Genomic DNA, 284,240 nt, shown 5'->3' on the forward strand with positions numbered 1-284,240 from the left:
CAACTTCTCCCTCATTGAAAAAAAAACACAAAATCTATTAAAATGCAAATATTGTTCATTTCAAAATTGTACAACTGGACACAAGATGTCTCTTTCCTCTGTCCATTCAGTGTGTGCACGCTGGAGCTTGAGCGATTATTCGCCCGGCTGCTTATCAGGGCCGATATTCAGCATTTTTCCAATTAGCTGTATTGTTGTTTTATGTGTCTGATTGCTAATCAAATAAATTAAGTAAAGTAGAAGAAGTACAGATGTAAAGTACCTCAAAATTGTGCTAAATGTTGAATATAAAATTTTCATTTTTACAGCAAATGTGAATTGATCCAAATATCTGTTATCCACCTTCTTGATTGCTGATAATTGATGTCGGCCCTGAATAAACCATACGGGTTGATCTCTAGTTGCGATGTCTCAAAATATGCACACATATACACATATATATATGTATATTCACAAGTCAGATTTAAGGTGAGCGCAGTGAAATTGCCCTTCAACAGATGAATGTGAAAACATCATCAGTCTGCACAGTGAAGGTCAAACATCAAGTGAAGCAACAGAAAAGCAAAACCCATTTTTGAGTGACGGCAGACTTTAAGCCTTTGCGAGACGCTTTAGTGAAATGCTGTAGTTCATTCACTCCATCTAAGCGCGTCCTCTTTGTAACTGTCATGATCATCAGCCAAATGACTCCTAACTTTAAAGCCTACATTGGCATCTAAATGTTTTTTCTTCATGTTATCATTTTAAATGCATCGCTGTCAGTCTAAAGGATGACACTTTTTTTCCCCTGATTTCCTGAATGACTTTATGTAGGAGGAAGATTTCTGTCTGACAGCAGTAATGTGGTGTTTGCAGCTCACCGGCAAACACAGACAAGAGGCACCTTTTTCAACTGGCAAACATTTACCAGGACACAGACACATGCCTTTGTCATTCATCCTCTCTCTATTTGGACTCCTGCCTTTGTATTTCTTCCACCCCTTTGCTCTTTCCATCTCTTGCTTTAATAGTTCTCCCTCGGTCTGTCTCTCTCTCTCTGGCTGTGTGAAGAGGTGATAGTATTGGGAGACAATGGAAAGACTCACTTAATTAGCTGGACGAGAAGATGCATTGTGGCAATTACGGAGCACAAAGGGAGGGGAAGGTATGGCTCCGTAATGTGCTGCTGTGTATGTTTGCCTGGCTGTTGTAGCCTGGAGTGCAGGCAGGCCTTTATAGGAGAGAGTGAAAGCAGTAACAATGGAAGACAGGATGTACTCCACGTGTAGAGCCATTTCCAGTCCTTTTTACAAACAGGGACAATAGCTGCTACAGTCTCTTAATGGCTGGAGATGCAGAAACTATTTCTACCGTTGAGTTACGCAGCCTAAAATATACATTTTCTGCAAAATAACCTCTCAGGTTGATTCCTCTGTGTAGGTTTGTTGTGAATACATCGGTGCCACTTTCTAAAATGCCACAGATTACTTCATGTGTGTTTATAAATAATTTACAATACTTTTTAAATCAGTTATAGTCCGCAATTTAATAGATGACTAGAAGCAATAATTAATTCTGTTATCAAATAACTATTTTTGATGTCAGAAACAGCGGCGGTCCAATCACAGCTTAGCAACCTTAGCTAGGTACAGCAGGCTTTAAAGCCTGGAGCACGGGGCTGTAATGCTCCGAAGTTTGGATTGTGGAGGGGAGCAAAAGTGCAAGTATTGGATTAAATTGTGTGTTAAACAGTTCTTGTTTCAAAACGAGCAGACATGAAACCATAAAACCAGAGAATGACTCCTCAACAAACTCACGGAGCTAACGTTAGGTGATTTAGCAAGCTAGCTACAGCCGGTAAAATCTTCCAGTGGCAGTCATGTCAGTTATTTCAGCCGGCAAAATGAAAAGTGGTTTGGCTAGAAATAGAAAATCGGCTTCTGTCGACCCCTGTCTGGAAGGAAGATCCATCCATTGCCTTAACGGTCTTCGTCAGCCACCCTAATCAACATTAAATGCAGGCTAACTTGGCAGGATAACGTTAGCTAAGTGCAGCAGACCTCAGTTTTAGGGTGAAATTCTCCTAACAGTATTATGTAAAACATGTTTTCTTTGGAAGTTTGGTCGGGTTATCACGTTTTTTCCCATTGCACCCATTTCTCACGATTATTTAGATCCTCATATCTCCTTTTCCAGCTCTGCAGCTGAGAAAAACTTAACACGTCCCTGCCGTGTTGTGAAAGTAGTGACACTTTCAGATAAGGCACACCTGACTTCTCAGATACCGCTCGCTTTGCGGCGTATGAAACCCCGGCCTATGAATCCGTGTTTTGCAGGACCGTTACACATTGCAGTTCCAAAGCAGAAACGCTCAGCCTTGGTGTTGACCGCCTGTTTTTCTCATGATGTGTCATCTATCACATTAAAGTCACCATATGGACAGGTTAACAAGGTTAAGAACTTGGAGGGGGTCTTTCAAAGGAATTTAGAGTAATATATCTGCCACTGTTATCTTTGTTAAATACGTGCAGAGATCAGTAGAGGTGTCGCATCAAAATTCTGGACCATGAAGGTATTTTCTACAGGCCTTCCTCTATACTCAGCCCCCTCTCCCCCGTCAGTCCTACAACCCTGCATGCCAGCATAGATGGCGTCTTGACAACTGTAGCAGCTGATTTATGCTAAAAATGTCAGATCGAGGCATACCCGTTATCGATCGACACATCAGACTGTACTTCAATCAGCGCCATTAAAAAATAAATAAGTTCAAGCGCTGCCTTTCTCGTCCTCCGTAGAAACCAACACATCACCTCTGAGAGGCTTTTTGGCATTTATAGGTGAAAATTAAAACAATTTAATTGATCGTGCGCCAAGTGTGAAATGACTTCTCGGTTAATCGTCTAATTTCGTTAGCTCTGAAAACAACATTTGTGTTGCCAGATTGTATAAAAATCTGGCTGGCTGGCATTTTCTTCCTCCACCTTGACATACCTTGTCCGATAAGCTGCTGCAGCTCCAGCCAAGTTTATCGTTCGACCACTTACCACTTCTGGAGAAGGGCTGCGGTGCACCTGGCAACCCAAAAGTTTTTCTAATTAATGGATAATAAGCAATCTATAAAGCATTAGTCCGAGATTAATTAAACATCGGAGCGACCATTACGTCTAAACTCTTTCACATCAATCCTGCCCTCTGAGAAAGTGGTGCTGTAATGCTCATGTTTGACCTCGTTGTGTAACACAATGACTAATTTTCTAATTTCCTCCCTCCGTGTCCGTTCATCCATCCTCTTCATTTCTATTCTTGATTGTCCTGTTGCTGTGTACCAAACTGGACATGCTACTTTCTATTTCTGACTGCCTATGAGTGGGCCGCTGCATGGTGCCACTGCGTGTTGTGTGTGTGTGTGTGTGTGTGTGTGTGTGTAGATGTAGAGTTGGGTCTGGCAAAGAGCATCCTCCTCTAGTGGAGTGGCCTGAGGGGATTTCTTTCATGAAGTCAGATAACATCCAGGCGACCCCCTCTTCCCTTTTTTATAAGAGTTCTTTAACCTTGATAAATGAAGTAGAGGCGAGGAGGGAGGGAGGGAGGGAGGAAAAAGTTGCGGGCTGGTGGTGGGGGGATGAGGGTGTGATGGAGGGAGGAGAGATAGAAACAGAGAGGGAGAGACACCAACTCCCTGGCCGGCTTGCTCTCAGGATCAATAACGTTCGGAGAGCTGCTGAGCACTCCTGTCTGGCAGCTCCACCATAGGGGATGGAAGGAACGGAGGGAGGGAGGGGGGAGGGATGGGAGGGAAAGCAAGAAAAGGAGTGTTGAGAAAGCCTCTCTATCTCCCTCTTGTCACCCTTTTTTTGCGGAGAGAGGGAATCGAGGCGGACGGCGATGTAAAGATAGAAGGATGAAGGGGGGGCGGAGAGGGGCGGGGATGGAGGGGACTTTATACCGTTGCACCTATCCAGCTGGGCCGTGCCACCCACCTGCCTGCCCGCCAGCAACACACACACACACACACACACACACACACACACACACACACACACACACACTGTGGTCTCCTTTTACGGAGCCACAAGGTTACAGAGTGTCGATACAAACGCGCACAGCCCTCCGACAAATGGGATTTGGCATGTTCAATCAACAGTGCTGCCAAATCCCTGTTGTTAAGTATTGCAGAGCCATATCTGTCTGCAGTGGGCCTGAGCTATGCTACCAAGGCCCGCTAACTGTCCCCTAAATATCCTCTATTAAAGTCCTCTCTAGGCTAATAGAATTATCTGCCGTATTTGTCATTGGATTTGAATAGGTGTGTGTGCTGTGGCATAAATAGGGAACAGAGAGGTAGTTTTCACATTGTCAGAAAAAAATAGGCCTGGGAGGCATGGACACCTGAGCTCTCCTCCTCTCCTGCCTTTTCTTGATTTCCTTGCTTGGAGTTTAAGTCGCCGGTCGGTCTCTCCCTCCTCTGGCCATCTCTCCTGGCCTTTTTCCTGTCCTCTGTCAGACCTGATCCTTTCATCTTCCCCTCCCTCCTAATCCTGTGCTAGAGAAGCCTTCTCTTCGCCCCACCGCTGCTTCCCATTGCTCTCTTTTTAACTCCATGCCTCTTCTTATTTTAGCGTGTCCCCGTTGCTCCTAGCGCTCCTAACCCGCTTTCTTCTCCTTTCTTATCCCCTCTTTCATCAAACCTTTCTCGGCACTCTCTCTTTCTCACTTCTGCATCACCCCTTTCCCTCTATCCTTAATTAAGTTAGTGATCAGTTGACTGCCCCTATCATTGGTAGAGAGCAGGTTGGTCCTCCCATCCCAGGAGGGGGGTACATTGTCTGTGCTGGTTGACTAGTGTAATCCCCCCACCGGGGACAAAGGGCAGTACCCTCGCTACCTCAGCCACCCCTGAAGGGCATTAGCCCCCCGACGAGAGCCGTGCCCTGGGCTGCTCCTGCCTGCCTGACAACCAAGCATCACACCACTGGATGTCTCCTCATCTGAGGGAGGGCAGTTTGACTCCAGACGTCACAGAATCATCCAAACTTCATCGACAGGATCTCTCGATCATCCAAACGCACACGCACGTACCTCTGTCGTGTCGAGATCCTCCTCTAAAACCCCCCGCACAACCCCACATACCTCTTCCCCTGCTTTCTCTTTCACGCACACACATTCACACAGGGAACGAGTAGGTAAGGTTGCTATGGGAACGGTTGGTCAGAGTTTACCAGAGGGGAAACAAACAAAGTACTGTTCATGAAAGCAGGTTGTTCTGTGCAGAAGGAGCAGCGTTACTGCGCGTGTGTGTCGTGTCTAGTGATTAGATGCATGCGTGTGAAGCCGTGCATAATGAATCCTTTCATATCTTTGTCCCTCTCACAAACACCTCGCTGCTGCCGCGGACCCTTTCATATCTTCACCACTAGCTCGCTGCTACTATGGATCTGCCGTTCCTTTACCATACCTTCGTCAAATCTTTGAGGCGCTCAGCGGGAGGCCGGCGCTCAGCGACTGCAGCTTCCAGGGGAATTTGATGAGATGTCTACGAGCCCATATGGCAACACAGTGTCGCCTTTTTATACGCGAGGTGTCCAAGTGCGATCATCACGAGTGCTTTCATCCTTTTCATAAATAATGAATATGACAAATATTTTCTCTATTAATTATTTTGTGTGAATACGAAAACAGCCATCACCATTTCCTCGATCTCAGGGGGATTAGATGTCTTGTCTTGTTCGACCTTTTTCTTCGTTTTGTTCTGTTTTCATTTCAGCACATATCAGACAGCATTATGCCGATATCAATATATCTGTAATATGCCAATATCGACTGAAAATATATATCGGTCAGGCTCAAATGTAGAGACCCGAACAAGCTGCAAATTTTCATATTTTACTCAAAATAGTTTCTTAAATTATTCATTAATTAACAAAGTAATAATCATAATTAACTCATCAATATTTGACTGCATGCTATGAACGTGTGTGTTATCGCAGTGTAAGCGGGGTTGACGAGGAATTAAAGGAGTTAAGTGTGTTTGACATTCGAATGAAATAGTCCAAACATCATAATTCATATGTTTTTCTGCTTGGCTGAGGTGAACAAGTCGGCGTATTGATAACAATTTGTTCAATAAATCGTGATGTAGGTGAAGCATGTGACTTGAACGTCCACTGAAGAGACAAAAATAGCAGATCTGTGTGGGCTGAAGAGCAGGCTTTAATGTTCCTTACATTAGTACATGAAACCATCATAAATGCCATATTTCTCCCACATGGTTTTCCACTCTGCGAGGTTTGATTAGCTCCACCAGCAGCTAATGTTCGCACGGCAGCAGTGGATGGAGCTGTGCATTATTTGACATTTGATTTTGCTGATTCCTGGAAATTCGGTTATGATTTTTTCTTTTTTTTTTTACAATTGTCTGGAAACCTCTCTCCTGTCTATATCTTACAACCAGCCTGCATTCCCCAATGCCTGCTGTGCTGCTTCAGCTGTCTCAGTTTCCTCTGCCTTTCGAATTATATACTGTATCTCCTCTCTTCTCTTCTCCTCTCCTCGGGAAAAGTAGGTCTCGTGGTAGCTGGATGTCACCTCATCCGAGTCACAAACAGCGGCAACCTCCACAGTTTCTCATTTTCTGTCATTCCCCTTCCTCCACTCTCCTCCGCTCTCCCTCTTTTGAGGCGCGTGAACAAAAATGCATCTAAACTCTAAAGCAGCATACAAACCTGCTGCCTTTTCTCCTCATAAAAATGCCACCATGCCTCCCTCGCTCCGTCTGTGTCCCCACCCCCTTTAATGCCTCTTTAGCCCTGCGCTCGGCTGCTTGAGTAATATTTATTGCACGGCCTCTTTCACTCTCGGTTTCTCCTTTTTATTTCTTTCCCCCCTGAAACAAACAAGTCCAATGCCATGGGGCAAAAACACCACCGACGCCACCACCTCCGCCACCGCCCCTCCCCAACCTTCTCCGCCCCCTGTTCCCTCTGCCCCTCGCTCCTTCAGCACTGACAGATAGACAAACGTACTGTTCTCTCTTTCTTTGCCTTTCACCTCTCAAACCTCCCTCCATCCATCCTGCCGGACGGGTACAATGCAAGCGCTCTATCCTGCGGCAGGGAGAATGCAGCCCTGAACTAACAATATCACCAAGGCTGCCTGAATGCCGCCGAGTCCCATTGTGCTCTGTCAGAGGGGAGTTAACACCCATGTCTGAGCCCAATGAATAGTATTATTGTGTCTGAGACATGCACCGCACCCCCGGTCCCCATCCATGTCCCCCTAACTCAACTCGCCCCCCCCTCCCAAACTTGCCTCTCTTGTCCCAACAGTGTAACCCCCCCTCATACCACTCCTGCACCCCCTTCGCTCTTTCCTTAACAGACAGCTCTAACTTCCAAAGCTTTTGCCGGCCCACCGACTCTAAACCACTGCACTTTACTTCTCTATTCCCCTGGCAGTCGGCCCGTGGGTCTTAGTCTCTTTTTCAGGCCTGCAGAGGGGTGGAGAGAGCTGGACAGAAGGGCTGTCACAGCTCTGTGGTGGCTGCGGCCAGCGAGGATACTTTTGGGATCGTGTGGTTGGTACGACGCGGTGCAATGTGGGGCGTCGGTGGGGGTTGAATTTGGCCACGGCTCTTTCTCTGCTGGGGAACACAATGGGAGCATGAATCCTCAAAGAAATGTCCCCCCCAACTGGTATTATCATAAGAAGAGGGCTGCAGGACCCATTTGAATAATTCTAGATGATACAAAAGCCGAGATGTTTTTCTTTGACAAAGTTTCTATAGCGCACCACTGGTCCGGCCAAAACATTTCCATTCCTTCACTCTCACCAAGAGGGAAAGGTGATGGAAGGGTAGTTTGAAATATCCCGTCAGTTTTTAAATGTTGCCTTTGTTATTTATAACCAAACAAATATAAAACTCTGTGGGCTTGTGCAGCTGAGGGAGAGCAACAGAGGGTGGTTGTTGAAGACTAACTTTTCCTGTAAATATTTCTAATGTATTCTATTGACGCAGTGGTGATTTTTATAATGGGCCCACTCTCGCTATATTTTGCTATCTGCAGCACATCACAATCTAATAGCTGAGAGTACCTTTGGCAGACAGCATCTCTCTGCCTGACACACTTAACTCTCAGGCCTCCAATCCCAGCAGTTTCTGCTCTCCAAGGTTAGCAGGTTCACATTACCGGCTGGGAGAGGATGCCAGAATCCTCACCCCTGACTCCTCGATGATCAAAGACCAGGATTGACATTCAGAGCGGGTAAAATGCTGAAAGTTAAGATTAACTTGTTTTTTTTCTCTGTCTCTGGTTGTTTGTGTACAGCAGGAGGAGGAGGAGGAGGCAGCGGAGGAGGAAAAAGAGAAAGCAGAGTGGGTGGAAGGATGGAAGGAGAGAAGGATAGAAGCAGTTCGAGGAGGTGGTTCGAAGCGGGTGAACCCAGAGCAGGTGAACACAGCTGTGGATCGCCATGGGCTCTCTGGCTGCCTTCCTCCTGTGGCCCCGGTGCTGCATACAGGGGTCCCGGGGAGCCAGCAGGGGCCAGCCAAAGCTGCGGCAGAGTGGGCAGGCTAGGCCAGCCAAGCCAGGAGAGAGGCAGGTGAGGCGGGTGAGCCGAGCTCTCATCCCCGCCGGCTAGGAGCCTCCGCGGCAGAGCGGAGCAGCGCGGAGCAGCAGAAATCAATACAGAGGAGAGAGGCTAGCAGAGGTTGCCCAGCACCGCCTGCAGGCCTCGGAGCCCAGGGACCAACCACCACCACTGCTCCCAGCTCCTCTCTCCATCTCTCTTTCTATCTTTCTCCAACAGTCCCAGCACCAGCCAGGGCCAGGGCCCTAACCCTGCATCCGCCCCACACGCAGTGTGTGTGTCAGTAGGTGCACATGTGTGTGTAAAATAGAGAGAAAAAAGGAGGGAGAAGAGACAGAGAGAGAGAGTCTTTGTGTGTGGTTCAGCCGGAGGGGTTTTTGCAGCGTCCAACACCACTTGATAAAACTTTGTCAGAGAGACACGGAGACAGCGAGGGAGGGAGAGAAGCGGAAGAATAATAAGACAGGACGTTGAAGGTCTCTTTTCTTCCACCTCCCTCCCTCTTATTACTCATTCCACCTTAAAACGTCTGTATATGGATCCATCGGAGACAGTACACAGGACGTTTATACTCAGTCCCACTTCCAAGCACGTAGCACACAATATTCCTCAGATCTCATGAGCCGGGATGAAAGGACAATTTGAACTTTTTCTCTCATCCACTGTATCAGACACAACCTGTCTTTTCGCCTTAGATTTTCTTACCCTCACTACAGCAGCTCCCATCAGAGGATATGGCAGTGCAGTATTGATCTATAAGGTGGAAGAGAGGAAGGCGGGCCCCAGCTTTCATACCTCTCTCTCTCTCTACGTGTGTGGAAATAGCAGCTGAAGTCCACTTACTGCCGTGCAGCAGGGATCCCATGGCAGCACAAGTGAATGGCTGCTAATTGAATGAGAGATGAAAAGGACAGTAGTTGTACCTGTTCAGTGCCCCCCCCCCCCCCCCCCCCACCACCACCTCCCCTCACCTCCTGTCTGACATTACTTGGCTTTTCATCTGACGTTTTTCTCTTCCACGTTTACAAAAGTCCCCCCTCCACACAAAGAGACCTGCTCTTCAGATGTTTGAACAAATTCGTGATGACTCAAGAAAATTGGCCAGATCCTAAGAGAAAGTGCTCGAGAACATCCGGCTGAAAACTTCGGCCTTGAGAGGTCGTACCACAAAACATCCCGTACTGTACATACGCGTGGACTCTGAAGGACACTGCAGGACGGAAAAACGACAAAAGGTCACAACAGGATTCATCCCTCTTGGTGAGTACCATCTCCTTATTAAACTGCCTCTATTGTTGCAAATAAAACTAATTATATGAGTCTGAGAGATACATTACAAACTAAGCAAGGAGAATAACAGAAATAAGAAACATCTCCCCTCCTGGTAACAGTGTTATGATAAGATCCCATCTCTGCTCAGAGGTGTGTGTGTGTTTCTTTAGTGAACAGAGACACGTTATGTTGTAGTTGATCTCCTCATTCAGCTCTCAACAGGAGCCCTGGGCTGTGATCATACTGTCACCGAGTGTTGGAGGAGTTCGCTGTTGTTGCCTGTACCAGGCAGGGTATTAAAGCGCAAACTCCCCCTCGCCTGCCAATCTCCTGGCACACAGAGAGAGACTGGCGCCTCTCTACGCCTCAGCCTGGCAGCGACCCATGCTTACAAAATGGCCGATTCCTGTCTGCCAGCTGTCTCCCTCAGCCAAGATGGCGCTCGGTCGTTTTTTTAATGCCCGCTGTTTGCCATCTGCCCTCTAATTGTTAACGGCTATGCAAATATCTTGTAATTGCATTTGCATGTGCTTGATACTTAACCCCTCCCCCTCGGTTGTAAATAATAGGCGCTCGCGTCAAAAAATGAAAAAGAGGGATACACAATCCTGCGCGTTCGCTGATTGAATACACAGCAGGAACAATTAGCCCTCCTCTTTACTCTGCTTTAAGCTCACCTTATGCAAATCGTCGGCGGCGCGCTCTTGCTTTTGATGCTAGCTGAAAAATGGAGCGTCACCCCGTCTCTCTCTGAGCGACTCACTCGGAGACGCTCATGAGTCTTCTCATTGTGCCATATGTGACATCTGTGGTTGGCTGCATTACCAGGGTACCCTGCCTCCTCTGACAGGCAAAGCCCACACTGTAAAAGGGGAGCAGGCGCGAGGGAGAGGCATAACATAATGACCTCATTAGCATGCTCAGCACTCCCTGCTATAGGCCCTGGTGCGCTGCTGCGCCGTGGGACCCACGGGTGTACGCCCTTCTCACAGCACTCAGCATGCAACATTGTGTTCTCCCCACACAATGCGGCGCTTCATACAGGCTTTATTACGCCTTGTCAAAGCGCAGGGGGATCAGGGGTATCAGTGCAGGAGCAGCAGGATACGGGCTGTGTACGTGGGACAGGAGATGTATTGGTGCTTTATGGTCTTAATGTGGTGTTAGCCGTGCTGATGGATCCTCTGTTGCTGCTGTTGTGCATTGACATGTGTGTTTATGTTTGTGTGCGCGCGCGCTCGTGTCTGGGGTCCGTAGTCGTGCGTTTGTGCAATTGTCCGTTTCATTGTGAACTCCCGTTGGCATTCGTGGCCGTTTTCACCTGTCAGTGCTAATTATCGGAGAGAGCGATTTGGTGGATGGTGTGTGTCCTGGAAATAGGCTATCATCCACTCTGAAGACCTGCTGCATGGTATCTGTTGTTGGTCTGGAGTAGTGTAGCCTTGAACTTCACAGCAAGGACTGGGGGACGTCACACACACACACACATACATGCTCGCTCTCTCTTTCATGACAAAGGGCCAGTATTTCTAAATAACAGCAAATTGCAGGCTGTGTGGAGGTTTGGAAATGAATGATCTTTTTTAAGTCGTGCGGTAACCACGGCTGTCATTTACCCGTCCTCAAAAGGCTGGTTCACCGCCATTATCGTCCGCTCTATCAGACTAAGGCAGGTTTAATCAAGCTACTCTGTTTAATCAGCCCGCACTGACACTGATGAGGCTGAGGTGGAGAGCAGGTTAGCGTAAAGAGCTAGCTGCAGTTAGCCTGGAGGGTCTGTTGGCAACTGTATCGTTTTGTTTGGGGGGAAATAGCAGTCGAGAAGACAGGTTGGCAGGCTTAAATCTGCGCTCATGGTCCGGTGAGGCAACAGCAATCCAGAGGAGCTTGATGTAATTGATTTTATTTATTAATTGAGGTGATACGTCTTGTGAAAGTTAGGGCCAGAAGAGAGTGAGAAAAACAGATGAGTGCAGGAGGCCGATAGAGGAAAATCAGTATTAACCTGTCATATAATCTTGAACGCTGATGTGTTAGAGGGCACTACAGAAGGGTGGGGTCCTCCTGGTGGAGGGCGGGGGAGGTGGGTGTTAAGTCCTTCTGTTAAAAGAAAGAGTAGTTTGTCTGAGGGGGATAAACTAGCTGGTTGTTATTCCTCATTTGCATATCCGAGTCAAACACAGGGGACCATATGTTTTATGAAGCGCCAGATGAACATAACACCAAATCATGTGTGCCAGTCAGCCTTCATGACTGTTACATGTGCACATACCATGTGAACACACATGCACACATTGACCTGCATGCTAATCCACATCACGTGGATTGTGTCCATTCACGCTCGCCCCGGACGCCATCTCCTGCAGAAAGCTTTTATTCTAATAACCGTTACGGCCAAGTGTGTTTCTGTGCTGCCGCAATTATGCATAATTCAACACAAAAAGAACAGGCGGGACGGCACAGTGGACCTCGCTTTAAGTGGACATATATTGCGTGGATATAGTAGTAGTGTGTATGTGTGTATGTATGTCTTTATAGGTGCACTCTTTCCATTCTCGTAGGCTTTAAGACCTCCAACAGTAAAGCCACATATAGGACTCGCATCACGTCACATGTCTCCTATGCTCGAGTGATTTTGATTTTCACAAATATTTTTCTTAATTACATAAATAATTAACATCTGCACTCCAGAATTTATCACTTGTGTGAATAATTCACGTTAATAAAAGAATATTAACAACAAAAACATGATTAAAACAGTGAAATGTAAGAAGTTCACCGTACTAGAAAAAGAAAAATGGGTGCGCCTCACCTTTAACAGGCAGACGGTTTTATCAGGTGAAACAAACCAGGTATTTAGGGGTGTATTTGCTAATAGCGTCCGCAGAGCAGCATCAGTGTGGACTGTTCATTTGTGTGTGTGATTGTCGTCCAGTCCACTGCAGCTTTTCTCATTCAGACTGCCCACTGCTTTTTATTTGCTTAGCTATTGATTGAATGTGTTCCACCCACTGAAGTAATAGTTGCTGAAAGCATTTACAGCCATCGCTCAATTCATCCCGGCCCGTTCCACACGTCTTTCGCTCTCTTTGTTGAGACCAAACAAAAAGGCAGATCGCTTCTTTCTGAAAACAAAAAACGAAACGCGCTCTCGCTCCAAATGAAAAATCAAATTTGAATGGGTGTGTTGATATCTGTCAAAGAGCGGTAAATCAGTCATGTTTGATTTTCAATTTTCAGGTAACTTCCTTCTGTGAAGAGTCATCAAATATAAAATAGCAGTGACTCTGTTTGTTATGTAGACGCAATGACATTTTATTTTGAAGAGATTGTTGAATCCAAAAGCTTTTTTACATGTTTTTTAAATTTTCACACACATATATGGAACATTTATCAATAAAGATGTTACATTTCTTTTATTGCAACCAAAGCTAAATATTAATCCATCATTTCTGACTTTGCTTTTTGACATTTTGTATATATCTTTCCAATAATCCTGACAATTAAGATTTTAATTTGCTAAACAGGTTGCTTGTATGCGATTAAGTGATCCACATTTCTTTCAGAACAGCTCCTGTAATTAAGATCAACTATTTCATTCGTCAATATGGATGCGGGAGACCAAAATAAATTCATTGCATTGATTCTCAACCAAATTCCTGATGTGAAACCTCCCTCCTTAGGAAGTAATTCCTGACTCAAGTGCTGCTGCTGCTGCTGCTCGTTCCTCAGAGCTGCAACACTGAGCCCCAAGTCTGATTATAGACTCAGGGAAAAACAGTCAGGCATTTATCCAAGTCACTGATTATGTCATTTCAACAGGCTGCAAACACTCAGACGGGGCTAGACAGCTCTGAGGGGAGAATTATGAAGCCAGAGTGGAATGGAGGCTGTATGAAAAGGAAATGAAAATGGAGTAGTGCTGTATGTGTGATTAAACTGCCTGCTCGCCGGCAAAAGGCCACGCTGCTGTAGCACAGGCCTGAGATTTGGCCGTAATGAAAATGTGAAGGTGGAGGGGTTTGAACCCCCTGAATGACGTGTATGAGCAGGCACGCACACTCACACACCCTCGCACATATACATTATATAGTGCACGTATGCGCTCGGGCTGAATGGTTTATACGAGTGAGCCGTTGAGAGCGACTGCAGATGCAATTTGAGACGTAAAAATATAGTAAAGCTTCCCGAATTGAGATATAAAGCATTCAGATTAATGTATAGCAGGTGATTCATACGACCCGCAGATAATCCACGGACAGACAGGACCATGGCGGCAACATAAATATTCAACTGCGCCATTCAGATGCACAGACAGCATCCCAGTCATCAAGCGTGGGAACGGGCTAAATGATTAGGCGACGAGGGGTCTGTGCAGTGGAGGGGGGTTGCAGTTAGTTCATGGCTAGACGCCCCAGCTGCACTGACTTCCATTCAGAAACAGGTTAGGAAGGACCTCAAGGGTCAAGGTCAGGGGGGTGCGAGGGGGGGGTATCGATGCAACGTGGAGCTGTGTGTGTGTGTGTGTGTGGTTCATCTGCTGTTCATCCCCGGCTGGCTGGCGGGCTGACTGTCTGTAAGCTGCCTCTGTGTTTGCTTATTTTATAAGCTGCTTCTTATTGCTTCGCTCCAGGGACAACTTGAGCTGAGGAGCAGGGGAACCCAACCCCCTTTAGTCAGCCTCTGGCCAGTCTCCAGTCGGCCCTGAGCCAAATCGAGCCAGAAATCAGTCCTGCAGCCCAGTCAACCCCCTGGTCAAACAACCCCCCAGCCAAACACAGTCAAACCCAGTCAGACACTTTGACAAGCCCCCCTTGTCTGTCTCAGTCTGCTGCCTCCTGTAATTTAACATGTCGGCTCGGGGTTCATCGTGCGTGCGTGCCACGATCAGACATGCACGTCGAGCGCTTTATCATTTTTAAGTCGCCGCATTTTTAAAGTTCAGACACAGTGCAGCTCCGCATCTCAGCCTAACCCATTTGCTAATTTCATACGCTGCCCCGCCGCGCGTCACATTTTCCTGATGAAGCCGCCCATCAATAGCAATCCTCTTTACTGGCGAAATGCTGCTGGTCACTGTATCATTGCCATTTCATCAAATCATCTGAGAGGCGAGCGCGTGAGCTTGCGGCACGTTACGCCTCTTTGAAATAAACAGTGTAAGCCCTTTAAGAGGGAGGGACTGCAGCGCGCAAGGAGAGGAGAAAGAGGGGACGTGGAGGGAGGAACAGAGAGAGGGGAGGAAAATAAAAGGGGAGAAATGGAGAGGAGCGGAGACACAAGCTCTAACCCACCCTGCGGTAGCCTGCCTCCATTCTTCATCGGGGACTTGTGCTTCATTAGACTGTCTGAAAGAAAGACCCGCTTTCCCTCATCACCTCAATGGACTAGTCCCCCTTCCCTTCCATAGCCTGGAGGGGTTCTCCTCTAAAAAACCCACCTCCCTTACCCCCGGTTTTCCTCCTCGTTCCTGCCTCCGTCTCCTAATCATCTCCAACTCGCGCTGAAATCAAGCTTAGTAACGGCAGTTTTGTGAGCCCCTCTGGTCTGCCGCCGCCTCCCCCTCCCTCACACCCTCCCTCCCTCCTATCATCCTCCGATCCCCACCAGCTCCCCTTCTCTGCTCATTCACTCACCTTGGTCAGACACACCACCCACCCACTGCTTAAATCCCTATCAGCATGTCAAGTAAATGTCTGCCCAGCTGGGGTTGACACACACACACACACACACACACACATGCGCATGCTGAAATATAAATGCACTGCACACACAATCTTTTGCTTGCTTCTGGGGTTTAGCCTTCCTCCCTGCTGACCCTTTTCACCCGTGTTTTGCTCTCTTCCCCTCCTCGCCGCCTCTCTTTCCCCCTCTGCCTCTCCTCAGGCACTGATCTGACAGGATGGTTTGGCTAGCTGACTATATCTGCGAGAGGTTTATCACAGGGCTTCACCGCGGCTCCTTCTGTTGCCTGCCCGTTTTTTTATTTTATTTTTTATTTTATTTTATTTTCAAAATTAAAGTGCTTTCTCCAAAAAACGCCGCGCCGCACCTCAGGCCATGCTCACCTTTTACATCCCATCTGTTTGATTAAAAGGCAACTGGGACTCCTATCCTGCGAATTTGTTACAGTAAAATCTGGTCAGTTTATCTGCTAATAAAATCTGGAGCTGGAATACCTGTGCTGTGTGTTACGAAAATAAGGTCTCGTATCTGCAGTATGTTGAAGTTACTCTACGACCAAATATCCTTGCAGGGGTTTTTTTTTCCCAGGGGGAAGCAAAAAGTCTTCAACTCGAGTTTTCGCTTTACTGCATTTTTAAGATGAATGATCAGTTTTTTGCACGCTCTTCCTCAGTTATACCATCATTTTTTGAACAAAAATAGCAGGATTACATTGCGATTAAGATATGTTTTACCTGTAGAGATCAGATTTGCCTATTGGAGAAAGAGCTTTTTCTTCTTTATCAACATTGTTCTTGGTCAAATCATCCTATCAGATTATAAAAATGATTTGACTCCGCATTATCCCCCTGCATGTGTCCGGTTCATATATACGCTGCTGATGTCAGGCGACACTGAGCCCCTTTCAGACTTTCTAAAAACACACAGCTCCCCGTGTTTCCTTTCAGAATAAAGTGACCGCTTCCCGTTATCACCTCCCTCTTCCCCGTCTGCGCCACATTTCAATCATTACTCTGATTTCTGGGGACAATGACAGGCACGCTGCATTCTCAGCAGTGCCTCCGTCACTGTGGCACAATCTTTATGTAAATGTATTCAGATGCATTCGCAGCCCCGTAGACCATCCTCTCTCTGCCGGGGTGGCGGTGGTGGAGGCTGTTCGGTCACATTTTCTCCTGGAAAAAACGTGCAGCGCGGCCGATGAAGCGCGCACGGCGAGGTGGACCCTGCCAACGCGCCTTAGAAACCCCCATTAAACCCTATGTTTATATTGGGGCTGTGATTTACAAATGTGCGTTTTCTTGCCTGTAGGCATGTGCGCCCCCTCTATGTCATTCCGCTTTTTCATCAGGCGCGCAGCAGACAGCAATGGAAGGATTGCGAGGAGGAACGGGGTCCTTGCTGCATGTGCGCGGCGAGATGGGAAGGGGAGGGGAGCAAGAGAGTGAGAAGAGGAGGTGTGTGTGTGTGTGTGTGTGCATTTTCATCTTAGTGGGTGCTCCTCTCTGGAGCTCTGCTTCATATTGAGATATTTCCTTGACACAATTACGCGCACACACACACACACACACACACACACACACACACACACACACACACACACACACTGTTCCTTTGTGTACAGCTGTGCTCCTGGTTCTGGTTCATCTCTAATGTTCTGAACTTGACTCTCAGCAAGTTCATTGTTATTCATTTCACTGTCATCCTCAGCGCCTTGTGAGACTGACTAAGTCTCCAGCCCACGTTTCCCAGGCAGGACCGTGTTTGTCACACACACACACACACACACACACACACACACACACACACACACACACACACGCGCCCGCACAGACCTATTGTTCCAGCAGCAGTATGCCTGTAATCCTCTGGGTAAAGGTGTGTGCTGACTGTATCAGAGGACACGGTGAGACGGTGCAGTTTGTCACTGACCTGGTTCTGCTGCATCCAACAACCGCTACAAAGTTCAGCTCTCAGGTGATTCGATGCAGTGAGAGCAGATGTACAGCGCGTTCTGAGCGGGGAGTGTACTGTACTTATTTTGGCGAGGTGTTGAAGGTGGATTTGAAGTATTAAATAACTCATTTTAGGATTGAAAGCTATTTTTCTTTCTTGTGACATAAAACCACATAGAAATATTCTCCCACTTGAACTTTTCTGGTGATTATTTAAAGTTTTCTTATATCCTGTGAAAACCTAAAAAACAACCTCTCCAGCTTTCCCCCCTCTCATTCTGTTGCCCTTCACTGTCTCCTTTCTTTCTTTCTTTCTCTCTCTTTTTTTTTACTTTCTCCTTCTGGCGCATGAAAACCAGGGGCTGCAGTTTGCTTAGCTGAGTCCATAAAGAGGCGTTTTAAAAAGCTGTGTTAACAGACCAACAAAGCTTTAAATGTGCCCCCCTCTGTGAGGGGGTGGTTCCCATAGAGATGTAGCGTGGCGCTCCATTGGTAGGCCTCTATCCGGCCTCTCATTCAGCCCAACGCTCAGTCACGGCCACTTATGGTAGGAGGGAAAATCACACAATTCAGCCCAGGCCTGATCCAATGACATGTTTTTTTAATGAGGTGGCTCTATGTCTTTGTTTGGGCACCAAATTCAAGTCCAGACCTGCGCAAGTCCCGCTGAATAAGATGCAAGGCCACAACTCGGGAGAAAGACACAAAGAGCTTGGCTTCTGTTGAGTCCGTGAATGGAGCTTTACTTTGCACTGTTCCTCGCTAGCATGTTAGATTTCTGAGGATGTTTGTTTGTGCGGTGTCAACTGTACAAATCCGGCTTTAAAAAAAAAAAAAAGTGAGGTGAAAAGGTGTAAATGTGCCGAAGGACAAGCTCAAAACTCTTTGTTTATTTTAACCTAAATAAAGCGACGGTCAAAAGTAGCAGCTGTTAGTCATTTCGAGCTCCTCCGGTTATTTCTTCCAGGGTCACACACACACAGATTTATTTTCTGTTTCATTTTCACCGGCACCAGTGTCTTTTTCAGAAAATGCCACACCATATATCACACATATATGTGCATGTGTCATACGGTGTGTGTACATCTGCGAGCGCGCCGGGCGCTCACTGGCTTGTATGTTCAGGGGTGAGGACTGTCATTAAACTGTCTACCTGCATCACCAGACTCAACCATCACCCTGCCTGGCTGTTCATTCTGCTTCTCGCCGGGCCCCTCGAACAACACACACACACACACACACACACACACACACACACACACACACACACACACGAATACACACAGATTCACTTGGCCATCAGCCAGGATTCGCAAACACAAAGCATACAGTATGTCTCCTCTCACTCCACACATGACTGAGACAAGATGTGAAAGGCTGACATTAATACTGATATTCTGATCTCAAAGCTACAGATGGCGAAGTATTCAATTACATTTTTTTAAATTTATTTTTTTAACTCATGCCAAATGATCATGCAGTGTTGCCACGTGGAGTTTTCTCCTTGGTACCAGGTAGACCCTTACAATGAAGCAGCAGCTATTTGTGACCCCCCCATGATGAGAATGCGAGCAGTTCACCTGAAAAATGGTCGGGCTTTTATTTCTCAGATTGTTTCTATTTGTAGGATATTTGGAGCCAGAAAGAAATAGCGTTCAGTTTTTCCACCCAAAAAAGGGGGAAAATAAGAGAAAAGCTTGAAAAGCTAATTCTATGTAAGACCAGTTTCTTTTTCTTTATGATTCCTTTGCGCAGCTGGGGACCCTTTAGGTTTTTATGGGGACCTCTTTGGAGGTCCGACTCCCACGTTCGGAGCTGGTTTTTGGTATTTAGTGTGTCACTAAATGTTCACATTGAAACCCAGAGAAACGAAAGTCCTCTAGGGTAGAGTAGTAGTTTCATTAGGCAAGGTTACCGCTCCCAATTGAAATCTTTAAGATGTATTTTATCTTTATTCAAACCTGAGAACAAGAAACATCCGCAAGAACACAGAAAGAAACAACACAACCACAAAACGGACAAGTAATTAATCAAAAATAATGAAAAACATCAGAAAACAAAGCTAAAAAATCTTGAAAGCGAATGTAAGACTGTAGTTTGAGAGCAGTTTTAAGATCATTCCTTTATAAGATGTGTTGTAAACCCTGTACTGTCTACATTAGTGCAAACATCAGGGTTATCTAAGGTTAATTAACTGCTGAACCCAGTTAGAGCTCCAACAATGGATTAGTTGTCAACTATTAAGTCAATCGGCAGCTATTTTGATAATCAATTATTCAGTTTGAGTCATTTTTCAAGAGAAGAAAAATCAAAATTCTCTGATTGCAGTTTCCTAAATGTGAATGTTTTCCAGTGTCCTTACTCCTTTATGAATATCTCTGTGTTGCGGACAAACAAAACAATTGAGGAGGTAATTTTTTCCCACATTTTATAGACCAAACAACTAATAGATTAATCAAGAAAATATTAATCGCTAGCTGCAGCCCTTGATCGTGAACCGTAGTTACCGTAGGATTTAAATGAGAGAAGATAAATGTGAGATAATCGGTAACTAAAATAACACATCCATTCAAATGAAATTCAACATGCAAAATAAATAAAATACATTTTGCAGCTACAGTCGGGTATAAAGCCTCCATTGTACGAGCACAACACACTCCTCTGGCCCGGTGAGCGTGCCTGCCTTCCTGGGTGCTGAAGTACTCTCCTAGCCTCTCATCCAACCAACCCACCGGCCCGGCTACTTGTCTCTGATTCAGTCCGACTCTGTTCTTTGCTCACGTTCAAGGTTGTGGTAATGGGGAATTAGTATGCAGAGAAGCAGACGGACGGCCATGTGGATCTAATAGGTAGCCAGACTGGAGAAGAAGAGGACTGGAGTGTGGAGGGTGGAGGTTGGGGAGGGGGGGAGCATCTTTGGCAGAGAGGGAGTTAAGCATGGCCTCTCCTCCTTCTCCTATCCACCCCTCTCCTCTCCCCTTCATCGCCTCGTTCCCCATGCATGCCCTGTCCCAAACCTTAATGGGACGTCAGACGGACAGCCTCGCCTGAATTGAGCAGGGCGAGCAGCCTCCACCCCCCTTGTGTCTCTCAAAAATAAAACCAGACTCCCCCATCCCCCTACCTTCTCACACTGCTAGCACCCATAGCTGCTCCCCTCGGTGCTGAGGGGTATTGAAGGGGGTCCCAGACACCCTCCACTCTTCAGCCCCTCAGCCTAACTCTGCATAAATTAGGCACGTCTCCCTGGTGTCTCGTCAGCCGGTCAGGGCACCCCTGGCCCCGGGTCTGCCGTCTCCCAATCTGCTGCTCCTTCTCCCCTCATGCTGTCACCTTCTGTCTCCCCTCCACCTCCTCCCCCCCCTCCATCTACTGTATTCTGTCAATCCTCGACATCCTCAAGCTAATACAGCTCCTTTCTTCACATCTCATCACCTTCCTTGATTGGTATTTCTTCCAAAATCGCTACTGCATCCTCTCCTGCTTCTTTTTCGTCAATCCTCCACTTCCTCTTCTTCTTTTTTCCCTTTTCTAAATCCCTTGACACACTCGCTCCCACCTCACCTGCTTTATATTCTCCACATTCTCTCTCTCTATCTCTACTTTTCTTATCCTTCCAGCACTGTGTTGCTCAGATCAACCAAGCGCTCTCCTCTCCTCGCCTCTCTCCTCTCCTCTCCTCTCCTCTCCTCCTCTCCTCTCCTTTTTAGCCAGGATATTGTTTACATCTGTCTTGCTAATCACCGGCAGAGCCTCTCTAGACCTCACAGATGTTGCAATAATACAGGGGATTAGCAGGCTTAACACTCGGGCTTATTTGGGGAGTTTCCCCGATGGCCTGGCAGTGAAGCCCCGTCAGCTCCTCTGAATCTGACCTTTTTCCTGTTTCGCTCTGTGCTGAGATCCTGCAGCCCCGCTTCTCTTTGATTCACGATTTTCTTTTCTTTTTTTTCTTTTTTTACAAGCGTCTGGCATGCTGATGTTGTTTTATCCAGATTGGTGCTCTGGGCTCTCACTTCCTCCAGCTACATCAGTGCCTGGGTTTAATGCAATTACAGAGCTAAGCTGCTTGACATATGACAGGAGGGAGTTGAGCTACAAACAATGCTCTTTTCTTAGCTGCTCTTTCACCTGGTGAGTTTTCGAAATGAAATAAACGTCACCTGTGCATATTCACATTCCTCAGTTTTAAGGATATTTAAGCAATCCTAGCTGCCTTGCTGATTCTGCGTATTTCCCTTTCTCCTTCCACCGTTAACACTACCGTGCAGCTGGCTAGCTAGCTAGCTTGCACCGTGTTAGCTGCTTTCTCTGCTCACCATGGTGACGCTTGAATCTCCCCGGCCTCCTCTGCTCTCCTCTTTAACTCAGCGCTGAAAGATAATTAGATGGCCTTCCCAGACTCAGCATCTCTGCTGCGTCTCTCTGCGTCACTGCAACCGAGTCCTGTTTTATGACCAAGCAGATCCAGTGTCTGAGACTCTCAGTGTGTGTGTGTGTGTTTGGGGTCAATGTATTTCTGTCTGGATCCTAATCCCAAAGGTGATATTAGTCTGGTAGGGGGGCAGCCCATCCCCCCATGCATGTGTTTATATGTGTGTGTGTGTGTGTGTGTGTTTGTGCTGCAGGCGTTGGTTTCAGCCAGGAAGCCCAGACAGGCTCTACCTTGACCTTTGGCCCATGACTGTCTGCTAGCTCAGGGGTCATGCACACCATTGATACAGACAGCTGATAGACGCAGCAACAACCGCACATGCACCTACGTACATGCACAAACTGACAGCCTCCCCCCCGCCCTGTAGTAAACATTAACAGTTTGGTGCGTCTGGAGAGATGATGACACAGACAGCGTCATAACGACAAGCTGTATGCAGAGAGAGCACATGCGTGTGATATAAGCACAGATAGTGATCACTCATCTTCAGCTACACCTGTCTGCTCAGAGGAAGATGACTGAACTTACTGCAGAATTTCAGGAGTGTTTCTTTGTCACTAATCTCTCTTTTTTATTTGCTTATGTCTTCACAGACGCAGCCAGTCCGGATGAAAAGCGGCGACTGAGCTTCCGCCCGCTCTCCAACGAAGCCCACACACCGTCTGTAGTCTCTCTGACCATGTTTAGCCTCAGCCACATATGGAAAAACTCCACTTCTCCATCTGCAGGAACAGTCAGTTAGACACACATCATTAAGAGTCTGATTATCAGTTGTCTAGTCTGGCTCTTTGTGTACAGGTAAGTCGGGAGCCGCTTCTGAAAGGTAAGTTTAGAGGTTGAATCAATTTAAGAGCTGTCTGAAGTGTAAAAATGCAGCTGCTGAGCAACATTTCCCAGAATTAGTTTCATTAGATGTGAATCACTATATTTGAGGCCAATTTTACGTCGGAGATTGGCTGAGACCCCAAGGGGTCCTTCTTTTCACTCAGTAATTTACATTCAAGTGTTTGACTGGAAAATCGCTCGACAAGAGTTTGTCGCTGTTGAAGTACTTTTCTGTTGAATCTCATGTACACACACGTATTTATACAGTCTTCTGCATAGCGTGAATGAATCTTATCATAAAATGTTAAATGAGATTGCTGAATGATGAAAAGTGTGGCAGTGATGTGAAATATATTTCCAATAAAGATGAACAATTTGAAAAAAGAGAATCTGTCTTGGTTGTTTTTTCTCTCTCATGTTTAATTCTTGTTTCTCTTTATGTCAGTAAAGTACATTTTGTTTTTGAGAGTATATTAAATCAGGAGGATATCTTTGGTGATATTCTGTTTTTTTCTGGTCAACAAAAACAATGAATTGATAACTACTAATAGGAAATAGAGTTGCTGTTAATCCAAATCTTAATATATACTCATATATACATCATGTATTTTTGCCATAGACTTCAATTGTTGTCAAATAAAAGGAACTATTAAAAATGAGGCTTTACACTGACTGACATGTTTCTCCATTGCGATAAACCTGGGTACTGTAGTTCATGTTAAATCAATTCCACATACTGTCTTTTTGCTGTAAATACTCACTAGAGAGCCAAATATGTATTCATGCAGCTGAAAAGTAGTTCCTAACAAATACACTATTTACTCCTGTTTTCATGATGGTTGCTAAAAACTACAGCGCCCAGCTGTTTGACCAACACTTTTAGCCTTTTTTTTTTAATGAAACTACATATTTTTCATCTGTTTTCAGAGATTTACATCGTCAGAAGGAGCTAGCAGGCTTCAGGGTGACAGCCACAGAAGGGATAAGGAAGTTGAAAACTTAGAGACAGTCTTTTATGACAGTAACAAAAATATAGTATATAGCCAGCTATTGATGCATTGTTACAATGAACATAGGCACTGTCGTTTATTTTAAGTCAAGCCCACATCCTTTTTCTGTAAATACTCACTAGAGAGTCAATAATGTATACATCCACCGCAGAAAATAGTTCACAACAAATACAGTATTCACTCCTGTTTTCAGAATAGTTGCTAAAAACTACAGCGCCCAGCTGTTTTACCAAAATGTTTAGCATTCTTTAAAAATGAAACAAAATATTTGTGACTTGTTTTTAAAGAGTTACGCCTTCAGGATAAGGACATCGAAAAGTACTGAGAGACGGTCTTAGAAATTGGGGTTTGTTGACAGTAACACAAATATAGTATATTGCCAGTTATTGTGCAAGCATCAGCTCAAATGTGTTATGAGAAGGTATGGGAGGCTGTTCACTTCGATTACTCTGATTATTCCAGCAGTGGCTGAAGGGTTGGAAGGGGAACAGTTAAACCTAGTGGCCTAAATCTGTGGTGTCAATTAGGTGCCTTTGTATGTGAGCAGCAGGGGTGTTGAAGCGAGTTGCTGGAGCTGAAGGAAACTCTGAACAATGATACACATTCATAACCACATGCACACACACACACACACACACACACAGTGGTCCTATGTTTTGTGGGGATCACACCTCCTTTTGTTTTCCCCCAACAGCCAGTAGAGGCGATGCCCCAGTGCCCCCAGTGTGCTCCACTGCTCTGGCTGAAATGGGCTCCCTGCTCCCCTCCACCCCCACTCTCCCCCAACAACACTGTCCCCTCGCTCCTCGCTCTGGGTTCCCCAGCCCCTCGGCCTCCCCCTGACTGGTCCTGACCTGAAATAAGGGCCAGGCAAGCCTCCATAGCCAGGCCAGCATAAAAGGAGATCTGTGTGTGTGTGTGTGTGTGTGTGTGTGTGCACCATGGCCCTGAAAGAAAGTAGGAGATTATCCCATTCTGTGTGTCCAGTCACCAGTGCAGTATTGACCACGGTGGGCCACCCAGGGAGCGTCCAGCCAGCCGTGAGATGGCCTGATATACATGCTTACTGGCCATGCTAGATTCCCCCACTCTCACCAGGGAGAAGGCCTGAACCCTACAGGCTGGACGCTTTCTAAAGACACTGGAGTCTGAACGCCGAGTGACCCACCCTCCATACACAGATGCTCACACACACACACACACACACACACACACACACACACACACACACACACACATGCTCTCGTCACAGCGCAGCCTCTGTACAGTGAAAGACATTGCCATCAGGTCGTTTTCTGTGTCCTGTGAGGCGAGGCGGAGGTCATTGGGAAGGTGGAAAACCTCTTTAATGGTGGGAATGATACCATAACACCTATAGATAGAGTTACGGATCATGTCACATACAGTCTGTATACAGCATGCAACTCTGACAGCGAGGCCTGCTCACGCCTGATGGTGAATGTGAAGACGAGCGTGAAAAAAATGTAGCTTGTGTTAAAGGATCAAATCACTCATTTATATGTATTTTTTTTATATACAGTTTTTATGTTTAAAATGTCCTTAAAACATACTTTTTATCTCTATAAAAATGTATTGAAGTCCATTGTTTTTTTCTTTATAAAACAAGAAATACAGTCAACAAACAACATTCATATTTAAGTATTTCTGACTCAAACGTTCACCAGATACGTGCTCATGAACGCAGCCTCTCAGTTTATTTAAACTCTTCCCAGTCTGCCCACCACAATGATTTGCAACAGCTCCCTCAGTGTTTAAAAGCATCCCATTGTTGGCCTGAACGAACCCTTGGGGGTCAGCTAATTGTCTTTTAATTGCTCTGCTGTTTGTTTGTGGATGGAGAGTCTCTAACATCGTGGTCTGTTAACAACACAAAGGCCTTTAACAGCAGGACAGAGCTGCACAAAGCTCACAGGCCGTGGAGACAACTGAGGGAATTCAAAGGGAGGAGTGTGTATTTGTTTTTTACTGCATATATATATATGGTGGCACAATAAAGCATTGGAAATAATGTAATGCAATTATTTCTTTCTTTGTTTTGATTTTTTTTAATTTCCTTGATAAGCTAAATGTGTTGGAATTAAACACCAAGCTCATTTAAAATGATCAAATTCCTTATTTTATGACGGTTAAAGGTGCAGAAGAGAAAAGTCTTTATTGACTGATATTTTTTTATGCCTAAACAAACTAAATAAACAAACTCTCTTTGCTTTTGTGACTGAATAAACTGAATAAACAAACTGACCTTAAAGGACAACACAATTTCATACTGTTTTACTTTGTTTATATTTGGCGGACCCTGCCACCTTTCTAGCTTCAAACAGTGTTCTGGGACCTTATTCTCCTCTGAGAACAGCTTGTTTATTCACTTATGGAAAAAATAAATATCTCTGAGTTTGTATTATTACCTCATTAATATTGTAAATATAAAAATTCTGAGTTTGAATTTCTTCTCCAAAGCTAAACGGTAACCCTTTTAAAAAAGTAGAAATCACATACATCATTTTAGATATGAAGATGTGCAGATGCGAAGAACAAAATACTTCCCAGTGTTGTGCATGAATAAATGTGGGCCTTTAAATCTTAAATCATGATATTTTTTTCTCTACACACACGTTCTCTGATTGGTTATGTTCGCTCACGATGTAAATTACATAAATGGCACAGAAGAGAAAGAGGTCTGATTAATTAAACAGAAAGAGAAGAGGAGACAAATCATCCGAGCACACTGAATGACTTAATAAACATAAAATCATGTTAGTGGTTCTGATGAGTAAAACAACTACTGTACTCAAATTGCACTCACATTAGCTTTAATAACTAGTCCTAAATATTAATGGTGGTTTTAATGTTTCTAGATTTCAGACATTATATTTTTATTCCCACAGCTGTTGGATATTACTGCATTTTTTTTTTTTTTTGAGACATCGACATTAAAAAATGACATGAAAATGTGTTAAATTACTGTAATGTTCTCCAGAATACAGTACAGTTTAATTTTCCAAACTGGGCTCATTGAATAGTATCTTAATTGTCCATCATAATGCAGAGAGAGCACATCAGTGTGGAGTGTATTCACGGCCCTCGGTGGGCGTTTTATACTGAGACCATTTACACAAACACAGCGAGAACACATTAAAATATACAACTCTGATTAACAAGGGTCCATTACACCCACCGTAATATAAAGCATCAATTCACATAAAACAGTCCAGTGTTAATTGTATCTATTTATTTCACACTTGCGTTACAGTGATGCTGACTGACTGTGAATTCATCAACTTAATAAGCTTAAACGTCAGATAACAAACATTACAAGCGAGCAGACTGAGCACGTCAGACAAAACGTGAACAGAGATTATGCCGTTTTTTTTAATGTGAAATGAAAATCCTTTCTTTTTTGACTGTGTTGATGCTGCACGAGTTCATCGAGTTCAACTGTGGCCCACTGATGTGCCTTCCCAGCATGCACACATACAAAATTAAATTCTTATGTAAGCGCTCTAATTTCAGCCCCCAATGACTGTTCTCGCATTCACGTGTAATGAAAGGCTGACTTTGGCAGCGTGTTGATACGGTGTTAGTAGTGAAGGGAAGCAAAAGCTGGAAGGAAAAAATGTCCCAAAAGACGGTGGATGAAACTGGGCCGGTGTACAAATCAGGGTTGGATTTGGAGGAATTAAAAATATAAAAATGGTTTAAATTAAAAGCAGTGTTTAATGCTCAAAAGCTCTGTGCATCTGTGTGTGTGTGTGTGTGTGTGTGTGTGTGTGTGTGTGTGTGTGTGTGCAGGGCTCGTCTCCCCGGCTCCCCTGAACTTGGTAGCCCCCCAGACACCTCATAAAATCTGTAGGCTCAACCCAAAGTGCACACAGAGGAGCAAGTTGAGGGTAAGGGGGCTTTGCCAGAATGGGGGGTTATGGTGGAGTCAGGACATGGATGGGTGGAGTCGACAGGAATGAGGGAGGGAGGGAGGGAGGGAGGAGGGTGTGGGGGTGCAGGCTGTGCTTAAAAAGTCCGAGAACTTGGAGCCTAGTTTGTCATGCTAACTGCAGCGATGCCATTGAATGTGGACACAGGGAGCAGAAGGTTCACAGGACCCCGGCCATTCTCATGCAAAGTCTGTCAGAGCCTTCTCCGACCGTCCACCCACCACCACCCACCACCCACCCCCAGCCTTCTTTACTCTCGCAGAAGAAATACATACATGTTTATAAATGGGCACACACACACACACACACACACACACACTCAGTGAGGCCTGGGTAGGGAGCCCCTTTCCTTGTATGTGCTCCATCTGCAAACATGTGAGGGTACATGGTGTGATGAAGGAAATAAATAAGCAGAAATCACTCGTAAAATGTGATCGCCTACATTAAAATCCATGAATAGCGCTGCAATCTTACAGCTTTTACTTGCAAGAGGCTGTATTTTAGACAAAATATGTCATATTTTGGGTATGAAGTAAGATAAATTAATGTCTCTCACTAAAATCATAATTTTCAGGGGGAGGTTTTGAATTGAAATCTTGCATCTCAGAAGAAAGACTGGAAAAAGGAGATAAAATAAAGGTGCAGTGTGTCGTGTGAGGAAAGAAAGAGAAAGATCTTCATTGACTGATTTTTTTTTTATGCCTAAAGAAACTAATTAAACAAACTCTGTTTGTTTCCCTGACTGAATAAACAAACTGACCTTAAAGGACAACACAATTTCATACTGTTTTACTTTGTACTTTATATGTGGCGGACCCTGCCAACTTTCTAGCTTCAAACAGAGTTCTGGGACCTTATTTTCCTCTGAGAACAGCTTGTTTATTCACTTTATGGAAAATTTCTGCGTTTGTATTATCACCTCATTAGTATTGTAAATATTACAATTCTGAGTTTAAATTTCTTCCCCAAAACCACGTAGTGCCCCTTTAAGTCAGATGCATTATACTTACTGTGTAATCATAATAATGGCCTTCTAGTTTTGCACCATAGTTCACATTAACACTCATCTTAACTTCCCATGACCTTGACACTACCTTGACAGGCAGTAGCAGAAAACTGACCTCCTTTCCAGCCTGATTGCAAAAAAAAAAAAGATTTTGTACCTCATGCTCCACACAAACACAAATTCTATTTAAATTTTCCACTTGGGCATCTCTATTAAATCAGCCTCCCATCCCTGGCTCTTATTTCTTCTCGCTGCTGGTCTCCACCTCTCATCTGTTTCACCTGATCCAGAGATCGGGAAAGGGGGGAAGCTACAACTCATTTAGCGTCGAATCTGCTCAAATGCCAAGTGGTGAAAATGTCATCTGCAATACAAGCACACACACCTATACATTTACTCTCTTTAAATGCAAACACTCCATGCAAATGAATGCGGTACCCCCCTCGGGGCTCGAAACTGTATGTGAGTGTGTGTGTGTGTGTGTGTGTGTGTGTGTGTTTGCCTGGATTTATGTGCATCAGATTTATGCGTGCTATAGTTTCACAACCCGGGATTGAAGGAGTCTCCATTTGTATGTGTGTATGTGTGAAAAAGTGTGTGTGTTTGTGCCCCCTCATCTGCACTTGAAGCAGCCGTTTGGAGCCTGTATTTGATTGAGTGAAGGCCAACGCAGCCTGAACACTCCCTCTAATGGAAGAGTGGAGCCCAGCAGCTCAGTAATGCACTGACCCCAGAGCTTTTACAACGCTGCCAGCCGATAAGTGGCAATATGCTGGATCTTATAAAATTAACAAGACTGAGCTATGGGGAGAGTGAGCTGTGAGGTTGTGTGAGAGAGGATGACGTTCCTATAGCACTTGTAAATATCAGCACGAATGCACGGTGGGATTATAGCTGTTCTTGACTGAGTTTTACAGCCACGGCAGCCTGATTAGGTGGTTTTTTTTTTACTCGTTTCTTGGCTTTTTTAAGGCAAGTTTACGGGGAGACGTTTACAGGCCCGTTTATGTTAGATAAAACGCCTCTCAAGGCGTTTTAATGCTGCTGAATTTATTAAAGATACGGTGGGAGCCAGGTGCTCGAGAAGCTAACACTGAGCTGACCTTCAAAGTGACGGCAACTGGATTCCAGCCAGTGTGGCTTTTGCAGGGCACCACGGGGGTGTGTGAGCGTGTGTGTATATGCATATGTTTACCGTACACTCCCCCCTTAGCCTCCTGTGGTGTGACATCCACAGCGTGAGCTCAAAGTCAAACGGCACCTATACCTGGTTCTGCTCAGGCCTCGTCCAAACAGAACACAACGGCTCATGCAAAATGATACTGCAGCCGCAGCCGCCGTTTGCAGCATCCGAATGTGATTTGGTTCTGAGAAGGGCTTTATTCCTGTGTGCCTCCCAGCGTAACCTCCTCACCTTTCTCACACAGGCTCAGGCGGGGTTTTGCGGTTAGTGGGAAAGCTGTATTTGTGTGCATATTCGCCCATATACTGTGCATTTATGTGTGTGTGTGAACAGCTATTGTCTGCCAGTGCTCCAGCAGGGGCTTCAAAGTGAATTATTCATGCGAGATTTGAATACATGCAAATGGTTCACTCCCCTCTCCTGGCACAGATCCAGGTTACCTATGGCAACGGCGCCTTCAAGAAGCATCTTTGCACCCCCTCCTCCTCCTCCTCCACCTCCTCCTCCTCCTCCTGCTTCTCTCAGGCACCCACCCCCCGAACCATGTTATCCACCCAGTGGTATTGTTTCGATTGTTGCAATACCAGGCTGGGTGGCTGCACACTGTGGGGTGGCAGGATATCCCATAATTCACAGTCAAGGTCAGAATGAGAGATGGAAGAATGGAGGGTGGACAGACTTAGAGAGGGATGGAAATCCTTCCATCCAGCTGCTCGGATGGGAAGTTGAGGAGACGACACTCAGCAGCTGGTGGAGGAAAGGTTTTCAGGTGGCGGAGGATGCTATCACCAATGCGACGAAGCGGGCACACACTCACCTGCTATTCAGATTCAGTCGCGGCTCATGCGCACTAACCAGTGCAGCAAAAAAAGGATGAGCACGGAAATATGACTGCCTTTGAATGCAGCACACTGCCACTCAAATGTATTTTTATACATTTGAAATACTAATCTGGATGTCATTAATAGATGAAGGAAATATTTTAAACTTTGTAAAATAGAAATTTGCAGTGTTAGATAATTTATCGAAAACAAAATACATTTTGATTTAGAATTTTGGTCGATGTGTGTGACTGCTTCTGTCTTGTTTAATCTATTTGATGGAATTGTAAATAATAAAGGTGTTACAATTTTTAATAAATGTGTTGCGTAAAATCATTTTTGTTTTTTTAGCGTTAATCTATAATTACGACTCATTTCTGGGTATTTTTGGGAACTGTGTAACTATTTTTTAACCAAATGTTTTGTCGGTGCACATAAATAATCCAAAGGTTTTCAATAAATATGAACAAATATTATGCAAAGATGGGGCATGACTTTTTCTCACAAATTTCAGTTTATGATAATTCTCTTTCAATTGCACTATAACACCATAATTCTGACTTTGGTGCATCTTAGCATAGAAATAAATAGAAGAAACGCACTACATGAATTATTTATGTCACGTTTCAGTGTGTAATAAGCCTCTTTACTGTTTTGTAGTACATTTATATTAATTCAATAATTTTGCTGTATTAAATATAAATGTTTCGTAACATTACCTCATGGGGAACAGTATTTTCAACATTCAGTGAGTTGATAATATTTTACACCTAATGTTTGAATCAAATAAAACACAGAAGGGTAAAATAACATTAAAAGTTGTGTCAGTGAGCAGAGGGCAGGTCAAGTTCAGGCCACGAGGTTATCAGAGCCTAACTAACCTCCATGATGGTCCAGGAGGCTCCGAGAAGAGTCGCCACTCGATGCTGCCATCTACTGTTGGTGAATGGATAGGTGGTCTCTCTCTCTCACACACACACACACACACACACACACATGCAGGTCAGATATGATTAATCAAATTTAGGTATTACACACACTGTAATTTTACATCATTATATATGACATATTGCAGATAATTTATTTTATTCATACTTTAAGTCATAACATTTCACCTGTCTTTGAGGAGAATCAGTGCAAACAGAGAAAAAACACATGATTTATAAAGTGGAAATGTAATTAAGACCAAAAAACATCCGTTATTTTACCATTAAAACATACTATCTTTGTTCGGTCAGTAAAAACGTATTATATCAATCCCAGTCCAGTTCAAATGTCTAAATTAAGACAGTCTTTCATGTCGCTGATGTTGTGACTAGCTCTGCTTATCACATGGCACCCTCAAGTGGACACAAGGACTCATTGCTCTCTGTTGTTGATGGACACTTTATTTCATGGTCGGTTAAACTTGGAGCAACTTTAAAGTCTTTGGAAATAGTGTATCTTTGAAATTTACATTAGCAGTGAAAGTATAATTATGCCTTAAAGGTGCACTACGTAGTTTTGGAGAAGACATGTTTATCAGAAGACGGAGATCTTCATTGACTATTGTTATTTTTTTTTACGTCTAAACAAACTAAATAAACAAACTGACCTAAAAGGACAACTCGATTACATACTGTTTTACTTTGTTTCTATGTGGCGGACCCTGCCACCTTTCCAGCTTCAAACAGTGCTCTGGGCACCTTATTTTCCTGAGAACAGCTCGTTTATTCAGTTATGAAGAGAATACATATTTCTGAGTTTGTATCATTACCTCGTTGACTTTGTAAATATTAAAATTCTGAGTTTGAATTTCTTCTCCAAAGCTAAACAGTGCACGTTTAACCGCATGAGACGTATGACTGAGTTTAGTGCTTTGGCATATTTTAAAACTTTCAGGTAAACAATACTTTACAATCAAGTTAAAGCGATGATGAACCCAGCTGAAAAATATGAAAGCTTAATATGCATATAAACAAAGAATGTGTTATATATTTAGATTTATTTCTTATATATTTGATTAGACTCCACTGATTAGACATTTTAATACGACATCACACCTCCTCAGTGCTGGATGAAACTGCAGTCCTGCTGACACGATCACCCTCCTTCCGTACAATCATTCGCTCCGTGTACATCAGTTCAATCCATATAGGCACCGTCATAACGTTGAGCATGAAAACAAAACATATTACACAATCAACCATTCGTTACAAATCGTAAAACTGCGTCATCAAGCAATTTAAAATCATGAAAAATAAAAAATGAAATGTGATTAAAACAAAAATAAAATCTCTCTCAAAATTAAAAGCAATGAAACTCATTAAAAGTACTCAGTTGAAAGAACAATACAGGTTTAACAAAGTGCAAGCATTATCTTATTAACACAAAGTCCTCTAAATCCAAAACAAACCCAACTTTATCCACCTTTAATCACTTCAGCCACCTTGATGGTGTCATGATTTCAAAATAAAATTGTGATTGTGCGATCGACAGTTTTAAGACACCTCTTATTTGTCTCCTGACTCTCTCGGTGTGACTGTGCGTTTAAAAAGTGTTTCTTTGTGCACATCCCCCTCATCTGCTCCTCTGACATCCTGTCTGAAGGTGGCGTGCAGGAGTCGATCCTGCACTGACCTATGGACACTTATTATTGCCACGTGTCAGAGTTGACCACCTCCCTCAAATCAGTCTCATCTGTGCTGTTCGGTGCCCCTCTGTCACCTCCGACTGATTCAGTGGGTGAAGTAGTTCATCTGATGCAGTTTGAGCAGAAGGCTTTGCGTGATGTCAAACGTGGTGAAGCTAACTCCAACAGCGATGGGCCCCTTGAGCCAGTTCATGCTCAGGCCCTTGTAGAGTCCACGTATAACTCCCTCCTGTGTTACGATTGCACGCATGGTCCCCAGAATTGTGACGTACGATGAGCCGGTAACGCCGGCCGTTTGCATGCGCCGACGTACCACATCAAGAGGGTATGAGGCGGATTGTCCAATCAGGCCTGCGCAGGCACCGAAAGCCAAGCGCTCGTGGGGGTATGGTTGGGACCTCCTTGTTTTTTCTAGAACGAGAACAGGAAACAAAGAAAGAAAGAGTTCAACTTCTAAATGACACATTTTTAGTAAGCTAAACATCCAAAATGTCACTTTACTGGACTGAATGCCGACATTGAAAGAAAAGCATTTATAATCAGTACCTGTGTGAAGCTTCTTGAGGGTCTCATATGTAAAAAATGTGATTCCTGCATATGGGATGACACCCAGGATAGTGGGAGTGAAGCCTCTGTAAAGGGTCTTCACACCTTCCTCTTGGGAGATGCGCACAAAAACGTGCATGATGTTGCTGTACCTGTGGAAAGGAAACACAAAACTATTTTTAAAACCATTTACCATTATGTATGCCTGCTAGGAAAGATAGCAATGGGACTAATACACTCAAAAGGGTTAAAGGGACCCCTTGGTGCATGTTATGTGCTTACATTTCTTTGGCTGTGACTGCCATCCTGGCTCGCACCATGTCCAAAGGGTAGGTTAGCATAGCAGCAGTGGTGCCGGCCAGAGAACCAGCCAGGAGGCGTGGGAAAGGAGGCAGAGCTCTGAAACAAGCAACACAATAATCGGTAATAAGTAATGATACAAAAAGCTAGAGTCTACAGCCACGCTACGCTGGCTCTACTTTGGCACTTTGCTGCTTGAAGCTAAATGCTAAGGTCACCACGCTAACATGCCCAAAGTGACAATTCTAACGTGCTGATTTTTAGCCAAGTGTAAACCCACCGTGACATCACCCGTTAGTTTGTAGACATGGAGCATGTACAATATTTACCATGTTCACCATCATACCTCCTTTTTTTATAGTTAAAAGGAGACATATTATGCTCATTTTCAGGCTCTTAATTTTATTTTGGGTAACTATTAGAATAGTTTACATGCTTTAATGCTCAAAATATGCATCAGTGTCCTCATACTGTCCAGTACTTCAGCACTGTAATCCCCCCCCTGTCAGAAACACTCTGTCTAGCTCCTGTCTCTTTAAGACCCCCTCCCGAATAGACTGCTCTGATTGGTCAGGTCACACACGCCTGATCCAGCACTGCTCACAATAACTCAAGTCGGTTCTGTCATGTTTTCAGCTTTCCATTAGCTTCACTTTTACCATAAATATGGCATTAATTATGCAAATGTCTGACATTGTGACATAGTGTGATGTCATAAAGTCACGGAATTAAAGGCAGCACTACTGATGAGGCGTTTCAGCAGTGTTTTCTGTGGGAGAGAGGAGCTTCTGTTGATGCAGACTTTGGGCTTTTTAACTTTCAGGATCTTTTACATGCACAAGAAGCTATAAGACACTGAAGGAAAGGAAAAAAAACAAAAAAGCGTAATAGGTCTCCTTTAAATGAATGAATGAATTAAAAATCTACTACTGAAAGACAAATTCTCTACTCACTTTCCCTGGTATCCGTAGTAGCTTCCCAGTTGTTTTTTGTACTGTTCGTGTGAACAGAACTGGATGGCAGCGTACGGCATGACCCTCACCATGGTAGCAGAGTTTCCCCTCCACAGACTGAGCAGCCCATCCTTCATGTAAGTGCAGTAGATGAGTCTGAAGGCCTCCTGGTGGTAGAGAATATGTTTGGTCAGGAGCAGAGATAGATGCTCCTTACATTTGCCACGTATATACATTTAACATGGTAGTCTTAAAATCTTAAAGGTGCAATATGTAAGAATTGGCCACCTGTCATAATCATACTCCAAACAAATAGGGGGCGGCATATCACCAGTGTAACTGCTGCCAACTGTAGCTGCCATTAGCTAGTTAGCTCAGTTAGCCTTGCAGCTAGTGGTCGTATTAGCTGACTCTACACAGACTGGGAGCTCAGAGCACAGGAGGAGTTTTGGTGTTGTTTACTATTGGACTATCACCCTAAAGTGGCTAGCTGGTTAGCATTACTATATTTATTTATTTGGTCTGTTGCTCGTCTTCTCAGTCACTGAAACACAAAAACTACTCAATAAAGAATTGAATAAAAGAAAGAAAAGAAAGAAACATTCATGAGAGAAACTGTGACCACCAAATGTTTTTTGTAGCCATTTTCATTTTTCGTCCTGGCTGCCAGTTGTGTTTGTACTAATGTATATAAAATAAGGTAAATTAAGACAAACTTGCAGCTAAGATGTAAACATTAACTCACCTTGGCTGAGAATCTGTTTGAGGACACTGTGGAACAATGAAAGGAGACACGGTAAACTTGAGGGTTAAACAGCACTCTCTCTCACGCAGGCTAAACATCGACTAAGAGGATTAGCAATTAGTTAAAAACAGTTCCCCCGAAAACTCTGGTACAAACAGGAGAACAGTGGACGCATTTTCTTTGGAGTGTTATGCACAGAAGAGAATTTAACTCGCTTACATATACAGTATATAGCAGCTTTTGTCTGTGTGCAGATTCTATATTTAGAAAGAAATCTTTCTGTGGAGTTATTCTTGCCTTGGAAAATGATCTTGGTCCGATCAAGAGGCGCGATAACTGTTTTGGCTACGGCTCCAGCAAATGCCCCACACAGCAGGGAGTCCAGCGCCGTCCCTGTGGGCCTCAAGTCCTGTTTGGACACACATACAGAAGACATTTAGTCACGTTGACACTGATACACGCTGACCCTTAAGATAAATTCCAGATAACTTTGAAACCTTACACTGGATCACTTTTTTTTTGTGAGTTTAATAATATATCTCTCATTATGTAGCTGTCTATCTGACCCTTATAAATATGTAGAGCAGATGTCACATGATTATCAGCACAAACACTCCTTCAGCAACAGCACAGTAAAATCTGCACGTGGATTACAGCCAGAGTGGCTCAACGGTTATGACAAAATCACAAGAGATAACGCCGACTGACGCTTCACTGAGGCCGTGCTGTTTGTTTGTGTGCGTCAACAGTATTCATTCAGCTGGAAGGAACAGTTGGACCCAATAAACAATCCCAGAAACTGATAAGAAAAGCATTTGGCAGGAATAACAAGCAGGTTTCACAACTTTAACCGGGACAGTGAGTACATAGCTGTGGATCTCACTCTTTTGAACCATTACAACCATGAAACTGACCTACTTAGACATATTTTTTGTCTGGGGTCAGCTGCTGTTAATTTAAAATAAACATTTTATATTAAAAATGTATGTTGTATCTTGTATGTTGGCAATTATGCGACACTACAGTAAACACCTTCCATGACCGACCTCATTCAATGCCACCTATTGTATTGCTTTGCAAACTAAGGCCAGCTTTAGATTAGCTGGCACCTGCCTTCTATTTACAGCATCACACCGGTTGAGGCATGTCCTTTAAAAGTATGTATAGTACCAGGAAGGCTTGAGTGTATGTGGCAACAACACTGAGCAGAGCCTGGGAGTCACGCAGTATGGCTTGTTTCAGGATTTATGGTAAACAAGTTAGGCAAAAGGAGAATAACAGAGTATTCTCACAAATTGCACATTTTAATGGAATTTAATGTTGTTGTTTTTTTTGTTTTTGTTTTAAAAAAAGGGGCACTATGTAGTTTTGGAGAAGAAATTAAAACTCAGAATTTAAGATTTACAATATTAATGAGGTAATAATACAAACTCAAGAAATATTTATTTGAATAAACAAGCTGTTCTCAGAGGAAAATAATGTCCGCAGAACACTGTTTGAAGCTAGAAAGGTGGCAGGGTCCGCCAAATTTAAACAGAGTAAAACAGTATGAAAATGTGTCGTCCTTTAAGGTCAGTTTGTTTATTCAGTCATGGAAACAAAGAGAATTTGTTTATTTAGTTTGTTTAGGCATAAAAGAACAATTAGTCAGTGGAGATCTTTCTTCCCTCACACCACACCTTTATTTTTCTCCTTTTTCCAGTCTTTCTTTTGAGATGTAGGATTTCAATTCAAAACCTCCTCTTGAAAATTACGATTTTAGTGAGAGACGTTAATTCATCTTACTTCATATTCAACAGAATTAGACTGTGTTGTCCTTCAAGGTCAGTTTGTTTATTCGGTTTATTCAGTCACAAAATCGAATACAGTTGGTTTAATCAGTTTGTTTAGGCATTTAAAAAAAAAAACAGTCAATAAAGATCTTTCTCTTTTGATTAAAATTCCTTCCCCAAAAAACCACATAGTGCACCTTTAAATGCACTGTTATCACGCAAATGGCCTATTTTGTCCTACTTAAGCTTTTGTAAACAATCCACATCCAAGCTCCTATAACGTGCCATAACAAGTGAGAACTCGACTCATTTGTACTCCAGCAGAGGAAACGACTGAGTCCTGGGAGACACACTCACCTCTGCCTGGCTGGGTGGTGGCAGGGCCAGCACAGTGGCCTGGGCCACAGGCAGGCGGCTCTGATGGTCGTTCACACGGTGGGCCATGTGTGCCCTTCACAGATCACCCAGGCTGTCGACACACTCAGTCACTCATCCAGGGAGGGCCTGCTGCAGGGACACATATGTGAGGAAATATTATTGTACCATTAAAACACATTTTATTTAACACAACAGCCTGCCGTGTCGCACTGCCTCCTCTGTATTTTTTTTTTTTTTTTTTTAACAAAATGCGACTGCGTGATTACGTGCACGTATCATTCCCAACACACACAAACGAGCCTGGCTTGTAAACAGGGTGTTGCATTACAAAAGCTCTGCTGTTTAATCCGTCGTAACCTTCCAGCACAAAAACAAACACACTGTACATATTTATAAATCAATCCAGCCTACACAAATATGTCCTGAAGTAATGCGTGCGAATAACTTCAAGACCACACCTCAAGTAAACTGCCAATCATAGTTACGCAATTAAAAATAATAATAATAGATAAACAGGCCCATGCATTGTTATTGCAGTTCAATCAGGACATTAATTGATTAAATGCTGCATTTTGGTACCTTCGTCTGTTCAACAGGACCCCGTGTTTACAGTTTCTTCGCTGTGTTATGTCGGTCACCAGTCTGCCATGCACGATCCTGCACACATTTCTTGTTTGCTCGCTGGAGGCTGGGCTGTCGCTCTTTTAACTTACAGCAAGCTGGGAGGTGTCTTCACGTCTTTTCACGTTGTTGACGTTCCCGGAGATAAATGCAAAAAGACAAATGTCAAAGCTGCGACAGAGCGTTTTGTCTATTTATAGGCGACGCCTGCGAGAAAAGTCTGCTGCTATCTGACACTGCGCACAAGATTATTTGGGCTTTTCAAGGTCTTAAAGAAACTGGGACAGCGTTCACCATTATTTGGACTACAAGATCCATGAGCGAGTCTCGTTGCTTGGATGAAATCTCGCGAGGTTATCCTCAACATTGGGTTGCCAGGTTCGCTTACATGTTACATAAATGGTACTCGGGCTGTTGCCATGATTAAATATATGTTCGTACAGACAGAACAATTTGAGTTTCAGAGGAGTTTCAACTGACCGTAACCTTTAAGAAATACTTTAATGTTATGGGTGACCCATAGCACTCCATATGGTTACCTGGAAGCCTGTATAAATAACTTTACAGTATATTTTACATATTAAACCTTATTTTGATAGATATATTTAAGAAAAAATGTCTTTTTTTAAAAAAAGGAACAGGGTAAAGTAAAAGTATAATGCCACACAAAATTGAAATTATTCAAACTTCAAGTGCCTCAAAATAAAATAGCTAAATTAATTTATACATTGTATTTTTTTTTATTAGTTATTATTTTAAAATATTGTAACTAGTATAGAGTCTTTTATGAAACAGCGTTACAGTTTCCCCGTTATACATGATTAAATGTTAACTTAAAAGAAGAAAATAAAACACAAGGGAAGGGTTGAGGCTTGTTGTTGTGGGTTCTACATCACCGAACCTGGCAACCCGGGAGTCTCGCCACAGCGCTGAAAAACTTGTTGTTGTCGGGGAAAATGGCGTCAAACGTAGAGGCCCCGGAGCGCTGGTATCTCGCCCTACTCGGCTTTGCGGAACATTTCCGAACCTCCAGTCCGCCAAAAATCCGACTATGTGTGCACTGTCTCCAGGCAGTGTTTCAGTTTAAGCCCCCACAGAGGATTGAGGCCCGGACACATCTTCAATTGGGCTCGGTTCTTTACCACCACACCAAGAACAGCGAGCTGGCCCGCAGCCACTTGGAGAAAGCGGTGAGGGACGTTCGATGTAGGAAACAACGGGGATGCAGCGGAGAAGGGGACGGGTGTAGGCCACAGGCTGAAAAAACTGGCCAGCGGCCGAAATACTTGAATAGACGGTCATTCAGGAAGGCCACATTTGTAAAGAAGTTGAAACATACGATGTGTTGTAGTTTTTGTTAATATACATTCGTCCCGAGTCGGCCGCTTCGGCTCTTTTTCCTTTGCTAGCTAACGTTAGCCGCTGCATGGGATTATTTTTTTCCATAAAGATAGCAAACACCGACATTATGACGCGGCTAACATATCATATCTTTTCTTTTGCAGTGGTTTATATCTCAACAAGTCCCTCAGTTTGAAGATGTCAAATTTGAAGCTGCCAGCATTTTGTCTGAACTCTTCTGCCAACAGGTAAGCTAATTTTTTTTATTTGAAGTAACGTTGACGTTAGTTATTATCGTGAGTTTGTATTAACATTAGCTCAGCTGCACTACAATGAAGTGAAATGTACAAGGTATTAGAAGTTGTGTATGTCATGATGCATTCTTGGTAGGCTTTGCATTGGTGTTTATTATTGACTAATGATCCTTTTTCAATCAATGTTTCAGAATTTGGTTGACTCTGCAAAACCCCTACTGCGCAAGGCCATCCAGATTTCACAACAAACACCATACTGGCACTGCAGACTGTTGTTCCAGTTGGCTGTATGTATTATTATTGTTATTGTTTGTGCAATAGTATCAATATGCACCTTTTTTAAGGGGTGAAATTGTTTCACAAGTCATTTTTCTGTACAGCAGTGTCCAACAGTGTTAGAGTTGATATTTCACAACAGCTGTAATAACATGCTGGTAGTTAGTTTTAGTGCTGTTTGCTCACACTTGGTGCTTTGTTTTGTTGTAGTTAGATTTTGCTGGAGTCCAGACTTTGTGTCCAAGTAGTAAAAGAGTCTCCAATGACGACAGGAATGTTCTCGTCTCTTTCAGCAACTTCATACTCTGGAGAAGGACTTGGTGTCAGCATGTGACCTGCTGGGGGTTGGAGCCGAGTACGCCCGAGTGGTTGGGTCAGAATATACCAGGTAAATGTCACCCAATCCTCTGTTGACTGAATATTTAAGGGTTTTAGTGGCAAGCTTCTTACACCTCCAACTTCATTACACATCACTGTTCATCTGGGGCACACTGAAACAAAATGGCGATAGAGCGAGTAAGAGTAATGTATATGTTTTTAATGTACACCCACACAGATCCACTTCCCCTCAGTTTGCATGTGTGTATGGAGGGTTTGCCATCTAAGAGCTGTTCCAAACTCAGTAATAGGAAGTGGACTATCTCTTGACAGAAATTCTATTCTTATTACTGACTTCTCATTTCCAGTAACCCTTTACTAAAGCACAACTGACACAGAAAACCGCAAACATTATTTACAGTAATCACATTATATACCCTAATTCCATTTTCTACTTTGCAAATGTAACTTTCGGCTTGTATTTGTGTCATAAATACATAATGTGTTGTGAATTAAAGGCAAAACATTAATGTTCCCATTTCACTGAAAATATGATCACTCAGTGGTTTTTTGCTTTTCAGGGCATTGTTTCTCCTCAGTAAAGGAATGGTGAGTAATCTTTTCTGCTTTAACTTTTTATTCTGTCTGTACTGTTGCATCATGGTAGTATTAATTGTTTTATTTTCAAACACATTTCAAAACTCCTTGCACCATTATATTTTTTGTGTCTATTACTTATCTTTCTTATTCAACAGTAGAGTTACACCAATCATGTTTTGATTGTGGCAATGTTTTTTTTTATCTTTTAGTTGCTGCTAATGGAGAGGAAGCTTGGGGAGGTGCATCCTCTACTCACACTGTGCGGAACTATTGTAGAAAACTGGCAGGGAAACCCCATCCAGAAGGAGTCCCTGAGGGTCTTCTTCCTGGTCCTTCAGGTCACACACTACCTGGATGCTGGACAGGTAGGATAACCAGTCTGGAAGGGCTGGATAAAGTGGGACGGAGTTGTTCAGAGGGGTTTAAATGAGGGTACTTAAAAACACATAGGAAATTCATTGATTAGCATGCATGCACATATTGATTTCTTTAAGGGATTAGGGATGGTAAATCAGTTCTGATGTCAGGATGTCTCAGACTACATGAAGCTGAGATGGGATGTATCTTATCACGTCTCTCTAGGTGAAGAGTGTGAAGCCATGTCTGAAGCAGCTGCAGCAGTGCATCCAGACCATTTCTACACTCCACGACGATGAGATTCTGCCCAGCAACCCAGCTGACCTCTTCCACTGGCTGCCCAAGGAGCACATGTGTGTGCTCGTCTATTTGGTAATGCCACTTCTCTTTTTTTCCCCGTCAACAGTTATAGCCTTTTCAAAACAACACTGGGGCAGTCTTTGCTTAGATTTTCCCTCACTGTGCGTTGTAAACAAACCTGCACTCTTAAAGGAATAGTTCACTCTAGAATGAAATTCAGTCATTATCGACTCACCCTCATGCTGATGAGAAGTCCGGTGCAGTCTTATTACTCAAAGTGCAGCTGGAGACCCGCGGGGGTACCTTCCGGCAGCAGTAATCCATAAAACAAACTTAAATGGCGTCCGAGATGAAAAGGTCCATAAAACTACACAAAAACTTTGTGATATTCCTCCATACTGCTCGTCCGCTGCAATCCAAGTGACCTGAAGTGGCGACATCCAGAGTTTACTCGAAACAACGTCATTTAGTACATTTTTCTAGCCTAAACAGTCACTATGCTATATTGGTCTGGAGGCACGCTCCCGCGTTCACACGAGTCTCCCTCACAGCGTTTGCACTATGGAAGCCGTGCCAGACAAGATCAACGAGACTTGCGATAGATACACACCGGTATTTACATCCAGCTGTGAGCAACCGAGCGACACACAAACACAAGAGGGATCTGCCTGCACCAGTGATTTGAAACTTTGAAACTCACAGCTGGATGTAAATACTGGTGTGTATCTATCGCGAGTCTCATTGATCTTGTCTGGCGCGGCTTCCATAGTGGAATCGGCTGCATTTTGGCTATTTTTTAGTGTAATTTAGTGTAGTTCGTTAGTGGTTTTAGGTCTTTGTAGTGAAGAGTCCCTCCTTATAACAGGAAGAGTGTCGGACTATTTTTCCGAAAACTTCTTTTGAGCACTTGTATTTTGAATGTGTGAAATGGAAATTCTATCAAATATTTGATATTCACTGTGTTGGTGTTGTTTTGTACACTATGGTGTCAAGGCAGAGCCTTTTTTAGCCCCTTAGCCTTGGATATAGGTGACAAAACCTACTTATAGTACCTTTATTCAGAGCACATTTTGAAAGGTGAAGAGGAGAGCACAAAGACAAAAGGCCTTGTTATTAATATTTGTTTAGACTGCAAGGAAGCTGTATCTTATAATTGTGTTGGCTGTATATCGCCATGGATAGCTTGATATGACTACAGTGTTGCAGAGATTTAGTCACTTGAAGCTTACAAAAGATGTTTAGCATGCACATTATCAGGAATTGGTTTACAGTGTTAAAAGTGCTCTCTTTCTTGTCTTTTTGCAGGTGACCGTCATGCACTCCATGCAAGCAGGCTATTTGGAAAAAGCCCAGAAGTACACAGACAAGGCTCTAATGCAACTAGAGAAGCTAAAAAGTTCGTTCCTCAACTAATTCTTGTGCTTTATTTAAAAATCATGAATAACTACATTTTACAGTACTTGCTTGTATACGCTTTAAATTTTTATCTCTATGTTTCAGTGTTGGACTGCAGCCCCATCCTCTCTACCTTTCAAGTCATTCTACTGGAGCACATCATCATGTGCCGACTCGTCACAGGCCACAAGGCCACTGCATTACAAGAGGTATATTGTTTCTGTATCTGTGCTCATTACTGGAGTTCTGTTATATTTAATATGGGGCAATCTTGAGAGCTCCATTTTGTAGCATGTCACAAAAATTAATTTTCATGCTTGTGAAAGTGAACACAGACCGTCTGTTCTGTCCACTCAGATCTCACAGGTGTGTCAGCTGTGCCAACAGTCCCCAAGGCTATTCACCAACCACGCTGCTCAGCTTCACACTCTATTAGTGAGTATTTCCATCTTAAATACCGTGTGTGCCTGAGAGTGAGCAGGGATACTTTTGCAAGCCAAGACAAGTTTACAGAGTTTTTTCAGAAAACGGTCACAAATTCAAGTAAAATAAGTAAAACTTGTAATTAGTTTTGCTGTAACGTCCACTGTAAACAAGTCTATGTGAGACATATTTTCGGTGGTCAGTTCTGTTTGACTTCTTTTGCTGTCATTATATGTTTGTAATTATTAAATATTGTTATTGTGTTGTTATCCCCATTTTTATTTCAGTTTTAACCTTGAAAAAAAATGAAACGGATAAAAAACAGTGAAAACTTTATAGACTAAACATCAGAACAAAGGAACTTGCCATGTGAAACAACAGGGTGTTATATTTCCAAAAGCTGTTTAGTCTGAAGTAAACAAACCTTTTAAATACTTCAAATATGTTTTAATGACATACATCTGTAATCATCGATCTATTCATCTTTTTACATCCCAGGGTCTCTACTGTATCTCTGTGAACTGTATGGATAATGCAGAGGCACAGTTTACCACAGCCTTGCGGGTGAGTTTTTCTTTCTTTTTTTTGCCTCTCCTCAAATACTCTCATCAATATCGTCTTCCCTCCTCTCTTTCCTCTACTTCTATTATCTGCTGCTGTCTCAAACATGTTCGATCTGTTGTGTTTCAGCTCACCACACACCAGGAACTGTGGACATACATTGTAACCAACTTGGCCAGTGTCTACATTAGGGAAGGAAACCGACACCAGGAGGTCAGTTAAGTAATAACGGGCCACATCTTTAAAACGCAGCACAGTAATGCAATAAACCAATTCTGGAGGAAGTGGTTAGTGTACATCATATGATGTTTGTGATTTACTTTTTTGTAGGACCTGATCATTATGTCAGCATTGCCAATAGTTTATCTCAGTTTTGTTGTCATTAATGTGTTTGTGAGCCGCAGAGTAGGAAGGAATTGCTCAATGTTAAGCCAAAAGTATGCGTTGTTTGTTGGGATTTAGAACATGCTTGCTATTACAGAGTTTGTCCACCAGAGAGCACTGACAACTGTAAAATGTCTCAGTATAGTACTTTGATAATCAAATATAAGTGATCCTTATCTTCTTTTAAGAACTCAGTCAGTATGTTGAAGTTGTTTTGTTTAAAAGCACACTCACGCACACTTACTTTGATAGAAAGGTAACTGGAGTACATACAACTCCTTAATAACTATGAGGTGCACTTTTAAACATATTTCCTGTTTTTCATTTCTACTTCAGCTTTACAGCCTGCTGGAGAGAATAAACCCAGACCATAACTTCCCAGTGAGGTAGGAGGCCTAAGGCAGTTTGTATATAATGTGTGACAGTACGTTAAAGCAATGCATCTTGTTAAAACTTGCATGGATGATTAAATATACAATCATTGTCGTTGTTTTTGATTCAGCTCCCATTGCCTCCGTGCTGCTGCCTTCTACATCAGGGGACTCCTGTCCTTCTTTCAAGGACGCTACAACGAGGCCAAGTACGACAAATGTTCAATTGTTTCTTGCAAAAAAACACCCCCAGGTCCACCCTGTTCATACTTATGCATGTATATATGTATTGTTGTGTTGCAGACGGTTCCTCAGGGAAACCCTGAAGATGTCTAATGCTGAGGATTTGAACAGACTGACCGCCTGCTCCCTGGTTCTGCTGGGCCACATCTTCTATGTACTGGGCAACCACAGAGTAAGTTCAGCATATGACAAATGTCCCTAAATACAAATACATGTTCAATGAACTGGCCATGCAATATAAATACATATTTACCAGCATTTGATTGATGGCTAATGGGTGCCAGTTTCCTACCCTGTTTGGGCTATGACTGGGGTTGAACACCTGTGTTGGAACAACATGAAGTCCAAACAGACCATTAAAGGATAGGTTCACCCAAAATCTAAATTTAGACATGGAGTCGGGAGAATTTATGTTGACCACAAAACATTTTGTGGAGCTTCACCACAAACCAGAAATTCAGCATTCTCCTAAACAACTGAAGTAGGTGGGGACCAACCATCAACAGAAAATAAAATCAAATGGCTTCCTACAGCTAGTGTAGTTCACCACGTCTGAAGTAGGTGCACATGTTCCACCATGTGTTGAGGGTGTAGATAACATCTTTTCAAATCAATTTCTGATCTCTGGGCTTCTGGAGACTTGGATTACCCCAGACAGCCTGTATGGAGCCATTATGGGAGCTTAAGCAAAGCATGGGGTGCCATTGGTTGGTGTCAGAGCATTCCCCTCCCTTTTCCACCAACGTGGAACCAGTTCTGTTCCAGTTCATGCAGCTAATCTCGAACCATTCAGAGTATTTTGATCCAAAGTGAAGTGGCTCGAAACCTGAAAAGCAGCTAACAATCAGAACTGGAAACCTAAGTGATGCGTCATATTGTACAGGTTGTTGTGCTGTGTGCAACGCCCTTTGTTGATAACACATCCTTGATCACAATGTTCCTGATCAAAACTGATGGAGACTCAGGCTGTTTTGCTAGAAGTCACCAATGTTCCAAGAATCTTGAATTGGAACTGGTTCAAGAACCAGAGCTAATTTGGAGGAAAAAGGATAAGAGACGGGTGATGAAGCAAAAAGTTCTATAAATGTGCCCAGAGAAATTATTTCCCTAATCTGAGAAGCTACAGCAACTGTAAACTTAAATTCCTTTTGCTACAGTAGCTAATTTGAGGTATCACAAATGAATAATTGACAAGGACAAACAAGTGGAAACCCATGATTGTTCCAAAAAATGACCCCTCCTTTGTAGGATGTAATAGCATACACATATTTCAAAACCGTTTCAATGCTATCAGCGTTGACAAAGAAGGATTGTTGTCTAATCATTTCCACCTGTTTTGTTTTCTAAAAAGTTTATCTTTTCTCTTTTTAGGAAAGCAACAACATGGTTGTACCTGCCATGCAGCTGGCCAGCAAGATCCCTGACATGTCTGTTCAGCTCTGGTCGTCTGCACTGTTGAAAGGTATAGTTTCCCATATCCTGGTAAAACATGATTTACGTTTTTAGATTTGTTACAGGTTCACGGTTTAAATAAAATCTCCAGCATTACATTGAGAATACCTTGACTTTGTTTTGTTGTTGTTCTTGCAGACTTGAACAAGGCCCTTGGGAACAACATGGACGCCCATGAAGCGGCCCAGATGCACCAGAACTTCTCCCAGCAGCTGCTGCAGGACCACATTGCTGCCTGCAGCCTACCTGAGCATAACCTCATCAGTGTATGTGAAACAGCATGGTTCATAATGTCTTCTCTTGTTCCATATTGGATTTACATATTTACACTTGTTCACTGTGGTGTATTTATTCTGTGTCTATGTTTTGTAGTTCTTGACAGTATTTCTCTGTATGTTTTTCAGTGGACTGATGGCCCTCCTCCTGTCCAGATCCAAGCCCAGAACGGCCCAACCACCAGCCTCGCAAGCCTGCTATGAGAAACCAGCTGTCAGACTTGCATATGACTGTAGCTGTTTTATTATCATAAGCAACAGATTGATGCCTAACAACCTGCTATCAGACCACTGTAGCTGAGATTTAAGATGATTTTAACAGGTCACAGAGTTCACGTCTTCACTTTATTTGCTTCTCAAGGTTGCTTCCTGATTGTCTGCTATCATATTTTTTAATTGTTGCAAAACAATTACGACTGTTGTACATGTATTTCACGCTCTCCGATGGCACGGATGCTTAAGGGGCACCAGGGCAGGGCCGGACTCTTGATTAGAGTAGCGAAGGACACATAGCGACGTATTACAGGGCTTCTCTGCCTCAGTTGTAGAGAAGCCTGCACTACGTTTGCCTGGTTTCTTTTCCACCTGTTGGAAGAGGGTAGATAGCGGGGCAGTAAAGAAATGTAGAGAAAATTAATTTATTCATGTTGATATTTTTGTAACTGTTGGTAAATATTTTACATCTTGCCTTTTTTTGTAAGGATCCTGTTTGTATGCATGGAAGATACTAATGTGGATTCCCCTGTACACTAGTTTCTGACCTGGGTCGCTGAAAGTCTTGGTAAATCATTTTTGCACAAATCCATATTAGAAAGATTAGAGACACCTTGTAATATATTTTCACACAGTAATCAGTTGAAAAGTTTCACGATTAAAAAAATTGGCAGTGTATCTCGTATTGGGCCAGTGCACAACCCACTGTGTACAGTTCCTCTATGGACCAGGATATGCCTCTGTTGGGTCTGTTCATGAGCAATGTTGAAACATTTCTGGATTTTATATCATTTGGTGGATGAGGGTAACCACATACCATTTAAAGCAACACGTATTTTTTTCAGGTTTCAGAATACATGAATTCCCCATCGCATTCATTTTTACAATTCATGTTTAGACTTTTGGAGCATACAATAATCTTCAGATATTCAAATAGTGAATTTATTTTATTTTGTTGTATTTTAATTTCTCTTGATAGTTCTACTAAATGGTTCCTTTACATTATGTTTGTATAGACTTGCCACTCGTTGAACCTTTATTGTACAGTGACATTTTATAAAGTCAATTTAGTAAAGTGTGATATGTATTTTTAGCTATCCTATGTAGAAATCTCAACGCTTGGTATTTAAGGCACTCTGTAAGGACACAGTTGAAGCTTGAGTACTAGCCATATTCTATCCAATGCCTATGTTTTTAATGCTTACATTGTTTTCAATAATTTTCCAATAAAAATACAATTGAAATTTTGTAATTTCCTCATCAGGTTGTGGCCGTTATTCCATCGAATTGACTTGATTTTTGTGTGCGTGTGTTTGGAAGTTGCTTCATTGCCTGGGTGTGTTCGACGTGAGTTGACACTGCAAAACAAGAGGAAGGAAACGGTGAATACTGCCAGCTGTTTGATGAAGGACTGCACTATTAAGAGTTTGTGGTGAGCAGGTTTTTAAACTACCTGTAGGTGGTGCTAGAGTTGTCAAATGTGTTTACTTGTGTGTAGTTGTGTACTGTTAGTGTTGTCTTCAAGACAAAATATGTTTAAATCAACACTAATGGGCTGAATACTGTTAATATATTTTGCTTAATTCACTTATTATTTAAACTATAAAATCAATTTAAAAGCTGACACTATATAAATGTATACGTGGCTCAAATGCACCACCAAAGCAATTACATACAGCGATTGAATGTAACTAAGTACATTTACTTAAGTACTGTAGTTTTGAGGTATTTGCACTTTACTTGAGTATTTCCATTTTCTGCTACTTTTTACTCCACTACGTTTATTTGATAACTTTAGTTACTAGTTAGTTTGCAGATTACATCCTGCAAGTATATTTATACACATGTATAAATATACTTGTACTTTTAATACTTCAGTACATGTATTGCCAGAAAGCTACTTTTACTCAAGTACTAATCATATGTGTGATTTTCACTTATATCAAATAAATATTTGAACGTGATATCTCAACTTGTACTCAAGTATGACTTTTGTGTACTTTTTCCAACACTGATTATACACTGTATGATTTTCTCCATGCTTAATCAACGCTCTTCAGAATGAATGTACAGGCCAGTGTCATCCATTTGTATTTAAAAACAATTCAACAGGTTTATTACTTCTTTTTAATTCGGGGTACACGCAGGCGCTGGAAATCCTTGAGAGCGCTTGAAGTTTGTGTGTTTTCCTTCAGCATGTCTTCCCTCTGTAGAATGCTATTGTGAACCATCATTTTGGTTGTTTACAGCACAATAACATCTGATTTAATGGGATGGCGTGGACTAATCATTTTAAGTGTGTTTATGTACTGTGTATAAATATGTAATTTACCACAGGTGCAAGGTGCCACTTGAAAATGCTTGAATTTGACTATGTAGAAACACTGTTGATTGTCTCCATTGTGTTTCCGATGCCTGATTCACTCAGACCTCCCTGTATCAAAACCCTACTTAATAAACTAACTAGCTCCCATAATACAAAGAGGTGGAAATGCAGCAGAGATGTTACACTCTGTTTTGGTAAAACTTGTGGTTTAAGTGAGTGGTAACTGGTCCCATTTTCAGCACTAGTACCCACGTGTTGTCTGTACATCTGAACTCTCAGCCAACCGCCCCCCTCTCTGTTTTTTTCTCTTGTCATTTTGAACCAAGGCCATGAATCGGGTTGCTCCATTCCCCAAACATTCATTTGAGCCACTCAGTAGTGCATTTAACTAGATATTTGAGTAAACTGTGTCTACACCCAGCCTTTTATGTATCATCTGGGGTTAACCCTGCACAGATACAAAGCAAGACCTGGACTTTCTGCTGGGATGCTGGTCCATTGCCTCCTTTGCCACTACTGGCAGGCCACAAACAGCAGCATGAATGGAGATAAACCCAAAAGCACTTCCTCCATATTGTAGTTTAGAACATGCCAAAAGCATTATTTCCCTGGCCTGAGCCTTCACAAAGCTGGCTGTCTGCAGGTGGTTAACCGAGATTCAGAGGTCATTATTGTCAAGGCAGACTGAACAGGTCTGCAATTAGCCAGGAAACAAAGTATGTTTGCGGGGGTCTCACTTAGTGAGGATAACCGCAGGAATTCCCACACCAGCACCAGATCACAAGCTGTGGCCGTATCAGTTGCCGGCATGGTTACTGAGCTGTGCAGTCCTGCTATGTCACATGATGTGCCTTGAGTGTACTTCAGGAACAGGCTTACCAGGTACACCCTGAGGATAGCAGTGTGTTTCAGAGAGGGACAGAGTCTCTTACGAAGGTGCCAGGGGATAGTTTAGCACTGGACTCCCAACAGCAAAAGTTTGGTACTGCTGTTTCTGTTGATCCTGGAGCTGCTATGGGGTCCTCTGTGGTCACAGGAAGGCCCTGAGGGGATGGCAGCGAGCCAGATCCAGTGTAATGTGTACTCTGCAACCAGTTGTTCTGTTTCTCCTCAACTGTTGTCCCATGTAATGCAGGGTTATTGAACTGTTAAATATCCAGCATAAGCAAATACACCAAGTCAAACTTTATTACCTTCAAATGATAAGGTTGCATTTTATATTAAGTATGACCGTGTGCCCTAGTAGCTCAATTGGTAGACTGGGAACCCATGTGCAGAGGCTCCGTCCTCGCCACAGCGGCCCAGGGCTCGAGTCTGACCCGCGGCCCCTCGCCGCATGCCACCCCCCTAAGCTGTCCTGTCAATAAAAGTCATGAAAAAGGCCAAAAAAATGCTTAAAAAACAAACAAAACAACAGTATGTTTCATTGGACATAATGAAAAATGACATACTGAAAGCCCCTGTACTACATATTCAGATTTACCATCATGCCTTATGGTATCCTGGCTTGTTTTAGTATACGGTGGCAAATTTAGGAATATAAATGTTTATTTTCTTGGAGTAAAGCAAATACAAATAATACAAATAAACAGAGGAACTGGGAAGCTTCTACCACGAGCACAGCATCGTCACACAAGCATCTAATCAAATTAAATTCAGTAAACATTATAATGAAATCAAATTTGATTCATGCAGGAGTTTAGGTCCCCATGCAATAGTTGTCCTGTCTTGTTTTTCACTCCCCCTGCACCCTCAGTCCGTCTTTCCAGTAGCTCCTGTCTGAGGAGTTGGGAACTTAACATTTCCGAGGTGTGTGTGAACGCAGCATGACGCCGCCTGTGGTGGCTCATTACATTATCTGGCAACCGGAGTGGCAGCGGACAGAAGAGAGGGGATCCCCGGGATTTTTACACCGAAGCCAGCTAAATACTAACATCAAACATCTGAAAATCGCGGGGGAACTCGGTCAAGCTCCTCCTAGACTTCGTAAGTTCACGTTTTTCATTATCATATCAACTAAGTTAATCCAATATTTTAATTTCCAATTAAATTATGACGACGAAGGGAAGTTTCTCTGTCGGCGTTAGCTCTGCTAACGTAAGTTAAGCTAGCTAGCATAGCTTGATGTCAGCTAACGTGCAAGGTAACAGTTTGTGTGTCGCTCGGCTACACGCATACACCTACCCAACACGGACTGCCAGGAACAAACCGCCTCAAAAGTCGAGGAATAATAAAACTAACTTCCCCGGCAAACTTGTACTGGGATGCTGCAATAGTTCAGTAGAATGTGAGTGATTGTTTTTGTTTGTCCACAATGAAGCGTCGGAAGTCTTTCGCAAAACTGTCATTTATGTATGTAATTAACGCTTCATTATTCGTGAATAAATTTAGCGACTGTCTCTCTGGGCATGCGAGTGTCCAGGGAGTTAGCGTTAGCAGGCTAACTTAGCTCGCTAGCTAGCCTATTAACACTAGCAGCTCCCTGAGATGGGGTCGGTTTCATTGTCTGTCGTGTATCGCTATTTGGACGCGAACCGACATCCAAGCTACATATCACAATCTGTATCATCAGATATGAAGGTGTATGTGCTCCAGTGTTCAGCGGCTTTCATATAATCTCTGTAACCGCTGATGACCACAATTGGCTGTTAGCTCGCGATAGTTAGCCACTGGTTTTGTAGCCGGACAGATGGACAGGTTGTTGTTGGCAAGCCAAGTTAACGTTAGCATGAGATAGCCTGTTGTTGTTGATGGGTTAGTTGGAAATAGGTAGCTATTCTTTTGGGCAAAGTTGAGTCGGTAAAGTTTATGAACATCATAACCAGTATTGCCACCGGTTATTGTAAACCCGCCTGCTGTTCCCAGCCGTGGATGGGTATGATTATGGGTTTATGAGCCATTGATCTCAGAACTTTGTCAGATTAGCTCAACCGTGAAAAGCCTTTTTATGGAGGCGTAATGGTGGACGGTGGTGCCTCCGTCTGGGTGTGTGTCTCTCTCTGTCCACGACGGGGGTTAGTAATAGCCATCACCTACGCCAGACTATGGACAACAACACGAATACTTTATGTTTTTAACAGAAAAAACATTGTTTATGTAATAGATCATGTTCACCACGCAATATTTGAAATGAGATGTCTTATTCTCATGACTAATGGGCATGCCCTACAACTACTATACTATCAGTTTCACGTTAAAGTCAAGTATTTGAACGCATTCCTTCGATATTAATCATTTGATGACATTTGTAAGATATATTATGTATGACATATATCTGAGTAATTAAGCCTTGTAGTGAATCAGGGCACAGCATTGGATGATTTTTTTTTTTAAACAGACATTGCATCTAGCACGAGCAATGAACCATGGGGTCATGTTGTTTGAGTGGACAAATCAAATCCTTTTTGTATTCGCCTATCTTTGTGCTGTGTTTGAGCTTAACGGCAGTGTGTATATCCTTACCTCTGCTCAGCAAGTGCCCTCCTTTAAGAGCAAGCAGACAGTTGGCACCCTTGGCTAGTAATGGGGGACACATGTCGCTTTGCATTTTATGATGGACCTTGGATTTGCCTCAGGAGTGGTGCCTCTTATGAAAAACCCTCCTGAGAGTGATGTAACCAGACAGGCATGACTCGAGATCTACTCTTATTCTGCTGCATCAGGACTGAAACTTTTCAAAGATAGATCTGTATTTTCCACGAGCTGCTAGGTTTTGTCAAAGGTATATTCCTCATTGTTGTCTTAGGTTTATTATTTTATATTAATGTTGGTACTCCTTCCTCAAGGAGTGTTTTCTCTCGTTGTGCTGTGTAACAAGTTGTGCTGTTCAATACTAAATACTACATTTCATTTTTTTCAAGACAGAAATGTAACATTCCCTATCATTTAGTTTTTTGTTTTGACCTGTTCTAATGATCAACAACTATATTTAGGCTCGACCTGATAATGGTGACATAGCTTTTCTTGTTTTCATCCATCCACATCTGGCAGTGGTGATGATAGAAGTACCTGTGTAGCTCACTGTAGGTACAGTTAACAGAGCAGTTGGAGCCCTGGTGAAACCACAAAGTTAGTCCAGAATTGACCGGCCAGACGTTGTCAGTGTGGATGAGATATGAGAGGCCCACATTTTACTTTAGTTTTAAAGTTTAATTTTAAGCCACACTGACATCATCAGGAAACTGATTGAAAGTAGATTTGTTAGGCCCATTCAGACAGCGTTTGTTACGTGTTTATCAAATACGATGCAAAAGTGAAAGTGAAAATTGGCCTCTTGTTCTGTAGTTGAGTTGTGTTACAAAGTACGTGCCGCACTGAGCTAACTACGTTATGCTATATATTGTTGAATTACTAGCTTTTCCTACATGTTTAAAAGTGATTGGATGTTTTGGGGGACTTTGGTTCAGATCATATAAGGCCAATATCACACATTTCCCTCAAGGGGCTTATCCTTAATAAGAAGTCATTTTGTTAATAGGGAAAAATAAGTGGTCATACATGCAATATATGTCATGTGTACAAAAATAATTACAGTATGGACAATCAGAAGGATAAAACCATAGGGAGACTGTAAAAGTTTATGATGATTATGGATCTGGGAGGACATCATGCAGCTTTCAGGTGTTGCAAAACAGACCAGAGCCACACATCTTCCTCTCCATCATGGAGGCCTGGAAAGAAGGCAGACTACAAAAACAAACAAGAGGCAAAACTCAAGCACACTGTTCACACAGATAGTAAAAAGGAAACAAACACACAGAGGGAGAGACAATGACAACATGCACAGAAGGGAGAGAGACAGGGACAAGAGGAGAGGCTAAATCTCTGAGAGAATGAAGATCCAGATCTCAAACATCTGGAATGAGGTACCGACAGCCAGGGGACAGAGAGAGGTGCCAGGATGGTCAATGGTCCAGTACAGAGATGCCTGAGTGAAAAGAGAGGACAAGGAGACAATAGGGAGGAAAGAGAGATAAGCACACAGCTTGGATGCTCATGTGCTTGTGGGACAACAGACAGAGGGTGAAAGAGTTTTAAGTTTAAAGACCTCAACAGAGTCATACTGTCTGATGTCAGCAGGGAGGTTATTCCCTAGGATGGGGGCACAATACGAGAATACCCAGCAGCCAGCAGACTCCTTTTAACTCTGGGGACAGACAGGAAACATGTATTTTGGGAACAGAGAGCACGAGGTGGAATCTAAGGCTTAAGGAGATCAGACAGGTATGAAGGGGCGTATCCATGTACAATTTTGTTGTCATCAGAGATCATCAATCATGATAACTTATGATCTGACATAGTGGTGTTTCAACTTATCTGATCTACATAGTGTTTTTAAGCTCTGAATGCATTTTCTTGTTATTTGACAACTGCCTGTTGTTCTGTCAACGTCCCTGTGCGTTGCATCAGATGCCAGAAGACAGGAGTAGTCATATTGTCCACAGGATCCCACCCAAATGCCTTGGGCAATTTTCGGAGCTCGAGGAGAGGAATCCTCTAATGTTTGACAGGCAGTTTCTTGTTTACCCTGTTGGACTTCATATTGACTCAAGCACATGTGTTAACAGTGCGACCAACCTGTCTTAGATAGTTGGAGGCACATACACTATATAAAGTAAGTATTGGTTGTTGTGTGTTATGAAGCTAACTGCCTCGAATTTTAGTTGCACTAAAACCAAACACATGGTCAGTTCAGAGTGATTCATAGCCCTCCACTAGGGCTGCAATATATCGTTTCAGCATGGACCTTCAGTCTGCAATAGTCACATTGCAGGACACACGATTTTAATCAAGGGAAATTAACTCAAACATGTCATGCTACAACTTTATTGTAACTTGAGACAAGTAGAAAACTCACTACACATTTGTGCACCTGAACATTTGCACTACCTGTTCAGTTGTCTGAGGAACTGTTGATGTGCACCTCTTTACCAGAGCTCATAGCGAACTGATCGCTGTGAATTCGAACTACGCTGTGAGTCTGCATACCACCTGCCTGTAAACGTGCACGTGACAAGGCTACCATCACAATTAATGTCACCTGGATGCTAGAGGTAGGCGTTCAGTTGCGTGAGGAGACCTTTGAGTGCACATTTTCCGTCATCAGCAGCACCTCATCCCGGTGCTGGTTGAAAGTTAAAAAGTTAATGTCACAAGGCTCGTCCATGCCCCTTATGCAAGAAACGCTTAACACCCGCAAGCAAATACACAAAAATGTTTGTATAGAGGGCTGTCTTTACTTCTGTACTTCCAGCATACAGTTAAATCTTTTGTTGCTTGAGATAGAGACTTTTACCATCCTCAGCTGCACCGGGCCGCCTCTTTAGCTACAGATTGATCTGGAGATGAGCATTGATAGGAATGGTAGATTACATAAAAAAAACCCAAAACAAATTAATTTGTGAAGTTTGTTAAGAGGCGTGTTGTTTTTCCCAAATACCTCTCCACCTGTCATTTCCTCACCTGTCAATGCTTGCAGAGGTGTGGCAGAGGGCTGAATCTTGTGTCTGTGCACTCTGTCATACGAGTATGTTACCGGAAATGACGGCTACAGCTGCCAATGCAATGTGTGTGCACGTTCATAGCAGAAGGAAGCACTTCAAAGTTGTCAACTTGTCACTTTAAAGTTACAGCAGTGTTGTTTACAGCTGCCATTCACATGCATACCGCAATATAAATACTTTTATAGAGAAGTAAATTGTGCAAAGCACATACTGGACATGTAGCTGCCATAACCAGAGTATTAATTTCTTGTGTCACTGTTTGAACAGTGAACACAGTGAACTGAAATGTAGATCTATGAAAATAAAGTGCATATGCAAAAGTACTTATCACTATAGTGTTCACCATACGCCTGAAGCCGGTGTTTTCAACCACACAATAGGAGCACAAATCATGGCAAATAAAATGCACCACCAACTCGGGTCAGTAGCAGGGCATGTTAGTTAGCATACCCAAATGCTGCAGAGGGAACGCAACAGACATTTCTCTGTGTAGTGATGTTTCACTTGTGATCACTCAGTTTGGTTTTGTGCCCCACTTTAAAGCACACAGTAATGATCTTCCTGGCATCCTTGTTGTTTACTGTTACATTTAATCCATCGATGAGGACAAACGATCACAAGTAGGATCACCATGCTGTTAGCATAACAACATATCAGCTTCACCTTTCGGCAAACTGATAAGCGGGGGTTCTCAACACGTCACACACATGGACCACAGGGTGTAAGCCCCACACCACAGCACAAGCTTGTGGTGTTTTGCCGCACCGCCGGATTTCATGTGAATGTACCATATTTTGCCAGCCATGCTGCTCTGACTCATTCACTCTGATGAAAATGGCACCTGGAATTCGCGGTAACTAGCCGTACTACGACGTCTATAGGGGTGGATGTTGTATGCTATTCACAACCTGTTTAAAACATGTTTTTTTTCAATATATCAATGTTAGGAGCTGGAAATCGATGCAGTATATAGCGAAAAAAAATATTGCGGTATTGAATCTTATTGATATTGTAGCACAGCCCTACTGCTTGCCTCTGTCTGACTGGCTATTTAGACATCTATACATCTTGAAATTGGGGAGTTGTGGCATGTGTTGCATTGACTTCTGCAGCCAATCAAAGCTTCATATCTCCAGAGCTATAACCAGCACTTACTGTGTTCGCAAGAAGCCTACTGTTAACTTAGACTGTGTTAATGGGAGAGAATTGAGCCTCTTTGCTCCCAAGTGATGACCCACATGACCTGTATTGCCTGAAATGGCGGATCAGATCGGAATGAAGACTATTTGAAAATTTACAGTTTATGGAATACACATTTTATAAAGTTGTTTTTTCTCAATCTGCCTGTAACAATTGCTTCCTCTGTGTGGCCAGTGCTGACATGGCAACTCTCTAACTCTCAGATCAGCAAACAGGCAGACCAGCAACTTGGATACATGCAGCATCAAGGCATGTGTCCAAGAGGGGACAAACTGCCCTGCCTGACTCCCTGCCACATGGCTGATTTGTGCAGATTGTGTGTGCATTTATTTCATCAGTCATGCCTGATCTAATGTAAGGTATCAAAACAAGGGTCAACCACACTGACTTTGGAAGTTGGAGCCTGCTAGTCACTTACTCAATTTATTCTAAGCAAAGAAGAAAGTGTATAGTTAGTTATAGACACAGAACGTGTTTGTAAAATCACAGCTGGGAATGAGGGACTGCTTGAAGAATCAGGTGAAATTTATAGCATCAAGCGAGATGAGAAAATGTAAAAATAGTTGTGAAATGGTCATCTTTGTGCCGGAGTATTGAAATGAGGTGTTCCACACACTACATTGATTGTCTTATATCACGTCACACTACAAGGGGGAAAAATGACCTGATTATCATTCCTGAAGCCCATTATCATTCACACTACCCCATATTTATTGGATGAGTCCATTATCAGACTGATGTCATGTAGCATTAGGAGGAAAATGACTTGCGTTACAGATCATATTTTTAACATCACCATAATGACTCTAGAATTTAATTGTGGTCTTCCTACTTTAGTCTTCCTCATGAATTCATTTTTTTATATCTGTTTCCAGAGTAGATGAAATAGCTAAAAGTTTCGGGCTTTACGGGATACAAGACACTTGAAAGGTCACTTTAAAAGGTTTCTACAGAACCTTCGTCCTTTTGTGGAGAACAGCAACTTTTGCTCGATATCTGGTGGTAACAATGGATTCCAATGCTGACGATGGCAGAAAAAATGTAAAACTTTCAAATACACCTGTCAAACCTCTCCTGCAGCATAATCTACAGCTGCTTTGTTCATCGGCTCTAGAGCAGCAACGATTAATCTTTTGGTTGTCAACTATTAAATTAATCGCTGGCTATTTTGATAATCATTTATTGATGTGAGTAATTTTTCAAGAAAAATAAAGGTCAAAATTCTCTTTAATCTGAATATTTTCTGATTTCTTTATTTCTTTACAACAGTAAAGTGAACATTGTGGGGCAGTGGATAACATTTGGGAATGTTATGAATGCCTATTATGATGATGATACACAGCTTAAGGTTAAGCACCTATCAAGGTTACATCTACATTCACGCACTACTCCGAATTACCTGGCTAGGAATGCATTATATGTATTTTTATACTAACACTGGATATAAACAAAGACAAAGTCACAATCAACTGAATGAGAGTGTCTGCACATATCAAACCACCTCAGCCTCTGTTGCCATTTTTTACTTGTTCTTGTTATATGTAAACATTACCAAGACCATTTACAGCACAAGCCCATAGGATGAAGACTCTGACCAAATATTTGGGCTCAAACAAACAACACCTGTTGATTGTTGGGGCTTTAGGTTCGGTCCAGTTACTCAAAAAGTGACATGATTTAGTAACCATCAATGACTTTACTTTTGGGTGTGGTAAAAAGTGCAAAAGACGAAACATTCAACCACACCCATCGATGACGCTGGGTGTGGCCATTTAAAACAGAATTAACTTGTGCCAGGGATTGTATTTTAATCCTTGTCAGGACAGCATCATCATTTCTTAATGTGGCTATCCTTCCGTAGGTGTGGGCCAGCATTCATACATTAAACAGGTGCAACGTATGCTCAAAATATTTATGCCAGTTGTGATACTGAAAATTAGTTGGTGGGCATTGATTATCATGGTAATGAATACTTATAATAATACTTACAATAAGACTTGAGTTGGATTTTGAAAATGATTTTTCAGCATCTAATTGCTGAACTCGGTGGCCAGTACCTTCAGAACTTCAGAGGTTGAAACCCCATCATTGTTTTGCTCACTTGTTGTGTATTAAACAAATTACACTTGAAGCCTCATAGAAAAGATGGCTGCCATGGAAGCTGCATTCTTGTTGCCTAAACAGTCGCCTAATCGAGCCTAACAAGTTATGGCGCCATCCATCTTACACAGCCATTCATGGGACCTCGAACAATTTCAGTCCCCTTGGAAAATGCTTAGTAATCAGTCCTGCATGGCAAGATTTTTGCATGCATGATTGACTTAGATGATGATATTGTTGTTGTTGTTGTAGGAATTTGCTGTCTGCCTTTTTTGTCTCGATAACTGAGAATGTTTAATGTGCTGCGGACTAACCTCATCAACCCCTACTTATGAGGATCTTCTGAAAGTCATGATTGCTGACCTAACTCAGAAATATGAGGCAAGTGTCCTTCTTTACCTGGTTGTGGTCTTCAGCAGTGCGCACTGACTATTGGAACTGCTCAGCTCCTTGTTGTCTTGTCTGGTATGCTACATTTCTTTGCGCCCTGTAAGTTGTCTTTCCCTCCTACTCTGGTCACTTCCTGCTACCATCCATTTCTGAGAAATGTAATCTGATAGCAGCCTGCGTGTGTCCTGGCCCTCCAGTCTCTATGTGGGTATAGGCTTCTGGTTTTACAGGATTATGAAGTAACCATTTGGAAACAATTTGGCTGAAATTGGAGATTAAGCCTGTCTAGGGTTTTTTAAAACATTTAGCGATTCCTTTTTATTATAGCTTGTAAACATTTGTGGTTGAGAATGAAGCCAGTGATTTTGTGATGTGAGGCCGAAGAAAACTACTAGAGGTGGTTGACTTGAGATGTGAAGGTGCTTTGGAGCTTCGTGATGTAGATCTTACGTCATATGATGGTCAATAAGTTATGCTCTGTTAATGGTGGCTTAATAGTGTAAATTGCCGTTAAAGATATGTACTAATTAGAGGTCGATATGATAACGATAGTTGTGAGAAGGAAAAGGCAGACAGCCGATCAATCGGTCGATTATTTATTTAATATATATATGTATATAATTAAAATGGAGATTATTTTTTGTTGGTGAAAGCTGGACAGGTACAACGTAGTCATCTATATTCATATTTTAGAATTACTTATTTTTTTAAATGTAACACTGTCAAAATTTAATCTTTTGCTATTAACTTTATAAGAACTGTTGAACATTAGGGCCCTCTCTCTCTCCCCCTAGTCCCGCCCACCCTCTCGGTGGTTACAGTTAGTTACTGTTACAGTGAAACTCGGCCTTTGAACAGTCAGTAAAATAGAGTAACTTTAGAGATGTGAATGACACAGTCTTTAATTTGAGTTGAAAATCTAGCTAGCTAGTCTCTCTTAGTCTACATTGAAAAACATTAATGACATTAATTAAAGTGTGTCGTGCATGTATGGCTGCTACATATCTAACGTTAATGTACAGCAGTTGCCTGTCTGTGTCAATTTGTTTACTTTATATTAAGAGGGAGAGGGAGATTAAGAGGATTTAGATATTTTCAGCAGAAGTGGCCCTCAAACGATGATTGACTCAGCATATCCTCAATGCAAAATGGTGACGTACTCCCCCGTGGTAGGTGGAGGCTGCCCATCCATCAGCAACTATGGGAGCCAAGTTCAGCCGATAAGAATAGTTTGTGAAAAGTCCTATCAGCGCAGATTCGCAGAATCGGCCAAACCGATTAATCGGTTGACCTCTAGTACCTAATGGGTTTTATGCATTGCACATGTATGTCTGTGTGTGCTGGCCAAAATCCAGATAAGGTTTTGGCTTTGAAAATAATGCTTTTTATTTGTATGTTAGTTCTCAATGTTATAGAGTACATTGGTGTGTGTCTTGTGTGTGTAAAATCTATACTGTTATATGGTTTATTGTGGCTATGTGTATGTGCACATTGTGTTCTCACGTACAAAAAGTGTGGTTTGCACTTCCTAGACCTACTGCTGTTGTCGTTGTCACGTTGCTGAGGGAGAATCCAGGTGGAGACATGCGCACACATACATAGACTGTGTGTGGCTCTGGCTCTCATTCGCTCACTTACACACACACACACACACACACACACACACACACTCACACACACACACACGAGCGTACACACCGAGGCAGTCTGGCAGATTCAGGGTTAAAGGCTTCCATTTTGTTAGGTAACACCCTAATGGTCTGATCTGTCAGTGGCGTTAAAATGGCAGGGGCTTAACCCTTGGCGTTCGGGACACAACCAGTAGGGGCACACACACACACGCACACGCACAAACACACTCTGGGCTGGCCGAGCCTACAACAGAACAACTGAGGAGGAGGGGGGGCGGGTGTGAGTGCGTGAGGCAGGGAGGGGTAGAGGGAAGGACGAAGAGTGAGCAAACGAGAGAGGGAGAGAGAAGACAAGACAAGGAAGAGTATTTTTCACTTGGGTACAGTTAGATTATGGCTCTGCTAACCACATGCGCTCTGCACCCTTCTCCCTCCCCCAACCATGGCACCACCTCAGCTGGGTCCCTGCCCCCACTCGTAGCTTGCTGAGCACAGATTAGCATAGGTAGTCTGATGTTTTCTAGACGATATCCCAAAGGAAACGAACTTTACCCTTGATAGCCTGAAATGATTTTTTAATTGAAAAAAAAAAAAAAAGCAGGATATGGCATGAAGAAAGCAGTAACCATTTATGGTGGTGAGTAGAAAGTAATCATCCTGAATTTAAGATCATCATCTTCTGGTCATATCTGCTAGTAAGATAATTGGCAGTGTGAGCGATTAATTCAATATTTTGAGGGCCAAGGCCCCTTAGCCACACAAGAAAAAGAGTTGTCGCTGTGCTGTCTTTTATTGGGCAATAATAATCCATAGTTGTATTGCTTTTATTGGACAGCATAATTGCTGTATCCCCTCTCATTGAACCCTAAGGACACAGCCTGAGTTTTTTTTAAATGGCTGTTAATGTGTTTGCTGCCTGGGTCCAGTCCCAGCTGGGAGATCATTACAGCAAGGAGATGAGAGTCTAGCACATTACCTGGGGGGGATGAGCCTTTGCCATTGATCCACCCTCTATGAACTACTGGACACAATAGAAGATGGACTGAAAATGAAACCTGTAGTGTCAGTCCAGGTCACGAGATTTCTTTTTACTTTCAGACAAGTGCATCTTATCCTGCCACACTATGCATGCAGCTGAGAGATTTTGTATAATTTATTTAAGACTGATTTTAGACCTCACAGAGAAATGCAAATGTATTCAATCTGTTGATTGGAGAAAGGCATATATTTGTGTTTTTAGATGAATAGGCAGTAGAGATCTTCTCTTACTCCCTCATCCTGTTATTTTTCTATCTACGATCTGCTCTGCCCTTAGGCCTTATTATTCTGAGGGAATGGAGAGGGACATGCATCTACTCCTCCTCCATAGTCTCCTGAGAGGAACAGACACAGATCACTAATCACTGGCTGTCTTCCTCTTGTTATGTTCATTGCTGTTGTAGGTATTGCATTTATACATCAAAGAGATTTCATTCACGAGGTTTGACTGTTACATTGGCATACAATACACTTGACAATGTAGAGTTTGTTTGTTCAGTGTGTCACCAACATTATGCAGATAAGTATATATAAGTATACAGGTTTATGTTAATCTGACGTGCCAGATGGTTTGGTACACAGAACCATCTGAGAAGTATCCTTGTAAACAGTTTGGAAAAAGGCAGGCACTTAAAAAAAAAAACATACTTTGTAGGTGATGGGGTGAACCATCTGTCTATCATAGTCTATTGGGGCTAACTTCAATCAATCAAGGAACTGTGTGATGTGGTCGAAGCCATTTGGGAGAAGAGCAAAAACTTATTTTCCATCAGGAAAGCCAATGAAAAAGTACTCTCGCTAACCCTTTTTGGAGCTGCCATTTTTGTTTTCCAACAAACGGTTCCTTATCACTTTTGTCACCTTCATGGTTGTCACACCTAAACCACACCCATGCTGACAGTAGTTCCTCACAGGACGATGGCTGGTCGGAGCAACCATGGTTGAAGCCTGGTGTCCACAAAATTCAAGGTTTGGTACAAGCCACATTTATGGAGTAGTGCAGTGATCCGTTTTTGGCACAGTGAGGTCAGTCAATATATTTTGTAAAAAAATTAACAGAAAAGAGTGGCTCATGGGCCCAAGGTTTAGCTGTAAAGGGCACAGTGAAACATTTGCATTTAGTCAATAAGTTATCTCAAAAAGCTTCAAACTTTGTACCAAAAAGATGAGCCTATTGAGTGAAGTGTATTGGCCTAAAAAATCCAGTAGCAGTTGCGTTCTACAGTCAAGGTCAAGTGCAGATAATCTGTATTAATGCTTTTTTAATTCGCGTAACATTTATACAATTTACGAATGTGTATTTCAGTAATTTCACAACACTTGTGAATATCATTATATCTGTTGTTGCAGTTATCAAAGAGACATGTGCCGTTTTCCACTAGCACTTTTGGCCGCGCCGAGTAAAACCGAGGTGCGCTGATTTGTTTTTCCATTACCAGTTTTACTGCGCCGGGTTGAGCCAAGCCGTATATGTGAAATCGGGCAGTTTTTTAAATACCTGGAACTTTAGCCCAGCCTCAAATGTTGTGGGCAGAAATAGGCAGAACTGATCCTTGAATCCAAAAAAAGCTAAGTTCGAGGTACCAATTCCCTTCAGGCATCTTCCGATGGACTTGATGATGGACAAATCAGACTTGTTTTTGAGATTATAGTGTCGTTTTCACTTGGTGCAGCTGTGGGAGCATCGAAACTGCCAGGAAGGCAGCTTGCACTGATTGATTCAGGATATTTTCCCTGTTGCTTACCTCGCCTTAAGAGTACAAATTCCTGATGTCCACCCTCAATGTGTATTGGTTTAAGTAAAGGATGCTTTGTAAAATATTTGCTCCTGAGATGTACTGGTCTTCAAACCCAGAGATCCAACAATCTGAATTTGACTGGCTCAACCTGGACAGAGAAAATGTAGCTTTGTGTCTTAGATAATGAGTATTAATGTTAGCTCATGTAACTGTGTTATACCTGCTTGTTCCTATGTTATCTCCTCTCCTCACACGTATGCTGTGCAGTTTCTTTATGCAACAATATCAGCTTTAGGACGCCTTCTCTAGATGAATCTTCCACAGTTTTGTTCTTCACATGTCCGGGGGTTGTGAATGACCTATCACACAGCACGCCCTCAGGGCTCATATAGAAAACAAGGCATTGAATACAAAATGGGTTCCAGTGAGTGGTGGTCCTGAACTGAGGGCTTAGTGAGATGGAGTGTGATGCAACAGTGAGTACGAGGACACATCCCTGTGCACATCGGTGCATCTTGTGTGGGTACAAAACACTCGCAATCAAAACATATGGATGGACCGTTTTACTTGGTTTCCCTTCTTGTTGCTTAGCAGCAATACATCTAGCACATGAAAGATTGGATTCATGATGCCATCCATCTCTTCTGGGACAAAAGTTACCACGTGTCTCAAGACCTGGAACTGGCAACCACAGCCGTCCTAGTAACATGCAGGTCTTATACCACACTGTCTCAAAGGGTTACAGTCAGTTTGTACCTTTATACGGTTCACCGCTACAGCGTTACAGCTAAAGCAACGTGCAGCCACCATTTCTACAATCTTACGGGGTGAAGTATGGTTTCATAAGCTCTGTGTGCGTTATATGGGCACGCACCCACACACACACCCACAGACAAGCTGTCATCTCTGGCAGATAAATAGCCTTTGTGTCCAGGGATGGTACACCAGGGCACATCTGTCCTTGTTGTGTACCAGTGCAGGGTGCACATTAGGCCGCACACACTCGTATGCAAACACGGACCTGAATGTTTCAGCTGCGTTGCATTATTTTTGATGCGTTTGTTGGTTTAGTTATTTCTAGCAACTCTTGTGTCTTATCTGCAGTAAAAATAAAACTTGGCTGAATTGTTAGAACAAACTGCAGCCTCACTGAAGACGGTGATTTGTTCAAATTGCTGAAAGCACTTTCATTTTCCCATCGTAGTTTGCAATTCTTTTAATGCTTTGCTTTACAGACAACAGGCCGGTAGTGAATTTTTTTTATATACATTTGGATTCCTTTGATGGAACTGTAGAGCTATGCTTCAAAGAACAGACGGAGGTTATGATCTTAACTTTTAGTCTTTGAGCCTTGAAATATAGCAGAGAAAACACTTTAGGATGTTTACAACAATACTGTCATAGTATTTATCTTATTTTAGGCGTATCAAATATCATGAAAGGTGTGTTTTGGATGCTTTTAATGTGTGTCAGCGGCTGTTGACTCATGTCAGCGATGCGTCCGCCTCCCTGTTCTCTGGTAGACGCGTTTAGGAATGTCCGAAGACTACATAATTTTCTCCCCCTCCCTCCTCCTTCCTTCCCTGTGTGGGACGTGTCTGTGGCCTCCCTCCCTTCCCTCTGCCTCTCCGTCTCTCCAGGGGTTAAACCTGCGCCTTCTCTCAATCCCAGACCAGTTTGAACCGGTTTTCAGGGAAGCGCTGTTTGTCTCCACACGTAATCTTGGGATAGGGTCATGTGGAGCTGTGATGATGATGATGATGTCACGTTGGACTATAGAAATACCTTGAGTCAGCTTTCTAAATCAGATATGGTGTATGTGCAATTGGTCATCCATTAGGCTATCGTGTCAGAATCTTTAAATCTGCACTGATAGACATGCATTTTTATATTGATTACACATCATAAAATGTTTACACAAGAAGAGATTGTCAGTGCCTGTTCCATAATAAGTGCATGGCCTACATTGGTGTGAGTGGTGCACAGTGTTGGTGCTATTTTTCTGCTGTGTAATAGGTTTTCCCAGAATCTTAATGGGTGAGATTTGGGTCAGCATCTGGGGCACTGGCAGTAGGACAGGACATGCCTATACACCTCAGGGTTGTCCCTTTTTGCACAGCTGGAAGCATCAGCTAAATCAAACTGAATTTTCATGTTAATGCCTGATCACAAAATGTATAATCAATACATTTTCAAGGATGATTATTTCCTTAAAAAAATGTGTTTACACATGTGTATGGATTCTCTTGTCAGGTTTCTTTTGTAAGGTCCAGTAAATGTCTGGGTTCAGGGTGAAGCAAACACATTTCTGGGTGTCTATTCTCATTTTATAGTGTGACATTGCTCCAACGTAGTATTTTATTTAAGTACACCAGTGCAGATTTGGTTGCACAACCTTAGTCCTCACATACAAAAGCTGGGAATGATTGAGAGCTTTTGTTTAAAGTGTCTGCCATTCAAACCTATTAATTGACATCTTCACTGTGTGATATTGTAGATTTTCTAAGTAGATTTAGTTTCGCTTCCTCAGTCACTCTGTTGCCTCTGAGGCTGCTTTCAGGTCAGTTATCACTGAAGAGCTTACACCCTACCATGCTGTCGTCTAGTTTTATTGTCTCAATTTCAAATTGAATCGAGGCACTTAGAACTTTCTGTGTTCCCTGCAATGGACGCTCCACATTGTTTACTGCAGCAACAATAGGTCCCTGCTGTACCTCAGCCAAGGTTACTTGACCAACAGTTTCTTTCATAAGACGTATAGGATGGCTTCTTTCTCTCTAGAGCAGTACTTGTCTTCTCTCTGTCAAAATCAGATTACTTGGTATCCTCTGGTGGCTTTGAATGTACTGACCATGGAAGGAGATGGTGTGTTTTACTTTCCACTCAAAACTCATGGAAACCTCCACAGTAGTGGAAAGCAAAGATTGTGATACTTAATTGTGATGTACAATATAATTCAATCTTAAAAATAATTGAGAGTTGCTATGATGAAACCTACACTTTTTGCTCATTTAATGAAAACTTCAGCTTCAACAATGTGTGTCCTGCAGTAACAGAGCACCTTAATCTAAACTGTTTTAGTTTATTTATTTGGCCTATTTGTCATTGTTTGTTTTCTGTGTTGTGATTGTATATACTCTGCAACTGTTTCCAACTGTGTGTGTCTTTTCTCTCTCCAGGGTGAGAGCAGCCATGTCAGAGGAGGCAGCGCGTCAAACACGCAGCCAGAAGCGGGCTCTGGAGAGGGACCATGCAACTCATGCTGGGTCCCCGGGGGACACTGACAGTAAACGGGTTAAGCTGGAGAAAGGGGATGCAGCTGCAGCTCCCCTGGCCCTAGTGGGATCTGGAGCTGAGGGTGTCAAGCTGAAGAGCGAGCAGGCTGCCAAGGTAGCAGCCAGCATCCTGAAATCCGGGGAAGTGAAGGCCACTATCAAGGTGGAGGTGCAGACAGGAGACGAGCCTGTTGATATGAGCACATCTAAAAGGTGAGACAAAGGAAAAGATCAGCGGGCTTGATGCAGTCACATCCTCTTTTTGTGTACTGAACTCTTGAAGTGAATATTAGCTATGTTTTGCAGTGCTCATGCATAGGGGCTCAGAGCTTGTTGGTAATAAAGAACATATTGTTCAGCTTACATGATAATGTCAAAGTCATTAGTCTGTGAAAACCAATGAAAGGGATAGCATTAACACGTTAGCTTAAACTGTTGCGTCTATTCCCGTACACTGGGCCTCAAGATTGCATAGTCAGCCAACTTTGTCCACAATAAAGCCTTTGTAAGTATTTCCAGCTGGACAAAATTCACCATAATCTCCTTACACACCAGTTTGTATCTGTGAGGGTATAAAATGCAAAGAATAGTTTACTGGTCTACTTCTATTTGGTTATGCTGAACTGATGTTGACTCGTATGTGATAAAGGGATGTGAATGGAAAGCACGACTTCACACAAGCTGACAAGTGAGTCACAGTGTTTTGCATTGTTGTGTACGAGTTTGTTTGAAAACTTCTTCGGGATTATTTATGTGTTGTAGGCCTTGGATTTCATGCATGCATGCACAGTGTCTTGTTGTGTGTAGAGATGTGTCTATTGGAGTTTCGGTTTTCTCAAACTTTGCACTAGCGAGTGGTCTGACAGGAGTCATACAGGAAGTCGCCGTGTGGTTGTCGACAGCCTGCCCCCATTTTGAAAAGTTTGAGGCTCCTGAGGCCTGGGCTCCATTTTCTCCCACAGCAGCACCTGAACTCTGCCTCACACTTCACACAAAATGAAGGCTATGTGTCACAAACTGGTTCCAACTGGCCGTTGCCATGGTTTCCACATTGGAAGGAGCAGTTGGAGGAAGGAGGGGTGGTGGGCGTGTCACATGACCACACAGAGAAATGTCTGATGTCATGTGACGTGTTTGGTGGAGCAATAAATACACACACTGATGTAATGGCAGTTAAAGTGGAACAGAGAGGTGATTAGGCTGGAAGTGTGTCTACTCTGTTTGTGGTGTATCATAAGTGTCACCTCTGCCCCCCGATTAACCCCCAGCATGTGTTTGTGTGCTTACTCACTGCGAGGTGATTACCTCATTGTTGGATACCGAAGACTTTGTGGAGACCATCTTTGTAAAACTGTGAATGGAATTAAATGCAAGCCAAATTTCCCATCCTAGAAAATAAGGCAAAAACTGGACTGAACATGTCTTGAATGGGTTCATGTATAAACCGAGTGTCACCGAGAAGAAGCACTACCCTCTTCTCTTCTGAAGTGGTTAGAAATCTGTGTTTACATTTTAAAAATATTTGTGCACATATTCTGCAGGCCTGTTGTCTCTTTGTAGCTCAGCTCTGTCATACGTAGCTTAAAATGGCACTTAGCAGTGTTGCATCGAGAACCCGAATGATAAAGACTGATTCAGCAATCCTATATTGGGGTCAGCGTGAAGCCATGATCTGAGAAGCCAAGGCATGCAGTAACACTGGACCTTACATAACCAGGCTGCTGTGTGTTCTGATGCTTGTGTAAGCTGTTCTCAATTGAGTAGTAGCAACATAAGCTAGTCCTTGTCGTTTTGTCAGATACCAAGTCAGTCAAGGTGCTGGATTAGGTTTTCTGTTTGTGAAGGATGATGAAGCACTCAATTCTTCTCTAATGCTACTTGTGTCTGCCATAGTTTATCATATTGCATATATGGAATGTAAACAGAGATTTAGAGGAAAACGGCTGCCTGTTCAGGCTTCAGCTGAGCTTGAGGAGTGTAATCCTTCTTAGAATAGCAGTATGCTGAAAGTGCAAGGGCCCTCAGCCATCATTCTAGATTTGAATGAAACCTATCTAGGCAGTATTTTCCAGGAAGTAGCAGCATAATGTATTAGCAGGGTTTGAGTATGTTCTTAGCACCTGGGCCAAGAAACACAATAACCGTAAATATTTGGTTTCAGTTTGTGTGGTTGCTTTGTCTGCTGAAATGTTCATCCTATAGTGTAGGCGTGAACAATATGGTTGTTGTCATATAGTTGACCTCGTTGAACTGAGCATGCAACGTCTGTTGGGGGGAGCTGTTAGACAGCTGTTGAGAGGAAGCAGATGATAGCGCAGAAACGTGTCTGAAGACAGGAGTGTGCAGAAAGAGTGTGAAGAACTGGGTCAGTGAGTTGGGGTATAAAAGATGAACAAGTAAGTAAGGATGGGGGAGGGGTGTGTGAAGTAGTGACTGAGTGATTGACTGAGTGAGAGAGAGTGTACACAATAGGTTGGCTCCTGGCCATGTATTCCCCTCCCCCTCGCTGTCACCCTCTCCAGTGTCTCCAGCGGACCTCCGCTCTGCTCAGCTTGTGACTCTGGTGTCGGCAGCTGGGAGGGAGGGGAGAGCTGAGGCCCAGGCTGTGCTGATCCGGCTAGGCCATAGGCCTCGCCACGGAGGTAGGGGAGGGGTGAGGCCCTGTCTGGGTGGTAAACTGGGCCTAAGCTTTGAAGCCCTGAAGCCTCTCACTCGACAGCGTCTGAACAATTCTATAACTTTTAACTTCATGTATGCACGCATAACTCCACATTATGACCTAAACCTCCATCTCTCAGACACGGTCCTAGATCACAGTCCCTACCTTACTTTGTCCTCCACCAGTTCTGCATACTACTCAGAGTTCAATTTTTTTAACATGCGGACCCTCAGGACCTGACAGGATCCCCGCTGTGATAGAAGCAGATTTATTCTTCCACCACACGTCGTAAAATTACAGCCACCCCCTACTTCTTATCTCCACCCCTCACCGGATTGATGCATTTGCAGCTTGCCACTAGTCGCCTTTGTTCTCCGTAGTCTCCTCAGGAAAAGCCACTTAACATTTCAAGGTTTAAGCGGTTTCCCCTGATCAAAGAACCAAAAAAATGTAGTGAATTCGGTCATTGTTTTCATGTTGTTTGTGACTGATTTTGCTGTGTCTGTTGGAAGGGAGAGAGTAGGAGGAGCTCTGTCCGTTGATGTTACCTTTTGCTGGAGATAATGGGTCGTTGCGATCTTCCCCTGCCGCCATTACTCCATTATTGATCTCTTGGTTCTTGTCTTCTTGTGTGTCCCAGTGCACGTTTGCACTAGAGCAGGGTGATGAAATCATAATTATATACTGCCATCTACTGGATGTACGACAACACTACACCTAAATTACAGTGACGGTAACGGTGGTATTATTGACTGACATAGAAAACAGAGTTGGGTGTTGGTTGAATGATGACACTGATTGCTGTTTTCTGTCTTTTCTTGCTCTCCCCTTAGTGTCATTAAGAAAGAGCGACAGCCACCATCGCCAGATGATGTGATTGTGTTATCAGACAATGAGCCATCCAGTCCTCTCATGAATGGTCACTCCTTCACGAAGACTGACACAGATAAACTTATGGTAGGAAACCAACAACCTTAACTTGTTGTTCTCACAACATTTTTGGAGCAGTGAAGACTGACACAACTTTACATTTTACATGTATATCTACTAAGTCTACTTTTTATCTAATATGGTGTATATAGAAGAGTTCTCCCGAGGAGAGGGAGCGCATCATCAAACAGCTGAAGGAGGAACTGAGACTCCAGGAGGCCAAGCTGGTGCTGCTGAAGAAACTACGACAGAGCCAGATTCAGAAGGAGAGCACTGTTCAGAAGGTACAAACCCCAGAAGACTAAGGAGAGAGTTAACTGTTAATCATGATTTTTAGGTAGAATTTACAGATGCATCAGGTTGTATCTTAAGTTTCTGCTAGTTTTATGAATTTGCAATTTATGAGGGTTCAGTTTTTCCCTTAGATTTTCTTTCTGTCTTCCAAATGACAAATTAATGAACACTACATAGACTAATATTATACTCTGTTGATTTCTAGGCGGCTGGCTCTGTAGCCACTCCTCCTCCTCTGGTGAGAGGTAGCATCACATCAAGCAAAGGACCCCTCCAGGTAGTTACTACATTCTGTTTGCCACCTGCCACAACTAGTGTTTTAGAGCCTTGGCTGATGTATGGTATAAATTTACATTGTTTTACATTCAAAATGGATATGGATCAACTAGGCAGCTGAGTTGAGGCTTTTGAGGCCTTAGCAGCATAATTTTATAAAGCTCTACTGTGCCATTCACTAAATATTTCCATTGCCGTGTTTACAGGTGACAGGTCGAAGCTCAGGCACGGTGATCCCTCCTCCCTTGGTGCGGGGTGGGCAACACATCCCGTCCAAACACAACTCTCAGATTGTCATGCCACCCCTGGTCAGAGGGGCCCAGGTAAGTCTGAGGAGCTATGACACCATTCATTTGAAGAAGTTTAGATTTTTTGAGCTCTTTGTTAATTTCTCCTTGTTTGCTCTCTTCCTGCATCTGTGATGTCTGCCTCTGTGTGTGCTGCCATCAGCCTATTGCAATGACCCCCCAGCAAATAGCCAGTCTCCGTCAGCAACAGCATCAGCACAGTGGTTCAGGCCCTCCTCCGCTCTTGCTGGCTCCCAGGGCTTCTGTGCCCAATGTCCAGGTCCAGGGCCAGAGGATCATTCAGCAGGGACTCATTCGGGTGGCTAACGTGGCTAATAGTAATGTCATGGTCAACATCCCTCAGGTGAGGACACAATATACAAGCAAACACTGCACACTCATCTAGAGAAAGACTGTCATATCAGGAACTGGACGTACCATTTCATAGCTACTCTTTTTCCACTGCTAGGCAGCCTAACTCTCAATGACATCCTCATGTGTAGTTGCTGAAGTTGTTTTTGTTGCATCTGTGTCCAGGCCTCTCCTACCAGCCTAAAGGGCTCTTCAGCATCGACCAACTCTAGCATCAATGACAGCCCAGCCAGTCGGCAGGCGGCTGCTAAGCTTGCACTGCGTAAGCAGCTGGAGAAGACGCTGCTGGAGATCCCTCCACCTAAACCTCCTGCCCCCGAGTTCAACTTCCTGCCTTCAGCAGCCAATAATGAATTCATCTACCTGTTGGGGTTGGAGGAAGTGGTGCAAAAACTTCTGGAGATGCATGGCAGGGGTGAGAAGATCTTTTCTCTCGGCTAGCCAGTTTGGAGCTGTTGTAGTGCAAAGCTATATTGAATAGTTGAATTTACATGTTTACATGTAGCCTGAAGAAGCTCTCTGTTTCATTCAGGTAATCTGGGCCCAGCTGCCGCCATGGCCAGCTCCATTCCCAAAGAGCCATACACCTGCGCCCAGTGTAAGACGGACTTTACCTCCCGCTGGAGAAAGGAGAAGGCCGGGACCATCCTCTGTGACCAATGTATGTCGTCCAATCAGAAGAAGGCCCTGAAGGCTGAGCACACCAATCGGCTGAAGGCAGCTTTTGTTAAGGCACTCCAACAGGAGCAGGAAATTGAGCAGCGTATCCTCCAGCAGGCGGCCTCCTCCTCTTCCTCCTCTAAAACCACCTCGTCCTCCTCCTCCTCACTGTCCAAGAGTGAGTTGCTGGTGTCCCAGCAGTACAAGCAGGTCAGGGCTGCCATGCAGCACAAATCTGTGGCCCACCACTCCATTAAGCAGGTGAGAATGGTGAGAGATTCTGTTGGTTTAAAAACATAATTTCCAAGATCAGCAGCCAAACATCTGCATGTTACATCTGCACCAACTCAACACTTCTCCACTCACTGTCTCTCCACACAGAGTCAGCTGTCACACAGCCTCCAGTCTGCAGTGAGCGCTCGTGGTATGGCCCACTCATTCACCACCTCCTCTCAGCTGCAGAACGCAGTGACGGCAGCGGCGCTGGGCGGCAGGTCAGGTAAGCATGCTGCAGCACGCCCGCTGCACCAGGGGGCAAAGGTCAGCAGCAGCGCCAGCAGCAGTAACCAGGGCAACATGGTCGCCTGGAGGAAGCAGAGCGGCAACACAGGTAGATAAACGTGAGACGAGGTTAGGCAGAGAACGCCCTCACCTGTTCTCCCTTTCTGTTCCTCTTTGGGGTAATCACTCTTTTCTAAGGCGGATTCCTTTCTAGCGCTGTCACTCCTCACGTCTTTCTTCCCATTTTCTTAAGCTGAAACCTTTTTATTTTAGAATGACTTTGTTTGTTCCCCTTGTGTCTTTTTTGTATCAAATAAGTTTAGCCGCTGCAGTTTCACTCATATAGAGAAAACTATTTTGAAATTTCCACTCACTTTGCTAGATGCAAACTTCCTCGCTCATTTTTATCTTCTCCTTGCACGAGCCAAATTACTGAGTGTCTAATAATGCAGTCTTCAGTACACTGACCACCTATGTGTTTGTTTCCTGACAGGTGTGACTATGGCCTACGTGAACCCCAGCTTGTCTGCCCACAAGAACAGCTCTGCTGTTGAGCGTCAGCGAGAGTACCTGCTGGACATGATTCCCTCCCGTTCTATCTCCCAAGCAGCCAACACATGGAAATAATGCAATCTTCCTCCCTACTGACATCATAACTATTACCCCTCTTAATATCAATAACAGCCATTCTCATTATCATTTCTAATCCTTTCTATGGACTCCGCCTCTGGCCAAATTGGTGCAGGGGAGAATCAGCCTAGTTTTTTGTTGGATACAAGAGTTCTTTCACCTCTTCCTCAGATATTTCTGCCACCATCTTCCTTACCTGAATCCTCCATCCCAAAGTGGAGTCGTGCTACAACAGCTTGGGCTTCTCGGATTCAAGGAATATGTCAAATAGCATTTGGGTACCTGTTTTTTGAGGTTTGGGGTTTACATGGGCGTGTACAATTTTAAAAACTTCTCTAGCGACGTTGCCTCTCCCTCTCTGTATATTGTTTGAACCCCACCCTGTTGCACCAAGAGGAAAAGATCCCTGAGCTCCCCTGCCTCTGGATTAGGCTGGGGGGGGGGGAGAATAATAATCACTATTATACAAAATAAGATACTCGCCTTACGTCCTACCCCTCTCCTGTCTGAGCCAGTCAGACTCAGGCCCATGTGGTGGCCGAATATACCGGAAGACCTCATCACAGGGACTGTGGTTGAGCTTCGAGGACCATCCACGAAATGATAACTGCTTCAGCTTTGCAAAAATGAATAATAAAAAAAAAAAAAAGGACTGTAAAAATGATCTCTATCTGCACACAGACCGCCTCTTCTCTCACAGCGTGTATAGTAGAGAAGTCGATGTGTGTTGGATTATTTTGTATGGCTGAATGTTAGGATTTTGTCTTTTCTTCTATAAGTCATATACTGTGTTTGGAATATTGTGCTCCCCGATAACTTTGGAAGTGGCCTATTGTCGAGGTCTGAATTTACAGGCTAATGTTACTGTTGAGGTGGTTTTACATCTGCTGGGTTCCATGTTGTGGCCTACTTTTAAATACTTTGTTTTTTCTAAGATGAAGAGGAAGAATAAAGATTAAGGTTTCACTGGACTCATGTAAAGACACGGAGCGTATGTTTGGAGGACTATTCTTATTGAATATTGAGAAGAAAAAAAAACCTTCCAAAGAACTAGTGGAGCCCAAATGGAATCCCTTCTGCTAGAAGGTTTCTAGTTTATTTGAACCCTCTCTGGATATAAACATGAATTCATGCTAAACTGAGGGGGTGTAAGGAATGTCATATTTTTGACATCGTTTTGCTTTTAGTCATAGGTTGTGGTGCATTATTTTTCTTCTCTAGACAAACTGTCTCTGGGTTTATTTATAGGGTCATATTAGTAAAGATATATGCTTATGCCCTAAGTTTGAATGGATCTCCATTTTAAAATGATTTGTTTTCTTTTGTGTGTCCAGTGGCTCCTGCTCACCTCCCGATCGGTCTGAGAGAAGCTGGACAGCTTTCAGAATGTAGTTATGCAAAAACCCCTATAGCAACACATGACATGAACTTCTTAGTCTTTAACATTAAGGTGTGTATGATTTATGTCAGGTCCTTGAATTGAGCTAACTATGCCTTTCACACGAGCTCTAGTGCATTTTTATCAGGTTGCAGCAGCACAGGATAAGCTAGTGAACAATATGTCCTACATTAAACAGGGGAGTTCCCATCATTGCTCATGGAGTTGAGTCATTTTATTAACCACGTGCTGTTTTCTCTCATTTCAATCACTGGGATGGTCTGGTTTCTCTTACCCTACTACTTAGAGATGGCTTTACTCACATATTTCTGTGGCCTATTGGAAAATATCACTAAATTAAAAGTTACACACTGATGTGTTGATTTTAAGCAGTAAAATATTAGTGCATATTTTCAAAAATCCAGATGTTTTACAAGCAATATGTTATAAACACAAACCAAACCACCCCATGATTTATCTTGTCAATATCCCGTGTCTGTCCCATTTTTAATCGTTTTCAAATTGAAACAGCTGTGATGAGCTCATCACTATGTTATTCAAACCTGGATTCTTGCTGCCCTGTTGGATTTGTGTATCCAGAGCTCACTGATTATTGTCAGGCTCCGTACTAAAAAGATGGTGCACTGCATTCGCTAACTGGGCTATCATCACTGTACATTTGGGTTTCATTTAGGACGATGCAACAATGCAGTATGTACATTTTGCTGATAGAAATACAAGCGTACAAAAGTTTAATTTAAACCGCTCAAGATTTTGTATTTCTGTTTCAAAGTAGCATCGGAAATGTTCCAGGTTGTCTGTACATTCCTGACAGGCAGAAGGTAGCAGCCCGCGTCTTGTGGATGCAAAATAAGCAATCTGGAATCGAGCCCATGATTTTGTGCCCTGCTAAGTGTAACCCTGTGCTGTCCTGACTACTGCCTGCTGCTGCTGCTGCTGTTTGACAACAATATCACCATTCCGTTTGTTTGTGGTCGAAGCTCTGCTAAACTGCAGTGCAGCCCCAATGGAAAAGAAAACAATGTATGAGTAATATTTGTTTGTTTTTTTTGGATTTTTTTTTTCCTGCTCTATCAAATAATAATAAAAACTAATTTTAACCCCTCGTTCACGGCTGTTTGCCTGTTTATTACCTCTGCCAAGGAAGTTATGTTTTCACCAATATCTGTTTCTTTGTTGGTTGGTTTGTCATCAGGATTACACAAAAACTACTGAAATGACTTCCACAAAACTTGGATGGTGGATGGGTCTCAGCCCAGAATAAACCCCTTAAACGTTTGGTACGGATTCAGATAAAGGGATGGATCCAGGAATCTTTTTTTTAATAGCTCCAACATTGCAAGATGTGTTTTTTGACCTGTTTGTTTATCTTTCCGGGAATAATGCATGGGTATAGATGGAAAAAACCCCAAAACAACTGTATTTAGATGGGTGGTATTCATATGTAAATTGAAAACATGACCACCTGAATAATTATGGTAAAGCTAGCAGCTATATATACACTACATACCTTTTTGTACTTCACTATTACGGTTGGTTTTGAGTTACAACCTTTTTTTTCTTTTTAAATGTTTTTATATTTTGCCTTCGGCTATGTGAATACTTGAAAACTGTTTTATTCCACATAAAAAAAAACATGTAGGCTTTAATTTGTTTGTCTTTTCCCAAAAATTACGAAGAAAGGCTTGCTGGGAAATTTGTTTGACCAATGGCCTTGCTTGCCCCATGTCGCGTTAACAATCTAGAGACATCGACAACAGCGAGGTCACATGAAAATGTCAAAACTAAACAAAACAAGAAGTAAAGGAGGAGCGGAAAAGCTTAGAGAGGAAATGAAGCAGGCATTAGAGGCTTATGTTTCTAAATGTTTGTCCATCACGATCCTCAAATGTTGCAGTGTTAATTTAAGGGGCACATGAAGCGGTAAGTTTGACGTTTTAAATGAATTACAGGCTATAGCAGCTATGTGTTAGGTTAACATGTGCTTGCAGACAAGTTGCTATTTGTTGGCCTACTGTTTAATGCATACTCATGCGATTTCCAAGTGTCCTCTTCAGTGCCTAATGAATTGTGTCCTGGAACACAGGTAGACTCTCAAAACTTGACGTTCAGACTCACCTGGTGCTGAAGCTAGTGGGCCATGCTATGCCCTTTACAGTCTGTAAGCCAGTGTATTTTCCTTTTTAAAGGCTATGTATGAATAAATCCAAATAATGCAGTGATCTTATTGATTAATTCTGCAGGATTGTCTAAATGGCCCTAAAGAGATGGAAAACGCCAGGTCTGCGTTTCACTCCCTGCCCACAGCTGTTAATAGCAGAGGCTCATATTGTAGAGGCCGCATGTTTTGAGTGAACAGCTGCTGCCAACAAAACACAATTCTGTGTCGCATCCTTCATCCTCACCTGCATTAGCAATGTTTGACCCCTAGGTGGCAGAACACGCCTACCCCTCCACAGCACCTGTGTTCGTCTTCAACTCTCCTTGCAGGGATTCAATCCTCCGAACAGGCACATTTGTGTAATGCGCTGGAAAAACAAAGACCTGCGGCCTAATCTCCCATGTAAGACCTCAGAATCTGCACTGCTGGTGGAGCTGTGAGCGGGTGGTCATGAACTCAGAGGGAAGAGAGTGACCTTTACAGAAGAAAGTGAGCCATTGTTTTTCACCTCGACCCACTTCTGAGCTTCATTCCTTGGCAGCAGCACGTCCTCCTTGTGACACTACTGTACATATCCTTCCTCTGTGTGTGTGTGTGTGTGTGCAAGTGTGTGTGTGCATTTGGGTGTAACACTGTACATTTTAATGATGACGCCGTCGCTCTTCTTTCATGGTTTGACCTAAATCCATACGATGAAGTCTGCACGCATCGGGGAGGGTCATTGTGGTTCTGTTCATATTGCCCCATCTGTGTGTGCTGGAGCTAGGCATTTCTGCTATGCACCCACTCAGGGACTGGAGTGTTATTATCTCAGCTGTGGTGCTGGGCTTCATTTACCTCCCACCATCATGTGAAAGGTGTTTGTGATTCAGTGAGCAGTCAAGTGTTTCCTCGCTGTGATGCTTGCTCTAGATTCTACACCAAGGGATCCTTCTGCAACTGAGGACTACGAGTGAACGTGTGTGTGTGTGTGTGTGTGCGTGTGTTTGTGTGAATCTGACTTGGGGGGGGTTTCCACCCTGTACGACTGTGATCACAGCAGACCGAGCCAATCAGCCGGCGAGCACCATGCCTCCTGATTCTTAATTGGCTGGCTTTCCCGGTGAGCGCAGCTGACACACACAGCCAGCTGGTTTTATGAGAGAAAGAGCCGGGGCCACAGTGGGAAAGAGGCAGAGATACAGAGAGGAAAGATTCACGGTGTGCATCAGTGTGTGTGTGTGTGTGTGAGTGTGTGTAGCAGCCAGTAATTACCTTCCAGCGTCTGAACCAATCAAGAGCCACGGAGAGAAAGAGAGAGAGAGGGATACAGAGGGAGGAAGCCCATTTAGATTCTCAGTCTATTCCCAGGCAAAGAGGTAGACAGTGTGTTTATTGAATCAGAGCCAGAGAGAAGGGACGGAAGTGTTTTCTTTGCAACGGCACAGCTCATCCTTTCTCATATTTGCCGAGACGTGCCGGGTGAAAAGCAGATGGACAAGATGAACCACAGCTCAGCCGAGGCGGAGGCTGAAACCATAGAACCACTGCGTTACCTCAGGTAGGCACCTGTTCCTCCTCCGTTGCATTCTTCTTCTTCTTCTACTTCTTCTGTTCTTTTCCTGTTCTCCTCCGCTGTCTGTTTGTTTGCAGTCACACATTTTTTTTGGCGAGAAGGAGACAGTACAGAGGCAGAATCAGAGAGGAACATCCAGATCTTCTTGTAGGACCCATGAGACTTTGAGTGTACATTTCATCTCACAGCCTGAATCAGAGCGATCTTTCAAAAGGAAAACAGAGGGGAGGGAGTAATAAAAGAGATCAATTATTTAAGTTGACTCGCTCGCCAAATGCCACATGAATACCAGCACTGATGATGATGATGATGGTAATGAGGACGATGCCAGCGCCCCAAGAAACTCCTTCTCTGCTTCGGCGGTTTCTTCGATGCTCTTCTCTCACTCTGCTGAAGCCTCTAATTAAATTAGACATCTGAGCTGTTATTAAGTCAAGGGGCCAACGTTTAATTTGTCATTACCAACCAAATCAAGCGTCTTATGGTTCAGTATCTCTGCGGATGTGATGGGTGATCAGTTTGTCACGCAATCGAGGGTCAGTGTGTCCTCTCTAGCAACACGTCCACTCTCAGAGCGACACCAAAAAACTAGAATTTATAATTTGAGAGACAAAGAGAGAGGTGCTGATAATGTGCTCAGCATGTATGTGCTAATGTTCTTGACACTTTCATTTTTTTTGTTTTTGTTCATCTTCAGGTGAGAATTAGGGCCAGAAATTTGTTTTCATCACGCACAAGAAAAAAGTCGAAATGTCGAGATTAAAGTCGAAATACAATTATGTGAATAAAGTGGCAATGTGGAGAATAACCTTGACATTTCAAGATTAAAGTCAATATTTTCAGACAAATACGCTTCAAAAACGAAGAGTGGACCAGAAGAGTTGACTTTATTCTCCACATTTCCACTTTTTTCGTGCATAATGAAAAGACAAAACCTTCTCCTCTCATTATTTTTCTTAAATCCTGGCCCTAATACTCGTCTGTACTTCTGGGATGCACTCTAATCAATAACCTTTAGTCATCATGATCAAACTTGTCCAGGCAAGTCAATTCACAACAAAAGTTATCTCATGACACTTTTCCATTGGAACAGATCTTTACCATACTTTTTCATTGATTCAGTTACAGAGACCCAACATTTACCCCCCTGAGAAAGGACTTGGTGCCTTTTAACAGGCAGAAACCTCGGAGCAGACCCGGCCGGACTCATAGTGGTCGGCCGTCTGCCTTGACCGGTTGACTTGCGACACAAAAAATTCAGCTCAAATGAAGACATGGAGATAATAACCCCAAGAGCAAAACCTAAAATAAAATGTACGTCAGGAAACTGCACCGATAAGAACAAAAAACAACCTAATGATAGAAAAAAAAGGAAACTGTGTAAAATTATTATTCTTTCTCGTGGATAACGAGATGTAAATGTGGCCAACACGACTAACGGTCCTCGAACACTGTGCAATTTAAACGACTCCACGGGTGAAAAAAGTTGCACAAAGCCTTTTTTGACTTAACAGAGAGCGCTCTGCGAAATCTGGTTAATGTCCTCAAGTGAGTTTATTTGGATGTGCAGGAAAGGAAAGAGTGAGGTGACGTTGGTCATCATGGTAACTCTGCTCAGGAGATCTTGTTAACAATGATAAACACATAGTTAACAGGAAGCCGTCGTAGTTTGGGCTTTAAAACTACTTGGTTAGGCTCAGGAGGAGATCATGGTTTGGGTTAAAATAAGTATGTTAGTCATTTCACTCAACAGTGGGTCTCTGGCGCACGGAGCAATCCGATTCTAGTGGGACATTTTTCGCACTGTTGGGGTTTCGGACTGTTGAGCCGTCAGAACAATGGTCAGGCACTCATGAGGGGAGATTAGCCTCTGCTAAGATAACACATCCATATTTCCCAACAGAGCTGCTTGTGGTTGAGTTCCATCACGGGTAATTTCTAAACTAACATTAACCACCGTCTGTCTCTGTACGCGGAGCAGAGAGAAGCACTGAGACGAGCTGCACGAAGTCACAACCTTTGGACTGTCTCTGTAAATCTGTCCAGCAGCGTTAAGCAACTTAAACAGATCGTCCACAGGTTTCTATAGGCAACCGAGAGAGACGGGAAGGTCTCATATTTCACGTCATGTTAGAATCTGCTCACATGTGACCGATAAAAAATGATTAATACATGTACATTTTTCTTTTGCTAAGTCCACGTACAATTTGCTGTCTCCCTCCTGTTGCCTTTAATTTCTGTGCGGCGCTCTATGAAGCTGAGCGCAGACACACTGAGCGGTACACGTTATAACAAAGCCCCTTAATGTAATGGTGTAATGGAGTAATGGTGTTAAAGTCTATGGCGTGATGGCGGGATTAGAGTGTGAATGCCTGAACGATCTGTGGCTGTCGCTCGCTCTGTCTCTGGTTAATCTACTGTAAGAGTGTGTTGTCTCTCACGAGGACACGTCGCTGACTGTTGCCTTTCTTCCCTCAGTACCATTCAAATAAGATGATGCGCTTGATATAGCCTTGACAGATGGTTGAATCCCTTTTCCGCTGATCCTTTATCTATATGAATCGCTCCGTGAGCCAAAAATTGATTTTGCCCTATGGGTGTACATATGGTGCCTTAAGACATCTTCACACAGTGCGCTCTCCTCCTACTCATGTATCTGCAGGAACACTCGCTGTCATTGTCATTCATTTAGCTCCATCTCCTCACTGCCTCCATGTTATTGTCATGTCAGTCAGTGCACGCACCTACATATCTATTCTCCACGGTTTTTTCCTTTTTCTTTTCGTGTCGATAACGCATGCACTTACCCTCTTCGCACTGGCTGCATTAACATTCTTCTCCGTGCGTGCCGACATGTGTGCAGCTGAGGCTGGCAGATTAACCATCACCCGAGAGGTTTCACCCCGGGTCCCTCAGACTCTAAGATCTCTGCAGCTTGATTGGGGCTGGCTGGCATTCAATTAAGGCAGTCAATTAAAGCCCCCGTATACTACTGCAGGGGGAGCTGATTACACAGTCACGATCAGCATCAGGGTCCGTGTATCTGCATGTGTACTTTTTAGATTAACCCCTGGTTCATAATTCATTCCTAATTTATATCCATCGTTTGGAGTCAGTAGCTGACAAGCAGCTGTTGGAGCAACCTGTTTACGTCAAAGCCTGTTGGGAGCGAGGACGAAATAGATGGAGAAAATGTCTTGAACTGTGAGTTGATTTATGAAAACGCACACGCATCCACGGGAGTTAATATTAGCCCGGAGACACCCTTGTGATAAAGCTGCTCAATGATCTGATATAATTATATAGAAATTGTGATGTAGCTGCCAGAGGCAAACACAATCCTATTAAGTTAATGCACGAAATTCTCAAACGTGACAGTCCTGCTGTTTTTGGTGTGATAATGGTTGTGACTGCAGAGAGATCGTGCCAAGCAGCTCTCAGAATAACAGATTAAACTATAATGCAATATACGATACACATCACTAACTCTTAAAAAAGTCATCGTAATCCACTCCAAACAACGAACAAGAGGTCCACTATGTGGTTGTCGGGAAGAAGTTGTAATCCGAAGAGAAAGATCTTCATTGACTTATTTTTTTTTATGCCTAAACCAACTAAATAAACAAACTCTTGTTGTTTTCATGACTGAATAAACAAACAGACACAATTTCCTACTTTTTTTACTTATATGTGGCGGACCCTGCCACCTTCCCAGCTTCAAACAGTGTTCTGGGGACCTTGTTTTCCTCTGAGAACAGCTTGTTGTACTCAGTTACAGTTAAGTTTGTACTATTACCTCATTGATATTGTAAATATAAAAAAATCTGAGTTTGAATGTCCTCTCCAAAACTACATAGAGCCCCTTTAAAGTGCAGGTATAAATACCTGGAGTGGTGGACCATAAATGTTGGTTCTGAACCGGTGAGTCATGGGCTGTGGATCTAGCACAGTTACTGGTTTCTGTCTGTTTGGGCTTGTGTGTCTGATTAATTTAAGAAAAATAAAGTTGTCTTGCCTCTGTTGTAGAAGGTCAGGGCTCCTGGTTGTCACTTGTTCTGTTGTATCTACACTTTTTCTTTCCAAGAAACAACAGCAGATAACCAGCAGGAGAGAACTGAAAATAGCACAAAGGGCTGACTCAACAAACATCTGTAACAACTGCCACTTTTTTGATCAAAATATTTAAACTCGACTGTTTCTACGATGTGCTCTTTCTTCTTCGTCTCGCTGCCCTGACAGTGATGAATGTTCTGGCTCTCTGCTCCATCTTTCCCCTCCTCCCCATCACACCTGAGGCCTGGGGCCAGTCGCACAGGGAGTCAGACTGGTCTGAGATATTCTTCCAATTGCTGGTCTGCCTACATGTCTATCTGAGCTGCTGCCAGTGTGTCAAGCTGTCTGTCCTTACCTACCTTCATGCCTCTTCTCTAACTTGGCAAACCATGCATATTGGGCTTATTGTCATTCCTTTGGCTTGCTTCCCTTCTTTCAGCTCCCTGCCACCAATTCCTGTGTTGGCAGCTCCAGTTGGCTGTGTGACAGCTCAGCTCATTTATTTATAGGCCAAATATAATGATTGGGGCAGAGGGGTGGATGTGCAGAGAGAGAGAATGGAGTGGACAGATGATTTGCAAGCAGTGCAGTGTTTGGCCATAATTTTCCTCCTCCATCAAAGTCAGATTAGCTGTAAGAGTCCTCCATTTCCCATGTTTGAAAGAGGATCGTGCTGGCCAGAGTGGAGTGGACGGGAGGCAGAGTGGGATAATGACTGATGGTTTGGTCTGAAATGAATTATAGGAGCTACAGCACGTCTGATATTTCTAGTCTTAGCTTCCTGAGTAGCATTGTATAGGTGTAAAGTGTGAGCGAACAGAATTAAAGAAGCAACCAGGCGGCTCTAAGTGCATTCACACGAAATTATTTAGTAACCGGGACTGACTTACAATATCAGGAGGTGAAGGGGATGGTGGTGGAGTTACAAACTAAAAGACCGGCAAACCAGTCACAGTTTGAGACTGCGTTTCAACTTTTGTAAGTGTGGAACCACTGGACATTTTCAAGGAGATCTCGAGACAATTTCCAGCCGTGTTAGTGTCAGCACAACCAAGTATTTTGTACGAGTCCTCGGAACATCTCCAGTCATGTTTGTGAGGACTAAAACAGGCATCAAGTCAAAACGTGATCTTTTTTCGAACCCCAACAGATGTTTTTTGTGCCTAAACCTAACCAGAGCATAAACTCAGCGTTGTAGAAATAATGATTGAAAAGTCCTCCATCTTATTTTAGCGTGTTAGCATGCTTAAATGCTATTTCACTTAACACAAACTAACCTACAGCTGAGCCTGATGGGAATTTCATTAGTTTTGTGAGTATTTCTGTTGTATTACGTGTTACAGTCTGGACCACCATCCTGAAAGAAAAGAGTTGCACCGCTGGTGTTAAGGTTAGGGTTAGGTGTTAAAACACCAGAGTCTGCAGCATACAAGCAGCTCTGTAAGGCTGTGCTTTGGCACAGCTGTGCTGATGAGGTAATTTCTAACAGTCAGTGTGCTAACATGCTCACATTGACATCGCTAGCATGTAGCCGTTCAGCCGGTGAAATGTTCAATTACCATGTTCTTAGTTTACACAATAGGGATGACCGATGTCTGCCAAATTGGCATGCGACGATGTCTACAGTGAAACATCGCGATGGACGATAACATCGTTGTTTACGACATTGTGGCAGCCTGTCCCCTCAGTGTTGTTGTAAGGCTCTGACATGAATCTCCAACTGTCTCACCCTACAGAGGAAACTATCTCCAGTTAACACCGACATACATCCCTGTGCCGGGTTTGTCTCCGCACCACATGACAACATTGGTCGACTAGCCAAGGAAGCTAAGCTCAGGAAACTTTGTATAAAAACAGCAGGACTGAGAGAAACAGCGGCCTGCGGGAAAAGAAATACTGCTGCCACAAATTTAAGCGAGTGCCTTGGGTTCCCCTGACTGAGCTGGTTTAATAAGAAAATAATAAACAGGACATGGAGACGTAATGACTTCTATCATTTCCTCTCCTGACATATCACAAACAACAACAACTGTTGCCCTACGGCAACTCTGAGGGGACACGCTGCTTATTAACATCATCCATCGGCCCGACCCTACCACACGAAGTGTAGGAGGACCATGAACATGTTTGTGCAAAATTTCATGGTAATCCTTTCAGTAGACCAAATTAGTGGACTGGCAACCAACCGGCCGGCCAGCCAGTGTTGTCATCCCCAGAGTAATGCTGCTAGTGTGGCTTAAACATGCAAATAACTGACTTTACATAATTTGTTCAGCACATTAGCCAATATATAAAAGGTTGTACAGCAGCTTACAAGCTAATGGGAAACAAGAAAAAGAAAGAAAAACACAGGTGCTGGGTATTGATGGTTTTTCATGTTGATTCCAGCTCTCCGGTGAGGTTGAGCTCACTTTAATGCGAGTTTTGTCAGCTTCTGTTTTGCTTCGTTTGCTCGACCACCCCCCCAAAAAGAAAAACCCTCGCTGCTTCAGGTTTAAATTAGTCTCCAGGCAGCAGCCTTTTGTTAATGAAGAACACAAGAGAGCCATTTGAGGGAGGCTGAGCCAAGACTGTGCCCTCCTCATTAAGACCACATTGTGAATCATTTCAGGGATTTCACTGGGTATTAGGGGACAGGAGAGGGAAAACAGTACTCTCACCAAGGTGGCCCAATTTATTTGACACAACATTGACAAGGACAGATACAGAGAGGAAACTCCTGAAACTACTTCAGCACAAGTTGGTTGAGAGCAGAGCGAGAAGGTTACTGTGTGTTGAGATGACGGATGGAGTTTGGTTTGTTTATTGTCACTTAGGGTTTGGTCTGACGAGCCGTATACAATGAGTGCACATGGAGTGTGTCGTAAGAGAAAGAGACGGAGACACACCACCTAATTGGCTCCTTCCTTGCAGAGGTAATCGCAGTTGTGAGGATTTTTAGAAGTGTGTGCACGTGTTATTGAAATGCGGCGTGATGAGCAGAGATAGGGCACCTTGATGTACGCGCTGGACTCAAATCAGTTTCCTTACCTCCTTCACGGCTCCAACAACTGTTTCGGTTTACAACGTCTCAGATAACGAGCGAAGAGACTGTGAGTGAGCGATGTCTGTCTATTTACTGAGTAAGAGGAAGCTCAGTACGTCTTGTCCTTCAAAAACTGACCTTCAAAAAGAAAAAGAAAAAAACATAAAATTCCCTTTCCTCCTTATCCCTCATCTTCAAGTTCTCTCTGCCTCCCCTCATCTCTCCCTGCAAATCATGCTCCTGTTTTACAGCCACACACAAAAAACAAGAGGCGGTTACAGTGGTGGTTACCCTCCAGGTGTCTTCTGACAGTAACAGAGCTCATGCATCATTCCTCATTCAAGCACAAACTGTAGCTCAGACAGAGAGAATCACACACTGGAGTCACAGAAAAGCCACAATATTTCTTGTTAAAAATGTGTACGTGAAGGCTGCGTGTGAGAGTTTGTGCGTGTTTATGCAATAATGTGCGTAAGATTTATTGGTCCGTCTTTGGTGGCGGCTGAATGTACTCAAGGGTAGCCTCGATGGAAACGCCTCCAGGCCCCTAGGAGCTAAATTCCTATCAAATGTGCACACCTACATACAGAGTACTGAGAGTCAAAGGTAACCAACGGCTGCCTGGGAGGCAGGAAAACATATTTGTAAGAATAAAAAAATCTATACTGTGGTTACGGCTATGATTTTCAGGGATGTTTCACCCTGAGGTGAACAGGTAGCAAACCCACTGCCGACCAAAAACCTATAACTTGTGATTGGTTTAGTGTATTAAAGGTCCCATATTATACTACATTTCAATATATTTCATACCTATTTATGATCAAAATGACAGGGAAATCTCACTTTCTACAACATTGTGCGACTGGCCCGTTGGACTCCATGTGGAAAGTGATTTAGAGTCTACTACCGTTTCATTTAGCCTTTTTCTAAGGTATAAAAGTACCTCCACTAATTACACAGGCTTTCATCTGACTGAAACAGATCACCTCGCTATAATTAGAGACAGAACATTATTTCACTAGACAGGTTCACAGTGTGCCTCGATTAGCTACTGTTAATTAAACTATTGTGCTGCTTAAATGTCATCCTTTTATATGATATCTTGGTAATTTTCATATTCCAGGTGAAGCATACAATAATGGTGGCCTTCCTCTGCTCTGACTTCTGCTTTTGACCACTTTTAATTTCGTACACATTTTCTTCTGTGATTCACTCATGACTGTAAGTAACACCACCTGCCACCATTAGACTAAATACATTTTTACAATAAATAAGGGACTAAAGATCAAAGATGTCACAAATATCCATTTAGCCTTTCCAGAATTACTCCATGGTTCAATTTTGGTTCATTGCACTGAAGGATGTGAGGGACGTGTCTCTGTTTTTGCTTTGGTTTGATTGGTATGGCTGAACTTTTATTTACCTGCCTGATCCTTTAGTCGCTTGTGTTTTCTTTAATTGATGTTGTTCACTTTCAAGATCTCAACAATGAAATGAAGGATAGAAATGAAGGATAGAAATGATGGCCAAAACTATGAGAGTAAGATCTTTTTTTTTTTTTAAAGAAACAATAGTTTTCTGTTTCTGAAAGTTTGTTGTTTATCTTAAAGGAGACATATGCTCATTTTCAGGTTCATAATTTTGTTTTGGGTTACTAGTAGAATATGTTTACATGCTTGCATCAGTTTTCTCATACTGTCCAGTGCTGCAGCTGAAACGCTCTGTTTTAGCTCCTGTCTATTTGAGGCTCCTCCTCCCGGATACCCAGTCTGCTCTGATTGGCCAGCTCACACACACCTGAGCCAGCACCGCTAACAACAACAGAGCAGTTGCGCTAAATTAATTCTTACGTGCCAAACTAGCTGCTATGCATGAATTATGCAAATGTGTGACATGGTGTGATGTCAGAAAGTCACAGAATTAAAGGCGGGACTCCTGACGAGGCGTTTCAGGAGCAGTGTTTTCGGTGGGAAAGAAGGGCTTTAACTCTCAAGATCTTTTACAAGCGTAAGAACATATATACAACACTGAAGGAAAGGAGAAAAAGCGATTATGATTGTTATCATAAGTAATCAGAGATTTTGAAATCCAGAAACGTCCATCAGCAGTTTAAACTGTTTATACAATCCCTCTACATTACATGCTAAATATGAAATATGAACTACGATGACTGCTCCAGATAGACGACCAATAAAGACATCTGAATAACCATTTAAAATCATCTGTAAATGTCTGAGCTTTTATGCATGTGTGGGATGATCATGTGCGTGTATGTGTGTGTGTGTGTGTTTGTTTATATGCCTCGATGATATTTATACACACTTTAATGCGTGTAGACAGGATGCATTGTCATCCAGGGCAACCATTTGTTATTTTGTTTACCGGGGCTGCATTTAGAAAGCTGACAGCCATGAGAGAGCGAAGAGAAGAGAGACGGATTACAGTGTGTGCAGTGTGCATCCCTCTGTGTGTGTATATGAGTGTGTGTGTGTGCACGGTTTAGGTTTTAGAAAATAGGTATTGTGGCCCCTCGCGCCTCTGTTTCCATCGCAACAATAAGGGCCAGGGTATGTATGTATGTATGTATGTATGTTGTTCTCAGTCACTGGCATTGTTTTTATGTTCCTTTATGTGACTCTGTTTGCCCAATTGAATAAAAACCAATCAGCCATGTTTAGTAGAGCCATAAAGAAAGATATTTCCAAGATCTGTCAGATTTATAGTGTAGCTCTATAATCTTCATTTCCATGCTTTCTGAAAAGGTCATTATTGCCCCATATTCAGCATGAGCTTCTGTCTTGTTTTGCAGCATTGATTTCAAGTGTGGAGTGACGTGAGGAATTGATTTATTTTAACTACTTATTGGCCTCGTTCCCAAACCCTTGGCTGAGCTGTGAGCATATGTGCCAAAGCATTGATTTCAGAGTGACTTTAAAGCGAGCAGGACTAATCCATCAAGTCTCATCAAGCGACGACTGACACAGCAGTCAATTTAAAGGACTTATGTCGCTTAAAAATTCATTTATTCTCAAATTCCCACAGTGATGTCGGTCAGGTAGCTTCAATCATCAGATATTTCCCTGGCGATCATTTCTTTCCTCGAGTCCTTGAAATAGGACGTGAGCAGACTCCGTCTATCCTGAGCTCGTGTTTGCCACCAATTCATCACCACACAGTGTCACAGTGGCATTTTTTTCAACCCGTCATTCACCAGTTACCCCTGTGGTATATATACCTGCCTGGGAAACTCACAATCTGCAGCGGAAACAGCCGTAGGCGTCAGTATAGGCATTACTTGGTAGCCTTGCTGGCTTCACTACACATACCAGAGATCAAGATAAACAGTGAAGATGACTGTCGTTGGAAAACTTGGCAAAATTTGAGGCTTCTTTATTGAACTGGCACGTTTCTTTATTCTTTCACCTCTGCTTCGATTCGACAAACACTGATTCAAGCAGTTTCAAACATTTTGAGAGATCGTTTAAAAACACCAGGGATGCAAATTAAATTGAGTTTGAGTCCTTTTTAGCTACATCACAGAAAAAGAAGCAGAAAACAAAACTATTTTATAAAATGGAGAGTTGATGATGAACACTCACCGCCTGATGAATGAGGCTGCTCCGTAGTCTGGCCGATACTTCTGTATCTTTTGCCAGACGACAGCAGGGTGAACAGACTGAGGTGGGTGTTGTCTTTTAATATCCTTTAGGTTCTGTGCAGACGTGTCACTTCACTTCCTTCTTAAGTTTCCTAAGGAGGAGAGCTCTCCAGGGTGGTGGTGGCCTCAAAGCCTTTAACCAGGGGAGTCCAAAAGCAGGCGACTTGCTGCACAGAGAATTACAGAGAGGGATATGAACTCTGGGTAAATGCACGATGACCCAGTCAAAAAGCAATGATGGATTGTCTGGCTCAGAAGAACCATCAGAGTAGTTGGAGAATAGAAGTTCGTCTGGGGCAGTGTCTGGTTTGCAAGCTCATTTATAAAACATTGCGTAGGATCCATATTAAAAGTGATGTTGGTGAGACAGCGCTGAGGTTATATTGATTTCAGATTTGAGTTGGCTGATATCTTTTATATTTAAAAGGTGTTTATGGAATAGTTATACTTCACTACAAGTGCAAGGACAAAGGACACTGCTGGTAATAACGTAGATCTATGAATAACGTTTGATCTGAAGTGAAATCCATCGTGAGATGTGTTATTACGCGCAGAATAATGCCTCTCGCGTTTAATTTCTACAATCTGCTTCATTTCACCTCCTCACTGTTTGTGTCTGCAGTTCCCCTTGCCTCCAAAATGTATGCATGGGAGAGAGTTTGCTTACACATTCACAGCTTTTTGCGTGGGGAGCGGCGTACGCCTCTTTCTGGCCCCATTTTGTGCATACGCGATGTTTATAAATGAGCCCCCCGGGCCCTACAGTGACACTCTTCAGTTATTAATTTCTACTCCTTCAGCGCTTTTTCTTCTCAACCCTGTGGGCGACTCGCTGACAGGGGTCAGGGAGCTATTCTGGGGAATGGCCCAGCAGCTACACGCCTAATGTCATCTCTGCTGGAAAATCGATGGGGGAAGACGGAGAAGGATGCAGATCGTGGTCCAAAACAGAGAGAGGAGAGGAGGGAATAGAGAGAGAAGGCGAGGACCAGTGAACCGATAATAAGATCCAGAGGGGGGTGGTGTCTTCGCGCTCACTTTTCTGTCAGCTGTTACCACCTGTCACTCCCATTCGCTTTGTGCCAGTTGCCATAGAAGCCAACCCGCAGCTACAACCCAGTGAGAGAGGTTTCCTGGCGGACTGAGACTGGACAGGTGATCAGGACTCGGAAAAGATGCTGCTTTTATGTGTGTTGCTCATCTTTCTCTTCTGCAGTTCCAGTTATAATTGTTTAAAGAAAACAACATTGTGTGTTTGTCGGGAATAGCATCTCTTCGTGTGTGTGTGCGAGAGAGAATTTGAGTGTGCGTGCCAGGACGGTTTTCCCTGTTTTCAGTAATTGGGTTCAGTGACTCGCTCCACTGAGTCCTGATTGCGGTTCTGTTTTGTTTCCCTTTGCAGGAACACTGTGGCTGAATTGTGATTATGTAAATGGATCGTCTTTTATACAGCTCCCTGTTGTTGTTTATGTCCTCTGATGGATTATATAAAATAAAATTAGAGCTGGCTTTTGAAGGTCCACGTAATGCTCAAGAGTGAGACAATAACGTGCAAATGTAATCAGCTTAATGGTAGTTTTGCTCGCGTGTTGATTACATAATGTAGATAAAAACAGTTTGTCGTCGTGAAACATAAACTTCTGGCGGCTTTTCATTCAAAGCGGCTCTGAAACGCCCCCAAAATACAGTTTCAAAGAAGAAGATGATAACATTTAACCTGAAAACAAAGATCTATGAAGCATTTTGCCTTTAACAATTAATAAAACCTCTCGGCCCGGGCTACCGATGTGAGGATCTGTTTTCTATTAGCGGAGCTGCTGGGGAATTCTTGTCTCCTGAAAGCTTTGATGGACAGACTCCCCGGTGGCCTCTGAGCCAGCGGGTTAATGGTGAAGCTGAGAGAGGCTCGCAGCGAAAAAAGAAAGCAACCTGGAGAGCCAGACAGATGAATCAACAGACAATCAACTAAATGTTTACGCGGAGCGAGTCGATCAAACCCCTTGAGAGAAGACGAGCGGAGGGAGAGAAAATAAGAGAGGCACAGGCGCTGTATGTATATATTGGATCGTCTGAGCTCACATCTGTCTGCGTCTGCTTCTCTGGCTCTCGTGGCCGAAAATCAAATTTCTGTGTTTGCGTTATCTGGTAATTGCTGGGGGGAGCCTCATGGTTTTCTACATTCTTTTGGATTTCTGTCAGCTCACTAATTAGTAAATCTAAAGCCCAGAGGTCTGCCACAGTTGTAAGACACAGGCAGAGTGGGTGGCTCTAAAACTGTCAACACTGGAGATAATTTCTCAAGAGGCTTTTTATGCAATGCGGCCAAATTAGCATTATTGTTTGACTTTTATTAAAATGAACAAGGAAGAAGGGACTGCAGCTATTTGAGACAGCAGTCTAGCGAGAGACACTTGTTTGTAAGCCAATAATCCACTTGATTTTTTCTTTTAATGAGGCGTCGGGACATTTTGCAGCATACTTTCCAGTCCAAAAATTGAGATATGTGGACTGTGTTTCCTGCGTTCTGGTGACATTTAGAGAATGAGTGTAAGTGTAATGTAGCAGCATTTTTACTGCAAATAAACTTGCGTTATAGACTTTATGTAAAAAACGGACTTCTTCTCTCTAGGGCAATCTGAAAAGTTATTTTCTCCTCTTTTCTCTGTCAGTCTCTCACTCAACGAGGAGGACGAGATGCAACAGTAGGCTACATGCTGTACATTGCCAGAAACATAAAAAAAAAAAAAAAAAATAGTGTAAAAATTTACATAGATTTGGAGAAATAAAGGAGAACTGTGACCCTGGGAGAAGGCAATGACAAACTGGAGTATGCCAGGAACTTCAGGAGGGTTGGCAAGTATGTTTTGCAGATGAAAGCCGTATATTCTTGTCAGGACAATTTCCATTTTCATTTTTGTTTTTGATATAACCAGGTATTTTATGCTGGAAAATGATCTTTTCCCCATCCTAACCAAGAGGATTTCGCACCTAAACCTGACCAGAAGGACGGTGCACGTCACAGCATTTGATTGAAAATTGAACCTGAAGAAACGTAAAGTTGCGATAAAGGTTTCGACAAAATGTATTCTGGCGATTGGGTTGATACACGTTCCAAATTTAATGCAAATCTTAGAGGACTTCAGGAAACTGGCAAACTAAAATGTCATGCATTGATGCACATTTCCATCCACCACTGTTATGCAAATGCAACCAACTCTCAAAAGACTTGGTTGGTGCTTCAACTGCAGGTGGGTGCCATTGAAAAATTGCAGAGGAAGAGGGAAGACTGAGATGACATAATTAAGTTTGCACCACTCAAACAAAAGAAAACAGTGGAGGGAAATATGAGGGAATTTATGTTTGTCTTTTTTATGAACAGCTTGAAAATATACATAAAAACATCGATTGAAACACACTCACAGTAACCACGGTTCTGTGAGCTGGCAGGCAGACACAACCCAGCAAAATCTGCAAGTAACTCATGTCATTCCAGACGAGCTCTGCAGACTCCCCGTGGCACTTTCTGTATTTGGTCCTTCTATCTTAACCTGGCGTTCACTAAGACAGTGATTTGAAGAGCTTAACGCTTGAAGTCTCTGATTTTGCTCTGAGAACTGGGATTACACAGCCCAGTCGGCAAGATAAAATGTTTCTGCAAAACCACTGATGCGTTCACATTTGACAAAAGAAACATAAAGTTGCAACCTAAAAGCAGTGATGCGTCCCTGCTGCGACAGCAACACGACGCAAGCGCTGCAGCACACATCCAAATGACCACGGTCATCATCATCACCTTCATGTTGTGGCAGAGCAAATAGCCACTCTTACCCCGGATCTCATGAACCACCCATTGTGCTGCAAGCGTGTGCTGTCAATCCCTCAAAAACACAGTTATGACGGAGGGGCACATGGGTAACAGGGTTAACATAATGCACCAAGGTGATCCCGGAAAAACACCATCAGGATGTGATGCAAACGCCAAATGACTCGCCACTAATCACTCCTTCAATCAGGGGATAAGAGGTAATTACTCCTCTGATTGAACTGATTGCAGGAAAATCACGTCCCTTGTCTCATCGACGCTGGGTATCAGTCTGAGTTCCCCTCGATGTAAACACCTCCTCTCCCTAGCTGACCCGGAGACGCATCAAGAAACATCTCTGATAAGAGCCTGAGGTCACACTTTGATCGGAGAGCTTTAACTCGAGCCTCCGGGTGTGTCTCTGTTAATGGTATGGCTGCATCCTTAAGCTTCAACTGTACATACTTACTTACACACAAACACTGCTGCATTAACATATGCATTTCCACCCACTCCCACTCCAGCGTACTCTTTTTCATAGTGAATGTAAGCCGTCTCTGCACATGAATCAGTCCTACTGTCTGTACAGATGTGGTTGGTTTTGCACACGTATTCAGCTCGTGTCTTCTGTTGGGTCCCTTCTTGCGTCTGCTTCGTCCTGGGAAACGGGACACATTTGGCACAAAGCACAACAATCCAGCTGGTTTCATCAGCTGTTACAGTGCAGGATGTTTTGATGCCGAGTCGCGTCTCTCTTCTGTTTTTGTGAATAAACAGCACAAACCCTAAACAAACCCATCTGTTATCCATCGCCACACTTTGTTGTCATTCAGCTGGTGGTTGAGGCAGAGTTATGTTTGTTCTTTGTTGATGATTTATCAGCAAATTTCACTTTTTAGTCAGGCGTCCAGCTTTATATGCAACTGTTGTCCACTTTCCTTAACTTCCTTACTTTTTCCCGTAGCTTTTCTGTTAATTTAATTTCCCTCCACGGCACACTGATGGTCCAGGTAATGGGATTAGCCAGCGTACAGGAGATTTAATAATGATCATCCATTTAGTTATGCATGGAAATACTGAAAGATCTGCAATTCTTAATTTCACTGAGGGTCAGGATTTCAGACTGTGCATAATTACCTTGACCATTAGTGACCCCTGGCAGGAGATAAAGGTTTTGTTAGTCCCGTAATGCATCCTGCAATTAAAGCATGAAGATTACTAGATTAGGAGTTGGCTAAATGGTCGTATTGACAGCAGTAAAAGCTGCCATGATGCGGTGTATCTCCTAATTCATGTCATGTTTTTATAATGCTGGGATGTGAATGAAACCCAGTGAATAAAAACGGATGGCCAGACATCGTTCTAATCGCTGCCAGTTGGCTGTACCAATACGAGCCAGTGGAATAAAAACGTTGGCTGACGAGGTTGTTTGTGTAGGCGGCAGTGACAGAAGCCAGCTTAGCGTGACGGCTCCTCCTCCACATCACACCTCTGCAGCGCTGGGCTCACGCATCTGCACCTCCTTCCTCTCCTGCTGTGGCTTCTTCACCTCCTAATCATTTCAGGGGGAGGCGACACTCACATGAGCGCTGTGTATGTGTCCCAAGACTGTCACAGAGGCACGCGTGCAGAAACCCATCATTTCGTGTATAGGACACCCTGCCAGGCTCCCCGGGCCGCACAGCTTGTGTGACATTCTGTTCCTAATGTATGGGAAATGCCACATGCGCATACATTACAGATAAGCCTGTCAGTGCAAAAGCCGACGGCAGCCTGAGGTCACAGCTGCACACATGGACCTTTAACAGACACACTTGTCCATCAGCGAGGGTGACGCCAAGGGCAAACGTTTGAGCAGCAGTTGGATTTACATTTCTGAAGTCGTGTTAAGCGATTGTGTATCGGTAAGACAACAGCGTGCCACGGGGACCGGCTAATTGCTCATCTAAAATGGCACTTGACTGCGAGAAGGCTTGAGTCACATCAGTCTCATCCTCTCGAGAGTTCACCCTCTCCTGTTTTGTCCAAGTTCTCGGCTCCGCTCTCATTAGAGGCGGCTCACGGGAGCGTTCCTCTCCCGCTCCTCAGCCTTATTTTCAACTCTCTCACCTTCGTCGTTTTTTATTCAAAACGTCTCTGAAGAATACTCCTTTCATCATCAGCGCCACCCGCCTTGGTCCCTGTGCACCTCTCGCACATTTCTTCCCCGCCACCTGCCACCCGAGCATCGCAAACACACCCACGCACGCGGCCCACGCACATGCGCATATGCATGCATGCATGCACACATGCCAGCGTGGTTGCGAAAAGGTCGGCCGAATGCCAGTTTTGATGCGATGGCTCTCCAGTCCCTCTCATCGTTCCCCCTACCGCTGTGCTCATCAATTATACATAGCCAGCACATTGTGTGTGTGTGTGTTTACGTGCGCAGGTGCTCTGGTGTGGCGTTAGAAACAAAACCTTGCTTGTTGTGAGGGCTTCTGGCCAAATATGAGTGTGGGAGATGCTGAGAGACAGTGTAGGCTTGAGGCTGCGCTCTCATTAATATGCTCTGAGCTGTTGATATGCCGCCTGTGCTCTGTATCTAATTGCCTTTCAGCTGACCCCCCTGTCTTTTCCTTATGAAACAGTCTCCACTGGATCATACATTCACATATGGCGGAAAAACACGCACATAAACAACGCACACTCACAGGGTGATTAGGTAGCAGGAGAGCGAGGAGTCTTTGTGAATTCAAAGAAAAGCCTTGAAGAGAAACTTCCATTTCTTCTTCGCTGCTTATCTAGTTTTCCTCGGCGTTCTCTCATCTTGTCTTTTACGGACAACGCTGCAAAATAGAGCCGCGAAAAGTTCTCGCAGAGGGGCAACACTTTTTTCTTTTGCGCCCTTGAGCACCAAAGAGAGTCTAACTTCAGATGTCTCTGGTGCAGAGAGGCGGCAGAGCCCCTCGTTTCACCACCACAGAATTGACAGAATGACACACGCAGACCTTTCGGTGGGGCTCTCTGTGCGACGGCTGAATCTGCCCCGCTGCTCCGCTGAGGGAGAAACCAGCAGGGGAGAAGATGCAGAGGGAGGCAGGGCGAATGCAAGACATGCCCTGCAGGTTCAAAACATCTCGACTTCACCTCCAGCTCTCTAATTTTGGCTCAGAACAAAACAACATTGCATGTGCAGTGGATGTAAACACCTTATTTGGGACCTGTAGTCCTCCGCGTCGATGAATAACTAACTACTTACGAGTCAATAAATGATCTCTTTACTGTGCGGATGCTGGTGTTCTGGTCGAAATTGAGTTCCTCTTCTTGTATGGTTGATCCCGATATTCTAGTTGATCCTCACATTCCTCTCAAGTGGTTTATTTCAGATCATTCTCGAAATCAGACTTTGCTCTTGGTATCAGACCCTCAAAAAACTCTCCAACAGCCTCTCTGAAATCTGACGCGCCACTTCAGAGGATCCCTTTGAGCCTCTTCCTGCGTAGAGTAAAACAAGGGTTTCTGCAGCAGCTGGTTTTTGACCTTCAAGCGTCTTTGTCTGGTCTTAAATCTGCAAAAACTGATTTTTTCCCCATTCAGAGCCAGTGAAACAAATACACAACGCTGATATGGTGAACTTAGTCAGTTGCTAATTTACACATTAGGAACGAAAATGAAAGAGTGTAATACACACAAGAGATTTTAAAAATGACTTAAACACAAGACGATTAACAAATATAAACAGAAGAATGAACACCAGAGTGTACATAAAATGAGTTTGGGTATATATTGTATGATATATATATTAGTTAGATATTCTTAGTTGCTGTTATTGCTCTGTATAATTTAAAGGCAGCTGACAAAATATAATTTGTGTTAAAAGGGTAGGTGTAATAAGCTATAAGCTAATAAGCCTGCTGCACGTACACACACACACACACACATACACACCACAGCCACCCACTAGGCTATTAGCTAGCTTATCCATCTTATTTATAGGTTGGCTATTCACCTGGCAGCAACCATAATGTAAGCCCAGTAAGCCTCCCATAATGTGTATATAAATCTACGTCTAACCCATGATATGATTATTTAGCACTAATGTTACGTCTTGCTATCCGACCTTTACCTGCTGCATGGTTGCTGACATACCACAGAGGGCAGCGTCGATGCTAATGCCGGCTGAACTGCCGCATTGTTCCGAAAGGTCGTCTCAGACTGGCAAATATTTATCCGCCTTATTCCTCGCCCCCATCGTACCTCACTCAAATTATAGGCTAGACTAGTCCTGTCACTTAACCAGAACTGCCGTTTTCTGTGCTAACAAGATGCTAATCCCTGTTAGAGCGACATTACTGAGTGAATACTACAATTATTATGACTTGTGACGACATGTTACTGGCGCTAGTTCCACCAGGCAGCATAACCCATCATCGTTTGCCCCGTGACCTCCCCAGGAAACCCGTTTCGAAAATGGTTCCCCCGATTTAATCACAGTGGGTTCTTCTCTAGACACATGTTCTAATTGTTGAGGGGCCCGCTTTCTGTGCGGTCCCCCCACCTCATGGGCCCTGGTGGTCTGCCTGCACTGTTCTAGTTGCTAAATAATACTCTGTGTTCACAAAAACAGCCGTGTTTGGCTGAAAACGATGCTGAAAAAAAGATAATTATCTATGAAATCAAGCAAAACGCCTCTCACACGACAGTAGTCGAGTGATACCTTGATAACGTTCACATCATGATTATGTAAATACTCGAAAACCCCCAATTGGTTACCGTTTCTTGTAATATCTCATCCTCAGCTCCCTCTTGTGCAGCGACTGATAAGAATTAAACTGAAAACCCCGCATTGGCATGACAAATAAATTGCAAGGCTTTGCCATTCGCAACGATGATAAAATCCTTTAAATGTTCCTCCCTGGAGAAATCAGTGTCGAGGCCTCATCAGCAGGATACTGATGTTAGAATTCACTGACTGCATTGCAGCTTTTCAGCACATTTAAATCACAGTACCAGGCATTAGTCTACTTTAAATGTGAATGTTTTGCATGATTGCATGTTTGTAACAAGCTCAGGATTCCTGTTAACAATGAACATATCCTACAGTAATCTGGTCTTTCTGTAAATGTTACTTTGTTATTTCCATGTGTGCTCTGTGTCCTTCTCCCGTCTTTTTATATCCTGCCCTCTCCGCCGTGTGTCCTCGTGGTATATTCCTCCCTACTCTGTTACACTGTGTCCTGAAGCTAACCAGCCGTGACATCTGGAGCCACATCAGGCCTCATGGGATTACAGCCGGACCTGAAATACAACAAACATCATGTTCTCCACTTCTAGCCTGTTTCAGTGGTCTCATCAATTAGCCACGTAGTGATAGATCACAGCCTCTGATTAGACGCTGTCTCATGCTGCCACGGTGAAGCATTGTGGTTTTAGTTTACAGCCTGAAGAAAAGTATTTATCCAGCCACATGCAGCAGAGAAGGCTGGAGGAAATTGTCCTCCTCGTGGCAGGGTTTTATTAGTCTGACTTCTTCTTTGTCTCTCAGTATCGCCGGTGGCAGCGGGTCTAATTATGCCGTGTCACCTCCTCCTCCTCCTCCTCCTCCTCCTCCTCCTCCTCTGTTCCCCTCTGTCTGCTGCATCTCCACCTTCCCCGTCTATCCTTCACTTATTTTCATTATGCCGCCATAATAGTTTAGACCTCTCTCTCACAACCGCTTTTCTCATTTGTCACTCTTATCACAGTCCCACAGTCTGTACCGCATCCCTCTGCGTTCAAGACCCATTCCTTCACCATGCTGTGATTGCTTTGAGCACCCAATCACAGGTCCGAAAATGGCATTTTTTCTGCCAACATTCAAGACCAGCCTCAAGTAGATTGTTTGTTACAGCAGTCGGTACTCATGACGATCGCTGCGTGTCGCAGGGCTGATTCATCCAGTGCCACTCGGCTACATGACTCCAGCTGGAAGGCTAAACGTGGCTCTGTGCAGTGTTGTGGAAGCTACTTTGAAAGAGCAGCTCTGTAAGCTACCAATTACTTTACACTGAAGGAAGCTGAAGTACAGAAAACCCCCCTAGGGAGAAATCAAGTGCCTAATTAAAGCTACTTCGAAAAAGTCATTTAAACTTTGCGGGAAAAAATGTCAAATTACAGTTTTCATTTGATACAAAGTTATTAGGAAATATCTTACAAAACAGCCACAATGCAGCACTCAACTGAGCTTACTGCAGTGAATGGTCACTGGTTCTCATGTCACAAAGTAAAATAATTAAATTTTCCACTGTTAGGTGTGGTATTGCATACAGTATTCATCAGCTGCCTCCCAGAAACTAGCGTCCAGGTGGCGGTGTTACACCGAGCAGGATGACCCAGGTAGCCAGGTCATTTCTAAAGTAGGTGCAACAAGTTCTTTGAACATTTGTTAATAAAAAGCAATTATCAACACTTACAATAACAAATTAACACCTAATATATTCAGGGTTTCTTTTCCCTTTACGACCCGAAATAGTTTGCAGTTTGAGTAGTTTAGTAGAGTCAAACACAACGATGAATGTCTTTAACTACCATCAAGTTTTTGCGAAATGTAGTTGAACTGCTTCTGTTTAGAAAACCAAGCATTCATGATATGTAGTGTTGACACTTGAATGAGGAGTGAGGTTCAACTTTCCAGTCAACACATCCTCGTACCCAAACGACTGAATAGGTCAGTTGTCTCCCAGTATGACAAATGTCGCCGTTCCCAAAACAACATGACTGTCGTAGTGTAGCAGCAAACCTTCGTCAGACGGTCACAGTGTGGTGAGGTTTAGGAAAACATTGTGTTTTGGGTTAAAATCACAATATTACCTCTGTAACTGAAGTTACTTTATGTATGTGGCGAACTTCACCACATTAGTAAGTTAAAAGAACTCACTGTTGACTTCTAGTTTCACGCTGGACATGAACATCGTCCTCCTGAATGAAAGTCCTGTGCTTGTTTAAGCCAACCGTCCATCACCTGACCTCCTCCCTGTACAGACTTTTCACTCTTTATACCACTTTTTCCCACTTACTCCTTTGCAGCCATAATAATTACTACAGCTGCTAGAGGTCACAACAAACCGAAATTGGATCGTAATAAGTTGTTTTCATTTCTTCTGCTCTTCTGGTAGAAATCATTCTGGTTTGGTTTTGGTTGTGTGGATGGGAAGCCAGTGAGGGATTGTGTCCGTTATGCTTGGATGTGGAGTTGTGAGCGTATCATGAGCCATGACATTTTTCGCTATCAGGTGAAAAAGAAGCAAATGGTGGTAGCGACGATGACTGCTGTGCAGGGAAAATTGGTATCAGACTGGTTCGAGAGGGGAAAAAAGGAAGAAGGGAAGTTAAAGGTCCTGTTGACACCCGGAGCTAAAATCCATCTCTGAGTGATCGATCCCATCCAGACAGGAAAAATCCATTGAGAGTCTTACCAAATCGAACTCTAACCACATTTAAAGGTGATAGTTGATGCATACGACCACATTGTCCATGTTAGGTGCACACCAGGAAGGGAAATGAGCTCACCTTTCTTCTTCTTTGCCTTCTTCCTCTTTCTTCTGCTGCTGGCTGCAAAGAAAACAAAGAGATAACAACAGAGCCGGGCCAAATCTCTCTCCAAAGACGAGCTTTTCCGCCTGAAGCAAAGGGCAGCAGATACTTTGTTGTCCCTAAACCTGAGGTCACTCTGTAACACAGATGGGTCATCAGTCTGTCGTGTCCTGGCTAGCAGCTTTATAAATGCCGTTAGCCATCCCGCTCTGCCTCCGGTACCTGGAGGACAAATCTCCGGCTCAGTGGATACGAATCCGATGTGACAACACATGGCTCGTTATTTGTGATACGGATGGCCTCCCGCCTCAAACTGAGGGAGCTGGGTTTAAAGCACAGGCAGAGGTTATAAATGGATACTCTGGATCAGTAGGTGAAAGGATTAAAGACCACCGGAAGGGGAGCATGACGTAACCTGTTGTGCCCTCGCTCATGTGTGTCATGTGCTCCTCCAACTAGATAAAAGTCCTTCTCCTTCTCGGATCACATGACTTCTACAAAATGAGGGATAAGTAGACCATTTTTAGCTCATGAGAGCACAGGAAATACAGCAGAATTGAGCTCGCCAACACCTGTGGCTTTAGATGAACGTGATGCATGTTCATCCCTACATGTCGACAGGGCCGTGGCTGCTGGGGGAAATAAAATGAGTTATGAGAGCAAATGCAGGAGCCGCTGATTGGGATCATCTAAAGAATGTCTGTCTCGTCGTACCGGATATGAGGAACATGAGCGGACGGCTAAACTGATTAAGGCCTGATTTGAAAGAATGATGCTACAGGAGACAGTCGCATGGATGTGACTGTGTCTCTCTCTATCTCACAGACTCATAACACATACAGCCAGTCTCCTAAATTATTGCCCAAGGAGTCTTGGAACAAAGTGAATCATGCCATCCTGATTAAATAAGAATTGAGCAGCATGAAGGGGCTCACGCTGGGCAGTTAGAATGGGAACATATGGAGGCACAAGGCCAGCTCGGCTCCTGTCTGCCAGCTGAGGCTGTTTATGAGACACTCCCGTCGCTGCGGCACCTGATCCTCCTGCCCATCATCAAATTATGCAGAGGGGAACATAATATATATCTTTATGCTTTATGCTTAGTTTGGATGCTCCTGATTTTGGCTACGGGAAAATGCTGCACATCGAGCCAGGTGCTTCAAAAAATCATCACCCAAAACTGCATATGCTGTGGGCAAACACTAACATACCCACCTACACACTACATACTGTAGGGCATCCTCTTTTCATGTGAGACATGCTTATATAACGGCCCGATTCTTGTTTAATTTATTCGAGTCACTTAAGTGTTTTTCTCTTTCGAAAGCTCATCTTCGTTCTCAATCTTGCATTGTTTTTCTCCTGAAGACGGACACATGTCCATGTCGTTGCACACACTTCTCGTCCGAAAATCCTCTGATGTGCCTCTCTCCGCGGGGGTCCCCGATGCTGCCTTTTAAGAACATTTTCAATTTCATTCTCAAATTGGATCTGAACCCTCCCGCGTTTCTCCGCTGCCCTCCACACCTCCTCCTTTAGCCTTCACACCGTCTCTTAGCTGGATGCTGCAGGACTTCCAGCTATGTGAATATACTAATCAGTCCACGATTGGAGTAACTTCGGCTGTAAAATGCGACACATCCAGCCAGGTGCTTTTAAAAAACACCCAAATTGCATATGTAGTCAGAGAGTCTAGGCAAACACTACTACACCCACCTACACACTCAGACATAATCTCATACGGCCTACTGTAGGGCACTGAGTTTTCATTTGAGATTCTTGTTAATTTATTCGAGTTATCGCATTGTTTTTCTTTTGAAGACAAAAATAGCGCGTGTCCATGTCGCTGCACGCATTTCTCATCAGGAAATCCTCTGATGTGCCACTCTCTGCGGGTATCCCCATTGCTTTCCTTTTAAAGTCATTCTCAATTTCGATCTCATTTTCATTCTCCGTCTCCCTCCCGCGTTCCTCTGCTGCCCTCCACACCTCCACCTTTCCCCTTTACACCGTCTCTCAGCTCGCCGCTGCAGGACTTCCTGGAGGCACGCTCCAGGAGGCGAGAGTGATGATGAAAGGTGTCCTGAGATGACACATGTTAAATTAGATGCACACGTACACCTGGGAAAGTCAACTGTTAATCTCATTACAGTGGCAGGGGAGCCATCCGTCAGCAACATAGTACAAGTTATAATGGGTCTGTTAACATGATGCCAAAATCGTGAACGAAACCTTTTAGCTCGGCGTGGTTGAGTGTCCATAATGACATTATCTTCAGGGCCGTGATGAAAGAGAGGCCTGGGTAATGATAGTAATAGTATATACTGTGGTATGAAGCTACATTTACCTTCTGTAGTTTTCTTCTGAAGGCGTTCCTCAGGGTTAAAAACCTGTGTATTTAAAACAACAAATTAAATTAGCCGGGGTGAGTCATCTCCCATGTGCTCTCTCAGCCTCTATCTCAGTCTATTGTTGTCACACACACACACACATCTGCCATCACTCTGGTTCAGTGAAGTGCGAACCTTCATCACAGCGCTGTGATGGGGCGAGACAGAGGGTGGCCGAATAGGGGGATGAGAGCGGCGGAGAAGAAGATAAAGAATGGAAATGGAAAGGGGTAAAATGGAGCGAGTGAATGGAGCCAAATCAGGGAAGTCTGAGATGAAGGGACACAACTGTGCAGCTGCACTTTTGTACCGCTGTGTGTGATACGTAAAGCACGTACAGATGCAACTGGTGAGATAACGCGTGCAGCAACAAAAGCTCTCGCTGTTCTGTGTTCAGGCTCAATCATCACTGATAGACTGCAACAAAATGGATGTTAATATATATGGAAATGTGACAGATTTGTACTTTAAAGAGGACAGATAATAGTGTTTTTCTCCTTATTGACATGTTATTTGATGTGGTACTTTATTTGTGTTTAAAAGGCCTGGAGCATCATTGACAGCTGTCGAGTGTTAGATGAAGCCGGAGGTGGACGGATAATGACGGAGAGGAGGATAGAGAAGAGGGCTGTGGACCAAATGAACACCGTGTTTTTATTGTTTCTGTCCTCTCTCAGGCAGGAATCTGATTAATTATTACCTGCTCTCTAGCAGACCGGAGCAGTCACCCTCACATAAATGGCCTTTTCACTAGTGGGGACAGCTTAGTTAGTTACACAACAGTAAATCTGGAGCAGGTAGCAGCCAGGCTGTACGATCACATTTTATGAGGAAGAACCGGTGCTGAGGTGCGTGAAACATTTGTAACACGTACAACAACACGTAGGTAAATAAATAAAAAGGTGTTGCACCAATAACATGGAGCTGTTAACAGCTTTAACTGTGTAAAACACAATGAGACAGAAAAAAACTAAATTACAAAACAGTCATGAAGATTTGAGTTAAAAAATGTCCTAATTGAAACAAATCAGACCAGTCGGTGATGACTGTATTTATAAATGTTATATTGTCTTGCAGGAAAACAGTCGTCTCCTTTATGTCTTCATGAAAGTAACTACAGAGGGAGTTGCCAGAATGATCACACGCCCTTTTGGGTGAAACCAAAAGCTGTGAAAGTGCCCGCGTCAAATAGAAAATACTAGATTAAAAGCTGCTGTGTTGCATTTTGCATGTCAAACAATAAAAAAAACAAAAACGCCACAGTTTAAGATTTTCCTTACTTTCCCAAAGAACGAAGGAAAAAACAATCGGGGACTTTATCATCTGCAGAGAGGATGAACATGTAAATTGTTGGACCCTGCTGGTCGATACGTGTATGTCTGTGGCAAACACTTCCTCACAGGCGAGGTAATAATATAACTGAGTTGATGATATGAGTTTTAGAAAAAAAATATGGTCCTTTAAAACATCTGTTTTTAGAATGGAGTTTGGTTTAACAGCTTGTCCGCCGGAAAGACGTCTGGGAGCAGCTTATTTTAATGTTAATAATTCACATAAATTGATAAGATAATGAACCTTACACAGAATAAAGTAACATAGGAACGACCTGTTTTCTACCTCTTTCAGCTTGTAGTAAAAGCTTGTATAATAAGCACAAACGGCTCTAAATGGAGACAGCTGTTCGGCCACAGCGATGGATTTAGTAACGTCGCATTGGTTAAACTGCCAAAACACCTGCTGATGCTAGCATCTCTGAGAGGCTGTACTTACACAGTGAAGTGGTACTATGAGCTAATGTTGCTAATGTTAATGTAAGCACGCTAACATGCCGACAACGACAGTGCTAAGAAGCTTTTAGCAGGTATAATGTTAAGTTCACCCTATTAGTTAAGCGAAAGATAGAAATGTGGGTTTTCTTTGGTTATATTCAAAATGACCACGCTTATCTGCTCTTGATGTTTTTTGTTTGGTGTTTTTCTTTTATTTTTGACGGTATCTGTCTGTTTCTGCTTCCTGACACAGAGCTCCCCCTGGCAAGCATAAAATTGGAGCTTGGAAAGCTGTCGACTACACTTTCAGTTATTTTAATCACGCTCCTTGTCTCACCAGCAGATCACGCTGGAAAGGTGGAAATTAGTCAAAGTGAGAGGAAGGGGGTGGAAAATGTGGCTATTTCAGTCTGCCGGTGTTAGAAAAATAGAAACCCTTCTGATTTCCAGCGGAGTATTCATCTCTCATGTGACACAGGGATGCTTCACAGCTGCAGCGTATATACTGTACTGCAACACGTGGTTTATCATTGGCTGAGGTTACAGGATAAATTTAGCCTGTTTGTGTGCTACTTTACTTTCATTGTATCTGTTGCTAGGCTGTTGCACAGAAATTGCATTATATGGTACGTTGCTATATACATATACTGTGTATGTGCTGGTGCAACACTGCTGAAAACTGATTAATATTATGAATTAATACTCTTGATTGCCACACTTTCATTCACACAGTATGATTTATTCATGTGTGAACAATAAGCATTTTAATGTTGATGTAACTTACTGTAACCTAGCTTATCTTTGCTGTATATGCTCCCATTATTTGCTGTATCTCCATTTCCCCACAGGGGCCATTAAAGTTACATTTTACCTGATCTCAGGTGTAAAGTAAACAGACTTATTAAGCAGGTTGCGATCACAGTCGAACAGTGCTACAAAGAAGGTGACTCACCGCAGGAGCACATCATGCCCAGCGTGGGGAAATCAACTCTCTCTCTCTGGGGAGAGGCTGACGGCTGCTGCATGGCTGGGGCTACAGGTGCACCAGAAGCTTAAAGTCAAAATGTTTTTCATTTCTGCAGCTGCACTACACATGCTCGCACCCACGCGCCTACACACGTATTCTTTCAAGTCGAGGTCACAGCGTATCTGCATACCTTTTTTTCCTTGAGAAGAAAATGAGTGTTGAAGCCTCCAGTAAGGTATAGATACAAAAATGAATGGTGGCATAGAGGTTTCCAGTGTACGTGAGTAATTTCAGGTAAATGAATGCTCGATTAAGAATGATAATTAGCGTGGGAAGAGCTGGAAATTGAAAAGACATTGAGAATGTGGCATGAAACGGCCATCTGCTTTTATTTTGTCCTGAGCGCTGTGTGCTGCTCCCTTGTGGTAGAGCCTCTCGGCCAACACCAGCAGCAGTGGAGAGCTGTACACCCACATCTACTATTCTGTTGTGTAGTGTTAGAGATCAAATGTAACTGCAGCTACACTGTTACTGTGATCATCGGTTGTGGGCTCAGAATTCTCCACAGCAGCAGCACCACAGATTTGGGATTTTAAAAGAGACAATGCTCTTTTTCAGGTTCATGATATTATTTTGGGTTACTACTAGAAATGGTTTACATGCTTTAATTCCCAGGAAACACATCAGTTTTCTCATACACACTCTGTTTTTGCTCCTTCTCTTTAAGATCCCCCCAAACTAGTCGCTAGCCATAAATTATGAAAATGTGTGACACTGTGACGTAGTGTGACGTCACAAAGTCACCGAATTAAAGGCGGGACTACTGACGAGGTGTTTCAGGAGCATTGTTTTCTGTGGGAAAGCGGGGCTTTTTAACTTTTGAGACTTTTTTCATGCACAAGAACCGATATAAAACACTGAAGGAAAGGACAGAACAAAAACAAAAAGGGAATAATATGTCTCCTTTAACCAAAATTAGACTTTCCCCCCTCTGTCTCAGAGGCAGCAATTTTAATAGCCAGTCCCCACACAGAATCAATTCGTCTCAATTAAAACCTTTTAAAGAAGCTCTGCTGCTGCCGGCTGCAGCGAGCACAGAGCAGACGCTGTGGACCGACGTGAACTTTCCAAAGATCATCTTGTCACAGTGACTCAGGAAACATCCCTGAGGTGAGCCGTGGGTGACAGCTGCTGCCGCTCCACTGGCTCAGGTAAATGCCAGAAACCCCACTTGGATACACTGGATTGCTGACACACAAACAAGCACGCACGCACACACATACACAAAAACACACACATACACTGCTGTGTCTTTAAAGAACCTAAAAGGAACACAAGCAGGCTTAGCATTAGTCACACCGCCAGCACAGAGAATAGAGACGACAGGAACAGGATGAATGCATGTGTGCACAATGTGAAAGATGCATCTCTCTCTCTCTCTCTCTCTCTCTGTGTGACAGGGTAACCCAGAGCTTCAGACGCAGCCCTTCACTGTAATTGTTCAGCATAAAGAGAGCAATAGCAGAAGTGGGTTTTGTGTTTCTGCCTGGAAAAAGGATAGAGCCGGGTGACAATTGCGAGACAGTGGCATAATACAGCATTATTACTACACAAAAGACCCCAATTCTTCCATTACGGCGACACTGATTATTGAACATTCGAATTTTCTAAAAATGATCCTTTACGTGGGCGCCCTTTTCATCTGAATCTCTACTGTTATGAATCCGCTCTGCGTGATAATATCTGGGCTGTTACATCTGCATGACTCTCGGTTGTTTTTTTCACATGACGTAACAGGAGAGAGTAAACCCTCATTGACTCACGCAGAGAGCTCTTGATCTGTTTAAAGAGGTAAAGATTTTGAAGCTGAGTGGCCCTATAGGGTCTGTACTCATCTGAAGTACAATATTGATTTTTGTGCATTGATCGTTCTCTCATCTGTTGATTTTGGTCTGCAGTCGCCTGATAAATCTCTCTGATGAGTTAACTCTTACTCTGAGTTCTCTCACATCTCTCTGAGAGATTTTAAAGCACAGAAAATTGGAAAAAGCTGTTTCTACCTGAAAGTAATTATGTCATCATCCAGGTTTCCTTATTGAGCTGCAGTACCGAAGGAGGACCACCAGGTGTCTGTAGAGTGACAGGGATGCATTTGATGTTACAGAATCGGATCCCAAATGAAGAAGGCAGATTTCTTTTTGTTGAATAATTTAACTCTGCCTGCTCCTGCTCTTCATTTTCTTACAATCAGGTGAAGCCACTGTGGCTGTGTCACCTGCCCGCTACTGTACTGTCATACACACATTGCATTTGCCACACACACACAACTCCATGATAAAAGCAGCAGCAGCAGCAGGCTCCACTACAGCAGCATCAGTCACACTGTCACCACGCAGAGAGACGCCACAGGAAGCGAAGCACAAACACGTGTGAACATTAGATTGCAAACACGATAAGTAAGGCAGAAAACACATTAACGTCGGGTTGCGTTCACAAACACAACTTGACATATGTGAGCGTCTGCAAAGGTCACATGGTCAGTTCATCAGGCACATGTTCTGTTTTGAGTTTCATGTTTCCCAGAAGCTGTTAAGGTTTGTTATGAGTACACGTTGACATATAGAAAGTCTTAAAAACCTACTGGAGGCTCACAGATACCAGACAACCACCGAAGCATGTAAGCAGACCAGTTTAGCTGTGTTGAAAATACCTTGTTAGTGTGTTATGAGTCAAGAAGGACTCAATTATGTGTCACTTCTGTGCGGTGTGAAAACCGAATGTTACCTTGTAAATGCCTGCTGTCTGTGCTGTATTTGTACAGTACATTAAAGCAGAAGTGACATTTTGATCCACATGACAGATACTTTAAATTCAGAGCATATCTGCTGGTGGGCTGAACGATGACTGACGCGTGAAGCCTTTTAATGAGCTCTGAGTATTTCTTGGACCACATTTCAATACTTCAACTTACTCTCAGGATGTTTTTATTGAGGATGATGATGATGATGAACCAACACCTCTCTTGCTAACCTGTGTTGTTCTGTGTTTGACAGTAAAGAGGAGGCAGCAGCCATCGAGACAGAGCTGCTGAGGGACTACCGGTTTGGGCAACAGCAGCTGATAGAGATTTGGGGACAGGCATGCGCCACCGCCATCACTAAGGTCTGTACGTCTTCTGTTTTCCAGATCTCCCTGTAGTTGGTCACACTGTTGTAAAAAGTACCCAAAAGTAAGCACAAGTACAAGTAAATGATCTATATTTACAGTGATGTTGCATATTATTGGTCAGGGAACTGGCAGAATCAGTGCATTTAATCTATTTGCCGATATAATAAATACAAAAATAAAAAAATAAATTCGCTGCTTGGTCTGATGCAGCGTGCAATCGGCAAAGTAACTGCCGAACTGCAAACTGTAGTGGAGTGGAATTATAAAGTAGCATGAAAAAGGAAATACTCAAGTAAAATACAAGTACCTCAAAATTGTACTTAAGTATCACGGGTTACAGTCAGTATGTCTGTTTCCTGTTTGCTTGTTGTCCCTACTTTAGTGTGAGCGTGAAGCAAAACACGGCACGCAAACCTGTTTTTAATTCAGTCGTAATCCCCATCCCTCCATATCTGTCTCTCTATCCACCCAACCGTCCAATTTATGTGGTCATGCACTAATACTGCTATAAATGAAAGCTCAGACAGAAAACATCATTCCAGTATGTTTTTATGGCCGTTTTTTTGTTTTTATTGTGAAATCGACCTTTGCTTGTGTGCTGCTGTGCTTTTAAAGCTCGTTTCTTTGGACCATTAAACCGGTGGCACCAAACACTGCACACTGAACAGTGGTTGCCATTTACTGCGATATGTGTTTGTGTGTCGAGCTCCTTTTAGCAGAAGCGGCAATTTTCATTTTGTCTATATTTTGTGACATGTTTTCCACGAATCGCAGTGTTTTATCTTCTCTTCTGCTCGCTCTTTGTATTGCACTGAAACCACAAATCGTCGGGGAATGTCACACAAAGCTTTTTGTAATTACTACTTTCACAAATCTCGCAGCTGTCAGGTTTAACACAAATTCAATCAAAGCCCTTTCTTTGACACAGCTTGCAAAATGCTTTTGGAAAAATGGTCAAATTAAAGGAAGTCATGCAAGTTTTTACAATTACCCCCCTTTTCTGCACGAAGCCATCCAGCCCTGGATCACAGTTACAAGCTCGAGTCAAATAAATTCAAACTGTGGCTTTGACCAACGCGCTCCTGTACAAATCTGTTTAATAGTCAACGCTGTGTATCACTCAGCAAATCATTTCTAAAGGGCACAAATTTCATCCGAATTTCTTTGGAAAGCCGCTGCACATTCTGTCTCGTTCTGTGAGAGCCTGGTGTGACTGTTTGCTTGTACAAGAGGGCGAAAAGTCACAGCTGCTGCTACTTACACCTTCCTAATTTGCATAAACTTCCTTACAAAATGTCCGATTGTTATCTGAAGGAAATGATCTAACTTTCTGTGACATTTGAGCGGCTCACCTCGGGGCAGAACACCTGAGCTCACTCTGTAGCACCACACCGGTCCAAAGCCGCAACTCTTCTTCTCTGTGATCTGGACTGTGTCAAACTAAGACTGCGAGTGTGTGTGTGTGTGTGTGTCCATGGAGGGCTGTTAGGAACACATGTGGTTCCCTTTGACCAGACCACTGGCTTGGTGTAATGCCACACTGGTTTCCTCAGTGGGCTCTTCAACAGGCTGTGATGAATAAGAGTCTGAGCTAAAAGACACATGAAACCCTGCGATGCTGTCAGAGGGAAAGATGAAGAGAAAAAGACGGAATGAGACAAAGAGAAACAGAGAGAACGACAGAAGCAGAAACAGACATTAATAAGATAGCTTTAATAGAAAGAGGAAAGAAGAGACACAGCAAATACATTGAATACATATCCAGAGATACGAGAGACACAAAATGATGACAACTGATGACAAATATCTCCAATAACACATGTAACAACCCCAAAAATCATCATATCATCACCTCTTATGTTGATGAGGCGAACATGTTAGTAAATGGTTGCTAATTTAAACATCCGGTAGTTACAGAACAACATTGTTGCCTATTTTGAGTCATGTTTCTGGCCACCTGACAAATCTAAGTACAATTTTTACTCTCTTTTAACTCTGTTTTTGGTCTCTACCTACTTCTGTACTCAACTATGTTCACCAGTTACTTGCTAACCTGTGTGTGCTTTTTGGTGCTGAGGACAGTGGGATTTTTGACACACTCGCTAGTGTGACTCAATAGGTGTGACTCAATAGGTCAATTTTCAGCATCTCCCAAAACAACACAGCCATCGCAGTGTAACAGCGACACACGTACCTGACCTTCTTTGTACCGTCACAGTTTGGTTAAGGCACTAAAACTACTTGGTTAGGTTTGGGCACTATAGCTTCTTGGTTAGGTTTAGGCACTATAGCTTCTTGGTTAGGTTTAGGCACTAAAGCTTCTTGGTTAGGTTTAGGCACTATAGGTTCTTGGTTAGGTTTAGGCAATAAAGCTTCTTGGTTAGGTTTAGGCAATAAAGCTTCTTGGTTAGGTTTGGGCACTATAGCTTCTTGGTTAGGTTTAGGCACTATAGCTTCTTGGTTAGGTTTAGGCACTATAGCTTCTTGGTTAGGTTTGGGCACTATAGCTTCTTGGTTAGGTTTGGGCACTAAAGTTACTTATGTTATTTTGTAACTTCTGGTACGTACCTATGTTACCGAAGTCACTTATGTAACCATATGTACGTGATGTTACTTATGTTACAATATTGTGTTAGAAGAACTCATGGTTGACTTCTGGTTTCACATTGGACACAAACAGCAGTCTTGTAAATGGAAGTCCTGTGTCTGTCCACGATCCATCCTCAACCTCCTCCCTATAAGGACTATTTATACTACTTCTTCTCACTAGCTGTAATAGTTACTACAGACGTAATGGTTGTCACCAACAACAAATATCTGTGGTAAGAAATGGCTTTCATTTTTGACCAATATGTTGGGGCTCGCTGGTGAGCGTAGTGGAGCATAACGGACAGTTTAATGTTTTGGTCATACAATTGAGTATTGTTTAACCTAATAAAGCTATTACATTCTTGGGGAGTGAGAAACAGACAGACACAACAGCAACAGTTTAAAGACAGTAAAACGGAAAATGGGCCACATCATGTAAAAAGTGAAGCAGCCATCAGTCAGCAGTAGAGACGTTGTGCTCTCCCCTCAGAGTGTGTGATTAAGCCCACCACATCCACTTCCCCTCTATTATCATCAGCCACCGCTGGCCCCATGCCTGGCCCTCCACCAAGAGCCCCAGCAGCATAGCCTTACTAGACAAACACGGCCAGGAGCGCTGCTGCCCACAGCCGCCAGAAGCACGCTACTGCTCACATGACATCACTGCTATTTAAAGAAAATTACAGTAGAAGGAGATGCAGACAGTCTGATTTCACTGCTGGCCTACTGCTGCTGGCTATACCACACGGACACGCACACACCTACACCTCTGGTTGCCAGATAGATTATAGGTTTTCTGTAAGTAATCCCTTCACTGTTCCAACAGCAGCAGCCGCAGCCACCAGCTCCAGACTGCGTGTGTGTTTCTGTATCAGTCTGAGGCTTTTCAACACCTGAGTGCAGACAGCAGAGTTTTTGTTACCACACGGCAATAAATTAGTCTATAGTTTACAGGAGCCCCTGGACTTGAGTTTGGTCTCCTAGTTCAAATATTAGAGGCACTGTTTTCTGCAGATGTGAGAGTATTTGTGTTTTTGTAGGACCTTGATAATGTTTTCTCAGGCTCAGTGTGTGTTTCAGGTTGATTGGAGGTGAAAGAACATGTGCCTTTAACATTTATTTCAAAGAGGTATTCCCTCAGAGACCTTATTACAATCAAGACAGACATTTTTAGGTGTGTGAGAGAGTGCGTGTTAGTGTGAGGGGGCGTCCTCCCACTACTTTGCACAAGACCCTGCACTCCCCTCACCTGTATCGATTCGGGTGCTAAATGTACCGAAGCTCACTGTCTAAACATGTGTTATATTTATGGCTGCAACTAATGATTTTTTAAACGATTTTCACGATGAATCACTTGGTCTACAAAATGTGAAAATGCTGATCAGTCCAGAGTGATATCTTCAAATTGCTTTTTTAACATTTTTTTGATATTTTTTTTCTTGTTTTTTTGTGGTTTATTTGCTTTTTTCCCTGTTTCCTTTTTCCCATTACTTGTTTTCTTACTTGTGTTTCAGGACACGGACAGATTCAAATTCTATGTAAAACTTTTATACATAACCTTTTTTCATGAGTATGAAACCAACAGTCCAAAACCCAAATTTATTGATCTTTGATTTATGATCATAAATGACAAAGAAAAACTTCAAATACTCACATTTAACATCCAACATATGTTTGACATTTTTGCTTGAAAAATCAACTAATCTACTAATCAACTAATAATCGCATCTTATTTCAAAAACATGTTTTTCTAGAATAATGGGGAAGTTCTCCGTAGGCCTTAAATGTCATGTACACTGCAAACTAAGACAAAAGGTTCCCCAGAAGAACAGATAAAAAGAAGCAACCAGATCACAAAGCTGCCGAACAGATGCAACACACCATCTGTCTGCACTTGTAGAAACCTCCTACATATCAAAAATATCATAAATATCTCAAACACTGGAAAACATTTGAACAGGTTTATTAGGCTAAAACCGACTCATAAAACCTTGTTTTTCTAAAACAATGCTGCGATGAAGTTGTTGCCAAGGCAGTTTGAACTGTTTGAGAGTTTTATGGACACAAATGACATTATTTTGGAATAGAGTGTATCGCAGATATTGAATTTAATGAAGAATGACGTGAAGCTATCATCGCTAGTGGCTAGAAAATCCATACGACTTTTTTTTTGCCTTTTGATCATCGTGCTGAGACCTTTTTATTTGTTTGCAATACATAAAAAATCACAGAGAATTAGGTCATACTTGAAGTTGTTTTGAATATGATAGCTGAAAGCCAAATACAGAAAGGCTTCAACACTGACACTGCAGACAGAAACCTATTAGAAATGCTCTTTATCTCCTCTTTTGATAAGTGTTTTCACTTATTCAGTCATCGTTTTGACAGCTCGATATCAGAATAAATGACGAATTATGAAAATGTGTGTGAATCAAGTGAGTCAAACTTTTGTCGGATGAAAAAAAAAGCCTTGCAACATGAGTGATCCGGCCTGCTCCCTTTATAGCTGCTCACCTTCAGCAGTGTGTGGCTCTAATGGTTTCTCCAGCACCATGAAATGGCTCCAGCTTTGATATCACTGATCCTCCTGACGCTCCTCAGGTCATTAAACCTCCCGGTGTGAGCTTTTGTATGTCTGAAACAAGAGACAGAGACGGAGACAAATGCAAGAAGACCATGCAAAGATTTTTTTAACGTCACTGACACATTGATTTTATAGCAGTATTTTATTTTTCTGGAACAAGCTGTAAATACAACACTGACACATTATCTCTCACCTTATAAAGTTGTTATGTCTGACGGGTCAGCACACAAAAGTCTATTTACTCTAGAGTGCAGCCCGGGCCGCATTTTTCTGTCTGAGAGAGCAGAAACCGAGTCCAACCGGGTTGTTAATGTTTCTTTAGGCTGCAACTTTACATATGTTTAGGTTCAGTTTTCTATTTCTCTCTTGTCATAACACTTATGCTTATGCTCAAACATCATGTTTGGCTTGAAATACCTGTTTTGGTCGCCACAAAAACACCAGGAGATGGTCCGATTTCCCGTTGTCATAGTTTGAGGTTTTAGTTTTGAAGTTCTGCCCTCAGGTGTCATCTTTTGCTTTTCATTTCGGTTAACAGTTTCATTTTAATAAAGCTCATCTTTTGTTTCATTACCTGCCTGCTTGTCTGTGTTGCGTTTGGGTCCTCTGTGTAAACCTGACTCCCGTGAAAAACACCTGGTTTTGGTTGCCACGAAAAACACCTGGAGATGGTCCGAAGTATCTCCACAAACTTGAACTGCGGTCACCCACTGAGCAGCCGTGTAGCTTGTAATAACACCACCTCCTTCCCCTCCACCTCCTGTGGTGAAATTCCGCTAATAAACATATAATGTTCACATGATATGACACATCTGGTACAAATGTCATCCTGGGTTGCATCTGTGTTTTGCAGAAATGTTAATTGCTGACATTATATCCTGGTGACTGGGCTGAGAATGGCACCAACTCACTGAACATGGTCCGTGGACCCGTCAGGAGCTGCTAATTCTCTATGGGTTTATCACAATAAGTGACCCCCGCGGTACACTCAGTCATTTAATCCCTTCTTGTAGTGCCTATAAGGGGCAGTTCACAGCAGGGGACAACACTATCAGAGATGGTTAGCATTTCCCTCTAGGGAGTAAGTCAGCACAGAAAGCTTGACATTATGTCCCCATAAAAATGTCCCCTGTTGTCTTTCAAGTCCTGTTTGTGGAATGACAAGTGCACTGTTATATAGGTTCACGAGTGCACAGACACACACACACACTTAATCACACACAGATTGAGATGTGTCATTAACATCAGTTCTCACAGTGTGAAACTCACTGCGAGCTTCACCCTCATTAGGTATGAAAATGAAAGTCCTGTTTTACTGTCTCCCACTTGTAGTCTCTACTCTCTCTCTCTCTCTCTTCCACTCAATTGCTCCCTGCTTCTCTTTCCTCATATAACACACTCTCCTCCATCTCGTTTTATCTGCGTGCTGATTTCTCAGCTGAGCTGTTATGATGGAGATAACTGCTGCTGTCTCATCTCTGGGATTCATCGCTCCACTTAATGCACTCCGAGTCTTGTTACGTCCAATTATACAGCGAGGGGAACGGCCTATTTCTCCACGTGAACTTACTCCAATGCCGAATACATCAGTGGAAGTGGAAGTAAATGGATTTTTTTGTTTTTTTAGAGGTGGCAGAGTTTCTTTTAAGGAGGTCGAGGATCAGCGATGTATGATTTCATCTTACTTTCAGAACCAGCTTAAGAGTCTTAATTCCAATTACCCAACAGGCTGCAAATGATGGTGTAATTATGTTCTAATTATGGTGCATTTCTATAATGATTAAAATAATTACGGGTTTCAATAAAACATTTACAAGGAACAAAAAGTTTTGTAATAAAGGGGCAAATTATTTTAACTACTTTTTGAATTACACGTGTCAAAAGGTGCTGCAATACATTAAACTTAAGGCCTGCCACCTTATACTCATTGGACTTAATACAACGACATCATTGTACCTTGTTTATTCAGTAATTGTTTATAAAAAATAGCTTAATTAGTTCCCCAATAAATACAAAAATGTGACCCCTTTATTTTAAGACGTCCTGCTTAGTTCTATTCGTACATTATCCCGTTAATCCTTTAATTGTGCCCAATAGTTACAACATACTTGCACTGTAATTTGAGGTCCTGGCTGTGATCTGAAGCATGACTATGAACTGCAGTCACAGACTACACTTAGTGGCGCTAAAACTCGACTAACTCACGACTCGTGCTCAGAAGCAGTCATTTGGCTCTAATTGCACAGGATTTGCAGAAATCTGGTAAACTGTCTCCCTCAGCTCGAGTCCCTCTTCTACTTCGTGACATTACGCTGTGACCTTTACGCTCATGAACAATCAGTCTCGTTTGATCTAATAGTGCTGACACTAAACGAAAACCCCGAAAAGCATCGCCTAACAATGCATAATGTGGCAGCGAGTTCATGCGCTTCGAAGAATCTGTGGAAAATGAGGGCAGACACCTTTGGGGCTTTCAGTAATGATCGTGACACACACACACACACAGACACACTCACGCAGCACTTCTGTTTAGGTGTTGAAGATGGAAGATTAGCCACTCTGGTTGACAGTTCTGCCGGCAAATACCTGTCTGGTTTAAGAAGGTGCAGTGTGATTTACGAGGGAATGTGCGGCCAATAAACGAGACGGATGCCAGCAGCCCGGTGCAGCCGGGGCCGAGACGGAAAGTGTGTTACATATACGGAAGCAACCCGCGGCGTGGACACTGGTATTTTTTTCCAGCGCTGCCAGGGTTATTTTAACGAGATTGGACTTTTTCTCGTGGACGGAAGAGACAATGGAGCTGGTGCCATTTCCACCCTCGTCTGGCATGCCTGGCATGCCGCAGTCGGGCCAGAGGCACAGATCGGATGGCCTGCACTGAATAAAGGCCTGAGTGTGGGGATAAACACTGATGACCATCTATCTTCCTCTTGCATTCCTCTCACTATTGTTCGCCATCAATAACCCCTTCTATTTTCTCCTCTGTACATCTCTTTCAACCCGATGTCTCATTTGTTTCCTTTCCCTCAGTCATCAGCTCTTGTTTCTAACAATCTTTCCTCCCGTCTCTCCACCAGGCCTACCCTCTCACCACTCTAGCAAAGAAGCAGCCAACAGTGCTGGTCATCTGTGGTCCAGATCAAAACGGCTCCATCGGCCTGGTGTGTGCCCGATACCTGCGCATGTTTGTAAGTAAACTACCGTGCACGAAAACAACTTTTGTGCACACATACACACATTCTTTACTCAAATAGAAGCACAGGCGATTCTGGTGAAAGTAGAAGTACTGATTGGTAAGTGGTAAGAAAGTACAGGATCTTAAATGTACTCAAAGTGTAAAGGTTTTATTTCTTGGAGCCAACAATTTCAAATACTTCCCTTTAAATAAGGCCACAGGTGGGGAATGTCTTGTCTTCTCAGGATCTGTTCCAGCGTTGTCGTCGATGTTGCCTTGTTCAGTTTCATCCATGTCGCTGGTGCCTTTGTCACTAACATGCCTTTTCTCACTATCTAAGTCTCCCTCTCTGTCCGTTTTCACCTTGCTACGTCTGCCATGCGTGCTGATTTGTGCAATGACACACAAAAAAAGAGTCTGTTTTGAAAATGAAAGGAGTAGAAAGTAAGGATATTTGTGTTCAAATATAGGGAGTAAAGTGAAAAGTTATCAGAAAAATAACTACTACACTTAAGTACAGATACCCTAAAAGTACAGTAACAAAGTATTTGTATACATAAAACACAATCCTGCTTACCTCAGCTTGCATCAGGACTTACAGGGGACCCCCTCCTGTATACGGGCCCTCTGTGCTTTACAGAATCTCATTTCAGCTCCTGTAAATGCCTCGGAGCAGTTATCCTATTACCCTCTCTGCAAGGCCACTCAGACAGTCATGATATCATGCTATTGTTACTCTCGTTAAAGCCGTCTGTGTATTAAGCTTATGATGTCATGACCGTGATGTCGGCCCCTCAGAGCCACACACTGCCTGCGCCTCTCCAAACATATCACAGATCAGGACTCAAGCTGTTTCTTTTTCAGTTCACTCCAGTCCTCGGTGCTGTGGTCCCGCACCAGTCTGACTTTATTGGAAGGGAAACATTGGATATGTGTTTTGGGGATCTTTGGTTTGGACTGGAATGCATCTGTGCGCTTTACCATATGTGTGTGATGTGCTAGATTTACAGTGCATTGATAGTTCTGATGAAAACCATGTTAGATGGACGGCTGATGGCTCTCTGTAGAGTCTCTCTCTCTTCCCTCGCCTCCCACGCTCTCTCTTTTTCCCTCTAAAGACCAAGGACAAGGTCAGAGGTCAGCTCAGAGGGGGACATGTTTTTCTCTGGTATTCCAGACATGAACGTTAACTCCAAACTTTAAACAATTAGGAATGGATCCCCTCTTTTAAATCTATCTTCTGCACGCTATTTCATCCCCTTTTTGTTGCATTTATTCTAATATTTTTACCTTCTGCTTCTCTTTCCTGTGTATTTGTGAACATTTTTACCGCCCCTTGAAACGTGCTGTTTTATTATCATTATTCTCAGAGTGACTGCACTCCGCAGTAGGCCGATCGGGACCACACTTGTCTGAGTTCGCTCTAACTTGAGAAACTCGAGTACTTACTTTGGACTGCGAAGCGCTCTCCTGGTGTAAGAGTCTATGTTTTTCATGGTGCGATGCGATCCCTGTCAGCAGGAAGACATGCAAGGATACACTTGAGACGCGCACATACACGCGCGCGCACACACACACAGCCTCGAGCCTCTGATGCAGAGCTGTGAATGTGATCAGACAGAGCATAGAGATGAATGATCAGCTGCAGGACGACAGGCCAGCTCGATTCTCACGTCACTCTAGGACGTCCGTGTTCACAAAAGCAGGTTGCGCCGTTCATCTTTGATTATTTCCGCTGCTCCTGCATCCAGGAAGACACACATATGCCTTGATCAAAGCTAAGCTTGATGAGCGTAAAAAAACAAAGTCCTATGCACATTAGTTCTGGTGTTTTGTTCGTATCCAAACAAGCGGACATGATGTTATCTTTGGCTCAAAATTGGGTTCTACAGACAATTACTGCACGGAAAGATGTTAGTTACATAAAATGAATGAAGAAAATGCTCATTTTTATTTATTATACAACCTTAAAGAGAACAAATTATCTCAAATCATACATGTGAACAAAAAAATCTCTCAAACAGGGGTCGCAAGTCGAAATGTTTCGCCGGCCTACGACTTCATTGCGCTGCAGACCTTCATTCTTAATGGGCTGTGTATGGAAACAAAACGCTACAAGACACCGCCGTCCCTCGGGGAGAAGAAGTGTAACCCTGCTAGACGTGAGAAATACTCGGAAAAAGACCTTCTCTCTACCCTGTGCTTGTTTCTGTCTCACGGCCCAGTTCTGGTCATGCTCAGTGACACTGGCGGTCGTTCCGGGCCCTTCCTCAGTTTCACACGGTTTGATGGTGTAACTGCCGATGAGGTCAAGGGCATGCCGGGGCCACTAGCTAACCCCGAAGGGATACACACACACACACACACACACACACACACACACGGCGGATTGCGTCTGGCTCGGTTGCTCGCTCTGTGGTCTGTGGAGATTGTGACGGAGATGATGTCAGGTGATCGCCTGGCCGTAACAGTTGGATTGGTTTAGGATCCCCGAGGAGGCAGCGGTGTGTCTGACCCGACAGATCACTTCCTTATAATTGCTGGACTGTGGATTTCTTTGTGAAGGAGTCGGATCAGATTTTCAGCGTCGGTCCAAAGGATGTGACTTTATGCACGTTCTCCTCACAGTGCCTCTCCATTAACAGAGAGCAACAGCAGCTGACAGTTTCCACCACAACTCAGAAGCTGCACATTACTAACTAGAGTACATACTGATTTCTGGTGCTTTCTGGAGTATATAACAACACTGAGAGTCTTTACCCACAGCAGGTCTGTGAGGCTGTACCATGTTGACTTTTTAGTTCATCATGTTGGTATTCTCACACTTGCTCATTACAGAAAGTACAGCTGAGGCTGATGGGAATACGATGGGGTTAATTAGTCATCAACCAAACTAAAAAATCTCCCCAAATGGTGGCGCTCGATGAAAAGTTAAGGAGACGCCACAGTTATTAAATCCCATAATGAGGGCGACATGAATGTCTGCACACACTTTCAGGGCAGTCACAATCACATTGTTGTTGAGATACATCAGTCTGAACCAAAATAGGAGGCTATCCACCCCTGGAGCCACGCTGCATGGACGGCTATAAACTGCAACAGCAACTCAATAACAATGTGTCTGTCCAGAGTCAATGACCCCATTAGTCTGCACAGACCTCACTGTTTTCTCACTTTCTAGCAAATAAATAAGCCCATTGAAAGCTGATGCAGTGTGGATGTATGGATGGATGTATGGATCTCAGAGTCTGGTCAAATAAAACAAACATAGCTCACAGCCTGAATGAGTGAAAAAAAAGGTGTGAACTGGTCCTTTAAAAGCAATTATGTGGACACTTATCAGTATGTTCTTGAGGAAAAGAAAACTGACAGTGGTTCCTAGTATTTTTAAGATTTATCTTCGGGGCCGTGTTAAGGTCACGGATCACAGGTGCTTCCTGCTGAGCATCACAGACCTTTCAGACTGCGGGTGTCTGGATTTCTACTCTCAGCTTCCAGTTTATAAAGGAAGTATTCATCCAGGAGACAGAGCGTAGAAAACCACAACCTCTGATCACTGATCGACAGTATTTCCACTTGTTGTAAACCAAAGGTCAAATGTGCACTGATGCATCACACACTCATGTCAGCGTTGGCTGAAATCGCAGCAGCTATGTCGATATTATGTAACTCTCTTCCTTTGTGACCCCCCACCTCTTCTCTGTTTATTTTTCTCTGCCTCAACCAGGAATATGAGCCCACCATCTACCACCCGAAACGCTCCTCTCAAAGTCTACACCAGGACTTCACAGTTCAGTGTGAGAAGATGGACATCCCTTTCCTCTCCTATCTCCCCACAGAGGTCAGCAGCAGGTCAAAATGAATGTGCGCGTTGTCCACTCAATAAAGTTGGGGGGAAAAAAGGAAATTCACAATCAAATATGGATCAAGATTCTGTTGCTAGGTAGCCTATTTCTTGCCGCAGATGTTTTCAGAACGGTATTTTGGCGCACTGCTTAGCCACCATGTTTAAAACAGACACAGGGAGACACTCACATGCACCACAACAAAGAACAGACGAGATTACAACACACTTCCTGACAGTGTGACATCATTCTCTGCTCAGGATGTCATGACTCCACTGTATCTTTACAAAGCAAATATTTGTTGGCTGCTATATTAATGTTCAAAATCTCTTATATTTGACCTTTAATTTATCACAATAAAACTGCTTTAGCACTTATTTGTTTCCTTTCTTATTAAAAATTCTTTGGGTAAATACGCAGCTGGAGCCAAAAGCAGTTATATGTCATTTGTTTAATCCCGACAAAAACTGACAACTGAACCAGAATTTCTGCCTTGTGGTACCATGCCTCCGTGCACCCATCAAGTCGCTGTTCCTCAGCTGCGGTCGTCGAGAACATTATGATGACACAGTGAGCTCGACCTTTGACGTTGTGGATATGAAATGTGATCACGTCATCATTTTATTTTACAAACACGACAACGCAACATCCAGGCGTTCCTGAGTTGTCATGTTCACAACGACGGTCTCCCATGAGGTCACAGTGACTTTGACCTTTGACCTTTGACCACCAAAATCTATGCAGTTCATCCTTGAGTCCAAGTTAGGTGGACCTTTGTGCCAAATTTGAAGAAATTCTCTCAACTGGTTGCCTGAATGAAACAATATAAAATGTTAATCAGTGAGCTTTAGAGGTGGAGATATTTTCTGTTGTGTTTTGTCATCTCATGCTAAATTAAGCTAATCAGCTGCAGGTGTAGCTTGGATGGACAGTTATGAGAGTGTTGTTGATCTTCTCGTCTAAAATATCAAATTGTTTAAAATTTTTACACTCCATTGCATCATTAAAAAATGTAAAAAACATTTTTATTTGTGATCCTTATATCGAAAAATGCTTTTCTATAGCTTTTTCAGATTGTTTGATTTGCTTTCCTATGCTGTTATTCAGCTTTTAACAACTCAAATTTATTCTATGAACCACTGGGGAACAGCTGATTTAGGTGAATCTTGTACAGGAAATTAATTTATTCATTCTGACGTCTGTTCTGTTCAGGTCCAGCTCATAAACGATGCCTACAACCTAGTGATTGACGCCATGTTGGGCCCAGAGGCGGACCATACCAACATTAAGGAGCCCTACTCTGGTATTCTGGTCACCCTGAAGCAAATCAAGACCCCCATTGTCAGTGTGGATGTGCCCTCAGGTGAGTGTTCGTACAAACTGTAGAAATCAGGCCAGAGGCTCAGAGACACTACATGATAGATGGGCCTCCAGGCATCCTCCCTCGGAGCCTTGGCTCCTAGGCAGGCGCTTTCCAAATCTGGAGGCACACATGGAGGATAAATCTCATGCAACAGTCAGCTCAGTGTGAGCTCATCATACGCCGAATACATCACCTGCTGTGTGTGAGCACAACAAGCAGAAAATGATCACAGTCCTCCTCTCCTTAAGTGCCTCGTTTTCTCTCCCCGTCTCCCTCAGGTTGGGACGTAGAAGAACCAAGTCAGGACGGGATCAACCCAGATGTTCTCATCTCGCTTACAGCACCAAAGAAGTGCGCCACGAGGTTCTCGGGGAAGCATTTCTTGGCCGGACGCTTCCTGCCCTATGACATCCAGAAAAAATACGAGCTCAACCTCCCAGACTATCCTGGCACAGACTGTCTCATAGAATTGTAACACATGGGAAACGTAACAGCCGCGAGTGGCCGCTCCTCATTTTCAGAAACATACTGTTAATCTATTCTCTTGTTTTGTATTTTATAGATTGTTACTGTGCGTTAATGTTAACATCTCAGTTGTGTAGACCTGGCTACGCATTGGCCAGACGTGTGCTGTTGAGCTGCAGTAGAGAGATAATATTGTCTTTGAAATGTCTTTTTAGGGAACGGCATGAGGAGTTTTTGTGTCAGTCTACCTGTAAAAGCTGTAGCATTACACTGTTTACTGATTAATGCAAAAGACAGACATTTCTTTTCCCTCAGTCGACAAAGAAAGATGACTTTTAACCCCCTGGGATGTTTTGTTGTTTTTCTCCTTCATGTACTGATGCTCTTTTTGTTCATTTTTACTTTCTACCCAGACGTGCTGCTGAGATTAGTGAGTGTAGGTTGGCAATTTTGAATTTTCTGTTGTGTTTTCGGTTTGTTTGGTCAGCCTGAACTTACTTTTGTTTCAGTTCCTTCATAAGCTGTTACAAAAGGCACGGACAGTTCTTGTTGCTCAATTAAAAAGTTCCTTTTAAAGGATGTTTCGGTTTCTGGTGTTTTGTTTCCTTTCACTTAGTATATTTCATATCAACAATGACTAAAATGATTATACAGTGACTACTTGTAAAGGGGGTGGCTCATAGTGACAAACCAACAAAGAATTACAGACCAACTCTGCAGTTTCCATTGAGCCTTTTAGCCTATTTTGGATCTTGTTTTGGTTTCCTCGCATGCCTGCACACATGCTCCCATCAACAATGTGCACAGGCAGCTCTTTACGGTAAAAAAAAGTCTGATGAACTCACTGTACATTACTTACTCAGTAAATAAACAGCGGACAGACAAAGTTAGCACCTAGCTGGTGAACAAAGGGGAGCATTTAGCAGCTAAAATACCGGACTGATTTCTCGGGAGTTGGTGGAGACAAAAACAGAGATAAAAGGAGGTTAATGTTGAAGTAGCATTCATAAAGTGTGGGTCATCAACACAATACTCAAAATGACACTTGTGCTTCTTTGTGTCTGCTGGATGTGTAAATTAGCAACTTCTAGCATGTTCAAAACACTTATATCAGGTGACAATGATGTATTCAGCTTGCTCCACTGCCCACATATGGCCCAGAACTCAATTAAGGTAGCTTTAAAGTGAGTGTAATTGATATGTTATATGTTATAATAATGTTTAAAATGACAATATAAAGAACTACAACTCCAATCTGCATCTCTAAAAGCTCACAGAGCTTTAAAGTGAGTTTAAGCTCACTTAAATATAAGTCCGTTTATATAGGCAAACAGCAGACAGACATAGTTAAAGACTAGCTAGTGAACATAGCTGAGCATTTAGCAGCTAAAGAGCGAAATATAGGGTTGGTAGATTTGGCTGTCTTGCTTGAGGACACTTCAGCAGGGTAGCGTCTCGCTAACACGTCCCTTGAACACGGCTCGTTCTGTTAAGCGACGGTCACTTAGCACTGGGAAACATAGCTGTGTTACATGCACATTGCATGCAATTAGTGGTGATGAGCGCACGCTGATACTTTTGTATGTTGGTTCCCAGCTGGATTCGATTGGGTAATGAAAGCCATAAACAGCTGTGATCAGGCTATAATCAGCTGTGGAGGAAAGTCTCATAATTGAGATCAGGGCTGTGGGCAGGAGCGAGAATGACTACGCAACACACTGATGCCCGGTGTGTGTGCACATGTGTGAGAGGGCGTGGAAAGTCAGTGAAAAGGAATGTCGACCCCCTTTTTTGCTCGGTGGTATTAAATCTGTCAGAGGCGAACCGACGAGCGTTGTACAAAAAATGTCTGAGCGCTCGGCCGTCCTGTCTTTCATGCCTGTCCAATCCCTGTCAGGAAACAACGACTTGTCACCACTCCGTCCTTTATGCTTTTCATGGGGAGCCGTTGAGTAATGAGCTTTGGAGTCGTTGGTGGCCCGCAAAATTGAACGATCACGACTGACAACTTGTTGCATTATCCAGTGAGAGATAGTCTTACACGGAGAAGAAATGCAGTCAAAAGATTTAGTGGAGTTAGAAACAGAGCAGCAGAAGATAAATCAAAACACAAAAAAGCTCAACTTTGAACAATTTACAGGATCTTTTCTCAACTAGACCAAAAGAGTTTCATCTCTCTCTGTGATAAATATCAGTGTTAATGAATAAATGTTATAAATTTAAGTTTCTGCTGAACCAGAGCTAAGTTAAAATCGAACGGTTCTTTCTGCTGCAACTTCACATTTGTTGAGGTTGAATTTCTTGTCACAACACTGTCCTTATAGTCTGTTTATGATTAAGCACAACGAATATATCCTGGTTGGGGTTAAGGTAAACATCATGGTTTGGTCGCCATGATCACAGATTGAGACGGTCTGATTTTCTGTGAAAAATAACCAGGAAAACGGCTGGAAATGTTCGCAGGTCTCCTTTTGATGCCACATGAACGGCTAGAAATATCACCAGGTGTCCTTACAAATATGCACTGGTGTGACTTTTACTGCGGCCAGTCGTTTGCCAGCTATTTTCTGGCCTCTGTGAAAATGTAAAGAACGGGTGGTCACACAGTTACATGTCTGATCCCTCTCTTTAAAGTCTTTCATCACTTCATCATGAAGTACAGTACTACAGTACATGTACTTCAAAAATTTGTCCGGGAATAAACAATAAAATCCAGGATTTATTTCCATCCTCACCCCTCAAGCTTTCATCAAAAGGCTTCCGCTGTGTGACCTTCACGTACATTTATGTAAATAGACGTAACGTCTTTTTCAAGAAGTGCATTTATGCTCCAAAAGTTGATGTAAACACCTTTTTATATTCCAGCAGGGGGGATTTGTAAAAGAGTTAAGCGTACGTAACCTTTTTTTAATTTCCATGAATTCTTTTTACAAGCATCGCTGCCAAATTGCAACAATTCACATGCTGTAAATGAGTACATTGCACCTCATAAGCACGTCTCGTGTCTGCGTTCTGAGGAGTTTTTCCTGAATGGCGTGCCATATGACGACACTTCCACTCTTTGGCAGTGTTGTCGCCCCGCAATCAGCGACTGTTAAAAAGTTACAAAACTGAAGCAGAAGTTGAAGGAGAGGCAGAGCAGCATCTGGCACTGTCCTGTGTCTGGTGCAGGGACAGATTAAGAGAGTGAGGACATGACATTTTACAGAAGACGACTACAACTGCTTCCCTTTTTCTGCACTGAATAAAGAGATACAGAAGTAAAGTGCCATCAATGACAAGTTGTTATAAACCAGATTCCCACATTTGAAATGTTACAAAAAAAAGCCACAGCACATAAAATTTAATAAGAAATGAAAATAAAATCACCTCAGGCTCTGTTTCTGCACACACACACACACACACACACACACACACACACCTGCTCTGTGGATAAAGAACATTTTACAGGAGTTAAAGAAGATTACAAGTCAAAGAAATATGAAAGTATCCTTGCAAAGAAGTCAAAACTTCTGCTCCTGCCTGGACGAACAGGAAAACACCTTTTTTATTTTCAGCACGCTGTCCCTCCCTCTCTCCTCCTCTGACTCTCCCTCTCTCTCTACCCCCACCGTACCCTCACCTTTTTTTGGAAGATGATATGGGGGACCCAGATGTTACATCTCACTGGCCAATGGTGAGCAGAGAGGGGCTGGATCGGTTTGCACTCCCGATGCCCCCTTCTTTTAAAAAGCTCCTGTCTCCAACTCAGCAACTCAACTCACATGAGAAAGAGCTGCGGCTCGACCGGCAGCATCACTCACACCTGACAACCTGAAGCAGCTGCGCCTGCACGCCGAAGAATCCACTTTTTCTTTCTTAATTTGAAGTCTTTAGAGGATCCGAGAAAAAAAAGAAAGAAAAAGAAAATCAGCAGTACCTGAAGGTGTGGTACCATGTTGGGATTAAATAAGGTGGCACTCCTGCTGTCTTTCCTGGCTTCACTGGCTTTGGGCCAAGGTAAGTGAGACTGAAAATGCAGCTGTTGTTATCGCTGTTTTCCATGGTGGATGCCAGAATAACAGGATATTAGTCTAAATGTAGACTTTCCAGCAAAATGACAGCCAATTTTAAAATGATTTTTTTTTAGTAATCACACAGTGTAACAGCAGAGGGCCAGTGTGTGATCACTCACACGAGCACTACAACTAGAGTTTTCTACACTGACGGTATTTCCCCCGAGGATGTCAGAGCAGGGGGGACTGAGCTCATATGATAAGAGTGTGTATATGTGTGTGTTCGTGTTATTTCATAGACCACCGCAGTAGCTCTTAATCTCTCATGTTAAGTCACCAGCACGTTTCACCACCAGGCTAATCAGCCACAGGTGGTGATAGAGTTGGAGGTTAAGAGGAGGAGGAGGAGGAGGTCAAACAGCAAAAACTCTTCATACTGTCCCTGCAGTCTGATTTAATCAGCTCTGATGATGAGAGGAAAGGTGACAAAAAGTTCCTGCCGGCTAACATTTTGTATTCATTATGGCAAACTTCAGTATAGAAGTGGCCTGCTCTGATAAAAAAATGCACGCCACTGTGCTTTATGATCTCGCAAAGAGCCAATTTAATGGACCTTTTTAAGCGCCGGTTCCTCCCTTCACTTCACACTTCTCAATACGTTGAACCGTCAGCTCCATGATGTCCGTTTGATGCTCTGCCTCCTCCAGATTACGACCTCTTTCCCCCCCAGAATTTCGCTCTTATCATCCTCCTGAAAGCTCGCCTCTCTTCCTGAATGACACCAGTAGCAGCACTTTTTCCAAAGCTGTCACTTTTCTGTCCGCCTTACAGCTGCTCCCCATTAAAGGAAGCTGGCAGCTCATAAAAGCAAGCGACTGTAAGTACACCTTAATAGTCTCCATATCTTGTCGGACTGGGAGGCCTCGGAGTCGTAAATGTCTTTGCAGAGGCTGTGTGCCATTAACTGATGAGTATATCGAAGTGGGAGCGAAGGTAAATGTATAAAATGGCGACCTTAAAGCGGACTGTAAAGTTTCGCGCTCTGTGCCACGCTTCTTTAGCAGCACATCCACATGTCGCTGTAAGGTGGTGCCTTTTCGTCCTCGTTTCACCCGCGTTCCCCACAGATATAAACCCGGTCACCTTGGAAACAAGAAGCAATAATCACAAAGCGAGTTGACCCACTTTCCCACCTGTTGGGGTTTGTGCTCGGCTAAATGAGGGAATGGAATAAAAGGAGGGATAAAGAGCACAGGTAAAATGACTTTACCGTGCTCTTTCCCCCCGTCGCATTGGCTAGCATGTCACTCTTTCCTTTTTACTTTTTAACGGTCGTCTCGGCGCCCCCCCTCGCCGCCTTCATAGCGACTGCATGTCTCCATCTGTCCGTTCGTCTTGCATTTCTAATGTGTCTCCCTCAGGTATTTTCCCTTCTGCCTCGCCCTCACTCCATCACATTCCCTCCTTCGCCTTTCTCCACCCATTTCTCTCTGCCCTACTCCATCAAACGCTCTCTCCTCGCCCCGGTCCCTGTCACTCTCCCCGCACACCTTAGGGCTTACAGATTTACGAGCTGTTTTCCTATTTGAAGGCGGCAGCTGTTGCCGAATGCCCACTGCCACTCAGAGGGGAACGGCGTGGCATTAACCAGCTCCGAGCCTTTTGTTACTCACTGTAACCGACCTTCTGCATCTGAACTCAAGGACTTCAAATCCATCTCTTCCATCTCTTGCCGTCTTGCATAAAATGTCAAAGTTAGATGATGTGTGTGTGTGTGTTTGAGTAGCTGGAGGGCCGTTGTGAGTCAGACACCAGGGCTAGTTCTCCAGATGTTGACCACTGTCTGCTCCAAACACAGAGCCGTCTGGCCAGCTGACTTTAATGACAGAGACAGGGATCACAATGGATCAAAAGACAAGGCGCAAATACCCATTAATGACAACCTCCGAGCCATATCACATCGTACTTTTTGTCTCCTGTGTATTCGCGCCAAGATATTATCCATTGCAGGACTAATCAGCTGCTTTCAATTTGAGCCTGGCTCTGATACCTGTGCACAGGTGCAGAGGTTCAAGCAAGGACTTCCAGATATGCGGAAATTCAAAGCTGCCACACTGTGTTTTTTAATAGCATCAAGGAGAAAATAACCAGAGAACACAAAGCCTTTGTTGTGCCTTTGCAAATCCTTAAATCATTTGGTTGATTTGCATCATTAGTTCGTGTCAGGGGGGCGAGATTGCGGATTTTAATGAGCTACAGATGTTTTAGGAATCAGACTGGAAGTTTTGAGAGCGAGGACCATCGAGAGAGATGGACGCGGAGAGAAAAAGCAGACTGCTCAGCAACCACACACACCTCGGCGAAGAAGCAGGCCAAACACATAAACAGCTTCCATATGACATGGCAAACAGATCATCACATACACAGGCCCCACACACACTCACATCACCAAAATTCATACGTGAAATACCTCCAATTCAAAAAGGGCAAGAACCGCACAACCTCGCTCTCTTAGCGGGCTTTATTTTGTCCAACGGGTTACATAACGTGGGCCGGGCGGGTGTTGTTTTCTCCTCCTCTCCCTCTTGTAAGGATCTGGAATAACGTAAACACAACCCAGACCTTGTATTTAAGCCCTGTCCCACTGCCAACATACACCTGGCTCAACTATACCTCTCTAATCCGACTGAAACCACTCTGGGTGCAACTTCATAGAGTCCTGCGTTTTCCTCCCTCTTCTTCTCTTCAGCGGCGTTTTTATTAGATCCTGGCTAAGGCAGAATACTCCCACTCAGAAAGTCAAGCAGAGAAGAGGCTGGCCTGTGAAAATAAAGGCACTGGTGATTATTAATAGAGGATTTGCCTTTGTGTAGCCAGGCTGTATTTCAGAATGAACCGCTGTGACGTAAATCGTTAAATCCAAAGATAGTCCTCTAAAATAAGAATAGCAGTGGAGGGTAGAGATGACAATGAGTGCAGTGTGGGACAGGATGTAAGCCAGTAGCTATGTTTCAGATATGTTACTGGCATTCAGGTGCTTGGCATGTGGCTATATGTGGAAGCGGATACTAACCAGCCCACAGATGCAGGTCTCCTCTAATATATTGGTGCCATTATAATGTATCTTCTTACCTTGTCCAAGGTTTACGAGGGTCACGGTGAGGCTGGCGGAGGTTTATAATAACCGTCACATGGCGGGGTTCATGTCAAAGGTGACACTGCAAGAGAAAAGTGATACATCCTTATATGCATTCCACCTCACCAGCTGCGAAAAGTCAAAGCGTGCGCCCCAAAACAGCTCATGTTGTCACTCCCAACTCACTGCCCAACGACTTACCCCTCCAAGCGTCAGTTTTGCACATGAGCAACAATAATTAGTATATATGATATTAAAATGGTTGTAATTTGAAAAGTTCATGGAGGGTAGTGGATATGGCACCCTCTGCGGATCTGTTGGTTCTGACTACATACTGTTGAAGGTCCAGCCTGGCAGGGAGGTTGTCTTGATGTGCTGTAGAACCAGTTTCTCAAAACACGTCATCAGGATGGGGATGAGAGCCACAGGACGGTAGTTATTAAGGCAAGACATAGCAGACTGTAGCGATGGTGGCTGTATCGAGGCAGGTGGGAAGTCTCCTGCGAGAGAGAGAGATGTTTAAAGTGTAAGTAAAAACGTCAGTTAGCTGTTTGGCACATGTTTTTATCACACAGCCAGGAGTATTATCAGGATCAGCAGCCTGTTTAATGACTGTTAATTACTGACAGTGGCTGGTCCTCTGGAGATGGAGAGGAATTTACAGCTGCCTCTTTGTTGAGGAGATCAAAGTGAGTAAAAATGTGTTAAGCTCATCTAGTAATGTGGCCTCACACACAATTTTGAATCCCCTGCCACTAATACGCACTAGAGGGGTACCTACGGCGTCATAGTGTGGCGTTGGGTCAATAACTGACGTATTTGATGCATGGGAAGTAAGAATGTGCAGGTTTGCATTCAAGTGACAGTTATGATGAGAGCAAATGAGGAAGTCTTGAGATGTTATAGAGCGACAAAGTCTGCAGAGGGAGCAGGTCATGGTGGATGGATGGGTCAATAATACATCAGACTTTAACACAGTAGTTTACAGTTGCTATGTTATTTTGTAAAAAAATAACCAAAATGCAGGACACGAGACAACAGGGGGTTGAATTAGCAAAAGCTACTTCATTAAATTTACTTGAGGTGGAACAGAAACTGGCAACGTAACACAAATAACTAAAGGCTGCTGGGAAATCCAGGTGAAAACAAGTCTCATAAAGAATAATCCAAACAGGGGTAATCCAAGAAAGTCTGAAGTCTGAAAAGGCAACCCAGGAAAACTAGGAGTGAGCAGGACCGCTGGTAAAAGTACAAACGTTGGGGTGATGTAAGTTTTTCAAGGAATAGAACATGACCCAGAAGGATTAACCTACAAAATAAAACAGGAAGCATCTAAACCATGAGAGAGCCATGACAACAGTCCAATTTCCTGCTTCTAACTGGTAGATACGTTCTTTTGACCACGATCGAGGACCGTTACCATGTGTTTATTTTTGTAACTATGATAATGAACGTCCCCTTATCTTAACAAAATAGTCCTTCAAATTAAATGTCAAAATCCATTGTTTGTCCATAGACTGACACACAGAGGCTTTATTTTATCTGACGGATGACATCAATTCTTTGTTCCTTCCAAAACAGATTGAAATCACTGCAGAACAAAAAACATGTTTCAGGATGTAGAACACTATGTTCAGAGGTCCTGTGTTCAGGATTTAGCAGCATGTAGCTGTGTGGTTGCAGAGTGCAACCAAGTGAACACCCTTTGTCTTGAAATACTTATTTTAACCCAAAGCAGGACCTTTAGCTAAACTTAACCAAGTCATTTTTGTGCCTAACCCAAACCAATGATGGTTAATATGCCTTCATGTGTCATCCTGCAGTAGAGGGTTTGGACAGACGGTTGTCGTTTAATTTTTATTGTTGGTTCTGTTACATTAGCTTTGAAAAGTCAGGACTGTAAAGAGATTTGTGCGAGCAAAGCACCCGGAACACATGCTCAAAGATAAACAGGATATACTGTACCAGCGGAGCACTTGGATTTTATTTTAGCAGCAAAGAGGAAATCATAAGGTCTAACCTTGCTCCATCTGGCTTAAAAAACGTGTCTTACTCGCCTCTCGATGAGGTAAATTCCCTCACATACCAGCCATATGAAGCAGTGCCCCAATAAAACCTCCTGGCTTTTAAAAAAATCCGAAAGTGTTAACATGCCACTCAAAAGCACAATGAGCTCTGTGAGCCCGCCACGGGAAGCAGGCCAGTTCATACCTGCCATAACTGAGGTCACTACCCCGACGTTTGCCTTAAGTCCGCCGAAGCTAATCTGGGTTTCCTCTTTTAACTTTCTAAAACCATTAGTCACCTCATAAAACTCAGAGAAGCGTTTGCCATTTCGCTTTTTCATTATCACACATCTTGAACTGATCGTCGGGAGCCAAACGGTTCGGCTGTGAATTCCCTTTGTTTTGGTCTGAGCGGAGGAGAAATGTTATGTAACCGGAGCGGGAAAACTGCTGCAGAATTTCTTGGAAATAAATGGATGCACTTCAGAGAGAGGAGGGTAATTAATTAGCCACAAGTTTGGAAGTCAGAGTTAATTAAGTGGAAAAAAAGGGTTCTTTGTGTCCCCGCAGTATATTTTTCTTGCGTTTAAAAGATTTAAAAAACTTCTCAGAGTGAACCCACATGTGACAGAGGGCGAGATGTTCTGTCCGGTGGCAGAAGAGCTTTTCAATTGTTTTTATATTGTAATCAGGGCAGACGCAGGATTCAGGAGACAAAAGGAGCAGTGTGGAAAAACTATTTGATTTGATTTACTAAAGTAAACCTGCATGAAGAGCCACATCTGCCCAGCAGATCAGAGTGAAAGCATTTGCTTCTGTTTATCCAGCGATTCCAGTGTATCAGAGAGACAAAGCCGATATGGAAACCTATCAATGGCTTTTAAAGCCAGGGGGCATAAAAACACAACAACCGTGAAGGTCAGCTGAGAGCCTATGTAGCCCTAAAGCTTATGTAATACATTTCTGGACAGTAGATCTTTGTTCTGTTGAGCTACAATCCTTCTATGCTAAATCTATCAAAAAAAATTGTTAAGGCTGTGAAAAGAAATGTGCTGGCATGACAATAAAGACTCGAAGTGAGCCATAAAACCGGTGGGGACTGGGAACGATACCGGCCCCTGTGCTGGGAGTCTCTGCTCGTAAACTCAGCAGTGTCTCCCTGAAAGTGCTAAGTGCTTGCACATATTACTCACACACACGCACAAAGAGACACACACTCTTTCGAAGTTGCATAAGCTACTTTTTGTTTCTGTCACGGACCTCGACATTTATTTTTTCCGCGCAGCCCGGGCTGAAAGGCGGCAGATGAAATGTCAGGCAAACAACTGACGTTTTTTGAAAACATAAAAAATGAGTTCTGTAGGAAAAAGGATTCATTGTGCCTCGAAGCACGAGGGGGAAAACATGCCACGGTGCATGTTTAATACATCAAACAGCCAAATCTGCGACGGATGCCAGCTTGAATGTCTTTCTCTTTCTAATAAGGCAACGTTCGCTTTCATCGTATCCTCACAGTTGTGTTGCACATGCATGAAAAATGACAACTGCGTAAGAATGACTCAGTGTTACAGGCATGCTGTGTGTGTGTACATTAAAGTCATACATCATTAAGATCAAAAAGAGATCGACAGCAAATTGCTGAAGTGTGTGTGCGCGCTCTGTGAGAGGTGATGGAGCAAGCAAAGTTTTCTGGCTCGGCCGCTGGCTAACAGATGACTCCACATGCAATAATTTGTCGCAGCTGGAGCTTGATTAGCATCCTCAACAACGGCCGCCCGTTGATGGATCAAGAGCAGAAGGGAGGACCTGGAGGAGGACAAGCAGAGGAGGACGGGGAGCAGTAAACCAAAGATTGAGAAGATGTAATGACAAAGAGCACGGGGGAGATGATGATGAATGTGGAGGATGTTCTGATGGCTTGATGAGGACGGCGGTGTCGCTGAAGCAGTGAGAAACATGAAAGGAGCAGACAGAGGAGGACAGACGAAGAGGAAGGAGATGGAAGTAGAAAAATATAAATGAAAGCTTGCAGGAGAAGAAAGGAAGGACAAAAATGGAAAAAGAAGCGAACAATCTCTTGCAGTTTTCTCCCTTTTTTAGTCGTCCCAGAAGCCCATTCGTTGTTTCAGCACATAAACAGGACAGAAGGCCTGTAGCTAAAATGAAAGCAGTGAAAAAATGGAGCCAATATAAAGTAAAGGGCAGAGGGAAGGCGAGTAATTAGAAGAAAGTGGAGAAAGATCAAAACGTGCTCTGACTGCATCAGTACGTGTGTGTGAACAGGTCTGCGTATGAATACAAATATTGAAATAAGCTGTGAAATGTAATGCAGAGTGTCAGAGAGCTGCTTCTCCAATTTTTATGCTGCCAAAAACCTCATTTTCAATTGAAAATAATACTGGGGCTATTACACCGTATCAGTTAAACTTTAAGTCTTAAGCTAGGCTGAACACATGACATTTAAAAGTATAAGCAGGAGGATTGAGTCTATGTGCTTGTTGCTTTATATTGAGATGTTTCTCTCCCTGTTTGCAGGATCTGTGAGGGCCAGGAGTCAGCTGGACAGGAGCAGGAGAGTGGCCCTCAACACGTTCACGGACACACAGACAACAGGTACTGAATCTGTCTACGTCATCAGCAGTGACACTCACAGCTTGATATGTATTGTGAACCTTCAAAATATCCAGCAGGAGTTGTTGGCTCGTAACTCCATGTGAAGGGCGGTATGCTACGTTTGGTACACAGAGGATGCTAACCTTGGACGTATCTGTGGTTTGCAGTAACGTTGACTGCCAACATTATATCCTGGCGACTGGGCAGAGTAAAAGATTAATAATAAAAGAATAACACAAGCAATGAAAATAACGATAAAAGTAAAATCATGAGTTACTACACAAAATCAGTTGTTTACAGTAAAACAGTAAAATGTTGAAACAACAACGTTGAAGGAAATAATAATAATAATGATGACGAATAAAACAAATATACATAATAAAATCATACAATTATAAAACGCTACATACAATAGATGTGATTTTACTTCAATATCAATATTCTCAGCTCCTCTCAGATCCTCCTGGAGGCTGTTCCAGCAGCTCGGAGCGTTATGGCTGAAAGCAACAGCACCAAATGTTTTTGTTCTGCTTTTTGGACCAGCCAGAACAGAAGAACTGGGGGATCTGAGTGGCACTTCCTGGTTCATAAACCAAAAGCATTTCTGAGACCTCCCTGTATCACAGACACATGGCTGATATATGTTCTTATTTTTATGTTTTTACCATAACACGAGCACAAAGGAAATGCGACTTAAGTGTTAAGAGATTTTTATGACTTAACATCCTTTTTTCAGTTGAACAAAAGAGCACCAGCCTGTATTCAGGTCGTTGTCTGCAGCACGTCCTTCCCATCACCTCGGTGCAGTCCACCAAGGAACGTTATCTATCAGACTAATGCATCAGTTCATGATCAGAAAGATATCATCAGATTCTTTTGTTTTTACTCATATTCCTCCTGAGGAAGCACTCATGTTTCAGAACATGCAGCAGACTATAAAAACTAGACAATATGTCTCATCAGTCAGGCCAGGGGGCTGGAAAGAACCTGGACAGTGCGACGCTCCCTGGGGTGTATGAAGTCAGCTTTAAATTGTAGTAGCAGACCTCCTCTTAAAGTTCATAACCCATCCGTGCTGATTTCCTCCTGCTTTTTCTTGGTTCTGACCCCCGTCTCCCATCCATGTAAAACCAGCCTCTCTCCCCCTCTCCCTCTTATTCCTGGATCCTGAGTTGAATTGTTTTCTTTCTTACTGACTTTTTTTTTCCATTCTGACCCTCCGTTCTTTTGGTTTTCCCTTCCATGTGCCTCCAGGCGTGACAGAGTGGACGTCCTGGTTCAACATCGACCATCCTGGAGGGAATGGAGACTACGAGCGCCTGGAGGCGATACGGTTCTACTACAGGGAGAGAGTCTGTGTGCGGCCCATGGCCATGGAGGCCCGCACGACAGACTGGGTGGCAGCGGCGGACACCGGGGAAGTGGTCCACTCCAGCCTGGAGAAAGGCTTCTGGTGCATCAACAAGGAACAGCCCCACGGTCGCATCTGCTCCAACTATCACGTCCGCTTTCAGTGTCCCCCAGGTAGCTCTGATGACAGCAGCTCAGAGCTGTACACACTGTCACTTTGCAGATATGAACATTCAGCCATGCATGCATGCAGCACTGGCTACAGGGTTGAATCAGTCATCATAAATTATGCCATGTTAAATACTGTGCTTGTGATTTCCTGTCCTTGAATATGATGCCAGCTTTGCTCAGGATGTTGCACTCTGCTCTTCAATGTGTGTTTAGTGCAGAGCTACTGGACCGACTGGAGCGAGTGGGGTCCCTGTTCAACATCGGATTGTGACGACGTAGGCATTCAGGTCCGCCAGAGGAAATGTGTCAACACCCAGCCCATGCCTCTCCTGTTGGTGCCAGCGTGCCAGGGCCACCATTCAGAAAGGAGGGAGTGCTCCACCCCTCCATGTACAGGTGAGAATTAGTAGTAAGCCAGGCAAAAACTACAAAATGCTCAACTTCCTTGTTTAAAACCCATTGAAAGACAGTGAAAGCAACAGAAACATGTCACAGAAACTAAAGCGATAACTTCTGACTTTGGCTGCTGAGCTAACAACCTTATGAAAGTGCATCGAAACTGAGTTTTGCGCTGAACAGAACAGCTCAGACCGATCTAAATGTACTGCTGAACTGAAGAATCAATGCTAGATGTCACAGTGACTTAAAAAAAAAGTACATGAACTAGCCTACAAACAGTACTCTATGGACGCCAACCAAAAGATATCAAGTGAATCAAAGTGATTGTAATGAATATCAGTTACTAGGTCACTGCTCGGTGCCTGACCCTAAACCCTGACCTCCCTTGTAAAAGTTTAATTTGGAGGCTTGTATGAAATGCGAGGATAATATTTATCTACTATTTATCTTTCTACAATAAATACACTCACAATAACGAATGGTGGAGAGCGAGTCTGTAACCGTTCCTGTAAAATGTAAAATGTAAGATGCACAAGGCCGAAGATCGCTGGGTTATTCACACAATATTATCGTGTGTGTATTATTAACACAATATCAATATGAGATTGTTTCAAAAACTTAAGTTCTAGTTTTGATTTTGAGCAATTTTCCGCTGTGACATTTCAAGCAGCACCCTCCAGTGCAGAGCTGCTGCTAAACAGACCTGTGTAGCCATTAGCTCGATTGTTCTTGATTGAGCTACTTGTAATCAGACATCTTTTCATGCCCACTGTATAACTGCACACACAGGGTGCCCATTAACAAGAGAGCTAACAACTCCCATTATAAAGTTTGAATGACTTAATGAAATAATGACATCATTGATCACCAATTTAACAGAAAATAAGCAACACCACTCCACACTCACATCATTCCTGCCTTCTTCTCTTTGTGTCAGCCAAGTGGACCCCGTGGGGTCGGTGGGGCATGTGTTCAGCGACCTGCGGTGGAGGTCGCAGGATCAGGAGGAGGACCTGTGTGCGAAGCTCGTTGACAATTCAGTGTTCTGGACGGCCTGTTGAAGTTCAGAAGTGCGGGAAGAGTCCATGCCCAGGTATGCTGAAAATATGCTGTAAACAATGTCATATCTTTCTTTTGATCGGTGTGCGCTCACGTCTTTGTGTCTGTCTCCCAACAGCCAAATGTCAGCGTGCGTGCACCGAAGGCCGTCCCAGCGAGGACTGCAGCCGGTGTGTGTGTGACAGCCACGTGTTGCACGGAGAAGTCCACACTGTGACTGGTGTCCCTGTGGCGGGAGCCTTGGTGGCTCTGGCCAGCCAGCCCAAGGCGATCCGTGCTCGGACGGACGCCAAAGGTCAGTTCGGCCTCAAAGGAGTCTGCTCCTCCAGCTCGACCTTGATCTCCATCAGGAAGGAGAAGTACGCTCCTATCACTGTCTCCACTTCCAGCAACACCACAGGGTTGTCGTGGGTACGGGCTGTCCTCAAATCAGCTGGTGAGTCCTAATTAAAATAATTAACTCTTTAATGAGTGTTTGTTTCCTTTGATCAATCCAAACACAAAGCAAGTTAATGGTATACTTAAGTATTAATTCAAGATTTTGTTGGCCATTTCTTAAGAAGAGGTATTTTCATAAGAGTTTCCTGATTCTCATTATTACTGCTCTGCAGAGCCAATAAATCCTCCAATCATATACTCAGACTGTAGAAAACAGGAAATTGACATGACTACAACATAAACAGTCTGGTCTATTGTGAGACTTCACATTGTCTGGAGCACTTACTTACTCGGTCGCATGGAGACCAAATAAAAATAAAGCCTGTGCTGCTTTTCAACGAGTTATTCCCTCAGCAATCATTTTTCATAAGCAGAGAGAACAATGTGAGAATAAAGCGACTGAGTTTTATGAGGTCTCAAAATCTGCACCGGCATTCACAGAAAAAGCCTTGAGAGATTGCTCCTTTCTGTTTTCCACAGAAAAGCCGTACATCGTGAAGCACCCGGAGGACAAAGTGCGTTACGAGGGAGGACGGGTGCTGCTGTGCTGCAAGGCAACGGGATCACCAGCGCCTGACAAATACTACTGGTGAGATGAATACTAATGCTGGAACATTATTAATCACAATGCAGCACGTAGAAACAGATTGCATCAGAGTGATCACTTTTACATCTGTTCCAAAAAAAATCTGATTTTATTTATGTAAGATACTTATGGAAGCATGTGTTTTTCATTGTTAAAGCAGCATTCATCAATTACTCGTAGCACTGTGCTGTGGCTGAACAAACAACGCTGATGAGAGCGGTGACAGTGAATCAAAGCAGTGACAATGCAGGCTGGAAAACCAAAACAATGAGCTGAAAGACGCTAAATAGCTCTTTCCAGCTGAGGGGAACTGCAGAGTAGGGTGAGGTGTAGATCATACTACACCTCGATATTATGTTGATTCTTTGGACAACAATGACAGTTACAGAAGAAGAAGAAGCTGCCACCTCTTTCTTTCTTGCGCTTGGTCATAAAAGAAAAAAAACAACATTTGAATAATTGTAACTGGTTAAGTGCAGAACAGTTTACTTTAAATTCACAAAAATTCGGCTCAGTATTAACTGTCAGGGACACAAAACAATAGTTTTTTCTAGTCACCATTATTAGCTTAAACCTATGGCATTTTACATTGCATAAATTAGCCTAGCAGCTAGCTGTCTTTTTCTCTACTCATAGCTTAACAAATTATATAAGTTAGATGCCCTTTTTGTTTGTTGACTCGTCTTTTTTTTTTTTCTAAATTCCCAAATATTTCCACACTGATTTATTTTCCAAAAGGCTTTTCTTGGCTGCTTGCCATCACCTGCCTGGCGCTAGCTCTTTTTGACGTTTAGGAAGGAGGTGCGCTTGGACGGAGGTGACACAGACCCGCCATGGGATATTCAATAAAGGCACATATTAAAGCTGATGATATGTATCAATATTTTCATTTTGCATCAATTATATTGGATCATTGGTCAATGAACTGATTTACAGATCCAGATCGACCCTAACCCTCCATCCTTTTAATTATCAAAACTCAATTTTAGAATAAATTGCATATTTCAAAATCAAAATGGATATATTGATATTTAATATTTCCTTATCTCTGTAACTATTCTTCAAGGTACCACAACGGGACTTTGCTGGACAGGAAGGTGTACAAGTATGAAGAGGACCTTGTCCTGCGCGACCTGAAGCCGGAGCAGTCGGGGCAGTACTACTGCAAAACCAGCAGCCCTGCAGGCAGCATCAAGTCCTCACCATCCTTCCTCACTGTGATTGGTATGTGTAGTATGGATGTCAGTGTAGTTTTTAAGATTTTATCTACTGTTGCACACTCCCAGTCACATAGTTCAAGATGTTCTGTTGGCCATTATTTACCACATGACTGGAGACACATACACGTGTTGGTAAAATGTTAAATCCTTCAAAGATCTCTTTCCTGTTATTCACAGTGATGCAACATGAACTGTAATTCATCATCATCAGCCTGGAGAGAAAGTAATGTACTACGATGATAGCAAGCGGCACACAGGGATTATAGCTCAGGGTGGCTGCTTTCCCAGTGCATTCGACAATGACGTTCTGCACAGGTTCAAGTAAAACCGCTGACAAAAAGCAAACAGCGGCACTTCATTCCACTGAATAAAGAGCAGCTGCCTCGTAGATTGAATACACACTTTGAGGGGAATGTCAGCACTAAGCTCCAACTAAGTCATCCGTGAGCCATGTCTGTGCATTAAGAGGATTCAAACAAAACCACAGTGTCCTACAACCGAAGGAGGGAGGAAAGTCAGTTAACAGACTATCTGTCATTGGAAAAAAAACATTACGAGCAAAGAAAATAGGAAAATAAAAATATTAGGGCTCGCACAATCCGGCTGTGCTTGGAGCAGTGAGTTTTTATTATGTTTACTTTGGTTGAGGTAACGGCTTTTTAAACTGGCATTCTTCATTGTGAGGGATGGCTCGGGACGCTGTAAAACCTCAAACCCAATTTCTCCAAGACACCCGGTGTTGAGGTGAAATCCAGGATTGTTAATAAATCTTGTTTCTTTTTCTCTCTCAGACAAGTCTGCGCTTCCACATCCACGTGGGAGAACGACACATTGCTTATGTCCTTCAGGTGCTTGTTAGCATAAACACAGATTAACGAACAGGGTTTCATGGAAGGCCGCTAAAGCAATCTCTTCCAGGCTGCAGACGAATCCCTGCACTCCAAAAGTAATTATGGCAGGAGACACTGTATGTGTGCAGAACAACAGCTGCACCTCTGGGCAAGACGAAAAATTTAAATTCTTCAACTCAGCACATTTCCTTCTCACCGTTTACATCATGCAGAAGTTTATTTGATTTCCCATTTAAAGTGTTAACCACAGTTCATACAGGTGAAAAGAAGTTACATAATATATTCTTGAAGGAAACTCCAGAGCCTGTTGGTAAAGCCATCAGCAGCACTGTGATGATATTTCATACACAACATCGCAGGGATCTGTGTCTGCAATTATCGACTTACTGTCAAGACGGGCAGCTTTACAGGGATACTTGACAATAAGCTCGACCATGATATCATGCACATTATTTATTCTGCCAATGTCTGGCCGAACAATAATTCTTTCTTTCCCGCTCCCATCTGGATGGTTGGTAAATAAATGTTCCGTTCAACTTCATGTCTAATTACCCTTTCATGTGCAATCCAGCGTCCAACTTGGCCACTTACTGGTACTTTCAGGCCATGCAGACATTATGTGTGCGTGTGCATAAATAATATGTGATTGTGTGTCTTTGTGTGTGTGTGTGAGCGCATTTGTGGTAAAAAAGAAAAAAGTGTAAAAAGCATAAATATTTCTCTTTTTTAGTACTCCATTGGTTCCACTTATTTAATATGCACTTACTATTCCATTCATGCATTGATATATCCGACAATTGTATAATTAAACAGCTGCACAACTAGAACACAGTAGAGAGCATACCTCCACCATAATCCAATGTCAAACTCGATACCTCTGTATCACTCTAAATTTTATACCACCCATAACTGCTTAACCATGATTCAGGCTCACCAGATCTAGGATCAACATCAACTATCTCTCATCAAGATCCACGCATTATTCCCTGAGAAATTAACAAAAATGTCAAAAAAGCCCTGTTTTTGTGTTGTCGTGCTGTGGCAGGTCATTTTAGAAAATGTAGAGGTTCACTTTTAAACCAAAGCAGTGTTAAAATAACACTTCACAGCAGTCATTTGTGCAGGTTTTTGCACTTTCATGTGTTACGTATGTATCTTCTAAATGTGCTATGTCGACAGAAGTAAGTAGTAAATAATGTAATTTGTCGTCTAATTCACAGCAAAAGGAACACCAGCATGCAATTCCACCCCGGAGACGCACCTCATCAGACTGCCGATGGACTGTGTTCAACCCGGGACTATTTCCAAGTACTACAACGCTGGCCGCTGCCTTCACAACAAATGTGCTGGTTCTCTAGATTTTGATATGCGCTGCAGAGACGGGTCTGCGTTCTGCTGTGGGGTCCAACATTTGGAAAGCCGAATCATTGACTGCGGGAGCTACAACCTCCCTATCCGGGCTGTGACACAGTGCGGCTGTCAGAAGTGTGTGCAGCCAACTGTGCTGGTTCGTGGTAGAGTGGTCACAGCTGACAATGATGAGCCACTGCGCTTTGGACACATCTACATCGGTAAGGAGAGGGTGGGCACCACTGGATACAACGGAGGCTTCACATTGCAAATTACTCCTGATACACAGAGATTAGTTGTTAATTTTGTTGACCCCACTCAAAAGTTTATTGACACTCCTAAGGTGTTCATCTTTGATAAGAAAGGTGGGTCCATCTACCATGATGTGAAGGTGATGAGAAAGCAGACACCGATTGATATCAATGCAGGAGAGACCAACTCTATAAACCTAGGGGAAATTAAAGGGGAAGACCCCATTGGTCAGTTGGTTATTCCTCCCAACTCCTTCCACAAGGACAATGGAGAAATCTATGAGGGAACTGTGAAAGCCAGCGTCACATTCATTGACCCGAGAAATATCACCACGGCGGCTGCGGCCCCTGGCGATCTCAACTTTGTGGACGATGATGGTGACATGCTCCCTTTGAGGACCTACGGCATGTTCTCTGTGGACTTCAGAGATGAAACCAACAAGGAGGTACTCGGAGCCGGAGCTGTTCAAGTCCTTCTTGACACACAGCACGTCAAAATGCAAGAGCACATTCCCAAAATGAAACTGTGGTCTTTAAACCCAGACACGGGAGTCTGGGAAGAGGAGAGTGACTTCTACGCCACACAAACTACTGGTGGTCACGGGCGAAGCAAACGAGAGGAGCGCACATTCCTCATAGGCAACATGGAGATCAGAGAACGTAGGCTCTTCAATTTAGACGTGCCTGAAAACAGACGCTGCTACGTCAAAGTCCGTGCCTACATGAGTGACAAGTTCCTACCTACTGAACAGCTGGAGGGTGTTGTGATCAGCTTGATAAACTTGGAACCCAAACCTGGTTACTCCTCTAATCCGAGGGCATGGGGGCGCTTTGATAGCGTCATAACTGGATCTAACGGGGCTTGTTTACCTGCTTTCTGTGATGCCCAAAGGCCCGACGCTTACACAGCTTACGTCACAGCAATGATGGGTGGGGAAGAACTGGAGGCAGCGCCCTCCTCCCCCAAGATGAATCCAAACATCATTGGAGTGTCTCAGCCATACCTGGATAAAATAGACTACCAGCGCTCAGACCACGAGGATCCAGCTCTGAAGAAAACAGCCTTCAGAATCAACTTGGCAAAGCCCAACCAAAATAATCTTGATGAGACCAATGGGCCAATATATCCGTATCAGAATTTAATAGCCTGTGAAAATGCTCCTGTTGATGCAAATCATTTCAGATTCTTCAGAGTGGAAAAGGACAAGTATGAATACAATGTTGTTCCCTTTGAGGAGAATGATTTGACGACCTGGACGGGAGACTACCTCTCCTGGTGGCCCAATCCCCAGGAGTTCAGAGCATGCTTCATTAAGGTCAAGATCCATGGACAGAAGGAAGTGATGATCAGGTCAAGGAATCTGGGAGGAACACACAGAGAAACAAAAGGCAAACTTTATGGCATAAGAGACATTCGCAGCACCCGAGACATGCGGGAGGCCAACACCTCAGCAGCCTGCGTAGAGTTCAAATGCAGCGGCATGTTGTTTGATCAAGCCGAGGTGGACCGGTCGCTCATATCAGTGCTTCCTCAGGGGAACTGTCGCAGGATTAACACCAACAGTCTCCTACAAGAGTATCTCATCAAACATCCACCAGTCGCTCAAAATAACGAGTCCCATGCACTCACCATGCTGGCGCCTGTTGATCCTTTGGGACACAACTATGGCATCTACACAGTCACAGACCAGAATCCCAGGGTGGCAAAGGAGATTGCTATAGGCCGCTGCTTTGATGGCACCTCAGATGGTTTCTCCAGGGAGATGAAGTCAGACTCTGGAGTGGCTCTGACCTTCAGCTGTCCAGAGAGGAAAATTAACAGAGAGAGCCTTTTCCAACGTCTGCAGACCAACCCCGGTCAGACTCTGTCTCAGATGGCGAGGGACATGAGGGAGTCGGATGGTCTGCAGGCGCAGAGATTATCCTCCCAGGTGGTGGCCTATCCTTCAGAGCAGCAGGGCAGGTCCCAGAGTCGCAGAGTCAGCTCTACAACCAGGAGGAGAGTGTCCACGCGCATACAGCAGCGCCAATAGATGTGGCAAGAGGTAGGCCTAGATAGGGTCATTTGAGCTGTATTTACATTGATGGTAATATCAGCATTTTAAATGTTCTTTGCTTTTCATTTCCAGGTCTTCAGTCAATGACGGCGAACGAAGTCGAGGGAGTAAAAGTTGAACGTCTGTTAATGAGTATGAACTCCCTCCTCACTATGGAAACCACAAAACCAAGGCAGACAGCAATTCAGCAAACTCAATGAGTGTGATTGAACATATTCATTAGACTTATACTTACTTGAAGGGTTCGGTATATCATTTTCTTCCTTCCCTCGTCGAAGACATGCATCATTTGTCTGTATGTAATGCAGTGACTGCCATTTTTTAAATCAGCTTTGGTCTAATTTTGTGTATGAATAGACAAACTTGACATTTGAGATTGTAACTTTTATAGTTTTAATTTGTGGCATTCCACTTTCCCCATGGCGGGTGTTTTTGCTGACGTCTCTCAATGCTTGAGTCGAAACCAAACCTTAAAAAACTGAAAATACTACGCCAGGCCCCAAACACTTCATAATTGGCCATTCCTTTCCAAGGAACTTCGTTCAAGATCGGCAAAGAAACCAACTCGAGGTCCTTGTTGTCTGCAGCAGACACTGAAGCCTTTTTCTACAAACTGGGAAACTCACTCCACCAAGGGGAGGCAAAAGAGACATGTCGGGTGCAGCGAGGGTGAGGCATGCCACCCGGGGAACAGAGGATGTTTTCAGTCATGCTCCTAATGTTTTTCTTTAGCATGCCACATTGCCAACTGTGATTCAGCCAAACGTCTTTCACACCTACTTAAAATGTGCAAGACCGAGGCTTTTGCCAAGACAAACACCGATCTCTCTAGTGGCAGGCAGTCTCGAATGAGGATAGTCCATTGTGAGGTATGACATGATTTTCCTTTTGTCCTCTGCACAGTCCAAATTTGCATCACCAAACTCAAAACTATACTGTTTATTCACAAATATCTCACTTTCTCAAAACCTTCTTCAGAGACTCATTCAGGGTCTTGATTTACTTTTGTTTTAATTGTTGGGTTATGTGTTTGTCAGCTGCCTTTGTATCTTGAAGTGCAATAAGTATATAATTTAACTTTTAACTAAGATCAGCATGTAACAAACAATTACAGCACATGAAAAGTGCTGCTGGAGAATGAAGCAACAACTCCCTCAGTACATGTAGCAGGTAGTATGGTAAAGGTGTCTGTACGAGATCTTGCACAAGACCATTTTGAGTGATTTAAAGCAAATAATTTAACTGCTATGTCGTGTAATCATTCTTCAGCTCTCTCAACTACGTAGAAGCTATTAACCTTTCCGTACTTTGCTGCATGGCTCATTTGATTGTAGATTTTGTACACCGCGGTAATCTTTTTCAACTTCAGAGAGCAGTCTTGTTAGTGGGAACTCTCAGCGGAGGCGTCTCTTCATTAACAGAACCCACTGTGAGACTCTTACACAGGAGATTGACAATTAAAAAATGACACGTGTTAATTTACTGGCCAAGTTTTAAGAGATTCCTGTAATTGTGGCAGTATGTGAGACAATCTAAGAACACTCGAAGTATTCATCTCGATAGATATTTAGACATATAGACCTAAAAATACGAAGCTATTTAATCGCTGTTGGTGATAGAGAGAAAACTTCACTCGGTGATAAAAGCTCAACAGTTGTTTATCTGCAAAATGGGCACTAGCAGACCCGTGAGAGAAGCTCTTCAAGCTGAACTAATCCAAAACCACATAAGGGGGACCACAGAGGAAGGAGGAGGCTGACAAGTAAATATAAGCCTTGTTTTAATTCGAAAACGAATTACATATTCTCTTGAGAACCATTTAAAAAAGTTTTACTCACTTTCACAAACAGCCAAACAAGTTAATCTCCAGGGTACAATGGAAGAAGTAAGCAATCAAGAATATACTGGACCTATGGGGATTATGGTCAAACAAATCATCATCAAAACGGCCCCCAGTCCACTGTACAGCTAACTCTACATCCATGCACTACATGGACTACATTTTTTATTGCTAACGTGCAGCAGATTTATTGTTTAATTTGTGCCAAAAGGTGGCATCATGAGGTTGCATGCCTAAATGAAAACCATATATTGTAACCCTACACTCGTACTCGGCCCCACTTCGAACAACAATCTCTTTCATTATGCACCATGAGCGGCGTACTTCAGAAAAAACACTCAGAGCTGGGTAATAAAGGGTGACAACACGTGTTACCTTCGCCGTGATCACCGACTTCTCTAATCACAGGCCTGCGGGCCGTCCACGACTCAACAGTCCAGATCTCCAGATGAAAACAAATGTCTCCCCGCAGCAGATGTAGCATCCACCCCGTAAGAAAGATGATGATTGAATCCAGGTGTGGGAAGAGATAAGTCCCATAAAAATGCAATGGTGTGTGAGGTCAGCTGAGGAGGCCCGACAGCTGTAGAGCAACTGGAAAGGAAATGTTAGACCAAAGACATCAAGAGAAAGAGGAGCGAGATTATCTAGTGATGGATTTAATCATTTTGAGGCACTGTTTGGTAAATGGAAAAAGGAAGGGAAAATATTAGTGGTCTCTGGCCTCACAGTCAATCACTTGCAGAGTATCAGGCTTCGAAAGTGGTTGCACATGGAAGAATGCAGGTTTTCAGAGGAGAGCGCTTTGACAGGAGAATTGGCTTATTCATGAGGAGAAGTTATCAGAGGAGTTTGAAGGACAAGGTAACAATAATGGGCTGAGTAAACCTTTATATAAGGCCTTGCATGTGAAAAGTAAGCTGGGCTCTCCCGACAGTTACTTTGTCTTCTGGGAAACTTCAGAGAAGATTAAAGAAGCTCCAGAGTGTTTGGTTTAATGACCCAAGAAAAACTTTCCAAAGTCTTCAGAATCAAATAAAGGGAGTTTAAGACTGAATCCAACAGATAAAACAAAAAAAAAGTTTATCTCTCTGAATCTCAGTGGGATACGTAGGAGCAGCAGCAACCGTTTCATATTACAGGGATTCATTGTTAATATCACAAATGTAGCTTTAAGGAGCTCAATGTATTTTGGTTTTACAGCCTAAAAGGAATAGTTCGACATTTTTGGAAATAAGATTATACGCTGTCTCGGTCAGAGTTGGATGAAAAGATCAATAGCACCCTCATTTCTGTCCATTAAATGAGGCCAGAGCCAGTGGAAATAGGGTAAACAGCTTGCCAGGGTCTCCTAGAAACCCTGCTGAGAGATAAAAAAACTTCATGGTTCTGGCAGGAAAGGTCATTTTTACACTTGCACAAGTTCAAAAGTGAGCTTAAAATGTGTTTTAGGCACATTTTGTCACCTTTAGACAAAACTGGGCTTGATGTTTTTATCTTTTCTACAAAGCTAAGCTAAGCTAAGATGGCTGGAGCTTGGTATTTACCGCACATCGTGGAAGTGGTTTGAATCTTCTCATCTAAACCTAGCCGAAAAGAACAAATAACTGTTTCCCCAACCGCACACTATTATTTGGCTACATACAGGCAGAAGCCAACTAAAGTCTTGCATGCTTGACAACCGGTGATTTCAAGGGTATTTTTTTTTTTTTATCCCCTTAGACTTACTGACAAAACCTGGTGAAGGTAATTGCTTTCGAAATACTTAACCTCACTTTGCGTCTTACAGTGGGTGCTAGTAATGCTAACCGGCTGCATTTCACTAAAGCTCTCAATCCACCAGAAAACCACCAAGAATTTCACAGTATCTTAAGCGTGTCAGATCCGTCCATTTTTCTCTTCTGTACAGTCCAGCTGGTCTCAAGGAGATCATAATTTATTCAGGAGGTCATCCACGAAAAACCCTTCCAAAACTTTCTGGAGTATACGAAGAAGAGTTGTATATTTGGCACTGTGCTCCAGGAAGCCGCCCTGAGCTCCAGTAAAACAATCACACAAATGAACTCCTGATAATTCTCGGTCAGCGCTTAACTTTTGCATGGTGATGCCAATCTCTCGTTTCTTTTACGTGTAAATTGTGTATTGTATGAAATATACTATAATTGTATGAACAAGAAACTGTAAATAAATGATTTTGTGTACATTTTTTGATTCATACTCTTTATGGGTTGTGTATTATGTATTAAGGGCACATTCAACAATCATAAAAGTTGAACAGTTTCACATTTCTGAATGACAAACGTGGGTTTTAGTCCATTTTCAATCAAATTCATGACAATGTTGCTTACATACAATAATTTAATTTGTGAATCAAACAATACGGGTACAATTTTACATCTTGCATAAGTCACAACAATAAAAACAATGGACAATACAGCTGGTAAGTAGTAATTCACACAACAAACAAGAAACAAAACGTATTAAAATTATTTCAACATATGAAATAAACGTAAGGGACGTATAAGCAAAAGGCTGACATGAATACTAGCTCATAAGAAACCTCTCCTGACCTGTGCAGAATCCTGAACTATGTTTACCTCGACACAAAATAGCTGCATCTCCATTATGTCTGCCCGTTACCCCCCCAGGGGATGAGTGACAGAAATCTCTCGCCACTGGAATTATTATTGTAATAAAGTCGCACAACGGGGAGCGCAGCAGGGAGGAAAATGAGCATGTTGAGCCACACTGTCACTGACACTTTCATGACTGCTCTCTGTGCCTCTGCCAGAAGTGGAGCTGACAGAAAATATAGTGAGTAACTGCGCTCACCACTGAGGAATAAAGAAAACACTCGCATCAGTGCACACACACACATAAAGCTAGAAAAACACATTTCTCTTGAGTCAATGGTGCATTTCAGGTCGTGAACCTTCCTCCGGCGCCTTGCTAACCGTTTCCTTTGAGTCCCATTGCGTCAGTAACAGACAAACCTGTCTGTGCGCGGGCCAGGAATGGAGAGAAACGCTGATGGAGACGTCTTTGCACGGACTGCCACCGGTCGTAATTGCAGTGCCCTTCATGTGTGTTCTGCTTGCTGGAGCCATATGTGGGTTAAAAAACTGTCCAGAAGCACAAATTCTGAAAGGGAGTTTCTGTTGCGTGACATCACTGGAATAAATGTCTAAATTTATCCAAAGGCCACAACTCAACAAGTGTGACTGCTACTCTGTGACAATTTGAGGCCTCAGGTAACGCTTGTTAAAGACATGGAAGAGGATTATTGGTAGTGAGGAACAAGAGGCTCAGTTCGGTGTTAGTTGCTGAAAAGAAATGTCAGTGCGCGTTCACTATTACATGATTACAAATTTAAAACGCTGAAAATCAGTGGAAGCTTTATACTCAGGAAAGGTGACCAGTATCAGTTCGTTTAAGGTTTGGACATCAAGATTACAAAAATAACACAAATCTACATGTTTTGTCAACAAATCAAGATGGTAATCTACATTTGTTTTACTCATCTGTGCTTTTCATTTGGGGCATGTTGGATTTGAAAAAAATCACTTGATTAGGTCTTAGATTATATAATGAAACAGCCCGGCTGCAGTTAACATTTTTGCAAGACACAGATACGTCCAAGGCTGCCAAATGGCCGACTGCAGTTTGAATCACACCACTGGATATTTTTAAGGAAACCTTAAACCCATCCAAAATTTTGGCCGTCAAAACCAGATGTTTTAAAGGACACCTGCGGACATTTCCAAATGGCTTTTTTGGCGACCAAAACCAGCTATTTTTTCACTGGACCTCAAACATCTCCGTCCGTGATTCTGGTGACCAAAACAGGTATTTCAAGGTAAACAGTGATTTTTTTCCTAACCCTAACCAGATGGTTTTTGTGCCTAAACCTAAGCAGAAAGAAATAGAAAATTCAACTGAACAAACCAACAGTTGCAACTTCAGTTTTTTTGTGATTTTGCAGAAACGTACTTATAACTTTTATCCTGCTGATTGGGTTGAATGTAATAACTCGACATCTAACATGACTCAAAAACACAAAGGGTTAATTTCTGGCTGCATGTGAATTCATCCCCTCGTTGCAATAATGGTTTGAGTTGTGCAAAATGATCATTCTGCATTTAATTAGAGAAAGGATTTGGGAGAATTCTCTGTATAGCAAATATTTGCTTGCCAGTGCATACAAGCACAACCAGCCTGGGAATAGATTGGCAGGTAAGAGTTTGAGAGCATTTTCAGATGGTGGTTAGTGGGCTTCAGTTAAACATGCAATGTGTAGTGCAAATTGTGACTGCTCACATGTAAAGTAAGAGCTGCAGAAATAATATCTCCAGGAATCCTTAAAAAAGTAAATGCCCGAAGAATGAAATGGGTAAACAACTTTTGTTCTGCCAATAATCAAATACGCTGACTCTTTCCATAACATCTGCTAAGAAAAGTAAATTCTTTGTATTTATGCTGCATACGAGCTTCTGTCTGGTGTGTGAACAAAAGTAAGCAGTGAGCTCTTCCTGTTCAGTGTCTGTGATGAGTCTCCACCTGGAAGGCCAGCAAGAAAAACTCTGAAACAATTTAATGAAGTCATGCCCTCTTCAGACAATCAGATATAATCCTGAGTCCACAGCAATCTAAGTAGAAACAGTCTGCAAAAAGGACAGATAAGGCTTAGGAATGTTTCAGATGGCTTGGGTTTGTGGAACAAGTCTTAAAAATAGCCCGAGTGGACTCGCTATACAGCACAGCTGTCTCACGTAGGGCTGAAAGTTGAGGTTGTTCAACTCTTCGGATCCGCAGGAAAAGGCTCTAAGGAGAGACGACTGGTGTGTTTCACGTACACGTTGCCGTCCTCCAGCTTGACTTCATACACCTTTTGCTGTAAAAAAAAAAAAAAAACATGAGCCAAAGAGAGCTGGAAAAACACACCATCACGAGCTACTGTGGAAGCAGAGATAAGTCACATAGCAGGTGATGTAAATTAACATCTTGCTATAAACACTCACTGCTGTGCATCTGGGGCTTGTGAATTATAGCATGTTGCAGCACCAATGTTCCTGTTATGTTCATGTGAAATAAATAAACTAAACTAAATCTTAACATGCAAAAGAGCATGTGGGCTTACAGTGAATTTAAAGTCATGATGTGGCAGATATTTGCTGTATTTCATCTTTTGCATGACAGCGGACATCACAGTTATGTCCGACATGTAAGAATGATTAAAGGGGAAAAAAAGACGACATGTTTATGGAAAAAGTTCTTGTTTGGGCAGGTCACTGATGCGTGCATCCAAACAGCAGGAGGGGGGATGGAAAGATGTTTGACTGAAGAAAAAGGGAAACAAAATATCAACTCTGTCTGATGAGTTTTGATTTCGATCTGTGGAACATCCAACATCTAATGAATCGAAGGGGATGATTTGGCTACGTATCGCTGCAAAGGTTCACATCGAGTCCCAGCTGCAGTCAGCAAGTGATGCTTCTGGCTTGATAAGATACAATCAGGTTTTCATATGATGCATCTGACACGTATGTTACGATGTGTTTGATACATATCTTTGAGTTATCTTTGAAGATCCCGTTAGTATTTTTCACCATTATCTACTAGACCCAGACAGATATATCTCATTTGGCTGTTATTGCCTATATTTTTGGGATGTTTTGTCTAATGTGTGCCGATATTAAAACTTTTCTATTTTTTATTTTTTACAGAACGTAATGTGGAAAAACATGCTAATGCTGCTAATTTAGACGTATTACATTCACAGTTAAACTGAACTGATGCCTCCATTGCATATGTACCTTTGTCAACACAAGTACATAATATATATAAGAATATCAGCCAATATAATCGATATCGGAATTTCTTTACACTCTAATATCAGTATCGGTATCGGCCCCAAAAATCCAGTATCGGTTGGTCTCTACTATATATATATCTACTATATGGCTATTACACTTTATATTCAATACTGAGAACAAGAAGACACGTAACTGTTTCAGTATTACGAAACAAGCAGGTCATATTTAACCACCACTGACCTGTAAGGAAGTGCCCGACTTCCCAGTTCTTAGCTCAAAGTCATAGTCGTGCCAGGGGCAGAAGACCTTCAGGACCCCGTCGGCCTCCTCGATGTCCCCCTCGCACAGAGGGCCGCCTGGGAGACACAGGAAACTTGTTAATCACATATATTTCCTCTCCAAACAGATGACTTGTGCCGTCTTCCTTCTAGGAAAATGTGATTTGGAGGCTTGCGCAACACGCTGTGAAACTGATAAACCTGTCACTATGGACACAGTAGCCTAGCAGTTGTTTTTGTTTTCTTTATGCAGAAGGATAAATACACCAGAAATAAACCAGATGCATCTACATATATTCTGCATTTTAGGACAAATGCATTTACTATTGCTTAGATAGACAGATGGATAGATAACTTTATTAATCCACAATTCACATAAAAATCACAAAAACTCGATAAACCAGACACAAGAATGGTAAAAATAACACAATATTTACAAATACAGACACACACCTGTCATACTGCAAGATTTAAAGGGGACAGATATAATAAAATGTGCAAAATAAAGAGTATTCAGCTCTGGTTGTGCGTAAATCTGCCTAGAAAGGGTTAACCTAACAAGAGAGAGTGCATGTGGATGTTGAGGCTTTACCGGAATGTGCACAGCGAGCATCCATCGCAAAAAACTCCCCCTTCACGTAGAAGAGGCAGACATCAGAGCCGCGGCCGAGGGGGGAGTGCATCAGCCGGCAGCGCTTGCTGGAGAGCTCCGCGGCCGGGCCTACGAGCCTCCACGAGCCGCCTTCCGTGTCTCCCTCGTCATCTCCGGAGCCAGAAGCCATAAAGAAACGGCGAAATGAGCTGCTTTTCTACTTTACCGCTACTACAGGGCTGCTTTATTTTTCCGCCGGTGTGAATGCCTTGGTCTGCTCGCTCTGTGGAAATGTTCCATATTAACCACCGGGCCGAGCTGGTGCGACGGTTCGGCCGAGCGGGCTGAGCTTGCAGCCGGGCCAGCTCCTCAGTAAGCCATCCGGGACACCGTCACACGCGCAGCGGAGCAGTGTATCCCGAGCACGGCTGCTCCTCGTTCGTGAATTAATGTCTTGTCACGCCTAATAAACAAGCAGCACCGACATCCTTCATAAACTCGCAGATTTAATTTATAGTTTAGCGGCCACGGCTGCTCTAAAAATAAAACCCCCGAGGCTCAAGCAGCCAGATGCAAAACAGTGGCCCACATGCAAAAGGAGCTTAAAGGACAAGTTCACCCAACATGTAAAAAAAATATCATAAGATGCATGGATTATGACTAAATAAGCATTTTTGGGTGAACTTATCCTTTAATATGGGGACTGCTGCCAGTCATAAATACACGTTTCATTATTAATGGACCCAAACAAACCCTTCCTGTTCTTTGATCAGAGTCGGTCTGTCACAAAAGCCGGCTTTCATGTTTTATGTTCAAACGACGCAACTCTGCCCATTTTCTAGGCTTTCTTAGTTGGTGGCCCTGTTGAGTTTATTGAGAACACTAAAATATAAGAGCGTTGGACTTGTTCCCAAAGTTTGTGGCAAATGTGGAACATTACTTTTTATGCACTGCGCAAATAGTTCAAAATTATTTCTCAATGATCAGTTATAAAGCCCATTATTGTTCTTCCATCCACGGCAGACTCCATAATGTACAGCGCTCCAGACAGGTATTTGGCTGATTTTTCCTCAGGTTAAGTTTTCCACGTTGCAGTTTCTTGGAATTATTACAAATTGTTTGTGAACTCTGTGACCCCGCCAGCGGTTTAGCTGAAGAGCGTTCATGTCAACCGTGGGATTTTTGTCACAAGGACAAAAAATATCAGTTTTAGTCAGCAGCAGGCATACTTTATCAAATGAAACTTGATAAAACAGATAAAAAATATAACCGCATAAGAAAGACGCATCCAAATAAAGGAAGTCAGACCTCAGTCAGTCGCTTTGACCTCAATGAGAACTTGTTATATGTGCGAGCCATCTGTCTTTGATCAAGGAAGATTAATGACTCTTAATTATCAGCAGTGTGTAAACTGACCTTTCCACGAGCGCTGGAGCAGAACTTTGTGCCACCTACAAATTTGTCCAATTGGCAAATTGCAAAAAAACAAAAAAAATGATTATCTGTATTCCTTCAACTTTTATTCACTTTGTCTCCATTGCTTTATTGTGCCAGTACTAATGCTTCTGGCAGTTTAGCCTACAAGTAATGTGAGTGACTGTCTAGACGGGAGTGATGCATAACAGAGGCCACTTGTTCTGATTCCTGACTTTGAGAAACTGACTCATGTAAAACCGAGAACAGTAATGCTGTGAAAATGTGTCATGGGCAGGAGGAACGAACGCTGCTGCGTCTTGTCAAAAGTTGGATCTCCGCGAGAATAAAATGTGAAGAGAAATTGCTGAAGAATAGGAACCGCCAGTGTAAAGAAACCTGAGCTAAGTGACCGTATTCTCAAATATGTTGTGGGCTAAGCTAACAAACTGAAAAGGTTGTCATTATTATACCTCACTCTACAAACATCCACTTACGACCATTAAAACCTTGTAACGGAGGTGTGTTAAGTCTCAATGAAGCCGCAAAAGACTCAAAATGCCAGTTGTTTGGAAGGAAATCTAAATGTTATGGACTGACATGTCACGTTGTAGTATTGTTCTTATCTTTACATTGTTTTTAGAGAGATTTACAGTAGACTATAGTCACACAGTGGCCATTTTCCTCTGTCATCAGGGTGGGAAGCTCAAATGTTAAACTACAGTACTGTGTTTCAGGTTACAACTTCTATAAATGTAGGGAATCTGACTGTTACCATTTCACTGCTTCCAGATTTCAAGGTAAAACAACATATTTGATAGCCTGTTAGCTTCCATTAGACAACAGCTAACAAACATTTCACTTCCACTTCCTAGCCCAACATAAGCATCTAATAGTGTCACAAAAAATATATGTCCCTTTGAGTGAATGCTATATTTTGAACACTTTTGCCGCTTTACGTTTAATTTGGGACTACATTCCCTCAATCGTACAACATCCAGGAAGTAGTTGAATGCTAACGTTAGCTAACGGGTACCAAATATATTATCTTCCCTTGAAATATGGCGCGATGTCCCTCCAGTTTTCCGCTACCCATCATCTTTTCAGTTGCTGCTCGATTGGGAAGCTGTGAGATGATAACAATTTGTCAAATTAGCAACGTTTATACAACTTACATCCTGGAATGCAGCAGCGGCAATATCCCAGCATTCAAGCTTCCCATTCTGATGGAGGAAAATGGTCGCTGTGTCATTAAGGTCAATTGTCAACATCACTGCCTTTACACATTGCTTCTGCCTTTATCATTGCTCAGCATTTTGCACAACTGAGATATTTTGCTTATTCTGTGCAGTGTCATATACCATACAAAGCATGCTTTCAGTGTGAAGTAAGACATTACAGCAATGCTTCTTTCAGTCCTTAGATGTACATACTGAATAGTAATGTTAAAACAGGTTGAGAAGCAAATTAGCCTAATGTTAATTTTTTTATTATGAAAAATAAATGGTACGTGACTGTCAGTTAATTTAACAGCAGATGGGAATATTTTGCCATGCTGCATAGGTAGCTTTGACTCATGCAGCCTCCATTATACAGCAAGATGTAATTGGAAAATCACCAAAGGTGTTTATTTTCAATAACGCTGCCAAGTATTACTTATTCCTGAGGTTATGAAATGGGTCCTTTGGCACCAAAAAGCTTTAGAGTAAAGTGGACAGACTGCAGCTTTGAGTTGGCAGCGACAAACTGACAGTCATTACCAACAGCTCCGCTTTGGCATGCCGAGAGGTGAGAAAACTGCAGGGCACACGCTGTGAATCAAATTAAATGAGCTCCAAATGATTTGAGGTTTTTTTTCAGGGAGAAAAATATAATTACAGAAATCAAATGATGTATTGTGGAAAATCTGAATCAGTGGGCTGGATGGGATTAATAAACAAGGGTGCAGGCGGTGAGAAACAGGGCCAAAATGATCACGGGAGGATAGTGCCGTCCATAAATTTCTTTGACTTCTCGATGCAGTGCTCCGATCACTGGACAGTGCTTGCATGAGGCAAAATTTGGTGTAGAGAGAGTCTGGCTCAGATGAGACATTAGACTGTGAGTGGAGCCCAAACTCATCCATCATTAACTTCGTCTTGTCTACAGCCCAGCAACCACCCTCAATAGTCTCCTAACTCATCCGCCAAGGATGGATGGAAGACCAACTCTCCAGCCAACGTGGTTTTCATTAAGCAAATGCTTCAGCCAAGCTTAAAACACCAATACCTGCTTGATTTGCTCCTTGTTCTAATAAATCTTGTCACTCAAGTGGCTTTTGTTTATTGTACAGATTAGAGGACAGCCTGATTTTAAGTTCCCACAGGGAGCCCATATGAGGATAAAGCTGTTGTTTGTCTGGTACTTGATGTCCTATGAAAACTGTGGATGAATACCCATAATGTCCTTATTTCCCTTCAAATGCAAATCCAGACTCAACTTTGATGTTTGGTGGACAGGAAACTGAACCCACAACTGACTCCTGGGCCTTTTCCCAACGTCTGCCCTCACAGACCTGCATTCCCAATAAGCCCCAAGGCTCTGCGCTGTCCCACTGTGAAAACGATAAGTGGTCGCGGGCCCTTTCATAAACGTTTCACCACTTGATGCACACTTTATATAAGTCTGCATTGCTGCTGACATTGCTTTCGGGAAGTACCCAGAATTCAAAGTGTTGTAATGTTAATAAATGCGAATAGCAGGAAGACCAATATCATCATAACAAGTTTACTTATAGCAACCAGCACTGTGTTATTTATGTTATTTTTCTGTCAGTATATTTTTGCTCTAAAACCTCTGGTGTCTGGGCCTCAGGTGGCCACAGATGCCCCTTTGCCTGAGGTACCTCATGGGTTCATGAAGTGCTGGCCAATGTGAAGCACTTTCAGCTCTTGAACCCTCTCACACTTACATTGATTGCATCGGTGATGTTAAAGGAATTGTTTGACACTTTGAGAAATCTGCATTCACTTTTTGGAGTCATTAGCAATAAACCCATTCAGTCATTTAGATGTGAGGATGTGTTGCCTGAGCAAAAATGTGTGTGGGTACATTGACAGCCGGATTGATTCAACTAAAAATGTCTGTATCTGACTGAAAAACGTGGCTGAAACACATCTCCTGTGCAGACACGCCCTCATGTCTGTACTGCAAACGTGAAGCTACAGCTAGCAGCAAGTTATTTTAGCTCAGAACCAAGACTGGAAACAGCTGTAGCCTGGCTCCGTCTAAAGGTAACTCTGCTGGATTATTTCTTGGCTGGACACGGATACTCCTGGAGTTCCTCCCGTATAACCACAATGTGTCATTTTGACACGTAAGTTTTTGTGCAGATGTTTTGAATAAACAAGATATGTACAGTAACATGTACGTTAGTGAGCACTGGACATGCTGTTCGGCAGTTTTTGTTTCTTTCAGATAGAACCAGGCTAACTGTTCCCGGTCTTGTTTCATATTTAACATACTGACACGAGTCTGGTATCAATCTTCTCATTTAACTCTTGCAAAAAAGCAAAAACAACTTATTTCTTGAACCATTACTTTGATCAAAGTTTGAAAAGTTTCAGTGCTTAGGGCTTAGGTTGACTGAGCCTCTTGTACTGCAGCACAAAAAAGACCAGATCCTAAGAGAGAGAACACTGATTAAGGTCACAGTCTATACCAAGTCTTAAGTCCAGGGAGTGGACAACACAATAAAAACAACAAATAATAAGCAGCCACAAAAATCCCCAAATAAGTGCAGGGGGATATTGGATCATTTGTCAAGAAGGAAATCCTCCTGTGAGGGATGGGACGGAGGCAAACGCCAAACTCTACTCTTCAACTCATAAAGTTTCAATGGTTAGTGAGCAGACCATGGTAGAATCCTGTTCTTTATAGTGTTCACGACACCGCTCTTTGATTTGTTTAGCAGTGTTTATGGGCGCATCAGGATCCTGGAAAACAGAATAGAGAACAGTGTTTGCACCACCTGGGCCTGTAAAATAGTCTCATTCTTTGGCTGTTCAATGACCGTGCAGAGCAATAATCAGATCTAATGACACAACATGGCTGCTCACACCATTACAGATCCACAGTATTAAACTGTTGGCAGCATTCAATGCAGACTGAAGGCATCCTTTGGCTTTTTCCAAACTTAAAGCTGCCTGAGTAAAGGAAAAAGGCGAGATGACTCATCAGACTAGATTTTGGTCTGAATAATGGAAACTTGCAGAAAACAGGAGAATGTGCAGACGTCTTGCTGTTAATTGGCAACCAACTTAAAATGTGACATGTGTAGCCTTATTGTGATTTAGCTACTTCAAGGTCAGTCATTTCCTGTGTTGTTTGCCTTCCTCTATCGCTCATGATTATTTGTGTGGATCAAAATTCAAACAGAAACAAAGAACACCCAGTTTGAAATGTTGATTAATGGCTTTGTTTGCTTCTCTTGAGATTGGACCGAGTTCAATCGTATTAGCGTGATCGATGGTGCTGAAATGTAAGTCAGCGCAGACACTTCCTACTTTGTCTGTCCACATTTTCACAGTCTACTTTCTCAACTTGTCAAGATACATCATTATGCAAACTTAGTTTGATATCCTTAATGCTCCTCAACAATGCTATTTCTCATGTATAAAGGTTAGTGCTGACATTTAGATAGTAGCATGTCGTTTTCCTGGAGATGTAATCTGACAGGATAAATGTGGTCTGAAGTGATGTTGTACAGCACAATTTCCTTGGGCCTACTGGGAAGCAGCATTCTGACAATACGGGAGACAGAGAGCAAAATTCAGACCAATTTTCCAAAACCTTATATGACCTGCAAGCATCGTAAACCTTAGAATGTTTTTCTCGAAACAATTTGTGCAGAAGAGACATCCTGTAAGTGTACCCATGAGACATCACGGACGTGACACCGAGCCGCTGAGTCATTCTCTGTAAAGTCTGCCCCCCCTCGTCCAACTCCACTGCATACAGTACATGTCTGCAGGAGAGATCAGACTATGCTACATTCCTTCCTTCATGTCCTCAGTCCTGATTATATCCAGACACAATACGTCTTGTTCTTCAAGGTCCCCTAGTTTAGCGGACGGACTGCTGGGGGAGGTGGTGTCTGAAGGGAAGAGCAGGAGTTCACCATCTGAAAATGCAGGCGTGCAGTTGTCACGATGTGCCTCTGTGATGATGGTTTTACTGTGTACCATATGGTTTACATTGGATTGGGTTGATTGAAGGAAATAGGAGCAAGTAAATTCTGACGGTGATGCACTGTGTCGTTTTCAGGACGCCTAGATTAATCAACTCATGGTATGAGGCTAAACAGACATAGTACACAACTACATTGATACATACTACATGATACTTCATGAGGTTATCCAACTGCAGCTTGCAGATCATCCACAATCATGTTTATACATCGCAACGTCATCATGGTAACATCTGGCAGGTATGCATGGTACATTTTCCTTCTGCTTTGTATTAAATAAAGACTTGGGCCCAATCCCCTTTTCATATTTGACCCCCACCCCCTGTTTGAGTGCCCCCTTGCCCCTCAGAATGGAGTTACAGAGAGTATTTGCAGAAATCTACTCTTATGAAAAGGGACAACCCTTCAAGACCCTCATTAATGCAGCAACTCCACTGCTGGACTTTAGTTACATTTTGGGCATCATGTAGCATCAAGGGGGGAATGCAACATTGAAATACGTCAAAATTCAGCACTATCATGCGCAAATTAGCATTAACAATGCTTTTAAAGAAAGGCACCATAATACACTGAGAAAACAGAGAAATCTCATAACCCTCGGTTGAGGTGCACCTCTGAAAAACCTCTGTTTGGAGGGCCATGTAGCCCTAAATGGGGTAGGGCTAAATGCCAGGGGTAAGGAGTGTATTGGGATTGAGCCTACAAGTCTACAGCCATGCTCATACCTCAAAGTCATAGATATCAATCTGCCATGAAATGAAAAGGAGAGAAGCCGAGCTCCTGGCTCCCTGGTGCTGTACTTAAGCACAGAGGTGCTTTTAGTTAACGCTAATGTGAGCATGCTAATATGCTCAAAATGACAATGTACAGCTGAGGCTGATGGTAATGTGATTAGTTTAGCAGGTGTTTGGTCACAAACCAAAGAAATACACAAAGTCAGTCTTTGATCAGTTAGTCATGCTGGATGATCATCAAGGTTATTAGCATTCATTGTTAATGCGCCATGGACATCTGTACCAAAGCTTCGTGGAAATCCAGCAAATAACTGAGGAGATACTTCACTCAAAAGGACAGATGCCAATATCATGTTAGCGCAGGAGGAAAAGTCAAGGGGATCCTCTGAGGACCATGATTGTCCGCCTAAAATTTCATGGCAGAGTTGTTGAGATGTTTAAGTCTGGACCAAAGTGGTGACTGACGGACAGGGATTGCAACCCCCAGGGCCACAGCACTAGCGTGGCTTATGGGAAACAAGGGGGGGCGGTGTTGTCCCTGAGGTTTAAGGTGATTACAGTCAGCCGCAATGAGAGAAAGAGAGAGAGAGCAAGAAACAGATTTTTGTTCTTTTTTCCCACTTAATTCCGTGTCCTGTTTATTATTACTTTTTTGTGTACTTCCTGCTTTCACTTTATTTACCTCATGCTGTCAGAATGTTTATATGCCGCGGCATATTTTTCACAACAATATGTCATGCCAATAAATATTCATTGAACTAAACCGAGAGATTGAAAAACAAAAGTGAATTTAGAAATGACTAATAAAATACTTCAAGCACAGAAAATCAATAAAATCTCACAAACCTGCATACAGCACTGCTGAAAATGGAAAAGGACGTGCTCTCTCTCTCTCTCTCTCTCACATGCGTGCGCACACACACACACACACACACACACACACACACACACACACACACACACACACACACACACACACACACACACACACACACCTATAAAACATTACACACCATGATAAGCTTTCCCTCCAATACACAGGACACGGTGTTCTGCTCACAGGCCTATAATCACTTGACTCCCTCGGTCTGCAGACGTCTACACTCCAGACCTTCTGAAATACATCAAGCTCCTCCACATCAACATATTATTCATATCCAGCCCTGAGGCACAGCAGAGACCAGCAACTATAACAATAATTTCGGCTCCACCAGGCCATCAACCCGCAATTTGTTACGCTTTGTGAACCGCTGTGCGAGGCAAATTGCCAATTTAGCCTAATGAAATAAAAAAAAAGGAATGACCACAACGTGCAGGTCTTTGTCTGCACAGAGCACATCTGACACAGAAAAACATGAAACAGTATTTCATTTTAGACCAAATACATGACGCATGGTGGACTGGACATAAAAACCCACATTTGGACCGCTGCATGGACAAAAAATATTGGTCCCACAAGGGAATAACTGTTGTTAGAACATAGCATTTAAAAGTGGCCCGTGGAGAAATGTTAAGCCTGTTCCCCTCTGTTGACTTCAGCCGGACTGTCTGCTGCTGCAGATTCCACCCCAGACTCTAACTAAGTCTTAGTTTTCCTCTCATGGATACTTCAGGCCTCACTGATCTGCATGTGTCCCACAACAGACATACTGTGCTTCCTGAAGGACGTTATTACAGTCTGGAACGAGATGTATCCGAGACAGGATAACAGAGGCCAGTTTCTCACAAAGTAAACAAAAAAATGTAACTTGTGTGTACTTCCCATTTTATTGGAGACAGATTCTAAAAACAGTCTCTTTTGTTATGGAGACATACCTCCCAGGCGGTAAGCGTGTGAGACATTCACCTCTCCATAGTTATTTTGCTCAAGAGATCAACAGAAGCAGTTCAGAATACATTTGGCCTCAATTAAATTCAAGCATCAATAGATCTACAGTAACATGTTCCCCAGTTTCCATCAGACAGGATGGCGTAATGACCACAGGAGATGTGAATGATCACTGAAACAACACCAAACCAGGCATGTCTTTCAATCTCACATGGTCACATCGAATGTAAGGATTAAGTAAAAGTAAGCTCAGCCCCATAAAAGGCCATTAAATAGACCATGAAAGCAAAGATGAAATCTGCGTTGGCCTCCGGCTTCTAACCACATCACAGCAGTCGGTCCGACGGCCTCTCCAGCCAGGCCGCCTCAATGGGGATGAGAGCTGACAGGACTTATGGAGGAGAGATCGATTCGTAAGGGAGGACCCGTCCATCTGGGAAAGTGATCATTTAGGGAAAAAAGGTCTCATGGAGTGAAACTCAGCATGTTAGCTGTTGTTTTAACAATCTTCAGGGAGACACGTGCAGTGTCTCTATAGGGATGAATTTGAAAACAATATTTGGTGTAAAAGTGATTCGATCCACACAAGTTTAAGATAAAATTATTCTGTTAAAGAGGTAGGCCAAAACATACAGACACTGTTTAACCCCCTCGCCCCTTTCTCTACCACATGCCTTTCAGTGGGAAAACGGCACAAAACGATTGACTGTCAGGCGAGGGTATAATTCTCTTTAGAGGTTCCTTAGAAGTTTCAGTTTGACGCTAAAAAAAACCCCGAACACTAAAGCGTCCTCCCTCACTGTCTAACTGACAAATGGGAGAAGCTCTGGGTTGATCAAAATATCAAAGGAGACATATTATGCTCATTTTCAGGTTCATGATTTTATTTTGAGTTACTACTAGAATAGGTTTACATGCTTTAATGCTAAAAACACATCTGTTTTCTAGTTCTGTCCAGTGCTGCAGCACTGTATTCCCCCTCTGTCTGAAAGGCTCTGTTTTAGCTCCTGTCTCTTTAAGATCCCCCCTCCAGAATACCCAGTCTGCTCTGATTGGTCAGCTCTCACAAGCCTAACAACAGCAGAGTTGCTTTGCTAAATCAATTTGCATGTGCTAAACTAGTCTCGTGGCATTGATTATGCAAATGTGTGACATGGTGTTGTAGTGTGATGTCGCAAAGTCGCGGTATTAAGGGCGGGACAACTGATGAGGCGTTTCAGGAGCACTGTTTTCTGTGGGAGAGAGGAGCTTCTCTTGGGGCGGACTTTGACCTCATTAACTTTCAAGATCTTTCACATGTACAAGAAAGCACAATAGACCCCCTTTAAAATGCTAATCCGAGTCACCTTCAGTTATTACTGTGCACTCACAGCATTTAAGTTTCACCAGTAGTAGCGAGTGATTTGATGGCTTTTATCTGCCCCAGATTTTGCTCGAGGCAACATACAAGCTGCTCTACCTTCTTGATGGAGGTTGTTTGGTCCGTATGCAGCTTGTGAGACAGACAGCAGATGCTACTCAAGGCTGAAACAAAGTGCCAATTGACTGCCACCTTCTAATCAAGGCCAACTGCAGCCTTGTTCTCTTTGATTAACTCATAATTTTATACATGCATATCCATCTAACAGCATAAACAAAATCTATGTCAAAGTCAGGGTATGTTAAGTTCTCTACAGCTCTGTAATTATCCAGCAGTAACCTCACATGCTTGTTTTATCAGAAAACACATCTGAAACTCTTCTCACTGAAATCTTTCTGCACGGCGTCGTCTCTTAGCAAACGGTCCGCTTCCTAGAGTGCAATTGCTCACATCTCGGCAGGGCGATGGTGTTGAAATAAGAACAGTGTATATGTGCCAAGATCACAGACATGCATCTCAAATATCCCCGGGGACCGATCGAGAAAGAAAGTTGCCCCAGATAACTCACTGCTGCTGACAAATCCTCGCCCTGTCCACAGGGTCCCATTCCTAATGGTACCCTACTTGACAGATACTTTTGAACCTAGTGACAAAATACCACATTTTGAACATAGCTAGAATAACCCACTAGAGAGGAGCAAAAATTAGTCCTGATCCCTTTTCTTTCTTCTTTGCATGCATTGTACAATGTAGCTACACACATCAGACTGCATAACGGCAAAACATAATCAGTTTTGTCTCATGCCCCAGATACCAACCTATCTGATTAAACTAAATTTATCTAATTTATTTAAAGACCTGATTCTGATCCCAAATGCACTGATGTCTGAACACACAATGTGTTCACAAAGTGACACCAGATGAAAATGTCAGTTCTGGATGGTTTTCTCAAATATCACATAATTCATTTCAGAAAAAAATAGCTGACGAGACATTGAGGAGCTGCAGTTCTGTTTCACCACACTTCGCTAACATCTGGGGCAAAATTTTCCTCAACCTCAGACACCTCTTGTCTTCCACGTGTTGCTGTATTTCACTTCAGAGCTGGCGAATATGATAAATTGCACTTGCTAGAAACTAGGTCGGGGCAGGAGCTACCTGGTTGGAATAACCTGCACATTGCCCAGGAAATCCTCCATGTCTTCCTGACTTGTTTCTTTGATTGTAAGCTATGAGTCTGATTCAGTGCTGAGTGTATTTCCAGTCCGAGATCTGGAAGGTTAAAGGCCCAGTGATTGTCCAATGTTCATATATCAATAAGAAACAGGAAATAGGATCTAGTTATTCTGGCCAGTGAACATATATCCAAAGAAATAAGCCCTTAAAAGGTCCACGTGCTGAGGACGTGCTGAGCAGAGAGTGACGTCACACTCCCACTCTCTGTGTGCGGACTCGGGCTACTAAGTATTTTCATGTGCATGCCATCAGAACGAGAACGAAAACACACACCCACCCACACACACACACGTGCACACACACTCAACGTGCCTTTATACTCGCTCCCAACTCTGCTAATTACTCATGCAAATAATGGCCGAAGTGTACATCCTCTTCCTCTAATAACTTACATCATCACTTGACGTGGGTGTCGTAGAGAGAGGGGTGGTGTGGCCGACACGTCTGTTTGTTTTGTTCTAACATGCTGGTGCCGAGCTGCGTCCACTAGTGTTACACATTAAGGACCTCTAAGTTAGCACACTAACCAGCTTGCAGCGGCCCGTATCCATGACGTCACATTCTGCCACTTCAAAACTTAGGCAGAGGATGTGGTTTATGATATTAATCTTGTAAACTACAAACATAGTTGCATCTCAAAGAGAGATCACAATCTTTCCGTTTCTGGCGGTAAGATCAAATTGTAGATAAACCATGAAGTCTGAACATGACCTCGTTACATAGCCCTATGTAAATTAGATCTTTAACCTCTTTAGCTTTACTGTCTGAAGGGTTCAGGAGGGAAAAGAGTGGAAAAGAAGGACAAATGAGCAAAACACTTAAATTACTTCAACAAATGGGGGTAATATGAAATTTCCACTTCCTCCAAGTTAAAAATGATTTCGTGTATGGGTTTGCTGAATCTGTACTTACTGCACGAAGTCGTTTGAAACTGCAGTTATGAATATTTTTTAAAGAGGTGAATTCAAGCCGTCTCCTTTGCTCCAAATACCATCCCTCAATCCTGACTGCTTACCCTTTTTTTCCACAGGTTAGACTGCTTGTGCAGCTAAAACTCTTCTGCAGAAGTGGCAGGAGCTTCTTTAGTCAACATTTTCAATGTAACGTTTTCATAATATGCAACAACTGTGCAGCAGATTAAAGCAGATTAAAGTGGTGCAAATGTTTGAGTATGGTGACAATTTATCACTACAAATGTTCTGAGATGAATTCAGAAAGATACATTTAAAACTGTTTATGATTCTTACACAACTGATGCTGCATGTGACCCAGCTTTATTTCACAATCTGTTTCACAAAGTGTGGCCTGTAAGATGAAAGCTCTGAGACCTTGCAAGGAATATCATACTGCGACTGTTACTGAAGGCCAGACGTTTGAGACATGAATCATTGTGGCAAAACAGTTTAGTTTTCATACTTTTAAGCATGTGAAACTAAAGAAGTACAAGGCAAAACAATGTTTCTTTCCAGAGGTCATAGTGCGCTTATCCTGCGGATGACGACTTTTCTGCATGAAAATAATGTGAATAAGTATGAGCAATAGCGTGCCGCAGGAGTGAGTCCTGAAACCCATAAATCAGTCAGCGTCTTTGTTCTTACGGTTACCTCGTTTGAAATCAAAGGGTTTTTTTGACTGGGTTTTCAGTTAAATGCCTGTGGTTAACACAAGCGTAAGAGATTTTCACCTTTTGTTCACATGCATAAAATATGCCAGTGAATCCTTATGTTTGAATAATTATGCGTTTACGTGACTAACAAGTGGCCAAGTAAGACTCCAGAAGATGTCGGCAACATTAAAACAGGATCGCGGCCAAACACGGAGACTCACCTACTCACTAGTCCGTCTTTACGGTCAACTTTAGTTGCAAACTCTAACTCCACAACTTGTGGATTAATTTGAAGTAACACTGATTTTTTGCCTGTGCCGATTTCATTTACGCTTCCAAAATCACAAAAGTGGTGTTCATCTGTGAGGACTATCCCGCTGAACAAAATGTGTAAATATCATAAACTCATCTTCAGCAATTATCCAAAATCCAATTCAAAAGTACCCATAGGCTTTTTGTTGAGGGAACCAGAGCAATGATAACATCCGAGTTAGCCTACAAAAACGCATCATCCGTGCAGCCCTCTAAAGAGGATACACATTAGCACAAGCATGTGCTGCAAGAAAACTGACTGAAAACTTACATCTCACCACACAGTGTCTCATTACAGGCACATCATTTATTTAATGAACAAGGGGCCAGTCCACAGTAGTTGAAAGGTTAAGGTGCATAAAAGCTGTGTATCTTTGTTGCATGAGATACCCTTCTCTCTCTCCGCTTGTTCACTATCAACTCTACTATAAATGAGAGGTCATGAACATTTAGGATCCAAAATCACAGGAGAGAGAAATGCTTTACATTAATCAAGCAAAATATCAGTGGTGACTAACTTCTAAAATCTACAAGATAACGATAGTCAGTGACGCATGCTTTTATTTTCAGACTCTCAGCAATCCTGAAAATCAGTTGCTGCAGCAAAATGTAACCTAGAACGTGTCGGTCTGTTCAAAGTTAATATAGGATAGGACTGTGCAGCGACGACGACACCTCAGACAGACGCTGGTAATTGCGGACTTGTCCTATAAGCTTGTCTTCAAAACATTCCCCCATTGTTGGCGCTACTGACCAACGTATTGACCCCTGACCCATATTGTTATGTGTTACTTTCTGAGGACGTGCACAGCGCACGGTCCAAGTGGACGCAGGATAGGCGAGGCAGCCATCATGGCTCAAATGGCCCTGATTTGCCCTGCGAAATGGAGCCAGAGCCAGGTCAGTAAACAGTAAATGTGACAGTGACAAATAGCAGCTATTCACTGAATGACTGAACTGTTGACGTCCAGTGCTCAACTACTAAATCATGAAGAAAAAAGGGCACACTGGATTTGGTGTATAACAGCACAACAAAGCCAAACAAAAAAATTATAAGAATTCTGACATGTGGCCACAGAAATGAATCACAGCTCAACAATTAAATGACTCTGACTGCTGTATGTTTTGGCAGTAGATCATAATAGTTTGTGCAATATTTGTAACTTTGACCTTCAGTCAAACAGAAGTAATCATTTGTGGTTGTGCGGGTGGTCCTTGGGAGCAAATGAGCCGCGTCCCATTCTCACTACAAAAACAATACATAAAAGCACATGCAAAGCACACACCCACGCAGGCTCATACAGTGTAGACACAGATGTGCACACACAAACACTCTGATCCTCTCCTGTCTGATCACAGCTGTCAGGAATCATCAGATAAGAAGTGGTCATCTGTTTTCTCCATTGAAAATTCTCCTTTAATGACAAACACAGACTGTCTGACTCTTCTTCCACCCCAAGGCAGGCAACGCTAAAGATACACACTCTATTGTTCTCACTGTCATCCTCTTTATCCACCTCCTGTCTGTCCACTAAGTATCCAAATACCTCCAAATACCTGACTTTTCTTCCCCCCGTGACTGCCAAATACCCAGAATACCAGTGTCCTTTTCCATCTGGTGGGACCAATCTATTCAAGGTTTCCTGTGTAAAAGTGAACACTGGGGAAATACACATCGAGAAACTTGGCCCCAATAAAAGGCATCCACACTGCACCACAGATATTCAGTTTAGATAACAGTAGATACGTCTCAAAAAATGATAAATATCTTTTTAAAATCCCCACATTGCAAAATACAGCAAAGAAGTCAGAAGCAGGGGAGGAGTTGTGGTTCGATTCATATCTCTACTAAAGAAATTAAACCATTTTGGTTGGGTGGGGACCTTTCTTATCTCAAGCTGAATACGCCCAACTGAGTCTGTACGTGTTGTATTCACACGTACACACCCAATCCGAAGAAGCCATGTAAAAACAGATACAAAATGACAAATGTACTTATTGTAAGTTGCTTTGGACAAAAGCGTCTGCTAAATGCCCTAAATGTGAATGTGAAAGTGAATGACGTCTTGTGACAGCACCCCAGAGTAGAGAAGGCAGGGAGAGTTATGGCTTAGAGGATGGAGCTCAAAATCAAAGAGGTTAGCTGTCACCCTGTTCCTCTGGGAAACTGATCTTCTTACAGTAACGATGAAGTTTCCAATTCTACCTTTCTCACTGAAAAAAAAACAAAACAAAATAGTAGAAAAGAATGATCATGATTCATCACAGAAGTAGAAATGGACCCAGGGCTCAGCAGGCAATATGGTGGATATCCTGACCCAATATGACACAAACTAGTCCTAACTTCCACATCTGGCACTTCGATCATTTCCCTCAGCTATACCGACGCTAATGTCTAATATCAGTTTACCAATCCTATCTGACCCCTAGTTAGCCCTCCATGAAAAGAGCTGATAAATCAGTCTTATGCTGCTTACTTACAGACCTCTTTTGCACCACAGTGAAAACCTATACAGCGCACTTTCAAAGGTCTGTTTTTGTTTCCACACCGTTTGACCGACACGTTTTTCTTTCACTGGCGCTCCCTGTGGTCAGAACACTGGATCTGTGTGCTCACACAGATGAGGAGACACGCTGCAGAGGTATTCTGTGTATATCTTTATGTTTACAAGAGAGAGGGTTGGTTGTCACACTCTGCTACATCTTTACATACTGTATGTAGTCTTCAACCGGGGTCCACAACCGCTAGGGGGTCTGCACAGTGACTGCAGGAAGGGGTACCAAGTTATTGACGATGTAAACGTCAACAAACTAAAATAAATGTTATGCTAAATCGCTGTGCAGCACTTATCCATAACAGCCAGCTATCCGGCTAAAATACCGATCGTACCAATCGTGTCCTGTAAGGCCTTGCAGTAGGAAGGCATGGCATTAAACACAGGCACTAAAGGCCACGCTGTGTGTTGGTATGAGATGCCAAGGGGGCTGGCAAAGCAGCGTTGTTTTTTGATGACCTGGGCTGAGATCATGTGGCTAACTAAATATTCCTGAAAGATATTTGCCAGTTAAATCCCTGTAATCGTAGGCCCCGTTTAATATGCAACATAATTTTATACAACATATGTAGTAGGCGGTCGCTGCTCTGTATCTCTATTAGTTGACGGGTCCTTGGTCTAGACATCCACTTGCCTCTGAGGAAGCAGCGGGAGGGGCGCGGTCTCGCCGACCCCCCCAGAGCAACCGGAGCAAACACAAATGTTTCGCCTCACTGCAGCCACACCACAGAAAAAAAAAGTCAGGGGACCGGGCCTTTTCTGCTGCAGCCCCTCGACTCTGGAACAGCCTGCCAGAAGCCATTAGAAAAGCCGACTCTGTTGAGGCTTTCAAGAAGCTCCTTAAGACCCATTTCTACATTTTGGCTTTTAACTAGCACTTAATCTGTTTTTTATATAATGCTGACATTTAATAATTTGTATCTCTTCCTTTGATTAATTGAAGTGTATCATGTTGTTGTGTTGTATTGATGTTGGTTTATGCTGTGACTTGTTGACTGTGAAGCACTTTGGTGCAAATGCTTTTTGCTTTTAAAGGTGCTATATAAATAAATTAAACTTAAACTTAACACTACTAGTTTAAACTTCAGCATTATTACTTAATAGTTGTTGACAAAAAGCTTAATTATGAGATTCATTTATGATTTTCTAAAATCCTGCCCATGTGTAATGATTAGTTTATCTTGCAGCCAGGGCTGTCACCTTTTATTTGAATAAACGCAACAGACTGAATGTAGAAGTTTGACCTTTAGCCTTATTGATTAGTAAATATATAAATAAAAAGGAGGAGGACAGGCAAAGCTGTGCTGATCTGACAAACCGCTTTATGCAATAAATCTGCCACTCATCACTGTAAACTGCATATGTGGCAAGCAAAATGGAAAGTGTGGTTAGCATAACAATCAAGCAGAAAGGATCTGTTGGGGAACAGAGGTTAATAAAAAAGTCAATTATCTTGTGGGGAAAGCGAAATTAGATCTTCACTTCTTCAACTCTACATTCTTGTGACGAGACCAAAACAGGCCAACGTGCAGGTCCTATGAGAACATGCTGTTTACTTTAATAATTATAAGTGGGTTCATACAATTTCCTCTTTTTTGACAGGTCCTCTTCAGAGACCTGATGAACAGCACAACTGAGACACGAAAGCTTTTAGCCGCTGGTGTCACTTTTCTGGCAAAAAAAAAAATTAGGCCTAATTGTTTTGTTGGGAAAGCTTCATTCTTCAACAAAATGAAAAGGGGGTAAAGGAGGAAAATTCCCACCCTCTTATTCTACTGCTTTAAATCTGATACATCTAAATATGAATCCCATGTCTAAAGCGGATAGACACCATATGTTTTTTGGATTGAAAGGGCTCAGGCAGAACAGAAAAACACCCTTAGAGCTGACATAATTTATGTCGTTCGAAGCGCAGTCAAATTATTTGTCTCTTTTTTCCCTCCTTTTTGCTCGCCATGATACTCGAGTAGAGGCCCGGTTTTGGCGAGAAGTCACCTGTGGTTTTCTTAGGTAGTTACATATAGTCATTAACTGTCTGCCAATTCATATTTTACATGTTCAGGTCAATATTGCGACTGGGTGCTTACACAACACACACACACACACACACACACACACACACACACACACACACTATATATATATATATATATATATATATATATATATATATTGGCCAACTGTGATATGTAAAGAAAACTGCTGACAGGAAATGAATTGTGTGGCAATGATGCCATGTTTGTTTGTGGTGGAGGCCCAGAGAAGACGGTTGAGATAAAGACAAACGGAGCATTTCTTCATAAGTGCTGCAGGTCTGCTGCCGGTGCGGAAACGCACACTCCTGACAGGCAGAAGCCAAATAAGATCAATCGAGTTTGAATCATCAGATGTAATCTCCTGAAGAGAGTTGGTAAAAGCTGCATTGCAATTATCAAAATAACTCCTCAATTCTACATCCAGTTCATTGGATGTTTTCATTGTGCAGTGTCTAAGTTAATACGAACTATAATTGTGTATAAACAGTCAAAGCCTGACTTGGAAGAAAAATCTTTTTATTGAAATCACAGGTGCACCAAGGAATGTTTTTTATTCTCTCTCTTCTTATAGACTCTCTGGGATCTGTCTATCGGTGCAGCATTACCTTTCCAGCTGTCAAACTACTGCTCAGAAAGCCTGAATATGAATGCATAAATTTATAGAGGCTCAAAATCAGAGGCCGAAAGTGTGATAGCGAACCTTGAGGAGATATTCTCAAGTGTATGATTTTTGCTTATGCATCAGCAAAAAAGAAGATGTGGTTGCATGTGCAATCTCTTCATCTTTTGTCAGAACATTTTTTATACGTGAATCAGAATCTTAGAAACCACACGGCTACGTGACACATTTGTTCTGTAGTTTCCTGTTTAGTGGAAAATAGATGATTGTCAACATTAAGATAGCAATAAAGATAGCAGTTTAAGGTAGAGTACGTCATAAACCCGATGAAAATTTCACAAGCAATTTTGGTATAGATTTTGGATTTTAATATTCAAATCAAACTTGTGTTCAGTGCTGCCTGAATTATGTCTGTTGCACAAAACTATATCGTAGGTGGCTGTTAGTGCTGTTCCAATTCTTCAATGTGATATTTCCTGATCTGAGTCACAATTACTCAGCAGAAAAGCTATCTGCAAAGTAAGGTATCAAAACAGTATCATTATGATTCAGTAGAGAACAGTGGGCCTACTGTATGTATAGACTTAAAATAGAACCAGAAACCTCTGCACAGTTTTTGTCTTTCAAGTCACCAAAGTCGTTCTTACAAAAAAAGCGAAATGTCAAAAAATCCTGCCTGAGAGTCTGTGTTGTCAAAAGTATCAGAATATCAATTTTTTTACAGGATCAATACTGCGTTGTTGCTCTCTCCCACCTCATCCCACTCCTCTGACTACAGTCAGAAATACTTTATCTTAAATGCCATTGTGTTAAACACACATTACAGAAGCCTTCTGTGTGTGTTTGTATGTTATGTTTCTTACGTTTATTTGGTATCAGTCTCATTTCTCTTGACAGTGGTGACGTCCTCCCATCACAGAGGCTGAACTACAGTCTTGGAATCCGTTCTTGTGGACAGGAAGTGCTTCTGTGTGGCGGCGCCCACCTCCAGAACGCTGGGCCACAGTGCACTCGGTAAGCCTGCAGTAAGAACAGGCATATAAGCGATTCGTGCTTACTGGAAATACTCACACACAAACACATGATGACGACGCTTGAACCGAAAACCCTAGCAGACACTTTTCATCGTAAAGTCTGACGTGAGCATAAAGTTGATTGACTCTTAGACCATAGTTGTGCAAAAAAAAAGATCATTTATAAGTTCAGCACAGACATGAGTCAGCTACTATCAGGGTAATTGTTGAACACAGTCAGTGTCACATCAGCATGGCTCTCAGGCCATAAACCTCTGTTACCATATGTGATTCCGTTAAAACCCACGGTTTGATCAATCATGACGGTGCGAGGAATGTCTGTTTCTCTGTCTGTTGGCTTTTATTGTTGCCATTTTCCTTTCTTCATAATAAACATGTAATTTGCACTGTGATTGATGGTTTTTCATGGCTGTTATTACATTCCCTCTTTCCTTGTTGCTGCGTCCAATGGCTAAACCAGCCAGTCCTCTCGGCCCCGTGGTCCCCATAAAAGTGACGGGCTAGCTAAAGGCCCTGTTCTTACCGAGCAAGTTCCTCTCTGCATCTCCTTCTGTAATTCCCATTACTGCCCTGGACTCCAGGAGCTCACATCCTAAAAAACCTGTTCACTCTTTTCCTTCTCATCTTCCCCCACCTCCTCTTTTGTTCCCCTCTTCCTCAACACATGAAAACTCTATTGTGCATCATTCAAAACAATTACAATAAAGTTTGTGACTAACATATAAGAGGGACATACTTGAGTCTAGACTAGGGAAGTGATGTAACAGACATATCTGTCCTCTGTGGTCAGCAGGCTGCATACTTTCAGGCTTGACTACACTGCAAAAAAAAAGGGGCAACAGGTTAAAGCCGGCAGTTTCTCAAATCTCTTTGTATCTTTTACACACAGAGCTTCATTCATGTTTGATCCAAAGTTATTGTCCTGCAGCCAACATTCCTTGTCATTGCTCATCGGTTTAAACTGGTCGGTACCTCACAAGTGTATTTTTCTTTATTTTTGCAACACTGAAACAAATAGGCCACAAGCTTATATATCTGAATTACTGTACGGTACACATACACATTCTCATAAACAAATTATGAAGTGGCTCCTTGCTTAAAAGAAAAAGAGTGGCAGAAATATTCCTTTACTACTTTCAATGCTGGTTTATGAAAATGCAGTCTGCCGACTGATCTCTTTCCCTCCAACAGAATCCTAATGACTTCTTCTTTCCTCTGGTAGCTCAGGGGTCACATTTCACTTAAAGTTCCACTAACCACACTTTCAAACAAATCCTATTTTTATGCACTGTCTTATGACGTGATAACATCAGAATAATGTTACCTTTGGGGCTGTGTGACAGACATAGAGGCTCCTCTGAGAAAGCCGCGGCTTTAAACACAAAATGCAACAGAGGTCTTCAAGGCTGTGTGAGTGTTACCACAGAGGAATCAGTGGAGAAATTATGGAGCATCATATCGCAGCTCACTACACTGATCTGATATATGCTCAAGCTCGGGCACCGTTTGATTCAATTACAAGTTAACTTGCGGTCATGGACATAGTTCAGAGGTGACTTTTCATGTGATGTAAATTTATTGAAATGGGAATCCAGGCCAGATATTTGTGAAACAAAGTCTCCAGTAAAAAGCATCACTGTCAGTGTCAAATATAATGTTACATATCACATGTAGTGTATGTAAGAGATAGACCAGATGGTTCCAGATTATTAGCCTGGTTGATTATTAGGGCCTATATCTGATAATTGTGATTGTTCTGTCAGATTGCTGATAAAACTTCCTCTCACACAGTGTCCCGCCCAAAACACCATCCGATTGGTAACACAACAATTAATAGACTATAAACAGTAAAATAATAGAAATCTAAGTAAATTGATTTAAAAAGTCCCCAAAAGTCATCCTTGAGTCAAAGTAAAGATATCGTGTTAAAAATGTTACTGTAGTAAAAGTGAAAGGCACTCATACAAATAGCACTTGAGTAAAAGTCTTAAGGTATCTGATGTTAAATGAACTTAAGTATCAAAAATAATTTTCTAGCAAAAAAATAACTTTAGTACCATATATTGTGTATCATGGGTCATTCGCTTAAAGGCCTGGTCTATTATCAGATCCGATATTCAAGCATTTTTTCCCGATTATCACTTATAAAATAAGTTAATTTAAACTTGCACTCACAATGGCTCTGATGCAGCATGTAATCTGAAAAGAAACAAGTAACTAAAATTATTAAATTCATGTAGTGAGTATCAATTAAATGTAGTGGAGAGGAAATATGAAGTAGCAGAAAAAGAAAATACTCAAGTAAAGAACCTCAAAATTGTACTTAAGCCCAGTACTTGAGTAAACTGTTGTTTCCATCACTACATTTTGACGCAAATATTTCATAATTTTACTGCAAATGTATATCGGTTACAAATATTGTTAAGTCTCTTTGAATTAGCATCAGCCCTGTAAAGTGTATGTAACACACAAATACACCACATCTATTTAATAAAACATTGTCAAAAAACTGTACTATGACTAAAAGCGTCCTCCTCATCAATTTGGTTCACACTCACACATATCTGCATATGCAAATTACACAGCCACTCCCTCCTCTGCCTATTACAAGGAAGCATTTAAATAATGAAACTGTCAGTGATGTGTGCCACTGCTCTTCAGTAGCTCAGCTCGACCGTGATCTCACCATGTTCATCCACTGTGAACTGACAGTACTGATACTTGCACTGACTCTTGATGGCAGAGGTAAGTAAAGTAGCATTTTTATGGCTATTTATACTTTTCCATCCAAGTTGTTATATAGTTTATTTTGTACTTCTGTAGATGAGAGAGAACATTCCACAATGTGGGACATTCAATGCACAAGGATGAATCTGTTTATCTTTATCATGTTTCTGGGTCAGTTTTGGCAAATCTATTCAGGACATGATGAAGATGAATGGTCAGCGATGGTCTGTTTAGTTTTGTGACTATATAAATATAATATTATGATATTATCAATATTATTGTTTGTCCTCAGTTCATTCAGCAGGAATCATTGGAGGCCGCGAGGCTGTGCCACATAGCAGGCCATACATGGCATTTCTGAAAGTGAAAACTAATGCTGGTCTAACGCACTGTGATGGATTCCTTCTGAACAAGAATTTTGTGATGACTGCGGCCCACTGCCAGGGCAGGTCAGTTTAACATATTTGGTATCTGCTTATTGACAGTGATGGTGCTAGGAGTTCTATTCATTTTAACAACCAACAACAAAATATTGACAATAATTTATTTTGTGAATACACTGCTCTCACAGAGAAAAACAAATCACTTTTTTATTTTGTCATTTCAGTTACTATGAAGTCTTACTAGGACTTCACAATGTCGAGAAGATAAATGAAGCACAGCTTTTGTATGGGGCACAAGCATTTCCACATAAAGACTATAATCCAATTAGATATACAAATGACATAATGCTTCTTAAGGTAAGAAAAGCCTTGCAATGCATTATTATTACTATTTTTGTGATTTAACATCTTTGGTTTCTCATTGTGTTATTGTAAATGCTCTATGTATTCTATATTACTTAGTTTCATATTTGTGTTTTTTTGTTTTTATCCCTCTCTGTCCTTAAGTTGAGCTCCGAGGCAATTTTCAGCCAAAGTGTGAAACCCATTGCTCTCGCAGATCGAAGAGGTGATTCTCTGCCAAAATCATGTCTCGTCTCTGGCTGGGGGGGAACACATGAGAACGATAAATACTTGTCTGACATACTCAGGGAAGTCAATGTAACACTCATCAAAGATGCGAAGTGTGATTCTGACAACATGTACTGCTCTATGGGAGAGACTGGACCGGTTGAAGTATGTACATTTTTGTAATATAACATTGACAAACCATTCACTTTTGAAGCACTCACTGCATATTGTGTATGTACTTCCAGGGAGACTCCGGTGGTCCACTAGTCTGCGAGGATGGAAAGGCATACGGGGTGGTGTCCCACACCTTCATACCAAACTCAGGTGGACAGCCAACCAAATGTTATGCAAAGATTCCTGACCTCAAAAGTTGGATCGATCTGACCATTAAAAATGCATGAAAAAATTGTTAGACTGATCAAATCACATCATTTGAGTTGTATTGTGTTTCAGTTTATTAGTTTAACATGTAAGAGCTGATAATTGAAATGCTAATATCACGAAGGATCCTGCAGCAATGATACTGTCTGACCAATGGCTGGCTTTATGCAGATTTAATCAAAAAGTGCTTTACTCTGTTGCTAGATATTTGAATGTGATTTGGCACATTTAAGAAAGAGAGCTGCTTTGGCTGGCAACTTAACAACTGTCAATGCTTGTCAATAAACTTTCAGATTATAATTAGTGAAATTCCAAATTTAAATCAAGCGCATATAGATTATTTTAAGACTAGACTTCAGCTTATAATCAGAAATTTAGATTTAATGCTGTTTAATAGAAGTGATGTTGGCGATTTCAGATGCTGTCTGTCATCCTTGCTCTCAAACACGACATAATACACATTAAACACGTTACTGCTTTTTGCATCATGTATCCAAGTTTGTATTGTACCAGTTTTTAAACAATAAACTGCTGCTTGTGTCATCATGTTCTCTCAGTACCTCTGTTCATGCCACAGGTTGGATTAAATAAAAATAAAGACAACACCGCCTCCTTGTGATGAAAATCCACTGATGCATCTTCCTGCGGTTTAACGTTCCCTTTAAGTTTATTTTTAGCAACATCTGTCAGAGAGGTCAACGCTCAGGGTGGACGCTGACAGCATCTACCATCACTTCCCAATATTGTTTCCAAACGAGAAATGATGACTTTGAGATTGTTTTGGTGTTAAATTGGTTTAGGCATTAAATAGCACCCACTTGCTTAATCATTACACCGAATGTAGACTAAATGTATTCCACATGATCAGGCAGCTCATTTATGTTGAATGTCATTTGATATCCCAGTCACTCCTCATACTATCTCATACCTTAAGGTGGGACAACAGTGATGTTGTGCTGCAACTTCAATGACTTTTTATAGCTTACAATAATATTAGGGAAAAACAACGCTAGACTGCATGAGGTGTATGAACTAAAACGAGTACAGACCTTACAGTTTTATATTTTAGTTATTATAGGTTTTTAAACTACCTTATTTACCTAATTTACAGTGTGAGATTTCCCAGAACCCCGTAGGAAAGGCCTGGGAAATCCTCTATGTCTCTCTGACTTTGAGTGTGAGCTAGGAGCATTAGGTCCGAAACATGGTCCACACACAGGTGCAATATGTAAGAACTGGCCACCTGTTGATTTCTTACCCTTGCGTCATATCAGCTGACTCTTCCCTAACTGGGAGCCCGCAGCACCAGGGGAGTGTTGGCGATGTATCCTATCCGACTTTCACCCACTGAGGTACAAAGTAGCTAGGGGCTAGCTGGTTAGCATGCTAACGTCAATAGATATCAGTGCAACATCACACATACAGCTTTGACATAATGTGAAAACTGTTATTCTTTCACATTTTCTTGATAATGTTAGTTAAAATTTGAATGTTTTAAACTTACAGTTTCACATATTGTGACTTTAACTAAATTAATTAATTTACTATAAATGTACTATTTATTAATAATGTTTATTGTAAACTTCTTATAAAACAACTATTGACAGGGCTGAAAAACATTTCCATATATTTTGATAGTCAATATTGTATCCACTTTATTTCTAGATTAATTTACCATCTGTTTTGTCGTATTTTATTTTTACATGCAATCAGTGGTCTCCAATAAACCTTTAATATAGACACCTTTTTATATTTTACACAATACAAATGTCTTTTTTGTTTGTTTTTTGCTTATGAATGCAGCTTCTCATTTCTTACTACTTTCTTACTATTACTGATGTTATTGCCACTGTTTCTTCTAATTCTTGTTATTGTGACAAGTCTCTTATAAAATAAATGAGTCTTTAGTGTCAACATGAGTCAGTAAGAGTTTGATTTACCAACTGTCTCCACTGGTGGCAGTGCTCGCCTACTGTTGGCCTGTGATAGACGGTGATAGACAGATGGTTTATCCAATCACAGTAGCTCCTTCTAGAACAGAAACATCACACTGTAGAGTGGTTTTTACATGAGATATAAACAGAGAAGACAACAAGAAATGAGAGTAAATTCAAATAAAATATATAAATAACTGTAAAAAATCTTGCATGAAATTACACTGTCTGGCCAAAAAAAAAAAAAAGTCACCACCAATTGGATTTAACTAAGCAAATAGTTAAGAGCCTTCCATTGGATAATACTGCAGTGATTAATATGCTCCAGCTGGCAACAAGGTACATCAGAAGACATATCCTGTGGTTGTGGAGAGGATGTTACTCTGTGTCAGAAGGGTCAAATTATTGGCCTGCATCAAGCAAAGAAAACAACTAAGGAGATTGTTGAAACTACTAAAATTGGGTAAAGAACTGTCTTACACATTATTATAACCTGGAAGGATAGTGGTGAACCATTATCGTGAGTGGAGAACTCAAGGGGATTGGGACTAAACAGCTGTGTAGCCTTAATAAAACCACTTGTCAGTGAGGCTAATCGGAAATAGGGGCTTCAATTCGCTAGGGAGCATAAAGATTGAACTCTGGAGCAATGGAAAAAGGTCATGTGGTCCAATGAGTCCAGATTTACCCTGTTCTAGAGTGATGGCCATCATGCCTAGTGCCTACTGTACTGTGGGCGCAGTGTTATGATCTGGGGTTGCTTCAGTTGGTCAGGTCTAGGTTCAGCAACGTTTTGTTTCCAAAAAATGAGGTCAGCTGACTAACTGAATATACTGAAGGACCAGGTTTTTCCATCAATGGATTTTTTTCGAGCATATTTCGAGATGACAATGACACGATTCATCGGGCTCAAATTGTGAAAGAGTATTTCAGGGAGCGTGAGACATAATTTTCACGCATGGATCGGTCACCACAGAGTCCAGACCTTAACCCTGATGAGAATCTTTGGGATGTGCTGGAGAAGACTTTACGCAGTGGCCCGACTCTCCCATCATCAATAACAGATCTTGGCAAAAAATTAATGAAAAACTCTCATTGTATAAGTTAAAAAAGTAATGCAATGGCAATATGTGCAATAATCAAGGCTAGAGGCGTTCCAACAAAGTAGATTGTGTGAATTTTTTTGGCTGGGCAATGTAATGTGACAACTGCATATGTATTTAAGTTTATAAGTAGAGTTGCAATGAGAAAAAGAGATGTAAGATATGTGCTATATTGACTAATACTGCAGTATGTGATAGTTGACAATGGGTAACAGCATAAATAAAAGCTACAAAAATGCTATAAATAACAATTTATGCTACAATCATTATATTTACATGTCACATATATAGTTGTTTATACATAACTACAATAATTTAAAACTCAGAACATTTACTTGTACAATATAATATTATAAATAATACATATATACACAGAATAATATGAAAAAAATCATCATATCTTTTTTTCAATATATGTACATACAAATTTTACTCTGGGTATTTTTTATGCTATAAACTACAATACCTTAAATATCAGTATTTGATAGCATGGCCAATGCCATAGGGAAAAACTGACGTAACTTTGGGGGAATAAGATTTTAGATTTTTATTTAAAGAAAAATGTAGCTCAGCTTCCGTACTGTGTGATAAGCACAACAGTATTTGACGTAATTGGGTGTGAGGAGGCAGGCCTGCACTGCAGCAGTGTTTGTGTCGACTTGCTGTCAGAGAAGGGAGAGTGAGAAAGCAGCTGGTATCAGTATCGATACTGTTGAAATTGAGCATTGAAACAGTTCAAATGACAACACTTCTCTCTTGGTCAGGGAAGTCCTCAGAACTATGCTGTGGTCACAACACTTCGACTGCTCCAGCCAAGGAATCCCTGACCTATGCTGTACCAATACCTACTGTACAGTCATCTTGAGCCCAGCAGAGAAGGTCATTTACACCTCAGTGGACAATGAAGCCATGGGGCCTCATCCTGACATGCCAACCCTGAGTCTTACTCCTTGGGTTTCTCGTCTCCACACTTCCTGACATATTTAATCAACATTCAGCCCTTTTCATCAGCCTCTGCTCCATCCAATCCCTTTACTGTTCACAACCCTCTTTTAACCCTCCATTCAAAACCGCAATTAATTCATCCCTGTCTTACATTTGAATACTTTATGGGCGTGTGTTTTGCTAGTACAGAAAGAAAAGGGACTGGGACTCAATCTGCCCTATGAACATATACAACTGAAAGTAAGCCCCTAAAGAATGAGAGATAAACAAGTGCATGTACTTATGCTTCACACCGTAAATAAAGAGGAAATGGTTTACGATAGTCGTCAATACTTCCTGATGATTACACGCAAGATAAACACCGCACACCATTTCACACGTATGTGAGTAACCAACACTTTGATAAACAAGAAACAGAGTACATGGGAATCAGAGGCTGCTATTAGAGTAAAGATCCACAGATAATGATAGCTGCTCTACTCTGGAGTTTGGAGAGCGGTGTGCTCTATGAAATGATCTTTCAAAAACTAAAACATTGGTTTATCTGCTCCAATGTGAACAGCAAAGGTTAGCCCGGCTAACTAGCTAACTACCTATAATAGTAACCAGAATAATTTCCTAAGGAGTGGGGCTTTACAGGGGTTACAGGTTATGTTACAAAATACTGTTTTACAAACATGAAAGCATAAATCTTACCACCGTGCTGGTTGTCCAACTATGTCTTGCTAAAGTGAACATTCAACCATTCAATAAATGATTTGGATGCTATAACAACATGATTTAAAAGACTTGCATGGCTTGATATCAGTCTGGCTTTCATCCTGCAAGTAAGACCTTCATTGGCAATGCCCTCTCTCGGCTCTGAACAACTTTCTGTAGGACCTTGAAATATCAAGCAGTTTTCATCCATTGTTTTCTGCCCTCTGTTGGATATAATGAAGGGCCGTACCCTCTGAAATCATCTGCCAGCAGTACTGGGTAGAGTAGATTCCCTAAATGCCTTTTTCATTAGTGTAAGTCAAGTTTTCAGGTATGCACATGCCTTTCTGTCGCGGAGAAGATTGATATTGTGAATAGCAGTTTTGGCTCCAAAAACGCCTGCCAGAAACTGATGTTGAAACTTAACTAACTGCGGCCTGTTTAACACTTAACACTTACATTTTTTATATAAAGCTCAGTGGTCACATTTCACAAGTCTTATTTTTCTGCACTTTTTTATGACATGACAAAAAAGAGAACGTTTCCTTTGGCTGACCTCAGAGAGCTTCAGGATTTTGCATGAATTACTTAGAGATCTTCAAGGCTGTGTATGTTACAACACAGGCATCAGAACAATGCAACATACGTATGCTGTATGTAAAACAACACGCAGACTTTCACAACAGCCCAGATTCCCAAAAAGTTGGACGCCAGTCTCTCCCACACAGCAGTACAAGTTCTTCTCAGCACACTGCTTATCACCTTGGAGCTCAACTTGAGGACAAAGAGAGATAGAAATATGTATGTATGTATGTATGTATGTATGTATGTATGTATGTATGTATGTGATAGTTGTTAAGATACCAAATGTAATTCTGCTAGTAAAACTTGCTTGTCACCATGTTCTCTCAGTAGGCTAACCACCTATAATAGTTAGTCACCTTGCCCTCACATTATACTTGTGGATCAGTTATATCTATTTATGTTCAGTGGTAAATTTTGATTTGCTATAACAGAGCTCATAGTTATTGTAGGTGTGTTAGGGCTCCAGGGGTCATCTCTGCCATTAGAACATTTTATTGATTTAAATAAGCAAATAAAGTACTTTGGAGTGTTTTAAGACTAGAAATACCATGGAAAAACATCATCTTGTTTCGCTTACAACTAAGTTTTATTGCATTTCTATTCTTATAATAACGATGTCAAACTACAGCGACCCTTCACTCATCCCTGTTTTACTTGCCAGTTCAGTCCAATACACTAATTTGCACACTTTAACTGAATGTTATTTGGTCTGGTGAAGAAGGAGAACAGCACAGAATGTTCTCTGGCCTTGAAAGGAAAACCTCAAAGAATTAGTGATAACCAAGGGGGGATTTTACTGGTTTCATAGCTCAGAAAAAGGAAACGCTGACTATATTAATCTATACCTCCTGCTGATTGTGAACAAGATAAATGATGCAACACCATTTCAAACGGATGTGATCAACTAACACCTTGAAACACAAGACGCAGAGTGCACTGGAATCAAAGGTTGCTGAACAATGTTTGGTTTTTTTCCCATGAATTAAAACGCAATAAACTTTGATTGAATAGCACCAAGAATGGGGGACTGACTGAGTGTGTGCAGTGTGAACAGGATGCATTAAACACCACAATAAATAATAGGGGCTACTGTTAGATCAGACAGAATCAGGGCATAAACAGTAAGGCATTAGCTGCAATATCTGCAATAATATCTATCTTTTGACTTGACAAAACTAGGATTATGATTCTTTTGGGACTGTGTGACCTCAGAGAGCCTCGGCCCAGTAGCTCTTGCAGCCCAGCAGGGAGATATGTGTTAGCAGCTAGTTTGCTACGTTCTACAAGCTCCCCTAGCTTTTTTAATTTAATAAACACAGATACAAACCACCCTGTTAAATGCCACAATCATAAAAACACAAGCACAATAGCTGTCACCAATATACCTCAGTCCAAAAAGGCTTCCCTGCATCACAGTTACTACTGACTGCTGCAGGGCTGTGCTTTGTGCTACCGTTAGCTGCTGATCAAGTGTTGCTGCTGTAGCAGCTATGTTCATTGGCTCAAGGGCTGTGTGCCTTGTGCTCCTGGGTTAGCAGCTGAACAACAGTCTTTCACTTGTTCTTTGGCAGGGGATGGGGTGTGTGCTTTATGCTTCGGAGCTAGCTAAATGCTGAACAACAGGCTCAAGGGCTATGCTACCCATATACAACTAGCATTACTTCATGTCTCACATGTAAGAAAACCTAACATTGTCATCTTGAACGTAAACACTGAACAAGGCTATTGTTGGTACTCATCACTGTCGCCTTTCTTTTCCATTATTGTGTGACAAGCTCACTAATAGCTTTAGCAATATATCTGCCAGTCAAGCACAATGATTGTGCACAGACAGGCAGGTATGTTGGTAGACAGACAGGTTCGAACAAAAATGCTTCAAGAATAACTTACCAACCATAGATTTAATTAAACATCGTCAAAAGATTTACGAATTGTATTATGAATCTAATATCTAACTTTTATCACACTCTGGAGTTGATTGAGATGTGGATGTGTTCAAACCCACATCATTTGCATGTGTTGATGACATGTGGTGATGACTGAAACACTTCCTTTTCTGCCTCACGCTCAGAGGCATTAAAGACCTGAAATTGTCAGTGAGGTATGCCACTGCTCTTCAGTAGCTCAGCTGGAGTGCAATCTCACCATGTTCATCCGACTGGTAGTACTGATACTCGCACTGACTCTTGATCGTCAAGGTAAGTTTAATTTTTTATGGCATTAATTTACTGTTTCACACAGGTTATAGCATGCAGGTTTAAAGAAAACTAAGTACATGAGGAATATTCCACATTCAGTACTGTGAGACATAAAGTGTACAAAGAAAACAAGGATTATTTCATGAGTTTCTTTGATCTCTTAAGTTTAAATGTGTATGATGCATCACTTTTTTTCTCAGTTCATACAGGAGAAATCATCGGAGGTAAACAGGCTGTGCCACACAGCAGGCCATACATGGTGTTTCTGGAGAGGCTACATGAGAATAACTTAAAAACATACTGTGATGGCTTCCTTCTGAACGAGGAGTTTGTGGTGACTGCAGCCCATTGCAAGGCCAAGTGAGTTTAACTCATTTATGTCGATCAATTCAGAGTTATGGGGCCCCTGATAGGACAACATAGACCCATGAATTGAGACTTCCATTTAAAATACACCAAATAATTGATTCTTAACTGGTAAATAAGTCTTGAAATAAATTGTATTCTATGAAAACAATGCCGTGACAAAAACTCCTTGATAACCTTCTTGCACTTAATTTAATCCTTCCAGGTCCTACACAGCCTGGCTGGGAGCTCACGATATCCAAAAACAGAATGACATGCAGCGTGTGTCTGTGAAAGAAGCATTTCCACATGAAGGCTACAGTGAAGAGCCTTATTATAAAAATGACATCATGCTTCTTAAGGTAAAAGGGAAAAAAAAGAATTGTATTATTTGGTTTTCCTTTTTTTGTCTCTTTTGTTTTTCATTATTCCATTTCCAAATGCATTATTGAACAACGAGTACTAAAATACTGTACAGATTCACATCCTGCATGTGTTTTATATGTTTTATCTTTTTCTGTCCACAAGTTGAGCTCCAAGGTGAATTTCACTGAAAACCTGACAAGCATTGCTCTCGCAGACCGAGGTGATGGCCCTCTGCCAAATTCGTGTCTCGTCTCCGGCTGGGGATTAACAGAGAAGAGTAATTACTCTTCTAAAGTACTCATGGAAGTCAATGTAACACTCAGTGTCGATGAGCGGTGTGTTGAGAAGAGCTGGTACTGCTCTGTTGGAAACTCTGGACCGGCTCGGGTACGCACATTTTTGTAACATAACATGGACAAACAAACATTGGTCAATAATGTTAACTGATTCACTGTTGAAGCACTCAATGCGTATTGTGTGTGTACCTCCAGGGAGACTCCGGTGGTCCACTGGTCTGCGAGGGTGGAGAGGCATACGGGTTGGTGTCCTGCAGGAGCCCGAAAACAACAGATGAATTGACTTTGTATGCCTTCACCAAGATTCCTGACTACATAAGCTGGATCAATTCTATTATTTCTCCCACTGAGCATCATGGAAAAAAAGTAACAACTGACTGATCAAATCACAACATCTGAATTTATGTTGCATAACATTGAAGTTGAACTGCTAATTTCAAGACTGAATCCAAAGCAATTAGACTGTCAGACTGAAGTCGGGACTTTAGACAGACGTTACAAAGATAAAGATTTTATTTTTGTTTGGAAAGTTAAAAAAACTGAAAACATGAATGTGATTGGCTTTGATTAAATCTGAGACATATTTTGACTTTTAATGGTATAGCTGTTTTTTTCTGCTATATATAAACTTAATATTATAATTAGGCAAATTGAAATTGAATGCTGTTTATTAGGTGTGATATATGTTAAACTAGATTCTGTCTGTCATCCTGCTCTTAAATGCAACATTATGTTACGCTTTGTGTATCTTCTTTTTGACTTGATCAGATGAGAACACAGGATCCTCCGATTTTGTATCATAGCATCTTTTTAAACGATAAACTGCTGCTTGTCTTGCCATTTTCCCTCAGCATGAATTAAAATCAAACAAAAAAGACAACACTGCCTCCTTGTGATGAAACTGTATTGATGCAGCAAGAAAAGGTTCACTTTTCACTTCTTGAAACTTTCATCTCCTCCTTTATAAGGTCTAAAGTCTGACAACATGGAAATATGGGAGTTTACATTAACAGTTGTCTAGGTTACCACCCCGTCTTATAATAATCAGTTGTTATCCGTTTACAACACACACCAGATCTCAATTAATATTGGTGTTTTACACATCTACACCTATGGTATGACATTAATTTGCACCCACATTGTGAGATTCTGTATTTCATGTGTCTTATATTCGAGGTACAGGCCTAATTTTAATTAAGGTAAAATGATTAAACACATTATTTGGATCCAGAGGTTACAGTGATGCACTTTAATCTTTTAGTTGGCTTACACTAAACCTTTTTGTTTGCTAAATTGTTTATTTGTGAACACAGTATCTCAAATAATGTAATAACGGTTTAAGTAGCTTTGTGCTCTTGGTATATTAATGTTCACATTAGGAAGAAGCCTTTTAAATTTTGTTTCTATGCCTTTTGCACCACCATCAGGCGATTTCCATTACTTACATGCCTGTATTAATGACTGCATTATTAAAACACACATACAGGCAGCATGTACACTATATGTATACTGTAGATATATTTACATATATAACAATGCGTGCTATAAACCCATTTGGAAAGTTTTGCTAATTAAAAACGTCTTATTTTCTTTCCTTCTTTCAAGATGCAGCTCTTCTAACGGCCACTTGATACTGGCTCTATTGCTTTCTGCCCTGACCTTTGCCTCCAGTGTTTTATTGAGCCGTTTTCAAGGCCCCTAAAAATTCTAGCGGTGCTACATACCCATATATCAACCACCAATAGGCCCGTCTCATGGTTTTTACTCAGGAGGGCCTTCTGCGAAGCCACTCTAATATAACATACTGATTCAAGAGTGCAGAGTGTCCTAACCTGGCGCTAGATGTACTATAAATATATCAGTGACGTTGATGAAACTTTGGACTCTCAAGGGAGAGTCATCCTCATCCAGTCATCAGTATAGACAGTAATGTACTTTAAATATGGACAGCCTCTGTCATGATGTTCATAGAGGCTGCTGAGCCCGGTACCACTACCCGCTAACCTGGATCCGGATCTGATGCCCATTATGGCAGCACTCCCTTCCAGCATTCGTCGCTACTCACTGCAGCATCCTATTCCTACTTTATTTTGTAATGTAATGGATGGACGGACGTATTTAAGGGGGTGTTGAACATTTATCCGACTAATGAACAAGGGTAAGTGCTTTTAGAGTTTTCAGAAACTGTCGTAACAAAGCGCGATGAGGACTTTTCACATTTCAGCATCGCTGCACATTAACAGTGCAAACACTACTTAAGTTACATTACTGATACTCACCATAGTAGTTATACAGCAGCTAGCCGACTCTGTAGTGGATCTCCATATGATCTCTGACTCCTGAAATGTAGCAGAAACAAGAAACAGTTTTATTGAAAATATTATATGATTGCTTCCTGTAGGCCTTTTTATACAGGTTTTCATCATAAGCACCATGAAAGACTGTCTGTTGACATTGTTCTCATTGCTTCCCCTGAAGTGGCCTCCTAAAGATGATCCACCTGCATTTCTTTATCCTCTGCTGAAGCTGCTTTTTTCACTGCATGTACATACTGTTTTATCCCCACTGAAGTGTCACAAGCTATGATACTGTATTCACACTAAAGAAATCCACAACTCTCTTTTCAAAAGAAGTGATATTTTGGTCTCCTTTTTTAGCTGTTGAGTGTGTTTACTCACTGCCTTTAATTTGTTCAGTTGGGTGCCCTTTAGCAGGGTAATGATGGCTGCCGCTTGCCTGTTTGAGGTGAGTTAAATTTAGTGTCATTACATGGTAAACATTCCTCAATCTGACTCCCACATCATTTTCATAATTTGTTTAATTTAACCAAGGCGGTTTCTCAAGATACCGAAGTAATGTAAATGAAAAATCTAGAATTTACATGAGATGGAGGCCACTGAAAAGAAATGCTGAATTTTCATAATAAATATTCATATAAAATAGAAGAAGCAGTGAAATCAATTAAAACAGGTGTGTCTTATTTGTATTTAGACTGGCATGAAATGTTATTTTTTGTTGAAAATGTCTGGCATGTTGTTTCACTGATCATTTTGGAGGCTACAGGCATTGTTGTGCTAAGCTAAACTGTATTGCAATGCAGCTAAAATCTGTTATTTTGACCATCCCAGTTACATATATTGATACTGCCGATGAAAACTTAAAGGTCCCATATTATGAAAAACGCGTTTTCTCTGGTCTCTACATATATAAACTGGTCCTCCCTGAGTCTACCAACTCCCAGAATGAGGAAAGCAAAGGAGTCCTGCATGGTCTCTGCAGCCCACCCACTGGTGAAACGAGGCTCCTACAGGCTGTTCAGATTCAGCTCCTGTCGTGACGTAGCAACATGATTTTCATAGGCCGAAAACACGCCCCCGAGAGGCTGGCGTTGATCCCCGAGGTCACGGTGTTTAGCAATGTCATCGCTCAGAGCTAGACACGCAAATTGTTCTGTTGTTGGTTGTAAAAATCAACATAAGTGCCTATACTCTGTGCCAGCTACAGAAGAACAGAAGAGACAGTGGTTGCGTTTCATTTTTAACGGCTACGGTTCCTGTAAGTCTGTCTGCGTGTGCTAACCGCTTCACACCGGACTGCTCCAGTAACGAGGGTCAGTACAAAGCTGGCTCTGCCTCGACACTGACCCTCCTAAAAGGATCAGTCCCAACCATACGGGACCCAGCAACTGCACCCGAGCCGCAGGTAAGTGTCGCCACGTTTTGATGGTATTTACAGTTGCCTACGAGTATGGTGACGTCAGCTTGAAACTGGCTAACTAGTTAGCTCCGCTTCGGTCGCTATGCAACAGCGTTTGAAGTGACTTTAATGTTAATAATGTTACGAGGGAGCTTGGTTGTCACAGTAAAAAGTCTGGAAACGTGCAGACTGGAGACAGAGACTATGCGGACAGTGTCCAGGAGTTTGGAGACTGTGTTGGAGACAAACAGCTTTCGCTAGCTGTTTTTAGACGTTACCTGTTGCAGGTCAGTGGGGGATGGGAGCCGGGTGGTTGTGTTGGGGAGTCCTGCTGCAGCCGCAGAGTCTGTATTTTCTGAGCCTCTCCTTCTGGGTCCGATTCTGGGTCAAACTGGTGTGGTTGAACGACAGCATCTCGGCGAGCCATAGCGATACATCCACCGTAAACATTAGCATATGCTACCGCTAGCGTCAGCGGCATCCTCTCCATGAGAGGGGCGCGTAGCAGGACGGAGCTCATTAGCATTAAAGGTGCAGGCACAGAAACAGCTGCTCTCAGTAGAGCTCACTTGAGCAACTTTTAGACAGCTGAAATTCAGGATCAGGATGGGTTTGGGGCAATACATTTCAAATACAGTGTTGTTGGACCTCTGACAGCTGTGTGAAATTGATGAAAAACAGCATAATATGGGACCTTTAATGTTATGAACCTTATAAACTAGTGGGCCCCATCGATGACCAGGATATTCGTTTCAAACCTTCCACCTTTAGCAGATTAGTCTCTCCTGCAACGTGTTTTCATTATTAAGCCCTACACAGTGTGGCTAACAGCTATGCTAATATTCCTCCATCACTATAATGTTGATGTTAGCTTTAAGTCATGTTTAACATCTGGGCCCTGGCTACTTTTAGCTAAATTTAATCAAGAAAACAAGTACTCTTAGCAGCTAATAGCTAACTGTTAGCTGTTAATAGCTACATGTATTTTAGCTAATAAAGAAACCCGAGCATTGGTAATGTTGTAGCTAACCGAACAACCAAGACTGGCTACGTGAGTTGGTAAAAATAAAGCTAAAGTGAGACTAACGTTACCTTTAACAAGCTAATGCTGCAGGGTAGACAGCTGGGAACAAATACCTGTAAGGGCTCCACCTTGGTTTAATGAGCGTTACTCAGCTGAGTCACAGTTAATTGAACATAGCACCACTAAAAACAACAGGGGAGGTTCAGATAGTTCTGACTTGCCACGAGCCTGCATGAAAACACACCTGCGCCCTGGAGATGACTCACCTGAAACAGAACACAGACATCACTGATTTGTTTTCTGTAACACCTGTGCTCATCCTGCTATGACATGTCAAAGAGGTAGACTGTAACATGTGTAGTACACAGCCTACTCCAGTATTTTGGAGGTAGATGGTTGTACTTGTACTGCATTACATTTCAGGGGGAAATGACAATTTTACCTTTCAGATTAAGAGTTGACATGTAAAACATTATTATCAGTTTATAAAATAAGTTACATTGTGGATACAATGTGTGGTTACAAGTAATTCATTTAAGACCTATACATTTAATTAGCTGATATTAAATGTACTTAAGTATTGCAAGTAATTTTATGGCAATAAATGTAATTGAGCATCAAAAAGTTAAATTATTAGATATCAAATTATACAGATATTTACATGTAGCCTATATTTAATTATAAATATAATACTTATTTTACATAACAAGTACTTTTACTTTGATATTTTTGGTATATCTTTTCTTTCTGATAATTCTTCAGTACTGATTTTATATGCAGGGTTTTTCAATTGAGTGCATTTTTAAGGAGGTATATGCACCATCTTATCTTATCAGTTCCTTAAATGTCAATTAAGTTTTTTTTTTAACAATGCTGTTAAAATGGCTTTTGCCAAAGAATCATATCTACAACACCATGAGAGAAGGGAGGCTTGAACAGACTCTTGCTATTCTACCTGAGTCCACTTGGTGGCACCACTGAATCTTGATAAAATCCCCTACAGGAGTCTTTGTTGTTGCACAAAAAATTTGCTGCACACTTTTCTTAACTTTAGGCTAGAGGGGACACTTAACACACAGCTTGACACATTGCCGATTTAGTGCAAGTGCAGCAAAGATTATAATATGTGTGAATAAATGATTTAGAGTAGAATGACAAACTTAAGTTATAATCATTAACCAAGTCTGACTGTTCATGAGGTTAAAGTCACTTCAAAGAAAGCTAAAGTTTATTGTTAACTACAAATACATGTGCAGGCTGCTGAGCAGAAATACAACCAGGAGATATTTGCAATATGCTGTTTTAAAAACTGCAATTCTGGACTGTCTCTGAATCAAATGCGCTCGGTGTAGGCAATTGAGATTAGAAAGTAAAGACCACAGTCGGGTTAAAAATAGAAGTAGATACTGCTGCAGTAAGCACTCTAACTTCTGAACTACCCTTTTTCTACCTCAGCACCTCCTACACACGAGTGCACCTCATGGCTTCCTGTGCAACACCACAGTTTTCCATTGTGGTAGAGTTCGGCCTATCGAGCTTCGCTGACAGATTTAGTCAGGTGAGCGCCTGCAACACAGATCTGAAGAGATATTTAAAGAGAATGCAAAACGTTGAAGAACTGTGTGAAAGAAAATTCTTTAATGTCGCACACCTGTTGATTTAATGAGTCAGGACTGTCAGTCAATGAAGCAATCAGACAATTACAGAATAAAATGTGTGGCACTCTTTCATCTTTGAGTCCTAAACTATGATTTGTTTTTCTTTCTACTTTTGCCATGTCATTTATGCAGTTGTTATTGATATGACAGGAGGGGGCACTCTAGGCACACCTATTGCAATGCTTCCTCCTGCAAGTTGGAGTCTGGACCAGCACCTCCTCTGCTAGCTTCATTGACTGCAGCCTGCAAGTGCCTGTCCTGCTCTTGACTCTCTGTTTTGATGTTGATTGCTTTTCCGGCGCCACAGCGACGCGGGGGCTCTGGAGATTTGACGCTCCAGTGGTCGCATGTGACAGCTTTGTTTATCTCACATGACTATTTAGTTATGATTTTTTTTTCTTTTTTATTTTGCTGCATGTTTGAATAGCAACAGATATCCAGAGGTAGCAATTATATCCACATGAGATGAAAGTGTGTTTTGATTTATTCCAGCAGACATCTGTATTATGAGGACGACATGAAGTCCTGAACTGGAAGATAATGATGTAAAAAGCTGCCTGTGTGCCTTTAAGAGGCGAGATCACATTGTTATTCTGGGTTTGTCCACAGGCCGACTGTGGAGGTGGACAGATAGTGGTTCTGAGGGTGGTGTGTGGGGGAGAGAGAAGGTGTGGGAGGGGCGTGTGTAGGAGTCTCCTAATATGAGTCTCCAGGGATCAGTATGGATTAGAAAGAGAGGGAGAGCGAGAGAGAGACACTGCGATGTGGATAAGATGTCCTTTGGATGCATCCCGTGTTTTACAGCACGTCCAAGGAGGCAGAGATTGATCCCGTGCTCCCCTGTTCTCAGAATGGTGTTGCGGGCTGAACACTCAAGGCTAAGCCGCCCATTAACGAGCCAATAATTTGTGTCATTATGTGAAGACTGCAGCTGGTGCCACTGATGCACTGCTTCTCACATGTCAGGTCTGAAGACTGAAAGGACTCTTATAGCGCTGCTCATTATAAAGCCGGCCTCTCATCCACCGCTTCCATCCTTTGTCTCGGATGCATGCGTGGCAGAAAAGGCTTGGCCTGGATAGCTTATTTGTTTCCTCCCCGGCTCCCCTTTTTGAAACACAGCATGCTCAATATAAAATCAATGTATTAAGTGTTCTCGAGTATGCAGAGTGACGTGCTGCCATTCCCACTCTTTGCCTTTGGCTGTGATTACAGCTAATTTGAATGATTGAAATGCTTCCATAGTGGAGCTGGAGTGAGTGAAGTGAAGGGCTCACACAGATGAAGGGGGAGGAGGCGAGAAAGGCTTGGCTCTACTCCAGGTGGAGGAGGTGAGTCATTCCCCACACAGATAGACAGTCTATCAGTGTGTGTGTGCGTGCGCGTGTGTGCGTGCACGTTGCCCAAATTGTTGTTGAGAGAATAAAACCAGGCTGTGAGCAACAGAGAGATAAAGAATGAATACCACTGTATACATTGTGCATCTGTGTGTGTTTGTTTTTTTTGTGATTTTGTGTGCAGATTACAGTGGATATCTCCGGTTAATCTGTGCATCCCGCAGATGAATAGTGACTGAATCTGTGGTCTTTAGGCCGTCTGACTCGGATTCCCAAGGTGGGCGTATGATTCACGCGGCTCAGAATCAAACAAAATAAGCGCAAACAAGAGTTTCAGTAGACTGAGAGGATTATTTGATGTTCACCGTTACACTCATCTGTGTTTTTTTATTTCACCTTTTCAAAATAATAAAAAACAAACAGTAAATATATATAAGTGTATCAAAGGGTAACGTGGAGTTCTTGAGGAGTCTTTTGTGGCTCCAGAGAAAGCCGCATGTTGCCTCCAGCGATGTCACTCAGCAACTGTTGCACTGTGGGTAATGTAGGCACCAGGTTTTGAAAATATGTGGTTTGTGTTTAATAAAGGAGGTGACATTTTTGTGGAGGCAAATTGTTTTTTAAAAGCATAACTCATCTAGAGAGCTTGTAGAAAGGTGCAGGATAAAATGATCTCTTCTACTCAAAAAGACATGATTATAATTGTGAATCAGTAGTTTTAAAATGTTTGTTGGGTCCAAAATTATTGTTTTATTGATCTCTGTGTAAGAATTTCTACCAAGCGTTCGTGAGCCAACGTCTGTGTTTCATCAGTGGTCTTGGTAGTTGAATGGCTGAGTTCTTCAGTATGCACCCAGCATACTGTGCTGCCCTAATGTTAGCTAGCTAGCATTAGCAACGTTAATGTTTGCTAGCTTGCATTAGCAATGGTAGCTAACATTTGGTAGCTAATGTCAGATTGTCCTCGTCAGCGTTTGCAACATCAGCTAGTGCACAAACTGGCAACGCTTTGAGGGGGCAGACGATTCAAACAACAGCGGTGTTGAGATGGATGTGCCACAGTGTTACAGCGGTGCAATGTCAGACCGGTGGACTGTGTTTCACAACCTGCCGCCTACATTACCCACATTGCAGCTTAGCCATTGATTGAGCCTCAGACGCCATCAGATTACATGCAGCTTCCTCTGGGGCCACAGAAGCCCTGCAACCACACTTTAACGGCTAAAATTGGTGGTGTTACCCTTTAACTAAAAAAAGCCCCGCCAAAACAGCAACACATTTAGTTCTCAGGCTTGCATTCACGTTGCATGTTTTGCACGCTCTCCACCGGTCACGTCTGTACGTTTGTGTGCGGAAAACTCACACCACTGGTTGATTTGTTTATCTTGCAGATGCTTTTGCGACTGTATTTTTTTCGGGCCACCTGACTGCGCAGCCTAAGGTGGGCGTTAGATTCATGTGGTCTCGGCATCAAACTAAATGAGGGCGGATAGAAGTTTCAGCAGCACTTTCTCCCGATCTGAAAAAACGAGATCACTCGGTTACACGCCACGTGTGCGTCATGTTTTGTATTTCTATTTCATTTAACCAGAAGTCTAGTCTGTTGAGGTTGAGACGAGAGACGTGGACAAAGTGGCAGATTATTTGGATCTGAAACACACACACACACACACACACACACACACGTCAGCACACAAACACCCACCCACATTAAATGCTTAGGCACACACTCTCATTGTTCCATTTTCTTTTGAGAGGCACGCTTGCTTCTTATCAGATACTACAGACACAGATGTCGCTATATTCATAAGGTATTTCTGGATGACTGCAAGCAAGTTGTTGGTTCCTTGTCATCCATCATGGGAGGGGTGTATACAAAGAGGACATTCTGTTCTAGACAAAGCCGGCAAGCATGCATACAACTCTGCTGGCTTCTTCCACCCCCGCCTGCCCATGCACCCCAGCCCACTAGCCTGTCTCTTCCTAATAACTCCGCCAGACTCTCTCTGTCTCCTTTTATCTATCTATCTATCTATCTATCTATCTATCTATCTATCTATCTATCTATCTATCTATCTATCTATCTCCTCCACCAACGCCATTGAGGAAGCGCAAATAAAAAGTTGTTGTCATGGAAACCTGCCGTGCCTTTCCTCCTCTCCCCTCATCACCCCCTCAGCACACTCAAACTTGTAGACACACACACAGGCGTGCACGCTAACACACACACACACACACACACACACACACACACACACACACACACACACACACACAGTATCTTGCATTCATTCTATAAACACTCAAGAGACATGGACAACTTCAAGAGGCGATGCAGGAAAAAAAAAGACGTCCGGCTCTTGTGAAGACAGACTGAGTGTGAATGCAGAGAAAACAAGATGGGAGATTATCAAAAGTGCAAAAACACCTACATGTACAACAACTCAGCCTCTTCACATAGTATTTGGAATACTACTCAAATAAAAAAAAAGACTTTTTGTAGATTTTCTGATTTTTACAGGACCGTCGGATCAGTAAACATGAAACAAAACGCGCGGATGAGAAATCAGTTTTCCAAATTAAATTAACTGAACGTCTCCCGCTCAAACGAAGATGCTTTTCCTCTGAGGGACCCGTTTGTTGTTGTTGCTGTCAGGCCTTGAACATGACATGATTTATGTTACGGCACATTAAAGGTGCGCTATGTAGTTACGGAGAGGAAACCTTAGTCAGAAGGGAAAGATCTTCATTGACTGGTTTTTCAACAAACTTTCTTCCTTTTCACGACTGAATAAACAAACCCATCTTAGAGGACAACACAATTACATTTGGCGGACCCTGCCACCTTTCTAGCAATAAATGCTTGTATTATAACCTCATACCGGAGTTTGAATTTCTACTCTATAACTACATAATGCCCCTTTGACATTGCCGCAGAGGAAGAAGCCCTTTGGCAGCCAGATACTGACGTTTTCACAGGTTTTTCAGAAATATTAATTCCCAGATACTTTTCTTTCACATCACAGATGCGCAGTATGTACATATCGTATTGAGACTCATTGGTGATACTCTTCAGATAGCGGGCCAGTTAAGTACAGTTTTCCGATTCGCGAGCAGCTGGTCGAGGGCTTCTGCTACTGATGTTGTTGTTGCTATTGTTGTCGTCCCTGTAGTGACAACACAGTCCTGAGGAAGCCAGCTTCGCTTGTCTTCTTCTAGGAAAGCAAACACATACGCATTAACACACACACACACACGCAGGCACACAAACAGTAAGGCAGGTTGCCGTGGGTGTGTCCCCAGCTGCTCGTTGGGCTGACGCACTTCCACTACGCCCCCTGTGCACGCTCCCAGGGGGAGGGCACGTGTCCCGCAGGTCTCCATTCATTCAAGGTGAGACGCAGATGACATGACAAGTTGCTACCATGACAACGGTTGGTTGGGTAAAGCCATGCGGCATGAGCCTACATGTTGGCTGATAATGAAATCGCCCCTCCTTTTTCCTCCTCTCCCTCCTCCACTGGAACAGAAGAAAGACTGTCACGGTGTTCAAGTGTTTTGTATCCTCAACCATCATACCTAGTTTTCATCATTTCTTTGTTAGGTCCTACAGGCCTCTGTGGATTCGTAATGTGCGTGTTGAGGATCTGCACATTCTGGTCAGGTGTCTGGCTGCCCTCAATCAATATGTAATCAATTCACCAGAGGTAATTGTTCAGGCGCTGATTGCTTCTCGAAGCTGTTTCACCTGAAATCTGGTTTCTACCCTGCTAGCCGGCAATTTTGGGGGGGTTGGGTTCAGCGCATTGTTGCTTTCAGGATCAGACACAGTGTAATTTGCGTGTTAGCTTGCCAAGGATTGATGAGCCTGCACTTCCCAACTCTGTCCTGATGTGATGCATTGAGCATGATTGGCATGTGGGGAGAGAGAATAAGCCAAAAGAAAACAGAAGAACAAAGTGTTTGTCAAATTAGTCTATCATCCCCCAAACAGCTAATGTATTTGATATGATAATTATGTTTATTTATTTTGCGGCTTCTCGTTACACTAATTAGACTTTAACAAGCTTATCAGGCAGAGGTCTGCACGGGAGAGATACTTTGTTGTCATGTTTGTATTGTTGGGTTTTTTTCCCCCCTTTTTAAAAAAAAAAAAACTAATTCAAATCGGCAGTGATAGAGTCGTACGTGTGCTTATACACAATCTATAATCAGTGTTGAAATCAGGAGGGATGGGTACTGAGCTCAGTACTTCTTCCTGTACTGACTGAATTACATCAGTCCCACAGAGTAATTCACATCACGCAAATCAATCACTGCCAAATTTCAGTACCTGAGAGCGTGTACAGTGAGGAAGCGATAAATACATGTTCAAGTCACACTGAGTCGGGTCAGTGTCGACACAGACGACACTCGCTGAATTATGTGTAATGTGAAATGCACGCCTGGCCCGAGGAAAACCCTGCTTAAACACAAAATATATCTTAAAGCTGAAGAATGTACTTGTTTGATAGCGTTAGCCTAAGCTAATGCAAGTCGTTTTGCAAATATTAAAGTAGAAATATAACAGCGCAGAAGTAGAGTTGTTGAACTCTTGGACAAAACTTTAAAGGAACAATATGTAAGAATTGGCCTCCTCTCAAATTCGCACAAATAGCGACCAGCATATCACCAGAGTAACCGCAAACTGCTGCTAACTGTCGATGCTGTTAGTTGTGCAGCTAGCAGTCTGGATTTAGGTGGTTTACTGACAAAGGACAGGCCGTGGCTACTGCAACACAATACGTAGTTGCTTTGATATCACACCAAAGTGGTCATTTCATAACATTTTGATGATAACTTCAGTAATGAATGTTTTACACAAAATGTCTTACATATCTAGCTTTTAATGAGGCACGGACATGTTCAGGTAATTAGCAGGATAAGTTGTTGTTGGAGATAACTGGACTTGTTTCACTGTCGTGGTCAACTTAATGTTACCATCCACTCGCATACGGCCAATTAAAAACATGATTAATACATGTAAATTGCTACAAATTGTTGCATAGAGGAGCTTTAAAGAAAGTGCAAAAAAATCCCTGGATCTGCACCAAAATTTACTGAGGTCTATTCTGGGCTGCGACCTGTTCTCCATCCAAGTTTTGTGGGAATCCGTTCAGTAGTTTTTGTGTAATCCTGCTTACAAACCAACAAACAAACAAACCGACACAGGTGAAAACATAATCTCCTGGGCGCAGTGGTTATGTAGTGTCTGTGCCCCCTTATCTGTGAATCGCTGCATCCAATAAACGATCTTTTCTCTCCCTCCATTCCGGCTCATTCACTCTGCTCTAAATGTTGTATTCAAACAGACTGCCACCACAACAGCCTGGAGATAAGAAGATACATTGCTGGTGACATTTAAAAAGAGTCGCTACCCCCTCATCTGCCTGTCCATTGTCAGCATCCTCTGTGGCCTATAATGAGAATGTGCACGCCCAGGCCATTATAAATAGTCTGTGTCCTGGTTAAATGCAACACCTCTCTTTGGGTGCTATTTGGGCTCCATGATTCACTGTGATTCATGCCAGTGTGTGTTCTCTCTGTTCTCACAGATGAGCTGGATGACCGGGGGCAGGAGATAAGGACTGCAATGGGAACATGGATCATGGGTAGATGTGTGTGTGTGTGTGTGTGTGCATGTGTGTGTAGGCTGTGCCATGTGTGTGAGTGGTAAATTGAACATAGAGAGAAAAGAGATGGAGGGATTTGAGAGTGCCCAGCTGAAGTGCTAAATTTGTCAGCCCACTCTCAGAAAAATCAGGCCTACTTGAAGGAGGGAGGGAAAAAAATAGTGAATGGAAATGAACGTTAATTTCCTTCACAGTGAGCTGCAACTGAGTGTGTGTATGTGTGTGTTACCCACGTGCAGGTGCGGCTACGTAAAGAATTGGAAACCTTGTTATCACGCTGCTGGTATTTTCCTGCTGTGCATGCACGCTGTACATCACCTCCTCATTGGCTGTGATAGACGTCGCGATGGAGTGATGGACACCTATTTAATTGCACCCTGCTGTCTGTTGTCTGTGTACCGGCAAGGTAGGAGGGAGAAGCAAGAGCTAATGGACTGATATGAAAGCCAGCCATGAGGACACATACTGTACCGAACACTTCGCGTGGCTCTTTTGTGCAACTGCCGGCTTGTTCAGCCACTAATTATTTACACTGAGATCACTTTTGTGCATGTAAGTGTGTGTCCGTGATTTCTAGTGCACACCAGCTCCCAGTGGCCATGTGGGTGTATGGTGGGTAGCTCAGAGTTACATTAATAGCCAAAGGGCAGGCTGGATAGACAGGAAGGGGAAATACAGTTTGCTGGTCGCCCACCGCTTCCTGTGTGTCTCCTACACTCGCAGCCCACGGACCAGAGCTGCTTCTAAAACCAGTGTGTTTGCTTGCAGTGTGTGACAGAGATAAGACACAAGCAAAGGTAAACACGCTGACAAAAGGGTGAGGAATGGCACCAGCGATGGGTTTGTCACCACAGTAAGGTTATGCAAGCTGCTGGAAATTACTTGCCCACACGGCCCTGCCCTTTCAGCTCTTGACTTGTCATGTGTGAAGTAAGTGAAGCAATCAAGTGTTACATTACAAGAGCAACAGCAGATAACAGATCTCCCTCTTAAAGTGATGAGCTGTACTGGATGCCAGATGTTATCACTGCAGAATCAATGTCTAATATCAACATTTAGAGAAATAAAAGTTCAAAAAAAGTTTAGCCGTCTATGAAACTGAGAGTATAGACTCGCTGCATTCCTCTTCAGAGATAACAAGGAGGTGCAGTGTCAAGACTTGTCCAGCAGAGGTCCTTCTGTCATTAAGTGTTGTCAGGGTCTGTCTCTATCTTGAAGTGGAGAACAGCAGTGACTGGGTGATGAAGGTGAACCACAACAATTGAAGGAGTGTTTTCAGCTCTAACAATGTAACAAAGAACAGATGCTTACATGATAACAGTATGCAAAGTTTCAGCTTTAAAGGTGCGCTATGTAGCTTTGGGTTGGACCTTTTTAATCAGACGAAAAAGAAAGATCTTCATTTTTTTAATGCCTAAACAAACTCTCTTCGCCTTTGTGACTGAATTAAAAAGACTGACCTGAAAGGACAACCCAATTTTTGTTCATATTTGGCGGACCCCGCCACCTTTCTAGCTTCAAACAGAGTTCTGAGGACCTTATTTTCCTCTGAGAACAGCTTGTTTATTCAGTTATGGAAAAAATAAATACTTCTAGGTTTGCATTATCACCTCATTAATATTGTGAATATTCAAATTCTGAGTTTGAATCTCTTCTCCAAAACTACATCGTGCCCCTTTAATGTTGAGAATCTTTTGAATTTGACTGTTCAGGACACATTTTGGACATTTCACCCACTCTCAAGGGACTCCACTTCACCGAGCAGCCACCCGCCACTGCTGACAGATCAGAGTGGCTGATAAGAAGCCCCTGGTTTGCACACACACACACACACACACACACACGCTATGGTAAGAGGCAACCCCCCCCCCCCTCCCCTCCTCTTGCCCTTCTGGGATCCCACATCCCCATTGAACTTTCCACCCACTCACCAAGGAATGCGGAGAGAGGGAGGGGATGAGGGGGCTTAAAAAGAGGGGAGGAGAATGAAGAAATAAGTCAAAAAGATGAGGAAAGACTGAGTACAACACATTTTGAAATGCGGTAATAACAAATTGCCCTCATGACAATACTCTTCTCATCAGACTGTTTGCATGGTAATTAGATAATGCGAGAACGGGGACGGGAATGCAATGGCACAGCCCGCGATGGCACAGCCCGCGGGTCAACGATGCACATGGACATACACGTGAAAACAGAAACGTATACAGTCATCAAATGACGTGGTGTGATTTGTCAGTATCTTGTCCCAGATAATATATAATGTGTGTGCATGCGTGTGTCTCTGCGTATGTTTTGTTATTGTCCCAACTGTAAAAACCTGTTCGTGCCACAAGACGTCACGAGCCCTTAGGTGCTTGTTTCGTTTTGTTTTTGCCACCGGAGTCTTGTCAACAAGTTGCTAATGCCGCCCTCCATCCCCTCTTCTCTCTCTTTCCGTGCACTTCCTCAGAGGACCTCGGCGCTGATGAAAGCAGGTGCCTCGGTACGCCTCTCATTGAATTAAGAATTCCACAGCGTAAAGTGGCAGCATTGTGGATGAAAGGTTAGAGCTGTTTCAAATTCCCCTCCCTAAATGAAAAGGCCCTCTCTCCAGCGGTTGTACAAAAAGAGGGATGACATTTTGGTTGCATCAGCTGTATATCTAAAGTGTCGGCAGGAAAATGCCAAAACGATCAAAGCCAAAACAGGGAGGATAATACACAGGGAGAGCACCTAGGAGCTCTTTGTTAGGTTATCTTCCCACAAACCTTAGTCAGGCCTCATAAAAAGTCATTACGCCCCTCAGTGATAATTCTGTGAATGCCCCCCGTTTAACGATAAACATTTACATGGTGGCTGTGAAAGGAATTTATCAGGTCTTTACATTAGGGATTAGATGCGGTGGTTGAATTAGTGTCTGTTCAAGGGCAGAATGGAGGATTGGAAACTCAGTGGGTGGAACATGAAGAGATTTCATAAGAGGAGGCAGGTGGTGGTGACACAAGACATTAAAGCGCGCTCGCTCTTTCTCGAGATCAGTCCCTGCATCTTGCTCTTTCTGTCTTTTCTTCTCGGGCCCTCCTCCACTCACAAACACACACACACACACACATGCACACACACACACGCACACACACACACACATGCACGCACACCTTGGTGACATATCGCAGTTGTGAATGAACTCATTGCTTTGAAGTGTAGGCCAGAGGAGATAGAGGTAAATGTTGCATTTTTTTTTAAAAGCGGAGGATGTGAGGGGCTGGATCAATTGTCATTGCCCTGCGTTAAGGTCAGCCGTGGACACGTCACACTATTGTTACAAAGAACGGATGTGCTCCCCTCAGATATGCTATCACCAACCTGCCGCCATTCCGGCAGCGCTGACGCTACGTATCCAAAAGTGACTCACGCTGTTCCCTCCTCATTTCCAGCTAGTGGCACCCCACAAAAGGGAGTCGTCAGGCTCCAGGTTCAGTCATATATAAGGATTATCAAAGGAACATGATGTCGAAAGGTAAACTCCGACTCTGCGCCCGCCCAACAGGCAGACAGGGCTGGGAGGCAGCGCAAACAGAATGGATGTATTTGCTTTTCATGTGAAAATCAATGGGCCCAGACAGATGGCGGTTTGTTTCCTCACTATTTACTCCCCGGCTCCTTGACAAATGTCCTCGCCGCCCCTCCTGGGCTGACGGTGCACAGGTAAGCAGAAAGCCATCCCTTCCTTTTCCCACCCCAAATGGATGACAGATGTGCCAGCGACCGCCCTGTTCTCTTCCCCATCCATTCCCCGCTGTTGACCTAGCTACGGCAAACAGCCTTGAACTGGTTTCAAAAGGAAAAGGTTTATTTTGTTTGACAAGCTACTCTATCAGATAAACATCTTTATCTTTCATTTTTTTATCAGAAACATTGGCCACCTCACACGTTACGAAGCCAACTGGAATTGTTCTGCTATCAGGAAACACAAGGCTTTTATTCATGCAGTATGGTGCAGTGAGTCATATCGTGGAACAGGAGACAGACAGTGTCTATGGTCCATTACCACCAAAGATAGATAGTGACAAATATGTTGATGAGTACTTCATGCCAGCCATGCCTGGAGTGTCTGAACCCAGAGGAATGGCCAACTTGACCTGACCCAAGAGGTCGAGGTGCTAAAAGCAGAAGACAGTTGAGGATGCAATATCATTCGAGGGATTTATTAGCAAAAACAGACTTCTTTTTTTACATTTATTATCCTAAATTTAGTGTTTTTTGTGTGTGAGCATCAGTCAAATTGCTGTCGGTTTATTCATTCTAAAAATGGCTTTTATCAGCTTTTGCAAACGCACTCTTTCCTTCCTGAACCGTACAGAGCAGCGCTGCCCACATTTTCTCGCTCGGAGGGCCAAAACTGAAACTTATGCAGAGTCCACACCTCCTGTATAGCACTTATAAGATGCAAAATCCCCACTGACTTCAAAGTGTCACTCTGCCCACCATTCTCAGATTGAAATGAAAAATTCATTGAGGTTTTTTTTCTTTTCTTCTTAAGATTTATATCAGAATTATTTAAAGGTGCAACGTGTAAGAATTTGCCACCTGTCAAAGTCATAATTTGAACCAATAGGGGGCTGCTAACCATTATCTTATAAGCTCAGGTAGCGATGGAGCTTATGGTCTGGATTGTGAACATGGGACACCAGGGAAGTGTAGGTTCTTCCACCAGCACGTAGCCTAGCATGCTAACTTCAGTGGTTATATCTCCATCATGGAGCTTCACACTCATTTTCTAATGTTCCCAAGTAAAATTTGAACTTACTGCACCTTTAAATATATATTATTTTCTCTAGAAACATCTGGTGGGCAGATTTGAACCTTATGGTGGGCCAAGTTTGGCCCACGGGCCCCACTTTGGGCAGCCCTCATGTAGAGGAAAGCTCCTGTATGACTCAGAGATATTAGAACAAATAGACATCTCTTGTTGATTTGAGGCACGCCCACTCCGAAGCCATTCTCCCCAGACACAAATTTACACAAATTGCTTTTACTGGAATCTGTTTCAGCTGGGACAGTGTGAATATTTTTCCCGCTCTCGCTCAGTACAAACTGCAGCTCTAGAGGCAGGAATGATCCTCGCTGGAATCAGCCTGAGGTCTGCACTGCTGAATCTGTGGGTTTTAATAGAGCCTCGTGTGGAATCAGACTTTCCTTCTGCTGCTGCTGCTGCTCGGAGAGATATTTTTAGTCAGACAGTGGCACTTCTGCTTAAGTTTACCAAGACATCGCATCAGATATATTTCTCTGATATAGAAGTTTTGAACACAAGAATGATTCACGTTCGCAGACAGACTTCTGATCGCACAAAGCCGCCGCTTGAAACAGTGGATGCAGCTTCCCCTTTATTTTCTCCCTATTTTGCAAGAGAAGGAGGGGTGAGAAATGTACAAGAGGGGGGTGGGTGCGGGTGAAAGTCAGCATTCCAGCTAGACCAGAACGGAGCAGAGGTCGTCCGGTTAGAGAGCATGGGTGGAGGTGTGGGTGTTGCGGTGGCGGTAGTGCAGGGGCGTAGTAGAGTAAAGAGCAAAGAGTTCCTGATTCCACAGCCCTGAGCTCACCACCTTTGCGCCTGCCGCCAGCCACTCCTTTTCTCCTTCACACCATCCTCCTCCTCCCCCTCTACCATGTCTCTCCATCTGAGGTGTTAACTCCTTGTTGGGCAGCTCCGGAGCCACTGGCAAAGACGCCGCTTTTCGTGGAAGCCTGAGGAAGAGGCGGGCGTGCTGCTATGGATCCTTACTGTAAGTGAAGGCGTGTGTGCCGGTAAAGTCAAAATGATTCACTGCACAAATGTTTTTATCCATTCGCAACAGCGCCTAATCCGCCTGGCAATTAACTGTGACCGGGCAGGACGGACATGTCAGCACACACACACACACACACACACACACAGATATAGCAGAGGATCTATCAGTGAGTGAAGGAAGGAGAGATGAAAGAGGGTAGACTGAGGAGGAGCCCTGGATTGGTTACGCCTGTGTTTCACCCATTAACACTGGGTTTAGTCAAGCTACGCTAAATCATGAATGTTGGCTATATGAGCATTAAAAAACAATAGCAGATTAGAGATAAAGCCAGCTGTTACTGTGTCATCCCATTCAATATTAAAGGCTTGTCCACAATAGAGCATTATTTCAGCAAATAATAAGACCCATTAAGCCAGATTGACAGGTGAATACAAGAATAACGCAGGACAGGAGACGGTGACACAATACAGGAGGAATAACATCCTAATATGGATGGAGACGAGGAGGAGGAGGACGGGGACGGGGAGGGAGCGTCTTGCACAACACAGTACCTGGAACGTCCTGGGTAGGGCTCAGAAGGTACGTGCGATCGTTCTTCACTTCTGTTTTTACACCACACAGACACACACACACACGTATGTGTGGTTGTGCGAGCGTGGCATTACACAACACCAGCCCGTAGACAGTGACATTTGAATGTGCTGACTGTCCTTTGGTAGGCAACGCTCATGTGACGTGTACGCGGCGGAAAAAGATGACCTTATGATAGATCAACTGTTAATGCTCGCCCTCTTTACTTCTCGGCCCAGTCGCTGTCCTTTTGTCTTGTTCTACCCCACCCCCACCCACGCAACAGTGCCATTACTCCCTTTAATAAAATAAACATAGCTCACATGGCTACATATTGTCCTCTGGCTCGCCGCAGCTATAAAAAGATCCCACTGGCTGCATTTATTTTTCAATGAATCTGGGCCGCTCCTCCCCCTGCTCCACTCTGCAGGATCAGGTGGTATATGATTAAGGGCGCTATTACAGTTAGGCAGCTCTTGACTTTACTCCGTAACCTCTGCTGGCATAATGTACTCTAATGTGTTTGAGTTCCATTTGAACTTCCAACTGTGCTGCCATCCTGAGCATGCTGATGAAAAATGTCCACCTTTAGAGAGCGCGCCGCCGTGTGCAAGTGTAATTAGCGGAGACAAAGTCAAGGGGTCCCAGAATGTAAAGACATAAACCACACCATCGTTATAATGATGCATTACGTTCTATTTATTTCATGCTATCATTGACTCTTACTTTCATTTATTTTCCTCGGTTGATGAACTTGGTTTTGGTGCATCTGTGTGTGTGTGTGTGTGTGTGTGCTTCTGTGGTGCGGTGGTCCACATACAGAAGAGAGGATGTCAATGTAAACACAGTCAGTCAGCGCATAGGAATGCATCAGGCACGCAAAAAACCCTGGGGACAAAGTCCAAAGGAGGAAGGGAGGGGTGAAGAAAGGAAGGAAGGGGGAGGAAAATGGAACAGAGAACAGGAGAGAGGGTAGAGAGAAAACTAGCTGAAGAAGAGGAGAAGAAAAAGAAGAAGGAGATACAAGATGATCAGGGGCGTTGGAAGTCAGTCGCAGTGTACTAATGACGTTGTAATAAATGGTGCGCAACATTCATGTTCAACATACAATAGGTCAAAGCAGCCAACCGCAGGCAACAACAGCAGGGTGGTGAAGAGGGAGACACATTCCCCAGACTCCCTTATAAAATCACTCAATTTTGTGAGTTGTTGAGTCAGGAAAGACAGTTAACAGTTTATATAATGCCTTGTTTTAGGGGGTGCCGCAGCCCCTTCAGCACCCCTACTAATAAGAATAAGAGTGGGAGATGAAACAGACAAAAGAGGTGGATGTGAAAATGCTACAGGAGAAGAAGAGCTGGTGAACGAAAAGAGATGGAGACAAAGAAACGAGGGATGAGGACCAAAGTAAGAGGCCAGAGGGAGGAGCAAATCATGCGGGATGGGGGGGCCTCACCCTGCAGGCAGATAGATGGAAAGAGAGAGGAGGGGCAGATAGAAGAAATAGTAGGGTGAGACTGTGAGGGAGGGTCGGTGGAGGGCAGAGGTGGGTGCAGATCATTCACTCCCAGTCGGGTGGCGTGAGGAAGGAAAAGCCATGAGCAACTTCAAAGGCCTTGGGAGGCCTTGACACAGAGAGAGGGGTTAGAGTGCTGTAATCCAAAGAGAGGTTGGAGGCCTGCAACGCCGGTTCCTGGTGCTGCTGAAACTCATTTAGCCTGTGGGCCCCAGGGGCCCCCGAGAGGGGCCAGGTCGTAACCGGAGGAGCTGTGAGTGACAAAGTGCAGGGGACTGGAGGCAGAGAAAGGCTCTCGAACACATACACATGACAGGGCAGAAGACTTTAAGTGGCCTTCACTTAGGTCCACACTAACACACACACACACACACACACACACACACACACACACACACACAGGTTTGTCATGTATAATCACATGCATTCTTTCATTAACAGTTGAAAAGGTGCAAGATCATACACATTAATATAAACAGATGTTCTCCCTCACAAGGGAAATGATGTTAATAATGTAATGTGTGTGATATCGGGGCTTTCTTGAAGTATTACGTTGGTGCCTCCATGAAAGAAGTGTCTGGATGTGCCTCGCACCGTAGCTCGGCTTCCAGGCAGAGATCGAAATGATCAAAACAGACGCCTCTCCATCCTGACCACTGTTGTAAGTGTATCCAGAGTACTGAGAATCGTCCCGATGATTATTGGATCCAACGAGTCTACTCTCTAAAAGTACAATATTTGCCCCCTGTCGTGGAGTGGAAATATAAAGCAGCAGACCATGAAGATACTCAAGTAAAATACGTATAGAAATAGGTAAGTACCTTAAAACTGTACTTTTCAGTACAGTTCTTGAGTAAACTTACATTCCATCACAGGAAACAGCTAACAAATATACATTTTTTTTTTTCTTGACTACATTATCATCGTTTATCAGTGTTTTTAAACCTGGAAAGTAACTAAGTACATTTATTCAAGTACTGTACAGGCACAGATTCAAGGTGCTTTACTTGAGTATTTCCATTTTATGCAACTTTATACCGCTACTCCATTACAGTTGTCTGACAGCTTTAGTTACTAGTTACTTGTCAGATTACCTTCCTGTCCGGTGAAAACCACGTTATCTTCAGATGGTGAATGTTTGTGATAAACTGTGTTGTAAAAAGTACAGGTCATACTCTAGTAAAAGTCCTAAAGTATCTCATGTTAAATGTACGTAAGTATCAAAAGTACAAGTAAAAGATACATTCACATGTATGTATGTACAGTATACTGTGGGCCGACTGATTATCAGTTATCAACATTAATCACTTTGGCTCTGATGTAGAATGTAATCCGCAAAGTATCTTGTAACTAAAGTTATCAACTTAATGTAGTGGAGTAAAAAGTACATTGTTTGCATCCTAAATGTAGTGCAAAGTATAAAGTAGCAGAAAATGGAACTACTCAAGTAAAGTACAAGTACCTTCACACTTTGCTTAAGTACAGTACTTGAGTAAATGCACTTAGTTACATTCCGTCACTGATCCTAACTAAGTCTAATTGGCATGAGGGGGGACGGAGGGAGGGACGTGTCACGTTTCAGATCATCCAGCGACACACTACTCACATTCAGGAAAAGTTGAGGTTTTATGCTCACGCAATTACGTTTTACAATCACCCACAATGAATTCCATCTTTGCTGACACACATGGAATTACTGTACCGGCTCCCAACCACCCAAAATGACAGAAAACCGTAAAATAGGAGTCGGCTCTGTGAAAGGAGACACTCTTGTGACGAGGCTTCGGCGCTCGGCTCTAGCCTTTGAATGGACTGAATGTCAACTGCAGAGTCCAAGTGTAGTCACATTGAATAAGAACATCAACAACCACAGCCTACATATTAAACGCACAAAAAGCATTTGACATCTGGCAAGAACTCTATGAGTGCTGAAACGTGTGTGGGCGTGTGGAGTGAATACATACATATATTCCTTTTATGTGTTTAATGATGTGCGTGTTCTGTGCGCGTACACCTATGTGTGTGTGTGTGTGTGTCCATGACGGGAAGGAGTGAGTCACTCTGTATTAATCATACAGAAATGCTTGGATCTCATTCACATCATTTCCTGACCGCCCATATGAAACTGACCGTATACTGTGTGTATGTAAACAGGCCGGAGGTTGGGCACGCCGTGATCATAAAACCAAGACAAAAGGGGATGTAATGAGTTGACTCACAGGCGTAGTCATATGAACATCGGCTGCATGCTGTCTTAAAAGGGAAAAGGGGATTATCAACAAGGTAGGCAGCGAAGAGGCTGTGGGTGTCTGGAGTTTTGTGGAACAACAACACAGGAAGTACAATTAAAAGCTGCAGGTAAGTGCTCAGAGCTGTGCGAGACTGTAGGTGTGCCTCTATGAGCAAGTGAAAGTGTTTATGTGAGTTTCTTTGTGAGGATGTGTGCAGTCATGTATGCGTGAGTGAGTGAGTGTGCGAGCGTGGGCTGCTGGCCCCTCTGCTCTGTGTGGGCTTTGGGTGTTGGTTTCATTATAGTGTCTTTGAGCCAGGAACTTTAAGCACTTCTGTCTGTCACAGCCATGAGCAAAAGCACAGCAGATGTCTACAGAAGAAGTCTAACTATCATGATCACACATTTATGTGCACACAAACACAAGTCTTTCCTCCCCAGCTGTGACGGTGATTGAATTCTCACAGGTACAACGAGAAACTATTAACATGTTCAGACATGTTCAATTAACAGCACTGATACACTCATGTTGCCACAGTGTCAGTCAATGCAGCCTGTCCCTATAGAACCTAGAGATAAGTCTTGGGGAGTACTACATGTGAAAGAAGTAGTGTAATGCATTGTGGGTAATGTAGGAATCAGGTTTTGAAAAGCAGTCCACTGGTTGGACAGTTTAAAAACACATCGACATGCGCCAGAGATACCATATTTTTCTATCCCACTGGCGTGTGCATTACCCACAATGCAATGTACCCTTTGAGTGACATCAGTGGAATGAATTTGTAAGATTACATGCATCTTCCTCTGGACCCACACTGCTACTTTTCTAAGCAGTTGTTCTACCCAAGACCTGTAAACATACTTTAATGTGTAAAATTAGTAGAGTCACCCCTTAAATAAAGGGGTGACTCTTTATTTAAGTTGTTCTTCACACACCGAAGCAAGAGCGATACAGGATACTTCAGCTTGAACACACCTTCGGAGAAGCGATCTAATGAATTTTACAGAGGAGTACTCCTTTGAAAGGAATCAATAGGGATCCGTCGACCTCATTTTAGTGATGCACACGCAGCACAAAAGACTGACCGGAGGTGAAAATAAGTGTTTACCAAGGGAAATAGAAATGCTAAAAAAATGATCATGGTGTTAGGTTAGGGCATAATGAGCATTCCCCCGGTGGAGATTAAGGTGGACATGATAGATCCCACACTCCTCTGTTCTACCTTAATGGAGAGAAGTTGGCCTCTCTTTGAAAAGTGCAGCGCTCACCCAGACACCCAAAGGTCCTGGGTGACCTAGTTAGTAAGTCCCTGTGGTGGGCTTTAGTAGTTTTTCTGACAGGCTCGCCTCGCATGTGCGTTCTGTTTTTAGCTACTTCACTTCCTATCTGACTCTTGCACTGCTGCTCACTGCGCTCTGCCTCTCTGGCCTCCACCTCCTACTCCTGTGCTATCTGGTGTTTCACCGTGCAGGTGACACGGGAGCTGCATATGCAATGATTAGTGTGGTTCACCTTTCAGCTGCATCTATGTAGGCACATGTGTGTGTGTTTGCATTTATGTGTGGGCTCCTCGTGCATACGCGGCTTTCTGCTTAAGGTGAGAGTGATTCTAAGAACTGTCTGTTCAGGAAGAGCATTGAGGTCATGACCGGGCAGGTGAGTGTGTATGTGTCTTTGTGTCTGTGTGTGTGTCATCAATGAGATCATCGGATGACAGCTGTGGGGGCTTGAATGTCACCACGGGGAGATCTGTCACGAAGAAGGCACACCAACTCTCGCAATAAAACATGACAAGTTTAGCTTCCATCTCTTCTCTCGGCTCTGGCTCTGGCTGCAGGACGATGAAGACACACACTGCTCTCACTGAAGTCACAAAACACTGTATATCTTCACAGCAAGAAAAAGATGAAGAGTCTTTCTTTCTTGCTTGAAGATGGCAGGAAACATGCTACCCCGGCAGACCCTCCTTGCTCTCCTGTTGAGACTGCTAATTAAATGTGAAATATGTAAGAATTGACCACCTGTCATGCTCAAAAGAAACAGGGGGCAGCATCACTGGAGTAACCGCTATCTGCTGCTAACAGTAGCTGACTTAGCTAATTAGCTCAATTAGCCATGCAGCTAGCAGTTGGAGTAATTTTATTTAATTCTAACCTCGAATTTTCCCCTTTAAGAACGATATCTTGAGTAATGGTGAAGGTCACACCCACTTACACACACTGACCCAAATGCATACAATACACAGGTGGTCTCGGCTCTACATGGTTGCCAAGGAGACCAACTAACAGACATAATTACCTGTCCTTACGTGTACTTAAATGCAAACGCACATGAGATAAATGAGCAAACATAAACACATTTTAAACACCTAATATTTCAAACGCATTGTTTTCTACGCGCTGGCTTGACAATGAATCACTAGCCGCGTAGTATCACTGATAAATCGGCCGTGGCTACTACCTGGGAAGAATAATCATGCACAAACACAATGGTTAATATAGCGAGGAGTTATTTAAATGCTCTTTAACGAATAGGCGTGCTGATGTATCAGCGCTACGTGCAACACATTGTCTTTCGTGAGAATTGCAGAGGTGAAAAGTGTGAGTGGGTAGAGGCAGCTGTCATTTGTGGGATGTGATGAATGACGGATAGTGGGGGGGCTCATCCTGGAGCCTGTCGTGACTCCCATCCTGACCCGTGCAATGACCAGGCGAGTGGGAGGAAGAGAGAGAAAGGAAGACAGATAAACAGAGAGCGATGGCCCGATGTGGAGGAAGGAAAAAGGGACGGGAGAGAAACGAAAAAAAAAAAAAAAAAACGTGGGTCGACCTGTTTTAATGTTTCTCGGCAGCGAGACGAAGGACACGGCAGGAGGGGTAGGTGGGTGTCAGAGTGGGACTGGAGCATCATCTATTTGTCATCTATCTTTCTCGCTCTCATCCCGCTATCTTTTTTTCCCTCCATTTCCCTCTTTCCACGCCTCTGTCCTGCTGTTTCTAGCTTCTCGTGGGAGTGTAGCGAAGGCAAATAAACAGAGGAGATTGTTTATTTCTGCCAGTGGGGAATAACAGCGCATTATTAACCTTGTATTACCTTGCCTTGGGTTACCTCAACCCACTAATTTATTACGGAGAACATAGTGTAATGATTCCTTCTACTCTGGATATGTCTGCATGACACAGTGGCTGTGTCAGAGGAGCAGAACCTCCTCCGTCTCTCACAAAACGCCAAACGCACACTTGGAACGAATGTACACGCACATACTGCACGCACAAAGTTTCAGGGGTGGCGCACGCTTAGGAACAGTCACACATGCATCAGAGGGGACTAATATGCATAGACACGAATACATATCGTGCAAACACACACACTGGGATGCACAGATACATGTCCCTACGGCACTCAGGAGATGGCAACACACACACACACACACACACACACACACACACACACACACACAGAATATTAGCTCCCAGTGCCAGATGTGCCACCCACACATAAAGACACAGGGCCTCATCGTTTGTCCTCAACAATCACAGGAAGTTGGTCTGTGTTGCTTCTTATCTCCCCATGGAGGATGTGTTCCACCAAACGGGGACACATCGGGCATATGAATGAAAAACAAGCTTCATCTGTCACTAGTTTGTAGCATCACACACTTTCTGCTTCATTGCTCTTCGCTTAAAGACACGTTTTTTTTATCTGAAGAACAGTGGAGCTGCAAAGTTAGAGGAGCCAATGGCACCCAGAAGTGTTTTTCTTCATTCTGTATTCCTGTTTCACAATCATAAAGATTTTATGTCAGGGCCATTAGTATGAATTATTTCAGCTCTATTTTTCGAGACGTTTTGTCCATCAGCTCGGCTCCGTAGTAGACAGTACACAGAGAAGAAGCCAGTCAGATACATTTTATTTGTGAACAAAACACAGTACCAAAGTAGCTAAAATGCATCCAGCATATTAAAAATCTAACTATAAAGCAAAAAATATATGTCCTTCTGTTATCCGCTCATCTCGAGAACCACTCATCCGATCTACTTCACACTTGGCAGGTGTGTTGCCAAGGACCTAAGGAAGTGCAGTGTTGAATTTGGTGCAATTCGGACGCGCTCGATATCAATAGATTTTGAATAAACAGAAAACACCTAACCATTTTTAAAATCAGGTTCTGTCACAGGCATAAGGAGAAACTTTCTTCTCTCTACACACTTCAAGACTTTAAGATAATGGCACATCACACAATATAGATAAGGTTATCGCACCACAGGGAGTAATCCACCACATCACATAACCCCTCTCATGTGATCTCATCTCACTTGTTGTTTTAAACTGCAGATTGCATCGTCAGTTTTCTTATAACACCGTAATCTTTCACTTCTGCCCGATGCTAATGGTGCACGTCAGCGCCATTAGGAAGCGCTCGTACGCAGGCTCTCCCTCTGAGCATCAGATGTTTCGACATTTTCTAACACAGTTCTTCTTTTGTGCTGATTCAACCAGAAGGGTTTCGGGTCCATCTAGGATGTAGAAGTGCTCAAACTGTGACTCACCTAACATTGTCTGTAGAAAAAAAAAATGAATGGGACTTTGAGTTTCAAAAGAGGATGCCCGAAATAACTCCTCCCACTTCCCAACTCAAGAAAAACAGTGTAGGGAGCAGCAGTGTGGGCAGTTTATAATATCAAATAATATGATATAATACAACACGTAACAATGCAATGTCCACATTCAGCTTTAAATCCCAGTACTTTACAGAGGAACAGGCACTGTGGTTTTGGTAAATCCAATAAATCAACACCTCTGTGGCAAAATGTGACATCATATTCTTCACTCTGAATACACTGTTCATTGTGAGTCCGTTAAAATGGACTAATGCAGGGGTTGTGTCCAATATTCCTCAAAAAGAAAGAAAGTAATCTCAGAGAGCTCTTTAACAAACCATCCTCCTCCAGTATGTGTCTCTGGTTTACATTTCCTCCTCCAGCTCGTCGCGTCGGAGCCAAAAATGTCCCGACCAACTAACCCTGCGAGTCAAGTGCCTCTAAAAACATTAGTAAACTACCCTGCCCACACAGTCTTGCTCGCAAACTCCCCAACTTAAAATTACTGTGGAGAAAAAGAAATCTGACGGAGCCATCCATGCAACCACGGAGCAGAGACGGAGAGAGAGATGACAGATTTTAGCATCATTTTTAACATTTGGGTCTCTGCGGGTTAAGTGGGAGAGGCAGCGTTAGCCAGAGAGGCTGGTGTTCTAGATATCTATAATAAAAAGAGACAACGGCCAGCAGAGACGCGGTGGTGTGTCTGACATTCTGACACAAACACACACGCACATGCATGCACTGGGTGTGTACCTGCTCCTCTCCAGACAGCTTCATAGAGAGGTGATAATTAGCTCATGCTGTATGCTGGTTGACCCGACACGTCAATGTTCAAAAGCATGAGCAGCCTGTTTGTCTCACAGCAAGGGCCTTTGCTGCGTGCATGCGCTTGCGCACGTGTATCGCTGTTTCCCCCCCAAAGCCCCGCTGAGGTTTGCACCTCCCTCCGCGTGGTGTCTCCGTTCCTCTGACCCAGTCTGGAGGTGGTGAGGCTGAAGCAGAGCTCCTGCCTCCAGGGGATTCACTGAGTAACAGCACAGGCTGCCGGGCACGAAGCTGATGTCCACCCTGCTAGAACGCAGACAGAAGCACGCCAACAGAAGCTCCCACACATGGGGCGCAAACAAAGAGGCATACAGCCACATGCGCTGATCCTCTCCACCCCCTCTTCCCTTTTCTCCTCCATGCATGCATGAGGAGATGAGGAGATGGGGGGCGAAAAAAAAGAGAGAGAGAGAGAGAGACAGAGAGGGAGAGAGGAGAGGCAGCATTGATTTTTGCTTTATCGTTTCAGAAAACCTGTTTTCTTGGAGAAATCTGACGCTGAATTATTAATATCTTCATTCAATTTTGATGCCTTTCTCTTGGTGGAAAACTAGAAGTTCCTGAGTGAGGAGGCCCTGCATAACCTCCTGAACACATACTGGTGCTGTGTGTGGCTCCACCACCTCCACACACACACACACACACACACACACACACGCACACACACACACACACACACACACACGTCTGTCTGTCTGTCTTTCACCTCCTGGCACTCCCTCCATCCTCTCTGGCTTGTGTGGGAGTGTGTGTGTGTGTGTGTGGAGAAATAGGAGGGGAAGAGAGATAGAGAGGGAGAATTAGATCATGTAATGAGAGCTGCTGGCAGTGTGACTAAATTGGCTAACTATAGCTAACAACATTACACACTGTCCATCTGGGGCCTAGCCTGTCCTCCCTCTGCTCCTCTTTGTATACTAGTAAAATCAGCCATGTAAAGGACTCCCTATCTCCTGGCCGGGGCCTTCCTCTCGGGAATAAAATGTAGAGCAAGCAGAAAATACTGGAGCGTAAGGACGAGTTTTGTGAGGAATGCTAAACGCGTCGGAGATTTGCAGGTTGACTGCTCCCATCAATATCTCCACGGTAGCTGAAATGTCAAATTTAAATTTTAATGTTAATTGAATGATTCCAATCTGGCAATCCGATACCCATTTGGCAATTACCGTCCACGTATAGTGGCGATTCAGCCCCGAAGAAGCCGGCACACTGCGCTGCACAAAGTCTGCAAGATTTCTCGACCCTCCGCAGCGTCCTCCCTGCTGTCTCTGTGTCCACAACTGGCAGCTTGCCTGGGTAGGAGGCCAGCACCAGGCAATCTGTGCTCCAGCACCTATGCTGACCTGGCAGCTGCCGGACACCATTTGTGCCCAAGAATGTGGGCACTGGGCAGATGCTACGAAGGAGGCGAGGACGGAGGGATGTTGCAGGGAGAAGAAAGGCAGAAGTAGAAGTTGAAACAGAGGGGCAGCAGTCGCTTTCTGGCCGAGCTTGAAAGACACGAGTGTCGAACCCCCAAAAGTTGCACAAAAAAAACTACCGAGTTCAATGCGGACGTTGGATCGGAGGCTCGAATTGAGTGTTGCTTTGTAGTAAAGTTATCTCAGAGGGAGTAGTGAATGGATATAACGGTGTACAAATTGTGGGAGGATGTTTTTCCGTTAGATGGGTGATTTGGACGAGCGAATGATAGATGGAGGCGCGGAGGGTCGGCGAATAAGCACGGGTGAATATAGCGGAGGTGAGTAGGTACGAGAGCAGAGAGGAGAAAAGAAAGTAGAAGAAGAGACAGAATGAAAGAGAGGGGATAATGGCCAAGGAGTAATAGCGCGAGGCTCCCAGGCAAAGATGAAATATTTGCAATTCCACTGGGTCCCTGGGCTGCAGGCTCTCACTCCATTTGTATGGAAATGAGTTTGTCTTTCTTTTTCTGAGCGCAGAGGAGACCAAAGGGAGGGCGAGAGGGATGGAGACGGGAGGGAAGGTGGGCAAACTGACTGGCTGTCAAGGATATTGTGATTCCTGCCAATGCTGTTGGAAGGCTGGGGCCCTGGTTGTTTCTCCGCGGCACATATGGATAAAATAAATCTATGTGTTTATGACAGACTGATCTATGCGCCTGTCGCAATGGGAGCCAGTTTGCTTGTTGTAAAAAGCCTTTGTCTGTTATTGACAATTTTTCTCACCGAGGCTCCCTCTCTCTCTCTCTCTCTCTCTCTCTCTCTGCTCTCGCTCTCTACTTCTATCAGTGCCATCCTCCGGTCCAGGCCCACAGCTGGGACTACTCTGATCCTGGACCCAGGCCTGCTTTCTGCCAGATAATTGGCAGATGTTGTGAAAGGCCTCTGTTTTGCTATTTTCAGCTGCTCCTGTGCGTCTGCAAGTGTGTATCAGCGTCTGTGTGTACGCATGTGTGTGTTGAGCGTCGCTGCCGCGCATGTATTCATGGCCAGCTGCTCATCTCTGCTACCCTGGGCAAGTGGGGAAACAGCCTCCCATGGACGACACCCTCCACTTCTCTCTGTTCCTGCCCGCTTCCCCCCTTGACCACCTCTCCTCTCCTCTACTCTCCTCTCCTCTCCTCCTCCCTTTCCCTTCCTTTCTGAGTCACAGCCGCCAGCCACAAGTCTGCGTAGGTCTGAGTCATGCCTCAGCTCTCGTGAGATGGGCCCTGCTGTCTGCGAAACCACAGACATGAGATATGAGAAATGGGAAATGAGAGAACAAACAGACACACACGCTCACTTGCACAAACACTCGCATACACACACCCACACAAACACACACACACACACAAATAGAGGGTTATATTCTCGTCCCGGGAACATTCTGGGATGAATAAGCCGAGAGTCAGACTGGAGCACCTGTCTCTCACTATGACTGTGCTGCCGCTGTGAAGTGTCTGAGGCTTTGTGAAACGAGTTTGATGAGGTTTTTTGTGAAGTTGAGCAACAACTGGTCACACAACTGTCACTTTGTTAAGACGCTTTGCCGTCAGGAAAATAGAGGCTCATCTATCTATTAATGGGCTGAAAGAAAAGCCTATACAAAGTCGCAAAGTGAGCCAGTGTAACTTTTCCCGACAGCAGCCACAATGACACTTGCGGAATAATGATGATCGATACAGTAGTGAAATTGTAGCGCTAGAGGAGAAGAATACGGCGGCCGTGAGAGCTCGACGCGCTGCAACTTCAGAAAAACACAGGAAACATCTTTCCGTTTTCACAACACATTAAAAACAATAAAAACACTGCATATGCATGAAAATAAAACAGGCAAGTGAAGAAACACATTCGCCAGTTTGACAACAAATACACAGCAAATACAAAGGGAACAGTTGGTCTCGCACACTGAAACATATATTTCTGGGAAACACTTGAAAAACAGATGAATACGTTGTCCTCTCAGATGCTGAAAGCTAACAATGTTAGTTTCAGCTTAAACATTTGGATTGCGTGATTCATTTGTTGCTGGAGAACATTAACTAGCCTTTAACTAATTACCAGCATGTTTATCAGAAATGTATAAAGTCCAGTATGTAACAATTTGAAGTAATCTACATGTGTTAATCACTTTTTTATAAGAGCAGATTGTAACATGACACGTCTCTCTGGGTTGTCCATACAAGCCTGTGGATGATCTGTTTAATCCGTTTAATGCTGCTCGACTCTGGATTTCTTTGTGAAGGACTCAGGATGGATTTTAAGCAACAGTCCAAAGGATGTGACTTTATGCACGTTCTCTAGTGCCTCTTTCCACGTCACCAACAGAGAGCAACAGTAGCTAACGGCAGTTTGGAAAGGGAGTCCGCTAACATAAACTAACGACCGGCTTCCAGCACAACTCAGAGCTCGAAAATGTTCGACCTCCTCCGAGAAAAAGTACAATGGAGCGAATCCATCCACCCCGACTTCACGAGGGAGCAGCTGTATGACGTCACACAACAATGGCAGCACCCATGGGGAGATTGTACAATGTGTGTGTGGAAGACAGTATTTGTACTACAGGAGGCTAGTATGTGGGATTATTTTGATGTATTTCCGAGTGTAAAAGTGCCGTAAAATAAAATTCCCTTTTCCATTTTGTTTATGTGAGGAAACTGCACTGCTGAGGGTTCAGGTGTGTGTACACTTGCCAAAGAGACGTCATTGTGTTTACGGTCAGGTTTTTGTTAACTTTTGGTTCCAGTGCACCTGAAACACTTTGGTTTCAGTTTCTGTCTGCTGTAGGCTACAACTTGTGGTTTTGTACAGAACATGCTTGCAATAAAAATGCAAATGTTTCATGTAGCCAATGCATCCATTTCTCCACTTGCACAATGTAGTGTGACGTATATCAGCTTTATGAACTGCACGTCCTCTTGCTTCCGCTGCCAACTCTACAGTAAACATACGTCTATAGTTATCTCAGTGCTTTGTCATCCCTAACTTAGTTAAAATACTTAAGAATTTGTTTTTGTAATAGTGTTTTAAACATTTTTGATCCTTTAGATAATTACATAGATGTTCTTAACTAGCAGGGTTAGCCTGTCAGTTAGCCTAGCTGACTTTCTACAAATCTCTGCGTGAACACATAATAGTAGAACCAGTCACCCTTCTCTCGGATTTGTGATTTAAATTCCTTATCCAGCAATGAGGTCGGAGCTTTATTGCCTCCTTGACGGTGCATGTCAGTCACTTTGCCGCTCCTTCGTGAACAGAGCGTGAAAAAGAGCCATAGTGACCTAACATTAGCGTGTGGCTAGCTAACATGGTTATCTATCCATCTCATAATGTACCAAAAATGTGCAGTTTATACAAAAATGAGCGGTAAACTATAACAACAATGCGAATTGTGAAAAGTGAAAGTATTTTAACAAAAGTTATGGATGAAAATGCAAAGAGATAAGAATATTAATATATTGTGTATCAGCTTGTGTTTTCTACAGGTGGATTCATACCTCACCTGTTGGCAAATCAGTGACTGTACTTATTAGTTTCCTGTCTTTTATTAATTTGATTTTTTTTCCCTTTCTAAATGCGACATATGAGTTGTAAATGTGGTGAAGATGTTGATGTGTTTGGTCTATTTGATTGTGTGCAGCATAATGCTACTCAAACAAAGTAGCAGTGCGTTGAGCTCCCTCAGCCACCATAGAATTGACGAACTGACCCTTAATAACCATTATTCACTACATTATAAGCGACTGGTCATACTAGTCATTAGCAACTTCTCATGCGAAAGTGTGTATTTTGTTGCCTCGTCTCAGAGTTGGGCTTTTGCATTCAAACCTGTGTTTACTGAACCTTTACATATAGTACATACTTTAAGTGAACAGTACATTATCTGCAGTGTGTTTGATTAATTCATCCGTTTTTTTTCATGTTGTCTAGTACACTTACATGGCCACGATGTACTCAGGGAGTAGAATGCATTCATTGTTGTGCTGTGTTATGAGTCACTGCTGTTATAACACCCTCAGCATATCTTTTTCGCCAACCTCTGCGACCCACTATGCATTTGTTAGCGTGTGGCAGCGTGATCCTATGTGTGCTGGAACAGAGAGGTTCAAGCCTAACGTTGGAACGAGGCTGGAAATCATCACATGGGAATACGGCTAAAAAATGGCTGGGGTCTTTTAGCCTAATATCAGAGTCTGAGGCAACAGCAAAATAAACGCTGGCAGGGTTTTAGACCATAAAGCCGCCACCACACACAGTATCTTCTCTAATGTAGAAACTGAGGAAGCTTTTCCAACTGGAGATCAAAGAGGAAGTCTACCTTGCTGATTAGAATGCAGGGCAGCTCAACTTTCAGATGCCGCGCTGCTGCACCATCCCGGCATAAGAGGATTAGTGATCTGACTTGTTAAACTACACAACAAAACCACAATAACTAAAGGATCAAAATGTGGAAACCTAGTTTGAAGTGTGGAGAGAGGTACCCATGTATGACATAAATAGATTGGGGGAGCTTGAAAAGAAGTTTTTAGTTTGGGGGCTTTGAAGTCATAACTTCAATGTTCCTCTCAGTTTTTCTTTTGAAAAGGATTAAATTGCTGCGCTTTGATGTATTCAAAATCTACATACCCATGTACGCTCCAATGTCCCTCTCCCCTCATCAGATCCAATTTCAGAATAAATCTCCCACATCATCATCGGTCAGCAGCCCTGCCCTTTGAGGTCAGCTGCCTCCACCAGCCTGCCCCCCCGCTTCCACCGTCCTGTGAATTCCCTCCATCGTCCTCGGCGCTCTGGCCTAAAGGCCCGAGGCGACGGTCAAGAGCTATTGATCCCTGGAGGTGGCAGTTCACATGAGGGCAGCGCCGCCAGGGGTCGGAGGTCAAAGCTGAGTGGGTCAAGTGAGATTGAATGTGCCCGCCTTGTTGCCAGGAGCCATGAAGGTCAGCCCGGCCCAGTTCATTCTGTGACCCCGACTGGTCAATAGTGCCTCACCTACATCTATAGAAGTCTGATTCGTCATTAAATTTTTTAATTCGCAGCCAGCACATATTATTCCCTTGAAGATAGAGAAAAGGCCATGCAGATGCACACGTTACTCCCCGGGATTGATTTTGGATGGCAATCATCTTGACCTGCAGGCAGGGGGCTAGCAAGGGATTGGTGCCTGTCAATAGTGAACAATGGTTGCTGATTTGCTGTTGTTTTCAGTGCGTACTCCTTCCGTTTAAACTACACAGCTCATCAGCCGGGTCAGGGGGGCAATTGTAGATTTGCATGGATAGACATTTTTCATCAACCCCTCCGCCAGTTCAACCTGCGTTAAAGAAATCCTGCTGTCACAACCAGGTTTTTTCTCTTATCCATGTCAATTATATATTAGCACTCCAGAGTTTAAAAGGTTTTAAAGGTGCAGTATGTAAGATTTTAGTTGAAAGCTTTCAAAAATTAAAGGGGCACTGTGTAGAAATTCAAACTCAGAATTCTAATAATAATAATGTAATAATATAATTTAATAATAGCTGAATAAACAAGCTGTTCTCAGAGGAAAATAAGGTCCCCAGAACACTGTTAGAAGCTAGAAAGGTGGCGGGGTCCGCCAAATATAAACAAAGTAAAACAGCATGAAATTGTGTTGTCCTTTAAGGTCAGTAGGAGAGTTTGTTTATTTAGTTTGTTTAGGCTTTAAAAAAAAATCAGTCAGTGAAGATCTTTCTCTTCTGATTGAATTTCTTCCTCAAAACTACATAATGCACCTTTAAAGTTTCTATAATTTCAACTGAACCCTGATTGGTTGTCGACTTGGAGCAAAAATATTGGCATCCGTTCTCCAGACCGTCGCGAGCTATCCAAACTCCCTCGGAAAAAGACCGGGAAGTAATTTGTGTTTACCGGGAATTCTCTGGCTGTCCTGCAGACACACATGTGCACAGCCAAACACACACCTACAGATACACAAAGACTCACACACACACACACACACACACACACACACACACACACACACACACACAACAGTTAGGGATGCTCACACAAGGCTTGTTAGCTTTGGCACAGAGCGGGGAAGGGAAGAGAGGCCGGAAGCGCGAGGAGGGAATGTGGGAGGGTATATTTGTGAACAGCGGAAAAAAATAAAGACAGATCTACAGAAAAGAGGTTACAAACAGTTTGTGTACACAATAATTCAGAAAAGAACACGCTGGATAAAAAAAAGTGGTGCGCCTCTGATTCGGAGAGGAGATAGAAAGTGTGTGAGGTAATTATTGTTTTTTCACTGACGACGGCACTGCAGTAGGAAAACAAGCTTCTACATTTTCTCCTATATTATTAATTTAAAAAAGCAATATAACATGTTGTACTTCTGGCTCGTGCTTTCAGTCACGCATACTGCTGCGGACATTCCCCCTCCTTTCCTTTCCTTTCCTTTCCCACTGTTCCTTTTCTTTTTTTATATAAATCGTCGTTCATTTATACTTGTGGCCCCCCTCTTTTCTTCCTCTCCTGCTCTGCCTGTCACTGTGCGGTGTGTGTAGGCAGCATTGTGATAGGAATAGATGTTCCCCCTAAGCGAGACCTGCAAGAGCCATTTGAAAAAATCAGCTTAATGGAGAACAGTAGGTAAGGAGTGGGCAGCTTGTACTTTTTTTTTTTTTTTTTTTTTCCCGAGCCGTTTTCTTCTGTTCTCTCTCTCTCTGCTGCTCCCACTGTCTGTCATTTGCTCTAGATCTCTGTCTCCTGCTCTCTGCCTCCTGTTCTCTGTTTTGTTTCCCTCTCCGCGCCCTCGTTCTCACCCCCGTCTTCGACTCGAGCTTGTCTTCCTCCACTCCAAATGTTTCTCTCTCAGGTGGCACGTACCCCCCCTATCTTCCCACCACCTCTTCCTCACCTGCCACACTCTCCCTTCCCGGCCTCTCTCTCTCTCTGTCTATATCTGTGTCTATCTCTCGCACTCTCCACCCCCTCTCTTTGCTATATTTTTCTTTCACTTTTCTTTCTTTTATCTGGGCGCACATTCCTCTCCTCCCACACTCGAAATTCTCACTAAATGATTCCAAGTGTCTGGGCCCCGTGCCTCCCCGAGCAGGCAGCACAGCCACCACGTACACGCACACACACTTAGTACGCACAGTTACACCCACAGAGAGATGTACGTAAGCACACACACACACACACACACACACACACACACACACACGCATCGTTCTGGCTGCTGCAGGAAGGGGATAACAAAGTTAACAAAAGACAGAGAGAGAGAGAGAAATGGGAGGTCTCTTTGTTCCATTCTGTATTAAGAATCGCAGTTTTTCAGTGGATCCCAGTCATTTATTTTTATCAATACACTTGTTAACCATCCATCCAAATAGCACAGATATGCTTTATTTCCTGTTGTTGTGGCCCAGTTCTGGTTCTAAGTGGGTTTTTTGAGTATAAAATGTGTTCATGCTTGAAGAGTGGCACAATTAGGTACACTCAAAAGAGAGAACATGCATACCAAATCAATTTTATTTATGAGTGTGCTATTGATGTACACTATTATCCCACAATGCAATTCACAGGTGGAGGAGCTGCAAAATATCAAATAATACATTGGCAAAGGTGGTGTGACACCAAGAATACATTAAAAATCAAAAAGATATGTGTACTTACAGCAACAAGACTAAAGCTGCACTGTAGTAGCCATTATACCATGCTGTTTAGTATGTTCCAAGATGTATTATGTCAAATGCAGTATGCTGAAAGTACCAGGATGTGCTACCTCCAGTTGCATTTTGTATCTTTTCTGACTAGCTTTCAAAACATTTTAGTCAGAGCTACAAACCTCCTGATGACACTGAAGTAATAGCCAGGGGGGTTACCAAAGTCTTTATAGGCTTCATCATCTGGGGACCATGAATGTCTGTACAAAGTTTCATGGTAATGCATCAAATATTTGCTGGGATATTTCAGTGTGGCCGAAAAAATTGATGAATGGTCGACCACTCGCCATCTTTAACAGTATGCACACCAGCGTGAGACACATATTTGTGTTTTTATTGTCTAAAATGTTTTATTGTTTCATGAATTAGAGGGAACTAATAACAAAATATATTAAACCACAAGCTGTATTTTCATTCCAGTAGTCTTTTTTCCTTTTTTGATCTGATTAGCCGTCACATTTTTCGTTCGGTGAATAACTCATTTTGGAGCGAAACTGTAAATAATGATGAAATCATAATTCTTTTCTGCATCTTGCATCATGCTCTCTCCCTCCAGACTGCTGTTTTCTGCTGCTGCCTGTTTCTGTATTCTTTAAGACATCAATAATTCAGGCATGAAGTTGAGGATGAATTATTCACGTGCTGATGTCAGACGTAAAAGCACCGCGCTCATGTTATGGGCCTGTACCCCACTTTTAAATGCGCCGAAAGAAAAAAAAAACGGGCCTAACTGGGTACCAAGAAGTCAGTTCGCATTTAAGCCACACTCCCACCCTCTTTCCTCATGACTCTATTCCTCTAACCTCGCTGCATTTCTCCTCCTGTCAGCCGTCCCATTTTCGCTCCTTTCATACACATTCAATTCTCTTTTCATTCTTTCTTGTCACCTAGATTACATGCATGTAGAGCAAGGCGCTTCTGTTTGAAAGAGACAACACAGGGACAAGGATAAGTAGTGGTGGCTGAAAAAAGGATTTCACTGCCTATCCTCTCAGCGCACAATGCAAGCCAACAATCCTACAAACTAATCCCATCGCTGCTTAAAACTCGAGGTGTAAAAACATTGGGGGGAGCGAGGCAGGAGGCAGGAGGCAGGCAGGCAACAGTAGCTCTACAAAACCTCGCTGTCATTTCTCTCACTTTCCCTCTTTTCCCCATTTTCTTTCCCTCTCAGTCTTTTTCCGTCTCTTTCTCATTAAAACAGTGCAAGTATGAGTCATAGGCTATTACTGTATTATCTAGCCTCTGGGTCTATTTAGACACACACTGCCTCCTTAACAACTGTTCACATTAATCATTTGATTCAGCATGACGCTAATTAGGATTTGTCAATACTATTAATCTGCTCATCCAGCCCTCATGTGGATTTGAAAATCTCTGTGATTATGTAGACCAGCAGTTGATAAAGTATTACCTGTTTCCTGGCCAACACAAGCAAATGATGAGCAGCGAGGAGGGAAACCGCCGTTCAGACAGAAAATCCTGCTCAGGCTCCTGTGTTGGCAAGGATTCGTCACGAGGAAGTGTTACAGAGCGAGACACTGAGTGTTATACATGCCTAAAAGATATTAGAAACCGGATAGGGCCAAAAATCTCCATCTCATCTGCTGCTCGCTGTAGTCATGGAGTTTGCCATGGAGCTGGTGGCCCTGTTAGTGTGGCTGGACTGCGTCCTCGCATCATGGTAGTCTCAGTGGCTTCCAGGGGAACACGGCTGGACACCCGACTAGGACCGGACCCAGCCTCCGACACTGACTGAGGCCAGTTTGGTGGCAGGAGATGTAGCGGAGCAGTGGCTTACTGTGGCTCCGACAAGGACTATGACTTCGGGGAGCAGAGGAGCAAGATAAAGTATATAGAGAATGTTTTCAGGTGATTTTGGAGAGTTTCATCTCCTTTATGTCGAGTTTGAATTAAGTGTGTTTTACAGTGATGTAACAAGGCGAATAGCTGATCTTAGTTCAGTCAAGCGAACTTCCTGGTTTAACGCCTGGCTAACCTGAATGGGGTAATATAATTTAATTATTTGAATTGTGCGCCTCAACAGCGAGGACACAGAGGTCAGCCATATTAAATGCAGCCTGAATGAGCACCAAATATTTATATTGGAGATCTTGGACTTATACGATTGAAGGATGTATGGATCGTGATGAAGTGACTGCCATGCCAACTACAGAGAGGCTCCGCAAATGTCTAATTCCTTGACACAAATGTTTCCGGCTAAATCATTATATTTTTACTCACATTCAAGCGAACACGCTGATTGAATTCCTTTTGTATCGGCTTCTCTGACCCTGACATTCTGAGGAGAAAGCACAAAAACATTCAGAGAGAGGAGCTCGCTGAGAGTCAATACAACATGAATGAAGTTGGGGAAAAAAAGCTCAAAAAAGGCTCATAATCTGCTTCTTTTCATTATCTTCTAACTTTTAAAGGCATGCAGTAATGAAACAAGATGAACCTCCCCATAAATACATCTCTACATTAATTTCATTCAGTTACAGTCGAACCAATTAAACCAACCATCGTGCGAATATGTTGTGACGGAACATGTTGGAGGTTGAAGGATAATTAAATGAGATGAAAATGATATCGGCAAATAAAAGTCCTGCAGAGGTAAAAATCAGAGAAGAGCAACGGGAGATGGAGCCCGGCAGAAGCTGCTCGAGAGATGAAAGGCCCAAAACATCCACACTGAAGGCTTCTCTGGTGTGTTTTTCTCCTTTAGAGAACTAGTTTGAAATGTACTTTACTCCACAGACGTGCAGATCTCCAGGGAGTGGGCCGAGGTGTGACAGAGCCAGACATTAAACAGAAGCTAGGCCAGGTTAGAGGGGCCAGGCGTGGGAGACAGGAGAGAGCCTGTGGGATAGAGCCCTGTGTAGGCACCAACTTAACCTGCCCCCCTCCCCCTCATCTCCAGTCCTATCTGCTCACCCACGCACTCTCCTCCATCCCCACTCCCCCTCGCTCCTCTCCTCTATTTTCTCTCCATTGTATTCATCACCCTCTGCCCACACTGCAAACTCCATGCTGAGACAGAGAATAAGAGCTCTGCTTGTGTGTTTTGCGAAAAAGTGACATGTAAGTATGCAGCGCTGCCTCCCTCCCTCCCTCCCTCCCTCCCCGCTCTCGACTGCCGGCGTTTCCATTCCACACTGAGGACAATTTGAAGTGGTCTGTACTGCTCTAAACAACATCAGCAGACATATACAGAGACAGCCAGAGAGGAGGGAGGCGAGGTAATCAGTCCCAGGCTAGTGTTGAGTGAATGCACACAGTCAGTGGTGAGCAGAGGCAGCCCTGTCAGAGCCACGTTAAACCCCGAACGAAAGACCGGCCAGCAGGATATATTTACTGTACATGTGAACTTATACATTCTGATTTACCAGACCATATTTGTACATTACTTCCTAATGTTTTTGTTAATGTATGACCACTTTAATCTGCCGAATGGGGATCATTTTTAGGGGACGAACGCCACGTCAAATGTAGCTCCAGCTCTTAATCGAATACACAAATATCCTGATGAGAGTATAACATCTACAAGCATTAAATACTGATGCATCAGTAAACGCTGGCTAGAATAAGGGATGCCTTTCTGTAATCAGTCTGTAGTGATAAACAGATGACACTCTCAAACTAAGAGGTAGACAAAAGCACACTTTTTTTTTTACAGATTTCTAATGAAAACAAGGGCAGCAGAGGGACGCGAAACAAAGGAGTGGAGGCAGTGAGCAGGAGACAGATCTGGAGCCACTGACAGACAGTGGGAGCAGCAGAGAAGGAACAGAAGAAAAAGGCTGGGAGAAAGAAAAAAAAAAAAAAGTACAAGCTGCCCACTCTGTACTCACAGTTCTCCACCGTGGTAGATTTAGTACAACAGGTACAGGGCACAGTTTTGTACTGGTAGAGGTAGAGTTAGGTACAGTTACTGTGTTAAATACATCAGATGAAGAACATCTTTGGATAAGTGCTTATTTGTTAGGGATGCACCATCATGATGATATTCATATCAGCTGGCTTTAAAAGTAAATATCGGCATCGGCCCAAAATCCACATTTCTGCCAATATGACTGTCTGTTTAGATGAAGCTTTATCCACAAATGACTAAGTAGTTTTCTTATCAAGGCCAGTAAACGTGTATATTTTGCAAAGCATTGTATGTCTGCATTTGCCAGTGGGCCATCACGATAAGAGCAGATAATAATATGTTATTTCTACTACAGGAGAGACTTGATGGTCTTAGTGGAAAAGAGACAATGAGTTGGAAAATAAGTTAGATCAGGAAATCGGCACAACTCTCACCATCTGTAGGGTGAATATGTAGCTAACACCAGCAGCCGATCAGCTTAGCTCAACATAAAGACTGTGTAATATCGGGTACGACAAACAAAATCCACCTCGCAGCATCGCTTAACACATATTCACCATCTTGTTTGTTTAACCCGTACAACAAACCCATTTGTTGGTTTATTTGGAGCGTTAACCTCCCGGAGTTCCCCCTTCCAGTGCTTATGCTAAGCTAAGCTAATTGGTTGGAGGCTCCAGCTATATATTTACTGTGCCTGCATGAGAGTGGTATCGATCTTCTCATCTAAACCTCGGGAACAAAGTTAATAAGTTAGTTAGTACATCTCCCAGAAGTGGCCACAGTCCCTCAAGGCTCGACCCCATAGACAGTGCTGGTGGATGGGAAGCCAGTGCAGGATCATGTCCTTGTTACGGCACTAGCGACTCTTTGTAGTTGGTCTGTCTATACTATCTTCCAGTAGTATGGACCGAGTATAGTAACTTTATATTTTCTCAACATTGCCTGAAGGTACATAATTGTCCTTGTGAAGGTACAACAAGAAACTGAAAAGGTTTTTGTACTCTGAAAGGTTCAATTCTAGTATTTTTTTCTGTTTCCCCCTTTTTGCACTGAACTGTAGACACAGTTTAGAGCCACTCTAATGTGAAGGTCATACTGAAAGTGCTTGCGCCCTGAGCTAAAGGCCTGTGGTTGATGTGGTCAGCAGTTACTCCTCCTCTTCTAAACCAAACACAAAGGCCAGGGAGCGCTCTTTACAAACGGGGACAGTACCTCTCTTCTCTTTCTGCTCTGCTGCTTTTACAACACAACCGTCCCCTCAAAAGAGCATTGTTCAGGTCGGCTCTCTCTCGCTCCTTTCTATGGCCTTTTTTCACTCTTAATCTGTCACCACTTTAGAGTTTTTGTTCATTCATGTGCACTCATTGGTCAGTGATTAATAAAGCCTCACTCTCTCTGTCTTTTGCTTTGCCTGGTGTCGGCACAGAGTCTGTTTGCTGTTGATGATCATATCTGAGAGAGAGAGAGAGAGAAAGAGAGAGAGAGGGGGAGTACAGAAGAAAAGGTCAGAGCCAATAGGAAATAGCCTTGAGCCACAGGTTGGCCGGGTTCACTTGGCTGTCACCAAGTCCAAATTTAGCACAAGGCTTAGGAAATAACCTGAAGAGCAAATGTTTATCTTTATTATTCCCGGCCGGCTCCTCTGTCGTATGTGATTACGTACTGGATTCTCGACAGTACGTCACATCTGCTCCCTGCGCCCTTTGCCTCGCCGGGCAGCCGCTCGCGTGTGGCATAATCCCCAGTCTGCTGGCCCCGAGGCTGCTCAGGTTGTCCACAGGTTGTCTGACCTCAGCCTAAATGTGCTTATGTCTGTGGGTGTTTGTGTGTGTGAATGTTGCGAGCAGCGTCCAGCATCCTCCTGTATAGCCAATGGCGCTACACACGGCCACCTCAATCACAGAGGATTCCCACATTATCCCAGGAGAGACGAGGAGTGGGGGTGGGGGGGGGACGTACTGTACACAGGATTCACATTTACTCCACTGCGTGTGGTTGTGTGCCCTAGTGTGAGTGCTGCTATGCCACTCTGATCCCTGTCAGGGCCTTAAGCCAAGCCTGCGGCAGGTCCAGCAGCAAAACTCATAAAACTCTAGAAGTCTTTCCCAGCTATCAGACATGTACTGACGCAGGGAGAAAGAGAGAGCTGGCAGCGATCCTGCTCGCTGCTACATTAGTATTTTTCTACAGTCAGGAGGCAGCGGGCTGGCTGTCAGCACAGGCCTCCCTCTCTCCTCTTACAAGCTGCATCCACAAATACGACGGCAGACAAATTGCAGCTTGTATGAGACGCAAACTCGCGGATTTGCATCAGCAGAGATACGCCGCTGACGTCACGCAGTCGGCTCACACCTCTCCTGACATACTTTCGGAAACATTGCCAAAACCACGCGCGTACACACCCAAACCCACATCACACAGAGTAGAATAGCAGGCCTTGTCCCATCTCTGCTCTGTCCATGCACGGGGAGACGGATGATGGAGTGGAAACATAAACGGCAAAATCAACCATAAGGAGAGGGGATGAGAAAACTATCGGTGGAAGGGAATATAACTCACTTTGTTATGACACAAAACAACAGGCGGGGTGAAGAGAAAACATACAAAACTTAGGAATGAGAGACAGGAAAATGTTCAAATGAAAGGTAAACAAAGCCTGACAGCTAGAATAACATCCACAGCAGTTCCTTGACCGTACAAGCACAAGAGCCTGCAATATCAATTTATGTTAGCAATCAAAAGCTCATAGGCGGAGAAGGACATGGTGCTTCCTCAAAAGAAAACAAAAAACTGAAAGGGCGATTAAAGGAATGGTTTCACATTCAAGGGAGATAATCTTATTGGCTTTCTTGCCAAAAGTTAGATGAGAAGATCGATAGCGCTTGTCTGTCTGCAAGATATGAAGCCACAGCCAGGAGACGTTAGCTAGCTGGAAATCGTTATCTCTATCTAAAGGCAACAAAATCAAGCTATCAGCTTTAGCGCAGTGTGTTTCTTTTGTACACATTGTTTTTTGTATGAATTGAACAACCATGAGTGCTAGGTGTATTTTTGTTAACACTGAACAGAGCCTGGCTAGGTGTTTGCCCCGTTTCCAGTTTCCATGCTAATCTTAGCTATCTGGCTGGGTTATACCCTTTTTTAGCTTGTGGCTTTAAAGCGTTAACAGACAGCGGTATGAGTCACGAAGCTCTCAGCAAGTGTTAATGTGAGTAGGCTGTTTCCATAAAAAGTTTAAACTGAAAGAAAATAAGTGAAATCTGCCTTTCTGTTTACCATTAGCACATAAAATCAGCAACATTAAGCACTGTTGATGTTTCATACGAAATACTGTTAAATGAAAAAAGGCCGAAAGGATGATTAAAGGAATGGTTCGACACTTTTGGGAGATATGCGTATCACCCCAGTGATACCACTTGTCTGTCTGTTAGATATGAAGCTATGTAGCTAGGAGACATTAGCCAGCTAGAAGTAGCAAGCCTATATCTTACTTTAGAGGTGGTATTAGGTGTATTTTGTTAACTTTGAACAGGCTGGCTGTTTGCCTGCTTTCCTGTTGTGGCTTGAACGCTTTAACTGACAATCTTTCCATGTAATTCACAGCAAGAAAGTTAATATGAGCAGGCCACTTCATTTTCAAGTTTGAACAGAAAGAAAATAAGAAAATTAAAGTGAAATCTTGCTGTTCACATGTAATCTGTAAAAGTGAAAGCATCGTTGGTGTTTCATACTGAATCACTGCTGAATGGAGTGTTTGGAATAATGGTGAAGGCCATTTTTTCTTGGACAACGATCAAGTTTGTCCGCTCACAGTTGAGATATGGGTGACAGCTGGGCCTCCCACAGCGCTCCAGTGAACAGACAGCACGCTGATGTTTCCCGCAGCTCACGAGACCAACCCACCATTTGGCCCGCCGAGTCTGCCCAGCAACAATTAATGCTGAAATGTATGCTATGGCGCACAGGCTGTGTCATTTACCATGCGTTGCAATCTCTCTAGATTGATTGGAACAAAATCAATGTTGTTCAGGGACTGACTGCCAACATTTATAGAGTTGTCAGTGCAGCCTTCCTGTAGGGGAGTGGCATGGTGTACAATGGCTGTGTGGATGATTTGTTTAAGGCTCGAGGCCTGTGGGTGTTGACACAGCTGCCAGGGGAGCAGAGACGAGACGAGGGAGACAGAAATTTGGGTAAAACCGCTTTGAGCGTTGGGGTAATGGCGTCGAGATGGAATGATGATGAGCGGCGGGGAAGTGATCGTTTGTGTCTAAGTTTCATACTGGGAAACACATTTGACTCTCAGAACATGATTTTGGTTCCCTAAAATACAACGGTCACACCGGTCACAGGGCGGATGAATACTTTGCTTATATGTGCGGCGAACATGTGTTTGTGTTTTTATCTGGAGTCGTGGTGAGGAAGGACTGTTTTTATCATTATCAGCATTTATCTTACAGGGTGACCCCTGGATCTCTCATCAGCAAACTCTGTCCGTGCTCGTGTGTTACTGCATGTGTGTGTGTGTGTGTCAGGGAGTTGTTTGTCCTCATCAGGATTAAAGGGCTTTTCAGGGAGAGGAAGCTTTAACGCTACTTAACCCGTGTTGCCTTAACCCTGCAGCCAATGACCTTTGTCCGTTCCCCGAGCTTCGTACTTCCTGTTTCACACAACACAACTCTCACCAGAAGATATGACAGTGTGCCAAGAAAAATTCGTGTGACAGTGTCCTATAAGTGAAAATACACTGGGACCACTCTTCTAATGGAAAACACATTGAGTCTTACATGAATGCTGAGACACAGCAGAGTAGTATAGTGGCTTGTTTTGACTGAAAGGCTGGAGGCACAGGGAAAATTCTGCCTTTTTCTTAGATGATGTAACTGCTCTTTATTATGCAGTTAGATCAACCCCCTCCACACACACACACACACACACACACACACAGACACACACACACTGACACTCACACATACACACAATAACGCTGTCTTGTAGTCATAGGAGTCAGACGCTCGCTGTTCCAAATACCAGGGGGGGATAAACTCCAGCAGTGTAAAGACCAGTCAGACCCAACAAACTTACATAACATCACTCAACGACAGCAGCGTGTCTTCCACAGAAACACATAAAGCCATCTCAGGAAACTGCAGTCTCATTTTTCCGTAGCCTACAAACATAAAAAAAGGTCAAAGCATGTTAATAGTGTGTTATTTCTGTAATTGCAGTGTCATTAAACACACATAAAAGATCTGACAAAGTCATAAATTACAATGTTATTGTAGATCTATGGGTAGCAGGTCTTAGGGAGTGAACAGTGACTATTAAAGACTCTAAACATGTCATTAAAAGGTGGCAAATCCTCATAAGACACATTGTTGTGCAGACAAGTCATGATGATCTATTAGAAGTCTGTTACAGTCAGATAAGGCGTCATATTTTATTACCTTTACTTTTATTACTTCTGATGCGTATTTATATGGGTTGTTTTGATTACCTAATTGTTTTATATACAATTAAAAAGGTCTGCGCCAACAGAAGCTCCTCTCTCCCACAGAAAACCCTGCTCCTGGAACGCGTCAGTAGTCTCAACTTTAATTCTGTGACTTTGTGACATCACACTACGTCACAATATCTCACATTTTCATCATTTACGCCTAGTGGCTAGTTTGGCAGATAAGAATTAATCAAGCACAGCTGCTCTGTTGTTGTTAGTGGTGGTGGCTCAGGCCTGTGTGAGCTGACCAATCAGAGCAGACTGGGTATTAAGCAGGGGGGCCTTCAAAGACAGGAGCTAAAACAGTGTTTCAGACAGAGGAGGAATACAGTGCTGCTTTTGTAGCATCAGAGCGGGTAAACATCCTCCAGAAGTAACCTAGAATAAAATTATGAATCTGAAAAAAGCACAATATGTCTCTGTCACTGTTGATGCAGGACACAAACACCATTGTCCTGGGTGAAAGTCTTATGTTTGCTTGACCCAAACATGAACTCCACTCTTTCTCACTCTTTCTACTACTGTTTGTCTCCTGACATTTGGACCTTTGCTACACGCAAATTTAAACGTTTATAGTCATGTTATCTGTATGCAGATTGAACTGACTGGACTGGTAGTTGCATGTCAAAGCACATTTGTCATTATATCCAATTCTTGCTTTGCGCAGGGCTTTCTTCTCCCTGTTCACAGACTCATATGACATTAGAGGTGTTTGCTGATTACTTCTCAATATGGTTGCCATGACAATCCTTACATTAAAATACCGAGGAAACCTAGATAATTACCGTAATTTCTGCTGATGACAGACATCCCCCCCAGCTACACAACAGGCCAAGGTTTTGATTATCACCCAACAACATACACACAGCTGCATATAGTGCTGCTAACCTGCGGTTCATTCTCATTTACCAATATCGACATTAAATATATGAAAACAGCTATGGTGGTGTGGGACCAGAATTATTGCTCTCAGTCAAATTAGCCTCTGGAAGCTAATGTAATTATTTAGCACTTCAGTGGGCCACAGACGTCGGGGGTGGGGGGTGGGAGCGGCATGCTCGAGCTGACATGATTTCATGCAGAAAATTTATTCAACTGTCAATATCATTTAGATCTGTCCTGGTGAGCACTGGAGGCTGCGAGGAGGGGGGTCACAGATTGCAGCTCAATCATAATGACTTTGTCTTCAATCTTCACTTCTTTGATGCTGAGGCCATGTCTGTGTCTACTGTGCATGTATGTGTTTATACACCGTGTACATGGGGGGGTGGGGATAGAGACAGTAGGCAGACAGGAATAAATGGTCTTTGATTTGATGTGAATATAAAACAACAAAACACATTTCGTGTGAATGTGTTGTGGATTGTCAGTGCGTGAATGATCCTATACGGTTTTAATGGATCTGTTGTTTGTTTCAGGTTCTCAGGTTTTCAGGGTGACTAAGACTGTATTCAGACCAAATCAGACATCGCAGCGATTAGCACTGGGTTGTGTGGTGGTGTGGGAAAGCACATCTGGGGGAGTATCATTGTTTGGTCCATGAACTCTGCCTGGATAGCGCCCAGTTTCTGGCTCTCAGCTCGGGAGCAACAACTATTTCTCCATCAACAACAAGAGAGCAGACTATTTCTTGTCCTGGCATGATGTTGTTTGAAGCACCAAGCAACATAAAAGAAACTCGAAGCAATTTTGCTGTTGCGGATTGTTGGCGCTCGTCCTCTTTGGCCTATGGGAGGGCGTCTGTCTCACATTGACACTGAACTTGTAATGTCAAGCGGCGCTTATAAGAAAACATGAAAAAAAGGGACAATAGATAAGAGATTTATTTGAAAACATTAAAAATGATCTAAAATTATCATCAGAATGTGAAAAAATAGCAGTTTTGACATGATGATGTCTATTTGGCAACCACTTACAGTCCCCAGCACTCCAGCCTTAACACAGTAGCCATACCCACAATGAATGGGAGGACTGACGTTTTCACCGCAATTCCTGATTTGATCTGAATGAGGCCTCAGGAATGGTCAAATCAATCTCACACCCCTCATCTCACCATTTCATCTCAGAGTGGCCGGTGCCACTCCTATCATCCCACCCCAGATAACATCCCTCCAGATCTTTTCCACTCCAACCGTGAACTCTGTTTGAACCCACGCCTTTGCAGAAACTAAGATATGACAAGCAGAGAGAAATAAGCTAAAAAGAGATTTTTCATTCAGAGCCCTGGCTCGAATTCTGGCTTTCGAGTCCAAGGCTGGCCAGAATGACCAGGGACAGACAAGGATCAGCAGAGGATGGAGGGGACCAGCATGCAATCTCAAACACTGCAGTGCTGATTCTGGGCATCGGAGGCATTTAAAAAAAAAAAAGATAGAGAGAAAGAGTCAGTGTGCAGACAGGGAGAGGAACAGTCAACAAAGCAACCCTCTGCGAGAGAATGGATTCTATCTATCATTTGCATGTTTAAGCTTGGAGCGTTAAAACCCACAAAGAGATATTTGCATACTCTTAACAGTCATTTGCAAAGGCAATTCAGGAATGACAGGAGTGTCTGCTGTGGAAGAAGAATGCGTCCTGTCCAATCGTCAACAACAAAATAAAAGTTTAGGGTGTTTTTCAGGGGCCATCTCATTGTTGAGCGTCTAGTCTGGTGGCACATTGCCCCGGATTTTGCATTCCACTTTGTCTGACTTAAAGTACACGTTAGACCGTTATGTAAGTTTGTATTCTTACGTGTCTCTGTGTGTGCTACTTTACTCCCTCTGGCTCTGTGAGTGTCCTGACATTCAAATAGTCAGCTATCAGTGCGAAGGGAAGAGTCTCAGACGTGAGCGGAGAGAAAAAAAGCAAACGGAGGTGAAGATGATATATTGTTGAAAGAGTGAACAGAATGAGCCCCCAGGCCGTCCTACAAACAGACAGGACGCTGCAGGTTATACGAGAGTGCACGTACGACTAGACAGTTAAAATGCATACGTGACATTTAGAGGAGGAAAACATATGATGACATGGATTATGTGTTGACACTTTATACCTGCCGTCTCTCCACTGGAGTCTGGGTCTATAGAGACTCAGGTATGAGGTTGTAATGTTAACACAACAAACGGCATGTGATGACTTCATGTCACAGCTGCAATCAGGCCTTTCTAAAGAGTTTCAAAGAGCCGAGAACAAAGCTAACACACACACTTTGTCAAGATCCACCAACATTTTCTAACTTCAAGAACATATAAACCGACGGGCAGACCAGAGTGAGCTGCAATGCAAGTCCATCAAAAATGATCCAGACTAGAAACTCCTTGTAATAGACACTAATCACTATGTAAGCCTGTCCAGAAGTCAAGTACTCCAAATAGGCAAACGTAGGCGGGAGCCGACATGCCACCATTACTATCTTGGCATCTCGCTCGTAAACCAACATACAGTATAAGTAGATTGAGTTAGGCTGTAATGTATGTATTTCTCTTCTCAAGGGCTGAAAATATCGTTACCATATTCCATAAAATAAAGGTTAAATAAACTTGCAGTTTTTAGTTTTTATCAGACTGCCAGAGGTGTTTTCTGGGCTGTGCTGTTTCTCTATCAGCTGCTCTAACAAACAACTTTTGAGAAGCCGAAAGTAAAAGCCTGACGCCTCTGAAAGATAAATGCTTTGGTTTATAAAAAAAAAAAAATGATTTGATCGCATTCTGATTGGCACACCAACAAAGAACCGACCGAGGACCACTAATGGCCGAGCGTCCTGCATGCAGATGGTGAGACGCCGACCAGCTGATCTCTAGCAAGCTTCATTCCACATCTCCTGGGCCAAATTCCACTTTTAGATCACATGTTTCACATTTTTCTCAGATTATGTATTTCCTCATATCACACGCGACATCTATTGCATATCTGTGTGTCCTGGGAGAGGGATCCCTCCTCTGGTTTCTTCCATTTTTCCACTGCTACAGGGTTTTTTTTAAATGACTATTCTGGGATTTTTTCACTTTGGGACAGAGGCGTTGTCGTACCATTATGTATTACTGCTTTGAGAGTAAATAACTTCCACGTACACAGACCACCTTCATGTGCCGACACTGAAAGAGCTAATGTAGCTGCTTTTTCACTGCTCACACAGTCATGGCAGAGCCGCTTCAGAGTGTTTATATTGAAGAAAAAAAAGTTAATTTGTGGAGCCATAGTGTTTTTGGCTATACAGTATATGACTACATTAGCCTACATTACTGTGATGCTATGTGAAGTTACTTGTCATTTTTCATCTGCTTTTATTGCGCCCATTTCATATTTTTTTTAATTGAAACAACCGGCACAAATGTTTTATGCATTTTCTATTATGGTGATTAAGCTGAAAGTGATCTGTAAAAGAGCCACTGTACATTTCCCTACGACTGTTTGCACAATCCTTCCCTGTCAGTCATTGTTTGACAAGCCGTTATCACAATTAAAGGACATATCCGCGCACTGGTACTTGCTATTGTTAGTTGGCATTGAGTTTCTCTGGTGGGGAGTGCATTTATATTTTGTGTTTACAACCTTGACATTCGCCGAGAAATTAGCAGTAAAAGCAAACAGATATTTGGCAAATCACTACAAGCGGGCTAAAAGTACATCTTGTCCAGCTGCAGAGCTGTTGCTGCATTCGTACTTATTTTCTGAAAATGTTTTAGCAGTTGCATTTGATAACGTGTACTGTATATATGAGCTTTAAAAGCAAGCAGCTAAAAGTGATGCACTGCAGGGTGAAGCAGCGAGGGATTGCTGGATGTTTTGTGATGTCAAGTAAGGTGATCGACAAGCCAAGCTCCCAAGAAGTTGTTGTAGTCTGTTTGTAAGTACTACTCTTACTACTATTATGAAGAATTCATGAAATCCGGTCTTTAAAACCCAAGTGCATACTTTGGCATGGACGAGTAAAAAAAAAAAAAAATTGTAAACTCCTCTCACTATCAATTTCCCACTTTTTTCCCTCCCTCTGCTCTTCCTCTCCTTCAATTTCTTTCACTCGTTTCCTCCGCGCTGTTTTCTTCTCTTATTCCTCCACCCACACTAATCCTATTTTATTCAAGACATACTGTATAATATAACACAATATGCAGGACCTTGGCTCGGAGAGTGTTTCTAAGGGCCTCCTCATTGGCTTGGCCCCAGTTAGGGTTGAGTAGTCCATAGTCTCTACCATCCACAATCTCTCATCTACCTGAGGCCATGGTGGGTGCTGACAGAGGCTGCGGCCAGGCTTGCGTCACTGAAGGGCTGAGAAAGCAGCGTAAATGTCAGAGGAATTAGCTGCCTCGCTGGCGCCCACGGAGCCCGGGATGACAATGGGTGGGAGAGGAAAGAGGACAGTGGGTACAGTAGAGCATTCGTAAGCCGCACCAATCCACTCTGCTCTTAACTCACCTCCCTCTCTCCTTGTTTTTCCTTTCTGTCTGTATTTCTTCTCTCTTGCCAACTCATTTCTTCCTTTACTTGTCCTCACCCCCCCTCCTCTTCCTCCCTCCCCTCCCCTCCCCTCGCTCTCTCCATCCCTTGCTCTCTTTCTGTATCACTGTCTCGCCCACCTCGCCTCTGCCCGCAAGCAGTTTGGAGCAGATTATAGCCCTGCCACCCCCTCTCGCCCATATACACAAACATTCACTCTGGCGCTGACGCACACACACACACAAACACACAGACACACACACACACACATAAATAAAAGCACGCAAACACACTTCGAGACTTTGTGTATCTCCGCCACCTACAGTGCCACTACATCATCCTCTCCCAGCGGCGCTGAAGCATGAACTTGTTTAGAACATCCTGTCCAGTCCAAATGTGGTCAGACATGTGACAAAATGGCCCCCGCAAGCCAAATCACCAAACATACCCATTATCAAAGTTAAACAGACACCTCCTCTGACAGTTAAGGTTGAGGAAAGTGATATCAGGGTGAACCGCAATGCAACCAGTGATTAGATGTCCAACAGAATCAAGCTGTTTTTGTAATCACATGTTTACTGTGTGTAGTGGTAAAGCAAACCCACAATTAAGACCCATGGACTCTTATGTAATTGTGGCTGGACGGTCTGTCGGAGAGAAATGACATGGGCAAACAAAAGCACACGTCTTTAAACACTTCTGATCTGGTAAACCTTTTGGAAAGCATTGCAGTGCGAAGTGAAATCTTTCCTATTAAACCTTACTCGTGCACGTGATCGTGTTGTGTGTTGTTATTATTTTCATTTTTACACATTAATGATGTAATACGTGTAATATGTAAGAACTGGCATCCTGTCAAATTCATTCTCAAAACGAATAGGGGGCAGCATATCACCAGAGCAACTAGCTGCTGCTAACTGTAGCTGCATATATCGTGATATCAAACTGTTAATTCTTCAAGTTATGTTGATAATTTTAATACATTTCTGAGTGTTTTCAACTGAAAACCTTTCAGGTGTGTTTACAGGTCTTTGGTGCCCACATTACCCACAATGCAACTAAGCCGCTGAGTGACATCACTGGAGGATTTATCAGATTACATGCACCCACAAAAGTCTCACATGCAGCAGTGCTCCCCAATAACTGTAAACACACACTTCAACATGAAAAATCGGTGGAGTTTCCCTTTAAAGCAGTTCTCATTGTGTCTTTTACTGAAAGGGGGCAGCAATGCAATGCAATGCGGAGGCAAAGCAGGCGCTGGGCAATTGCATTGCACTTGCAAGTATGTGTGTCTGTTTTTTTGCGTGCATGCATGAGCTCCTCTTTGTTCCGTCTGCCATTCTGGCCCCCGTGTAGCCGGTGTGTGTGCTGCACACTGTACGGCTGAATGGGGGACTGCGTGGGCCTGACCTGCGATCTCACCGCCCACCACTCACATAGACACACAGGCCGGGCTCTGCCTCTGTTTTAGCCTGCAAGAAAGAGTGTGCGCTCGTGTGTGTGTATGTGTGCGTGTGTGCATTTGCAGGGTAAATACAAATCATCCCTTCCCTTTAACACCCAGTCTCTCTCTTTCTCTCTCTCTCTCTGTATGTGTCTCTTCCTTATCATTAGTGTTTCGACATCCTCCTCAGGGGACAGCGAGGACTGCAGCTGTCCCTATGACAACCTCAGTGCTACTGTCAATCAACCCAGGCCTGCCTTATCCTCCTTGGCTTATATTTTACATATGTGGCCTCCTCGGATGTGACAGGTGTGCAGATGGCACGTCACACAACTGTATAGCTCACGTCAACAAATGCACATCACGCTGATGTTAACCTATTATGTTGTGCATCTTTAACAGCGCTCTTGTCATCTGCTTGCCACTTTTGATCTGATTTTTGTTGTCATTAGTACATGGTCTGTACGTTTGGATTAAATGGAGTCAATGCGCAAAATGAAAAAAACAACAACTTTGTCAGACATAACTCGGAGAGTAACGGTTGTTGTTGATGTATCTAATCCAGTGGAGATGCACGTGTGTGTGTGTTTGTGTGTGAGTGCGCATCCCGAACTCTACAGTCTGTTGGTAATGAGTGCCCTGAGCGCTCCCTACTACACCTAACTGATCCAGTAATTGCTTTTCCTCCTCTGCATTTATCATCATCTGCCCAGCCTGTCATGTTAGCTGAGCTGAACTGAGCTGAGGTGGACAGAGAGGGGTGTAGTAGGACTGCGAGGCGGAGGAGGAGGTGGCGTGTCTGTCTGGATGTAGCAAAGGTATCGGTCCACTGCCCTGGGCGGTGGGACGGGGAGGAAGGAGGATGGGGAGAGAGGGGAGGAGAGGACAGGAGAGCGGGGCAGAGAGGGCGGTGATGTAGCTGTTATTATAAACTATGACCTCCAGCCAGTCATCATCATAAGGCAGATAAACAGCAATTACATTTACATGAAAAGATCATATGCTTCTTCCAATAAAAGTTTAAATTACATCACTTACAATAACATTTGCTAGAAATGTTCATAATAAAGGTTTATGTCAAGTTAAAAAGTAGGTAGTATGGGGAATGAAGGCTTGCTGTCAGCTCAGACTGTTAGTAATGACCACTATGGAGACTGAGGTGACAGTCTGAATGGCTGCTGTAATTCTTAGGTTAGACTTAAAGGGTAGCTCCACCAATTTTACACATTACAGCGTGTTTACAGGTCTTGGGGAGTACTGCTGCATATGTGAAAAAAGTAGTATAAAGCCTTTTGTGGTTCCAGAAGAAAGCCGCATGTTAACTGATAAATTGACTCCAGTGATGTCACTCGGTGGCTGAGTTGCATTTTGGGTAATGTACAGTATGCGACAGGTTTTGAAGAGGAAAAAGAATATTATCATTTTTGATCATTTGTTTTTAAACTGTCAATAATGCATTCAAAAGTATTATAGGAGTGCAATGCTAGAACATTAGACTGCTTTTCAAAACCTGGCGTCTACATTACCCACAATGCAACTTAACCAGTGAGCGACATCACTGGAGGCAATTAATCATATTACATGCAGCTTCCTCTGGAGCCACAAAAGGCTTCATACTACATGTTTCACATATGCATTAGTACTCTGCAAGACCTTTAAGAATACTAAAATCTGTACAGTTGGTGGAGTTACCCTTTAAGGACAATAGTCTTACAAATGCACAAAAAATGCAGAAGGCTGCACAGAAGATTTAAACAAATAGCCTCCTTTTCCCGAGGCCTGCAAATGAGGTGTGTGAGTGTGTTTGCGGGAGCATACTGTATATGGGGGAGGGCGTGCTGCTGCTGCTAGTGGGGATTTGATGCTGATGAGGTCTGTAATGGGAGTGAACAGGGAGCGTGAGGGGAATAGATTGGGACTTCATTGGCAGGCCGACTCTCCCTATGCACTGCAGTATGCTTGCCTATTTATTCCCCCATCTCAATGCGCCTTTGCTTTGACCTTTCTCCAGCCAATGACAGTAAAAATCGCATTGCCACTAGAGAGCTACACATCAGCTACTGAGCACCCCTATATGATTCCCTCATTTATTTTTTCCCCTATCGTTCCCCACAGACGCGGGGAGCTGCAGTGCTTCATACAGGGGGAGGGAGGGAGGGAGCGTCGCTCGGACTGAAATGAATTGTACCTATGCCATCATGTAAATGATCACAGCTTTGACTATGCAAATTGAAATGAGACGCAGTGCGAAGAGGAGGGTGATTAAGAGAAGACATCAAATCGCGTTCAAGCTCAAGGATCATCCATGCAAACAGTGTGCTGACGCTTTGTACACAACAGAGAGGCACATGTGATGATTAATGATTCAGACACATAGAGATATGTCATTGGTGTCGCATGAAAACCTCCAATTTTAATGTTTGCGTAATTGAAAGAGCACGTGATCCTCGCAGGATTAAGGCGATTATTAAATTGTTGGATTTAGATAAATCCGAGAATAAAGGACGGCGATATACTGTGTTTTTCTTAATGATGACATATTTGTTGAAAAGACGAAACCTACATTAAACTGATTCTACTAATACGTATTACCTGTGTGTCCAAAGTCTGATAGACAGTAGGTTATTTCTCTGTGCCACAGGGCAACGTGTTTCTCCACTACGATGAACATGGGCACTGCTTTGAGTCAATCCAACGTACAAATCAGCCGCTGAAAATAGCAGTAAATACACCGTTTACTCCTGTTTCACTAACAATTACTATAAACTACAGCGCCCTGCTGTTAAACACATCTCAGTCTATTCACAGGTCTTCAGCAGCATTGTTGTGCATGAACGCTCTAAAAGAGCGCACTCTTTGAACGCGCGTATATTTTGATGAACAGTAAACTGATGAACGTGCGTGCCCACAACAGCTCACATAACTGCCATGCACAGTTTTAGGGAACCTGGCTGTAAATAGAAGAGGTCAATGTTTCATACACAGTGCTGTTATCACGTATCCTGCTGCTTTTCTTAAAAAAACCCGCCCCGCTCTGCCTCTGATTGGTCAACAGACTCAACCCCAGGCGTCATCTAATTCCTATGGATGGTTAACAAGAAGCTAAGCTGCTAACATGCAGCTTCCCTGAGATATTTAGTGCGCCATATACGACATATTTATATATAGCATATGACAACGTGGACCCCGGGCGTGGTTTTCCTGCAGGGCTGGAGCTCATCTAATCATCTGCTCCAGCTTAGATACTCTGGTCCGCTCTCCACTCGCTGCCAGATTTTTTTTTTATCCACAACGTGGTAGATGGCTGACCTGCTAGTATCTCAGTGACTTTTTGCTTGCATGTATTTTTGCTCTTCCTTCCATCTAACTTTGTTTCTCCTCGACCTCTCCAGTGTTGGTGTACCTCCGAGCCACAGCTCCTCAAGCCACCCTGCCATCCAGCCTCAACTCCACCTTGGACCCTCGGTGTCTCATCCACCAGCCTTCTCCTCTCAAGCCACAGCTGATGTTGCGGTGAGCCTCGCTACCACTCCAGCTGACCCACAGCCTGAGCCTGGGACTACTATCTCTGCCCACCACTTGAGCTTGTTCAATACATTCCTTTAAGCCTTTTCCCAGTCTGGTTGTCTGCGTTCGGGTCCTGCTACTATCAGCCACAAATCATTTTTTTTAAGCTCTTAAAATTACGAAATAGTGTTTTTTAAATCAAAATAGCAGCAGCAAGGAAACAATAATACAAACTGACAAACAAGACCAGTCTGTATTCCAGCAGTGTTGTCATGAACAACAGAGGACTACCATGAGTGTGTGCACACAGCAAGCACAAATATCGTATCAACAAGGACAAAGACAATGTTCTGTAATAGGTGATAGTCCAGATGGTGAAACAACCATATTCAAAAACAAACATGTTGCCCAGCATGATGGCCTCAGACAAAAAGACTCCATTCAGCCAAAATTGCAGATGGAAAACACTCCCTCTGCCTCTTCTCCTCCCTCATCCTCTTTCCTCCCGTCTCTCCTCCCCTCTTCCTAAGCCCTCACACACACACACACACACACACACACACACACACACACACACCACAGTCCTCCCTTTCCCCTTTCCCCCACAAATCCAACCTCCCGTGTGGTTCTGTGGAACAGATGCAGGCAGCGCAGTAGAAATAGAGAGGGGTTAAGCAGTGTTCGCCCATGAAGCGGGCAGAAAGAAAAGGCAGGAAGTGTGAGATGACGCTAAAAATAAATGTATCCTAGGGTGAGAGAGAAATACTCAAAGGTCCCAAAATAGCCGGTCAAACAAAGGCATGAATAAACCAGAATGAGTTTTTTTCTCCCTTCTTCTTCTTCTTCTTTTTTTTTTCCTGATTTTTTTTCGAGAGGAAGCCCCTCTCCTCTCTCACATACACAGCAACTCCCCGGTTGCTAGGTTACGACACTTGTGGCTGCCATCCACAGACTGAAGGTGCTTTTTGCCTCTGCGAACGACAGCCTCCTCCTTTTTTTCATCCATCATTTGAAATTTAAAAGAGCAGAAATGGAAACACATGCATTGTCAATTAGGGGAACACCAGGCACAGTATGAGGGACGTCCTACAGATCAATTTGTACAAAGACGGGCTTGTGTTTCAGATGTGCCATGGAAACAGAGATGACTCTTAATTACCTCGACTAACAGCCACAGCATGAGGGACTTGAAGGGAAGTGGAAAATTTCAAATCCTGCTTGTTTGTTCGTCTGATATTTATAGGAGGATATTGCCGCGGATTCGCAGTGAGGCAGCGAATGTACTGTGACGTGAAGCCATTTCGTAGCATAAGGTGAAACTTTTAGACGAAGAAGCTGAAAAAACGGCTTTTTAAAAGTAAAACCCCACAAACCCTCCATGTGTCCGCCTCCTGCTTTGTCATGCTTTTGGCACAAAATAGCGACCTATTTTACAGCACCTTCGGGAAAGTGGATGAAATAAGGACTGACTTAGGCGCCTGTCTTTTGTGGGGGCAAAATAGCCCTTAAATCCTCGCCAAATGTCACAGTTCAGCTCCATGTACAGCTGTTTCAGAGGGCATAAATCCTCCCTTATCTGAAACACAGAGTGAGAAGCTGCTCATCAGTATGGTAAAGGTCATTGTGCTTTGCTGATGGATCATGTGCCAAGAACCATATCGAATATGAATGAAAAGAGCAACTGGTATTACACATAGGTCATTTCCTAGCACATTTATCAAAGCGTACGCTCGGCCTAAACATTGCTCGTAGCTCCTCCAGCTCGCTCACTCCAACCAGGGAAGATTTCATAAGAAAGTACAACAAATAATAGAACTCATTATTGCACAGAGTCATAATTAACACAACAAAGAAAACGAACACGTGTTCACTGAAATACAGTTCGATTTATTTGGTTCCTGAATCAATAAAGCAGGAAGTTGACAGTTTATTCTCATTCACAACATGAATTTGTAGCCTACATCAAGCTAAGGCCATTATTTCAAATGGTGCAGAACCGAAATCAAAGTGTCTTTTTTTTTGTTCCAAAAATGCTACTCGAGTCATTATTTTTGAGTTATTTGCAATCGCATAACTCAGAACACACAATGTTGCAAACACACACTCACAAAAAAGGCGCACAAACACAAAGGCACAATGAAAAGTGTACATACACCCTTGCCCATTAGGGACTCGAGTTCAAACAAGCCTCCACCACAGGGCAGGGCCCATATTTCATCGGGGAGGGGGGGTCAAAGTTGAAGCCCCAAGGACATGCCGTTTCCTCTCCCTCCCAGGGTTCCAGAGGGCGAGGCGGACATTGTTTACTGGACACAGCGTCTCCCTGGGCTCCCTCTGGACGGGAGGGAGCCGGCTCGCCTTTAGAGCTCGGCTAGTCAAGTTGATTTAAACCACCTAAAGCCCAGGCATTACGGACCAGGCCTGGCTCCCCGTTCCTCCAGTTCCTGTCTTTCATTCGTCCCCCCAGTAAAAAGATCACAGTCCTTGTGTTTCAGTGTTTTCAGGAGGTTGTTATTGTGTCCTTGGGAGCTGATTTACAGGGTAACCTTGTGTGCTGGGGGCTGCTTTCATTGGTTTGTTCTTCTGTCTTTAATTGTGGGCTGCGGTACGGTGGCCCTGAGCTGCAGAACACAACATTTCAGAAAACACACGGACACTGAAGAAAGATAAAAACAACATATCAGATAGCACATGATGAAAACACATAACGTCAGAAACCAGGAGAGGGAGATCGGGTCCGTTTCCCTCAGCCTTATTTCTGAATGGATGTTTATGACGACTAGAGCAGGTGGCAAGAGCAATCAGCCCAGTATCCTCCTGGGATCACATCCATATTGGATCATTTAACACCTCAGGATTTACGTGCTATGCCAACATTCGGTCGCAATCTGGGAAGTTGCACGGTGTGTATGTGGTGAAGTGAAGAAGTAAGACAGCGAAGGTCGAGGCGGTGGAGACTGAAGTTTGAGTCCTTATATCTCGGCCTTCTTATTAACAACAATCCGAATTCCCCCGATCCTTAACAAAGGGTTTCATTTGCTTAAAAAATTAAGTATACTTCCTAAACCTTAAATCAGAGGAGAAAGATCTTTATTGACAATTTCATACAGCTTTACTATGGTGAAGTATGAAAACAGTATGAGTATTCGGGTGGTCGCACTTCATTTAAAGTTCCTGAAGCGGTGCTGTCTCCACTCTCAGGATTTATTAATTCATTTATTTATGATGTTAAAACGTACGGCTTTGAAGTGAAGAGTAGATGAGACGCGCGCTGCTTCGTCACAGTGTCTCCAGCAGCCTTGTTCCAGGTTCGCTCTTGTCTCTCACGAGCTTGTGGGCATGATTAGCGTAGAGCTGCTAATCGACACACTAAGCTCTGATAGGGCAGATTCTGATACCACGACGAAGCAGTTCATCTCCCGAGCAGTGCGTCTCCATGTTTCTCTTTCAAGTCCTGTAGAGAATCTGGAGGGTTTTTACTGCCAACATGAGCTTTTCCTGCATTTTGTTTGAACTACTTTTACGTAGTTGAGTTCAAGCAAAACCAACTTCTGCTTCCTGAGGGAATGAAGATGACTGGCCGTCTCCTGGTTGAATCTTTCTCAACTTATGTTGCTGTGCCGAGCCGCTTTTGAGTATCAGTAGATAAAAATAAAAAAAAAACTGGACCTTGATTGCAGCAAAAAGTCCGATACTATTGGTCACTTGGTACACGGTCATACGCAGCATGAATGTGTTCAAACAAAGTATAAACTATAAATGTGTGACTGTGTTTACTGAAGCATTACCTGTAAATTTGTTTTCTACGTTGTATATTTTATTGTATATCTTATTTTGTTGTGTTTTGCATCTCAAGGCCACCATACAGCTGAGTGCACACACACATACACACACACACTCACATACTCAGAGAGCTTTAGCCGCTGGCGAGCAGGCAGTAAGGCAGGAGATGAAATGTCTTATTAGGGAGCGAATGGGAACCAGGCGGGCCTGAGCTGGGCCAGGTCCTCTATTAACCTGTCCTTCCAGGGGAGAGGCTCGTAAACAAGGCCATGATGGCAGGAAGGGGCTTGGGGGGGGAGGGAGGCGGGTGGGGAGGTAAGAGGAGGCCTTCATGAGGGCTGGAGAGGGTTGGTATGAAGGGGAAGGGGGGGGCACCTCGGGGACAGCACTTGTCCCTTCAAAGGAGAGAGGGGAGAGCATTGATCTGTGTGATCCCTCTGATGTGGAGGACGTGAACACAAAAAGGGACTAACGCATAGAGACGCTCCGGATGACAAGCTGTCATATTCTTTTAAGTCTCCACACTGGGCGATGTATTGTTTGTGGGAGTAAAGATGAATCTATCCCATTAGCCCGTGGCTAGGACTTTTTAGGGCCAATAAAAATCACTCCAACAAACCTGTGATTGATTTCGAGTGAGTGGAAATGGCAGCGTGGTAGCTCTGCCGCGTCCATTGCTCAATGTAACGCTTCCGCATTTCCCATTTCTTCCAGCGCACACACACACACATCCCTCTAAAATGCACTGTAGCCTCGAGGGAGTGGGTTAATACGGGGCACAGACAAAGAAAGGGGACATTTCAGACGAGAAGGTCTGACTTGACTGACAATTTCAAAAACAAACACGCACTAAACCATCAGACATGTAAACATTGTCGAGGCAGCGAGGTTTTTGTTTCTTTTGTGGGACTTTTGCTGATGAATAGAACAAACATGGCAGAACCCAGAAATTTGGAAGGAATGAATACACAGCGAGCGGAGAGAGAAAAACAAGGACATTGATGGAGATGAGGAGCAAAATGGAAAACAAAGGTCCTCTCCTCTCTCCTCTACTCTCTCCTCTCTCCTCTCCTCTCCTCTCGCCCCCGCAGCCTCCTGAGCACAGCTGTCTACATGGCTGGGCTGTTTTCACTGACAGGCTGTGAGAGCCATGAAACAGGAGGGCACCAGGGACCTGGGCCACCTCGACAACATGCGCCCCCACAATCTGCTGTTCACAGTGTACCCCAACCCTCTCCCTCCCTCCCTCTCCCTCTCTCTCCACACTAACAATCTCCTTCACTATTTCAAATATTCCATCCCTCAGGCTCTCTCTCTTTCCCTCCTGCACAATATTTTTTTTTTCTCTCCTCTCCTCGCAAAGTCTCGTCTCAGTTCTATCAGATTTTCTGTTTGTGCCTGTCATTTTCTCTCCCTAATACTCCCTCCTTCTTTCTGCCCTCCAGTGGCCCTCTCATACTGTCACATCTGCATGTTTTCGCTGCTTGGCTGTCATGTCCCATGGTTTTGCCTTAGCCGCACATCATTTCTCACAAACAAAAAAAAAAAAAAAAAAAAAAGGCGAGGAGGGAGGGTGGAGAAACGAAACGGAGAAAACAGAAAAGTCCGGGGCTGATTTTGGAGGAGGTTAAGAAAGCATGTGGAATAAGACGAGGGAGGCAGGCTGAATAAACCAACAACAAACAATTTCTTATTTTGACTGGCTGCGCAGCGCAATTGCAAGGCTGTCTGGGATTTAATAAGCACTTCTTTGGCATTAGGAGTCTGCTTGTTTTCCTTTTTGTTGAGGCAGAGGCGCTGCGTGGTTTCCCCCCATTTTCAGCTCCAGACGGGGGAAGGAGAGAACACAGCCAAGGGCTACAAGAGGAGAGACTCTTCTTCTCTCTGGCCGGGTGGAGCTTAACTGGGGGTTTAGCTGGGGGGCAGGTGCAGGAGCCGAGGTAGTGATGGGGACAAGCTCCCCTGGAAAGCCCTAGAGGGAGACAGCTTCTCTGCAGTAAATAAACAGCCCACTCTCCCTGCATGGAGCATCTCCTCCCTTTATGCATCTCAAACCCTCAAGGACAGTTTCTCATCACTGTATCCGCCCCTCCTCCCCCGTCGTCGTCGTATACTTCTCGCTTTCACTGTCCCTTCCTCTCACACACTTTCTTTTTTTCTTTGCTATGACACACTCGTGCAAGCATTGTCACCAACCCCTACACGCGCACACCAACTCACCAGAAAAAAATACCCTCCTCTCTTTTACACATCAGATCAAAGAGGATGAAAATGTGATCTTTGCGAATCCAAGTGTCTGTTTTTTTTTTTTCTGTTCAAGGGGAGACAAACAACAATGAACAATGTGGGATCTGTCGCGTTCTTCCCATGGGAGAACGACTTCTAACAGCATCTTCTATTAGGGATGGAGAGGGAAGACGAGAAGAAAAGAGGAACACCTCCACCGTGCAAACACAATCAAAGTGAGAGCCATAACTCAGAACAGCACCGTGTTTCAAATTTGTTTAGTGTTTACTGTACGTGGAGCTCATTTAGACTCCAGTAAGCTTAAAAAAAAGGGGAAAAAAAGTCATGCACTCTGCGATACAGTAAATGAGTGTGGGCTGTAATATCTTCACTTGATTGTGGGAGTAGTTAAAAATCTTAATCCTGCAAGACAATCATCTTTAATTGCATCATTTGACACATCTCTGCGTGGGTCTAAAGGGTTCATCCTCCCTCAGCCCCCCCTCGCCTTGTCCTTCAAAACAGCTCTAAGTCAGACCGCATGTGAGAAGTCGTCAAGCGCAGCAGCATGAAAGTGAGACTCAAGGTCAAAGAAGGATTTCTCACATTTTCAGCGAGCAGCCTCGCTTTCACCCCATACAAATAACACATCTGATTAGCTCACTGCTCGGTCCACCCACGTAGGCAGCACGCAGCGTATATACGCCGCGCACGCTGTATGTTCCTAGCTTTGAGAAGAGGAACTCAGATGCTGCCTCTGATTCACACAGGCCTTTTTGCTCCTCCTCCGTCTCTCTGCCTCTCATAGACCTGTCACTGCTCGACTGTCACCGCTCAGCACAGTGGGATTGACCCACTTCTTACACTGGTGGGCTCAAGTGAAGGCCCCCAGGAGAGCGCACATACGCACAGAAAACACATACTGGGTACATATGATCACATGCGCTGATGAATAAAACATGTCATTATTGGTATGTAATAATTCCATCGATGAAGCGTAGCATCTGCTGCTCCTCTGAAACATGCACATGACAGCAGCTGAAAACACTTGACAGGGATTTCAACCCAGTACGCCCAATACACACATGATAAAGTCAGGTTAAAGGATAATTCAGGTTTGTTTAAACTTGATTTAGTGTCGTTGTCACAGCTGTCATATAAGTAACAATAAAATCATAATTACCAGTGGTGGAATGTAACTAAGTACATTTACATCAAGTACTGTGCTTCAGGCCCAATTTTGAACTACTTAAAAGTACTCTTGCTTTACCTGAGTATTTCCATTTTTATGCTACTTAATACTTTTTTTTACTCCACTACATGTGTTTGATAACTTACCAGTTACTTAAAGGTGTAATATGTAAAACTGCCAACCTGTTGAGTCAGTGTTGCTAAACATGAGATCACAACATGAGAACAGTTATTCCTTCATATTCTGTTGATAATTTTAGTGAAGCATTGAATGTTTTCAACCTAAATTCTTACATATTGCGCCTTTAATTTTGAAATGCATCATCTAGGTCACTGCCAGCTTCCCAATCTGGTGGTATGGCAGCAATACCTCTGTATCGACAGACGGCAGCAGCTCAACTGGCTTATAGTATCCCATTAGGGAATGTTGATAACTTTAACTATAGTTCAGTGAAACTTCTATTAACTATTCAACTGTTGGTTTACATGAAATCTAGGTGTTTGAATGGTTACAGCGACAAAACGTCATTGGTCTTACATTGTCACAAATGGACATATACACTACCTCATCGCTATGCATCCTGCAAACAGCTGTGTTTAAAGAAGAAAAACAGAATTAAAAAGTTAATCCTGCGAGTAACGAAAATGAAAGCTGTACCCACATATGATATGTGGTTGAGAGAAATGGCAGACACATAACATCTGGAGAGACTGCCATTTTATAATGAAGACAGCGGATTCAAGCGTGTTCAATAACAAAGTAACTACCTTGGACCCTGTGCTGTGATTAAGACTAATCTGCTGTGTCTACCGTGAAGCACCTTGCTGTACACACTGCTCTTTATTCATTATTATTCAGACACATCAGAGAAAACTGCTTTTTATTTAATTAAATCATGACTGTGGTTATTGTTACTGATACTACCAGGATGTGCCTTGTCTTTATGTGTGTGTTTGTTTGTTTGTTTTTTGTTGTTTTGTTTCCCCTAAGTTTACATCGTTATGTTTATTTTACTGTTCAAAAAAGAATTAAACATATATTTTTTTTTAAAAAAAACACTACCACTTCTGTCCACAGGGGCCACCAGAATCGACAAACAAGGAAGTTCCTTATAGCTGCTTTAAGTCACGTTTAAATGCAGGACTTGTATTTGTAGAGCACCACTATAGGTAGTTACTATGTTAATGAGAGATCTGTCTGTTTTAAACAAACACGTGAGCCAAACCTCCTTCGAGATCGAATGGTGAAATTGTTCCCACGTCTGTTGACTGTGACTGTGTGTTGTCAACATCCATCACAGTTTGCATCACTCAGCTCTTTGAAGTGGAGATCACACTGCCGATAGCTGGACAAGACAGTACAAGACAGGAAGACAGAAAGTCAGGCAGACACAGCCTTGCAAAGCCACAGCTCATTTACATCAAACTCACAGAGAGGTGGTGAGAATCCTGATTATAAGACATTTATTGGTTTGCGTGTGAATTACTCCACTTATTCATTATTTTAAGATTAAGATTAGACAGAGCAGGAGACAAACTATTTCCTGTCCAGCATCAGACTGCAGTGTTCATCCGGTCCACTACATCATCGAGTACGTCCATACAAAGCCCAAAGAGATGAAACAGGAACCATACAAATGTATGCACAAACATATACGCGTGCACCATGACCTGCAGGCATGCATAGGCAGGTTCAAGGTTACCTCCAGCTACCATCCATGTTAAGAGACAGCTATCTGGGCAGCATGTTTGATGTCAGGATGATGAGAGCATTCTCTGAGAGCATAGAAGAACACAGAGGTAGTGGTCCAGGGTCAGATCTACACAGGAGGATATCTGAGGCTTACAGTCGCCTCTGGTTTAACTTATTCATCAGATGCCTGCACCAGGAATACACAAAGACATGGATGGCGATTCAAAAGAGGAATGGTGTTGTGAGGGGGTGTACTGCAGAACACTGAGGAGTTTTGGATCAAAAGAAATATACATATGGCGTGCACATGGCAGCGTCTCACACCAGTGATTCTGCCTCGGTGGTGTACAGACAGCATCAGATGTCTCTCTGTTTTATTGTTTGTTTTTAATCAACTGCAGAATAGTTTAAAAAAAATATCATCTGTGGCCATGCATTTGTTTGAATGTTATAAAATAAAAACTTAGCCTAGTTATAATAAAGTTAAAACAGGTTGCACTTGTTCAATTAGTTTTATTAAATATTCACACCCAGGTACAGCCAGGTGTGACTGTTGCCTAGCTAACTGAACCAACTAACAAAACTTATTATATTATATGTTATATTTGATAACAAAGCATTATGCTGGTAACATCAGGTTAAATTATTAAATAGCTTCTGTTAGGTTAGCTCATCCTAAACTGCATGAATACGACTAGCAGCAGTTAGCGGTTACTCTGGTGATATGCTGCCCCCTATTTGTCATTGAGTATGAATTCAACAGGCGGCCAGTTCTTCCATATGTTCACTTTATTACAGCGACATGTCAACATCAACATCTTGAACAGTCATATGGTCTCTGAGATTACAGATCCATACACAGCAAGCGCAAGAAACATTAATATCAACTGAGAGATAGTGACACATTACAGTAACAGAAAGAGAGCATGCACACGCTAGCATTAGCAACTTGGTATAAGCGATTCAGCGAAACCATTAGCTGTTTAGCGCTAGCATTAGCAATTTAGCATTAGCATTCTGAGTTTAACACACATTCATTATCCGTGACACCCTGGACAAGTCGCCAGTTTATCACAGATTTTAACACTGTGGCATTACAATTATATATGTTGCAGCAATGACAGATGGCTGCAGGCTATGCAACAATAATGTTAAAATAAAATGAACTAAATACACACTTTAGCCAGCGTTCATTTGCTTTATTAGAATTTAAACTGGATTCATACACTAAAAATAATGTTGACACAGAATTATGAATAGCTGGTGGTGAACTCTGATCCTAATCGAGGTCTGTTAGCTCTCACAGTCAATCCATGAAGTCTCCTTGCCATGAGACCATCCTGATGAATGCTTGCAGGTTCATTCCAAGAAATGCTCGTGCATTTCTGACAGATAAGATGTGTTTTTCTGAGCGCAGGCTTTCTCGTTTTACTTTCAGGGTCACACGTTTCTGTCACGGACATGTCATTATACAGTGTCTGTCATCAATTTGTAATTCACTGCCAGAAATAAGTATATCATGAGCATCCTGTTGCCTTGAAAACTGTCGAGATGCAGCTATAACAACTGTATACTTTTCAAGTGTAATTAGTGCATTTGGTAGGAAACGTGGCGTGCTGTGCGCGTGCATGATTGTATGCAGGATAGCAGGCTGATGCAGGGAAGAAATGAGGATGCTCGGGGAGAGGTCACGATAAAAACACACTGCCTGGTTCACCAGCAGCACACCACGCCTGTCAAAATAGAAATCCCAGCAGTTTTGCCCAGCGTGACATCATTAGTATGGGGAAGTGAAACCTCACTGCCACTCCTGAGCCTTGTGAGTGAAGGCTACCTCTTCAGCTCGGCGCGCCGTCCGATGCAGTGGGTTCACGTCAGGCAAGAACATTTTGAGTACATGACTAACTCCATCCTACATGGCTCCTATTTGAGCTTTGCAATGCAAACAAGAAACAAAGCTTGTCAGGGCCAAACAACAAAGACAGAGACAGAGCTGGGGAGTGGGAGGAATGGAGGACACAGGAAATGGAGTGAGAAACGCAGGGCACTGCTAAAACAATAATGACTTCCACTAATTGTGTTTCCTATGGCCAATGTGAGTGTGGTGACATTTCAGTTCTGTGTTTGTCGGTCAAAGGATGAGCTAATTAATATGGTAATTTAGCCCCGACGCCTCCAGTGACAGCCACACCCCCTCGTTAGCAGCCACAAGGACAAGGGTCGGATGCACCAGGAGCGAGAGAGGGAGAGAGACAGAAGGAGAGAGAGAGAGAGAGAGAGAGAGAGAGAGAGACAGACAGATAGTTTTTTTCTTCTCGTTGCCTCCTCAGCAGCCCCGGAGTCACACGACTCTGTCTCTGTAACGGGAACAAGTGATTATTTCTGAAAAATGGGGAACTTTGTCAAAACGGATCCCACCCACACACTATCTCTCTCTCTCTCCCTGGCTCTCTCACCCACTCACACACACACACACACAAGCACAAGCTCCCTTCACACACACACACACGCAGATTTGAAACTTTCATGTCGAGCGTGTGTGGGCACATACATACATTGGCGGGTATAAACATACACAGCTGTGCAAATATGCAAACGCACACTTGGAGGCAGTGTGCGAAGTCGCTCGTACGCACAGACACACACACGTGCAGGACTTGAATTCTGAGGCATGTTGTCTGATCGATCCCATCAAGCCAAGGGCATCTGTGCCTGTGAGCAGTCATGTGGCATTCAGCATCACTCTGACAGCAAATCAAGCATCGCTGATGACGGATGAGAGGGAACAAACTCCAAATAAGGTCCGTTTACATGTAAAAGACGACACAGGAGCTCTACGAAGATGACGTAGGTGCACTACACCTGCCACAGGGGTGTCGCAGGATGCAGCAGTGTTGTCAGAAGTAGTCCCATCCTTTCCCTAAACGCACAGTATGTCATTTCTGCCGCTAGGGGTCTCTCTGTCAAAACAAAGAAAACAAAAGGCGTAGTTTTATGATGTTGGGAAGGTAGCGCACGATCGTGGGAGTTGTTGTCTTCATTTGAAGTGACTCAGGCAGAAATGTTCAAGGAAGAGGTGATGAATTAAGGTTTTATTCACAGTCATGGCAGTTAGTCGTTTGCCGACTTCCTTCCTCTCTCTGACTTGTCATCTGATGCTTCTCTGGCCGTTATTGCAACGGTCGACTAAATGAAAGGCACCATCCCCCTTGAATAAAATGACAGATTTTGAACATTGTAGGGCGCATACTGTAGATCCCAGCTATTTTTACATTTTTTCCCACAAACTGGCAACTACGAAGACTCTTAATCACTGATGACACACCGTTATAACCTGATACCAACGGCGTTAGACTATTGGCTCACAAACTCTAATTAAAATTATTTTCTACACGCTCTGTACATGTATTATTTTTTTTAAAAATCGATTTGTCTACATAAAACGTTATCAATATTACCTTTAAATATGTCTAAACCATGGTTCTCATATATGGGTCGGGCCCCCTCCAACGGGTCATTACATAAATCTGCGGGGGCGTGAGATAATTAATCGACTGTAAAAGAAAAGACAAAAACAAAGTTCTGCTACACAAACTTGTATTCATCTGTTCTTTTTTTAATCCTGCCTCCTTTGTGTGTGTTTTTTTGTGAAATGTCAGATTCATGTAGGTTATTGCTCATTAGTAAGTAATTGCCACAGTTTGGACAATTATTCAATTTGCTCGTTCCACAACATTAAGCAAACAGGGAGAGGAAGAGTGACTGCATATTTTCTGAGATGATTGAGCTGAGACATGCTATCAAAATGAATTTCTCATTGTGCGGTTTGCCCCTTTGCCTGGATCCCTTTTTGTGAGCTATTAAAAAAAAAAAAGCAGCCAGAGTCTGCCTGCTGCCAAAATACACTCAATGGTTCACTCGTGCAAACAAAAGGAGACGGCCTAGCGCTGTAATTTGAGGAAGCACATAAATGTTTGCATGTATACGTCCCAAACAAACCTAAATGTACCGCAGCTTGTCAATTTAGAGATGTTATCTAAATGTCACGTGGGGGAAAAGGTTTGTTTTGGAAAACTGTCAAACAAATGCAGTCCAAAATCAAGGTTTTGAATTCAGATTGCCTCACACTAAGACTCTTTTTTCACATAGACATGTTTATGTTTATGATTACTTCCATATTAGTTTCTCTCATTTGTCCCTGTTTCTCCTAAGTGTGGATATTTTCTATCTTTGTTACTCTGTCCTTAATATTCTCAGTGATTTGCAGTCAGAAAATGAACTTAAAGCAGCTATGTCCAGTATTTTTATATTCACAATGAATCACATGAAAACTTGTATTTGAAAGAGGTGATGAACCCACTCAGAATTATCACTCGACTCTGCAGCTCCCCTCGGCTACACGGCTTAACTTTCAGTTTGTAGTTTTGCTTTTACAAACTTTTACAAAAAACTTTTCTGTTTTGCTTTCAGTCTCACCAGACTTGACACCGGAAAAAGCTCTAAAATCTCACCATACACTACCTGCCCAGAACCAAAAACAGACAAAACTTTGTCTGTGTTTCCACCACAGGAACTTTCTCAAAGGGTCCAGGAAGTTTTGGATGAACTTCCACCACAGGCACTAAATTCAAAATTAAGCTCTGGGGAGATAATTTTAACCTCCAAAAGTCCAAAAGTAAAGGATCTTTGATGGTGCAGAACATTTCTGTACCCACAGCATTTTATTTCAGCAACCATTTTTAAAAACCTGCAGCCAGAAACCAGTCTATTTACGCTTCATTGTGCCTCACCACATTAAAGGTGCAATACGTAAGAACTGGCCACCAATCGAGTTTGTTCTCCAAACAAATAGGGGGCAGCATATCAGCGGAGTATCTATTAAGTTCAGTTAAACTTGTAGCTAACCGATCGTATTAGCTAACTCTGCTCGGACTGTATCAAGAAACCTGGATACAGTGTTAGAAAAGGCGCCCCAGTCATTCCTATGAAAGCTGCTCAGTGGCGCTTGAAGCCAAAAAAAGCTTGAAGACTTCCGGGGTATGAAAAAACATGGATCTTCCGTGTCGTGCAGCCAACAGAGCGTGCGCGTTAGAGACTTCCGCGGACCGAGCTGGCTAACTTCTGGTTGAATAGGGATAAAATGATTTAACCGTGCGGCTCTTCCGGACTTTCCAAATTTCGTAATTGTGATGGGTTGTGATGCCCAAAAGTTCACCGTTACAGAAACCATTACACCATTACAGAAAAGCAGAACATGGGAATAATTTAAAGCTATCTTTAGAGCCCTGCTTACCAAAGTAGCTGGAAAGAAACTTTTTTTTTCTTAAAAATAGATTAGTGAACTATACTTTTCAAGGCTCCAGTGTTTTTTTTTTTGAATCATCAATTCATTGATTCTGCATCAAACGAGGAAACACCTTATCTGTAGCCTGTGCCTTCTAATGAGCCAGTGATAGTTCCTTCTTCTACCACCCACCACATCATTCCTCTTTGCCTCCCTTCAGTCCTCTCGCCTCACCCTAACACACACACACACACACATTTGCCTAGCTCATTAATTAAAAGCACAAACAATTTACGGAAGCCGGCTCCTCCAGCTCCCAGACGTAGGGGCTTTTTTTCTCCATTTGTGGAGGAATGTTTGGTCGAGCCAAGCCTTCTTGTTAATGTAAATAATTTACCTTTACCTTTATCCTGATGGAATCTTAATTGTGCCTCTCCAGCCTGCCTCGCGGCAATTCATCAATGTCCTCCTTGACCAGAAAAAGATGCGCTGCCTGTCGTTGGGAGGGGAAGGGGGAAAAAAAACACCGGCACTTTGAAAAAAAGTACGCTGGTGCACAGACAATGGGAAGCACACAAACATGCAAAGTACAGCACACACATCTAGTGTAGATTAATGACAACTCTCCGCCAATTAAATGAGTGTTTGTTGTTTTCATCTGATGCTGCTGGTCATCTATTGTCTCTGGATATTGATCTTTATTTCAATGGAGCAAATACAACAGAGAACAATAAGAGCATTACGGCCTGATGCCATGTTAGCCCGAGAACATTTGGAGCTTTTATTGGCGAATCCATTCATTCCGGCACAAGGTATTCATTATACTGTGAGACTGATAAATGCAAAGATGAGCTGCATGCACATATGGGGCTGGAAGCCATTCAGAGGGCAAGATACTGACTGTGTGCATGTGTGTGTGTGTGTGTGTGTCTGTTTATTTGAGTGTGTGCAAGGCGGGGGTCAGATTGGCGGAGGGGGCGAGGGGGAGGGGTCGGCTCTTTATTTTTCATTCTTGGCATATCAGCCTTGGAGGGCCTCGCCGGTGCAATAAAAAGCCATGCATCTCCGTCACGTGATGCGCGTAGTGTAATTGCTGGCCTGTCGGCTCGAAATGAAAGCAGCGTTCGGCCATTTCTCAACACGCCGGGCTAAAGCGAGACCACAAAAACCCACCACTTCCCTTCGCGAGAAATGTCCCTGCACTCCCACAGTGTGCACTCTTTACCAGAAGCAGCAGCAGCTGACAAGGCAACAGTGGCTGTGTGTGTGTGTGTGTGTGTACACAAGCATGGCCTACGCGGGTCTCTGCTGATTTATCTGTGCTTAATTATGTTGCACTGTGGAGTCACAAGCCAATTATTTGCCCTTTCGAAGCTTTAGAAGATACTCAGAAAAGAACACGAGATAGGCGTATTTTTAGCATAACACAAGTACACAAATATGCTGTCACGGGTGCATTTTTGGCCTTCATGAGACCAGAAGTGAACCTTTTCATTCACAGTTGTGATTTTAGAGCGGCACAAAAGTACAACAGCCAACAGTTAAAGATGTAGTTTTGGGGAAGACAGAAAAAAAATCAGAACAGAAAGATCTTCACTGACTGATTTATTTTAATGCCCAAACAAACTAAATAAACAAACTGCCTTTGTTTTCACTACTCAATAGACCCTGCCACCTTTCTAGCTTCAAACTGTGTTCTTATTTTCCTTTGAGAATAGCTTGTTTATTCAGTTATGGAAAAGATCAATATTTCTGAGATGGTATTATTACCTCATTAATTTTGTAAACATAAAATTCTGAGTTTGAATATCTAAATGTACAATTCGACGCAGGACGTGAATTTGAGTGTCGAGGGATTAATCAGTGCGCTGCGCCCCGACTGTTCGAAATAAGCGCGACCGAAAGAAAGTAAAAAATGTTCTGAGCTGATGTGACAGTAAACCGATGAGGTGAGAAGTCAACTGTGTGTGTGCGAATGTGTATTTGTGTGCGTCCCGGGGACAGGTGACATAGTGTGTGTGTCCTGGTGATGAAGGGTCAGCTGAGGGTCACAGTGATCCGGTTACACTCACCTTTCTTCCTCATTGATCCCTCTGATTCCTCTGATACACTGCTGTTTTCTATATTGACATCTAACCATACAGACGGATGCCGGAAGGCATACAGTCTTCCAGTGTCTGAGCTCTTTATTGAGCCAATGCGAGAGACGCTAATGAGCATGATAGCTTCCAGCGAAGCCTGCGTGCCGTTCTCCTCCACCTACTTTGACCTCTGTTCTCATCTCGCGTACGATCGCTCGCGGCCGCGGTGTCATCAAGACCTCATGCCTGTCTTTCAGTGTTTTTTATCAATACTCACCTCTGTCTTTCTCCAATTTGTCTTTTCTTCTCCTATATAGTTTCCACTTCCCTGGCTGTCTCTCTCTGCCTCTCCCCGTCCTCCCTCCTCTCCTGTGTTTCCACGCCCTGCACACCTGCTCAGGGACCAGGCCCTGTGCCTCCCAGCCCTGGCAGGGTGGAGAACAGACGGCCCCTGTGTTTTCTGATAATCATCACATAGCTCGCATGCCTGCTCCTCTCCTCTCTCACTGTTCTTTCTCCTCGCCCCGCCTGCCAGCTTACCTCAGCCAAGCCTATAACCGCCCCCGTCTCCCCCCCACCACCACCACCACCACCCCCAGCTCTCCCTCGCTGCATCTGCCCGGCCATACATCAGCCGTCTGACAGGCTCACTCAGCACCCACAATGCCTCGGTCTCATTCTTTTCACCTTTCGTCGTCAGTTTCATCAATTGCAGCTGTCAATTGCAAAACAGACGTCGAGGATGAGTGTTTCTCTCCAGGAAGTGAGGACAAACAAGCGATGTGCATTTAAAGGACGAGTTTGACGTTTCAGGAAATTAAAGTACAGATTGGACAAACAAGATATGACGTGTTAGTGAATTAGTCTATTACTCATTAGTGAGGTTTAAAGGTGCAGGCTTTTCTATGGACTTTTTATGCAACATCTTAAATCTGCCTCCTGTCCTGTCTGAACCCAGAATGACTCATTTAGACAAAATGTTGTCCAGGGTGGTGCAACATGACGGCTCAGGAAACTCCATAAATCGCAGAGTTGAGGCAGAGCACACGGAGGAGATGAGAGGGAAAATCAGAGGACATCTTTTCCCCATAAAATGCTTCGCTCTCTGCTCAGGGTCAAGCAAGCTGTTTTCCATTTCCAGTCTTTAAGCTAAACTAACCAGCAATGAGTATCTTTCTTTCTTTCTTTCTTCCCTCAACCCCACCTTTCCCCCTCACCTAACCCTCTCCACCTCACCCTCGACACTCTTATCCCCTCCGCCCCTCCACCCCTGCTGCCGTGCCTGTGTCTCGGTGCAGGTGTTCCAATTGCCGGGGGTGAAAAGCGAAGAGGCAAGAGGAGGCTGAGCTCCGCTTCATTCAGCTATTGAGCTAATGGTTCCTCATTCACCACCCACACTGCTTATTAGGCCTGCTCTAAATAACCGAAAAAAGAAACAGAGAAGCGGCAGTCAGTTCCCTCCCAAATGCTATTCACAGATCCCACACTGCATATTACTCAGACGGCTACATGAGCGCGTATATCAGCTCCTGGTGTCATTATTTGATCAAGTGGTTCTCAGTCATGCGGTGGTTTGTGTAGTTAGTACTTGAGGGAATGAACATCCCGGCGGGCCCCTCTGAGCATCTATTGTGTCTGTGTAAAGAAACTCCAATGGAGCAGGGGGCCCCGTTGTAGAAGAAATTGTTCATTTATTAATTCATGCTATCAGGTTGCCGGGTTTCATGTTTTACAAATAGCGCCAGCAATGGCAGATTAGCTATCAACACCAGCTGTCCAGACTAGACTGGCTAGACTCTCTCGATCCCCTCCTACACCGCCTACAGTTCCTGATGCACCATCCTATCTGTGTCCCTTATCTGTTTATCTTCTCTCCACTATCCTTTTCCACCCTCCCCACCTCTTCGTCCTGTGTACTCTGTGGCATTAAGGTCTGGATCAGGCAGATGGACAGAGCCTTAGATCAATCAGAGAGATCAATACCTCCAGACTGGCTGAGACGATCTGTGCAGACTGACGAACGTCTGATGGCCGGTCCAGTCTGGGCGAGTCTCCTCTGGTCATGGATTGGCTTAGTTTAGCTTGGTTTGGTTTAAGTCCTGTCTGGTCTTGTTCAGGCCTGACATGTTAAGAATTCAGTTTGTGAACAAATGCCATTTCCAATTCATCAGTCGTGTTCAAAAAAACAGACTTTAGAAGGCACTCGTCCTAAGATTTCTCTTTGTTTTCGGACAAAACTCATGAATCTGTTTTACAAGATAGAAATCTGCAAGAGAATGATTGATGGCTGCATGGATTAGACGAATGCAACAACAGTCGCACACGTTACCTCCTCTCTTCCTTCATTCACAAGTCATTAAGTCAGAAGACAGCGCTGCTAAATGTCAAAAAGCTGCAGGGGGAAACCACAGAGAGACCCTGGTTTCATTGTTATGCTCTTTGATTATACACAGGTCAAGTGGAAAGTCTATCTTCATCCTCTGAAAATAACCTTTTCCCTCGGAAAAATTGGCATGTACTGTATTTTGTAATTGCCCTGCTCCAAGAGAAAGGATTGCAGATGAATGAGGAAACAGTTGCCACTTGACACCGACTCTGATATTCTCATTTTCTCTCCCCTCCGTGAACACAAAGTTCAGACGAGGCTGAGCAGAAGAACATGCTGACACAAAGCAGACTGAATGTTGGCTCGCCTCCCTCCCCACCTGCCTGACACCCCCATCCACGCAGCGCTGCTCGTTCTAGGTCAGTTTTTTGATGATAGACAGTGACAGAGCCGAGCAGAGCTTCACGGTTCCTGCCTGTCTTCCGGCTGCAGCGTCTGGTGTGCATTTGATGTAGTCCAGGCTCACCGCCGGCCCCGTCTCTGACTGTTGGCCCATGACACCAAACTCAGACAGAGCTGCAATCTGGAGGGGAGGAAGGAAGGAAGCACACTTCCAAGACAGGCAACTCAGAAAGAAAAACAACAGCCAGTCATCACTCAGTCAGTGCTTATACATCGTGACAAAGTTCAAGGGTTCTGCCGAGTTGTTTTTGATGGGAAGAAGAAAAGCAGAATGAGGATAAAATGGAAATATTAGTGATGCCTGAGCCATTTCCAAAAATAGGAACGGTTCCTCCTGTTCAAAGAAAACACACAGCCAATGACACATTTGATCCAGACTGGAACAACTTACTAAGTATAGATGGATAGCCACTGCGATCGCTTGACTTTTCCCTTAGTATCCTGTCAAACATGTTAACAGCTACGTGGCACAAACTACATCCAGACGTTCATGATCCCCAGATGTTGAATCCTTGTGACTTTTATCGTTCCTCCAACACTTCCACTAGTGTTCCCATGAGGTTGAAGTTTTTGTTTTTCGTAAAATATCTCAACAGCAATCAGACGGCTCAAATCACACATTCATGCTCCCTTCAGGATGAACCGTAAGGACTTTGGCGATTCTCTGACTTTTCATGTAGAAATCGGTGGGACTGTCTCAGAGACAGTTTCATTGAGAAGTTTATTTGACATTTTTCAGTCATAAGAGACTGAAAACAGCAAACAGTTGAGAGCATTGTGGGAAATGTTGTGATGCCATGCGGTGATGTCAAGGGCCATGGCTGCAGAGGAAAAGGATACGGCTCTAAAATAATGTTACTCCACATGTCGTCCAAGAGGAGCACTCGGTAATTGTCTTTTCCTTTTTAAATATTTATGTATAATGTTGTTAATGTGCCCTAACTTGGTCGTTGGTGATAAATTTTCAGTCACTTTATTTGTTTTCAGCACATTTCTGTTGTGCTAGTGTGTCAATCTATGGACACTAGCTCGAGAGACTTCAACAATGAGTGAGAGATCATTGTGTCTTTCATTTTGTTGTAGTTTTCACGGTGTCTGTTGAGGAAAACTGAATGATGCATGGCCATTATTTCATTGTACTGGTGTAGCTACAATCAGGTTACATGCAAATGTAAGCATGTTGACTTGGTAAACTAATATAGTAAACATGCTGGAGTAACTAAAGGTCATATATTGTATAGCTTATTTTTATTCCAGCAATGTCAACAATTAATGCAGAATATTTTATGTACCCTTTAAACATCAACATAAAGTGGAGCAATATAAACACTGTTTTGCACGAGTCAGGCCTATCACATGATGAAAACTGTAACAGCCACACTGATCAGGCAGCAGAGAGGTCCACTAAATTGTCCAGTTTTTAATGAAGGGTAAATGAGTATTAAATTGCTCTGATCCGGGGCATTGTGGAAAAGTAATATTACCACAAGTGCAACAAATTACCACTCTGCAGGAGGGATAATATATACTTTTTTAATGAATAACAAGAAATTAGTATTAAATTATGTTTAAATGTGCGCCAGAGGCTTGAGAATCTACATCTGCTGATGTTGGACGGAGACAAGTTTTTCATTAGGTGTTAAAAAGCCGCCTGTAGCGGTAACCTTTAGAAGTAAGTCACTGCTCTCCCTCAATGCGTTAGTCGCTAATGGTTTTAGTGAACTTTATTCACAATTTCCCAAAATTGAAATTGCTTGTGGAAATGTTAGCTAATAGGAGATTAATTTGAGGTGTGCTCATTTACAATTACAAACCTTCAGCGGCTGTAACGTGGATGTATAACAAAGGATGATGTTCTGAATGGATCCCACCGTGACGGCTTACTCATCCATCTTAAGTTCCTCACCAAGTGTCTTTATCCATTTAACAGGCATTTCTGGAAGGAGAGATGAGTCTTCAGCTCCACCACATCTTACACAACTGTTCACTGAAGTCAGTGAGGCTGAGCAGTTCTCGGGGATTGATGGAGCTCCAGCTGAAGATGAGGAGCTTTTTTTAAGAGCCCATAAAGCGTATAGATAAATGAAGCTGACAACTTTACACAGACGCATCTACCACTGTGGTCGCTTTACTGCTGAGAGTTAGATGATAAGATTGATACCACACTCACAGACAGCAGCTGGTTAGCTTAGCTTAGCATAAAGACTGGAAACGGGGGAAACACCTAGCCTGGTGGTGGTTTAGTACTGCACTGCACTATTTTGAGGCACTTGTACTTTACTTAATTATTTACATTATATGGCACTAATCTCACCGTTTCTCAAAATATTTAAAGGCTAAATAATTACTTTTAAGTAATTCTTGTATTTTCATCTTTCAGCTATAATTACAAGATACTGTGAAGATCAAGGTTTTGCATATAATATGTAAAAATATGCTTTTTTTTTTTTTTTACAGTCAACAGTATATAAAGTAGGTTAAAAAATGTCCCTAACACATTGACTTCATGCATCGCAATCACACATAAAATGTCCACCCATTAGAGTAATCCATATGTAATACATGATGAAAAATGCAATTAACTTAATTTCATTTTCTTATAAGTTATCAGCATGAGAATACGATACATTGCATTAAAAAATATACTTCCTGTAGAACTGACGTTGTAGAATTAGAGGGAAAGTTTATGTGTGATTGCTGAACACAAAGTTAATGTTTTCGGGAAATAATTTTTTTGAGTCTAATATAAATGAGCTTTACGTTGATCAGCTTCATTGATAGTAATGCACCATTGATAAAAATCCAATAATAGAACAGCATAATGAGTCGTTTTACTTTTGGTAATTTGAATTGAGGACTTTCACTTTTACACTGTGACATTGGTACTTTTACTTCTTAATTTGAATTCTTCTTTAATCACTGAGTGCAATGTGTCATAAGTGTGGTGATTATGTCTGACTGAGCTGTTAATAGGCCTTCGATGAATTTTAATCGTTCAATTGTCACTTTGTCGATGTGCTCACGGCTTTAATGAGTGTTTTAACTCTGCTGTGTAACGGCCTCAGAGACATGCATCAGTCTTGCATATTCACACAAGAGGATGGGGGGAAAAAAGTGGAAGCTGTTGTCATCATTTATATTTAACTAAATATGAGTAAGACTTTTTTTACATTACTCACTTCTGTACTGTTGCGTTATAGCATAAAATAGCTGCTATTTGGTTCAGTGGAACCGCAGTCCTACAATCTAAATGTCTCAATCTTAAAATAAAATACCATCAGAAGTTCCAAAAACACAATCTGATACAGTCTAGTTATGTGAATTCAAGTGGAAACTCTTACTACTATCAGCCCCCGCAACATTGTGTTTACCCTCATTTTCTGTGGCTACGTGCGGTTACTCTTGGTATTATTTTTGTTAGTGGCTAAATTTACCCCGGAGTCAGTGTAATTGTTTAAGGGCCTTGGCAAAAGGCAACGCTGTTCACCGAAAGAGACGTACAAATTCGCTGTCAGCGTGCAAGTTTGTGTTCTTTGAGCATTTAAATTTCCCCCTGGGCACTTCCAAATCTGTCATGCGATGAGGGTTTGGCTGAAGGTCACAATGTGAGTCACAAAAGCAGAGCGGGCTCGCTTTCCTGCCAGGGGAGTTGGAGAGTGTTTTATGCTTCCTTGCCGGGACAGGAAGTGGAGGGGTAAACAGAGGGAATCCCTCGTGCTGACGAGGAAACTCTGCAGTGCCGTCCTACACTCACCCCGCAGGGACTCTTGAGACTACCTCCCGTCTCTTTTCCCTACGCACATATGCACGCATGGATGCTCCCCACTTAAGTCAACATGTGCATGCACAGAGTCCCTCATGTCCTCGGTTCGAGACAATAGATTTCTCTGAAGTGTCTGGCAGAGATAAGAATTTTAAATTTGTCCTGTAAAGATTTTTGCTTTGTTCCATTCACTAACTTCCACTTTGCGAGCTTTGTTTTACGATGCACGGCATGAAAGCGTGGTAATTTATGTATGTGCTTGTTGTGATGGCTTATGTCTCTTTGACGGGGAACATTACCGTGCACAGATGAAAAAAGAAGAGCTGCAAGGTGGAAACTCTGATCTGCTTTTAACATGATCACCATGGTGATGCAATAATGTGCAACGTGCCCTTTCTAAATTTTCAGGGGAATTAGCCTAGTTTGTGAAATGTCATAGCCATTGCTCACCTTGGCGTCGCGCCTCCTCCCCTGTTAGCATGTGACCTTATTTCCCTTATCTGTGTCAGCCATGCAGGCCCTCTCGCTCCTCTGTTTCTGTGTCAGTCATTTGTGGCGCACCAAAATATGTTTGGGTGTGAGGCCGCGCTGACATCTGTGTGCTGAGAACGCGCGGTTCGCTGTTTTGTTTTGACAACAGTGCAATACCACAATCGGCCTAATGGGAAAGTGATCTGGAGCCTCCTGAATATTTGATGTTAATGTAATAGGAAAGTCATAAAAGCTTTTCAGATCTCAATTTATCCAGTCAAAGCGGCCATTGATTTAACCTGCAAATTTATAGACGGCCCCTTCCTGCTCCCCCCCCAGTCGGTTCACCGCAGTGAATTTTATGCCCGTAAATCGCACATCCAAATCACAATGAGGATTTTTTTTTTTTCCTCCCGCAATTTATATTCCAAGGGGTTTAACTATCTCATTTGAATTATTTACTTGTGGGTTTGATGGAGAGACTGGGGAGCAACTATTGATCGGAAAGATTTAGAGCCTGTTGGCTAAGCTAAGTGGCAGCATGTGATGGTTAGTGGAAGCGGTGGGGGGTCTGGATATCAAATCTTTATTAAAAAAAAATATGCGAGGAGGAGTTATGCGAAAAGGTAGAACAGAAGCAGAATCCATCCGTCATGTCTCAAAATATACTTTTACCAAAGGCCAAGACTCATTCAGCAAACATTTCACGCTGACAAATTTTCATAAAAGATGTCTCTTGAGCATTGACAAAGCTGTCACAACAGATTTGGGTTTGTATTTTTCCACCCGAGCGTCAGAAGCTCGCTCCTACCTTACAGTCTTAGGTGTCGTGTGGCGCAGATGTAACGCAGGGTCGCCACTAAAGGCCTAAGGCCGCCGACCCTAATACTGGCTCAGACTGCCGCACTTCTGTGATGATGATGATGATCCGAGGAATCGTGCATGTGGGTCAATGAGCGCCTGCCAGGGCTGTGCAGAGGTGGGGAGGGAGGGGAGGGCAGAGGACGGAGCACAGGGATCAATACATAATATCTTACAAATTGAATTCGACCTGGATCGACCCAGAGGGCGTGTGTGACCGGCTGAGAACGGTGGACGAGTGCACAGTAAATCCTACTGATCAGTGCGGAGGGCAGGGAGGAGGGGGTGTGGGGAGGGTGGGACGTCCTCTCACAGGGGTGTCTGCTCAGGGGGAGGAGGCGTGAAGAGTTGGGTTTAGTGCGGCGATGGGGGGGAGGGAGTATGAAGCCGGAGAGGTGATGGAGTGAGGGGAAGAGACGGCGGTAGTCTCGGTTTATCACTTCCAGTCAGGGGGTCACTCTCTTCTCCCTGTCATTATCTTCAAGAGGCTTCACCCCCAATCTGTCTCTATAATGGTGGGCTTGTTTGGACACAGTCAATTTTATAGTCTCATCTGGACTCTTCAAATGTCCACTTGTACCAGAGTTGATTGTTGGAGTTGTTGTGTCTAGCTGACACTCAGACTATTGCCTCTTGAAGTGGTATGACGAGACAGGATGGGCCTAGGCCATCTGGTTAGCATGCTCACTTCAGTAGAGAGCTCTGCAACCCCATACAAAACATCAAGACTGTTGTTTCCTCACACTGTTGATGATGTTAGTTCCTTTCCGCATGTTTTAAATTAAAAAGAAATCTCTCCATATCTTACAAATTGCACCTTTAATGGACACACCGCAATGTATGTGTGATACAGTATATTTGCTTTATGATTACATTACCAATATCAGTATATGAATCAATGTGAACGTGAATGTCAGGCGCATCGAGCACTAAAAACTGTTCTGATCAAAGTTTTTTCTTCTTTGCAATAGTGTTGAAATTTACACTCAGATTGGTTCCTTCAGTAGAAACAGCCGTGTGCCCTTTTTCTCAAGTAATTTTCCCCGGCCCAAACCACTTTGGTTTCACACTATTATTCAGCAAATGAACATTTTTTTTCTAAAAACAAAAAACAAGCTCGGGGCGCACCGTTCCCCTGCTTTCATTTTTATAAACGGCAGTTGGTTTTCAGAGAAACCAAAAGGAAAGTCAGAGCCATAAAAGGTAGTTCATCTACATGATGTCTGCAGCGTCACGCGCTTTGTCTGACTGCTCACGAGCAAAGGCCGGGGTCAAAGTGAAAAACAATCTGTGTAGCGGAAAAGCTCTCGGTCAATGCTAACCCAGAAAGGCCTTTGGTATCGGCCCAGCTCTGGTGACACGGGGGCTGATGTGTGGGTGTCGCTTACACGGGAGGCTCGGCGCACGGCCGGCCTGCTGGGGTTGAGGGCACATTTATTTGAATCTGTCTAATTGACATGTTGGGATCGATGGGGGAACAGAAAGCCTCTCTACAGAGTCTGCCAATACAGAGCCGCTCCCCTGGGCCCCCTACATGCTGGGGCCCGCCACCCTATCAGTCACAACCACAGCACTGAACTAAAAGACACCTCGCCCTCTCCACCCCCCCTCCTCACATCACTTAAACACACACAGATGGAAAAACATGCACACATACACACAGACTGGGAAACAGACAAGTGACCAGACACACATTCAGACACACATTCAAACACACAAAATCCCTATTGATCATTGGCCCCCCTGTTGTACCAGAGGCCCCACACTGTTTTGGGGGAGGCGGTAGGGAGGGCGGCATAGCAGGAGGGTCCCGGATGATCCACTGATCCCACCGTGGACAATTGGATCACACTCAGTGGTATCTACTGGAGGGCTGGTGATGTGTCACTCATGGCTCCTTTGTTACTGGACAAACATGACACACCGGCTACATCATTAATGTTAGAATTAAAAATGACTGTAACAAACATTGATTTTTAAAGAGTCCTGCCGTGCCTGTCTCCTGAAAATGACTTCATGTACAACTAATGAGAAGATTTTTTTTTTTTTAAATCAACATCACGAGGAAAAGTGTTTACTCCCAGTGCAATGCATTTCAGTGGCATTAATAATGTTGTCATGGCTATATTCAGGCAACTTAATGCGCTATGTTGAAACTGGGTAAAGACTGTTATGATGGTTAAATGCTAAAAAAGTCACTTTTACTCTTTTAATATCTTTTACAAATCACAGACTGGAGTTTGTGACCTGTGTCCACATGTTGAAGATTAAGGGAAGGAAACTATGGAAGTATTTGCTTAATATTGAAAAATATAACCATTTAAAGGCCTGTAATGTTTTGTTTTTTTCCTTTCCTTCAATGAGTTGTATACAGTATGATCTTGTTAATGTAAAAGGTCACACCAACAGAAGCTCTTCTCACTCACAGAAAACCTTGTTCCTTAAACGCCTCGTCAGTAGTCCCACCTTTAATTCTTTGACTTTGCGACGTCACACTACGTCACCATGTACCACATACTTGACGTCTATATTTATGTTAGAGGTGAAGCTAACTGAGAGCTGAAAACACGATGGAGACTCGTTGAGCAGTGCTGGCTCAGGCGTGTGTGAGCTGACCAATCAGGGCAGGCTGGGTATTCAGGAGGGCGGGCCTTAAAGAGACAGGAGGGGGGATACAGAGCTACAGCACTGGACAGTATGAGAACACTGATGTGTTTTTTTGAGCATTAAACCTTGTAAACCTATTCTAGTCGTAACCCAAAATAAAATAATGAACCTGAAAATGAGCATAATATGTCTGCTTTAAATATTAAAAAAGAGACGTAGATGTATTTGGCCAACCATCCACACTAATCTACTCCCTGTGACCTCAGTATAACACACAAGCCACATTTTCTGGATGGGAAAAACATTACCATTGAATGTTATCTGGACGACAATTACTTTTTCTCTGAAACATATTTTGGAAGGAAATGAGCCGTACATAATTATATTTTGTGGCAGATAAGGTTGCTGATACACTGAATTAAACCACTAAATATCGGCAAAATCACTTGTCATTAAGAATTGAATCTGGTGTATTTTTAGCTGTTAAGTGGGCGTCTGAGCCTGAAGTTGAAATATTTCTCCACATCACTCTTCTCTTCATCTCATTTTATGCTTTTCTTGTCATATAAATTTTTCTAACTGTTCACGTGAAGGTTCTTTTTCATTGACATTTCTATGAATAAGCCAGACTGCCAGTAATATAACTGGTGGTGGAAACAATCCCTTCATTTTACTTTTATTTCACATCTCCTGCATACAAACAGCCACATTTGAAGATGCTGGACCTAAACAATATCCAAATCAAACTTGTAATCTGTATGCAGTTGTTAAACAGACTCTTCTAAGGTTTTTAAAATCCCCAAAACAATACTGAGGATCTCGGTGTCTTCAGTGGTACAACCCTGGCTTGTATTTAGTTTACTGAGCCTAACATTTAAACGGATACATAATGTACCTACAAAGTACTGTCTTTGTATTCCTGACCTAACAGATTGAGTAAAAACGCTTCCAACAAAAACACGATTTGGCAACGCAACTGCTGACACCCCAGAATCCTGCTTACTGCCACAGACGCAGATGTTTCAACGTATGGCTCTTCTGAGAGATTTACGGTCATAAATCATAACCAGTGACAGACATGGAATAACAATCCTGAGTTTCCATCATTGTGTGTGTCTGTATGTGTGTGTGTGTGTGTGTGTGTGTGGTATGTGCAGGGGGCTAATGAGTGGAATACAATTTCTGAGGAGCTTAAAGCCCACGAGGCAGCAGCACCTGTCCCTCGCCACTCAAGAGTATTGTAGGAAAAGAGGGATGATGGGGGGGTTAAGAAGGTGGGGAACAAAAATTCAGACGTTTGTCTGAAGGTGTGTGTGTGTGTGTGTGTGTGTAAGTGAAGCTGAGCTCTCGTCATACAAACCACACGGGCTCAGTGTGGGTGTTGTTGGGGCTCCGGGTTTACCCTAGCCCCCCCTATCTGCATGCATACACACCTCCTCTTAAGCCCCCTATCCTCTTGCACGTGCCTTATTCATTATAAGCACCCCCACACCAACAAGCACAGACGCACACTTGTATTCCCTCCCCCTCGCCCCCCTATTTTTTTTAAAAGAGGCTTGTTGTCTATGGATTTAGCCTTGAGGGCCAAACGAAATCTGACCCCTTTTCTTCAAACCTCAATTCTAATATACAGCTGCGGCATTAAGAAGCAACAGCTAATTACAAAGGATAAGGCTAATGAGTGAGGGGCTGTTGTAGAGACGGAGCTGGATAAATCTGTATGGATGCGGAGATTTTAATTAGGCGGCGAGGGGGGAGAAAGGCGAGGGTGAGATGAGCAGGGCCATGAGGGACTAGTTTTCTTGGCCCTCTTTGACTGACAACAAATCACCTGCCAGCGGGAGGCCATTTTTGTTAGCTGAAAATGCTCCTGTTTTGTATTCATTGTACTCTCTGGCTTTTTAAATTCGTGGCAACAATCATTGTTCAACTTAAAGTCGTGAGCAAAGTAACTAATAGAAAGAACCACTTACTACTTTACGGGTACAGTAGCTCTTGCTATGAATAATTTCAAAAAAGCGTTCCTGCAGAGATAGAGTTAAAGGGGCACTATGTAGTTTTAGAGAAGAAATTCAAACTCAGAATTTGAATCTTTACAATATTAATGAGGCTATGATACAAACTCAGAAATATTTATTCTTCCCATAATTGAATAAACAAGCTGTTCACAGAGGAAAATAAGGTCCTCAGAACACCGTTTGAAAAGGTGGCGGGGTCCGCCAAATATAGACTGTGTTGTCCTTTAAAGTCATGAAAACAAAGAGTTTGTTTATTTAGTTTATTTCGACATGAAAAAAAAGTCAATTAAGATATTTCTCTTCTGATTAAGATTTCTACATAGTGCACCTTTAAAAAATATTTTGTATTTAATGTGCTCTTTTTACGTTTTATATATGTAGCAACCAATGTATGTTCAACCTAAACAGGGCATCACAGTGACTAAGTAAAGCAAAGTCAAAGGAAGAAAGCTTTCTTTAGAGGGAGCTCTTGCTTTGAATGATTTAAAAAACATTTTCCTGGCAGAGATAGTTAAAGGAATAAGTTAACTGCTTCAGCCCTGAAGGCATCATGGGCTGCAACATACTCTATTTGAGCCCTGACCTAAAAATCTGACAGCATGACATGCGTGCTTCTGGCATTTTTTTTATTTATTTTTTTATAATGCATGCATGCCCACAGTCCTCCTCCATTTCCCAGTTTGCACCATTTTCAACACCCTTCCAGCTGGTGGTGATAATTGCTTTGTTCCCTTATATTTCGTCCTCTGAAGCCACTCAGAGTAATTTCGCAAAATTATCTGATTGCTTCCACATTCCCTTTATCATTCTGGTAAAGTCCTGCTGGCACCGCTCTGGTTTGCGTTCTCAGCCAAAACTGAGCAGCGCAGATCTACTAAACCAGTGGTTGTGTAAACAATAAAACTGCACTCGTTTCACACGCCACTAAGCTGTAAAAGCGATAGTGTTAAGAGTATAAAAATGTGCTGCCAACATATTGCTAATTTGGCATTAACACAGCAAACATTGAATATTCATCAGTCACACTGCTGATAATATGCTATTATTATTGGTAAATGCTGCCACTGCTGCCTTTAAATCATTGTCCTTGATAGTAATGAACATATGGGGATTTTCCAGCACAATGAGGACAAAACTGGCAAAACACTCATTATGTCTCTCGTCATTTTTCTGTAAGCATTTGAAACTTCCCTCTATCATTTGTTTTCTCTGCGTGTGCTCTGCAGCTGCTGCCTTCTAGCGTACTAGAAATGACGTCAAGACAGTGAGAGAGGCGAGTCTCTCTCTCTCCCTCGCTCGCCGCTTCGGGTTTCAGTTTGTTACCATGGCAGCAGCTGCCACTTCCTGCCAGTGTGGGTCTTCCTGTGTTCATTCATTTTTGTGTGCACGCTCCAGAGGAGTTACGAAGCGCTCTGTTTACATTGCCATATATGGGGTTTTATGAACAATGGGCACAGGGCTTCCCCCGAAGTCAAATAAACACCATTAATGATGTCCACACACACACACACATACAGTTGGTACACACGTGCACAACACACACATACACACACACACACACACAGTCGTGCTCCTTATCAGGCATTTTAAACTTCACCCATTTGCACACAATTATCTCCACTTAGAGTTAAATGGAATGTAAATGTGAACGCTACTTGACACGGGATTTCAAGGGACTGTGGAACAAAGGATAAAGCATAAAGCTTCGGTTAGGTGAGGTCGGAGTTTGCAGTGTTAATTATGCCGAGGCTTTTAAACACTACAGCATTAGAGCAACCTATTTCTCTGTTGCTAACCGGTCCAGCAAACAACAATTATCGGAGCCTTTCTCCTTCTCGTTGCCATAAAGTAAGGTGCACAAAAATGTGAGTAGTTACTGAGGAACTAATCAGGGACGACTTGAAAGTTAATAAATCGTTAATGACTATTTCCTGACTAACTCTGATTCAAGGAATTTATTTTTAGATAATGATTAGTATGATTAATGAATCATTAGGTAATGATGACTTCATCATTATTGATGACTTTCTTCATGAGCTGTTTCTGATTAACTACCAACCGCAGATTGGCATGAACTAGCGATGACTCAATAATTACTAATTACTGAATCATTAGTTACTGTTTTTGTGTACCTTCAAGTAAAGCGAGACATCGTACTGAGTAGTCACCTAATTGGCTCATTACATACTAATTACTTAATCATTAGTTGCTGTTTTTGTGTACATTCAAGTGGATATTTTAAAGATACTATGTCCATTAATGTAGTATCTCCCAGTCTGTTCTCCAGTAACTCACCAATATCTACTATATTCTTGAATCACAGTTATTCAGGAATAACTCATTCATGATTCATTAACTGTCAAGTCGTTCCTGATCCATCACTTACTCGTTCCTCAGAAACTACTCGCATTTTTGTGAACCTCATTGTAATGTGTTAACCCATTTCTCTGTACGTTCTGCAGATGAGCTTCTCTCTCTGTCTGGGGGTTTTGAAATTCACCTTTTCTCAGTGGAAACTGTGTTAAACCCACGCACACAACCGGTGTTTCCTCGCTACGTGTTCTGCACTGCAACTAAAGAGTAGGGGAAAGACTGAGAGAGTCCTGCGTCGTGACGAGAGGAGGGAGAGAGAGCGAGAGATGGCTGTCAAAAAGTGTTTTGTGTGTTAAGAGGAGCTGGGTCCTTCGCTCTCACAAAAGAATCTCTGTCCTCTTCTAAACACTGACTACTGTCCCACATACTTGGGGCTGATTAGCAGGATCCCTGCCCTGCCTGGCGTCTTGGAGGGAGGAGCAGACAAGATCATGCACGGCTCCTGGCTGCGGAAAGGCCAGCTCATTTACATTCAGCACACGAGGCTGCGTGCACTCTGTCTCTATCCATGACCTCAGCTGTTTCAGCGCACTGTAAAGCCATTCCATAACTCATAGTGCCACATTCACTTTTGGAGGGCCGAAGAGTGGACGGGAGGGGAAGCTGATAAGTGGGGCGTGAGGGAGCGAGGAGGTGAGGGAAGAAGATGCAAAAAATGTACATTTATCAGCCTTGCACTCATTCTTTCACTCCGTCTCTCCCTCCCTGCCTGCGCCGGCTGCCGTGAATACCTGTTGGAGGGCGTCCAAACCGCTGGCCTGGCCTTTTCATTGAAGTGCTTAGCACGAGAAATCACATCGTTTGTACAGGAAGCATGGTCAGCACGGAGCAGCAAGGCTTCACCTCTCACAATTAACTCAGACGCAGGCCCAATTAGGCAACAAGCCCGAGGATCTACTGTAGGTGAGGCTCTGGATGTTCCTCTCTGACTTGTTATAGGTGAGACCAGGTTTGTGAATGTTGGACTGTTCAGGCTGTTTGCTCCCATATCAGGCAGTACAGTATTTACACATTGGACAGGGTGGATGTTTGCATTGTCAAGGCTTTTTGTGCTGTGTACCATGTTGCTACAGAGGTGGTGCTGTAAGATTAACAGAATAATAACTTGTGCTTCTGACTGACTTACTTCAATGTCATTTAGGCTACAATCATTTTCATGCAAAGCTCCAAGGTTGTACAACACAGCTCGTGCCCAACTTGCATTGCAGAGAGTGAATTTGCGATATGGCAGCTCTGTAAGTCAGTAGAGTGCATTCACACATGAGACAGGGAGGGAGACAGAGACAGAGCGAGAGAACCAGGATGAGGTGAAGGAAGCTCAGCCAATTTCACCCCCACATCTGCTAAAGGTCACTGGAGCAACTGCTGAAAGGTACCTGATCTACTTCTCAGAGGAAAGACAGAGAGAGAGAGAGAGAAAGAGAGAGAGAGGTGGAGGACACCAACAAAAAAAGCATTTGACGTATGACAGTTGCCAGAAACCTCCTAAGTGCTAAACCTGTGAGTAACAGCAACACGCAGTGCAGAGGCCTGTGAGTGAACGCACAGCGGCACCAAGATCCCCAATTATACAAAAAGAGTGATCTATGTTGATAATGAGGAGTAAGACAAAATGATAGTAACCGGTCGTTGTCCTTAATCCCAAATTATTTGGGTAAATATTTACAGACCAATATACATTTTTCTCTTTCAATTTTCAAAACGTCCATTTAGTATCTGTTCCAGGACTTTCAGTCATATTAAATGATCTCCAGTTGTCAAGAAGTTGTGGTTGACCATATAATAGAAAATAGAAAAATAGAAATAAATTGAAAAATGATCTAAGATTATCAACAGAGATTGAAGAAATTACACATGTTAATGTTATGTTAAGGACGTTTGCAGATACGTATTCTGAAGTTGGCATGCTAACAAGCCAGCCCCGGCCTGTCCCACTCCAAAGCCCCTCTGGTTGCAGTGTAACCCCCAACACTCCCCTGGTGCCTTTAGCACTTACCATGCTAAGGGCACCATGCTACCATGCTAAGTAGCTAACGGCAGATAGAGTTAGCAAGTGTTAGCGGTTCCCCGGTGATATGCTGCTCCGTTTGTTTTGAGTATGAAGACAACAGTTGTTACAAATTGCTCCTTTTTGTCACAGTTTTTGTCTGCAGAGTGTCAAAATAAAAGTCCTTGTGTTGTACACCTAACTATCACGCTAACTTTTACTCACATCACAAGATAAAATAATGCATTGCATTGAATGATAACACTCTTGCATCTTGCCAGCTTCCGAGACTGAAAACAAAATGATAATCAAGATCTGGTTTGAAGTACAAAACCTCAAAGGTGTGTAACTGATCAGATCACTTCTAACCGATGCATTATCAGTGCATCGTGGTTGTTGATGTGTGACAAAGAACTTCACTATATGTAATACCTTGATATTTACAGTTCCCTCTCAGAAGTGTTAGTCTCAAAATAAATTACTGTACATTGGATGAGAGACGCCTCTCTGAGCTCAGGGAGCTGCTTTCGTTGCTAAGCAGCTTGATCCATTTATATTACAGTACAGTAGGTTTGTACTAATACTGCAAGCTCATAGCCTCCACAGAGATGACTTCCACTCCCTTTTTTCTCCCAGCTCAGTGCTGTTTGATTAGTGAGTGCCATCTGTCTGGGTGGGTGTACACATCCTGTTTACCCAGTTTCCAGGGTTTATTTTAACCATGACCTCTGTGTCTCTTCCCCTCGGGTCACGGGGTCAAGCTCCCGAGGTCAACTCCTCACTGATGGGAACAGACAGCTGAACACCTTTGAGTCTAATGTGCGCATGTGTGTGTTCACTTGTCCGGCAGTGGCCCAACGACGGCCTTTTTTGGAGTCTCACTGAGGAATTGTGTGTGTGTTTGTGTGTGTCTGTGTGTGTCGAGCCTGAAAAAGATATCAAAGGTTCTCTTCACGGCCTCACAGCTGCATAAATATCCATCAGGTAATGTTTCAAACAGAAAGCCATTCTTCTCTTTCAACTGTGCAGGGAACAAACAAAAATAGACAAAAGACAACAAGGTCCCTGCTGACCATGCGAACAGCCCTGGGTCTTACAGAGGAGGAAGCTGCAAGGCCCGGCTCTGATGTTTGTGCCCCGATCTGAAGAAAATGCATCTTCAGTGTGTTTGCTTCATTACTCTCTTGTGCAGATGGGGCTTTCATTACAGCGAAGAGGCTGTGTGTTGTCCTTATATAAAATGAGAGTCACGTGTGCTTCAATACAAACCAAAATGCATGAAAAAGAGGAAAAAGGCTAGGTTTGAAGGAAATAACCTTTTTAGATTTTAGGATTTTAGGCCTATAATTGCAATCTCTGTGATTAGTTCAGCCTAAACCTGTATTTTACACACTGTAAGGCAAAACACCTTGAAATAAAGATGGACATTTCTTATAGGAATAGCCAGGCATTTTGGAAAATACAATATTCCCTTGCAAAGAGATAGATAAGATGACTGACAGTAGATAGTTTACTCCAAGCAACTGCTAGCTTAGTTTTTATACTTTTGCACAATTCAAACAAATGAGGTATCATGTGTTACTTGGTGAACTTTAGAGCTATGGGAGGCATATTTTGTTACCTTTGGACACAGCCAGGCTAATTCTGCATCTGTGGTAAATGTAACGATTACATTTACTAAAGTTTTTAATGTATTTTATGTGTTTATGTACGCCTGCCCAGGGAGTGCAACAGACATGTTATGTAAGAAGGCACCACCTGTCAAATGGCACACTGTCCACTTACAACTGAAGGAGAAAAATCTTTTTTTTGAGGATAACAATGTAAACATCATGGCCAGAGAAGACAGATGGTTTGAAAGAGGAGTAAAGGAATCCATCTTTGAACAGAGGAGGTGGCCTACGACATTACTTATCACCCATCTACAATGCTGTACTGAGTTCTCTCCCCAGACGGCTCAACAACCATTCACACCCGGGCTCACCTAGCCTTAGCAACCCACATGACGGCCAGTTGAGTCAACGACCCACAAGTGGCCCCAACGACTCTGAAACTCAGAGCTCACACGTGTCCTTAACGACTCTGTAAGGACACTCCCACACAGAGTTTAAAAGCCTGCAACTCCCCTACAGTTAGTTAGAAGTGAAGAAGCCTTTTGGGTGAGAGTTGAAACGTCTTCAAGAAACTGAAACACGTCCAGTTTCCTACGATACAGCACCTAGATTTACCATCACCTGGATGACTGAGAACCTTCATCATCATGTTTTAGTGCTACTGTAAAGCCCTTTGTAATTATGTTTTGAAAGGTGCTGTACAAAATGTTTATTATTGTTGTTGTTGTTAAAGCTTTAGTCACTGGTTACTTAAGAAACACAACACAAATACCTTCCTTTTTAAGTGAAAACCATATTCTGACAATGCAAAAACAATAAAACCCTGACTGGGAACATTTAATTGCACAATGACTTCTTTGACTTGTCATACTTTAAGTGCATTTTGCTGATTAAACCTACATTTTTACATAAGTAGGGTTTTGAATGCAGGACTTTTACTTGTAGTGTGATGTGGGCTTCTTTTTCTGAATGATGAGTAAATGATCTGAATACTTCTTCCACCACGGCCTAAAAATACGAGGTATCAACCTCATCATCTAACGCTCTGTAAGAAAAGCGAATAAGCGCATTTTCCCCCCAAAATGTCAAACTACTTCTTTACATCTTAAAGTGTTTCATTTAATTAGCAACGTGTAACAACATGTAAAACACAGGATTTCCTCTAAACAGTAATCTGTCTCTGTGGTTTTCAGATGTAGGGTGTAAACACATCTTACAGTAACATCCATGTATTTTCTTTCTACATGATTAAGAAAAAAAACACCTAATTATCTCTCAGTGGTTTTGAACCGACGTATGCAAAACACACGCAGCTCATACGCACACGAACGCAGATACATGCACACGGCATGAACTTTTATTCTCATTATTACAGGCAGGGTTTACGATACTTGCTTTCTCGCAGCCTGACATCCTGGAATATTTTCCGTTATGCTCGTGCGTGTGTGTATATATAGGTGTGTGTGTTTTTATGTGAAGGGAGGATACAGCTGAGTGTGTCTTATCTTAGATCACACAACGACGTGTGAAACCCCAACTCTGCGGAACTCCTCTCGATCCCAGAGCCACAGGGTTTCAGTTTGCGGTGGCAGCTGAGCCTTTTTCGCTCTCTCTCTGTGTGTCTCTCTCCTCTCTATATGTCTGCCTGCCTCTCTCTTTTTCTTCTCTGTCTCTGAAGACAGTCACATCCTCAGACAGCAAGCTTGCAGAAAAAGCAGCAGATATAAGTGTGGAGGCAGAGACTGACAGTCAGAAGAAGTCAGAAATAGGCAGTGACTTCTCAGAAGAGGCTCTCTGATAGTTGCAGTATGACTGGAAGCTTTGAGAGTTTTATCAGTGTGCTGCAGAACTTCTTGCTCATGTTGTATCCAGTAAAATGTAAAGCTGTGAACAGTCAAAATGTACAGAATCGCAATCAGCATTAGAGGAGACTGAGGTACACCTGGCAGTATTCATCGCAAATACGTGTCAACATTCTCACTTGTGGTTTGTTTTGTTTGAGTCTTTGCAACGTTCTGTACTTTTTAGTTTAACCATGATCTATTTTCGGTTTTCAGATTACGTAAATCGAGAGGACGATAAAAGACTCAAACATCCGAGTTTATAGGACAAAGCTTTAGTTATTCTTTTCTTTAGAACTTCTAATTTTATTATTGTCATCAAGTTCTATAAAAAGACCAAACCCAACACTGAATGTAACCTTTTAACAAGTGTTTCCTTTGTATCAAAAGCCTCACAAACATATGAATGAGCCACACTGTGCTCCTTTGGAAATAAAGTTTGTTGTTACAATAAAATATCCTCCTCTATCACATTTGTATCTTTGTCAGACGTGTTTGATAACCACATTTGAGGGATGATAGCAAAAAATGTGTGTTTATGTACACAGTACATACTGTGTAAAGATATCAGACGACATGTCAACCCAGTTGCCAGAAAAATAGCAAGTACGTTTCTGCAAAACCAGAGATAAGTTCAAGTTTCACATTTCTTTATGTTGCAACTGTTTAAGTTCATTTTTCACAATGCTTTGCTTCTGCTCTGGTGAGGTTAAGGCACAAAAAAGGCACTTGGTTACGGTTAAGAAATCATGGTTTGGACAAACAGTGTTTGGACATCAGCGGTGTCGCACTTACAAATGTTGAAATGCAGACACGAGCTGCGGTCGCCCTTTGACAGCTGTGACGCCTGCAACACCTCAACCACCCTCCACCTCCTGATGTAAAAGTCAGCCGATAAACATGTAATATGTCACTGCGTTGGTGTTGGCCATATCTGGAGTGAGTCATTGATTGGGTGACATATACGATTCTTATTTAGGAGACTACCGGAGTCCCGTTAGAAACATATTTTTAAACTGTTCACTTATTAATTTAACATTAAGTTCTGTTTCTTCTCAGATTTCAGTTGCTGTTTAGTTTAAACTAAAATACATGGTTAGGCTTAATAAAACGTGGCTTGGGTTCTCGCACGTGTGTCGTTTTCCCGTCTTTTTCCCCGAATCGCAAAGCTATGACATTAAAAAAACCTGAATTGGTCAGTTGCAATGATGGTGGTATAATGGCGATATCAGGTCATGCGTATCACTTGAGTCAACCTCGAACACACAGTCCTGCTGCTGTACGTACCCATTTGACTAGCAGGTGTGTATTGATACGCAGCTGAATGTAGTTCCCAAAAAATGCAGTATTTACTCCCGTTCGAGTGATGTTCGCTGAAGACTACAGTGCCCAGGTGTCTTTATTTAAAACTGAACGTGTTTATTTGCTGCTTGTTTGTTGCAAACCACCTTGCAAATCTGTGTTTGTCTCTTTAGATCATTCAGAGCTACTTAACTTGACATTTGGGTCCATTTCTGTGTTGAAAATCCACTTCAGATACGCTTGTGTGTAGCTCAATGCCAAAAAAAGCCTCCAAAATGATAAAAAAAGAAACCATGACTGTGAAAAGAAGCTTACAGAGTGACGGATGTTGAATTAACCTGAGAGAGTTTGGGTTTAAGGGAAAGGCATGACCATTGGCTAATCAGTGAAAGGCCGCTCATCGATATTCCCCCTTTCATCAGGCTTACCTTATCAAACTTTGCTGGCCCTGTGCTCGCCACAGGCCACGGACAGAGCGGAGGTGTGTTTGCTTATGTGCAGAAGGCCACTGTGTAGGAGGCTTTCATTACCAGAGTCATCTCAGCAGAAAGAGGATGTGAGGCCAAGCGCGAGAGAAGGGACGTGTTTCTGGTCCTTGGCTGCTGTCAGAATGAAGGTGTAAACAACTTGCCCGAAAAGGAACATGTGGCTTTTTTAATGTGGAGCTAACTTTGCTAAACGGCTCCACATATATTAGTTTCTTTTGTTGCAGCTGAATACGAGCAAATCTTTTTACAGCAAAGCAAAACAAAATGTGTCTGAAGCGATGTGAGACCGCTCATGCCTTGTTAGGAGATGTGTAATACGCCTGCCTGTCCCTATAGACTACGAAGAACAGAAGCAGCAGTCTGTCATCATGCCATGTTGCAGCATCTCACAGTGTGTATGCCGTGTTATTGGCGCCCCGCGTGAGCCACGCTTTGACATACAGTAGCTTTGCCCTTTAATGTTCAATCCTCTCTCAGCTATGTCTTGATGCTCCAAGTCAAGCTCTGTTCTCAGCCTCACCGGGTACAAAAGCGGGCCGCTACAAGTGCTGCTTCTAAACACCTTTTGGCTGTGAGTACATGTGTCAGGAAGCAGGCTTCACACGAGGCGCGGCTCTCTCTCTCCTTCTCCAATCTGTCATTCCACTTCCATATTCTGTCTCATCTCGAGCCGGGCTGCGCTCGCAGATGTGGAGAACATTTCTGTTGGCTCTCTCGCTGAAACGCCTCCCCCCACCCCCGTCCTCCCCTTTCAACCTCCTCCCACCCACACACACACACACACACACACAAACCCCTGGTCTCTGGGTCTTTTCTGTAACATTATGCAGGTGAACCGATGTTCACAGCTGTTGTTGGTTGAAAACTTCCCCTGAACCTCAGTTTTCTGTGCAGATGTATTATGTAGGAAAAAATGAAGGTTACACTTTATAATAAATATCATTGATAAATAGCACATTTATAATAGTATTATAGTAATCAGACTTTAGCTAATAGTTATTTCACTGTTAACAAACAATGAAATGCCTCATGAACCATTCATACAACTGCCAAATAAATGGTTTATAAAACATTGCATTGTGAATTAACTATTAACTTAAGAGAGGGAAAGATTTGATTGGATTCAACATTAAAGGTTGAACTGCTGAATTCATACTCCCAACATATAGAAGCAGCATATCACTGCTAATAACTGCTGCTAACTATATTCTGTGTATACATCCATGACTGTAGCTACTGTAAGCGTGTTAGCTCAGTAAGCCATGCAGCTAGCCAGACTTCCAGGGGAGTGTTGGGGCTAGCGCTGCTGGACCACTAACGGCGCACTCACACGAGGCCATCTGTACCGTGCCCGAGCACGCTTGACCCCCAAAGTCCAGCTTGTTTGACTAGCGTGAGCACTCCGTACTGTGCTCAAGCATGATGATGATGATGATGATGATGATGTATGTAAGTAGTAACCGTGCTCAGGCCCGGTTGTGGCTGGAGTGATGTGAGTGCAGTGTCAGCACAGTATGGAGCAACTGGGCCGAGTGTGAGTGCACCCTAAGAGAAAGAGGGTTTTCCAGGTGCGTGGCTAGCTGGTTAGCATGCTAACTTCAGTAGATGTCTCTGCAACACAGTACATAGACGTCTTTGACATTACGTCAACACTGTTAAAATTTAACAATTCTGTTGACATTTTTCTTTACATATTTCCCCTTGAAAGTACTCAGACCAGTTTATTGGATCAGGATCAGTCTTTGATTTCCAACAAAATGTTTTTAATGACTTCCAGTGTTGGAAAAGTAGGTTAAAGAGTACTAGTAAATGTAATATGTTATATATTCTA

The 284,240-nt window shown here is 43.0% G+C and overlaps 9 protein-coding genes and 2 long non-coding RNA genes across 16 annotated transcripts in view; 8 read left to right on the forward strand and 3 right to left on the reverse strand.

Annotated features, from left to right (window-relative positions):
• Window positions 1-23,126, forward strand: part of LOC311258504 (uncharacterized protein) — a 39,972-nt gene extending 16,846 nt beyond the window's left edge. For all 3 annotated transcript variants that reach the window (XR_014622738.1, XM_084354835.1, XM_084354834.1), the window contains exons 3-4: window positions 8,304-9,825; window positions 22,506-23,126. Coding sequence is in view for 2 of the 3 variants with exons in the window: in XM_084354835.1 (XP_084210961.1) it covers window positions 8,304-8,581 (278 nt within the window). In the remaining variant the exon portion in view is untranslated. The remainder of the gene's footprint in view (window positions 1-8,303; window positions 9,826-22,505) is intronic.
• Window positions 23,127-32,077: 8,951 nt separating this feature from the next.
• Window positions 32,078-38,934, reverse strand: LOC311258680 (mitochondrial coenzyme A transporter SLC25A42-like). Its single transcript, XM_084355187.1, has 8 exons — window positions 38,613-38,934; window positions 38,013-38,162; window positions 36,181-36,292; window positions 35,884-35,909; window positions 35,139-35,305; window positions 34,168-34,284; window positions 33,886-34,037; window positions 32,078-33,750 (listed from the first exon to the last, which is right to left on the reverse strand). Exons 2-8 carry the CDS (start codon window positions 38,097-38,099, stop codon window positions 33,425-33,427), a joined length of 987 nt encoding a protein of 328 aa, XP_084211313.1. The 5' UTR covers window positions 38,100-38,162; window positions 38,613-38,934; the 3' UTR covers window positions 32,078-33,424.
• Window positions 38,935-39,570: 636 nt separating this feature from the next.
• On the forward strand, window positions 39,571-48,677 carry LOC311259204 (MAU2 chromatid cohesion factor homolog). Its single transcript, XM_084356186.1, has 18 exons — window positions 39,571-39,844; window positions 40,160-40,243; window positions 40,441-40,536; window positions 40,819-40,913; window positions 41,425-41,452; window positions 41,653-41,808; window positions 42,026-42,172; window positions 43,406-43,496; window positions 43,601-43,704; window positions 43,853-43,930; window positions 44,417-44,482; window positions 44,609-44,692; window positions 45,200-45,249; window positions 45,366-45,443; window positions 45,538-45,649; window positions 46,849-46,939; window positions 47,068-47,195; window positions 47,334-48,677. The coding sequence occupies exons 1-18, from the start codon at window positions 39,611-39,613 to the stop codon at window positions 47,406-47,408; spliced, it is 1,797 nt and encodes a 598-aa protein (XP_084212312.1). The 5' UTR covers window positions 39,571-39,610; the 3' UTR covers window positions 47,409-48,677.
• Window positions 48,678-51,560: 2,883 nt separating this feature from the next.
• On the forward strand, window positions 51,561-76,733 carry gatad2ab (GATA zinc finger domain containing 2Ab). Of its 3 annotated transcripts, none has more exons than XM_084355663.1 (11): window positions 51,561-51,729; window positions 67,524-67,832; window positions 71,112-71,235; window positions 71,361-71,492; window positions 71,708-71,779; window positions 71,985-72,101; window positions 72,229-72,429; window positions 72,603-72,852; window positions 72,970-73,367; window positions 73,479-73,707; window positions 74,092-76,733. In XM_084355663.1, exons 2-11 carry the CDS (start codon window positions 67,537-67,539, stop codon window positions 74,223-74,225), a joined length of 1,953 nt encoding a protein of 650 aa, XP_084211789.1. In that variant the 5' UTR covers window positions 51,561-51,729; window positions 67,524-67,536; the 3' UTR covers window positions 74,226-76,733. The 3 variants fall into 3 exon arrangements, with proteins under 3 accessions (XP_084211789.1, XP_084211787.1, XP_084211788.1); XM_084355661.1 differs by lacking the exon at window positions 51,561-51,729 and adding an exon at window positions 51,953-52,030; XM_084355662.1 differs by lacking the exon at window positions 51,561-51,729 and adding an exon at window positions 51,954-52,030 and having other exon boundaries at window positions 72,970-73,358.
• A 2,162-nt stretch (window positions 76,734-78,895) lies between these two features.
• Window positions 78,896-124,332, forward strand: yjefn3 (YjeF N-terminal domain containing 3). Its single transcript, XM_084354179.1, has 6 exons — window positions 78,896-79,328; window positions 109,615-109,723; window positions 117,983-118,093; window positions 121,808-121,921; window positions 123,138-123,288; window positions 123,567-124,332. The coding sequence occupies exons 1-6, from the start codon at window positions 79,261-79,263 to the stop codon at window positions 123,761-123,763; spliced, it is 750 nt and encodes a 249-aa protein (XP_084210305.1). The 5' UTR covers window positions 78,896-79,260; the 3' UTR covers window positions 123,764-124,332.
• A 3,248-nt stretch (window positions 124,333-127,580) lies between these two features.
• cilp2 (cartilage intermediate layer protein 2) lies at window positions 127,581-149,276 on the forward strand. Of its 2 annotated transcripts, XM_084354300.1 has the most exons (10): window positions 127,581-127,752; window positions 135,426-135,503; window positions 136,758-137,027; window positions 137,238-137,420; window positions 138,361-138,516; window positions 138,601-138,918; window positions 139,401-139,509; window positions 140,573-140,730; window positions 142,798-145,223; window positions 145,308-149,276. In XM_084354300.1, the coding sequence occupies exons 1-9, from the start codon at window positions 127,689-127,691 to the stop codon at window positions 145,209-145,211; spliced, it is 3,750 nt and encodes a 1,249-aa protein (XP_084210426.1). In that variant the 5' UTR covers window positions 127,581-127,688; the 3' UTR covers window positions 145,212-145,223; window positions 145,308-149,276. The 2 variants fall into 2 exon arrangements, with proteins under 2 accessions (XP_084210426.1, XP_084210425.1); XM_084354299.1 differs by having other exon boundaries at window positions 138,361-138,918.
• A 143-nt stretch (window positions 149,277-149,419) lies between these two features.
• Window positions 149,420-154,466, reverse strand: LOC311259017 (Rieske domain-containing protein). The gene is made up of 3 exons (XM_084355807.1): window positions 153,759-154,466; window positions 153,129-153,244; window positions 149,420-151,966 (listed from the first exon to the last, which is right to left on the reverse strand). Exons 1-3 carry the CDS (start codon window positions 153,946-153,948, stop codon window positions 151,868-151,870), a joined length of 405 nt encoding a protein of 134 aa, XP_084211933.1. The 5' UTR covers window positions 153,949-154,466; the 3' UTR covers window positions 149,420-151,867.
• Window positions 154,467-176,383: 21,917 nt separating this feature from the next.
• LOC311259016 (granzyme B(G,H)) lies at window positions 176,384-178,325 on the forward strand. The gene is made up of 5 exons (XM_084355806.1): window positions 176,384-176,463; window positions 176,738-176,894; window positions 177,053-177,185; window positions 177,336-177,563; window positions 177,644-178,325. The coding sequence occupies exons 1-5, from the start codon at window positions 176,406-176,408 to the stop codon at window positions 177,797-177,799; spliced, it is 732 nt and encodes a 243-aa protein (XP_084211932.1). The 5' UTR covers window positions 176,384-176,405; the 3' UTR covers window positions 177,800-178,325.
• A 3,083-nt stretch (window positions 178,326-181,408) lies between these two features.
• Window positions 181,409-190,450, reverse strand: LOC311259019. Its single transcript, XR_014622806.1, has 4 exons — window positions 190,225-190,450; window positions 188,530-188,589; window positions 186,440-186,501; window positions 181,409-181,478 (listed from the first exon to the last, which is right to left on the reverse strand). It is a non-coding gene; the product is annotated as an uncharacterized lncRNA (long non-coding RNA).
• Window positions 184,991-187,130, forward strand: LOC311259015 (mast cell protease 2-like). The gene is made up of 5 exons (XM_084355805.1): window positions 184,991-185,243; window positions 185,444-185,603; window positions 185,815-185,950; window positions 186,117-186,341; window positions 186,446-187,130. Exons 1-5 carry the CDS (start codon window positions 185,192-185,194, stop codon window positions 186,629-186,631), a joined length of 759 nt encoding a protein of 252 aa, XP_084211931.1. The 5' UTR covers window positions 184,991-185,191; the 3' UTR covers window positions 186,632-187,130.
• Window positions 190,451-192,425: 1,975 nt separating the features above from the next.
• LOC311259020 lies at window positions 192,426-200,672 on the forward strand. Its single transcript, XR_014622807.1, has 3 exons — window positions 192,426-192,528; window positions 199,560-199,616; window positions 199,877-200,672. It is a non-coding gene; the product is annotated as an uncharacterized lncRNA (long non-coding RNA).
• Window positions 200,673-284,240: the final 83,568 nt, after the last annotated feature.

The sequence above is a fragment of the Pagrus pagrus genome (genome assembly GCF_965226575.1).
Source record: "Pagrus pagrus genome assembly, chromosome: 6".
Taxonomy (NCBI): domain Eukaryota; kingdom Metazoa; phylum Chordata; class Actinopteri; order Spariformes; family Sparidae; genus Pagrus; species Pagrus pagrus.

Coding starts and splice junctions, on each gene's coding strand:
- cilp2 (XM_084354299.1), top strand. CDS start 127,689: ATGTTGGGATTAAATAAGGTGGCACTCCTGCTGTCTTTCCTGGCTTCA. Junction 127,753..135,425: donor TTCACTGGCTTTGGGCCAAG/GTAAGTGAGACT, acceptor CCCTGTTTGCAG/GATCTGTGAGGGCCAGGAGT. Junction 135,504..136,757: donor CACGGACACACAGACAACAG/GTACTGAATCTG, acceptor ATGTGCCTCCAG/GCGTGACAGAGTGGACGTCC.
- LOC311259015 (XM_084355805.1), top strand. CDS start 185,192: ATGTTCATCCGACTGGTAGTACTGATACTCGCACTGACTCTTGATCGT. Junction 185,244..185,443: donor ACTGACTCTTGATCGTCAAG/GTAAGTTTAATT, acceptor TTTTTTTCTCAG/TTCATACAGGAGAAATCATC. Junction 185,604..185,814: donor GCAGCCCATTGCAAGGCCAA/GTGAGTTTAACT, acceptor TAATCCTTCCAG/GTCCTACACAGCCTGGCTGG.
- LOC311259016 (XM_084355806.1), top strand. CDS start 176,406: ATGTTCATCCACTGTGAACTGACAGTACTGATACTTGCACTGACTCTT. Junction 176,895..177,052: donor GCGGCCCACTGCCAGGGCAG/GTCAGTTTAACA, acceptor TTGTCATTTCAG/TTACTATGAAGTCTTACTAG. Junction 177,564..177,643: donor GAGAGACTGGACCGGTTGAA/GTATGTACATTT, acceptor ATGTACTTCCAG/GGAGACTCCGGTGGTCCACT.
- LOC311258680 (XM_084355187.1), bottom strand. CDS start 38,099: ATGGCCCACCGTGTGAACGACCATCAGAGCCGCCTGCCTGTGGCCCAG. Junction 35,306..35,883: donor CAAACAGATTCTCAGCCAAG/GTGAGTTAATGT, acceptor CTCTACCACCAG/GAGGCCTTCAGACTCATCTA. Junction 34,285..35,138: donor TACTACGGATACCAGGGAAA/GTGAGTAGAGAA, acceptor TGCTTGTTTCAG/AGCTCTGCCTCCTTTCCCAC.
- LOC311259204 (XM_084356186.1), top strand. CDS start 39,611: ATGGCGTCAAACGTAGAGGCCCCGGAGCGCTGGTATCTCGCCCTACTC. Junction 39,845..40,159: donor GCAGCCACTTGGAGAAAGCG/GTGAGGGACGTT, acceptor TTTCTTTTGCAG/TGGTTTATATCTCAACAAGT. Junction 43,497..43,600: donor GCAACTAGAGAAGCTAAAAA/GTTCGTTCCTCA, acceptor TCTATGTTTCAG/TGTTGGACTGCAGCCCCATC.
- yjefn3 (XM_084354179.1), top strand. CDS start 79,261: ATGGACAAGATGAACCACAGCTCAGCCGAGGCGGAGGCTGAAACCATA. Junction 79,329..109,614: donor GAACCACTGCGTTACCTCAG/GTAGGCACCTGT, acceptor TGTGTTTGACAG/TAAAGAGGAGGCAGCAGCCA. Junction 118,094..121,807: donor CCCGATACCTGCGCATGTTT/GTAAGTAAACTA, acceptor TGCCTCAACCAG/GAATATGAGCCCACCATCTA.
- LOC311259017 (XM_084355807.1), bottom strand. CDS start 153,948: ATGGCTTCTGGCTCCGGAGATGACGAGGGAGACACGGAAGGCGGCTCG. Junction 153,245..153,758: donor TGCTCGCTGTGCACATTCCG/GTAAAGCCTCAA, acceptor TGTGTCTCCCAG/GCGGCCCTCTGTGCGAGGGG. Junction 151,967..153,128: donor AGTCGGGCACTTCCTTACAG/GTCAGTGGTGGT, acceptor TTTTTTTTACAG/CAAAAGGTGTATGAAGTCAA.
- gatad2ab (XM_084355661.1), top strand. Junction 67,833..71,111: donor GATATGAGCACATCTAAAAG/GTGAGACAAAGG, acceptor CTCTCCCCTTAG/TGTCATTAAGAAAGAGCGAC. Junction 71,236..71,360: donor CTGACACAGATAAACTTATG/GTAGGAAACCAA, acceptor TGGTGTATATAG/AAGAGTTCTCCCGAGGAGAG.